Here is a 285,914-nt window from a genome sequence, read left to right on the forward strand (position 1 = left end):
GGGGAGCCCGCACCCCGGCTAAAACAGCCCTTAGGGCTCCTTCCAGGGCATCTCCGGCCTCAGGCGTTGGGGGGCCGTTAGTTTGCCCCAACAGCCTAGGAACCGGCAGCCTTCGGGGATGGTCCAAGAGTCTGGAGCATCCGGCCCGAGAGGCTCAAGCTCTGCAGCTGGCAGCAACTCTGTCTCCAGGCTAGCACCGACTTCGCAAAGGAAGGCCTCTGGGGCCATGGGGGGGGGGGGGGGGGGGAGGCGCAAACCGGACCCGGGGCGGCCTTCCCCCCGCGAGGGATGCCCTGGACCCCAGAACCCACGCTGGACATCCCCGTCTCCCCCAGAGACGTCTTCGTTCTTTAGTCGGCCCCAGCCCTCGAGAAAACTCAGGGGCGGGGGCCGCCGGGAACCGCGGACGCTCCTCAGAGCTGCCGGGGCCGCGCCGCGCACGGTCCACCTCCCCTCTCTGGCGCTCGGATCCGGTCAGGGCCCCGGGGCCCCGGCTCCGCCTGGCCGGACCAGCTCGCGTGCTCTCCCAGCCGCTCCCCGCCGCCTCCCGGAGGGTCCTCGGACCATTTCCTTCCGAACCAGGCCAGACCCTTCGGCCCTAGCCCCTGGGCGGGCTGCCCTGGCGCCCAGGGCCCCCCGGGGCTCCACTCTTAGGCCCCTGGGGCCCATTTCTCCTGCGTGGCCCTGGGTTCTTCCCCCCCCCCCCCCGTCTTTTCCTCTCTTGTCCTCCCCTGCTCCGGCCTCCATGGGTCCGCTTCCCTCGGGCCTGGCAGGGGTAGGGTGGGGGGGTCTTTCGCTCTGGGGAGTCTTCGGGGGGCCGGGGGGCCGGGGCGCCCCCGACGTGCCTCCGGACCCGCTGCGGCCGCGCCGCGCTCCTTCAGCGGCCTCTCTGCGGCTGGCCCCGGGCACCTGGCGGCCAGCCCGCCCCGTCGCACCTCGTGGAGGGGCCCGGCCCGTGACGCGCATGCAAAGTGGGCGCCGGCCTGGCGCCTCGGCCAATGGGGGCCGGCCCCGGCCGGGGCCCGGCCAATCAGGGCGCGCGCCGCGCAGGTGGCCGGCCGGTTATCAGCGCCTCCAGCGGCGCGCGGCGCTCAGCTCCCAGCAGCCGGCCCGGCCCGGAGGCGGAGAGGCAGCGGGGCCGGAGGAGCGCGGGGCCGGGACAGCTAGGACAGCGGGGCCGGGGCCGGGACGGCTAGGAAGGCCGGGGCCGTCGGGACCGCCGGGGCCCGCCGGCAGCAGAGGCCGCCTCCCCCGCTGGCCGCGCCGGGCTCGGGCTCCGCGGCCGCCCGCGCCCTCCCCGGGCCGGCCCTGCGGGCAGTGGGCGCCCGGCGGCCAGGCCCGGGCCGCGCTCCGGCAGGCGTCCGGCCGGCCGCGGGTCCGGCTGCGGCCCGGCGGGCGCTGGGCTGGGCCCGGGCAGGCGGCGGCCCGGCGCTGCGGCCCCGGATGGTGGCCCGAGCTGGCGGCGGGGCCCATGGACGCCACCCCCCGGCAGAGCGCCTTCGTGCTGAGCAGCGCGCCCCTGGCCGCGCTCCATAACATGGCCGAGATGAAGACGTCGCTGTTCCCCTACGCGCTGCAGGGCCCGCCCTCCTTCAAGGCCCCGGGCCTGGGCGGCCTGGGCGGCCAGATGCCCCTGGGCACCCCGCACGGCATCAGCGACATCCTGGGCCGGCCCGTGGGCGCCGGCGGCAACCTGCTGGGCGGCCTGCCCAGGCTGGGCGGGCTGGCCACGTCGGCCGGCATGTACTTCAACCCCGCCGCCGCGGCCGCCGCCGCCGTCTCCAGGTACCCCAAGCCTCTGGCCGAGCTCCCCGGCCGCCCTCCCATCTTCTGGCCCGGAGTCATGCAGGGCTCCCCGTGGAGAGACCCGAGGATCGCCTGCCCCAGTAAGTGGAGCCCGCGGGGCCGGGAGGGCGGGACGCCAAGGATCCGGGGTGGGCATTAGGGTTCGGGGTACGGCTGGGGCCCCTCTCCCGGGCCGAGTGGCTCCGTCCGACCCTCCCCCCCCCCGGCGCTCTTCCGAGGTCCCCAAGCATACCCTCCCGCGCCCCCATTCCCGCAGAAGTTGGGGCTGCTCCCCTTTGGGCCGTAGAAGCCGAGCCGGGGTTGGGGTGGGGTGGGGGGCGACCCCGACTTGGGAGGCGTAGAACCGCCTCTGGCTCGTGGTCGCAGGGAGGACCCCGCTGACCCGGGGCCCTGGGGGGGGGCCTGCACCTGGGGGGGGTGCCAGAGCAGGTTCGGGAGGGGCCGGGGGGCCGGGGGGGGGCGCGGCGGCAGCTCCCCTCGGCCGCCCCGGTCCCGGCGGCTCCACAAGTCTGCCCCCCCCCCCCCCGGCCCGCCCGAGGGCTGGGCTCCTCGAGCTTCCCGGGCGGCTGCAGGGGCGCCCCGCCGGAGGGCCGCGCCAGCAAGCAGCCGGGCCCACGCTGGTCTTGTCGCCCCTCCCGCAGCTCAGGGCGGCCTGGCGCTGGACAAGGACGGCAAGAAGAAGCACTCGCGGCCCACCTTCTCGGGCCAGCAGATCTTTGCCCTGGAGAAGACCTTTGAGCAGACCAAGTACCTGGCCGGCCCGGAGAGGGCCAGGCTCGCCTACTCGCTGGGCATGACCGAGAGCCAGGTGAAGGTGAGCGGGGCCCGGGGCGCCGCCCGGGGCAGGGCAGAGACGAGGAGCCGTCCGGAGGCAGCGGGGGGCCCTGGGCGGGGAGCTGGCCGGCTGGCCCAGGCCGCGGGCTCCCAGGGAAGCCCACCCCCCCAGCCGGACTCCGGCTCAGATGGGTGGATGTGGACCTGCATGGATGGGGAGCGATTTTTCCAAGACTCGGCTTGGCCAAGCACAGGCTCCGGGACAAGCCCGGGGTTCCCCACGCGCACGTCCATCCACAAGGACTTTTTCAGGAAAAAAAAAATCGCTTACTTTCCTCAGCAGTATTTTCAGTGGAGATGAGCAAGTTTGGGGCCAAGAGTCCATCGAGGCAAAGCCGCTGCCTTTCCTTGTGGATGGGGCCACAAGTGGGTGGGTGGGGGAGCCCAGGCCTCCTCCGAGGTGACATAAGGGACAAGGGAGCAGGGGCAGCGCGTGCGGCTGGCCCGGAGCCGAGCCGAGCCGAGCCGAGCCTCCCGGCAAGCCGGCCCAAGCCCCCCAGGGCCACTGGGCAGCTCGGGCCCTTCGGCGGGATCCGTGGAGTGCGAGAGCCGCGGGGGCCCCAGTGGCCCGAGCGCCGCCAAATTCTCATTTCAAAGAAATGTTGCCCCATCCTGGGCCACTGGTGTCCCCTGACCACGGAGCGCTTTCTGGGAGTTTAGCCCCGCTCCCACCTCTCCAGGCTTCCCAATAAGGCCGGTGTGTGTGTGTGGGGGGGGGGGGAACCTATGTCTCCAACCCACCCTCTTCCCTGGCCGCCCTTTCTCTCTGGGCGTGGTGAATAATTGATTAGACTTCATTTTCTCCACTTTTTGCCTTAAAGGTCCATTTCCCGGAGCTCCCCTTCCTGCCCAGAGGGGCTGGGCGGCCGGGAGGCTGCTTCTCTCAGGACATAATTTTCTGATCCTATGTCAAGTAAATCAGTCTTCCTGCGGGTCAGCTCAGTAAGCTCGGACGGATTTTTCTAAGCACCCAGACATTCTTGTTGGCCTTCTATGTATCTCTCTCCTCTCTCTCTGGCTCTGGCTCTCTCAGAGCAGGCTCGCCTGTCCACAGTTAAGTTAGATCGCTCGGGACAGCGAATTTGCGGGATTCCCTGGGCTCTTTCTCCAGTTACAGATAAAGGTTCACCCTGAAAGTGCGCTCTTCTTTGCCTTTGCCTTTCTCCTCTCTCTCTCTCTCTCTCTCTCTCTCTCTCTCTCTCTCTCTCTCTCTCTCTCTCTCTCTCTCTCTCCTGTCCACATTTAAATTCGATTATTTCTAAGAGGAGATTTACTGGACCGGGGTGCATATCTCCAACAACTACATCCTTCGTCTCTGTTCTGTGTCTCTCGTCTCTCTCTCTCGCAAACGTTTGGTCTCTCTCTCGGAGAGCATCCTTCCCCCCATGTGAGTCCGATCATTCATGATCGCAGATGTCCTGGATTGCGGGGCGTTCCTCCAGGAGCACCAACGTTCGCATTTGAAGTGTGCTGTCTCTTCTCTGCGTGTCTCTGCGCGTCTCTCGTCTCTGTCTCTCTCAGACGTTCGGTTTGTTCCTCGGAGAACCTCCGTGCTCGGCCACATCTCGCCCTTTCTCCAAGCCCACGAGTGTCCATGTGGAGGCTACTCCCTCTCTCTTTTGTCTCTTGCTCTGGCTCTCTGAAGACCCTCGTGCTTGCGCCCGTGGGGGTTGTCCAGGAGCGGGCACTTGCAGAACTCTAGTCCATTTCTCCTAGAAGACGAATGGCCCCGTGGCAAGGCCACCCCGGCTCTGCGCCGTGTGTCTCTTCTCTTTGTCTCTCCAACGCTGGATCGGGTTCTCTGAAAACCGACCTCGTGGGTCACTTGTGGACTGTGCAGGAGGATGTGCTGGGCTTGCCCTTTCTTTCTCCCAAAACCAATGGCCCCGGGGGCGAGGCCACCCCGGCTCTTTGCTGTATGTCCCGCCTTTGTCTCTCCACCGCTCGATCCGTTTGTCTCTGGGAGCCGACTTGTGCGTCCACATTTAGATTGTTCCCGAGCGCGGATGTCCTGGCTTGTACTTCATTTCTCCGAGAACGAAACCGCCCCCGTTTAAACCCTACTCTCTCTTTCCCGTGTGGCCCTGGCCTCCGTTTCTCAAACTCGCTCTGTCTCCCCGAGAACCTCCTTGTTGGTCCCCTTGTGGCGTGTTCCTGAGTGGGGATGGACAGGACTAGTCTCTTTCCCCCACATTCAAGTCCGCGCCGATTCTCTCTTGGCCTCTTTGGGCTCCACTCTCAGGTGCTCTGAGGTCGGACTTGTGGGTCCACGCGGAGACTTCGTCGGGGTGCTTAGTCATCGCTCCGGAGCCCTCTCGGTGGCAGTTCTCCCCAGGCGCCCTTTCACCGACGCTGCCCTCCAGCTGCTGGGCTCTTTGTTTCTGAGAAAACCCTTTGAATGGTGCCCATTATTGGCCGCCCTGGGCCTCAGGGAGGGCTCGGAACGAAGTGTTATTGGACTGGCTGCCTGACCTCCGGATTGTCTTTGCTGCAATCTGGGGTCCAATTGTCTGCGGTTGTTTTCCCCAAGATTTTCTTTTCTGTTTGCATTTAAAAGTCTCTCTCTCTCTCTCTCTCTCTCTCTCTCTGTGTGTCTCTGTCTCTCTGTCTGTGTGTGTGTGTCTCTAATCTCTCTCTCTGTCTCTCTCTGTCTCTCTCTCTGTGTCTGTCTCTCTGTCTCTGTCTCTCTCTCTCTCTATCTCTCTCTCTCTGTCTCTCTCTCTCTGTCTCTCTCTGTCTCTCTCTCTCTCAATCTCTCTCTCTCTCTCTCTCTCTCTCTCTCTCTCCTCTGTCTCTGTCTCTGTCTCTCTCTTATTCTGGTGGTCAGGATTGGAGTTGATTTCTCTGAGCCCACATGGTCCGGGCAGTGCCCACCGCGCAAGGTCAATTGTTGGCCTCCTTCAGCCCTAGCGTGCCCCCCCATTCCCTCCTCCTCCTCCTCCTCCTCCTGCCCCGCTCGCCCGAAGGTCCAGCTCCATGAGGGCGTCGGTGGCGTGGAGCCGAGGAGGCCGCCCCCAGCCTGGAGTCTTCCTCTCTCATTTCACTGATTTCGGTAGTGGGGAGGGGCACAAAAGAGATCTCCGCCTTTTCGCAGTGCCAACCACCAAGGTCCCTGAAGGCCGAGCCAGTCCAAGCGGGTTTTCTGGGGTTGAAGTAGGAGATCGGGAGAAAACCCAGCCCCGTTGCTTCCCATCCTGCCATTCCCGGGCTCTTCAAGCCCTTCTTAAATTTCGTTCTTTTTTAAAAGCATTCTGGAGTGCCCTTGGGGTCCAAGAAGTCGGGGGGGGGGAGGGGCCGAGCGGCAGCTTGGCTCCCAAGACACCGTTCGCCTGCCTCCGTTTGCGCCCCGGTCGAGGCAGCTGAGGAGCGGGGCTTGCCGGCCTTGCCCAGAGTTAGCCGATGGGCCGTTGAGGGAAGGGGGGGGAGGAAGGCCGGGAAGAGGGAGCCGGCCCCCTGGGCGAGGAGCAGACGGAGGGCCGGGGGCGAGAGAGCCCCCAGGACGGGGCCCCCTCCGCCCCCGGCCCCCGCCCACCCGTCCCTGTGTCTCGGCCCAGGTGTGGTTCCAGAACCGGCGGACCAAGTGGCGGAAGCGACACGCCGCCGAGATGGCGTCGGCCAAGAAGAAGCACGACTCGGAGACGGAGAAGCTGAAGGAGAGCTCAGACAACGAGGACGACGACGAGTACAACAAGCCCCTGGACCCCAACTCGGACGACGAGAAGATCACGCGCCTACTGAACAAGCACAAATCCACAAACTTGGCCCTGGTCAGCCCGTGCAGCAACGGCTCGGACGCTTTGTGAGCCGGCCGCCGGCGGCGGGGCTGGCCCGGGGGCCGCTTGCTCGGTGGCGTGGCTGCTGTCGCGCGTGGGCCCGCCCTCCAGCCCCAATGGATGTGGGATGTATATATTTTTTACAGAATAAGTTATGAAACCCTCTGCCGCCTCCTTACTGTCTGTTGGACGGTCGGGGCACGGTGCTGGGCGGGGGGGGGGGGGCGGGGGGCGATACTTCCTCTTCTCCTGGGGTGCGGGGGCTCAGAGTCCCAGAGCCAGGAGGCTCCTGCGAGCTCCCCCCGCCCCCGACGGGTGGCCGATCTGGGTCCCCACCAAACACGGCCAGAGTCCAAAACAGCCGGAAAACCGAGGGGATAGAACAGCGACTGGAGCGAAGGAAGGGAACACACGAGAAAGACCGATGGGCAGACGGACAGCCAGGCTGGCGACAGGCCGCCGACCAGACAGACCGACGGAGAAACAGACAGACGGACAGGCAGATGGAACAGACCAACGGGCAGACGGATAGGCAGAACTACTGACAGCCGAGGGGCAGACGGACAGGCAGAACTACTGGCAGAACGACGGGCAGACAGACCAACGGGCAGACGGACAGGCAGAACTACTGACAGACCGACGGACAAACAGACAGACGGACAGGCAGATGGAACAGACCAACGGGCAGACGGGCAGGCAGAATTACTGGCAGACCGACGGACAAACAGACAGACGGACAGGCAGATGGAACAGACCAACGGGCAGACGGGCAGGCAGAATTACTGGAAGACCGACGGCCAGACAGACCAACGGGCAGACGGACAGCCCAGATGGAACAGACCAACGGGCAGACGGGCAGGCAGAATTACTGGAAGACCGACGGCCAGACAGACCAACGGGCAGACGGACAGCCAGGCTGGCAACAGGCCGCCGGACAAACAGACAGACCAACGGGCTGACGGGCAGGCAGAACTACTGACAGACCGACGGACAAACAGACAGACGGACAGGCAGATGGAACAGACCAACGGGCAGACGGGCAGGCAGAATTACTGGCAGACCCACAGGCAGACAGACCGAGGGGCAGACGGACAGGCAGAACTACTGGCAGAACGACGGGCAGACTGGCAACAGACAGATGGACAGACAGACCACGGGCAGACGGACAGGCAGAACTACTGACAGACCCACAGGCAGACAGACCGAGGGGCAGACGGACAGGCAGAACGACGGGCAGACAGACAGGCAGACTGGCAACAGACCGATGGACAGGCAGACCACGGGCAGACGGACAGGCAGAATTACTGACAGACCGACGGACAGGCAGACTGGCAAAGGACCAAAAGGTAGAGGAACTGGCAAACAGACAGACGGGGAGGGTCTGCAAGGGGGGCAGGCGGACAGGTGGCCGGATAGACAGACGGGCGGATAAAGGGACAGGAAGGTAGACAGACGGAAGGGAAGAATCTCCACCCTCGTCCCCACCGCATACAAGAACTCGGAGTCTGGGAGACCCAGAGAGAAGGAGGAAGAGGACCTGGCCGGAGACCCCTCCTCGGAGCCCGGGCAGCAGGCAGCCCTTGCGGGCCCCTTCAGACTCGGCAACTGGCAATGAGTTAGCGCCCCTACGAGAGCCCCGCTCCTTCCCCGCTTGCCACAGCTTCCTGGTCCTCCCCCCCCCCCCCAGTCCCTAAAGGAGTTTCTCTTGAGTGTCCCCTCCTCCCCCATAGTCCAGGCTCTGGGCCCGAGGGTTACCCCCTCACTCGGTCCACGGGAAACACGGGTGGAGGTGGGCCACCTCCCCGTAGTTCTTTCGACCAATCGCGGCCAGTCCTAGCCAGGACCCTCCTTGGCCCAAGCCTGGAGTCCAACCTGAAGGCCCCCCCTCCGGGGGGGGGGCGCTGTTCCACTGATCAGGATCTTTGCCGCCCCCCTCCTTGGGCTTGTGCCTTTGTCTTCCCGCCCGTGGGTCCTTCGCCTCTTCCCCCAGTCCTGGAGTCTCTCACCGTTCCCCTACCCACTCCCCTCCCGCCACCTCCAGGATCCCTAGGCTCACTGCTGGGGGGGGGGGGGGGGGGAGAGGTCCTACCTTCCCGCCCCTTCTCCCCCAACCCCATTCTTCCTCCCATTTACTTGGGTCTGCAAGGGGAGGCCTTAGGCTTTGAGGTCGGGTGAATGACTCTCTTTGATCCCACCGACTTCTCTTCCCCCCACCCCACTCCATGGCCCCCTGTACCACAGCTCCCCTGCCCCACTCCCCAGGCTCTCCTTGGAGCTCTCTCTGGCTCCTCCCTACTCTCCTTCCAGGTTGCATTCCTCCCGGCCACCAGGGCCTCTGATTGGCATCCCTCGGGAGCCCTTGGTTGGGGGGCAGGGCAGCAGCCACAGGGGCTGCCTAGTGTGCACTTTCCAGTCATCAACTTCCAGCCCCTAACCTTCAGCCCCCAGCCTCCAACCCTCAGCTCCCCGCCACATCTGAAGAGCCTTGCTGGGCATTGCCCAGATGGAGGGAGACCATGCCTTCTGCCATCCCCGGACCCAGACTGGCAGCCTGATCTTCTGGAGATACTCAGCTGTCCCGGGCCAAGAGTGGGGGCCGGTGGTTGGGGCCGGAGGGCCCTTTCCCTGCTGAAGAATCAGTGGTGAGCCCTGTCTCCTTGCTGGCTCTGGCTGCCCCTTGCCTGTCTCAAGCTCTGCAATCAGGGGAGGGAAGGGAGCTATCCTGTCCACTGCCCAAAGGCTGCCTATGCCCCAGCAATCCAGGGTTCCATCTCCTGGGGCCCCCAGTCAATCCAAGTCACAGCCCCCCCCCCCCCCCCAGCAGCTTTTAGAACATCCTGATCTTTTCACCCAAGCCTGCCTTTTCCAGACTAGATGCAGAGGAGGGGTCTTGTTAAGGGGAGTGGTCTCCTTAGAAAGGCTCGGACAGAGCATTGCAAAGGAAAGCAGGCCTCAGCTCCCCTCCCCCTACTGTAGGGGAAGGAAAAGGAGAATCCCATTGGATTCCAGGTCTTGGCCTTCCCAGCAGGCTCCAGGGGTTAATTGAACTTCTCTGTGGGACTTCAGGAGAGTCAAATCTGGTGTCGGGGAGGGGTCTGGGTTACCTATCCCAGCAGATCTCCAAGATCCCTTTTGGCTCCTTAGTCCAGGCTTCTTTTTTACCCTGTTTAGCCAGACAAGGGCAGCTAGGTGGTGCAGTGGATAGAACACCAGTCCAGGAATCAGGAGGATCTGAGTTCAAATGTGATCTTAGATACTTGCTATTCCATTTACTAGCTGTGTGACCTTGGGTAAGTCTCTTAACCCAGACTGCCTTGCATTCAGGGCCATCTCCAGTTGTCCTGATCCATATCTGATCACTGGACTCAGGTGGCTCTGGAGGTGAAAGTGAGACTAGTGACTTAGCCTAGTCCCCCCTCACTCAGTTCCAGTTCTCCTACATGTCATGGCTTCACCTTCCTGATGTCATGGTCTTCTTGGAGAAGGAAGGACAAAAGAAGCTAGTCCAGCCCCAGCCCCACTGACTACCAGAGAGCATGGACATTGAAGTTAGGACGTGGGCTGCAACCCAAGAAGTGAGATTTCCGAAGGGCCTTGCAGCCCTTTCCCCCTCTACAACTAACACCTGGTAGCATAGTCGTTGACAGTGGATCAGTTGGCTTAATCCATGAGTTTCACCAAGCCTTTGTTAAGCGTTGGCTGCATTTTAGGGTCTGTAGAACCAATGGAGTTGCTTGAACAAAATGATTGCTTCAAGTGGGGGATGGGCAGTCAGTGCTTTGAGATCACCAGATGACTGGTCCTTCCATTGAGGTTGCAGAGTGTATTACTGATGGATTATAACTTGTTTGTCAGGAGACTTTAAGGCCATCTGTGAACCAAGCAGAAAGCTACAGCAAGGTGGTTCCTCCCCCCACACACACACACACAAGAGCCCCCAGGGTAAGGTCTCCAGCTGGGATGTGTAGCTTCTTCCAAGGCAAAGAAACCTCTGACCCATCATTCCTGGGACCCAGGAGATGTCCCTAGATGGACCACCCCATTCTGTTGGCTAGTTTCCCAGCTATGATTTCCCACCTTGCATTTCTTTGGTTTTCTCCAGTTCAGGGCCCCGCTAGCACCACTGCCCCTATTTTGTGAACCCCCCACCCTGCGGGACCCCTATCCAATTTGCCAAAGGTCAATACACTATCACTAGAGCCTCTCAGCAACTCTGGGGGCAGGTGCCACTCACATCATCTTCATTTTACAAAGAAACTGAGGCATAGAAGGAAGACCTTACTTCCATAGTCACAGAGGTAGAGGCAGGATTAGATGTCAGGTTTCCTGGCTGAGGTTTTGGTTTCTGAAAATGGTTGAAAGGGTTAACCATGTCTGGGTTTTGGCAGGAGGGGAGAAGAGGGGGATGGGGTGAGCTTTATGGCAAAACTGTCTGCCTTGGGAGGGTGGGAGAGTGGCTGACTTATACTTCACCGGCTCCAGGTAAAGATGGAATGGCCGGGGCTTATAGGTCACCCATCCCGGCTCACACATAGGTAAGGACAGCTGGAAAGTAGGTGGGAGATGGGAGATGGGACAGTAGGGAAGCTGACTACACATACCTACAAATTCTCTTGCAGGCTAATATTAGATTATTTTCTATTTTTTTAAAAGGAAAAGTTGAAGGGACAAGATTTTTCCAAATCACTTGTCCTGTTTCCTCATCTGAATGCACCCAGCCCGAGAACACCCCGCTTTTCAGAGCACGGCTGCCCAAGCTAGTTCATGACAAGGGCCCCTCCTACCTGGGCATCCATTCACTGAGCACGACTTTGGGCTGGCCTGTCACTGTGTGTGGGCAGCTCTAGGATGATGGATTGGGCTTCCCTGACCCTGGAGATCCCTGAGTGAGCACTCACCCCTAGAATCCTCTGCCCATGTGCTGGGGCTGGAGCTGGCTCAGGCCCTGGGGAGCCTTGGGTATCCCACCTCTTCCACTCCTGCCCAGAAGCTTATTGGGAGCCAATAGGCTTCATGGGATAGTGCCCACACCCCATCTTGTAGTCTTCTGGCTAGTTATTTTGTGTGTGTGTGCCTGTCAGTGTGTGGAGGTCTGGGCATGGGGGTGGCCCTGCCCTGAATGCATATAAAATGAATCAATTTAGTATTTACTCTTGGGTCCCCCCCCCTCCCCGAGTCCCATCCTGTTCCCTTTGGCATCTCCGGGGCAGCCTGCTCTGCTCTGTAGCCTGGGTCCTAGGTGCCAGTCCTGGGGAAGTGGGAGAAGCCCGACTCTCCTGGTCAGCCCTCTGTCAGACTGGCATCTGCTGAGGAAGCAGAGGTGGGGGCATGGAGGGGGATTCTTGCATTCAAAGGCTGGACTCCTGCCATCACCCAGCTCATGCTGCCCAGTAGGCTGGGCAGACTAGAGTGGTACCTCAGCACCATACTGCCAGGGTGGAGGATCAGGTGGGGCTAAAGAGGCTGATACCCACTCCCTCTGAAGGAGGTGGGGGATACCGACATGTCCCACTCAGGAGAAAAAGGGGCTATTTCTGAAACCAGAAATTACTGATTCACTTTGGAAAATGCCGAAGAGCAAAGAAAATGATAGGGGGCCATTATCCCCCATGTGGGTTTGTTTCTAGTGACCAGGGATTCATGTGGGCCCTCAAAGTTGCTTTCCCTCCAAACCAAAGTGCTGGGGTTAAAGGGGTGCTCGAACCCTTCCCAGTGTGATGGGTAGACCGTGGTGTGGGAGGATCCTGAGCAGGACCTGAATCCGGAGGACTGGGCTTCCTGGAGAGGTTCCTGGGAATGTCCACCCCAATTCACCCAGGGCTGCTGGGTTCCTGCGAAGGGCTCCGCAGAGTCCTTGTGGCTACTTCCCTCTGACCACATTCCCAATCTCGGGTTCCCCTAAGGCATCAGCCCCCAAGGATCCCACCCCACCTCCGTTGGGACGACGCACCTGAGCCTCCTGGGTCAGCAGGAACATAAACCATGTACACGCCATCACCAAGATCAATTTTATTGCTCGAGAACTCGAGTTCTCATTTCTCAAGGCCTTCCGAGTTAGTTCACAAGTGAAAGTCACCATTGAGAGGACGCCCGCCTCGATCCTCTAGAGGCAAGCGTGTACACATCCGGCAGGGCCGGTGAGCAGACACGGACACGCCAGCATCCTAGTGATTGATGCCCCTCCGGCGTCTGCCGAACGCCCTCACCCAGTCCGTGAACTCTGTAGTGTTCTAAATGGAATTGATAAAACCCACGCTTGTGTTTCATCAACAGACTTGCTCATCGCCTTTGAATGTTGTACCGAGCTGGGGTGGGGGACCAAGCGGGCAAGGGGAAGAGGAGAACTCTGGCAACCTAAGGGGAGCTCGGGGGCTGGTGGGCAGGAGCCCAGGCAGGCGGGTTCCTAATACTTGGGACCTACCTACAGTGAAGCAGTTGCTACCTGAAGCGGGGGAGGGTGCTTTTATCCCTTCCATGATGTTGTCATCGAGATTACTTGGCACCAAGGACAAGGACAAGGACAAGGTAAAGACAGAGCAGACAGCCAAACTGCAAGGGTGGGCACGGCTGCCCAGCTAGCTCTCTCATCACGTTCGGCCCTTGGAGAGCCCTGAAAGAGGAGCTGGGGCAATCGCTGTCCATGTGCTGGGGAGGGTCTTGGGGCTCAGGGCGACCTGGTGGCTGGCAAGGACGCAGTTCAACCAACCTTGGGCTCCACTCTCAGGCGTTCATACTGGAAAGTATATTTAGCATAGGTTTTGGTAAGATTTATAAATTATTTTTAAAAAGTATATATATTTATATATATTTATATATATATATATATAAAAATGGAAAGCAGCTGCAGTGTGATTCAAAAAACCATGGACCATGGCAGTAGAGTAAATAACATGAAGTTGGGGAAACACGAGGCCTATCGGGAGAAATCACAAACAAGTCAACGACGAAGACGAGCTACCCTAAGCCGGTGTTGAGAATGCGCCATTGCTAAGTATTGCTATCTATCTACACGGTCCGGTGGACAGACCCCTGCCGCCGGCCCGCCGGCCAAGGTCACCAGGCCCGGCAGAGGCAGAAGTCGCTTCTCAACATTGGCCAACAACTGTTAAGAGTTAAAAACGGTGAAATCTAAAATGCAGACTACTTCTGCCGTCTATTAGCGTTTTGGCAACAGGACTGTGACGATTAAAAAATTCCACATTTCTACTTGACGCCACAGGAACATACACGACAGTGAGGTATGTGAGGCTCTCCTTGAACAGCGTCCTGGTGCGGAAGCAGAGTGTACGGCCAGCAGTCTACAAATGTGGCACTCAGGACTGGTTTTATCAATACAGCTGTTAAATATAATGGGTTTCAGTCTACTGCTTATTCCTCCTTCCTCTTCCTCCTCCATCCTCCTCCTCCTCCTCCTCCTCCATCCTCCTCCTCCTCCTCCTCCTGGCAGGCTACAAGGCAGTCTCCCGAAAGATCTTCTCATTCCGCCGGCATCTTCTCCCTGATATGGAAGGAGCAGGCAGGGGTGAGCCACGGGGCTGGGCATGGGAGGAAAGGCCAGATCGCAAAGGGGAAACTGAGTAAAGGGATATTTACCGACACGTCACTGCACGACACAACACTTGTGCATATGTGCACTGGGTTTACCTGCCCCAGGAGCGATGCGGAAGGCCAGGAACACCGGCTGCAGTGAGGAGGAAGAAAGAGAAGTCGTCAGGGCTGCACCGAGACGAACTGAGCTGCCAGGGTGGGCAGAGCTGCTGGGGTGGGCAGAACCGCTGGGGCAGAGCCAAGTGGGCACAGTCACCAGGGCAGTTGCATTCATCCTGTCTCCATCTCCCAAGGGAGGCTCCTCCTCCCACCCCATCCAATGGGGGGGGCACTCGGGAACCTATCCATCAGCAGGGCAGGGAGGAGGCCGAGGACCTGGCCAGCCACCCAGGGCTCTGCATAGTTAATGTTTAATTGTAGAGGCCACAAGACAGTGGGAAGCTACCAGGCTTCTACTTTGGAACAAAGGTCTTGCTGCTGCATCCGAAGGGAGGAGGCCCCAACTTCAGTGTTTTCAGTTAAGTCACAAACAAGGGGACAGGAAGAGACAAGAGGCTTCTAATGATGTCCTCCCTGCACCCTCAGCTGTGCCAGCAGCAGTCCACAGACTTCTGCTAAAGAAGCTAGTAATGAAAGGAGAACATTGGGGAGGAAGGTGCCCTGGATTTAGTTATTTCATGACTTAATAAAAATGATTTCGGAGGCTTGGCCTTTCCTTCTAAGGGATATTTGACTGGGCAGTGCCTTAGGTGAGGCCTGTGGCTCTAATATGTGATTCTCATGTCCTGGGTCTGGAGGGACTTGGGTCTGGACCAGGGTCTTGTCCCTAACACTGTAAGATGATAGAAAAACTAGACCCAAGAAAACAAAATTCTATGTGAATTTATATTGGGGGGAAAATGGGGAATATAAATCCTCAAGAAAATGCCCATGTGGTTCCCACTTGTGCCCGCCTTTGCTCCTGGAGCCTCTGGCCTTAAACACAACGTGAGGAGTGAGTGGTGAGAGTGCTGGCCGGGGCCCTTCTTGGGGTCAGTACCCAAGCTTCCTGCAGTTTGGAACCTTCTAGGTGGCAATTTGAAATACCTTATGATCTCCCATGCAGACGTTGGGTCCAATGTTGTCATAAGTCACAATCTTCTCGTCATTTTCAGACTAGGAAAAAGACAAAAGGGAGAAGTGGTGGGTCAGTCTGGGGGTACGTCAGTCCCAGAGATGATGGGGGTCACTCGGAGAGAGCAGCAAATTTCCAAGGAATTTTTCCCAAGAAAGGTCCCGGGGGCCAGAGGATGCCATTAGCCACCCCCCCTGCCCTCAGACAGAGTGCCCAGCTCTTTGGTCTGGATTCTGCGGCAGGTAGAATTCCACTCTACTAAATCGCAGGCTTTGTTTTCATCTGGGACAGCCCCTGGACCCAGACCATAGCCTGTCATGTCAGGAGGACCTTCAGAAAGGAATCGGTGTCAGAAGCAAACATGGGAATGACGATTCCCCCAGACTCAGCTCTAACTCCCCCCCTCCATTCTTGTGAACATGGGGAGGCTTTAATAACATTTGAGGGCCCCCTGTTCCAGGTTGGTATGGGATCCATACCCATAGGTCCACCAGCAAAAGATTTAGAGACCTGCCTTATAAAACAGTTAAAGTGATTTTTAAAATCCTTATTTAGAGGTGTGAGTGGTAACAGAAAATGCTGGATCAACTTTTAGGCCTCTCCACTGCTGCTGGACTCTGGACCCGGGGTTCAGAACAACTTTGGGGCTCTGGAGACTCAGTCCAAGTCGCTAGGCCCAGTCCCCTGAAGTGCAAGGGAGCTCAGGTAGACCCAGGGGTCTGGTCTGGGTCTCAGCAGATGCCCCTTCCCCACCTGCCCTCATTCCCACTAGCTGTGAGCTATAGACAGGAGCCAGGCCCCCCCCCCCATCTAGATCTCACAAGGATGACCTGTGGCTGGGGGGAGGGGGTCTGGCAAGGGTCCGAGTCACTGTTGCACAGCCTGGGCTGGGCAGGACCGGCCCACCTGAGTGGGAGTCTAAAGAAAACATTCCATTCAAGTTCGAACTTTCTTCTCCAACATTTTGTTTTCTCCTCTCACGGATGATGAAACCCGGACTCGTGTAAATTGAAGCGCCTCATCTTTTTGTCATTTTCTCTCTTTAATCTGGTTTTGACGGCCTGTGGCAAGACGCCGGCGCCTTCTGCGCGCACAGGACGCGGGAGCTCGCTGCACAAAGCAATTTGTACACGTTAATTACATCTGGAGAGGTGGGCGCGCTCGCCGGCCCGATCGGTCTCTCACGCGACAGCCGGGGACGCTGGGGTGGCCTGCGGCGGGGCCGGCCAGGTCTGGCCCCGAGGCTCCTCGGAAGGGCAGCAGTTACCACGATCAAGTTACAACCCAATGCGACTGGCGGCGGAGGCGACGCAGAAGGTCAGGGTCACTCGCCGGAGCCGCGGAGTGGAACGAGCTCCCCTTCCGCAGGGGACGCATCGGCACCTTCCAATATCTGGGCCCACGGAGCTGCCACCGTCACAAGTGGGGGAACATCCGTCAAAAGCAACTTGATAATTTACAAAGGCAGCCGGCGAGGGTGGATTTCCGACTGCATAATCTTTCGACAGATAAACAAATCACAGCAGCCGCGGCGGCCACTCCAGTGAGCATTCATTACCGCGCGCTCTGAGGCATCGCCGCCGCTCCCGCGCAGTGGGCAACCTTTGGTGTGTTAGGGCTCAGGAAGCAGAACGCAACATGATGGCGAGCTAACCGAGCGTGGCATGATCGATGAGGCCCCGTGTCTGTACAATCTGTAATGCCTCGTGCTCGGGTGCACGGCTGGGGGAGGGGGCCGAGGAGGCACGAGTCAGGTGGGCCGGGGGCTAATTGGAGCGGCGGTAACCGTCCGGCCAGGGGAGACATCTCGGTTGCCCCTTGCAGGGAGCGGCTTTGGGGGGACTGGAACTCACGCCCCAGGCTGGCGGGTTTGCCCCGTGCCCCTTCCCTGGAAGGCTTCTTCTGGCCCCAGGCCAGGGGGAGGAGGAGGCTGCTCCCCAACAGGGAGCTCCCAGCACGCACCCGACTGTTCCCCAGCCCTTTCAATAAGGCTTTGTGAAATTCTCCTGCTCACCAAGGGCCTGGGGGTCAGGCTGTTCTATCCGTGATGAATTAAAGTCTTTAATTATGATTTTTTCAAGGTAGGAGCTGACAAAACCAATCCCGGTATTGATTCTCAGGGAGTGTTTCACAACCAACATTTCCCTCCAGGTTAAAGTGGGGGCCTGCCCAGGCCTGGCAGCTGGAGAACAAGGAACCCTGACCATTTCCTAGAATTCACTGCATTCCATCATCAGGTCATTTTCTAAAAATGATGCTTTATTTGGAAAAAATCCTCAGCACCAAAGAATGATGGATTAAAACTTTTAAAGAAGAGCAGAGAGCCCTGGAGATGGCCCCCTCCTCGGTCTTCTGGTGCCCTCAGAAGGGGAAGAAAGAAGGGAAGAGGAGGACAGAGAGACAGAAACAGAGGGGGGGGAAGACAGATGGAGAGAGAGGGAGAGAGGGAGAGAAGGGAAGAGAGGGAGAGGGAGAAAGAAAAGTGAGAGAGGAACAGAGAGAGACAAAGAGGCAAGAGAGACAGAGAAGGGGGGAGAGGAGGGACAGACACACACACACACACACACACACACACACAGAGAGACAGAGACAGAGAGACAGAGAGAGACAGAGAGACAGAGACACACAGAGAAAGAAAGAGCGAGACAGAGAGACAGACAGACAGAATGTGCCAAGGCTCAAAGAAACAAAGAAACATCACAGCCTCCCCCTGTCCTGGGGTGCTTATGTCCACCACTCCTTGTCTACTTCCCATAGTCTTGGATCTTCAGAAACATCATGTTACAGATGGGGAAATTGAGGCACAAATCAGGGAAGGTCCCATGGGTAGTCAGAGGCAGGGGTAATTACCTAACCCATTCTACAGAGCTGCCCAAGGCCCCTGGCCAGTTGGGGCTCTTGCCCCTAAACTCTGCTACCAGTTTGAAGTGCAGCCTCATGGCATTCCCGGGCTCCTCATTTAAGAGCAGAGAGGAACAGAACCAAATGAAACAGGGATCTGTCTTTTGAGGAGGGGCACCCGACGCCCCTGCCCCCTCTGCAGCTATTCAGGCTGAGTCTGGAGTCTCTTCATCAACTTTCCACTCCCTTTGGACTTGGAGTCAGCTGGGTGTTTTGAGATCCCCTTGTCCCCCAAATGGGTGCTGAACACATGAGTCTTGGGTGTAGAGACTGCAAGCTGGGCCAGGCAGGGCAAGGGGCTCCAAACTCAGGTAAGACCCTAGGGAGAGGGATGTATGAGTGTGTGTTTGTATGTGCATGTCCACATGTGAGGGAGTGTGAGTGTGTGGTCTCAGGGTACACATTGGGAGCCCTGCCTCGAGGGGGAGGGGCCCCGGTACTCACTCTCAGGATAAGCTCCTTGGCTGATTGGGACATGAGGATCCGGTCACACCACGCCGGACATCGGGTGTTCATGTACTGCTTCCCTTGGCTCGAGTCTTCACTGTATGGGTAACTGGAAGGAGACCAAAGAGATGACCCATTCAAGGTTGTCAGCTGCCCATGAGTGGCAGTGCCCTGCCCACTTCACCTAGGATGCAGCCTAGGTGTCGGTCTATGCTTGAGCAACAGTTTGATCTGGCAGGCTTTTCTTAAGGCCTGCTAGATGTGAGGCTCTCTGCCCTGAAGGAGCCAAATGGAAGAAATTGGACTCAAGGAAGCTGGAGGAGGGGGGTGGCCCTGAGCCAGTATTCAGTAATGGGGACATTTTCAAAAGGATCCAAGTAGTAGAGTGACCAGGTCAGAGCTGGGCCAGGTGCATGGGACAGACAAGCCAGTGTGGATTTTTGAACCCAGGACAGCCCAGTGCTGACCCCAAGGAGGAAAAGCGAGGAGGTCACCATGTTCAGCACCTCCTGAAATGCAGAAATACCATTCAGAGGGTCCCAAGACTTGCTCAAGCCCCTGCCCTGGGAGGCAGTGGACCATTAGGAGGCTGAAATCCACTGGAAATGTTTAATGAGGACTATACGGTAGAGATCAGCCCCAGTGAATGGAAGCAAGACATGGGGGAGAGGAGACTTGCTCCCAGACAAGGAGTGGAGTGCAGGTCCTTGGACCCTGTTCCCCTTCTTGGTCATTTATAGGCAGGGGCAGAGGATTCTGAGAGGCCCGTGTAGGGTGAGGGGCCACTGGGGCTGAGCTGAGCAGAGGTCACCCCACCCCCGGCAGCTGCCTTTCCTACAGAATCAGACAGTTTGATCTCCTCTTGGTCCTAGGGAGCAGGGGGAGCGAAAGGGACAGCAGTGGTCTAGGTCACCACTGTCCTTTCCATTTTACACACAAACACACTCTGGGGTTTGTAGCTCGCCTTGAGGTGCTGTCTTTGCTCATTGGAGTGTAAGCTCCTTGAGGGCAGATCTGGCCAGGTGAATGCTTAAGAAATGGTCTGCTCACAAAGCCATCCATCCTCCCATCCATCCCTCCATCCTTTCAACCTTCTGTTCTTCCCTCCATCCACTTTATAGCTCTATTCCTCCATCCATTCATCCTCCCATCCATCCTTCCTTCTATCCATCCTTTCTTTCCTCCCTCCAGGCTGCTATCCTTTCTTTCATTCCTCCATCCTTCCATTTCCATACATCCCTCCAACCATCCTTCCTTCCCTCTCTCTCTGATCTGGCGGCTGCTTTTAATCCCTCCTTAAGTACTCTGTCTTGGAGATTCTGGGACTCTGCCCTTCCTGGTTCTCCCACCTTTTTGGCTGCTCCATCTTTTTTGAGGGTTCATTCTCCATTTCTTGACCCTTAACTGTGGCTGTTCCCACAAGACTCTGGCCCAACCCCTCTTCTCGTCTCTTTCTATACTCCATCTCTTTGTGACCTCATCGGCTCCCCTGGCAGCCCTACCATTGTATTCAGGGAAATGAAGGCTGCCTCAGCAGGGGCTTAGTCGTACCCTTAGGCCAAGGCCCCACAGATGCTGGCTTCCTCCCATCCCCAATAGGAAATTCAGGGAGCAAGGTCTGTCTGTGGTGCTTGACCCCAGGAAGTACTTGGCAAATGCTCATTCAATCACTCAATTCCTTAATTCAGTCATTAGACCCTCCTGGCCTCTTCCGCCAGACCTCTCACTACATCTGGCCTCCAATCTTTTCTCACTGATCCATCCTCCAGAAATCCACCAGCATGATCTTTCCAACATGCAGATTCAATGGGGTCACTCTCCTGCTCAATTGAGTCCAAGGCCTCCCTACTATCTCGGGAGAAAGTGCAATCCCTGTGCTGGACACCCAACCTTCATTGTCAGCTCCCAACCAGTCTCTCAGGTTTCCCATTATACACCTTTGCCCTTTCTCAGGGCCTTCTTGCTGCTCCTCCAACAGGAAATTCCTTTTCCCACTACCCAGTATTTGCCTTGACCAGCCACACTGCCTGGAATATTCTCCTTCCTCAAGGTAATCTCTTAGAACCTCCAGTTGTCGGGCCTATGGCCATACACTGCGCAGAGCTGCCAGTGGCGGCTCCTCACCAAATGGCCTAGGATTGGCCCTGCCTGAATGTAGGTGTAACCTGTATGTGAACAGCTTGTCATCCTACATGAGGTGAGGTCAAGCTGCCCTCCTTCTAGTCCAAAGCAGGGTGGCAGAGCAGCCCACAGAGCACCTTGCTTTTATGTGGCTCATCTCCGAAGGCCCTGGCCTTCAGGTGCACATGGCTGGGCAGCAACTTGAAGGAAGCGGAAAGCCCGGCTTCAGGAAGGAGCCCCTTGGCAGGCTGAGGGCCACGCTGCCACAGGGACAAATAGAGCCTGTCCCGGGTTTCCGGGTCTGCCCCAAGTCTGCCTGACACACCTGGTGGGAGGAGGAAGTGGTGGCCTCTCCGGGGAGCTCCAGGAAAACAAGGAAAGCACCGAATGGGGAGACAACATGGCTGAACAACATAGCCAAAGTGTGGACGGAAGGCAGCTGCGGAGGGAGAGACAAACTTGTCTCAGCCCTGGAAATAGCCTGAGAGCAGCATGGGGTGGGGTGGGGTCAGAAGACTGGAAATCTTCTAGTCCAATCCCACCATGCTCCAGCCTCTAGTCCCATTTTACAGAGGAGGAAATGGAGGTTTTGAGAGAAGGCACAAGCCTAGCCTTGGAGAAGATGGCATCCTGGACCCATCTTAGGACCTCCTGGGAGATGTGGCACTGCCCACAAAGAGGATAGCTCTGCCCAAAAAGGTGAATGGCTTAGGCAGGAAGAGCCCACAAACCCTTTTACAGCTCATCAGGCCCAACCACACTAATTCGCAATACACGCTGTGAGAACTCAATTTGCCGCTCCACTGCCATGAGCAAGTATGGCTTAATTTGGAGTATCCATGAGCCGGGCTCATCCTGGCGGACTCCCAGGTGCGTGCAGCTCCTATCTGCAATAGGAAGGTGAGTAGGACCTCCCTCTCCATGAGGCTGGGGGCCAGGGGTTCCCCTGAGGTGTCATCAATGAGGCCTGGGCTGCGAGGAGCCAGGGCTCTGATGGAGTTTGGACACAGGAGCCAGATGCTGACCCACAAAACACCCATTTGCTTCTGGAAGCCCAAGCTGGAATGATGAGTAGCACTAGAAGCCCTCTAGTCCCCAAGGCCTCCGCTACCTGGTCATGGGACCTGAACAAAGTTCTTCTCAAATGCTCCATAACCTCTGCTTTGGGACCTGCCCACATTTTCGCAAAACTCTAAGAGGCACAGGCCCTCCTTCAGTGGCACCTCAGCTAGTCCACCTGAGGTCAGACGGGCATTCCTAGGGATCCTCTGAGGTGGTTTTTGGGAGGATCACACCCCATTCCAATATCTGGTCTAAAGGCAGTGTCCCTACTTAGGTCCCACAGGAGAACAGGTACCAGAAACCCTTACAAAGCTTTGCCCCACAGTGGGAACCTATCCCCTCCACACCTCTTGGCTATCCCTGCTCTCCCAAGAATGGTCCACTTTCAGTGGAGATCAGTCATGGTTGCTAAGAAGCAAGGGGGCTACTAGGGAGGGGGAGGCTTTCTAACCTTGGCCCAATCTAGGCAAGACTGACGAGCCTTTATAGACTATTCTTCCCCCATCCCAGGATCTTCAGTTCCTGAGGAGCCAGTACCTTTGGGCTAGCCAAGGACTTAGTAGAAGAGCTTGGCCAGATGGTTTGTGTCCAACCCACCCCTGGAAAGGAAGCTCCTATGACTGGCACATGGGCCCCCCAGGTTTTTCTTGGAGACCTCAGGATAGCCCTCCCTGTTGGGAAGTTTCAGCTAACCCTTACCCTCCTTGTCCTCTGCTGCTTCCCAAGACCTCTCCTCCACTCCACTGGCCTTCTAATTCCTTGAAGGTAACTAGCCTGGTCTTCAAAGTTTCTCTTGTCTAAGAAGCTAACCCTGTCTTCCCATCCTGGTCACCTTCCCCCTGGATATCCTTCCTCAGTGGGCAGTGAAGCACACAGTGAATAGGGGAGAGCTCAGTTCCTAAGGGAAGGAGCGACTCCCACCAGCAGAAGCCTGGCCATGGCCAGAAGGACCCACTGATTCCTCAGTCCCAATATGCCCCAGGTTAGAGAACAATCCCTGGATGGTTCCCTACGGAAGAAAAATGGCGAGGACATAAATGGGTCAGGGCAACAGAAGTGATCTCAGCTGGGGTTGCTGGGCCCAGAGCAGGATGGGCTTGGGGGGAGCTTTCCTCAGAGCATCCACCCACAGAAAGAGTTCTCATCACTAAGTAAGCTTGGAGCCTCCCAGCTCTAGTCAAGGATGTGTCACAGAAGGTCTCCTGGACATGAGGCCCTGGGCTGGGGAGAGCAGCTCGAGTATGGCTGTCTTCTGAGATCTTCAAGGGATGGTAAAGAGAAGGGCACCATGGTGCATGAAGCAAGGTGGCCTCATGGATGAGTGGCAGTGGTGCTAGGCTTGAGGACAGGGCAGATCAAGTCCTCAGAACTGAGTGGATCAAGAGAATTGGGGTGCTGCTTGAGACCTCCCAGGGAATGGGATCCATGTGGGCAAAGGTGGAGAGGTAGGAGAGAGCAGGGATAGGTTGAGGAGCTCCTGCCAGAGCAGGGTGCATCAGTCACTACCAGTGGGCTCAGATCCTGGCTCTCCTCCCAGACTTCAGTTTCCCCAAACGTATGAGGATGGGCTCACCGATCACTGGCTCTAGTGATCCCTCTGGCTTTAGAGGCTACGTGGACCCCTCTGCCCTCGGCAGCTCTAGCAACCTCAGGGCTGCCAGATAAGGGGAGCCAAGCAGGGGTGTCGGGGGCAGCCAGAGGGAGGGAGGAGGGCAGGGCTTGCCTGCCAAACCCTGGGAGGCTGGGGGTGGGGGTGGACATGAAATCCTGGCAGCCTCCTTGGATGCCAGCGTGAAAGGTAAACTTGTTCTTTAGTGCCCAGCTCAGGAGGAGGAAACAACAGCCAGTGTGGGTGACCTTGCCTCCTCTCCTGGTGGGAGGGCGGGGGGGGGGGGCTCAGAATGAGGATGGAAGGAAGCTTCTGCAAGAAAGACGCTCTGTGGAAAGAGGAAAGGTCATGGGCCCAGGGGGAGCTGGGCCTGAGATTGTCACTCCACATCTACTCCGGAGGCAGGCAGACAGACTGGCCTGCAGGTGGCCACTCTGGGGCAGGGGTGGGCCCCAGGACAGAGAGATGCCAAAGGCCCGAAAACATGTCCGGCCAGGAAGCTGCCTGCCAACCTAGGGCCTGATAAACAGTGCGAGTCCCTTTAAGAGAATGATTAATATGGGAGATTACAGGCCATGGACTTATCGGAAAGCAAACCCAGGAGGTGGGCGTGAGCGAGGGAAACGTGGTGCCTATCTCACTGGGCGGCAGCTCCTGGGGTAATCGCTTCAGTAATGGGGGCCGGTGATAACTCACAATCGCCCACCTGGAGCTGGCTCACCGGGCCCCAGCTACTTTTCCGGGACTGTTGCCCAGGCCCGGTCCTTCAGGCCGTCTCACCCAACGTCTGCTATTTGCTTGCAGTCAGAATCCCTGCCCGGGCGGCCTGGACAAAGCTTGGTGCTCCAGTTTGGGGCGGGCCATCCTCTTGGGGCCAGGGCTGCCATGGCCTCACCGCGATGACAACACAAAAGTTGGTTGGGCCTCAGCCGGATGGTGAAGGAGATGGGGGTCTCAGCTGGGGGCTTCAGGGGGAGAGCCTTCTGTTCCAGTGGACAGAGGCTCTGGGCAGACTTCGGGGCCACATCTTCCCCACAATTCCCTAGGGATGCCTGGAAAATGTAGGGGCTCCTCCACTGCTCATTCTGAAGAGCGAAATTAAGAGTTGCTGCCCACCCGGGGCGGGGGGGAACTGATTCCAAGTCAACAGTCATGTGGGACAGCATGGTTCCTACTGTGGGCCTTAGCCCTTTTACCAACAGTAGTTACCCCCTGCCCTGGGAAGGCCGAGGCCGACCATGAGCCCTGTTGGAGGACCTCATGACCTCCCCTCTTCCTGGCCTCCCAGCTCCGGCTGGCATTGGCCTCGTGAGGCTCAGGTCCCCATGGGGCCTGCTCCACCCACTTTGGCCATTCTCTCAGCTCTTCCAGCTGGACTCTGCCTGTGGGGAGCCAGTTTCCCCCAGGGCCTCACCTGCTTGTATCTGAGATCAATCTTCCCCTTCCCCCCCTTCTCTGAGGCTCAGAGGGTCCAAGAGGACACACCCCTGGACTCTGCCCTTTCCTCCCAAGGTGTTGCTGAGGGAGGGAGAGGGAGTCTCAGGTCCAGAGGATCAGAGGAATCTGAATTTTGGGCCTGGGAGCTTTTAAAGATTGTAAAGTAAGTTTGGGAAGGGCAGAGTCAGTAGTCAGCAGCTCCAGGGCCTGGGCTGGCAGGGCCAGTCCACCCACCAGGAAAGCCTGGGGGGTCCCACGGTGGGGATGGGGGGAAGCTGGGTTATCTTGAGGCTCTGTTCTGAAGCTCTAAAACTCTGGAGAAGATCCCAGGGACCCAAGAGAGAGGGCTGGGCTGGCAGAGTGATGGGCTCCGGGTGGCCCAGGAGATCAAGGCGGGGGGCCTCCTCTCCCCTCAGCTCTCTGAAGCAGTTGGAGATGGTACATAGATGGTCCAGTCACTTACAAGGGGAGAACCCTCCATGATACCCCTCCTCCCCCAGAAGTCCCCAAGTGCTGGACGTGGCAATGTGTGGGGGGAGAGGCGCAGGGGTCAGGGCACTGGAAACAAGACCTGAGTTCGAATCTGGCCTCGGACACTGCCTGGCTTCAAGTCCCTGGGCAGGTTTCTTTACCACTCTGCCTCAGTTTCCTCAAGTGTAAAATGAGCTACTAGCCCTTCCCAGGGTTGCATGAGGATCTAAGAGATCACATTTATGAAGTACTCTGCTTAGAGGTGGAACAGAGCAGGAACCTCATCGATGCTTATTCCCTTTCCTTCCTCTCCACAAGCATGACCTACATATTGGAGCACAGAGAAAAGCCCAGAGTTGTCTCCAGCCTCAAGGAGCTCTGCAAGTAGAATCAGGATAAGTTGGTGCTCACAGGTCCCAGAGGGAAGACATCCCTCATGCATGGAGGACTAGGAGAGATCTCTTGCAGGAAGCCAAAGAGCACCCAAGTTGACCCACCTCTCCCATCTCTATGCCTTTGCCTTGGCTGTGCCTCCTGCCTGAAGTGCCACTGCTAATTTGCACAGCTTTGTGCTTATTCACTTTCTCTCTTTGTCGGGGAGAAGTTAGTTTCTTGTGTGTCAGCAGCAGGGGCAACTGTAGACGGTCCGTCCACACTTGCCAAGCACAAAGCGTCGGGGGGGCAAATTAAATAGATCCATGGCCACTCGGGAGGTCAGGGAGGATCCCTCCTCTTGGAGAGCTGACATACCTGGCCCTGAGTCTGGGCTCTGGGGTGCCCTTCCTGCCCCCCTTCACACCCCATCCCCTAGAACCCCGGCATCTCTGAGGTAGCGTAGTCAGACAACCCTTCTCATGAGGGTCCCTCCCAAGGCGAGCTGCCCTTCAGAAGCGGCCTCTCACTGGCCTGGCACCAGGCTCTCTTTGCTCCAAGTCTTCCTTGACTTCCATCCTAAGTCTGCCCTCTTGGGTTAAACAGAGCAAGTCTTCTCCCTCCATGACAAGACAGGCTGGTTGGTCCTTGAAGACAGAGGCAGCCTTTCCAACATTTAACCATTAGTGCATCTCCAGCGCATCTGGGCTAAATGAGTCCTCAACTGACCTTCCTGGGTCATCTCACCATGACCTCCACCTTCCTCTGAAACTCACTGGTTCACCCAAAGGCAACTGTCACCCATGCCTATAGCAAAACTCCCCTATAACCGTCGGGGGGGGGCACCCTGACTCAGTTTACCTTCTGGTTTTGGAGTCAGCGCACCTGGGTTGAGTGACCGTGGACAAGTCACTGTGAGAGAGGGACACTAAGGTGCCATTTCCTCATGGGCTTGCCATTTCTCTTGACTTAGAAATGACTTCAACTAAAAGATGGTCTCCAAAGTCCACGATTTACAGGGCTCCTGGGAGCCCTGGCAGAGCTGAGGTCCTCCCTGCCGGCCTGTCTCTGGGGTACAGCCCCACAGGGGTGTGAACATCCATATGTGTGTGTCTGCATCTGTGTATTGTAGGGATAGGTGTGTAATGTGTGCAAGTGTCTGTGTGTTTGTGTGTACATATGAGTATGACTGGGTTTCTGTGGATGTGTGTGTACACAGATGAGTGTGAACATGTGTGTCTGTGTCCATGTCTATGTAGACGAGGTTCCCCTGGCCTCTCCCAGCCTGTCTGGCACACAGCCTTCGGTCATCCCATGGGAGTATGTGAGAGCATGGACATGTGTGTCTGAGAGTCCCCAGACTATGGACTAGAATACAACATCTTAATTTGGTCCTAGAGCAAAAACACCTGCGGTTGCCTCCCCAAGAAAACCTCCCCCCACCCCTGCTCCCTTCAGCAGCTCCCAGCCCAAGAACAGGCTCCATAACTGTTTTGGGGGGCCAGAATAGGGAAGCTTAAGGCCCTTCTCTGTGGTTACAAAGAAAACCCATCACCTGAACTACGATTATCAAAATATTTTTTGAGACATCCACGGTGTCTCGGTTCTCTCCCAGAACAGCCTAGCCTTGCTTGGTGTCCTCCATCCCCAAGAATTTTTCTCTGCTGGGGCTGGGGAAAGACCCACTCCCTCCAGGGGCCTCTGTGGCACAGTGACCCCAAGGACAGAGAAGCCACTTACCTGGGAGGGAATGAGATGTCCAGTTCATACAACTTGTCTTTGAAGACAGACAGCTCTTTGTCGAATTCTAAGAGCTGCAGAAAAAAGGAAGGGATGCCAGTGAGCCATCATGGAGGAGGATGAGCACAAGGAAGGGACGTGCCAGCTTGGCTTGGGGGGGTTCTGGGGCCCCCAGGAAGGGCACTACCTTGGCAATCAAGTTGATCTCAGGCCAAGGATAGGACACCACCCTCCTCATGGGGGGGGGGGGAGGATGCTCTGACCTTCCTCCCAAGTGAGATCCCAAGAAACACCTAGAGCCATGTGGACCCAACACCTCAATCAGGGGTGTCCAGGAGACACCTCTGGAGGCTTGTGCCTGTGTGGGCAGGGCAGTAGACCCAGGGGTGATTTTAAAACCTCCTGGATTGGGTCAAGGTTCAAAATGGAAAAGAGCTCTAAGATCAGCTAGGCTTTGCAGATTTAAGCGCTATTTTAAACAGATGAAAATGGGTGAACTTGAAGCTCACCGTGACCCCAGCCAAAAGAGCTTTCCAAGTGGAGATTTTCTCCTGGTGTATGTGGACAGCAACTGAGTGGGGGACCAGAGGGCAGGACCCCCCCCCCCCGCTGATGCATGCCATCCGCACCCTACCATCCCGATGGCTCCCTCCTGTTTGCCTACGTTCATTAATCATGTCCCATCTCACAGCTGTGCTGATACTGCGAGGAGAATGGCTGCAGTTCCCAATGAGATGAGATTGTGGCCCCCTCTCCCTTCCACTGTCTCATCAATCATTCCTGAAACATGCAATTAGCAGCTACTAGCCCCTGCTAATTATTTGTGGGGAAAACCTCTACCTGAGCCACCTGCACTGAGGCTGAGGCTCCCCAAGGCCTCCCCCCACTTCTGGAGGCCTGGAGGCCCCCACTCCTCCATCTCCCTGACATAGCACTGCCACCCCAATGAAGCAGCTAGAACATTCTGGCACACTTGCTGACTTGGTAGCCCCACCAATGACCAAAGCAGAGGTGGGAGACCATGGATATGGAACGCTGCATATACTAATGATGGTCACGAGCATCCGCATCGGTGGGATTCCCAGCGGCAATGGAAGGGAGAGATTCACAAAGTTGGTTGGTCCTTCCTCCTTTGTTGTCTCCCAAGGGACTCACATGGGGTCTCCAAGACAGCCCCTGAAAACAAGTCAGGCTTTTCCTGGCCAAGGACCAGCACAAATCTCCCATGGAGAGAGCCCCACACCAAGTGACAAGCATCTAGGAGAGGCCCCAAAGAAACACAGTAATCCTGAAGCCCAGGAGTCCCAGCAAGGTCAGCTTCCAGTCTGGGTCACAAAGTGGGGCCCTACCATTCCAGAGGGAGACCTTTTCCTCATCTACCTCTGGGGCATGTAAGGATCATCCCGATGGTTCCTCTAACTGTTGGAATGCTCTGACTTTTTGGCTACTGATTAGAAAGTTGCGCAGGTCCTACTGGGAGGAGCCTGGTCAGGAGGCTGTTGGGGCAGGGGGTTGTTCCGAGGCCATATGGCCCATCCCCACTGTCTGGTTAGTCAACAGCAAGGCCACAAATGTGGACATCCCAGGACATCGAGTTCTGACCCACATGCCAAAGTGGGAGTTTGTTTTCCTTAACTTGGTAAATTTTTTAATGTGTTTAATGTATTTAATTTAAGGTGTTTGATGCATGTCTATTGATCAAGACTTTCATTTCACAGGGGTGAAAAAGTAGATTTTTGTTACAGTAAAAAAAGAAAGAATAAATTACAAGAAGGGGAACCCAGCCATGGCTTAAAGCAGCCCTTGACATCTTTCACCATTTCTAATTGCCAAGTAGCCTTTGCTGCCATTCCTCCCACAGGTCCCAGCTCTGTCCTTGGAGGCCAAGCAGAATGAGTCTAGCCAGAGGAGACAATTTTCTTCCCAACTTCAAGTCTTCTTTGCTTTCAATTGAATCCTCCTGTGGTCTCAATGTTCAGGGACATCAATCCTGAATCTTGATCCATACCCACTTTCCCAGGACATGACCAACCTTGGGGGGGGGTGGTCTCTACTGGATCTGACCTCCTCTTCATGAAAGGAATGACCCCAAACTCAACAAGTTTTTCATTTTTCATAATCTCTCGCACCCAGCTACGGACAATCTGTAGATTCGTCTAACAGAATGACACATTCTATGACATGGGAGGGCTGCTTCATGTGGCTGGGGGAAGGTGGAAATGTTGGCCTTGGGTGGATTGACATGCCTGGCTGCCAGCACTGCTGAGCAGCAGAGCCTGTCTAAGGCCTTGAGATCAGACCAGTGGTTGCTCATCAAATGGAGACTAGAGTGCCTCAGCAGGAAGCCTCTTGGAGACTCAGGCTATTTTCAAAGTTAATTTTTGTTATCCTGAACTTCACAAACACAAGCAAACAAGATTATAAAAAAACAGAAAAAGAAGATAGAATGGGAATTGGAAAACTGCAACGACACATGACTTGTATTTTTGAAAAGCTGATGATAAAGTCAATCTGGTTGTCTCAAAGCTACCTTGTCATTGTTACCCCGCCACCTGACAGATTGGGGCACTTTTAGAATGTTTTAATGACTTCCTTTTCGTTTTTGTCATCATGAACATTGCCACACCCCTGTGGCAGCAGGTTCTAGCACCTATCCTCTGGAGTCACAGTTGTTACTCTATTAATTATAGTTCTTAACTCTTTCCCACTGTTTTTCTTTAAAAATTTGTTCATATTGTATAAAATGTTTTCTTGGTTCTATTCATTTTGGTTTGTATCAGTTCACATAAGTCTTTTCGAGTTTCTCTGAATCCATCCCTTTATTTTTTATAAGATAATGCCAATTTATTAATGGATTCTCTTTTGGAACATGCCACCCAGAAATGCTTGCTTAGTGACTTTTGGGCAAATCATTCCAAACTGTTCTCCAGTTTGGAATTCACTGCTCCTCTGACAGTGTGTAAGTGTGTCAAGATTCCAGCAACTTCTCTAAAAGTTGTCATTTTCCTTTATTTTTGTCATCTATGATCTCTGGATTAGTGGAAAGTGAAAACTTAAGAGTTCTTTTAATTTATATATCATTAATGACTTTTGGAACATTTTTTTGGGGGGGGGGGGTAGGGGTGGTTGTTAATAGCTTGGATTTTTTCCCTTAATGACTGCCTGTTCGTATGCATAAACTCTGACCATTTATTTTTTTATTTATTGGAATCAGTTCATATCTATATATCTAAATATATTATATATATCATATAGATATGATAGAATCTCAGATCATTAGCAAAGTTGCTATTGAAAAAAATTTTCCCCCAATTAGGTGCTTCCCTTCTAATTTTAGTGCACCAATTTTGTGCAAAAAGTTTTCAATTCTATGCAATGAAAACTAACACTTTTACCTCCTGTGAGTCTATCTTTTATTTGATTAAGAGTTCTTCTTTCATCCATAATTATGACAGCTATCTTGCCTTGTTTTTCTTGTTTAAGATATGATCTTTTCTAGTTCGGTCATGTATTCATTTGGACTTATTGTGATGCATGGTGTTCTCTGCTGTTCTAAACCCACTTTCTTCCAGATACTTTCCATTCAACAACTTCTTTATTTTCCAACTGGGATGACAAGAGTTTTGATGTTTAGATATACTTTGTAGTATAAAGTCTAGTTGCGGTAGGAAGCCTGCCTTCCCACTTTTATCATTATTTTCCCCTGATGTTCTTGAACTTTTGTTCCTCCAGATGAATTTTATTACTATTTTTTTCTATTCCTATTTTTTTTTTTAAAAAGTAACTCTTTGGTAGATTCACTGCCATGGCATTACGTGAATTAATTTAGGTGGCATTATTATGTTTATTATATTAGCCTGACCCATATATGCATAATTATTCTCCAATGTTTGGGTTTGTCTTTAATTCTATAAAGTGTTTTAGCTAATAGTAATAGCTAGCAATTATATATAACTTTGAGGTTTGCAGCACTAAATATGATCCCATTTAGTCCTCATAACAACCCTGGCAGGTTTGTGCTTTTATTGTCTCTATTTTACAGATGAGAAAACTGTTAAGGGAACTGTTCTGGGTCACAGAGCAAGGAAGTGACTGAGGCTGGATTTGAACTCAGGTTTTCTTGACTCCAGATCCTATTCTTGATGCCCTGTACCACTCAACTGCTTCTAAGGGTAGCTATGTTCATATAGTCCTATGGGTGACACAATAATTTTATACATTTTGTAGTTATTTTGAAAGAATCTCACCCTATCCTTTCTGCTATGTTTTATTGGAAATACAATGAAAGGCGGGTGATTTCCACGTATTTATTTTATATCCTGCTAACTTGTGAGAGAGATTGTTTCATCCAATACGGAGATGAAGCTCTTAGGTGCTCTATACATTTATCACAATATCCATTTATAACAAATGGCAATTTTGTTGGGTTTATTTCCTCAATTTACAATCTAGTCTTATTGCTAAACTTAGCATTTCTAGAACCATATCAGAGAATACTGGTAGAAATGGTACTTCTGGATCTCAATGGAAAAGTGTTTCTCAATTACAGATCATGCTAGCTTTGGGACCTACATAATATTTACTATGTTAAGGAGCAGTTCATTTATTCCTTTGATTTTAAATGTTTTTAACAAAAAGGAGTATTGTGTATTTTGTTAAACGTTATTTCACATCTAATGTCGCAATGGGATTTTTAGTTTTTTCTTACTGATGTAGTTTAATGTCTTTAGTAAAACTAAAATTGGACTGAACCTAAATTTAAGGAATAAAGCTAATCTGATCATACTGTATAATCTTTGTATTATGATGATCTTTCCTAACATTTTTATCAATATTTTGCATTAATCTTCATTAGAGAGAATGAATCTTATTTTTATTTTTCTGCTTTTTTTCTTCCCCAATTAGAAAAATCAGAAGCATCACAGTGGGAATTTACTAGTATCCTTTTGCTCCATGGTTTTTACAAATAATCTATGAATACTGGAATTGTTCTATGAACTGTTTGATAGAATTCACTTGTAAATAATTCTATCTTTTCGAGATTCTTTCTTTTCTTTTGGAAGCTATTTTATGGATTTGTTCCTTTTTCTGGGATTGAGTTATTTTACTTCTTGATTTCTTGTTCCATTCATTTATTTCTTTATATTTTGGTAGATGTTCATATATTTCATTTAAATTATCCAAATCATAATGCCACATATGAATCCCATATTAAAATATCATAATTATAATGAACTAAATAAAATTAATTGCCGACTTATAATTGGGCACAATGGTTTTAGCAATGTCTTCATTTGATGTGGATTTTTAAAAAAATTTTTTAAATTTTATTTATTTTTTTTACAAGGCAATGGGGTTAAGTGGCTTGCCGAAGGCCACTCAGCTAGGTAATTATTAAGTGTCTGAGGCCAGATTTGAACTCAGGTACTCCTGACTCCAGGGCTGTGCTCTATCCTCTGAGCCACCTAGCCACCCCTGATGTGGATTTTTTTTAAATGGTCCGATGCTGGCAATTTTGTTTTCTTCTCATTTTAAAACCAAAATAACCAACAGTTCAATAGTTTTAGAAATAGCTCCTGCATCTATCTATCATTTCAATCTTTTTTAAAGACATTTTCTAGTATTTTTAAGCTCCATATCCAATTCATAGGTTTATTCTTTCTCACTTTTATTGGTGAAAATGTTAGCAATTTAAAATTTTAACTAAGAATTGCTTTGGTTACATTCTTATGTTACCTTCCTGGTGTTCTTTTGCTTGATGAATTATCTCATCTTACCAGAACTTGTTCTTGGATTCATCAGTTCTCTAGGATTAAGTCTTTTTTTGAAAAGGCACTTTGCTGATAAGAATTTGTATTGCATTGCGACCAGTAAAGGATGTGTTTGATATTTATGCTTTTTTGGACATGTTTGTGACTTTTTATGCCCCAACAGATGGTTGCTTTTTGCAAAAGTGTCATGTTTAGCTGAGAAATGAATGCCTATTTCTTTCTATTCTCATTCAGTATTATCCAAATGCCTATTGTATTAAACTTTTCCAAAACTTTCTATATAATTTCTGTAGAATTCTTGATTCCTTTTTTGTTGTTGTTGTCTATTGTTATATTTTTCTAGATCTAAAAGGGGTAAATGGAGGTTTCAATTATTAAAATTTTGGCGGCTCTTTCTCTCTATAATCATTTTTTTCCTTTTAAGTGCTCAAATATGTAATTCAGTGAATTTAATTATTTCTGTTACTTCAATGTCTTTAAACAGAATGTGATTTTCCTACCTACCTTCTTTGAACATGCTGTTGATTTGCCTTAGATCATGACTGCTTAGACCAGCTTTTTTTTTTTAACTTCATCTAAAGCTTAATAAAATCTGCTCCAAGAACTCATTTTCATTCTGAATTACTGGTGCCAGGAAGTACCTTAGCCCTGAAGATGGAGAGATGAGCAAAAATAAGAGTCCCTGACCATAAGGAACAGGTAGCTTCATGACGAGGCTGGGTGGTCCAGTGGGCAAGAGTTGGTCCTGGAGTCAGGACCTCAGTTCCAAACCTGTCTCAGACTCTTACTAGCTCTGTGACCCTTAATATCTTTGCCTTCATTTCCTCATCTGTAAATGAGGATAATAAGAGCCCCCCCATCACCGAGAATCAGATGACATATTATTTGTGAAGAATTTTGTGAACTTTCAAGCCCTACAGAAAAACTAGCCATCCTCTGAGAGCTCAGTCTAAAGAAGCACGGGGAAAGGCAAGGCACCATCTTAACCAGAAGCACACCATACTGCTTTCATCACCACTGCAGGGAACTGGAAGTACAGCAAATTATGGTGAGTGGATCACAAGAATGGCAGTATCTCAAGGGGCATGAGGTTTGAGCTCCCAGTCTCAGATGACTGGCCCTCCTTGAGGAGCAGGGCCTTTCTCTGTTTCCTTGACAACTCACCAGTGGGGATAACATGGTTGGGTGGAGTTGCGGTAGGAAGTGGGATAAGAGGTGAAATTCCATCAGGGAATTCAGAGTTTCCATCAGAAACCCTAGGGTCACCGTCAGAAACCCTAGGGTCCATCTTCCATTGGACCCATGATGCAGTTAATCCTTCTCAGTAGCATCTGTTGGCTTGGGACTCCAAATGATAGGAAATGAGCTAATGATCATTTTTCATTTTGGACTCTGCTGAGATTATAAAATCACTGTAATTTTAAATGATTCAATCATTTCCACATAAGTCATTATTAACTTTTGCTCATATGCTAGCTATTTAATTGAGTGCCAAATGGACAGAGTAAAATTAATTCTGAGTGGCACAAGCAGAGTTCCTTGTTGTATGGAAAAGTGGCCTGAAGTTCCTCCCCCCCCCATTTTTTTTTACCCCTGCCACACCAACACCTTCCTGGAACACGAGCAGAGGCCTTTAGTCCAGGGTGGCCATGGGAAGGCACAATGATCCTATTGGCTTATCCAAAAAATGTCACTCATGTCAAACACCAATATGTTATCATTCTCCACCATTTCAATAAAAAGGGCCTGGAACAATTCAGAGGGACCACAGCAGCTTCGGTCAGAAATATGAAATTTAAAAATAAAAACAAAAAAAGCCTAGATTGGTGTCCCTAAAAAAAAAAAGACTTTGCAGTAGGACAGAACCATGCCTCTAAAAGCAAGTAGAGAAAAGATGAAGAACTGTGAAGAAAGACTCTAAGGCTTGGGAGGGCAAGCTATTGAGCCACTCTTTGGTCATTCCTATGCCATCAGGCTCTGGGCACTGACCCATGGTCTACAGTCTGGCCACATTTGGATCTGCCTGCTGCAGGGTTGTGGGGAGGGCTTAGTCCTGTTCTCCAACTACCAATCTTCTGGCTCCATCACTTGGACAATCCCTATGACATCTAGAAATGATGAAATCCATGGTGACAGCCATTTTAAGAATTAAAGACAAAATGAAACCTTGGCAGGCTTTTGGTGGCACTATCCTCCTCACACACATCAGGGAAAGACATGACAGCCAAAGAAGGAAAGGGGTGTCATGCTGTTCCCCTGCTGAGCTGTGAGGCCAGAAGGGGAGGTCAGTTGGTTGCAGACGCATCAGGTCCATCTTGTTGTGCATGGCACTTTTGGCAGCCTGGCACTCACAAAAGTCATTGATCATTAATTTCCTCTCATTTGGAGTCCTAACCAGGGAATCCTGGTTGTTTGCTTCATGCTTTCTGAAGTGAGCTTAGAAAGAATCCCTAAATGGTGCAGGGACCCTGTCCTCAATGACACAGTGCCTGACCAAGACAAATGCCTGAGAAAGGAAGCCATTCCTGGGGTGTTGGTAAAAAGCATGAAGTTTGGAAATACTTCTCATTAGCAATGATCAGGAATTGCTGCAGCTTTCATTTGGGTCTTTTCTGCAATTTCTCAAGAGTTGCTAATAGTTTTCACATGGTTTGCCGGCATTCTCCTTGATGACAATGTTAAAAAAAAAAAAAAAAGGCAGGGTGGAGGAGGATGGCCTGGGGACAATGATGAAACAGCCTCGGGATAATAAATATTTGTCAGGGAGCAGCACATCTGCACCAATTCCACCGTTGCTGAAGAGACACCATACAGATAAAAAAAAAAAGGGCCGGAAAAATCAATGCTCTGGAGTCGAGCAGTTGCTAAACACCCAGAAAACATCTTTATCCAGCAGCCGGAGGGCTGTGGAAATTCCCAAGCCTGGCATCGGGGCAGCTAAGGAAAATTTAATCTTCCCAAATACTCATCAGGGTTCTCCATCCTGCGGCCCTGACAGCCCCACTTATAATTAATTATACAATTTCGATGGGAATATCGACTAAACAAAGCTATAAATCATAGAAAAAGTCAATAGGCATGGACACATTCAATCATGTCCCGACCAATGATTACTGCTCTTAAAATACAATAATTATTTTCAGGAGCCAGCTTGAATTAAATTTCTGTCAGCCTGGTACAAGCCCGGTGGTTGATGAAGGATGCGATGGATTTTGGGGGCCGAGTTCGGCCCAGGGACATTTATCCTCACCGAGAGGTAGTTTGTTCTTGGTGACCGTGGCGTGCGTGTTTAACTAGACCATGAAGATGGGATGAGCTCCGGCGGCTCATTATGCCATTTATCTTGGCCCGCTACAGTGGATCAGGGAGATTTCCTGCTTTCTCAAATGCAGACGAGCGGATGGCAGTGGGGCATTTGTGTGGGTACATGCCTGTGAGGCTGAGCTCAAGAGACAGTCACCATCTTGTATCACCCATGAAGGCAGATGGTTGCCTGGAGGTGACCTCCGGGGGCAGGCCCGGCTTTTGGAGTCCCATCTCTGTGCAATTGTCTTGCCATCAACTCCCTTATGAAACTGAATTTAAAGATGTCACATAGTCACAAAACATCCAAGAAAATTGGCATTTGTGAAAGCATGGCCTTTTACCCCGAGTGAAAAATGGTGACTCTGAAGTGGAAAGCTCAGCATCTCTTCCTGAAGACAGGAGTCTAGCATGTTCTCCCAAGATCCGGCCACTGCTTGGCAGTCAGCACCCAAACAAGGACTGGGCCTCCTAGTGTCAGCACCAGTGGCTCAGGAAAGTCTTTGCCTCTGATGGGCAGAGCTGGGATCCCCGGCAGCATCTTCTTCCAAGGTCACCCCATGGAGTGACCATTCTCAAGTTTGATCTTGGCTGGGGATGGCTCAAAACACCCATCCTCAGGGCTCAGTCTTGGAATACTGGAGCATCAGAAAGATTTATTGGGGGGGGGGGGCAGGGGCAAGAGACTCCTAAAAAACATATGTAAATGCAGACACATGTATGTGCTTGTGGACTTAGACGTGTGCCCTGTTGGTAGACTCAGAGAAAGATGCAGATTGATGGACAGATAAATTCTGCCAAAGGGTTTTAGTCAAGACAAGTCAAGCTCTCTGAGTCCCTCTTGAGATATAAGGCACTAATTTCCCAAGACCCTCCCAACCCCTGGAGTCTTGGAGAGAGCCCCTCCTCCAAGACTCACCCAGTGGTCAAGAACGTGGCTTGGCACTCACAGTTTCATTTCTTAGACTTGGCGGAACATGGCGGGTTGCTGGGGAGCAGGAAAACCACAGGCCAGGAAAGGGAATGGATGCTTCCTAGATGCTGCCAGTGTTGCCAGGCCTCAGGAGAGCTGGGCTGGTCCTGAGCATGGAGCTCACAGACCCCAGGAGTCCAGGGGATGCAGATGCAGCTCTACAGTACCCATAGCCAATGATGGGGACTCTGTCCATCTGAGCAGGCAGGCCATCAGGGTCTTGCAGGGTTCTAGGTCCCCAGGGGGTTCCCAGGATATGTGGACCAGCTGGCAGGGGCTTTCCAGACCCTTGGTATGTGCCCATAGGCTCCAAGGCTCTTAGTGAGTGTCCTTGGCATGTCCAGAACCAACATCATGCAAAGGAACAGATCCTGATTCCCTGTCCTCGTTGGGTAGAGAGGCAGGCCTGGCCTGTGTTTCTAATGGGAAGCATGACCTGGTACCACTTAAATGGGCAACACCACATGGCCTCACTGGATTCCAGGGACCCAGGACATGAGCCTGTGGATAGTTCTGGGAGACGGAGGCCAGGGTGGTCTGAGCAGGAGGAAGACTGGGGAACCAGGGTGGGGAAGGAGACTCACCGCTGTTCCATTGTTGTCTCGGAACACTTCTTGATTGAAATAATCAAACAGCTTCTTCTCTAACTGCAGCATGACCTGGGGCAAAAAGCAACATCACGTGGCAAGAGATAGCAGGCTCCCAGCAAAGGCTCAGTGGGCCTAGAGCTGGCTCCCCATCTCCCCTCCCCACTCCAACCAAGGCCTCCAGTCATGCTCAGCTCCAGAGGAGAGGTGGTTGGGCAGAAGGCTAGAGGTGAATTGTTCACCCAAATGAAAGTTAGACCAGCAAGGAGAAGGGGGAAGGCAAGGAGCCCAGGACAGGAGGTCAGATAAATTCTGAGAAAAGACTTTAGCCAAGATAAGTCAACCTTTCAGAGTCCCTTGAGATCCAGGAGACTCTAGGGAGCTTGGTTAGGGGACTGCTTTTCCACAACAGCTTCTTCCATACATGAAAGAGGTCATAGGTGGGGCAGCTAGGCAGCGCAGTGGATAGAGCACTGGCCCTGGAGTCAGGAGGACCTGAGTTCAAATCCAGCCTCAGACACTTTAAAACTACCTAGCTGTGTACCCTGGGCAAGTCACTTAACCCCATTGCCTTGCAAAGAAAACAAAAAAACAAACAACAAAAAACAGGTTGTAGGTGGGGAGTAGGGCACCTGGTCCCCCACAACTATAAGCAGGTCACTGGGGTTGCCTGTGGGGACTGGAAACACCCACCCACTTGCCAAGATCTGGGAACCCCTGGTGCACCTACCTTCCGGTCATTATCAGATTCACGGAATATTAACTTCACCACTTCGTTTGTGTCAGCTGCTCGGATGGTCTGCATCGTGGCTTTTGTACAAAGTGTCTGCAAAGACAGGCAGATGCAGCAAGAAGTTAGGTCACAAAGGTTCCACAAGAAGAGAAATAGGTTCATTTCCTGTCCACCTCCAGTCCCAGAGCATGGAAGAAAAGGCAAAAAGAGCTCCTGGAAAAACTAGGCTGGATTCCCAGAGCCTGATAGCAGACCCTGACTCTCCTTGGTGGTAGCATTGGGGTTTGCATCATATGCTCACAGTCCCAGATTCCCTTTAGTCACCAGCTACCAGCCTCTGCTCTAGTCAAACCTCCAGACTTTGCCAGCTGCCTAACAGATGCTGCATGGGCTCCACTCTACAGCCAGCAGGGTGCTTGGGGGCACGCATCTCACCAGAGGCTCCTGGCCTGTAGGTCAGGCCGTGAGAATCTGGCTAAGATGTCTTTCTACCTCTGCTGCCTCACTGGATTCCAGGGACTCAGGACATGAGCCTGTGGATGGCTCTGGGAGACGGAGGCCAGGGTGGTCTGAGCAGGAGGAAGACTGGGGAAGCAGACGAGAGTTTCGTCCTTCATTAATTCACCTCCCATGGGAATCCAGAACACTTCAGAACAGCTCTCATTTGAAGGTGATTGTTCTCACATCATGCCGAAATTGCCTTTGCATTCTTCCTCTCTCTTCCCTAAACCCTCACTCCCGGTTCTGCCCACTGGGGCTAAGCAGAACCAGCCTGATCCGATCCCTCTTGCACAGGATGACCTTTGAATCTTTGAAGAGGGTTTCCGACTCTCCCACTCTCCCCACTCCCCCCTTCCCCCAAGCCTTTTCTTCTTTGGTCAATGGACCCTCCTCAGACTCGGTTCCAGGATCATTCCCATTCTGTGTCCTCCTTAGGGGCGCTGCAGTTTCAGATGAGCCAGAATATAACTATGGACAATAGCCAAGAGAGGCAGAAGTTGGTTGCAAGGGATGGGTCAGAGATCTGGCTCCAAATCCTAGCTGGCATCCAAAGAGAAGGGACCACGCGAAACTGGTGGATGGTGTGTCATCACATGGGAGTTCCTTTTCCCACCACTCTCCCAAGATGAGCACCTCTTTGTCCTATGTGACCTTCACAAGAAGCCTATGAGGCAGGTACTGTTCTACAGATGGGAAATTAGAGATTAATCAGGTCCATTGACTTACTCAGGGTCACACTGCTATTAAATGTCTAAGGCAAGATTTGAACTCCGGTCTTTCTGAATCCTAGACAATGCTTTATTTACTGTGTTTATGAGCTACCTCAAACCAATCTGACAGGATGAATGTTTTAAGAAGCTCCAAAATCACCCTGGCTTTGCCCATCACACTGCAGATTCAGATTGGTGGCATCTACCCCTGGATGACTACTCTTTCAGTGCAGTCATTCCATCTGACACACACACACACACACACACACACAAGCGCGCGAGACTGTTGAGCCCTTTTTGTTCAGCACTTTGCAAAGATCTACAGCATTCCCCTAATGTACCTGTCTAGTATTCCTGTCAAATAGCACAGCCACCTGTCTTGCTGACATCAGGTGGGCTCCCCTGATCATTGCTTCCATGTAAAAAACAATCGTTTTTATTTTGGCCAGAAACCCTGAGGGTCTTGCCCTGATTTGTTTTTTTGCCTCATTTCTTACCTAGTCTTTATATTATTGTTGTTGTTGTTGTTGTTGTCATTATTATATTTGGTGAGACAATCAGGGCTGGTTAAGTGACTTGCCAAGGGTCACACAGCTGGTAAGTGTCTAGTATCTTGAGGCTGGATTTGGATTCAGATCTTCCTGACTCTAGGGTTACTGCATTATCCACTGTGCTATCTAAGTTGCCTCAGTCAAACTGTGACTAGGGAAAGACCTTAGCTTACAAAGCCCAAGGTGTGCCACTGCATCCAGGGCCATCTCCAGTCATCTTGATCCTTGTCTGGAGAACAGGGTGAGGTGGATGACTTTGAATAGTGCTCTTTCATTCCAGTCCTTTTATTGCTTTCCTGATGACATGGTCCTCTTCCAGAATGAAGGCCCACCACCAACAACCACCTTTTCTGTATGTTTACTGAGCTTCTCTTTCATACTCCATTGTAGAATTTCCCAAGAACAGAGCCAAATCCCATGGGTCTAGACTCCGCTTTCCTCCCTTTTTTGGAGAGATAAGAGTCATTTGCCCATCTCCAGGGTTATGATTCCTCTTTTGATCCTTTAGGACCTGAAGATACTTCATCTGGGTAAGAGGATGTGGACTCTCATGGATGCCCATCAGGGCCCTGAAGACACATGGAACTTGCTGAATATGACTCAGTAGGCCACATTCTCCTGAATGATAAGAAGTGGACATTACCTTTGAAAACCATAACTTGTTAGTGCAATTCTTCTACCTGTTCATAGAGCAACAGTTATTTGTTAAATGTCTACCATGGGCACTGTGGTTGGCATGAGGAAAGAGACACAGTGCCTGGGCATCACCAAGCAGGATGTTCACAGACTAGCTGACTGTGCCCAAAGACAGATGAAGGAAAGAACATGAACACAGGAGGGGAGGGGCCTCGGCACTTCATCTTAGATGCAAGGCTGGGAGGATGTGGCCCCTGCCTCTTGTGACATATCACACACACACAAACACTGGGGAGAAGCGCCCTGGCAGATTAAGGTGAATGGATCCTAAAAGAGGAAGTCCAGCCTAGATACAAGCTTTTTCTTTCTCCCCATGTTACACTCCTACCCCTTCCCCAGGAGAAGCATGAATGCCAAGGGCACGGGGAGGGAGAGGAGGATCCTGGAAAATGAATGTCCCCAAAGAGTGCCCAAGAGCCAACGTCAGGGCTGGAAACAAGGACACGTCCACAGAACTGGGTCCCAGAGGACCTTCATTGGAAAGGACTCTACTGGCTCCCAACTGAGGCTGAGAATTAGTTTTGGCTTCCATTATATCCTCTCAGCACCCATGGAAGCCACTGTCCTCGCATCACCCCTGTCAATCCATCTTCAGCCTTGGTTCAGCTCTCTGACCAAGGAATTCCCTCCCGTCTTGCCATCTGGCTGTGTGGGCAGTCAGCCGCCAACAAGGTCGTCTGCTGGCAGCCATCCCCTAAGTCCCCCCACCCCACCCCTGCCCCCAACTAACCCTATCCCTCCATGGTAGGCATTGAAATTCCAGGCACAGCCCAGTTAATCGGGTCAAGCCCCTGAAGAGCGCCTTTGGACTCATGTGTCACAAATCAGTCTGGTTGCCTTTAAACACACGGCAGATTAGAACACGGACCAAAGCGGAAAACCACCCGCCCGCCGCCACCGCTTAAAGCTGCCTCTAAAGCCCTGACAAGCCGCCGTGGCCTTCACTCCCATCGCCTTCCCGGGGAGGCTCAATGGGGTCCCCCCTCCGAGGCCAGCATCCAAATGCTAATGGGCTTAAGGGGCTTAAGCAGCTTTTGGGAGTGAATGGGCCTCGGAGAGGGGCTCCCCAGACGAGGCTGGCCCGCCCCTGGCCTGACTCAGGGGGAGTTGCCCTCCATGGGGCATCTGCCTAAGAACCCTTTCTGTGCTGGGCCCCACTTGGGGGGGGACAATGGGGGCCCTGTGCACACGCACACCTGTACACAAGCATGGACTCACTCCCAGACCTGCCACACGCATGTGTGTGCACATACAGAGAACAACACACAATCCCATGACACACACATGTCCTCATTGCATGCACACACTTGTGTCCGCACATACATAGAACACATGCTTGCACATACATGTTTTATGCTAGCCAATCTCGTCTCCATAGCTATACTCAAATAGAACAAATTCTTGTACACACACTTCCTCACTGCATACCTACATTCGTGTCCACACACTCACATAGAACACCTACCTGCCCAAACATCCTCAATGCCCACCTATACTCATGTACACACACATCCTCACCACACACCCACACTCATGTCCATATACTCACATAGAATGCACGCTTGCACATGTCCTCATTGCATACCTACATTTGTGTCCACAGTCACATAGAACACATGCATCCTCACTGCACACCTACACTCATATCCACAGACACTCACATAGAACACGTTTGTACACACATGACCTCACTGCACACCCACACTTGTGTCCATCCACACAAGCACACTCAATAGAACATAGGATTGCCCCCAAGACATATGTACTCACTCACATATCCATGTAGATACCACACCTATCCCTTACCCCAGACACATGCTCACAGCCCCCAAATCCAGCCCGAGTTGCCTTCCCAGCTGGGCCCGGCCCCTTCCTCAGAGCCTTTCAGCTCTCCCACAGCCGGAGTCAGCCAAGCAGAAACCTTCCTGGGCTGGGCGCCTCTCCAGCTTAGCCAGGGATTTCCGTTTTTTGTCTTTTAAGGGAAAAAATCAAAATGCTACCACCGCGTCTGGGCTTTCCCAGGTCTTTAGTTTCTTGCCATGAAAAGCAACAAGATCAGCAGTAGAGGAAGGGGAGTTAGTCGGGGGATGGGGCGGTTACAGAGGCCCAGAGGATGTGGTGGTCGTAGCTCTGCTTTTCACTTCAAGTAGGGGGCTTTTCAGCCCCAAATCCACCTTCCAGGGCCCCTGGGAAAGGCAGCCACCAGCCCAGTGGGCAGTGCTCCATGTGGGTCAGAGTTTCTCCTGGGTGGGGGGGAGCACTGGCCTCAGCTCCCTCTGGCTCCACGAGAGCTGGACTCTGACTCCCTGGAAGGTGGTGTGGGTGTTGCTGACCAGAGTGGTCCAGGGCCACAATGCCCCCTGTCCCCCTCTTCCAGGGAAGGGTCAGTGGCATAGTTGCTCCTTGGGTCAGGGACCAGGGAAGAATCTAGGGGAAAAGGCCCCTTCCATGTTACAGGAGGGGTTACAAAACACTTGATAAACATTAGACCCCTCAGGCCTTGGTATCAACCTATGGGGCCAAGTCTAGAGTCACATCACTGTCATTTTATGGATGACAGAACTGGGGTTCAGAGAGGGCAAGGGGATTGACCAGCATCATACAGCTCCTAAAGGTCAGAGGTGGAATTTAAATTTGTAGTCAAGAGAATGGTACCCACTGCACCATACTGCCCCTCCCCAGATCTCTCTCTTATGTTGTCCAGGAAATAGCAATGTCATGGTGGACCCTGTACACAACAGGCAAGGCTCCTCTCCCATTCTGACCCACTGGACCGTCATTCCACACTGTGCCCTATGCCTGATGCTCCATCTTCCCAAGGGGAATCCTGACAGTGAGAGGTGGGGTTGGAGGCCTTGGACCACAAGAAGCGCCTGTCACTGGACCTTCCCTAAGAGCCCCCGGGAGCAGACCTTACCCTCCCATTGTGCAGATGAGGAAGCAGAGGCAAGTCCAACAAAACAAACTCACCACGTGACAAGAGAAAAGACAGGTTCTGAACTGAGGTCCTCGGGCTGAAAGCCCAGAGTTCCTCCAAGGACACCCACCAGCATGACCTCACCAAACCCAAGGGGAGGGTGGTCTGGGGAACAGGGCCAGGAGCCAGGAAGACCCACTCCACCTGCCAGGGCCTTCCACCACTGGCTGCTTGTGTTGGACCAGCCCAGGCACCCCAGATTGACAATGTGGCTCCTAGCCTCCAGGAACTAGGTCAGACCCAGGAAGCTTTTCAGTGTGGCGTGGTATAGCATGGTGGGCAGAGGGGGTGCTGTGGCCCGAGCAAGCCTCGGAGCTGGGCAGAGCCCGCCAGATGCTGCATTGTCTTAGGGAAGAAGCGGTGTTGGGAAGAAGTGGGGGCCAGCGGCCACATGGCGTCCCGTGCAGAATAAGGAAGGTCATTGTTTCCGGGAAGCTCTGTCACTTTGGTGACTGCGGGACAAAGAGGTGGATGTTGACTTTTTAGCCAGCAGATTAAAACCAATCGGGCCAGATGTCCCCAGCCTGTTTAACATACACAACGCTGCTGCTCTGACGGCCCAGGGAGAGCGACTGGGCTCTGGCAGGGTTTGGCGGCCACAGTAATGACCTGGGAGTCAAGGCTGGCCAAGTGACCGGGAGGCGCAAGGATGCCAGGTGGTCAGGAGTCCTGGGACCCTGGGCAGGACCAGAAATAAGGCAGGAACAGCGGATGAAATGGGGGATCCCCCATAATACTCCATGGCCTTCCTGCATCAGGCATGCCCGGTTTTAGACCCAGACTCAGAGGCATTCCCCTCCGCTCACCCCTGACACAAGTGGCCCCCTCCTGGAGCAGCAGAGTCGCTTCCTGGAGTCAAGGGGGGATGGAAGCACCTCCGAAGGTTCCAGGATCTGCAAGCACATGACCCAGACCTTTCAACATCCTCAAGGCAGGCTGGGTTAGAGGGCTCCCATGCTCTCACTGTGCTGCCAGTCCATGGGCTTGCCCCCAGGCACTGACAACAGACAAGTTGGGTTTGTTTCCTGGAGGACACAAGCCTCCATAGTGAGAACCAGGCCTGGAGACTGTCCTTTCTGCAGAAGACCCCTACCATGACACAGAGCTTAGCACCTTAAAAAGAAGCCCACCAAAAGCTGCCTTGGAGGCAGGAGGAGATACAAGCAGTCTCCTGGACACACACAGTGGGCCTGGGTGCTCCAGAACTTGCTTAATGGAATCATCGGGGGAGCAGCAGCCCAGCCCCCATGGGAGGAGCCCATCCCATTAAATTAATTAAGCATCTCTCCATCCACCTGCTCCCTGGCTTCTCCCCCCCCCCCCCCCCCGCCCCCCGCAAGCTCAGCTTGCCAGAGGCAGCAAGCGTCCCTGGCTAGTACCCACTTGTTGCCAGGCCAAGTGGCAAAAGCAAGCAGGTTGGCCTCTGCCTGGCCAGCCAGGAGTGGGCCCACGGTGGGGGGCATCTCTTGAGGGTCTTCTTGGCCAGCGCGGGCCATCACACCAGAGGAGGATGCTCACGGTGACCACTGCAATGCGCCTCCCAGCTTTCCAAGCATCCTTGTGGTCCCTGGGGGAGCTCTGGGGCTGGTGGGTGGGTGGGTGGGCTTCCAAATACACTCCACCAATTTTTCATGCCCATCCCTCTAAATGTGACCCTGCTCTGAGGCTTTTATGCCTCTGACAACTTCACGCAGGAAAACATGCAGCCCCTCTGATAGCGTGAAATCAGGAACAAAGGCCCCAGGAAACAAAGGGCCACAAGGGGCTGGACGCTGCCGGGGCCCAGCCTGCTTCCAACCTCAAACAGATGTTCGCTGCTCGGGCCCGACTCCCGAACAAGCTCAAAGGACAGAGTGGTCAAAGGAAGGGCCTGAAAGCCAGCTCTGAGGACTCTAAAGAAAGGGCGGCAGTGCGCGCCAGGCTGTCAACGATAAATCTCTGCAAAGGAACCGCGCGATCATGAATGCCAATGAGATGCTGCGCATTCCGCCCAGCCCCACAAGCCAGCCACTTCTGGAAGGTCTTTGGCGCTCATTTCCGGTGACCACTTACTTGTTTGCTTCCTTGGCCCAAACCCCTCCTGGAAGCCCCTCCCAGAAGCCCCTCCCAAGAACCCCTAAACCCTAAGAGTGATGAAAAGGTGACCTGGCTGAGAAGGGGGGTGTTTCTGCTCTCAGCCTTCTCACCAGCATTATTTCAGAACCAAAGGAGTCCCAAGGAGGCCTCGCTGGACTTGGAGCTTTTGGGAGGAGCCCCTCCCCCAAGGCTGCACTGTGCTCCAGAATCCAAGGTCCATGCATGCGGGAGGTGTATATGGGGGAGGGCACCCAGAGTCCCCCCTACCCCAAGAAAGCCTTTGCTCAAATTCTGCCTGTTCATGAGTCATATCCCCAATAGAAACAAGCCATGAAATGCCACCCCCCACCTCGCTGGGGTCAACTCCCTCACCATTGATTACCAAGGACAACCACCTTTGGGATGGGGCGTGGAGATGCTTTCTTGGGAGAGACAACAGCAAGAGGCAACTTCGAAGGGCTTTCATTTTAAGCCAAAGGGGTGAGGGAAGCAACAAAGAAACCCCCCAAAACCACAGTGAAATAAGGCAAACAGCTCTATGAGCAGCTTGTTCCTGATCTCCCCATCTAACCCTTGAGGCTGGGGGTGGGAATGGGGCCCCTCATTTTGAAGCTTCACCATATTCCACATGGGCTTTGGGGTCACTCAGGGTTCGGGGCTGGACCTGCATCCGGCCAGTCACCAGACTCATCCTTTCCTCCTCTCTTCCTCTTGCTGGTAGGTTTCAGGGACCCCAAGTCCCCTGCCCCCAGAAAGTTTATGTCATCCAGAAAACCCATAAGGCCCAACAGTTCTGACGAACCTGGGCCAGCCTCCCCAGTCCCACCTCAACCACTGAGTCCCATCCTCAGGGAGCTAACAGTCTGCCCACTGGGATGGACACCTGCTCCTTGGGGGCAAGGAAGCTCCCCGCCTTTTCAGTGTCCCAGGGGACATGGCCCAAGTGGAGACTTGGGATTCAAAATGACCGTTTCATGACACCACCACCAGCTTCCACCTCCATGAAGACCAGAGGTTTGGGGAGCAACCTAAGAAGAACTCTGTGTGTTAGCCGGGACCCCTCCCAGGGGTGTAGTGAGATTAAACACACAGCATAGACTCTGCCTGAACCCAGGTGGACGTTCTTGGCAGAAATCCTCGAGTGGTTTTAGCTGCTTCCTTCTCCAGCTCGTGTTATGGAGGAAGAAACTGAGGCAGAGGGGGAAGTGTCTTGCGCAGGGTCACTCAGCTCGCAGGCATCTGAGGATGGATTTGAACTCAGGGCTTCCTGATTCTGCACTAATGGTTACTCCCTTCTCCCTTCACTCTGAAGAGATTTCCACTCTCTCAGGCCTGAGTCCGGCTAACTCTTGCCTGGAGAGTCTCTGTAGAGGGCTCATTTTTGGCCAGTTGGCCCCTGGGTCTGGAGCCTGGCTCTCCTCCTCTGCACCCCTACAATCTCTTCCTTCCCCACCATCCCTGGCCCGGGGCCTCCCCTACATAGTGACCAACTGAAGGGGCAGAGATGGGGAACGAGGGAGAGCCACGGAACCTGGCAGTTTGGCCAGCAGCCTGGCAGGGCGGTGCCTCCTGATTAGGGGGTCTTTGCACTAGCAGAGGGGACCAAGGCCATGCCAGCTAGGGTCTTTGTGCCCCTGGGCACTGGTTCAGCTGCTTGGTGAGAACAGAGGGCTGGCCGGGCCTCTCTTCCTCCTCTCCAGGCTTGACCATCAATGCCCCTTGCCAGGTGGGGGAAAGGGAGCGCCCAGAGTCAGTATGCAGATACAGAAGAGGGGAGACAAGGCAGACATGAGGGTTCTAAGGAGTGGGGGCCCAGAGCGGAGTCCTGAGGAGGAGGGGAGGGGGACTGCGGGGGGGCATTCCAGGCAGGGGCGATGGCTCCCAGACAAATTCTTACACTGAGTGGGATGAGATGCGTTAAATGTCAGAAGTCATTGGGAGCCCCGGAAAATTCCTGAGCAGGGGTTTCAATATCCCCACCTTGGCAGCAGCCGACTAAAGTGGATGTGAGATGGCAAGACCAATAAGGAGTTCAATGCGGGGGGCGGGGCTCTGGCCTGGAGAGTGGAGCTGAGGGGTTTGAAGGTGGTGTATGGCACCTTGGGAAGGTGGCAGGTTGGATTTGGGAACCGGCGGGATATGGGTGCATGGGGGGAGGAGGAGGATGTTGAGGGTGCAAATGAGATGACTCCTCAGAAAATGCTGCTAAATTGACCAAAGGTGGTGGACCACCGACCGCGTCCTTCAAGGGCCAAGCCTGTCCCCGGCTGCCTGCCCCGTGATGGATGTCCTCACCACAATGGCACAAGGGCGCCTGCCCCCACTGAGGAATCATGGATCATCATGAGCATCACTGCATGGGATGGCTATCAATAAAAGCAATCTGGGGATTGCTGGATGAACAAAGAGACATTTCCATAAAAGGTTCATCCATTCCATCCATGCCATTGAGGCAGAGCCTTCACTGTGGCTCTTGTCCCTCCCCAGGCTCCCCAGGAAGCTAGGAGGGTCACCAGCGATGATCCCCCCCCCAGGCTCCTGAGCCCTTCCTGCAGTCCTAGCGAGGACAGGCCCAAAGGCATCACTGATCACAGACCCCACTTTCCCCTGAAAGCCCCTGCAGGAGCGTCGGATGGCCCCCTGACAGGGGAGAGCAAGCCCAGACCGCAGGGGCTCCTTGGGGCTGACATCACTGCAGCCTTTCTCCCAACCCACAAAGGGCCTCTTGTGTCCCCAAGTTGCTGGGACGGACGCAGAGATGCAGTTAATGAAAAGACCCTATTATGAGATGTTGATGTCAGGGTCCCTAACAAATTGTTAACTGTGGCTCCAGAAAACAACATGTGACCAAGAGCCCCATCTCCTCCCGCGGACGCTGGGCAGCGTGAGGAGGCTTTGGGGAGGACAGAGGGGTCTCGTTCAGTCCCATTCTGCCCATCCACCCCGGGGCTCATCCAGCTCCTGCTCCCCTCAGCCCCAGAGCACGGCTTAGCAAGGGGATGCTGCTGGGGGCCCAGGAGGGGGGTGGGGGGCAGCCTGCCTCACCTGTGCCAACCAGCTGGTAGCATCACCTGGCTTTTAGCCTCAGGTGCAAACCTTAGCAGATCTTAGCACTTCCCATCAACCTTGTCCATGTCCTCTGTCCTTCCTGGGGGCCTTGGAGGGACACCTGGAGGCCCCCTAGGCCTCCACCTCTGTCCTCAGGGAGGGGAAATCATGGAGAGTGATCTGATGCCATGCCCTCCGGGGTTTGCCTGGATCGATGTCCTCGCTGTCCTAGGGCTGCTCCTAGGCCACCTCACAGAGTCCGATAGATGAGGGCAAGGGTGCAACATCCTCTAGACTTCTGTTCGAGGCAACCCCCTCCATTTGTCAAGCACTCCAGTCGCAAGTCAGGTAAACAGTCTCAGAGTGATTCAACCCGTCCTGGCTGAAGGATCAGTTCTCTTCCCTTGGAATCATGTGGCCTCGTGTGTGTGTCCCAGTCAAGTGGATATTCATCAGAAATTCTGGGCCTTGAAGGCCAACTCCTGAGAAAATCAGACTCAACCACAATTCCATGTCTGCTCATCAGGACAGTCCGAGAGACCCTCTGAGTGACTGCACAATCCTCTGGGCTAGCAGGAGCCTGTGGAGGTCCTCCCTCCCAGCATCCTGGGGGGGCTCAGGCTCTGAGTCAGACCCCACCTGAATCCTTTCTTTGCAAGGAAGAGCCTGCAGAGGAAAGGCCTCTAGGATGGGGTCCATACTGGGCCTGATCTCAGGGCGGGGACTGGTGGAGAGGACAGGGGGCCACACGGGGGCCCTCACCTGCGATGGTGGACCCCCGCTGGCCCCCACTTTGACCAGGACTGTTGGTCTGGGCCCATGGTGCCAGATAGAAGACAGCCTCCTGGGGGTGGGGGTGGGGTGGAGAAGCTTGTCTGGGGTCTGGACCCAGCTGCTCCTGGGTAATTTCATGAGCACTGTCTCCATCAAGGCATCCAACCTTCAGGCCGGGCATGGTTTTCTGCCCCATGAATGGAGCTGAACATACCCCAATTCACTTCTGTTGCTCCCCACTGCTTCCTTACAGCAAACTTCTCAGCTGGCATTCAAGGCCTCCACAAATGGGCATAACCCCATCCTTGGCTGTGTTCCAAAACCCAACTCAACCAGCTCACTTGCTTCATGCCCACTTGCCCCCACCCTGGTTCTCCCAAGGTCTGATATAATCCTCCTGCCCATTTATGACTGGTCAAGCCTGACCATGCCCTCACAACTCTCAGGTAGAATCTTGCCCTGATGGGTGAACTCCACTTACCCCCAGGTCTCATTGAGCGGTGTAGATGGGAGGGAGGGAGGCAGGGCGGGGAGAGAGACCTATGTACACTTGGCGGAGGGAAGATGAGGAGAGAGAGAGGGGAGGGGAGGGGGAGATGTTGCCCTTTCCCCACAGGAGACCAGGGTTCTAACTGTCTGACCATAGCCCCTCCCAGGCCTGCCCAGTAAGCCCACGCAGGGGCATCTCAGAGCAGAGACCCCAGCCACCCATCTAGGCTCCAGCTAGTGTAGAAATGTGGAGAAAACCAGCAAAGGGCTCTTGGGTCCATGGGCGTCCATCTCACTGTCAGCTAGGTGATGAATGGCAGGTGTGGCCACGGCCCGTCCGGGCGCGGGCCACACGGGGACGGGAGCCGCTGGTACGGCTGTCCCTCTTTGTCCCTGTGGTCCAGCTGAGCCTCCCAGCTGCCCAGGGAACAATCGTAGCCGCACGCGGCTCTGAGCCCATGGGCTGCAGCATGAATTGGTGGAATGATGGCTGGTCTATTAGGGAGCCCCAGATGATTACATTTCAGTGGGGTATGTTTTAATTCCAGCCCTCCAAGGATCATCTTTTTGGTTCAATTTGCATCTGAAATCAGGGAAGCTGCCAAGCCCTGAGATTCATTGCATGGCCCAGGGCCCAGGGCCATCTTGGCCGGGGGCACAGATTGGGGGCTGGGGCACCACTGAGGTCTCCGAGACCCTCTGGGGTGGCCGGAAGCCGGCAGCCAGAGGATGAGCCAGTCATCAGGCAGCAGCTCCCAGACCAAACAATCGCCTCCTTTAATTTACTAGTGCGACGAAGACACGGCTCATTGGCCCCTCGTTGTTTTGAAGATGGATTTAATTAACCTCCAATGAATCTTGCCAGAAAGCCTGGCAGCCCCAGCCCTGACGCGGGGATATCAGCGGAGCAGCCAAGGGGCTGGGTAAGGGGATGGGCAGAGCCCGTTGGGGCTGCTGATACACTGACTGTTCCTCCAGGGACCTGGCCCAGCTTGGGGGGCTTGGAAATGAAAAAACAGTTGGATTTTCAAAGGCATAATCATCTCTCAGCTCCCATTTCCTCTCACCAGCATCCCTTGGGAAGCCATCTGTGAACTTGGGGAGCACCCAATGCCCTGACAATATAGAGAAGGCTCCCTCAGTGGGGCACAGTCCCCCTCAGGGTGGGCTCTGTGCCTTCTCCTGGGCCCCCATTGGTGACCTCATCAGCTCCCTTGGCTTTGTTCATCATCTCCATGTAGATGACCCCAGATCAGATCTCTTGCCCTGGCCTGGGAGGCAAGGGAGGCTTGGGGGCTCTGAATACTTGCCCCAGTAGAGCTGCCCCCACCAAGGCTCTTGAACCCAGAATGACTTGGCAACTGCTCTCCCTGAGTGGGTTCTATGATCCAGGAAGTTGGGGGCATGCTCTGTCACCAATGGCTAACCGGTGTGGCCTGAGAAAAGGGGAACCCGAGAGCTCGGGACCCTGGCCCAGAGGAGACTGAGAAGTCCCTCTCCCCATCCCTGCCAACTCCACCCCTTCTTTTGGGTCAGGAGACCCCCTTCAAACAGTGTAATGACCACAGTGATGTTCTCCAAGGTCCAGAGTTTGAGATCATCTCTCAGCTGAGGGATGGGGTGCCGGCAGCCCCTACACGTGGCATGGGCAGAGAGAAGACCCCTGGACAGAATTTGTTGGAGAAGGCCCTTGTTAGTTCTCCCAGGACTGAGCCGAATGAGGTCCTGTTCCAGTCCATGCCCCTGGGTGCTGCAAATGGAGAACATACCCAAGCAAAGGGGATTTGCAAAGGTCACACCAAGGGGTACTCGAACCCAGGCCCTTGGACTCCAAAGGTCAGCCTCTTGGCATGCCTCTGTGAAGTGTCCTTGACCAACTTGTCCAGAATTCCCCCAGAGAAGCCGAGAGTTCTCCCACACTCTCCTTTGGGAGCAAACGGGGTGCCTAGCCCTGGCCCATCCTTGGCTGCAGAGGGAGGTGGGGCTTGGCCAGGCCCCTCTCTCCTGGGGCCTCCTGGGCCTCCACAAACCCCCAGTTTCCATGGGAGAAGAGAAGGATGTGGGGCAGCTCAATCAGAGGGGGCCCTGGCTACCTGGGTGGTCTGGGGCCTACTTCCTCCTGGGTAAATGAAGGGGCAGACAAGGGGCCCTAGGGAGGCCTCCCAGCTCTAGGTAGTCCATGAAGGAGTGAGATCAAGGGTCTGGCAAGGCCTTTACCTCCACCTGGTTACTTGGGGGCCCTGGAGGAGCTGCGGCATACCTTCATTTGTGCTTCTGGTTGATCTTCATCCCACATGTGGAAGGAGGGCCTGGGGAGCGGCTGGGTAATTGTCTGAGGGAGGGAGGAGGGGAGGCAGGGAGGCCGGCTTCCTGCTGAAGAGAGCCACCCCCACCGGGTTCTTCCTGGCATGGCACGGAGCTTTGGCCTGGAGTCAGAAAGACCCCAGTTCAAATTCAGTCTTAGATGCCGACTGGCGGCATGACTTTCTGCCTCACTTTCAGGATTAGTAAAAGCAGTGAAAGCCATAGACCTCATTGAGCCCCAGAGGTATAGGTTGTCGCAGTATACCTGGGCCAGGTCAGCAGAACCGAGGACATGGGACCCATGGGGTTGCTCCTGGCCTTCCCCCAAGTTGAGACCCATCTTATAAACACAGAATTTTGTTGTTTGAACATCAGTCTATCAAAGTGTCAGGAAATGGAAGCCTGGTCTTGCTGGAGTCCCTCCCGCAGTGCCCAGAAGCTTCCTCCACCATAGTCAGAAGAGGGCTGAACAAGGGCAGCCAAGAGAAGGGGCCGGCACAGTCCTGGGGACCCACACAGGCTCCCGTCAGCTTCCAAGGGCCAGGAGCCCCATGGAAATCATGGCAGCCTGAGAGAAGGGGAGCATCCAAGCCCTGGCACCCCACGGAGCCACCAACGAGGAGCTGCCAATGAGAGGCCGCCCCCTCCCCCAGCTCAACCTTGATTCACTATGAGAGGTAGGGGAAGGTCTCAGAGCTCCAGAGCCCTGTGGGTCCATTCTTCTCCATCTCCATGATCATGCCAAGCTATGCCACTGGAGAGGAGGAGGGGAAGCAAGCTGCATGCTGGGTGACCCTGGACAATACCCTTGACTCTGCCCACCTTGGTTTCTTTAACTGTAGAGCAGGCCTGGCCCACAGGGCCATACGGCCACGGAGCTGGTCCAAAAGGCAGCATACTGGCTTCCTTCAAGGACAAATTGTGCGCAAATAATATCTGATTAAATGGCCAGCTCTGCCCGGCAGCTGACACAGTGCAGGGCAGACAGCCCCAGATAACAAACGACCCCCAATCAAGGCGCACATCGCCGACACATTTATATGTTTCTTGAGCAAACAATACAATTATGGACGATTGATTTTTCTCCCTGTCTTGGGAAAGCGCCAGCTCCACTCTCAGTGGGTAGTGGCGTGCAGACATCAAACGGGGCAGCAGCCTTGACCGGCTTCCAGTCTGTGTCTTCAGAGGATGCCATGCCACAGCGAGTTCTCCCAAGTGAAATCATCCTAGGAGCTGTAACTTGGAGGGGTCCAAGATGGCGAGCAGTTCACCCTTCTGAGGGGCTCATCTGTGCGGGGAACCTTGACTCTCCAGCTGGAGTCCTGGCAAAAGGCAGAGCCTTTGGGGAGGCAGGCCAGGAAGAGGAGCCAGAGGCCGAAGTCCCCTGGAGTCATCTGAGCCAACCCTCCTCAGGCTACCCAGCCTGCGCCCTCCTAAGGGTTTGGACCTCCATCTGTACCCTTCCATTCATACCCCAAGGAAGATTCTGGGAGGTGATCTGTCCAGAAGCGCCGGCTCTTTCAAAGGGGAAACTTCTGCTGCTAGGCGTCATCGAATCCTCTAAAGGTTAAGGCAGGTGTGTCAATGGCAGCTGGAGGAGCCTGCCGTGGCTTCCAGAAAGGCCCTGCTCCCCCCACCATCTTGTCCCATCCCGGGTACCTTGGGCCCCTCAGGGGGTCTGCCTCTCCGGAGCCCAGTGCTCCTTTGATTGATACTGCCTGGATTTTCCCACATCACAAGAGAATTTCCTCATGAAACAATCAATACAAGTTTAAATTAAGGCTCCTATAAAAATGTTTTCTATATGGAATGCTAATGATTTCTCTTCTATTAATTGACCTGCATGCAGGAAGGGACTCTATAAATGTGTGATGCTGATGATGGCTTTTATTGTCAATTAAGGCTGGAGCTCTGCCACCTGACTCCCCAATGTCACCGGGTGCAGATGCAGCACCACTCTGGGAAGTGGGCCAGCCACTTGCTTCCTTTTGGGAAACACACCTGATTCTCTTACCTCCAGGGGGCCAGATGCCACTTGCTCCCTTCTCTGGGCAAGTGGAGAATGAAAAGGGGGGAAAATCAGACAAATTGAATGGAACTTCGTCCCAGTTTCCTCCACCTTAGGGGCTGGCTGGACTGAAAGTTCATGAGGGAAGACTCAGGGTGAAAGGCAGAGCTGGTGCAAAGGCCAGCCCAGGGTGGGGCTGGGGCTGGATGAGCCTCTGTCACTCCCTGGATGGGGCAGAGCCCATGGTCTTCGAGTCCTGGGCCCATGATCCTGGGCCAGGAAGACAGGCCACAACCACATAGGCCTTGGAGGACTTTGGGAATCTTCCAGTAAAGCACCCTCGAGGAGGATCAATAAAAGCCTAATTAGTGACCCTATGTTTACATGGGGGACAGGATGCCCCCAGGGGGGAGGAGCCCCCCCCCCACTGGGCCTGGTCTGGGACTCTTCCACAAGCTGTGATCTGTCCATCCTTCCTGTTCCACTTGGAGAAGCCCCCAAGGAAATTCTTCCCCTAAACCTAGGATTCTCCATTCCTTAATTTTCTCTGAGAGGCAGGTTTCAGCCAGAGTGGGGGAGGAGGGGGGCTGGCACTTTTGCCCCTGTTCTCCATCTTCCTCCCCTCCTGAGGTTTTTGAGCATCGGCTCTGGAAGAGACACGATCAGTGGAAGAGCCCCAGGGTCAAGGGGCCTGGGGGCAATGTCCAGAATGGAAGCTCCCTGAGGGCTGGGCTAGCCTCCATTCTTGGGTCATGGTCCAGACCCCAAGGACGACTCTCAGGAGCCCATCCAGTGGGTCTCCTAAAACTAATCTAGCTTCTGCGCTCCAATTACATGTTTCCAAGATGCCGTATTTAATAGGGAAGCCCGCCATAACTCTTCCTCTGAGTTAATCAATAAAGGGACACCCAGATAGCCACGGCCGTAATTCTCCATTTGTCCCAGCCCTGCGTGGAGAGTTTATGATGTCACCAGGAAGCCTGGGAGGATTTACAGGCTCATCATTCTTGTTGGTTCCCCATTATTCTTTATATTATCTTTCATGGGGGTCAAGCTCACCAATCGCAGCATATGCCACTTTCACCACGCAAACATAAAATGGCACTGCATTGTGGGGTCTTCCTAGAGTGGACATGTTTGGGAAGACATACACCCAACCCAAGCTCCTCCAAGAATGAGCACTGCATCTTAGCAGAACCGACAGACTAGGGCGGTCAAGGGTGGGACTTCTGGGTCATAACTAGAAGAGGACACCTCCATCTTGGTGACCTCGGTGGTGGCTCTGATCTGTGAATAGGCTGGCCAGTCTCAGGGAGGACATCCTGGCTGGCAGCCAGTACCCAGAGTGGTCAGCCCTGGCCCTGAGCCCTGGGGGGAATGACTCAGGTTCTCATCCTGCACATGGATTGACGACCACTCTAGCCACAGAGGTGGAGGCCAATGGGGGAGGGGGGCGACCAGAGATGAAGGGAACAAGGCTGAGGGGGGAGAAGAGAAGGGGGGTTTACACTTGGAACTCCCCATGGGGCCTGACCATTGTTCTTTCCTTGGACCTCTGACTTCATAGATGTGGGGAGCACCTGAAACTCAGGCTGGGGAGACCCCCCTACCCACACCCCAATCCAGTCAGGAAGGGCCGGGGCTGTCTCTGGGGCAGGCTTGCCAACTGGTCCATCTGGCCGTCTCCCACCGACCAATTTTATACAGCAGCGTGGCTTGATCTCTGCCCCAACCTCGCTTTACAGGACTCCCTTTCGGAGGCCTCGGCACTGGACCCAGGAAGGATGGAGACCCCAAGCTTAGCAGGGAAGTTGGCAGAGCCAGAGGGTGGAAGCCTCCTCTTCCTGCCAGGGGGTCATGGAGCCTTGGAAGTTTGTCTGTCTGTCTCCCCCTTCCACATATACCCATATACATCTGAGGAAGCTAGGGTTGGCACCAATAATTAATTGGACAACCCATGAAGGGTTATCAGGGATGTTGCAGTGGAATGTGCACCTGGAGGGACCCTCAGGAAAGCTGCCTCAACCAAGTCTGGTGAGGTAGCAGCTCCCCACGCAGCCCAGCCAATCCCCCAGACGCCCAGAACAAGCCTACCTCCACCACAGCTCGGGAGTCCAGTCGGAAGTTGAAATCTCCAAAGACAAAGTAGGAGACCTTCTCGAACCGCTGGTCGATGATTCTGAAAGAATGAAAAACGACTCATCAGACCCCTAGTACTGGCCGGTCTCACCCCTGCCTAGAGTGGCCCACGCCTGGTTAAGCCAGGCTGGTCCAGAGGTCTGCCCTCCCAGAGGAGGTGGCTCAATGGGGCCAGTGAGAAGAGCCAACTAGACCCCAGGCACCAGGAGCCCTCACTCCCCTGAAGACATGGGCCCGGGGTCAACCTCTGCCGCAGGAGGGTGTGGGAAATGGGACAGGGAACTCACTGGAGGGGGAGGGATGGTCTCCCTCTCCCCCACCTTCAGGACCCCTGGGGCCACTCTTTACTGTTCACCCCAGACCTGCCAAGACTGTGGTGATGGAGCAGAGCCTCCCTCAGCCTCAAAGGCAGGCAGACCCCCCCCCCAGCCCCAGGTCATCCTGGGAGCTGCCACAGTTGAGGTTGGGGGTCCATGGCCAGGCCAGCAGCTGGCAATGCTCAATGCAGAATGCACCAGTGCCGAAGAGGGAGGTCTTGGAGCCCGGACCACCCCAGGGTCTCAGGAGGGAAGAAGCAGAGATGTCGTGATGTGGCCGCTCCACCCAGAGGGATCAGCCAGACAGAAAGGGTAGACAGATGGAGAATTCGATGCCCTCAATGGCCCTGCCCTCTCTGGGGTGGTGGTGGGGAGACCAGAAAGGAGGAGGGCCTCAAAGGCTGCAATTGGCAGAAGGAGCAGGGAGGCATCCTCTGGGATATATGGGGAGCACTCGCCAACCCTCCCTAGAGGGCTAGCCCCTCAGAACCTTGATGGATCCCCTGTCAGTCCCTGAACCCCAGAGTCCACATTAATAGATGAAAACAGGATAGCAGAGGTTCCTCAGGGCTGCTGCTGAGGCCTGACCCCCCACAAAAGCTCCCCTCCCTCCCAGTCCTCTCTTAGGAGGCAGGTTGCAGGATCCATCTGGGCCACTGCCTTTACTCTCTGTGGCCCTGGAGTGGGTGCATGTCCCTTCACAAGGCTCTGCAGCATCCAGGCCACACACCTGCTTGGGTTGGGGTCCCAGGGACCCTCCACACCCACATTCCACATCCTGGGGCCCACAGCCTGTGCCTGCCTTCAGAAATCCACACAAAAGGCAGCATGTCCCCTGGTCTGCCCCTGGTCAGGGACCACCATGATGTGGCCCGGGAGGCTCCAAAGACCCTTCCCAAAGACCATGAGGAGCAAGGCCCTGCCTTCCCTTTCTCTTCTGAGGCATAGGCTTGGAGGGGCTGGCCATTGGAGGGGTCAGCCCCCACATGATGGGGGAACCCCTGGGGGCCAGGCCCCATATGATGGGGAGCCCCTGAGGGGCACAGCCCCCACCCAGGCACATCCTAATGGGCAGCATGAGAAGCCTGCTTAGAGATGACTTAGCACCTTCTGGTGTGTGTTTGCCTGGGGGCTAAAGCCTTTCTCCCATCCATCCCTTTCACCCCCAACTTGTCCCTATACTATCTCCTACAATAAACAAAGGGGGAAAGTGGTTCTGCAAAATTCACAGTTATGCCCACCAAGTCTGACCGTGTGGATGATGCTCCCCACCCACAGCCCCCGCCCAGGTGTGCTGCTGGCCTCACAGGGCCAAACTCCCTCTGCCTGCGTCAGTGATCACCAGGACCGAACAGGTCAGCTTGGGGGGGGGGGGGGGCTTCCTCTGCTTCACTGGACCATCACCACATCCCTCAGGTCACTAGCTTTCCTGGAGCCCCTTTGTTATTTCTGTGGTTCTCCTGGGGCTCTGTCTGAACTAAACAGGCTGAAGACATACATGGCCTGGGAATGGGAAAGGCAAGGACCCAGACAAGACACTGTGTAGAGGAGAACCAGGGGTCAGACGGACCCCCAACACAGCCCCACTGTGCAGATGCCTCTCACATGCCCTGGGGCCCACATAGGCTCAGGAACCTGCCTGGGAGAGTGTGGCCAACCACGGAAGAAGGGGGGGACGTCAGGCAGCCAGTGGCCCTGGCCTGGCTCAACCCACTCCCATGGGCACTTTGTAGCAGAGGATCGGCACATCATGCCACTAATAGCCATGCCTAATGCAATCGCCCAGCGGGTTTTGTCCCAAGCCGAGGCCCAGGCGGAGGGTCAGAAGGCAACCTTCTGTTTACATGGCAATTTCCTCGAGCGCTTCTCGGGCTTTGGGTGTGAGAGTTGACTTTGCTGTTTGTCAGGGGAGCCGACATCATCGAGGGGACGGGAGCAATTATCTCCAGGAAGCTGGCGTTGAATGGGGAGCGGTGGGAGGTCCGGGCGGTGCTGCCCCAGCCCCAGCGGGACGCCGCTTCGGCCGCGCAGCCCAGGTCACTCAGGCAGGGCCGGCCAGGCCCCAACATTCCCACACAAAGACAAAGTTCCGAGCTCAGTCTATAAACATGCTTCCCCGGCCAATTCATCCCTGCTTGACGCTCCTCAAAAGACCTTTTCTCTCCTTTAAAAACAAAACAAAACCCGACCCGACCCCAGCCCTGTCGGGAGGCCTAAGGCGGAGCAGAGGAGAGGCGGGAGGCGGCCTGGCCTGGGCCTCTGCAGCCTGCGTTCCCCAGCCCGACTGGGCCCATGTGGTGGGGGCTCAGAGGATGGTCGGTGGCCAGACTCCCCATGCGGGAAGGGAGAGGGCAGAGCCTGGTGGTCCTGCAGTTATGCTGTCTGGTAGGTGGGCTTTGGTGGGCCCCTGACAGAACTGGTCCTGAGGGAAGGAGAAAGTTCTAGTGTGTGCTGTGGTCACTCAAATGTTCAGAGAGTGGAGACAATGAGACATGCACCCCCCACCCCCCGGGCCAGGCCACTGAGAAACCCCTGCCATCTCCAAACAGGGGACAGTGCCAGCGACAGGAAGGTTACTGAGAGGTTACCACGGGGATGGTGGGCTCTGCCAAGTGGCTGAGGGGGAGAAATCGGGGGTCACGCTGTGGGCCCCATCGACGTGCACCCATATTGCCACACAAGCCGCAAGGGGCAGAGAAGGGATGGGAGGGAGGACGGCCCCTGCTGGGGAGGGGCAATCCTGGGGAGATTTGGCTGGGGCTCCCTGACCACAGGGGCCCCACCGGGTCTGGAAGAACCAAGGTGGAGCCAAGTGGCTTTGGGATTCTGCCCCCCCCATGTTGGTCTTGCTCTGCAGCCAGGCCTCTGGTTGGGGTCCTGGCCATCCGAGTCCACAAAGACCAATCAGTCCCAAGGCAAACTTGCACAGTGACAGGCTAAGTGTGCCGCAATGACCTCATGGAAGTGTTTTCCTTGGCGTGTCTCTGGCGCTGTAATCCTGTCATTAAAAGGTTCAACTTCATCATCTTTCTGTCCCGGCTCTCTCTGAGAGAATAGCCAGAGGCAATTAATAACCCCCACAATCTTCAAAGGTCGCACAACAAGATGAAAACAGTTGTCAGAAAGCCCCGGCAATCATCAGGGCTCTGATGCCTCGCCAGAACTGCCACCCTCAGCTGGGAGGGCCATTTTTAATTCCAATATGGGGCCATTTGGGGGAAAAATGCTGTGTTTTTGAAAATTAATTCCCTTGTCAAGAGCTATTAAGGCTAAAAGAAGGACCACATCAATATTATATACCTAATATACAAGAAGAGCTATAAAAATCAATTTTTTAGGCCTTGGAAATCTTGCCTTGCTCTGGCTTGACGGGTCTGCGACACTGACGGCCGCCTAATGTAATGGGAGTGGGGCTAGTGATGGAAGGACCTGTCACTGCTGGCATCAGAGGAGGCTACAGGTTAAGGACTTGTAACAGTGGCAGGTGCTGCAGCCCCCACCCCTCAACTGAGCCTTCAGGAGAGGTCTCCCCCTCATCTCTCTCTAAGACTGAGCTCTCAGGAGGGGAGGTCTCCCCCTCATCCCCCCCCAATTGAACCTTCAGAAGGGAAGGTGTGTCCAAATAACCTTCAACCCATCCTAAGGAAGCAGCTTGTCTTCCTGGGAGATACACCACAGCAAGGCTGGAAGCACCCACACATTGGAACCAGGTGGTGGCTGACCAGCAGGCCCTTCCCCTGCCTCAGTCCAGTCTGGATTATGAAACATCTATGGGCTATGTGGCACTGTGGAGAGAGCACTGGCCCTGGAGACAGAGGACCTGAGTTCAAATCCAGCCTTAGAGTCTTAACTCTTCCTAGTTGTGTGACCTTGGACAAATCACTTCACCCGACTGCCTCACATCCAAGACTATCTCCAGTTGTCTTGATCCATCCACTGGACCCAGATTGCTCCAGAGGAGGCAGCAAGACTGGCACCTTAGGCCAGCTCCCCTCATTCCAATCCAGTTCATCTGCCATCAAAGTATCACCTCCCTGATGGCAGGGTCTTCTTCAAGAAGCAAGGGCAGGACCTGTGCACAGTTCACACGTGACCATGGGGTACTTCTGGGCCCCCTCATCCCTAGAGTAAGGTGATGCTGGTTCAAATAGACAATGTTCAAAGGAGCTGTGTAAGGTCATTCTATGTGGTGCCACTACAGGGGTTCTTTGGAATGGAATGGAAGACAGGTTCCCTAGTTTGGTAAGAGGTTCCCTTGTATATAAAATTAGACTTTCTTTCCTCGGGATCAAGTGAGGAACCTGCCCCCCCCAAACCAACCACCAAAGGGCTCCTCACTTGGAGCTACAGAACGACTCTCAACAGTTGGTCACCATTAGTGCATCAATGGGAGCTGATCCAACAGTCAAGAGGCAAAGTCAGGGTGTCCTGAGGGCTTCCCAACCATAGATTGGGTGCACCTGGGAAGAGGCGAGTGATGCAGAGATGCAACGACCCCAAGGATAGAGAGTGGCAACATCTAATGTGGTTCCCACCCCTTTCTGGCTCCCTGGGCATTGCCCTGGCACTGTTTTCATGCCCAATGGAACAAACTAAACAAGGCACGCTTTTGGATGTGGGACTCATCACTGTGCTAATCCTAGGCCTGTTGGGAAAGACAACTCAAGATCCAGGGGAGCCCTGGTTCAGAAGCATCTCTGAGTCCAGGTCGAGGTCCCACGCTGGGCGGGATGCCAATTCGATGACTGCCTGTCTCCTTCCTTGGTTTGTGAGGGGGTAGGTTGGGAGGAACCTCCCCCCTGGTGTCCTTTCTAATTTTCCCCTAATTCATTTTTCTCTTTTCATAAAGTCTCTTGCTCTCCTTTCCTTACACATGGAGAGACAGGCCCAAGGAAAATGGGGCTGCTTTGGGGAATGCTCCATTTCATTTCTTATTCCCGGGGACAACAGAATGACTCCAAAGAGAGAGGTCTCTGGGAACACCCAGAGGGGGTCACCCCCGGGGTCTGCAGAGATCTGAGAAGCTCATTGGAATCATACGCCAGTCTCGCGAGTGTGGGAGGGAAATCAGGCTATGTTCCTGCTCCCAAGCTTCACTGAGTTGTGCGTGGCCTCCAGGGCAGCTACCACACCGATGGTCAGTCTTTCCACTTGTAAAGCCAAGACTCCAGTGGAAGGAGGTTGGTGTGGGGTCCTTTGTTTGCAGATGAGGATGAGATGCAACAGAGGAGAGATCCATTCTCTGCTGTTTGAACCCAGGGGTTCCATCAACCAGCGCCACCACATCCGGATGTGGAACCATCAGGGATGGCACATGGAGACAGTGCTCTTTCCAGGGAGGGACCCATGGAGAGTGAGGTTGGCATGCACGACCAGGGCTAGCTCAGTACTTGGGAGAGTCTGAAAGAAAGGGCGAGAGAGAAGAGTAGACTGACTGACCACCAAACTTCAGGTGTCCAGAGGCGCCATGCTGACCTCACTGCTGTAGACCTGGGAACCCAGGATGCTCTATCAACATCATGTCAGCCAACGGAATTGCTTCCATTTCAATTGTCTTAGGAAGATCTGCAGATGATCCGACAGGAGAAGATGCCAGACCCCGGGGACCTTTCTTGGCGAAACTGCCTGGCATTCCAACATGATTTCAAGAGAGCATGACTGCCATAGGCCAGACACATTGTTAGAAGGTCCAAAAGACTATCCTATGGAGAACTCCCCCCAGACCAAGCGTTCACAAGGGGGGGCCACACCGGGACATCCTGAAGGCCTCATTGAAGAACTTTAGAACAATTGTCTAACATGGGAGACCCTGGCCCAGGACCACCCAGAGAGGGGGCTGTCCTCCAGGAGGAAGGCAGAATGGAGGAAGCACCCCAGGGGTTCTGTGGACTATGGGTGCCCAACCAGGGCAGAGCATCCCGGGTTCATGCTGGTCCAATCAGTCAGTTGGACACTTGGTCATTTGTCACAAATACAGTGATGTTATTTCGGTCCGTTTTGAGAATGGAGGACAAACGCCGTGTACATATGTGGATAGATAAGCCAGGGACATAGATAAAACATGGATGATCTATCTGTATCAGATGTGAGGAAGAGGAGTCTAAATGAGGAGTGGCCAGAAGGAAGGGCTCTAGGGCGGGAGAGTGCTGGATTGTAGGAGGGAACCAGAGAAGGCTCCCACCCCCCCCCACACACTCACACAAACATACTCATACACATGCACACACACTCACAACACACCTACATACACTCAGCCCCACATGCACTCACACACGCACACACTCACCTGCACACACATACCCACTCATACACAATGCGCACACTCACACACACACACACACACAACCTCACCACCCCCACCCCTTGCATTCCGAGGGAAGTGGCCAGGGTGCGGCAGTGACTCAGGGGGCTTCTGAAATGACCCACATCCTTCGAGGGGAGTTTTCCTTTGCCTAGAGACCAAGGGGCTTTTCTTTGGCTCATTCATCCGCCCGTTCTGGGAAAAGGCTCAAGAGAAACATTGAGATTGGAGGGGTCTTTGAGGCGAGGTGACAGTTGACTGATGACCGTCCCCAGAGCGACAAAGGGGAGCTGTGTGGAGGCCGTGCATCACTCGCCGCTCCCTGGGAAACTAATTGCTCCCAATTGTGCACGGGCACATTATTTTTCTGCTAATCATCTCTTTTGAATGCCCCAAATGGGCATGAAACAGCTCCTTTGAGCGGCCACAAAAGTGAAATGCTCCAATGTTGATCAAATTAACTCCGGCGATCTGACAATGGACTATATTTGTGAGAAAATGATGATGGGCACAAAGGGTGCTTCATGCTGGGATAGCACAGTTGGGCTGGAAAAGGGTTTCTGCAGAACGAGGCCTGGCCCCACGGCCAAAGGGGGCCAGAAGAACGCCATCATCAGTGGGGAAAGAGCCCAATTGTACAGCCCCAAGGGTGTGGGGGGAGGAGGTCAGATGTAGAGGGGCCCCCACCTCCCTGGAGCCAAGGCAGCCGCAGGGAAACGCTGGAGGTTCGGACTTCTGGGGGTCCTCTCTGGGAAGGCAGCACGCCGTCCCGCCCAGGGCGGCTCTCCTCAATCATCAGAGCCTATGTGTGTGTGCGAGTGTATGTGGGAGTACAGGTGAGTGTGAGTTTATAAATGTGGGTGAGGGTGAGCATGTATGGGGGTGGGGGTGGAGTGTGAAGATAAGTGTGTGAGGGCTAGTGTGTGTGGGGAGAGATGGGGGACCATGAGCGTGAGTGTATGTCGGGAGGGGTCTCCCTCATGTATCTGAAAACGCTCCCTGCGCTCAGCAGGCAGCTGGGTCAGCCCGGCCGTGTCCACCTGAGGATGGCGCAGGAGCTCCTGCCCCTCCTCCCGCTCTTTCCTTCCAAGGAGGGCTCTAGAAGGTAGACCCCACCGCAGAGGGCCAGTGTGGGCAGAAAGGCGCAGGTGGATCCATGAGGTGGGGAAGCTCCCTGCTCTGGAGGGGAGCCCAGGCCTCGGGTCAGGGGGAGGCCCCCAAGAATTGGAGCCGCCGCCGGTATCGGCTCCTCGAGCTGGCCTCCCATCCCTGCCTCTGCCTCCCGCAGAAGCGCGGGGCACAATGGCCCGCGGATTCCCAAAGCCACTGAATGGAGACACTGTTGGTGGCGGCGCTCCGTCAAAGGCAGCTCCTCCGCATTGTCCTCCCCCATCAGCAGAGCAGAAAGGATCCTGCTGGTGGCAGCTGCGAGGGGCTGCCCATTATTCACTGCGCCTCCGACTCCCCCTTTGTGCTCACCAGCCCGCGCTGCGCTCTGGAGGTCCCCAGCTCCGGCTGGCTGAGCTCTCAAAGGGTCAATTCACGGGAATGCAAAGCCCGGGCACTGCTCGCGCCCCCGAAAGCCTAGTGGTGGGGGTTACATCGCAATGATGCGTGGCCCCACAGTGGGCAGGCCCGGCCCCTGCACCGCACTCCCTGGGACATCGTGGGGGGTCTCTGGCCCGGCCCGTTCAGGAACCTCCCTCCTCAGGTCAAAGGAAGAAGCTCAGGGGCTGGGGGCGGGGTGCGGTGCGGCTACTGGGGCCTTGCACCATCCCCAGCTGAGGGCTTTGGCAGGGGAAGGGGCTGCTTGTGAGCCTGGGTTTGGCTGGATGACACCAGGGATCCTTTTGGGTGTGGCCTGGGCCAGAATGACTGGGAGGAGCGCCACCCAGACTTTTTTGACCAGAGGATGTCTCTGGACTGAGGTCAAGTAAAAATGGCCCCCAAGAGATGGAAATAGTCCCTAAGAGCCTCCAAAGGAGGGAGGGCATCAGTGGGCAGGGGCAACATGGGCAGGAATCGGATCCCGAAGAAGGGCAGATGGGCAGTGTCCAGGTGGAGGCACAGAGAATAGACAATTTAAACCTACAGTTCCATGTGCCAGCCACCACAACAGACACTGGGACTGAAAGCCCCCTGGCCCCTGCCCTCAAGAAGCTTCATTCTCCAGGGACCTCAGTTGGTGCATAAATCGCCACCTACCAAACTAATACAACCATTATTGAGGCGACTATTCCTGGCAGCGGGGTGGGGCATGGGAGGAGCAGAGACTTTGGGGGGAGGGGGCAGTCGAAGCAAGGTCACAAGGACAGTCAGCAGGCCCTGCGCCGGAACCCCAGGAGGTTGCTGAGCAGAGGGCCTGAGAGATGGGGGTCTGTGCCAGGAGAGGAAGAGGAGGATTGGAGGGGGATAGGTACAATCATATCCCTAATCTGCCTGCACACCCCACTCCAGACTCTCTGGGAGAAGTTTTCCAGAGCCCCCTCCCCACCTGCTACAACCTCCTGGGCATGGGGTGGGGGAGAAAGGGAGAAAGGCAGGGCTTACTAGGTACAGGGAAGAGGGTGGCGGGGCTTCCTAGGCCACAGGGCACCAGGGAGGGGGTGGCAGAGAGGTACCCCATCATCACCACCATACAAGGGAGGCATCCCCCCAACTCCCCAACAAGGAATGCCCCCTGCCCCCCCCGGCCCCTTCTCTGAATCTAAGTTGCTTAAGGGGGCTGCCTTTTCATCTTTCCTTTCTGGCCTTAGCACGGAACCCAGCTGGGTAAGGCAGGAGGGTCAGTGAGACGGGGGCTGGGAGGTTACAGGGTGGCTCCCAGGGGGTGGGACCCCGGAGCTGGGAGCCGGCTCAGGGAAGATGCAGGAGGCTGGCTGACTTGGACAGGGTGGGCCAGCGGTCTGCCCAGGGCACTGGATCTGGAGAGGGGTAGCCCCCCTGCCCAGGGGGGGATTCCCAAACTCTCCAGTCACTCTGGGTGGGGGTAGGGGTCACACACCATCTCCCTCCCCTCACTGTAAGAGAGGCAGGGACACTAAAGGGGAAGGGGTTTCCTGGTGACTGGCTATTGAAACCATCCCCTCCTAGGCTCTTGGCTGCTCCCTGGGGGTCAGGAAGGACAGTGCAGGGGGGAAGGGAGAACTCAGCCCCAGGGCAAGTTCTAGCCCAAGAAACTGAAGGAGGGGGCTGCAGGTCTCCTGGCCAAGGGAAGGGGGTTACAGTGGTGGGGCTCCGAGATCCAGGGAAGGGGCAGTAGGGTCTCCTCAGTGTGGGGGTAGGGGGTGGAAGGCTTCCCAGGCCACAGGGCACCAGGGAGGGGTATCCATCATCACCACTGTTCAAAGGAGGAGCCTGAGGTCTAAAGAGACCCTTTGTCTCTGCCCACAGTGCTCCCTCCCTCCTCCCAGTCATCACCCCCACAGGTCAGGGGAGACCAAGGGACCGGTAGGAACACCCCAGAGAGCCTCTGGGGCCTGGGGGATTTCTGTGCCTTTTCAGGGTTGCACAGTCCCCGCTAGGTATGTCAACCAGAGGCACCCACGCCAGCCAGCCTGGAGCAGGGCCTGGTGGCCAGCCTGCGGCCCGGGAAGTGACCTGAGTGAGCGCAGGAAGTTAGTTGGGGAAGTCCCATGCGGGGCCGGGAGGGTCCCCCGCTGGCAACACTCACCGGTCAAGCACGTAACCCAGGGCCTTGTGCCGAATTCCGGAGTAAACCGAGGGGCTTGTTTCCCAGGCAATTAGATTGGAAGCATCATGGAAAAGGTGGATGTTCACCAGGTCGAAGGCACTGCAACCCAAGGGAGAGAAGGGGCAAGTGAGTGCACCCCACGCCCTGGGGAACAGCCACCCCCAAGTCCCCTCAGAGTCCCCCACATCAGATCCCTGGGGCCACCCAAGTCTGCTGCCCTGAGACGGGGGAGGGGGCTCAGAGACCCTCCAGTCAAGCCCCAGGGTACCCCACGGCCGGCCTTTGCACCAACGAGAGGAGAGCTGCTTGAGGTGGGCGGCTCATCACCATTTTACAGATGAAAAACCAGGACCAAGGGTGGGGCGCCCCAGAGTGGGCTCTGGTGGCCACAGGGTGGAGCAGGAGGCCAGCCCTCCTGTCTGCCAGGCGCACACCCCGCGGAGGTGCGAGACCCTGGGAGGACGCTAGACCACGTGGCTGCTCTGCCGTGGCCTGCATTCCAAGAGCAGGAGCTCAAGGCTCAGCGGGTTCGGGTTAGCTCCATGGGCTTAAGACGTGGGTCCGTGGGTTGGGGGTGGCTTGGTCAGGGCTGTTCCAACCCCCCCCCAGTCCTGGGGCTTCCAGGATGGGCAGCCCCTCTCTAAGGAATGACTTCAGGCAACATTTCCCTCACCCCCTTCTGTCCTGGCAGAGAGGCCCTGGTGGCAGCGCACTGGCCCCCAGTGCTCCACTGGTCCTGAAAATGGGCCCCCCCACCGCCACGTACCAGTCCGAGATGCACCACCTCGTCCGAAGGAAGCCTTTCCTGGACCATTTGCACTGAAAAACAAACACAGGGGATGAGAGGTCTGTCAGTTCATAGAAAGGCAGAAAAGTCAGATGCTCGGGAGACGACAAGGACCCAAACCCAGGGAGGGAGGGAGGGAGGGGGGACACCTGTTAGGAAGGCATGAAGATTTGGAAGTTGGGTCTGGATTCAAATTCTGGCTTCCTGACTTCCAGACAGCCTAGGGCAACAGTGACCAGAGGGGCTGGATAATCTGCAAGGTCCCCTCTGGACAGTTAGGCATCATCTTGTCCGGCGGTTAGGGGAAGGGCAGCAGCCACAATGGCTCACACCCACCCCTGCTCCCCACCCCTGCCTCCAGGAGTTCTGCCACCCCCAGGGACAGGCGCTGTGCCCCAGGGAAAGGAAGACCATGGAGGCCACTGTCCCTAGCCCCTCTGGACTGCCTTGTACATAGTAGGTGTTTCATAAATGCTTGCTCCTTAGGAAGACTGTCACTGGATGCTCAAAAGCAGAGGAGAGGTGGGGTTGCACCAACTCTTTAGAAGCCAGCACCAAAGCCAGGAAGCCTCTTGTGTCTCTTCTTCCCTGGGCCCACCCTGGCCACAGGGTCCAGAACCTCCCGGTGCTTCTAGTGAGGAAGCCGGATCGTGGGGTGTTTGGTGGGCTGTGGGGCATCGGTGGGCCATGGGGCAACGGCAGGCCACGGGGCCGAGCCCTTTGGAGCAGAGACTCAGAGAGACCAACGCAAAAGGATGCCACCGCCGGTGTGGCCTGGCTAGCCTGGGGCAGTGGGAGGCTGAGATCACCACAAGCCTCACTGATGACATCGTCCCCTGCCCTGGACCTCAGTCTGCCAGTGATGGGGACCCTTGGCAGGAGGTCGGGTCAACGTTCTCCACCTTGCCCTGAACTTTGCGAGCCACTGGGGAAGCTGCTCCTCATCTTTCCTGGGTTCCAGGAGCCCCCGACCAGCCTCACACATCATCAATGGTTCAGGCCTAATCTGGAAATGACGCACAGATCTAAGACCTTTTTGTCCCTGGGGAAAGCAGCTGTTCCTGACCTGGGATGTGCACGGCATCCCTGGAGAGTGCGCAGCTCAATAAATATTCTGATGCGTTACTCTGCAGAGGGCGGGCCAGGGGGTCAACTACGTAAGGCTCTGATTGATCACGGCCAGCCCAGAGCCCCGCTTTATCATAGTGAATTAAATGGCGAGCTGGCCGGGGCCAAAGGAGGGCTCATCCTGGATGGATACTACCAGATCTAGCCTGCTGGGTGTCCTGTGGGGCCCAGAACAGGACTCCAATTTGGACAGGAAGAGGTGAGGCTAGGGACCTTTGTAAACAAAGTCAAGGCCTGTCTGGGACAGAATGAACTCTCCCCAGAGACACCCCCTCCTCCTCCCTTTCCCAGACCCAACCTCGCTCCTTCCCCATCCAAATCTGAGGCGGGGGGGGGGGGGTCAGGATAAGGGCGATTGTCCCCAGTTCCTCCCTGGGATGGCTCTACCGGAAACACAGTAAGGTGACCCAGATGAGAAACCCTTGGTCATGAGCCCCCTCCCTGAAAGATCCCTGCAGATGGACCAGTGAATTCAGGGAGTCTGCCATCTGTGTCCAGAGAGCCCGCCATGGAAACTCGACCTTCAGAGGAGGCGGCTTTGGCCCTGCAAGGGACTTCGGATGGTCCCCCAGGTAGAGTGTGTCCAAGAAGAGAAGAGAACCCCAGATTTCTGCCTCCAAGTCCAGCCCTGAGCTTCTCTGGTGCACTACCCCTCACCACAACACCCAGTCAGATGTTGATTCTTGGCAGGACATGGGAAAAATGCACCAAAAAAAAATCTCACCCGTTGACATGTTTCCAGATCTGGTTACTCCCCCAATGGGGCCTTTGTCTGAGAGGGGTTCTGGCTCACTCTGAGGGCAGCACAGGGACAAACGAGCTATGAGCTTGGGGGCAGCAGTCAGGGGGTTTGAGTCTGTAGAGCCTACTCCCACCAGGCCCCTCTCCCAAGAAGACCCCCACACATTAGCATGGCATGCGAGAGTCCAGCCCCCCTGCTGGGGGCTCCTTCTATTCTCCTTCAGCGTCCCAACAAGCCAGGCTATGATGACTCCCAGAACACCAAGGTTGGTCAGCATCAAAGGCCGGCTCTGAGGGATGGGCCTGCGAGGGTCGGACCCTGCTCACTCCTACCTGTGGACAACCACAAAGTGGCCAGACTCTTGGCCTGGCCCTCCATCCTCCTCAGGCTTTGGGATGGCCCAGAGAAGTCATCGAGCAGTCAATCGCAGAGTGGGCTCCCCCCAGGGAGGATACCTCTCTCCTGGTTGGCCTGGACCCTGTGGCCAGAGTGGGCCCAGGGAACACAAGTGGACAAAAGGGGCTTCCTGGTTTTGAGGTCCACTTCTAAAGAGTCGGGGCAACCCCTGGGGTGGTCGGCCCCTGCTCGACCCTGGTGAAGGCCAGGGGCAGGTTGGCAGAGCTGATAACCAGACTCAGGCTGCTTGGAAGGACCCTCACAGAGATAACCCCCACCTACGGACCCCCTCTGCCTGCACATACCCAAGGAGGGGGAAGACAAAGGGGTGAAGGTTCTCCCACAAAGGAGCAACTTTCTTCCAAACAACCACAAAGCAGCTGGTCTCTCGGAGTAGTTTTGGCCCAGCCCTCCATCCTCCTCAGGCTTTAGGATGGACCAGAGAAGTCGAGTGGCCATCACAGAGTGGGCTCCCCTCCAGCTTCTGGGCCTCCAAAATGCTCAGCATCAAGGAAGAGAGCCTACCTGGAGTGATCATCCAAGCACAAAGGAGGTTGCAGTGGACATCCCAGTAGGGATCATTGACTGTGCCACTTCCGGAGGGTGGATAGAGGGGCACTGTCCACAGCCCTGGGCCTTGACCACCTCCTGAGAGCACTGGTCAGCCCCAGAAATGAGAGGGCCAGCAGGCCTGTCCATCTGCCCGGGGTGCCCCCAGGTGAACAAGCTGGGTGCAGATTGCTCCAGGTGAGGGCACTGCCCAAGGCTCTGCTTGGGGGCCTGCTTAATAGGATTCCTGAGACTGCAGCTTCATCTACTAAAAGAGCCCATAAATCACCCTTGCGGAAGGAGAGGCTGTGCGGAGGTTATCGCCAGCGGCCTCCCCTGTGAAAGGGTTGCATTAAAGCATTAGTGGAATTAATTCATCTTTCATAAGAGCCGGGAGCGGGAGCCGTGATCTATGATAACAACCAATTTCTCACTACGGGCACGAGGAAAAAAATGACTCTGCCCTGATCGACGACGTGGATCTGCTTTTTCAAGCCGGCCTCCCATTATCTGGAGTGCCGCTCCCAAAGGCGTCGTTGGGCTCCGGGCCGCCAGGAGTGGCCGTAAATCAGCCGCAGGACTCTGGTTCGTTTTAGACGCAGTGGCGGTAATTATGAGGAGTGGCGCTGAGCTTCCATCACGGTAATTACTTTTAGATCATCCTTAAGCGACGGTAATAAAAGAACAAGAAATCTGTCGGAGCCCAATTCTCGCCCCCCAAAAACGGGACGACTGTGCAGAAGGCTTGGCAGGAGACCATGAGAAGCAGACCTTTGGAGTCACGGCAGCACAGACCTTGATTTCACACCATTCGCCTGGCCCAGACCACAGGCATCAGGGGCAGGCATAGGAGCCATGCTGGCAGGATGTGGCCGTGGAGGGCCAACGGCTGAGGCCTTGGGTGTGTTCTCTGACCCCAAGGGTGACCGAGGCTCAGGATGTCCAAAGCTCTGCCACGGGACCAGCGCTGGGTGAGATTTGGGAGGCAAAGAATGGGTGGATGCTGAGGAGGGAGATCCTGAAGGTTCCAGAGAGAAGGAGGCCTTGGGAGGGAGGGGGTCACCCCAGAAGGTGCTTGAAGCATGTCTTGGGAGAGGGGGAGGAGGGAAAGTTAGGGTAGATGTTCCTAAAGAACCTCTTTCTTTTCTGGGTGAATATGGAAGGAAGGTGTGTCTGCTAGCTTAGATCACAGGTTGCTCCCGGAGCAAGGGAACCTGCACTGCTGCCACTGAGGAATCTGCCCAGGCTTAATGAAATGTTCTTATCAACCTGATGAGTGTCAGGGAGGCTGTTTCCCCGAGGGGGCAAGACTTGAGCACCAAGAATCTTAGAGTATGAGCCAGGCCCAAGACTCTGGACCCATTTGCACAAAACTTTAATGTTGATTTGACAGGAAAACTCCCCAAAGGAGCTGAACAACAGGCTCTGCAAGGCCTCCCAGACTCACAATCTAGCTACCATAGCGATAGCATCTGAAGGAAGGAGGGCTTGCCCTGGGCTTCTGGTCTGCACCATCCAGGAGCAGGACACAGCAGTGTCTGTGGAAAGAGGCCCCAATCAGAGGCTCTTCAAGCTCCATCACCTGCCCCTTTTTTACAAAGAGAAATGAAAAGTAATGACTATTGACTGCAGCCTGAGCAATGGTCAAGGTGGCAGAAGAGGATTTCTGGAAGGCTGAATGGTCCTCCAGAGAGGAGAGCAGCTCAGATGGACTGGCCCCAGCTCAGAGAGAGAAAGTCAGGAGCTTCATCATCTCACCAGAGGTTTCCTGCAGTGGGCAGAAGCTCAAGGGATGCAAGGGCCTCTGCCATTGCCTGAGGGCAGGAGGTAGGACAAGACAAGTAAGGAGCCACATCCTTCTTGCTGATAACTTGTGGTTCAGGCAGTAGTGGAGAAAGGACCAGGGAAAGCACCCTGGTGGTTCTGGAGATGGCGGGGAGAGCATTATGGCAAAATCCAACTTGTCCTGGGAAGGCAGCAGCTGGAAGCCTCAGTGAGAGAAGAGTCCCATCCTCATTGGGTCACAGGAATCCTTCCACCCAGAGGGGTCTCCAATCACTCAAGATCCCCTCCACTCTCAGAGATCTCCAGGGAGGCAGTGCATCCAAATGATGTGGCCTTGTATTCAGACCGCCTGTGTGTTTGCTCTCCAGAAGCTTCCCCCAGATGGTTATGGTAGACCCAAAGATGGTGGCTCAGCTGTCCCTAGGGGTAAACGCATTGTTTGAGGAGTGCCATCCAAATCCTTTGACTTTCTCTCTTTATCCTTGGGTCAACTTTGTTCCTTGACCAGGCGTGACTCCTTGGCTTTTCCCAAATACTATTTTCTCACATAGCTGTCCTTGGTGACCAGGTGCTTGGGCTGGGTTGCTGGTGGTTTCTCAGCTCCTCAGGCTTCTCCATCAGGTTTTCATCAGCTCCACTTGCCTGGCAAAGAGTGACAATCTATACCAGTCAGTCTTTCCATCCCCATGATCCTGCATTTTAAATTGATGCTCAGTTCTCCCATCTTAAGACTCTTTTCATCTCAAGTTGACTCAGAACTTTGTCCTAACTCTGAAGTGACCACCATCTGGCTAGTTAGCTGTTTCTGGGTTCTTGGGGTTCTTTGGGGGTTTGGCCTTTGCCAGAATCTCTACTTGAAGAAAGGTAGGGGGTGAGGAACTTGGAGTCACTCAGCACCAAGCTGGCTCCCTGGGGTCAGTCACTCTTCATCTCTGGGCTTTCATTTTCAGATCCATGTTGTGAGGGAATGAGATCAGATGGATAAAAAATGAGCTTAGAGAAGGGACCCAAGGAAGGGGAATGGATTGTCCCTGGTCTTAAGAGCCAGCTCCTGACTCACAGTTCTGATAAACTCCAATTTCCACTGCATGTTATGCCATTGAAAGGGAGCTGTGAGGACAATTCCTCTGGAGATTGGGGGTGGGGGGGTGGAGAGCACCATCCTAACTGACCACCAACTAAACCACCAATCCTAATGACACTAGCTGATGTTTTGCGAGGACTCTAAGGTTTGCCTACATTATCTCATTCAATCAATCAATTTGAGGATGCCTATGTGATGAACATGATCAACAGATGCACTGTGGGGCCATTTTCTAGGGTCATAGATTTAGTCTGGAAGAACCTCCAAAGCCCTAATCAACCCTTTCACTTATAAGATAAACTGAGGCAATGAGCTTGTCTAAGGTTACACAGACAGGAAGCACCAGGCCTCTGGATACAACTGAACAGCAAACAAAATCTCAGACACAAGAGTCTATGCTTCTGCCCTTGGTATACACTGGAAAGGTGAAGGCCATCTGGGAAGCCAGGTGAAGATCCAGGGATTCCATTTTCTCCCCCTGGATTCTGTATCCAGCCTGCCACCTGGGGCTTTATTCAAGACCCTCAAGGTCACATCTACCTGTCTTCTTGTCATCTGTCCATCACTGGGAAGCATCCAGGAGACACTGTAGTCTCTGCTGGAAGGGCACCCAGGCAGGTCAAGTCAGTGTCCCTCCTGACATTAGCCTCTGGCTCCAAGAAGAACCTCTCCTCTTCTGTCCAGAGAGGATGTGCTTGGCTATCTCATCCAGATCTCTCCATCCAGGCTCAACTCCTTTACCATCACCAATGGCTTCTTGGACTTGGTGAACTGGGTGTCACAAAGGCACCTCAGCCCTCTCCAACCCCACCCTGGTCCAGAACCAAATGCAGACTGTCTGGAGTACCACCCTACTCTTGGGCATCCAGGCTTCCAATGCCAACATTATCCGGAGTGCTCTCTCTCACCCCTCATATCCAATCCCTTGCCAGTCCTATGACATTCATAGCATCTCTCCCATCTCCTTTCTCCTCTAAGAAATTCTCAGTGTCACAAAAGCTATCCCTCAAGCAGGCCCTTATCACCTCAAGCCTGGACTACTGCAGGAGCAATGGTGGGGGGGGGGTGTCTCCCTGTCATAAATTCCCCCTCCAATCCATTCTCTTCTCAGCCACTAAAATAATTTTCCTAAAATATTCCCCTCCTCAATAATCTCCTTCAGGATACAACCTAAGGTCCTGTCTCCAGTGTACGGAGTCCTTCTTTACCTTTGCCATCTTCATTCATTTCCTCCTAGCCCCGTCCTTTGGGATCCAGCCCACCCTCTCTGCTCTCCACACCTTTTTGCTGTCTGTACTCTGGGTCTAGAATTCTCTCTTTGCTCCTTCTGCCTCCTGGCTTCTTGAGATCAAGGCTCAGCTCAAGTCCATCTTCTGTGGGAGGCAGCCTTCCCCCCTGCCCCTGACGCCACCTACAGCTCCTTGGTGCTGGAGGACTTGATTGTGAGCTCCTTGAGCACAGAAGTTGTTCTTAACTTGGGCCTGGCAAACGTGACCAGAATGGGAGGGGCAGCTGGGTGAAGCAGTGGACAGAGCACAGGCCTGGGCATCAGGGTGACCTGAGTTCAAGTTCTATCTCAGATACTTAGCTGTGTGACCTTGGGCAAGTCACTTAACCCCAGTGCCTAGCAAAAACATAAAAAAAAAAAACCAAATACAATTGGGAGGGTTTTCCCTTGGATACATCAGAGTTTATTTTAGGGTGTCCTAAATCCAAGGGCAGTTTAGCCAGGCCTGAAGGTGGGGAGGTGGTCACTCCTGGTTACTAGGCAGAGCAGCTCTCAGGAAGAGTCCCATGTGCTGGGGAGGGGTCTGACCACTGACTTCACTGGCCTTTACCCACCTCTGGGAAATAGTCCTGGGGAAACTTTTCCTTCTCCAGCATCGGCGTGCTCTCCAATGTATCTGAGTAGATCTCTTTGCCAGTCACTTTTTTATATTTCTTTGCTAAGAAAAGGAGAAAGAAAGCTAGTGAGTGAGAGGCTGATGATGATGACTAACATGTATAGAGCACCCACACTAGGGCAGGCACCGCCACAATCTTAGCTCACTGAGACTCACAAAAACCCACAGAGGTAAGGGCTGTCATTGTCCCCACTTGTGGGATGAAAAAAATGGAGACAAACAGGGTTAAATGGCTTGTTCAAGGTCTACAACCACTAGGCCTGAACTCCAGGTTCCAAGAGCTCAGAACTATAGCCCCAAAGAATCAACTATTTATAGCCAATAAAACACAACATGCATGCACACGTACACATGCACACATAAACACACACACACACACACACACACACACACACATACACACGGGCACACCTACAACCCTTCACTTACAAATACTTGTCCCCCACCTGCTTTGCTTCCTCACAGCTGCTGTTCCCTTCAGGAATCATTCCAATCAAGTAGAGAAAATGAGGTGAAAAACTTGAATTCATTTTTTTAAAAACCAAAGAGAAGGATCTTGTGGGACTCTCAAGAGCACAGGCCTGAATGAACTAAGGGAAGATTTAGGAGGAAGAAGGGTCAAGTTTTGCCCTTGGGTTCAAAAATTCATCATCACAAGAGCAAAGTAAAAAGGGGGTGAGTCTAAGTCCAAGTCCAGATTTGATCCATGCTCCAATTCGGCTTCCACTGGACCGTGTCCCAGGAGAGGGAAAGAGCTTTTCCTCCTCCCTCCTCTTCTCGGCATCCCCCTGCACTGATGGTCCCCCGGTCCTTAGGACCCAGGACAGCAAGGCTTTAACATCCTATCTCCTATAAGCCAAAGGGGCCTGTGGTGGGCAAACAGACCCACAAAAACTGTGCGCAGATGGGATCCTTCATGAGTGTAGGCAGGGACTTTGGGGGAACAAATCGTATTCTTTGATATCTTTTAATTTTATGCCATCTCCTTCATACCTTACTGTTAAAAGAGACAGAGACAGAGACAGAGAGACAGAGAGACAGAGAGAGAGAGAGAGAGAGAGAGAGAGAGAGAGAGAGAGAGAGAGAGAGAGAGAGAGAAAGAGAAAGGAGATGGAGCAAGTGCACATAACCAGCACTGGAAGATGGTTTTGGGGGCGCTGGTGTGGCTTCTTCTTCCTTGCTTGTCCCCAACACTTCTTCAGTTTTCTTGACCAGGTAGATCCAGCCAGGAGCTTGCACCTGTCTCACAGATTAAGCCCAGCCTGCCTCAGTACCCACAGTCTAGGGAAATGAAAATAGCTCATGAAATCAGATCTGATTTCTCTTGGATAACTGTGGTAATTCTAAAGCTAATCCACTGTGATGAATGCTGACCAGGTCTCTTCCCCTGCGGGTGGAGAACCCGGGGATACATGCATTTATTAGACCAAAACCAACCCCCAAGCCCCCAACAAGCGGCAGGGGAGCCCCAGACACTTTCACATTCTAGTCTGAGAGGAAAGACTTTAGAGTCGATTAGTCCATTGAGAGGCTGGTTAGGATATACATGACTGTCACCTTTTGTCACCCTTAGCCCATGCTGGTGCTTGTCTGGCACTAATGAAGTGCCACAGTGCCTCCCTGCCATGGAAGGAAATTGAAACCAGTCCTGTTTCCTATTGATTGGGCCCTGGGTTGGATAACAAATATACCTGTGCCATTCATGCCTCCAATCATTTGGCAGGATGGTGTAGTCCTCTTCAATACTGAGGGACTAGTGGTATGCCAACAGAGACTATGAGCAGTCCTTCTGTGGGCACCACATTCTGCACCCAGCACCCCTTTCTTTGGTTATTTTATTGTGCTTTGCATTTCCAAGGTCGTCATCATTGAGTCTGCTAAATCCACTGTGCATTGGTTCACTCCCAAGTTTTCCCAGATCCAGCTGGAACCTCCATCTCCTGGATCCTCCAAGCTCTGGGTGAGCACAAGGTGAGGTCCTGAAGGTTCCATTGACAGGGGTTATTTGTAGGCATTGTCGGCATGTTTGGAGCACATGTCTCGGGATGGCTAAGGGCTGGACATGCAGTCACCATCTTGCATAATTCCAAATCACTCTCCTGATCAACCTTCAGGATGGCTTTGGAGCTTGTATTCCTGTCTCTCTCTCTGGAAGCTCCACCATTTTGTCTCCTTGTGAGGAACATGGGAGTGTTTGGGTCCACAAGAACGTGAAGGGGGAATTGTTAGTTTATATTTCAAAGACTGGGCTCTGCCTATGGGCAGGAGTTAAAGTCTAAAGACTCCATCTGATTAAAAACTTAGATTGCCCTTTCTAAGGGCACACCTTCTACTTTGCACATGCTCAAGGGGACAGCTGTTCTTTAGTATAATGAGCAGAGCAGGGGAAATGTGTGGGAACCAATGGATCATTAGATGGTGACCCCAGCCCATGAATGGCATGAGGGGGCAGGAGCAAGGCCTTGTGAAATGCAAGGCCTTGCAGTTTGGGATTTCCTCACCCCTCTCTCCCACCTTGACAGTGGTGCACCATTAAGATTTAATAAAAACCACCTTAGTGACTCTGGACTAAGTCATTTATAAGACCCTTCCTGGTCAGTTTGAGGGTGAGAGGCACAGCTTCTGAGTTCTTTAATCTGCATGTCTTCCTTTGGTATAAATGGTTTTCAATTCTTCTTGGGGCATGGCTCTTGTGCAGGACTGCAGGGTCTCCTGTCCTCATTAGGAATATTCGATGCCAGGAGCCTCCATCTTCTTACAAAAGCTTTCCAATTTGAAGTCAATGAAATGCTTTGTTTTCACTCCTATGACTGAGAAAACTCTTCCTCCCAGAGTCAACTGATCATGCTTCCCCTTTTCCTCTTCCTCCTCCCCTTCCTCCTTTTAAATGGCTTAACCTTTAAGGAAGGAGAGAGGCTGGGGACTGCAGGGACTGCACAGCCCTGCAAGCCACGACATCACCTTGATCATGATGTCATTGATCCTCTTCCAGAATGAAGACAGATGACCTTCCTTTCTTCCTTCTTTCTCCCTCCCTCCTTTCCCACAGGGTCTCATGCCCTTACTTGAAGGGGCTCTGACCAAGCTCACCAGACACCTGGGGACTCACTGATTAGATAGCTTTTACAAGGACCCTGCTCTGGATCGGCCAACAGTAGGTCCCAGTCCAAGCGCACTTGGTTATTGTTTGAGTACAGAGTGAGTATATTTGTTTGTTTGTTTTGGCCAGAAACCCTGGAGGCATCTTCCCTTGCCAGATGGATTTTTCTTTTGACTAGGTAAAAGAGGTCCCTCTTTGCCTCATTTCTCACCTAGCCTTAATCATTGAATGGACATTGTCTCAGTCCAATGCGACTGGGACTTTCCCACTGCATCAGGGTCATCGCCAATCTTCCATCCCATCTGACCACTGGACTCAGAGACTCTGCATCTCCTTCCTGAGGTCACTGGTCCTCTCCCAGGATGAAGGACTAACAGCAGTGGGTCATCACAGCACTGGATGGCACTGGTCTGAGTCTCACCAGAAGAAGCTGCCTGCTGGCTTTGCCAAGAGCTCTAGCCAAATGGGGGGTCCTGCTCTAGAGGCTTTCTATGGGGGGGAGGGGTGTATCAAACCCTGGGATCTCAAGTTTTATTGTCTTGAATGCTTCTTCCTTTCCAGAGTCTAGCACTTGCATGAGACAACTCAAAGCCCTGCCCTGCTGACCCAGCAGACATCTTCCACATGTCCTGCAAATGTCCAAACTGGTGGCAAGGAGCCAGTCAGATGCTAGAGGGTGGTGGGGGCTAAGAGATGAGGAAATGGGTCCAGGGGCTTCACGCTGCTCTCCACCCTAGTCTGTCTTTGGAAGACTGACTGACCTTGCTGCCCTCAAGGGCTTCTTTCTTCATCCCTATCTCTTCAATTTCCTCATTTTCTTCATTTGTTTTATTTTGAAAAAATTAAACCACCCATGTATTTTTCTTATTTTCAATTAACAAGCTCTTCTGTCTCACACTGAGAAAAATTGGCGGGGGGGGGAGAAAAAACTGTTTGCAACCAATCCACATGGTTGAGCAACATCAATTCCTGCCTGGACTGGGGTCTAGAACATCCGTCTCATCCAACATGTGGGTTGTGTTGACCCTCTACACACATCCACAAATATACACCCACATACGCACACACAGATACACACACACACACACACACCCCAAGATATGAGTCCACCAGGGTGTCTGGCATGCAGCAGAGGCTTAATAGATGCATGCTGATTGATTGAGGTTGAGTTCTCCCTTATTTACCCCAATATTCTGCAGGATATTTTGTCTGCTTATGGGCCTGCCAGCTGGGGCAGGGGGCACAGAGGGGAGGAGGCAGAGTCAGAGGTAGTCCACCCCCCCCAGACATACCCAGATGCCCCTCTGGGGAGAGAGTCCCAGTGCCAAGGACTCAGTCTGCAACTTGGAGGAAGCGAGACATAGCCACAGTCACATTCACACTCACACACATAGTCACACTCACACTCAGAGCCACAGTTGTCCACTCAGGTGCACCCAGATTCTCTCCTTTGGTCTGTCTCTCCCTCCAGCTTCCACTTTGGCCTGGAGACTCCGTGTTGTATACACATCACACACATCACCCACATAGATACACACATTTGGGCACACATAGATGTGAACACTGTCTTCATTTTTGTAATTCTGTCTGGGGGCTGTCTTGTGTGAGTGTGATTCACTGTGACTCTATGTGTGCAAGTGTGACTGGTGTCCTCAGTTTATCTGAATTTCAGCTATCTTATCATTACAATCATGCATCTTATGACTTATTTTCCTGGGTGGTTATTTCTGTCCCTTCCCCTTGCCCCCAGCCCTACACCCTTTCTCTATATCCTAGATATGTAAGTATGATGACCTGCACACAGTAGGCACCTACTCATTGCTGGTCAACTGTCTGACTCTGCCGTTCCCCTCCTCCCAATGTTCCCAGAGCCTTCCTCTGGTGGGCCGGGTGGACTGGGGTGTTGCCATCAGGGCTTCTGCTCCCTTGTGGGGCATCCACTGCACACCAACCAGTCCTAGGAGGACAGATGTCAGGCTTACCTTTAAAGTCAAACTGGTAGATGTTCTTCAAGGATTCATGCAGGAAATAGAAGCTTCCCAGCGCCTGGGGAGGGAAACCAACAGAAATGCATGAGGATTCCATCAATACAACAATCAGGGACAGTTTGGGGCTGTCTTCGATGGAGAATAACATCTGTATACAGAGAAAGAACCGTGGAGGTTAAACAAAGACCAAGGAATAATACCTTTAATTAAAAAAACAAAGCAACAACACTATCTTATTCTGTCATTTTGCTATTCCTTAGACTTTCTGTTTCTTCCTTAAGGATCTGATTTCTCTCTGCTCACATTCAACTGAGATCAATGTATAAATAGCATGGAAACAATGGAAAGACTGGCAGACTAGGGGCAGCTAGGTGGCGCAGTGAATAGAGCACCAGCCTTGGAGTCAGGAGTACCTGGGTTCAAATCCGGCCTCAGACACTTAATAATTACCTAGCTGTGTGGCCTTGGGCAAGTCACTTAACCCCATTTGCCTTGCAAAAATCTAAAAAAAAATAAACTGGCAGACTCTTCTGTGGGGGGGGGAGGGGAAGCAAGATTAGGGGAAAAACTGTAAAACTCAAAGTAAACAAATTAATAATTTAAAAAATGCACCAGGAGACTGGCAGTGAGACCACCACCCAGAACCAACATTCGCTGGGCCCCAACACAGCAAAGGCCTCTCCTGAGGTATGGTAGGTCACAAGCAGCAGGGAGGTGAGGGCCTCTAGGGGTGGGCCAGGCATCTGTCCTCCCTCCAAGCTTTGAACAAGGGGACCCGGCCATGGCCACAGTGATCTCTTAGAGGAGGTAGCCATGGCCCAGCCACACTCTTTCGATTCTGTCAGCTGGATGCCAGGGTCCCTTCCCTAGCTACTATGGCAAGACCCCTCCAGGGACAGGGCATCAAACTATCCCTAAAGTAGAGGTTGACTGTTGTGGGAGGGATGGACACGAAGGTCTGAAGAAGGCTGTCCTGGCAGGGAAGGGAGGCATGAAGAGGCCTGAATGGGGGGAAGCGCCTCATTGGCAGGGGCCATGGTCCCACACAGGGCCATAAGAAGGGATGGCAGGCACATTCCTCTGACCTCTATGGCCACTGATAGACAGATAGGGAGAAATGAAGCTGCACACCCTGGCCTCCCCAGAACAGTTCCTGCACTATCAGTCCCAGGTGCCTTGGCGATCCAGGGGTGGGGGCAGGCTTCCTGTGAACCAGGCTTGGCAGGGTGATGGTAGAGCCCCTACCTGTCCCCCACCATCCCCTGGCCAGACCTCTCCACCACAGCTGCTAAGAATTCAGGGTCCTGCAGGTCCATACTGCCTGGCCCCAGGGAGCCAGACTGAGGCCCTCTGGGGCTCCAGCCCTCCCTCTGGTCCAGCATAGTGGGCCTCAAGGCTCTGTCAGGTCTAGTGCAATGGGCATTTCACTTCTTCCCTAGTAGTCCCTGTGGACTGATTGAAGCCATGGGGCCCTTTCATCTCTAGAGCACAGCATCAGTCCCTGGCCTGGGGGGGACACCTACAGAAGGACAGGGCTGACCCAACCAACCACGCTCATCCCCCGGCTCTGGGGGTTCCTTTACAATTCTAGGCAAGGTGGGGACCTAGGAACAGTGATGTAGAGCCCCTGGGGCCCCCAAACAGGCTCACGGAGCCCATCTTCTCTTTCTATCATAGGAACTGCAGAGATGTCCTCCCCGCCTTACTCCCACCCCAGTGGGCCATGTTCTGCCTCAATGGCTCCTGCATTATTTATGAAATACCAGGGAGAGAGTGAACAGTTGCTGATTTGTCAAAAACAAAAACATGAGCTCCTGCCTATCTCCTTGGTATATTAGTTCACCCAGCAGAAAATGCTGCCAGGGAGTTAATTGATGAGGACTGTTCCTTGTGACCCAAGTGCCCTGCTCCCAAGGGTGGAAAAGTGGGTATCTACACTGATGGTGCCCAGAGCTGCACTACAACAATCTCTTTTGGGTGGGTAGCAGAGATGACAAGCAATCTAAGATGGTAGAATGCTGGTCTGATGGTGATTCAAAGTGGAGGGGGCAGTCCTACCCTGCAACCCCCTGAGGCTGACCCAGCCTCATGCTCGGCCCCCCCCAGAAGACAAACACCTGGTCAGTCTCCACCTGAACTAGGAGCCAGAGGAGATCCCATCCCTCTTGGGGCAGTCAGGCTAATGTCCCATCTGTGATGGATCCAGTGAATGGCTAACACAGGGCCCCCAGACCGACCCCCACGAACATCCTGCTTTGTCCATCCCTTCTCAACAAAGTCCACCTGCCCTGCTGGAACAGGAAAGTGAAGCCAGAGCAAAGCCAAGGTAGGGCTCTACGGCACCTTCTCCAGGAAGACTGAAAAAAGGCTTAGGCTCGGAGTGGTCTAGCATGGATGGGCTCAAGCCCCAGAAATGTCTAGAGCAGAAGGGAGGAGGAGGCTGTCTTCCATCAGAGCTTGGAAATTTTAAAACTATTCTATTTTTCTTTCTAATTGGGTGGATGAGTTTTCAGCATTTTCTTAGTGAGAGTTCATCCTTCAGAGCGGTAGTTTGGCTCTCCTAGTTTACAGACAAGGTAATGCTGATTTTCTAAAACAGCTGTGTTCCTAAAACTCTAGGCAAAAACAGGGTCTCTCAATCAAACCACATTGAAAATGTCCAAAGAGCTCCTAGTGTTTAAAGCATTCTATGGAGAGTCTTTTCATAAATTAAAAAAACAACAGCATGAATGGAAAACCTTAGGTGGACTAAAAACAGACTTTTAAAAATAATAACAGTAGGAGGCTAATATTCTCACTCAAAGCTGGATAAATATCCCAGAAAGGTAAACGAGAAGAAAAATTTAGAGCCAAAAGAACTTGGAAAAATTATATTTTTCAAACCTCTGATGCCTTCTGAAAGGCAGAATACACTTCACGTTTATTTTCTTTTTTAAAAACTTCCCATATTAGGATCCAAGAGTATCTTTAGAAACAATGATCGCAGGTAAGGGCACCAAAGAATCCTAAACAAAAAAAGGTAGAAATAATAAGCATCCTTTTCCTTAAACACTCCAGTGGATCTGTCCTCTAAACAATTTGGGAGTTCCCTCCAACAGTGCAGATTGTAAACCCCGCCTGCTCACCTCTCCAGTATCTCTTGCCCAGATTTCAGGCTGGGGGGCAATCCACCATGCCAGTTCTTTTAGTGGAGGACACTGGGCATCCATCCATCTTCCCATGACTACTTGGTGGCCTACTTTGCTCCTGATATTCTCTAGAGTTTTTGGTCAGCCATATGCTAGGTGTGGATGCTCACACCCATCAGTCCCCTGTGGGATGCTCTATGGCCACTGATGGACAGATAGAGAGAAATGAAGCTGCACACCCTGGCCTTCCCCAGAACAGTTCCTGCACTATCAGTCCCAGGTGCCTTGGTGATCCAGGGGCGGGGGCAGGCTTCCTGTGAACCAGGTTTGGCAGGGTGATGGTAGAGCCCCTACCTGTCCCCTGCCATCCCCTGGCCAGACCTCTCCACCACAGCTGCTAAGAATTCAGGGTCCTGCAGGTCCATACTGCCTGGCCCCAGGGAGCCAGACTGAGGCCCTCTGGGGCTCCAGCCCTCCCTTTGGTTTCAGTATAGTGGGCCTCAAGGCTCTGTCAGGTCCAGTGCAATGGGCATTTCACTTCTTCCCTAGTAGTCCCTGTGGACTGATTGAAGCCATGGGGCCCTTTCATCTCTAGAGCACAGCATCAGTCCCTGGCCTGGGGGGGACGCCTACAGAAGGACAGGGCTGACCCAACCAACCACGCTCATCCCCCGGCTCTGGGGGTTCCTTTACAATTCTAGGCAAGGGGAGGACCTAGGGACAGAGATGCAGAGCCCCTTGGGCCCTCAAACAGGCTCACAGAGCCCATCTTCTCTTTCCACCATAGGAACTGCAGAGATGTCCTCCCCCCATTACTCCCACCCCAGTGGGCCATGTTCGGCTGTGTGAGCAAACTATTAATATTGCAAAGATGGGCCTTGACTTTCAAGGAAAATTAAGGGTTACAAAAAGAACTGTGCCATTTCCAAGAAGTCACCTCAATTCTGAGCTCAGCTTGGTGTTCCTGATAAACAGAACAGACATTCAACGACATCTGTTCAGAGGCACCTTAAACCTGGACCATAGAGAGGATTCATTCACTTGGTCTTTCCTGTGTTGATGGACAATCAAACCAGTTTTCTTCCAATATGGTCTGCATTGTTGTGGGGCTTTCTGTAGGTGTGAGTGACCCTTACCACCCCCAAGGACTCTCTTTAACCCAGACTGCCCCTCCTGCTTTAGCTGTGCATGACTGATGGCCAGAGGGCCAGTGAACAGAGTGACATTTTTCATGGAATCCTGAATGATACCTGAGTAAGTGAGGCTTTACCCTAAAAGTCTACTGGACTTGTAGGAGACTGAGTCCTAAAAGTCTAGAAAGGCAGCATTTGATTCCAAATCTACAAATAATGAAGACTAAAACTCTCCTCAGCTTTCAAATAAGTGTGAGATGGCAAAACATGTGGTCATTGATTAGTAGTGCTCATCAAATCCTGATTGAGTATGTAGGTTGACCATAGATGACTTCCTAAAGATGTAAATAGGGGAGAAAAGGTATAGAGGTCAGCAGTTCTCCCTGCTGCCTTTGGGAAGTCCAGGATTTTCCCCCTCCCATAATCACATGGCCTCTAGATCTCCCCTACAGCCATTTGACTCAATCTGGTCACTTTCCCCAGTTTCGTCTTCTTCGTTGTCTCGGGTCTTGGGTTGAGTGCTCTGCTTTGTGAGATGATATGATTTATATCCAATACCCTTTGGGGTAGGGATCCTTACCCCTTTGGTTCTCTTTGGTGTTTGCGTTAAACGAGGACAACACTACGTCAGGGTCAAGGTTCAGAGCATCTGACCGCAGCTCATCAGACCAGGACAAGCTCAGACGGCTCTGTTGCTGGTCACATACAAGTAGTCCATGTGAATCCTGATGGCTCTGAATGTGTGTATCTCACTCACAGAGCACAGCTCCTTCTCTGGCATGGACATGCCATGCTGGATGGTCCTGGGGCTGTGTGAACTTGGCCTAAGATGCCACTTCTGTAGGCAACTCTTGAGGAGAGGTCTTAGCACCATCTGACTTGGGGTCTCTGAGTTGTTTGCAGGCCCTGGGAGGTGGAGGATTCAACCAGCCATGAGGCCAGCCTGTGGCAGAGGCACAGCATCACCCAGCCCGCCAACTTGGCAGCTGGCTCACTATTCTCAATAGGCACTAAAATAATAACTCATAAAGCCAAAATACATAAAAGGTGAAGAACCCAATGAAAATCAGGAACAATATTATAAAGAGTGAGTGGTCCCCGCATAGGAAGAGCAAGGACTTAGATTAGAGAGAAAGGCTCATGCTGAGGCAGCGCACCCAGAGACCCCAGAGAAAAACATCAATCTCCCAAAGTGTCTGTCAGCAAAGTGGAGGGAAAAAGAAGAGAAATAAATGGAATATGCGATGAAAAAGACAGAAAGCTCGCATCAAGGGAAGTATTGAAGAAAAAAGATGGAGGAGGAATGGAAGACCTTGAAAATAGACAGGAGCGGTCAAACTCAGACAGAGGCATCTGACAAGGAGAGAGAGAAATCAAATGATCGGGAGGAAAAGAAAATGGGGTCAACTCACATCAGAGGAAGAATAAAGAGAATCATCACAAGTCCCGGCTCACAATCATCGGCCACCAAACCAAGAGCTGAGGGGAAGCCCTGGGGACTGGCCAGGATGGAGCAAAATCACAAACAAAACAACAACAAATTAGCAAAATGAGAAATGGAGATGAAGCAGCCCAAGCTCACAAAGAAAGACACTGAAAAATGCCACAACTCTAACTGTGCTGGGGGCAGGATTCCTGCCTGGGATCCAGTCCGTGAAGATGTCAGGGCCATGCCACAAAAACCATCCTCAAAATGAGACAAACAGGAGCCCAACCCTCTAAGACAGAGAGGGATGGTTCGTGCGCCACGCACACTGGAGAGATTCCTCCTGGAGGAAGCTCTCGCATCACATGGGGCAGTGTGGGTTTGCTGGCATGACCTCACTGAGCCCAATAAGGCTAATATAATAGTATGGAGATTGCAATAAATAAATTGAAAATAAATGGTCAATGAGGGCACAGAAACGGTAATTCATGTAGTCATAAAATCCATAATTAGCACTAATGAATATTTTCAGTCAAAGTTCAACCCAACTTTTTCAATGTTTAACCAACTCTATCAATACAGTTCAAGGCATCCATTTATCATGGCACATGACAACGGCTGAATATGAATTAGCCGCACCCGCCGCTGACAGGAAGCCCCTATCTCTGCCTATGTCAACAGTGTGTTTGCCACGGCTGCCATTATTGATTACCTGCCTGCTGAGCTAAAAACAATTAAAACCATTTTTACATATTTATAAACCTGACTGTCATGGGCGCTTATTAATTTTCCATGAGTAAAACACAGTCTATTAGCTGCCATATTTCAAGCAGAAAAAGAAAGAAGTCATGGGGACCCTTGCAGTTCTGAATTCATCCCCAAAGCCAGGATATTCTCGGGTGATGAAACCCTGACTACAGGGAGCACCCGGTGTTAAGCCTCTGGCACAAACTGACCCTGGGCAAGGCCTTGGGAGTCACAGTCACACCTAGATGGACCTCCGGAGCAGTTCGGGGGGCTCAGGGTGACTTGAGTGGCCAGGGCCAGGCAGAGCCCAGAGGGCCAGAGGGACAGGCTGAGGGACCCACCTTGGACCCATCTTAGCCCCAGCCAGGCCAAGGAGATCACTCATGGAATCGGAGGTGGGAAACACAGATTAACTCATTAAAAAATCCTCCATCAGGTTGTGTTTGCAAACAATGAGGGCGTTGGTAATTTATCATTTCCTGAATTAGACTTATCACACAAAGTACATACCATTAGCATCCGCATTGCCTTGTCTTTCTGAGATACAGAAGCAAGGGAAGGAAGCAAGGAGTCATGGTTAACTCTTAATAACCCAGCCCCTCAGCTGTGGCCTGAGCCCTTTTGGACACACCCAGACTGATGGGCCAGGGGTGGACAAGGTGCCTGACCTTGCACTGGAGCCCTGCCGGCGAAGGACACCAAGAGTGTAGCAGGGACACCCCAGGGTAAAGGCCTGAGTATCTGGGGCTATGGCCTCAGGCGCCAACTCACCGAGGGACCCTCCCGGGGGGGAATCAGAGGAGCAGAATCGGCCCTTCCAAATGCCCGCACCCCTGTGCTCTGGTCTCACCCACAGACACATAGCTGGTATTGGGCCTTTCCAAGCCCCCCTCCTCTGATCATTGGCCCCTGGGTTCAGGGGCAGTCTCCATTCTGCCACTATCCTGACAATTTACCACAAAGGAAACCGAGGCCTAGAGGGTCAGGAATGCCCCTGTGCCACTCAGGCATCTGAATCTTGCCCACCTTGCACACATCCTTACAAACTCTACTGGCTAAGGGTCACCACAGAAGATAAGCTAGGAGGGATGCAGAGCCCCCCCCCCCAAACAAGGGACTGTAGAGGCCAGGGCAGCAGAAAGGCCCCACCAACGGCGGCCTGGTGTGGCCCCAGGGCACAAGCGAGCCTGGGCTTTCCCTGACCTCTGAGGGCACTTGGATGGATGGATGGATGACTGGCAAGGTTGGATCCTGACTGAGGCAGTACCTGGAGTTGCTGCTGGATGCCTTGCAAATCTCCCAAGAAGACTTTGAAGATTGCTCCCTGCCCTGAATCTGGGATTGAATGAGACTGCTCTCATTTGGGTCTTCAATTCAGGAAGAATTGACAAAAGAATGACAAAGGAATTTTTTTGGTGTTCAGCACATTTGCATGAGAAATAATACATGATGGTTAGTTTCTCTTCCCTAAGGAAGTAAAGTGAGAAAAAGTTGTGGGGCGGGGGCCATGTAGGCTGGGGAGTGGGTTAACAGACAAGACTTTTTCCCAGAAGAGATGGGAACCTATGAGGGGGATAGAGGGACTAGGGTCCTTGATCAAGGTCCCCAACCCTTGGTCCGCAGACTGCCAAGGAGGGAGGACTTAGCTCAAGGCCATATTCCACCATCCATATGTACTGGAACAAAAATGCCCATCAGTGTTGAAGGGTAAGCACTTATAACAAGACTGGTTCTCATTTGTGTGTCTTCCAGGCAAGGAGAGAGGGGTCAGGTTTGGTGTGAATGTGAGGGGCCAGCAGAGCTGCTAGGAGAGGGGTGATGGTGCCTCCACCGAGAATACTGCCTGTTGGAACCCTGGGGAACACTTTGGGATTGGTCTGAGCTGGGCAAAGAGCAGGGGTTTCTTTCTTGCCACCATAAGGTATTTTTTGACTTTGCAAGCACCAGCAATATGAGAATCTATAGGTTTTATTTTTCAGCTAAGAAGCATTTAAGGTTTTCCTACTTCCCCAGTTCCCCATTGAAAAAAACGAAAAACAAATCCCCAAACCTTATACCTGATCAGCAGAGTCGACCAGAGCAAGTGGATATGTGGGCCATATCCCAAGAGGCGTGTTTCAGGGGGCCACTGGGGGCTCTGGCTCCTTCTCTCCGGTCCACCTGGGTTCCCGATGTAATCATCTGAAGGAGGACAGGAGGCCCCCCAGGTGGTCTCATTTAGCATCCTCTGGGGCAGAGACCACGTCAAAGGTTGTAACAAGCACATCGTGGCGGCCAGGGGGGCCACATCTGCATCTCTGAATCATTGTCGCTGTCTCCCATTGAAAGGTGACCCATTACCAAATTCCCTCTTTCAGATCCAAGGGCTAACCATGACATGAGTGGCCTGGTCATCCCCTTGTCTGACCCATCCCCATCAAGTCCCTTTCAAGGCTGGCGGTCCTGGGGAGACCCCTCCTTTAGTCTGCTCTCCAACATCCGATGTTACAAGTTAATTAAATTGCTTGTCCATTGTACTCATCCACTTACAAAGTTAATGACATTCTGTTCCTGAATTAAAGAGAATTTTATAAAGCCCGGCCCATGACGCCTGGCAAGCTGTACACGGAGGGGCTGAACTCTGTCAAAGCTCATGGTGGCGGCTGCCCTAATTAGGGAACAAAATGAATGTGACTGTGGCTGCCAGAGAGTGGGCCACGTCCTTCCTCCCAAAAAGGTGGCTAAACGCTTTCTCCCATCCCAACTTAAGATCTCCTGCTCGACTATCGCAAATTCTGGGGGATTATTCGTCCCACTAAAATCACTCTAAAGCAGAGAGAGAGAAGGTGGAAGTGGGAGATAACTGGTCACCAGAGCGCCAGAGTCCTGGCACCCAGATATGGTGATGCACAGCAGACAGTGGGTCCCCACCAAGGAGCCCTGGGATGCTCAGTGGGTCCCAGGGCCTAAAAAGAGAATGGAGCTCAATGGCCTGTTCTCAAGGGGCTTACACTCCATCAGGAAAGAGATGGGAGGGCTGGGTATGGGGCTGTGATGTGGGATGCCAGGCAGCGGGGCCCAGCAGAAAAGGTCAGAGTTCCCCCATTGACCAGCAATGTCTTCCAGTAAAGACCAAGAATGAATGGATGAATGAACGGATGAATGCAAACAAGGTAGTTTCAGAGGAGAAGCACTGGAGGGAAGGGACAGAGCTCTGGCATCCAGGGGTGCACGAGAATGGCTATCCTGGCCATTCAGACACTTGGGGGGGGGGGGGTTGACTGGGCTGTTTATGAAGCATTTTCTAGCCAAGTGCGGGGGATCCAGAAAGGCTTGCTCTCAAGGAACTGCTGCTTTACTTGGGTGAGGGGGTATTCTAGGGTGGGCCAGGCCAGTGGCAAGGCTGCTCAAGGGGCTCTTCAGGCACTGGATGCTCAGGGGCTGCATCCCCCTCAGAAGGCGAGCTGAAACAAAAGCCAGCATCTTCCCTATGCAGCCAACTGGAACAGGGGGTCTCTGGGAAGTCTGAAGGGCCAGGCTCCAAGGCTGGCTTCACTTCCCTGAAGTAGGGGCTGGGCTAGGAGGCTGTCTCTGGACTGTTTTTCCTGGAATTTTCCCAAATGCCAGGTTTTGAGAGCTGGGTGACTGTTCTCAGTGGTCACCTAATGCAACCCATTAATGAATGGGTTGCCCCATTATAACAATAATTTAATCTACACTGGTCAAAGTGGGCAAAAGGCAAAAGAGCAGGCCTTTGGAGAACAAAAGAACCAATCAGGACAAAAGCCTTGGAATTTCTCTTAAAAAACATTTGGGTTTTCCCTTGTGGACATATGCTTTTAAAAAATTAAATGCCTTCACATCCTGCAAAAGATTTCATCATACGGACATTTTAAATGAAGTTTTAATAATTGATATAGCCCAGAAAATTGGGAGAGAAAATATTTATCTTAATCTCCATCTCCTTTTTAATTACAAATTTTCCTTGATTTCGTTTAGGCTGGCTGTTTATAAAAAAGAAATCTAAATGGCTCTAACAGAAAATCAATACTTTTAGGCCAATTAAATCATGTGGAGAATCTGCAACATGATTCCACTCCCTCAGACTTTTCTCTTTTGTCTTTTGGAAATCATTAGCTTTCAATCACCATTTCATTACCCTAAATGTTTGGAGAAGAGAACACTGTGCATTATGGATAGGAGATCATTAAGGAAAGATGCATCGAACACCAGAGCTCTCCAGCTCCTGGCTGCCCGGCTGCCGTGGTGGTGGTAGGGAGGTCCCAAGTCCGCTAATTGATTTTCAAATAGCAATTACCTTGGGTGCCAGCTAGCTCCATCCTTGTGGGGAAGCATATGCATTCTGGACAAGGAAAGGGGAGTAGGGGACACATCTTTTCAGGGCTAGCACAAACAGGGGCCTCGAGAAAGTCAGAGACTGGCCTACAGGGATGTGACAATTGTTGGGTTTAAATGGAAGGAGGTTGTACAGATACCAAGCTCCTGGCTGATGTCTTGGCCAAAGAGAAGTTAGGGTCAACACAGGACCTGAGCACCCTAAGACTAGCTCTAGGACACTGGCGGTGACAAATGAGTTATGGAAGGCTTAACGGACAAAGGGAGACACAAAGGGCCCAGGATCAGATTGTCCATGTTGGGGATGTGTGGCAGTTGGATCATGGGAAGCTAGGAGGGAGCTCTGGGTCCCACTAGAAAGAAGGGCCTGGGGCGTAATGAGGGCACTCAAGCCCAGGTGTGACCATGTCTTCTCTCCTGGAAGCTCTAGCAGTTATGATGATGATGATGATGATATAAGAGTATTTAAAGCACTTTACAAATATTGTCTCATCTGAGCCTCACAACCTTCACTATCTGTGCCACAAACAAGGAAACTGGGGCAAACAGAGGCTGTGACTTGTCCAGGGTCACCCAGCTACTTGTTGTCTGAGGGAGGTCAAATTTGAACTCAGGTCTTCCTGACTCCAGGTGCCGTGTCCTGGGAGCATGGCACTCCCAGCAGTTCCCTTGTGGCCCACAGTGCCTCCTCCACCCCCTAATTCATTCCCAATTGAAGGCCACAGAAGAGGGAGCTCTAATTAGGATGGAGACATGTGAGTGTGAGAATAAATGCATTCAATGAACCAGCATTTATTGATCGTCTACCGTGTGTCAGACATCGCGCTTGTCCACGGGCAGTTTGCATTCAAGGGGAGCGAGGACACATGATGCTTGTGGGCCAATGACTAGTGACTGGGGGCAGGGGACTGGGGAATAGAGACTCATCTTAGAGGCGGAGGGAAGGTGGGGGAGCCTGCTACAGATGGAAAGGGCAAAGGAGGCCAGGGGGTAAGCCAGGGTTGCATGGGTGTGGATGGATCCCAGTGCTGGCGCCATCATCTCACTCAGAAGGGCCTTCCCTGGGCAGTTTCAGACTTTAATCCGTCCTGTCAGCTTCAGCTGAATGGACGGGCTGCTCTGACCTGCCATTTTCTTGACTTTCCTTTCAAACTAGCTAATGGGCGCTGACGGCTGCAAGGGGTCCGTGCATCAGTTGGCCGGCTGTCCAGAGCTCAGACGTGGGAAAAGGCCCCCACAGCACATGACTGAATGCAATCTCCGTCTGGAGATTTAAGAGCCATTCACACAGGCCAAGGGCTGAGAGGGACCTCCAGTGACAGGGAGGTCACTACCTGTTTATCAGGTACCACCGCACCTTTGGAGCATGGGGAGAGGAAGGGGGAACTCAATGGGGGCAGGGAGGCCTGATCTCAACCTTAGCTTTCCACTCAACAGCTGCAGGTTCCAGTCCCTCATCCACACAGCAGCCCTTCAAGACTAAGGAACCAGACTAAGGATCCCAGCTCCCCGGGGACCCGGCCTGGCATGCGGCCACCGAGACAGCAGGACACCACCCCCGTGAACCCACATGTGCTATATGGAGGAGATGGAAAGCAACTTTGGCCAAAAAGATCTGAGGGTGCAAGTGGACCCTAAGCTCTCTAAGTCACAGACAAGTGAGAGACAGTGACCAAAATCAAGGGAACCTCTATTAAGAGAGGCAGCAGCGAGTGGTGATCTCTCATTCACAAGGACACTTAATGGGAGCAGGGCCAAATAGGGGTAACCAGGGCAAAAGGCGGGCCTGACACAGATCACAGAGTGGTCACACACAGGAGCCAATCACCCTGGAGTCCGGCATTCAGCAACAGAGGAGGGATGCCGAGGAGGTGGAGGAGGGTGGCCCAGACTCAAAAGGGCCATGAGAGAATCAGCGGAAGGAATGGGAGTGATCCCATCCAAAAGGCAACAAGTAGACACTTGTTGGATGCTGGGCCCATGAAATGTTCTGGCTGGAGAAGATGAGGATGGATGGCCAGGAGGATCCCCAGGGGGGAGGAGTAGGGGAGGCTAGTCTGCCAGGCAGAAAGCACCCATGGCCTCCCCGAGACCTCCTGAGACCCCCCCCCCAAGGGCTCTCCCCCTTTGAGATTAGAAGGGAATCAAACCACTTTCACTTCTTCTATCCTGGCTGGCTTCCACTCCATCCAGCAAGGGGTCAGTGAGAGTGCCCATGGTGAATGAGGACCCTGGGGCCTCAAACCCTTGCCGGTAGGACTCCCCCCATAGCTGCCACTGAATCAGGGCACCGAATTGCCAACACTTGCTTTCCCACCGGCTCCATCCTTAGCCTGACCTCCCCAGAGTCCCTGAGCTGGGGCCCCGCCTCCCCTCTCCTGCCCAAGGTCTCCCATTTGATTGTGGGCTCTCTGATGTTGGGACCCAGTTTCCTTTTCCTTCTTCATATCTCCAGAACTTGGAATACAGTAGGCACTCGATATATGCTTATTCCCTCCCTCCCACAGAGTAGGTGCCACATAAGTGTTTATTGCACTAAACGTTCAGCAGGACTTAACTCTTGCAACAATTTGGAGGTCCCCAGGTACCAGAACAGAACCCTTAAGTTCAAGGGTCAAGGACCTTGCTCAATTCCCCCTCTCCACTCCTGCAGGTGCTATGGTAGTTCTGGTCTCCCCCACAATATTATCTCCCCAGATCTTCCTGCCTGGTGAGCCTGGGCCCTGAGACAGGCACCCTGGGCTACCACTGTCAACCTGTGTTTGAACCTGGCTGTGGGGGCTTTGTATTCTTTGACTGGGCAGCTGGAGACTCCGAGCCACAGCCCTTCCTTTCCTTTGGCTCGCAGGCTTTGCTGTCTCTGTAGACCCATTGCTGCCCGAAGGGATGCTGGGGCTTGTCCAGCAGGGCCCCCCTGCAACCAGAGCTCCCCACAAGCCTGCAGGCCTGTGTCTAAGGCCAGCCTGCCCATCAGTGCTGCCCTGAAAGATGGCATTACCCTCAGGGGAGGACCCCGCATAAAGACAGACGGCATGTCCACAACAGCAGCAGCCCAACTGTCCCCAAATGTGCCCACACCGCCCCACCTAGTGACCCCCCCTGCCAGCCCAGGGAGAGGAGGGGCAGGCCCTGCCCCCCAAGGCTGCCCAGATGGCTGGCCTTCATCCTAGGCCTTCTATAGATGCACAAGGCGACTCCTCATGGACCCAGATGGTACATCAGCAAAAGGTAATTAAATTTAACAGACTTCCCCAAATTGGTTGAGACTGCCCAAGTGCAGCAATACACACTGCCACATTGGGAAAAGCGGGTGCTCCGTCAACTCTGAAAGACCTGGGGAGAGGACAGATCTCCCCAAAGAGGGATTGAGGTGGACGGACGTCACATCTCCAGATCGATGTAAGGCCACTTCCTCAGCTGGGGTCTCAAGAGTCAATGTCCTGCCCCGCCTGGCCTGCCCCCCATCCCTGGGCAGCCCCAGTCTGCTTGCTGGACCCAATTTTCACTCTGGATTTGAGCAGAACCTATGAGCCAAAGAGAGAAGCCACTGAGAATTCTCCCTCTTCTTTTGGGGAAAACCCAGCTGGAGTCTATGAGAGGAGCCCCTCAATACTGACTCTCCTAAAAACATCGGGTGGACTTTGGGGAGCTCCCATTCCTGGTTGACCTCCCTAAGAAAGCTCAGCCAATGGTAAGGAGCTAAAAGGTGAGTACCCTCCGGGTACCACAAGACCAAAAACAATGGGGAGGAGTCAGGCCTAGGGCAGAGACACCTAGTAGTGCAACCCTTCACCTTCTGGATACCCTCCCCATGGCCAATCTGCCATCCACCCATCTAGAGGGTCGCTCAACTAATGGTCATACACACACACACACACACACACACACACACACACACACAGGATGTGTGCCAGGTCACTTGCCACCCACTGATGACCATGGAGAGATACAGGTAAAGGCACAGGAAGGCTCTAGGGTTTATTTTACAGGGAAGGAAACTGAGAAAAGCAGGGTAAAGTGACTTGCCCAGGGTCACACAGCAAGGAAGGGTCTGAGGTGATATCTGAACTTAGGCCTGGAACCTTACCCACGGCCCCAGCTGGTGGCCCTTGTTTCTATCTGAGAAGCTGCTTGTTAGTGATAGCCTTTGGCTCAGATGATGCCACCCCACTGGACAGGAGCCCACATAGCCAGTCCTATCAGACATGTCACTGGACAGAGATCTCAGCCCTGGCCTAAGGGAACAAAGTGAGGAGCCCAGACCTGCCACTGAGACCTCCCACACGGCCCTAGGATGTGCCCCAAGTCAGCTTCAAGGCAATGGACAATGGTGTGGCGGGTGGCCATTTGTGTCCAAGGCTGAAGCAGGAAGCAAGGGGTGCTAGAAAGAGAGGGTCCCCATGGAGCAGACGATCGAGCCAGAGGATGAGGCCCTGGGGAGGCTGAGTGAAGATCTCCCCAAATGGAGGGGAAGAAGACACACAGACTTCTGGAGCCCACTGGTCCCAGAGAGCAGCCTCTTCCCCATTTTACAGATGATGACCAAGTTGTCTCCCCCTCCTCTTCAGCAGCTGAGGCTCCATTGGGGTACAGACAGTCAGCTCCCTGACTCCAGGCAGGGCCTCCCTCCACATCCCTCTGCCCAGATCCGCGTGGACAGCCTCAACAAAAAGTAGAAGCGAGGCGGGGGAGCATCCTTCTATTTGGAAAATTAAATAACCTTGGGTGAGTCTCCCCTCCCACCAGAAACAATCACTGATACTTAGGAAAAGTTACACCTGGAAATGTTTCCCTCAGACAGACTTATGGTAAATGTACTTAGCGCAAAGGTCACAGCTCGCCGATTTGCTCGATAAATAAATGTTGGGGAGGTGGAGGAATCACGGGAGAATTGGGGCATGTCAGCGAATGAATAACCTGCGAATGCTTCCCCAACCCCATTATTTCCCTTCCTCCCGGAGCCCCGAGATTCATGTCCCTGCATGGAGCCAGTTCATTACCAGGAGGTCTCATCTCTCTTCTGGCGCAGGCCGAATGGCCCCTGAGGCCCCACGAGGCCCCACCGATGTTTAATTCCCCATCATCCGCTCTGCTGAACAGCTTAATCTCTGACTGTGTGATCAATACTATATCAGTGTAAATTAAAACGACAATTTTAAAGTAATTAAGCCTGTTAATGCTCGATTCAAATGTCATTATTTGTACAAGGGATTGAGGAGAAATTACACGGTGTCCGGGGTGACGGGGAGGCGGCCCAGCTTCTCCATCCTGAGGCCGCCAGCCGCCGGAGGCCGGCCAAAGCAGATTAACTCCTGGCTCCCCTCGCCAGCCTCCCGATCCAATTTCCAAAGAGGATAACACAATTTGAGAAATTTAATTCCAGCTCCAAACTCAATTATTGTGATAATGGATGAAAACGGGGAGGAGACTCCAAACAGGCCCGCATAAAAAAATACACTTAACTTGGGTGGAGAGCCCCCAGTAATGGCATGATTGGATTTGCCGGCTGGCCCGCCCGCTCGCTCTCTTTTGAAAACCCTTTCAATAATTGTGATTGTTGGAGGAGCAGCCAGCATTGATTAAATGGCCCTGGCCGGCTGCAACTCCCAGCTCTGGGTCACCAGAAAACCGTGGCCACAGCCGGCCTAGCTCTCCAAGAGGCCAAGAGGCAGCGGTCCATTATTGCATCTCCTACGCAGCTGCCCCCCTCTGGTCGGGCAGCTGGGCTCCTCTGCATTCCCACCATGGCTGACTGCAAAGCAGGGATGGCTCATGCCCACCCTCTTCAGAGCCAGTATGGCTCTCGGGCATCTTCCCAGAACTAAGGGCGGAGCTCCTTTTTACCCAGCTCTCCTAATCAAAAAGGGGGCAAAAAGACCTAGGACCAAAGATCCTGCTGCCAAAGGCTAAGTTGGGCACCAGGAGCGGGCATAACCAGATCATCGTTATCAAAAGGTGGAGGAGTGGCAGGAAACAGGGAAAGAGATCTATTCACCCAGGGTCAAAGTGCTCCAGTGCTCCCTCCAGGGCCCAAGGGGCAGCCCAGAGGCCATCTGTTGACAGTGCCCAACTCTGCCCAATGGGGAGGGAGGGGACCCCCAGAGGCCCACCTTCCCAAGTCAGGGCTATCTAGCACCCATACTTAAACAGATGTAGAGACATTACTATATCCCCAGTACAACTTTCCCATGTGACATGTCTAATGAAAGTATGGGGGTGGGGGACTTCTAGAAAGGGATAGTGCAGCACCTGGGAAGGACCACAGGGAGAGGCCAGGTCAGTGGAGGGGCTCCATCCCAGACCCAGTGCAGTCCAAGTCAGCACCCAAAGGAACTGCTCAGTAGTGTCGGTGAGGGGAAGCTTAGGGAAACACCCGTCCGCTTCCCTGAGCCTGGAAACTCTGAGCTGTCCATGAAGAACACAACAAAGGCTGCCCCACTGGGAAGGCTTGCTTGGAGGACAAAGAACTGGCCCTCAGTGTGGACTTTGGTCTTTGAGAGAGAGGACAGGGACAAGTTGGGGAGGAGAATGAGCCCAGAGGCAGCCAGAGGCTACCCCGGCACCTCGGAAGGGCAGGTCAGGCAAGGCCAAGGGAGGACATACTTGGGAGGTTCCTACCCAGTAAGAAAGGCTCTGACAGTGAGGCATAGGTTGGGCCAGTCTGGCCAGTCCTGTATGGGCAGTAGGGGGCAGTGCCTCCCCAGGAGGGAAGACATTCAGTAACGGGATATCACCAAGACTCCCTCCCATGGGCAGAAGGACCGTGCTCCTAAGAAGGAATCTTAGATAGAGCCCAGTGCAGTGTCCATTTGTGGCTCCTCGGAGGGTCAATGAGGGGCAGACAAAGAAGTAGAGGACATTGCTGAGCCTTGTGAATCATTTTTCATGAATTAACTTTAGCATTCGTCACAGCCGAGTCGGCACCCAGGACTCAGCTCTTGGCAGCTTCAGCGTCCTCTGCTTGGCTCTTGGCATGGTCAGCACAGCAGCGTTGCTTAGTTCTCAGTGGCACCAGTTTGGAGTAGAGGGCAGGGACTGGGCTTCTGCTGTTCTCTGTACCCGATGTTCAGGCTAGGCCAGTAAGAGACTCTTGAGAACTGCCAGTCACTTCCTTGCTGGCATACCCACAGTCCAAGCTTGTGAGATTTTCATCAGAATAACCCTAGGAGAGGTGATGATAATGATGTTTGTGCCTTTGTCCTGGAAGAAAACCATGCCATCAGGGAGGGCATGCCATGACAAGCACAAGAATTGGATTTGAGGTGGGGGGGTAGGGGCTGTGCTAGTCCCCAGCCTCACTTTCTCCTCCAGAGCATCTGGGTCCAATGATATGAATAAGGATGACAAGAGGTCCTGGATGCCAGACAGTCAGGGTAAACCTATCCAAGATCACACCGCTAAGTGTCAAAGTGTCTGAGACTGAACTCGGGTCCTCCTGACACCAGGGCTGGTGCTTCATCAACTGTGCATCTAGCAGCCCCTAGGAGCAGATGCTCTTTGTATTCCCATTTTACTTGAGGAAACTGAGATGGGCTCCTTAACTCACTCATGGTTACCCAGATAGCAAGTATTTGTGGCAGATTTCAAACTCAGATCTTCCCGACTCTGCTAGTCACTTCAATGCATGTTCCAGAAGGAGCAAACAGAGAATGGTCTGGGAATGAATGCAAAGAAGACATCATGGTGTCACCAAGCTGATCCTGCCTAAAGAGAGGGATTTGAGATGGGGCCCTGGTACCAAGGCAGTGCCGGGCAGAGAATTGGCTCTGCAGCCTCCAAAGGAGAGGGGACTCCTGGGTCGCAAGAGGGCATCTTCTCCCCGACAGCTTCCAGACCCTGAGGAAATCACAGGTCCAGCTTCAGCTCTGAGGCATCTTTCAAGGGGGTACTCGCTTCACCAAACAGAATGCATACCTGCTAGGACTCGGGGATTTGGGGATCACCTTTGGGAATGTCACTTGAACAGGATACTCCAAGCTCTGGTGGGCTTGTCCTCAGACACCCAGCCCATCCCAGCCCAAGGAAGGTCACCGGCCTCACAAAAGTGGAGCTTTGGTCCCCAAATGCCTGCTCCTCCCAGATAGCATCCAAAAGTCATTTATTCTCTGTCAATAACTTTGAACTGTATGGGAGAGAATGGCACCTTTGTAAATGGTGACCTTGTCTTCTTTATGTCCAAGTGTGGCCCTGCGATTTACCAACCAGTAACAAAATTAAATCCTGTGTCCACACGAGGATGAGCAGGTGACTCATGAAACATCCAATTATAGGTCCCAGGAGTGGGGTCCTCAGTGCACCCCAAAAACCAAGGGCAGAAAGATGGTACATGAAGAACCGAGCAGAAAGACACCCCAGGACAACAGTGCCACCAGACTCTCAATCTCCCTAGAATCCCCTCTGGCTTCTCAGGCCCAAGGAGTGTCCCCAGGGATGATGGGACTCCTGGGGCATGTACCCAAAGCTTGGAGATCTGAATGGCATTCCTGGCTGCTCTGCTCCAGGTCTGCAGCCAGCTTGAAGAGAAAGCTAATTGTTTCTCCTTCCCAATGTTGACCACAGGTATCGGCTTAACTAAGCTTATTAATTAGTCCAGAGATTGGCCCTGGAGTGGATGTGGCCATAGCCAAAGCTGCCCTGCATTGAGGAGACCCATTCAAGCTTGGCTGATGAAAACTGAGACATTGCATGGTCGATTCTGTTCAGGCCACAGGGGGCCATGTTGAGGCTGGGGTTCGAGCCCTCCTCTCCATTGGGGGACCTCTGTTCCCTGGTCTATGTGGAGGCCTGCTTGAGAGGTCCGCTTGGTAATCTGGGTCTTTAGCAGCGTGTCCTTTCCCCCTAGGAAGGAGAGAAGCTGCTGAATGTGGGGCACACTGGTTGTGGCTGCCGGTGGGGCCGCCGGTAGAGACCCCAAAGAGTGGGAAGGGTGGCCTTGATGGGGCAGGTGACCAGGAGGTCTTCGGGCAAAGGCCCAAGTGTGGAACAAGGAGGTGAAGCTGGGAAGCTGCCCTGAGCCCTCTTGCCTTTGCCGCTCCAGCGATTTCCTGTCAGAGGCCGCTAACAAGCCAGCGACTTTTAAAGGCTTTACAATTTTTCAGTTAGTTCCCCACCACATTTCTCGCAGAATATTTGTTTCCCTCGCACTTCGTTATGACACGCGCTCAATCACGCTTGTCTCCACGGCTGATGGATGGGCCGCCCAAGCGCCGCGGGGCCAGACCTTTGCCAATGAGTCTGTTACAGATTCCTCACTGTTGAAGATCATCCATGACAAGTGACTGAAAATAAAGCCCCGCCCGAGGCTCTCGGCAAACCTCCCCTAGGATCCCCGAGGCTCTGCGGCCCTGCCCGGCACCAGGCAGCTTCATCCAGGGACCCGGACAAGGCCTCAGCTCCCCTTGCTCCCCATCCACACCCTGAGCTCTTAATGACTGCTGTCATTCTGGAAGGTTCCATCTCCAATACTGCCCCCTTGGCCAGTGAAGACCATGGTCCTGGGCCCAGTCCACTCTCAAGTGGGTCCCTGATGGCTTCCTCTTTGATCTGACTACCAACATGCTCAACAGATGATGTCAGTCCCACGTCTTGATTTTACAAATGAGACACTGAGGTTCACTGAGCACCAGGGAGCCCCAAGTTCACAGAGGGCCAGGCATCAGAGCCCCAGGAAGCAGAGATGAAGCCAGGGAAGCCACAACATTGGACTCACAGCCAACGAAAGGTCAGGACTGAAGGGGACCCGGTGTGGGGGGACAACACTGAATACAGGTCCTTTCGGAGAGGTGGAGGTCACTGCAGTCTAATGAGCCTGGTGAATGAGCAGAGGATGGACTGGAGGGGTGGAGGGGGAGCAAGGCAGACGCCCCTCCCCCACCAGCAGCTACTGCCTTGGTCCAGGCAGGAGGCAAGGAGAGTCCGCAACAGGTCAGGGCAGGCACTGAATATAGAAAGAATGCCTATTCCAGTTCTCCTTGCCCTCAGCAATGATGAGGGACTAAGAATATCACAGAGGGCTCTTTCCAGGGCCCACCTCAATGTAAGACAATAACACTATGGAGCAGAGACCACTGTGTGTTGTGCTCGTTAGACTGACTGGGCTCAGCAAGGTTCTGGTCCATCCCCACCCCCAGTTACCACCATACAGCAGAGTCGAGCAGGGGCCTATCGGCCTTCTCAGCTTCCCTCTAGCTTCTGGCTCCCTTCTGGTCCCACCAACCCTTTGCCAGAAGCCTTCTTTCCTCAGTCCTCTTGGCATGCACCCACTTCCCCTCTTTCATCTGGGCTTAAAATCCTGTCAGTATGCTGTCTCCATTGGGCAGGGGCTCCTGGAGGGCAGGGGTCTTGTGTGTTCTCCTTTGGCTGATCTTGGTTTTCTGTTTGTGTGGGCTTGTCCCTTCTCTGCATCCCTGCACTCAGTCTGGGCCCACAGAACAAATGTTCATGGGCTATGCCAATCTTTCTCCTGCAGGGACACTCTGAGGACATGGAGGGAACTTCAGCTAAGTCAAAGGCTGCCTCATGCCTGGCCAGTACTTGGGGTATCAATGGTGTGAAGGCAAAAAATGCTTGGGCCCTTTCCCGCTTCCTGCCATATTGAGAAAGCACCAGGAATGAAAGGTGGGGACCTATGGGCAGTGAGTGAGAAGGATGCCAGAGTCAGAAGAGAAAGTACATTCACTGGGCTGCCTGCAAAGAGAAACCAGGATCTGCCAAATTTACTATAAAAAGTATGGGAAGGGGCAGCTAGGTGGCACAGTGAGTAGAGCACCAGCCCTGGATTCAGGAGTACCTGAGTTCAAATCCAGCCTCAGACACTTAATAATTACCTAGCTGTGTGGCCTTGGGCAAGACACTTAACCCCATTGCCTTGTAAAACAAACAAATTAATTAATTAAAATTTGAAAAAAAGTATGGGGAGAAAGTCATTAAAAAAAAACTCAAATTGAGCATTTTAAGCCATCAAGTCATTTGAAAAAAATGCTCTAAATCACAATTGATTAGAGAAATGCAAATTAAAACTCCAAGGTACTACCTCACATCAATCAGGTTTGCTGACATTACAAAAGGGAGGGAGAGAATGGGGGAGGGAGGGGGAACTGGGATACTAACACATTGGTGGCAGAGATGTGAACTGAGCTAACCATCCTGAGAGCAATTTGGAGCTACACCCAAAGAGTAACACTGCCAGGTGTGTAACCCTTTTTTTAGGAAGGCTTTTTGCAAGGCAATGGGGCTAAGTGACTTGCCCAAGATCACATAGCTAGGTAAATATTAAGTGTCTGAGGTCATATTTGAACTCAGGTCCTCCTGACTCCAAGGCTGGTGCTCTATTCACTGTGCCACCTAGCTGCCCCTCTGTATTCCCTTTTAAGGTGAAAAGTACCTACATATACAAATACATTTATAGCAGCTCTCTTTGTGGTGGCAAAGAATTGGAAAATGAGAGTGCCCCTCAATTGGGGAATAGCTGAACAAGTTGTGGTCTATAACTGATATAAGAAATTATAAGCAAGCAGATTTCAGAACAAACCCAGAAAGACATCCATGAACTGAGGCAGAGTGAAATGCAGAGGACCCAGGAACAGCACATTGTAACAGTGATCACATGGAAATGACTTGGCTTGTCTCAGCAATACTGATGAACAATACTAGCCATCTCCGGAGAGAAAACTGAATTTTGAGTGGAGACTGAAGCATGCTTTGTTTTGACTTCATTTTTCTTGGATTTTTTTGGTAAGATAGGTAATATGGAAATATATGTTACATGATTCCATATATATAACTGATATATTGCTTGTCTTCTCATCAGGTGGAAGAGCTATGAGAAGGAAGAGAATGTAGAATTCCACTTTTTTTTTTTGCAAGGCAATGGGGTTAAGTGGATTTCCCAAGGCCACACAGCTGGGTAATTATTAAGTGTCTGAGACCAGATTTGAATTCAGGAACTCCTGACCCCAGGGCTGGTGCTCTATCCACTGCGCCATCTAGCTGCCCCGAATTCCAATTTTTTTTAAAAAAGACAATGCTATTGGTGGGGCTGTGAACTTGTCCAACCTTTCTGAAGAGAAATTTGTAACTATGCCCAAAGGGCAACAAAAACATGCATACCCTTTGATCCAGCAATACCACTACTGGGTCTATACCCTGAAGAGAATGATGAAAAAGGGTAAAAACATCACTTGTACAAAAAGATGCATAGCAGCCCTGTTTGTGGTGGCAAAGAATTGGAAATCAAGTAAATGTCCTTCAACTGGGGAATGGCTTAGCAAACTGTGGTATATGTATGTCATGGGATACTATTGTTCTATTAGAAACAAAGAGGGACAGGATTTCAGGGAAGCCTGGAGGGATTTGCATGAACTGATGCTGAGTGAGATGAGCAGAACCAGAAAGACATTGTACAACCTAACAGCAACATGGGGGTGATGACCAACCTTGATGGACTTGCTCATTCCATCAGTGCAACAATCAGGGACAGTTTTGGGCTATCTGCAACGGAGAATATCATCTGTATCCAGAGAAAGAATTGTGGAGTTTGGACTAAGACCGAGGACTATTACCTTTAATTTAGAAAAAGAAATGCTCTCCTATTGTCTGATCTTGCTATCTCTTATACTTACTTTATGTTTCTTCCTTAAGGATATGATTTCTCTCTCATCACTTTCAATTTGGATCAATGTATACCATGGAAACAATGGAAAGACTGGCAAATTGCCTTCTGTGGGGGGTGGGGGGAGGGAAGTAAGATTTGGGGGGGGAAAATTGTAAAACTCAAATAAAATCTTTAAAAAGGCAATGCTATATATAAATAACAAATTTTTTAAAATTTAAAAATAAAGAATATATAAAAGTATTTGGGAGTCTACATAAAAGTATTTGGTAGTATCTTAAAATCTTTTCATCTTTGAGGAAAATAATTTGTGTGTTTTGGTTTGTTTTTTAATTGGACCTCATTCAGATTCTCTTGCTTCAGGACATTGTGCACGGATTTCCTCGAAGAACAATGCTGTTTGTATCTCATGACTGGCACAGAATATGTGGGCTGGGAGGGACTCAAGGAATTAGCTCATTAGCTCATCTCCCCCCTCCCACATTCCTTGTGCAGTCTAGGAAAGATAGGGCTTGAAAAGGATTAAAAAAAAAAACAAAGACTGCAACTGTGGTAGGGGGATGGAGGAGGTGTGACGTCTACATTAAAAGTTTGAGTCCATATTTTCTTCTCCATTTTAGTAAGATGGTTCAGTGCTGTAGGAACATAATGAGGATCACAAGGATATATTTAGAACTTTGACGTTTGCAAAGCAACCTATAGATATCATCTCACTTGAATCACAGAACAACCTTGGAAGAGAGGTACTAACATTATTATTATTCCCATTTTGCTAATGAGAAAATGAGGCAAATACAAGCAGTGACTTATCCAGAGTCCATAGCCAATAAGTCTCTGACGCTAAATTTGAATTCAGGACTTCCTAACGCCAAGTCCAGCAACTATCTATTGCCCCCCCACCCCCAGATGCCACTAGAGCATGTTCAGGATCCCCATTCAGGACCCTTCTTAGAACTTGTCCCTGGGGTCCTACCTGCTTTTAACCTGCTGAACTGGTGCTGAGTCCTTTCTCACATTGGGAGACATCTTCTAGGGGTCAGGGTGCATCACTAGACTGCAGATCACCCAGAAAAAAAATGGACTAACAAAATCAACTTCAACCTTCTCAATTCTGTTCAATAATTTTACTAAGCACTTGCAAATCAGATGGAGAATGGCTAAATGCAGATTCAGGAAATAAAATCACAGCTAATCAAGAGGGGGCTGTGCGCAGCTCTACAAAAGGATGAGAACTGGCCTCCTGAAATCAGAATGACCTGCACTCAGGCATCACATCTCAGGAAGACACAGAGGTTGCTCTGGGCTTAAATGAAAACTGCAGCATTCATCAGATGCTTTGTCCTATTAAAGACTGCAATTCACCTTCAGATGGCTAGTCATGTCTTTGGGTTCCTGTGTTCCAATGACATATTTTGTGGCCATAAATGGTTCTGCGAGAGCTTAAAATGCCATACGAGGGTTAAGGCTGCCACTGAGGAATCCAAATGCAGACAGGAGGAAAGGAAAGGTAGAAAATTATTAAACACCCACTGAAATGCCAAAATGGCTGAAGTGTAATCCAACATAGTCCTAAGAGAGGAGATTGCCCTTTCCCTCTGCCCTGACTGAGGTGGGAGAACCATAGTCCTGATGGGCTAGGTCAGCCTGGGATCCATTATCTCCTGCCAGATTCCCCAAATCCAAGGGAAATCTTCAGCACTACAGCAGGAAGCTGCTTTATAAATGCTCCCATCTTTCACAAGTGACTGCTAGGTATCAGTGTAGTATTGACAAGGGCTGCCACCTCCCTATTTTTTCAAGGAATAGCTCTCTAGCTCTCTGAAAAGATGAGGGAGGGTGAGAAAAAGGAAGAGAGGAGAGGAAGATGCCAGAGTTGGAAGAGAACAGCACCTGTCCCTCGGATAAGCACTTATAGTCTTGGCAGTCACCCACCAACCTGAGAGGGTTAACTAGGGGAGAGATCAGCACCTGCCAGCCAGATAGCTACTTGCACCCTGGGAAGTCACCCTCCAAACTGAGGTGGCACTACTTGTATTTTTTTGAGGCTATTTGTAGGTCAGCCTGTTTACAAATCAAAGGGTCTATTCCGACCACGTCCATTTTAATGGACTCCTTGGCACAAGTGGGAGGCCAGTTGGATTGGGCTGTTCAACAGAGACAGGGAGAAGAAAATTTTTACAGTGGGATTTTACCCACACTTGGCTTTGGTGAAAAATGAAATTTCATCTCCTAAGTATCTGCAGAGAGAAATCTATAACCACCCAGCGACAAGGGTGTGGTGGGGCAGAATCGTAGGGGCTTAGGGGAACTCCCCCTCTGAGCCTCCCAGCTCTTCTGAGAAATCAAGCAAGATGACCTCCATCCAAGGTTATGCCAGCACATACCGTGCATGGTTTCCATGCCCAATGCTTCACGATACAGTCGGCAGAGTGGGCGGCAGAACGCTGGATTGCTCTATGTAGTATCTAAGAAATTAGGAGAGATCTTAAATCCAGTGCTGCAGTGGGTCAGTCACTTAGGAGTTCCGTGAGCTCTTTGTAAATTTTCTGAGCCTCTCTTCCCTCAATTACAAAATGAGGATAAATCTACCTATAAATCTCTACCTCACAGGATTACTACAGGTCTATGGCAGTTGGGATATTCAGACATACCAAGGACAGGTTATTCTCTATCCCAGTGCTCAGCAGTTACTGAAAGCCGTTCGGTTGCATGGAATTGTTTTTGTTAGGCTCAAAAGAGATCATGGGGATAGAATGTTTTCCAAATGATAAGTTCTATCTAAATGATAGCTGTCATTAAGGGGGAAAGAGAGGTTAGGCTTCCCTGACCCCTTTCCCCCCCCCCCAAATAGGCATCCCAGTCTTCCCCTTCTTCCCTTGGGAGGCAGCCAGCGAGAGTCCAGATTCGAGATACCATGGTCCACAAGTTGTCGAGATCACCCCAGTTCCCATTCCCAATAACGTTTTTGAAAATGGTTTCTTCATCATCCCTGCTGCCTGCTTACAAGAGAAAAGCTTTTATTCAAAGCCAAGCTTCATGGCCCATTGGTCATCCACTCTAGCCAAGCATCCTGGATGGTGAATTCCTCACCCCATCCCTACTGCTCCCCTGCATCTTTGGGGTGCTTCATCACTGCGGGAGGCACTGGAGGGAATTGTTAAAAGCGGATGGGATCTGTCGTGGTCCTAGAGCCTGCAGGCTGGGGGGTGGGGGGGAAGGGGAGAAGGGGGAGGAATCAGAGGGAGGGAAAGATGCTTTGTTTTGTTCCTCTCATTGCTCTGAGATCCGGCTGGGGCCCCACTCCATTCATTCTTATGCTTTAGCAGTTCAGCAGCAATTGATCAGCAGGGAGGGGAGAATACCTGGTGTCTACTTAAGATGCATGGGGCAGTGACCAAATTAACCTGGTGTGATTGTTTCCCCACATGCTTGATGGACCTGTGTCAGCTCATCTGTTAGAGAGAAATAAAACAGTCGGGCCGAAATGCACAAAAAATGATGATGGAAGCCCGAAATAAAGCGAGGCAAATGCAAGCTTATTGAGTCCAAAATCGATCGATCAATGAGCGAGTGGATTAGGAGCACCTCATGAGCCCCCAGAAATAATTTGCCCAAACACTGGGATTTAACAGTGGAGGACCAAATTCCAACACTTTTAGGAAGTAAATAATGAAAAATCAATTCAAAGGAAAAACAGATCAAGAACTGGGGATTCTGACACGCCGACACATTTATCGCTGAATACCATTTCTCGGCTGACCCGAAAACTTCGGAAGGTGTTTATTTACTTTCAACACCTTCCAGAGATCAATATTTTTAATTTGGCTCCGAGTTATTATTTTTCACATCACAGCATCGGGGAGCAGACTAAAGTGGCCCATATTTTAGTGCTAAAAAGATCGATATGACAGTTTCACCTTCGCCGCAGCCCCTGCAGCTGCCTGGCCGCACATCAGGGCGTCCCACGGGGGGCGCAGGGCCCGGCCAGGGGGGGGGGCAGGTCATTACCCAGCCAGGGAGTCAGACAGCCCATGATTTAGCTGGTCAGGAAGGGCCCCATGCCCTTAGAAAACCAATCTTGCTTCTCTCACTTTATCAGGCCTGTCTCTTACCCACAAGTAGAGGAAGAATGGGGGTGGGGGGGGAGAAAAGGAACAGAGCTGGCCAAGGGAGGGGAGTTGGTTCCAAAGGCAGATTAGTCCTCTCATCATAAAAGCATCTATTTTTCCTTCCCATGCCTTGAATCAAAGAACACCAGTCAATTCCATTAATTTTCCATAACTCCCCCCCTCCAAATCTTACTCAGAGTAGAGACATGGGAAGGGGAGGGGAAGAAAAGGAAGCCAGGAAAAAGAAGAGAAGGGTCGCTGGGAAGAGAATGCATCACTCTGGAGTCCTAGAAGCTCTATTGATCTTGGCTGGGGTAGTGGAGGCCGACAGAATTGAGTTATGAAGCCGTCAGATTGGCCAAGATGGGGCGACCTGGCTCAATGCCAAGAGAATGAGTGGGGAGTCTCAGATGTGGGGACACTCACTCCTCCCTATACTTTCTCGTTTTGTCCCTGGGGGTGGGAGGCAGGGGCCAGGAGAAGGAAAGAGCCCAAGCAGTACCTGCTGCTTTTTGACAAGTGTCACCCCAGCTCCCCATGTAGACACATGCACACACACACACACACACACACACACACACACCACACAATATCTATCTGTTAGAGTAAACAAGAAAGCTAATCCTGACTCAACTCCTTGGCAGGCCTCTAGCTGCCTGTCCAAGCCTGGATAGCTCTCCCTCCTCAACTCCCTGGCCTCCCACAAGAAGCCCTCTCCACCCTCCTTACTCCTAGTGCCTTCTCTCATGAATTGTCACCTCGAGTTTGCTTGTTGTCTCCTCAGTTAGATTGTAAGCTCTGTGAGGGCAGGGCCTGGTGCACAGTAGCTACTTAATGTTTATTGATGAATGACTGAATTCCTTTTTGAAATCATGAAAAAATTGAATACCTGTTAAGATTTCTTTTACCCAATGCACAATAGAATACAAAAATCCTTCACCAGAAAACCTGGTGCACTCTGCAAGTTTGGACAGGGTTAGGGTTAGTTTTGCTTGGCCACAGCCTCTGTACTTCCCCATTGGAGATGCCTTCTGGCTTCTCAGCCCCTTCCCTCACTGCAAAGCCTAGAACTGCTGGATGATCAGGACACAGGACAGAGAAAGTGTGGGGGCCCTCCAGTGGGAACCTCCTGGCCCTCTGCTCTCTGACCATGCTTCCCCATCTTCTGCTTGGGGAGCTGGTTATTTTCTATCCAGGTGTCTAGGGAATGTCCCCTGATCTGATTCAACCCAATGGAATGACTGACAAGATTTCAAATTCAGCTTCATGTTCTGTGACTCTGAAGAACATGCATCTGGGCCTTTATGATAGTGAATGATCAAAGTGTCCAACAGTTGAGATCCTAGGGCAGACAGATCCCTCTGTGGCACTTCCCTAGAGACCTTTCAAGCTGACCTCAAACCATCAACTGCTTCTTTTTGAGTCTCGTCATCTCACCAACTAGTTCCTGTCAAATGTCTTTCCTCATCAAACACTTCCCCAAAGGACACAGCCCTAATGCAACCTTGCAAGAGGAGCAAGACAGGGCTGTCCCGCTGGAGCTGGTCCTTGGGATCCTCACTCCCTTGTTCACAAGTTCACCCACCATTCCCTTTCTGGAATGTTCTTCAGGGAGGAGAGTTAGTTCATTGGCTTACAGCTTGCAGCCTCCATTCTCCTCTTCCTTTGATTAAAACATGTTATCCAAGGGCATGTCTCCATTGTCCATGATGGTTCAAAAAGCACCAGTGAGGGCTCAACAGCTGGGTGGCTTCTTCCATTGAGGACAGCGAATGCCTGGATCAGAGGATATGTGTTCCCCAAGGACAGCTCAGAGCTTTCCTACCATCTCATCACTAAACTTGGGAATCAATTCCTCTGTCTCTGTCTCTCTCTCTCTCTCTCTCTCTCTCTCTCTCTCTCTCTCTCTCTCTCTCTCTTGCTGTCTCATGCTCTATCTCCCTGTGCCTGTCTCTGCAGACACAGTCATCTGGACTCTGCCTTTCCAGTTCAAAGGATGTTCTTCTTGGCAGAAGCACAATATTTTAAGAACTGAAGAGCCCTGTCTTCACTAAGATGCTCATCAATATTGTTGCATTGGGGGCAGCTAGGTGGCACATTGGAGAGAGCACCAGCCCTGGAGTCAGGAGTACCTGAGTTCAAATCCGGCCTCAGACACTTATAATTATCTAGCCAAGTGACCTTGGGCAAACCACTTAATCCCATTGCCTTGCAAAAACTAAAAAAAAAAAATATTGTTGCATTAACTCCGTATAGGGATTCACTCCCTTCTTTGATCCTTTCTTTCCCCAAGGTAGTTTAAACATGGCTTGTGTTGTCCAGGCCTTTCCTCAAGCCTCAGGGCTCATTCTGATCTTTGGCATCCCTGACACCATGGGAGTGGGGGAATCAGCAATCATGGAGAAGGGCCCTTGTCTCCACTGTCATCTGGAGCCTCTTAAGGGCCCCTTGCTTCCATTTTGTGAAATCGAGGCTGTTTCTGAAGATACTGGTACGTCTCACTGCCGCCATCTGTCTTTTCCCAAAATTCATTCATGGGATTCTCTTGGGGGGGACTCCTGCACTGAAGCCACAGGGTCTGAGGGAGCCTCTCTTGGAACCTTCTTAGGATGTTCTCACATCATTTCAAACTAGGCCTGTTCTCGCTCCTCTAACACAAACTCCATGAGGGAGTGACCGCTTACCCCAAAGAGCCACTGTCACTTCCACAAGAGTACCCAATCTATCATGTCCCATGCTGATTAGAACTTGTGCTGCTTCTTACAGGATGAAACCATTGTGAGGTAGTTAGCAGTGAACTGTTTGGCCTATGTGTGTAAGTATGGAGGTTTTGATGAATGTGTGTGTATGTGTGTGTGTGAGTGTGTGACAAGTTTGTGATGCTTCCTACAGTCCTCACCTTTACTTCTTTCCACTGAGGAAGTTTTTAGGACTCTCTGATGATCACCCTCCAACATTCTAGTCACCATGCTGGGCGTCATCTGCCCCAGATCTTCCTCACACAAGCCAGAAGACACATTGGTGCCTCTTAACCCTATCCTGGCACTCTGGAATGAAGCACCCCCATTCTGCTCCCAGCTTCATCTCACTACATCTCACTGACACTCAAAGAGCTAAGTCTAGCCTATGTGCTTGTCTCCCTGGTACCTGACCCACAGAGGTCACTTAACACAAGACTGTTGGCATGACTTGGTGCAAGGCCATTAGACATTCATATCTCTTCTGGAGCAAACCAATCAAGTTCCCTAAATCTCATTTGGATTTGCTTTGGTCCTGTCAAAGTTCCACATAGGAGATGTTCATCAGAACCATGGGCATAGTGTATGCTTGAAAGGAGATGGGATTGGTCTTCTGTGAGAATGTTGAATGCCTATGTCTTCCCCAGCCAGACAGGTATTTACCCCTGGTCTACCTCTCACCCCACACCAAGGCAGCCCCTAATAACCAGTCCCTTATGGTTATCCTCAAGACATACACAAGATTCCAAAGGGTCCTTGCTCATTCCTTTTTTTAATTTTTTAAAATTTTTTTTAGGTTTTTGCAAGGCCAATGGGGTTAAGTGGCTTGCCCAAGACCACACTGCTAGGTAATTATTAAGTGTCGGATTTGAACTCAGGTACTCCTGACTCCAGGGCCGGTGCTCTATCCACTGCGCCACCTAGCTGCCCCCCTCATTCCTTTCTTAGTGGCTATAGGCATCCTTTCTGGAGTGGGCAGGAGAGTAGGAGGCATCATAACTTCTCTTCTAGTATTACTTCCAGTAGTTAGCCCAAGACCTTCAGGAAAGTCTTGATGAAATAGCCAAAAGTCTTCTACAGATTCAAGATCAGCTGGATTCTCTAGCCATTGTAACCTTACAAAACAGACGGGGCCTGGACCTACTGACTGCTGAGAAGGGAGGCCTCTGCTTGTTCCTGGATGAAGAATGCTATTTCTATGTGAATCAGTACAGTCTCAGGTCTTAGGGAAAAATCAGCTGAAACCTGGTCCAGTTGGTTTTAGTCTTCCCACATATATCTTGACTTCCCATAATAACCCCACCAATCATGATCTTTTTGGCACTCTTCTTAGGTCCTCTATTTGTTCCAGATGCTTACATCTTTCATCCAAAAAACAGTGAGCATTGCACTTTCTCAAATGGCCAAATCTATAATGCTATTTCAGGTCCAAGGATTTCATTTACCCTTGCTGTACCTGATAATATCATTGCTCCCATTCAACTAGAAGAAGCTCCAGAAGAAACAACCTATGGCTTCAATACCCTTAGTAAAATTAAAACAAAAAGGTTGGAAAGGTAGATTCAGGCCTGGGTTTCACTGTTATCCAGGTGAGACCTGTTGAGCATCCTTTCCTGAGAAAATTAATGCTAACTTCTAAAGAAACTACAACCAACTCCCAATCTCACCTTGGTGACCCCCAAACAAAACACATCCTCCATGGAGTCTCCAAATGGCTTTCAGTCCTTATAAAAACCATACCATTCTGCCTCCTATGACCAAAACCCTATAAAAAGGCTTGCTCTCCCTACTACCATTGCTGGAGTCTGTCCTGACTCAGCCCACCATTTATTTCTCCCTTCAATAAACAGCTTTATATTCCATTTGCCTTCATTGTTTCCTCCTTAAACCACAGGCTTTCTCATCTCATCTTTTGACCTTTCAGGAAGTCCAGATTCAACCTTTGGAAATTCAGTGGGGGCATAAAAACATCAAAACAAAAAACCACACATTTATTCAGAGTGGCAACAACAGGAGTAAGAAAACCAAGGTTCAAATTGTGACTTTGACACAAACCTTTGATTTGGAAGCAAGTTGATTTAATTCTCTGGTTTTGGGTTTCTCCCTTGTAAAATGGGTTTTCTACTGCCATTCCATAGCTCCCAGGATTGTTGCAGGGGAAAGTGGGAAGGGTCAGAAAAGAAGTCACAGCCCAAGGTGTGGGGCAGAGCCAGAAGCTCTGGGGAAGAAGCCAAGCCCTAAGGGTTGAGCTTTCCAGGTCATGACTGTAGGGCCATCCCTTCCCTACAGATCTCAAAGAAAATCAACCAACTCACAGGCACCACTTGGAAGGTGCAAATCCATACTCAGAGACCAAGCTGGGGGGGGGGGGGGTTGTTTTGTTTTGGTTTTTTTATTTTTGGAGATTCACGATGTCTCCCTCACTGATTCTTGGTGCGCTGTCCAGGGTCCTGACTGAGAAATGTCCGTGATTAAACCCACCCTAAATTTGGGTGGCTAAGACCTAAGTTCAAATCCAGCCTCAGACACTTGACACCTCCTAACTGGTGGGTGTAGGTGTGTAAATGGGGGTGTAAGCATGATTGTGAGTATGGGGTGTGTAGGTGTGACCTTGGGCAAGTCACCTAAGACTGCTCCACATCCAGGGCCCTCTCCAGTCTTCCTGATTCATATCTGGTCAAATGAGGCACAGCCCTCCCCGCCAAAACCAATTCATATACTTGCTATGGCATCACCTCCTTGATGTCATGGAATTCTTTGAAAATAAAAAACAAACATCGTACCCTTTGACTCCCTAACAAAGCAGGTGAACACCACCCCTCTCTGCGTGCCCTACCAAAAACATGCCCTTTCTGAACCAGGTCTGCTCCTGGTCACATCTCACCATGCCAGACAGCCACTGAAGCTTGTCTTCTAACATGCAGCAGGAACAGGCCTAGGTGAGGCCATGACTTGGTACTGCCAGAGCACTTGTCAGAGTCACTACTGCCCAGCCATAAGACAGAGGAGGAGACAGAGATAGGAGTTTGGCAGGGCAACCCCCACGGAACCATGGGACCTTCAAAGCTGGATGTTCTCTCTCTTCATCCCAGTTACCCCCCAAACACTCCCCTGACAACTAGCTGAGAATCTGGGTCCTGGCCCAGAAGGACTATAGGGTGAGCAGAGGGAGGAAAGACAGATGAGGGGAAGGGCTTCTCTGCATTCCAGGCTCCAGAGGTCCTGGCCCGTCTGCCTCCCAAGGTCTGGGCTGGGCCCTCCCACTCAGAACTAAGAGATGCCTGAACTTGGACAAGGTCTCAGGAGTGGGGCTCCAGGATTCCAATGAAACCTGCAGGCCTGGCATCAGTTGGGGAGAGGACAGCAAAGGAGTGCACACCCACACACGCATGCCACCCACATGTGTGCACACCCCACACACATCACTTATACACATCACACACATACACCACACATACACCATCTACCTTCACATGTGCATATATACTACACACACCACCTGTGCACACATTACACACAACAAACAACACATGCACATGTACATACATACCAAATCCACCCACACCATACCCAAGTACACACACTACACACACACACACATACACAAACACACACACACACACACACACACACACACACACACACACACACACACACAGCTTCTGGTCCTCCTTTCTGGCTGCCCAGGACAGACAAATGCTTGGGAAAGGGCTCTGACTGGCATTTCCAGCTTGTGTTTTACTGCCGCAGTAAAACAAGACAACTGTGGAAATTATACGAAAATAAATTTGTAATTTCTTCCTCATTTAGCCATTTTCGAAGGCGGTGTATAGGAAAGTCGTTAATGTTATGTCCTCTATTGACGTCCTGGGCCTTTCAAGGGATAAGTAATGCTTTTTCCATACTCCTCTATGTGGCCAGTTAAATTAGACACATTATTTCTGTGCTGTTGGAGATAGTGATCAATAGACTGCCTCAAAAACGAAGGAGCACCAGCAGCTGGGTGCCAAGGGGCCTGGGCAGGGCAGGGTGGGCCACTGGAGGCCATACCTGGATCGTTCTCACTCTGCCAGGGGAAGATTCACCAAGAGCCTTGGATCAAGCAGGCAGGTGGGTCCCTATGGACTTAGGTGCCATGGGTAGAGTGTGTAGACTGGCAGCCTCTGGGAATGTTTAATTTCTGCTACTGAGATCAAACTGCTGTCATTACTAGAATTCTGAGGTCCAAGAGTCATATAGACAAATCCTAGGGAAAAGCAAATTTTGGGACCCTCCTCCAAAGGAGGAAGACCCCAGGCTCCCATGACCTAGGTGTCTGCAGGGATTGAAACACCTTTAATCAAAGGCCACTGGGGGAAGGGCAGAAATTAAAGGGAGGACTCTCCAGGGCTCTCCCACCATCAGGCAAGGAAAGCACCCCAAGGCCAGTCTGTCCAGGGCCACAAAAAAATGAAGCAGGCAGGCATTCTGCATGGGACTCCAAGATCAGAGGAGCTGCATCTTCAATTGGAACTTCTGGGCCTGTCTGACTCCCTAGCAGTGATGGGACAGGACCCCAAACCAACAAAGCAAGGTCTAGATTTCTGGACCCATCTGGCAGATGGCACAGATTAAAACCATCCCTTGGAGAGGAAGAAAACGGTGAATGGCTCCTGCACCTCGGCTTAGGGGCCAGACCCTCGTCTCTGCCTCCAGGCCTTTGTGGATATACATGCCCTCTTGAATTGTTCTTTCTACTCAGAGCTGACAAGGAGGGAGTTGAGGCCGGGCTACCCACAGCCTAGGGCTGTAGCCAATTTTACGGCCATCATAAAGCATCCTTAAAAGGGGTTGATGTGACCTATCGATTTGTAAGCGTTTCAGTTTCTGGTCACTGTTAAACTGGAGAGAAATAAAGCCACAGGGAGTATTTGACTTAATGACCAACATGCTCTCCCGAGACAGCAAGTATGGGAGCAAGAACTTGGGGAGATGAGAAGGCCCATCTTAGTCTTGCCTCTAACTCCATGTGTCCAAAACAGAACTGATGATATTGGCCCCCAAGGCTGACCTTCTTCCTACCTTCCCCATCCCTCAGGCTCCCCACCTAAAAGTCACCATCTCTCATCCACCCCAATCCAATATGGCGCCAAGGCCAGACCCCCCCCCCCCAACCTGGTCCAGGTCTTCATCACCTCACACCTTGACTACTGCAATAATGGTGGGTGGTCTGCCTGCCTCAGATCTCTGCCCTCTCCAATCCAATCTCCATTTAGCCAGTATTGTGATTGTCCTAAAGTCCAGGTCTGACTGTGTCATCCCCTACACAATATGCTCCAGTGACTCCCTTTGGCCTGGGGTATCAAGTACAAAATGGTCTATTAAAGATCCTTTATAATCCAGTCCCCTTCTCCCTTTCCAGTCTTCTTACACCTCATCCCTGGCCTCCTGACTTTCCCATGAACATGACTCTATATGTTCTTCTTCTTCTGTTCTGTCCACTGAGCTCCCCAGCTTCCTTCAAGTCCTGACTAAAATCCCCCCCTTCTTCAGGAATCTTACCTCTCTTCATTATCTCCTAGTGATCCTGTCTATATGTTTTCTTTGTCTCTGTTTGCATGTTATTCCCTCCCCACCCCCATTAGACTATAAGCTCCTTGAGGTCAGGGATTGTCTTATGCCTCTTTTCTGTATCTCCAGGACTTAGCACAGAGAAGGTGCTTAATAAAGGTTGATTTAATCAGGGCTTGGTGGTTTGCCTTGCCTCTGCCAATTTCTGACCCCTCTGAGTCTCAGTTGACTCCCTTGTAATGGGAGTTGTTGGAACATTATGAATTTCGGTATCCAATCCAAGGCAATTAAATGTCCATTAGTATGTATTTTCATTTACCCCTACTCCCTAATTTGAGGCCTTTGCCCTGTTAGGGCAATCTATGAACTCAGGGGAGGAGTGAAAAAGAGAAATGAACCCCCAGAAGCTGGAAGGATGAGAGTACAGTCACAACTGGGAGAATCAGAAAAGGCTTCGAGAGATGGTTCAATGATCCCCAAAGCAGAACTACAAGCACAAAAGGCATTGGGGTCCAGGGTGGTCAGACCACAAGGTCTCTCCTTCTAGTTTATACACATTTGGTTGAGCTGAGCAGTCCCTGGCAAAGCTGCCAATGAGTCCCTGCCAAGGACTTAACCAGGGACAGTATGAAAGGAAACATGACTTCTGGGAATCTTTAACAACAAGCCTCAAATAAGAAACAATGAAAAAAATATAAGGAGATAAGAGAGAAGCAATTCAAAGACACCAAAGAAAATGAAATAATATCAAAGGACCAAATGAGCACTTAGCAGAGGCCTGGCCCACTGAAACATCCTTAGTTCCCTTAGCATTTTTCCTTTGAGCAGCAAAGGATCTAAACACTTGATGGCAAAGTTAGCTAACTGCAACACAGGGAGAAGGCAATGGCAATGCTTTTATAATAGCCAAGAAACAAACTTTCCCCTTCAGGTCTAGAAAAGAAGATAAATGAGAAAGAAGTACCAGATTACAATTTGGGAATAGACAAATAGATATTTGACAATTACTGAATGGAAAGAGAAAAATAGACATATTTCTCAGCTCCTTTACAAAAACCAAATTGTGCCAGGGCATAAAACCTCATAATTATTAATAATTATAATTAATAAAGAGTCTCAAAAGAAATGATTCAAACTTAACTGGGGACTAAACCTTCAGTACTGGCATGTCTAAGGACAAATTAGTTTCATGATAGAAAATGACAATACTTTGCAAAATATTAAACATTAAACCTTTTGGAATCAAAGCATTTCTTAGGGGAAAATTTTCTCTCTAAACATATTCATTTACAAAATAGAGAAAGAACAGACTAATAAACTGGATATGCAACCAAAGAGATTAGAAAAGCAAAAAAAAAAAAAAAAGGGTGGCTAGGTTGGCACAGTGGATAAAGCACCGGCCCTGGAGTCAGGAGTACCTAGGTCCAAATCTGGTCTCAGACACTTAATAATGACCTAGCTGTGTGGCCTTGGGCAAGCCACTTAACCCCATTTGCCTTGCAAAAACCTAAAAAAATTTTTTAAACCTAAGCACAAAATAGGAATTCTGAGAATCAAAGAACAGATCAACAAAATTTAAAACAACAACAAAAAATTATTGAAATGATAAATAAATCTAGAAGGGTTTCTTTTGGGGAAAACTAATAGACAGGCTAATTGGATCTTGTCTTCCATACTACTTCCCCTCAAAAGAGGAAAATCAAATTGCTAATAATCATAAATGAAAAAGGATAATGCATGGCAAATGAAGAAGCAAAGAAGGAAAATTATTAGAATAATTTTGCCCAATTATATGACAGAAAATAGTAACTTAAAAAGATGATGCTCACAGGAAGCTCCTGAGGAGAGAAGGATGACAGCCAGTGAGGGCTGGTAGAAGCAAGTGTGACCGAATGGCAGATTGGGAGATAGTACAACTGTCACCCATCTCCCCTTGCTGCATTGGAGCTGGGAGGCCTCTCTTTGAGCCACCATTCTGCAACTGCTAAAGAAGGTGAGATGAGGTCCAAGATTCTTAGCCTTTTTGAGGTCATCCAGGGCCCCATTTTCAGAATCACATTTTTAAATGCATAAAAATCAAAAAGATAAAATTCCGTAGGAAGCCAATTAAACTGAAAGTCTGGAGGATCCTGAAAGTCCCGTCTGTTCTAACCCAACAATCCTCATTCTTAAACGAGAATGATAATTATATTACATTATAGATAGAATGTATTACTCACACTTATGTAACACTAATGTTACACTGTAAACATTTATACATACATAGTTGTTGCAGAATGATGATGATGATGATTTCTATCTTTGGAGTAGAAATGACAGGAGTCGGGGCGGGGGGAGACCCTTTCATTGGAAAGGAAAGGAGAACTAGAGGCACATCCTCTGCCTGACCTATACCTAGACTCAAAGGCTCTGGCGCAATGCTGGCAGAAAGTCAGGGGCTTAAAATTAGCCTGGGAAAGATGGGAGGACTCACATTGGATGGAAACTAAAGGAGGCAACTTGGACAAAGTAGAAAAGTCCGTGCAGTCTAAAGAATCTGGTGGATTCACAGAAAATTCATCTAGGAATTTTCTTTTTTTTTTTTTAATTTTATATTATCAACTAAAAAAAGTCATCAACAAAATGGGAATTAGAGAAATGATGAATTTATTACATTTCTTGTTTTTTTAAAAATATTAAATTTATCAGGCTAAATAACTAACCCTAGCCCGAACTCTAACCTAAACTTAATTACTCTAAATTAAATGTATTAAATTTCAGAGAGGAGAATCATAATCCAGAACATTTTTTAAATAAAAGATTGGGTTGCATCAAGAACAGGTCCAAGTCACATGCAGAAATGTGAAAGGACATGAGAGACACTTGGCTAGCTAAGCATCCTCTCCTTGCATGGCTAATGTTAACAGGCACGTGGTTGGAGAGAGCCTGATGCACACTGGGTAAGACTCATTTTTAAACCAAGCATGAAGGAAAAGTTGAGATGACACTGGGAGTCAAGTGATTCTGTCCACAGCTCTCATTATTGACAAGGTCACAAGCAAAACCCCAGAGATTCCCACGATCCCTCACACTTACCTCTCAAAGGTAACAAAACTGACCTTGGAAAACACATGGGAATTGGCTTCTAATCAAATTACAAAAGCACCCCAGAGGGCACACTTCGTCATCTTACCCTGAGGTGAGGGTCAGCTTTGCTTGACCCTCTTTCCAAACTTCCCTCAGGGCAATGAGAGGGTGCAGTTGAAAAGGGAGGAAGGAGGGGCTGGGCTCCACATCGCCCTGCTCTAGGATGGGAGTGGGATGCTCTTAAAGATGACTAGCAATCCCAGGCAGGATCCGAGCAGCCCATGTTCCAAAGAGCCACCCCTGGAGATGTTAGTTCAGCCTAGAGCCTGGGAAGCAAGGTAGGTAGAGAGTACTTCCCTGGGATACAACTAAGTATGAAAAAAAGGAAGACCCTTGGGAACGCAGCATGTAATTAAAGAACAAAAAAAAAAGCTTCTGAAACCCAATGAACCACAAGTCAGCCCCAAGGGAGGACAGTTCTCACAGTCCCACAAGCGCAATGCCCAGGAAGTCCTTTCTTGCTCAGAAGAGTCTGGCAAATGGTGAACCGTCATAAGCGCTTGTGGATAGGCCAGCCCAGTCCCCAGCTGCCAATGCCCTTCCCTCTCCCACAGTAGGTGTCTTTCTTTGGTTACTGCTGAGAAGCCCACTTTGACACATCTGCCTTGGCTCCCTAACAGCCAGGGATGCCTCCATGTGTGTCTCTGAATGCCCAAAACCTAGCCATGAGGATTAATCAATGCCTTTTATACATAGATGGCTGGAAGTATCTCCAGGCTGGCTACATTTTCCCACAGATTAAGTTGGCCACTGGTAAGTGGTAGCACCAGTGAGTCAACTATAGGAAAGAAGGAGAAGACACAAATTGGGGGAGCCCCAGCAGCATTGGGTCTTTTCAGCATTCCCTCTGGTTTCACCTAGGACAAACTCCCGCAGGCAATGGGGACTTCTTCATTTTCTGAATCCAGGAAGGAGATGCTAAGCGACTGGGAGGACATGGCTGAAGGGCTGGTCAGGTGTCGCCTCCAGCCTCCAGATGAACTGCTTCAAGCAGCAGTCTATCAGTTGGCAAGCTTCTAGAAGGCTGGCTGACCTGCCTGCGCCTCAAGTTTCATTATGAACCATGGGCAGAAAGGAACTCACTGCTTAAGAACTAGATTGACTGCATGGGATCTTTGGTGGTTAGAGAGACACTGTGGGGATCATTCAGTAACTTGACATCCTTATTTCCATGTGGCCTCAATGATGACCTTTACAGGTCATTCTGAGTCCAAGTCCCTTGTCTAAAAGAGGAAACTCAAATAATTTAGAATATCATTTTCAAAATTGAACTAAACCAGGCCCTTTGGCTACTTGTATGCCCAGAAGATTTCTCCATTCTGTTTGCTCAATCATCACAGGGAGTCTCAGGGCTTTGGGGAGAGAGGAAAGGATGCCCTGGGCCTTGTGTCCAAGGCTCAGAAGCCAAGCATCCCAGCTCCCTGGTCACCATCTGGTGCACAAGTCTCACTGTAACAGAACCAAGGCCTCCTGGAGCCCAGCTCCCCACAAGTCCCAAGGACAGAAAACACCTGGGTTCAGCCACTGTGGGCCTACTGGGAACTTGCAAGGCCAGGAGAGCGGGTCAGAGCTCTGGGAGCCAGGCAGACAGAGGGGCCACATCCCAGGTTCTGAATCCTTGCAAACATCCATCCCACAGAGGCACCAGAATCATCAACCACTGAAACCCCAAAAGTCAGCAGCTAGCCTGAAGTGGCTTTTTGCTGCTGGGAACAGATTTTAAATCAACATTCCATGGAGAAACACCCACTCTGAGGCCTTCTCCTCAATCACCCAACTGTGGGGTGCTGGGATGAGACCACTGTTCCCCTCCCTGTTCCTTCCCCAACTTTGAGAGTCACAAGTTCCTCAGATTGACTTACAAGCTTGAGGGGACAGTCAGGCCACAGGCCCCTCTGCAGGCTCACCTCCACAGGCTCACCTCCACAGGGCCAGGAGAAAGGAGGAGGTCCCAAACCGAAGACCTATCTCATGGACAGCACCCTTGTTCAGGCCTTCCCTGCCTTCTCCAGATGATCACAGGAAGATCCTAACTGGTCTCCATCAGTCCATAGGGATGAGTAATTATTACTCCTCTTATTGTTAGAATGGAAATGACTATAAGCCTGGTGAGAAGACCCCCAGGTGCCACACTGAATGGGGATCTCAGGGCTTGGAGCTTACCTGGGTCGTGGGCCTGCTCTCTCCTGGGGCTGGTGGACACCCCTTCAATCTCAAGTCAGGATCCTCTAAGTTCCCTGGTTATGACGGTCCCTTAGGGGGTTATTAGTCCAGGCATGGGATTCTGGGAGGCCCTGGCTCCAAGTCCAGATGCTTCTTTCTCTTTGGTCAAATTGCAAATAAAGAGCAGCACTTATCCTGCCTTACAGGCCTGCATTACACCTGGGCTGTGGTGGCTCTCATTTTACAGAGGAAGAAACTAAGAAAGAAGAGGCAAAGAGCCTTGCCCAAGGCCCCAGGGTTAGCCAGAGCCTGAGGCAGGAACGAACTCAGATCTTTCCCTCGCCCCATCGTCCCATCGAGCAGCCAAGAGGGAAGGGAAGGGGAGAGAATACACATCTCTATGTGTTTGTCGCTGTGTGCTGGGTATGTATGTGTGGGCAGGTCTATGTGTGGGTGTGTGTATCTAGTGTGTGTATGTCCACATGCATGCATGGCTGTGTGAGCGTGTGTGTGTATGTCTGAGTACATGTGAGTCTGTTTGTGTGTGTATGTGAGCGTCTGTGTGTTTATGTGTGCTAGAATGTGTGTCTGTGTCTAAGTGTGTATCTGTGTTTATGTGTGTGAGGTGTGTGTCTGTGTGTTAAGTGTGTATGTGTGTGTCTCTGTGTTGATGTGTGTGAGAATATATGTGTCTGTGTGCGTTTGAGTGTGTTTCTGGGTATGCATGTTTGTCCATGTGAGTGTGTCTGTGTGTGAGAATGTGTGTGTGTGTGTGTGTGTGTGTGTGTGTGTGTGTGTGTGTGTGTATATGTGTGGGGGGGTGAGGGTGCGGGAGAATGTGTCTGTGTGAGTGTGTTTGTGTATGAGTCTGAGTGTGTATGAATGCTGGAATGTGTGTCTGCATGTGTGTATGTGTGTGTATGAGCATGTCTCTGTTTATATGTGCAAGAAATGTGGATGTGTCTGTACGTGTGTTTGAGTGTGTTTCTGGGTGTGCATGTGTGTCTGTGTGAGTGTATCTATGTGTAGGAATATGTATATATGTGAGTGCAGAGTGTGTGGGTGTGAATGTGCATGAGAATGTGTGAGTGTGTATGTGTCTATGAGCATGTCTCTGTGTTTATGTGTGCAAGAATGTGTATATGTGTGAGTGTGTATGAGTATGTGGGTCTGAGTGTGTGGATGTGAGTGTGTATGAATCCCAGAATGTGAGTGTGTCTGCATGTGTGTATGAATGTGAGTGGGCGAGTGTGTATCCGGGTGGGAGCGTGTCTGCCCACCCTATGCTGATCTGTGCTCTTGGGACTTTGAAGATTTGACCGCCCTGACTGCCCGGGAATTATCACCCTCGTTTCCTAGCTGAGGAAACAGGCACACAAAGGCTAAATGACTGGCCCAGGGTCACAGAGCAATGAAGTGTCAGAGGCTACATTTGATTCAGGCCTCCGAGGAGAGCTGAAGGAAGTAGAAATGAGAGGATTAAGTCCTGCAGGGACAAGTGGGGCCTCAGCTCCCTAGATAATGCCATCACAACCCTCACGGCCATCAGGACAGCATCCAGGAAGCACCCTTAGCCAATCTACAAGGGACTGAAAGGAAAAATGCCCCGACTAGGGGGCTGCGATTGGGGGGGGGGGGGTCTCCTTCCCAGTCAGAAGGTGGGAGGCTGTATCCAGGTGGGGAGGGAATGGGGAGTCAGGCTAGCTTGTAGCAACACATTGACCCTGGAGGGGCTTCTAGTGCCTGTGCTTCCGGTTGTGGGCCGCGCCTCATCCCTCCAAGTCCAGGTCTCTTACCATGGCGATCAGTGCCCCCCTGCAGAGCCCAAAATGGGCTCCAGAACCAGGTCCATCTGATTTAATTCCCTCTCGGTCCCTCTGAGGTCTCACTGGGACGCCCAAGCTCCTCGGACGCCCAGCCCTCGAACAGCTCCAAAGGCCTTGCTCATCCGCTACTAGGACCATCTGCAGGAGCCAGGAGGCCTTTCCTCCACACTCCTCGGGCTCCATCTCCTGGTGAAAACGCACTTCGCAGATGGGAGATGAATCTCGGAGGAAACCGAGAAGACATCATCTCTCTTTCTCCTGATGTTTTTTCCCTTCTTCCTTTCGTTTCCAATTTGCTCAAGGCCAGGCTGCCAGGACTCATAAAGACAGAAGGATGTACTCATCCATGAATAACCAGGACAGTATTGATGGACACGGTGAAGCCAATTCAATTTCCTTTTTCAATTAATGGCCAATTACCTGATGCAGACTCAACTAAAAATATTGCTCAGATACTATTAATCCATCAAGAATTCACTTTGCCTTTCTCCCCATAGGAGAGACGTCATCTTCTCCTAAACCCAGCCCTTGGCTATGGCCGGGGAGGGGGGACAGCAGAGTCCTCAGCCCCTCTCTCCCAGGCTAGGTTCCCACCACTAGGTTGATCCCAATGGATGTATTTTTATAAGACAGAGGGACAAGGGCCAAAGGACAAATCATCCTCAGCCCAGGGACAATTCCTCTCTCACGCCCTCCCCAACAGGGTTCACAAGGCAAAGGACCCATGGAATTATCAGTCTGCCGGTCATCAGGGCTCAGGAGGGGACAGAATCCAACCCAGGAGGTCTATGAGGGAAACTGAGGAAGAGTGGCATCCATTAAGTGTGGGGCAAAAGGAAAACATGAGAAGATTATTCCCAGAAGTTCCAGGGCAAAGCTCAAGGGGATGCCTCCAGGGGGTGAGCTTCCTGCCTCCAGTGGTGCCAAGCAGAGCTAGCTGCCCGCCTGTCAGGATATGCTCCTGGTCCCACATTCTGAGGGAACACCCTCAGGGCTATCAAGACAGCATCTAGGAAGCACCCTGAGGAAGCATTACAGAGACCCAGGAGGGGAGATGCAGGTTCTCCTGGGTAGAATCAGAATGGGGGGACTAGAGAGTGGCCAAAGGGAGGAGTTGCAGGGTTGCCCCAGACATCAGCCCAAGGGGACACCCAGGAAGGAGAAGAAATCACTTGTTCAGCAGATGCATCATGTGTGGCTCCATCTTGGACAGGAACTACAGTCAACCTCTGGGTTCCTGTCCAAGACCACCAAAGGGCGGGAGCAAGGACTTCATGTAGTGGGCAGAGTCTGGGCTGTGCCCAGATCCTCAGATTGGGCTTTGATAGGAGCTCAGGACTTTAGCAGGGAGAGGGGGGGAGGAAAACCATTCCCAGCAGCCTCTTCAGAGGCAAGAAGGTGAGACAGAACAAAGCATCCTGGGACCAGTCCAACAGGCTTGTTTGAGAGAGATGGAAGCAGCAGGAAGGAGTTGGACTATGTCCAACATGGCAGGAGGAGGGGGACTACCCTAGTGGCAATGGGAGAGAAGAGTAGACAATCCTTCTGAAAAGAAAGCATGGCTCAGTCCACCCAGGAGACATGAATCTCAATTTCCCCAGTCAGCTCCCAGCCCCTCGGGCTTCCACAGGGGGATACGCATCTCCCATAGGAAGGCCAACAGAGGAGCCAAGCTATCAGTCCTGGAATCCTGAACTAAGGCTCCCAACCAGCCCAGGTCAATCTCCTCAAGAGTCCTTGGGTCATCCCAGTCCTTACTGCAGCTGGAACCTGGGGAACTGTCAGGGTCTTCTCCAGAGGACCAGAGCAAGTCACATTGTGGGCCCAAGTTGGGCAAGATGGTTCATAGTAAGAGAGAGTTGAGGGAGCCCAGAGGCAGCATCCACCCCCTACCCTCTTCCTGCCCTGCCATGACTGGCAAGTTCCGTCCCTTGGCAGCCAATTCACCCCTGCATCATCTGTCCATCCATCATCCCCAAGACATGCCTGTGAAATTGCATTTAATTTCTCCTAACATTTAACCTCTTTCTCTACAAGATCAGATTTGAAGGTATACCCGCTTCTGCAGTTGGTCTTCCCATGGACGACGCAAAGATGTGAGGCTGTCGTCACTGGGGGGTTTCCTCTACCAGTTCATCTCACCTCCCACAGGATTCACAGAAACAAAGTCCAATTCCTCATTTGACAGCTAAGGATACTGAAGTATAACATGTCAAGCCTTATCTCATGTCTGAGGTAAGATGCACACCTTCTCTAAACTGTCAGCCGCTATCTTGCCGGCGTTGCCCTTAGTAATGAAACCAAAGCAAAATTGGGCCACACAATGCAGCCCGAGAGCTCAGGGGTGGGGTAGAGGTGGCAGTTCCCCACCATCTGCCAAGCAGAGTGAGGGGGAACAAAAAGGGGGCTGGGTCTCTTGATGCAGGTTACTGGAAAGGACTGGCACTGAATCTCACACTGTAGGTTCTGGGGGGGGCCTCAGGAAGCAAGTTAATGGGGGGGGGGGGGGGTGGCACCGAGTCTCACAGCATAGGTTAGTGGGATACAGGTGATGAGGCTGAGCCTCACAATGAAGGGTTTCACAATGACAGGTCTCAAGCCTCTGGCCTACCCCCTTCTACCACTCCCAGGTCGGATCAGTGAGCAGCCAGAGTCATTCCCCAAGATGACAGCCCGGCCTCCCTGGAAAAGGTGAGCCAGGCTGACTTACCGTGAAATGCTCCTGAGACTTGTAGTTCTCATCTAGGTAGACACGTGCCCGGTTATATTCCTTCATTGCATCGCTGGAGAGGAGTTCTCTAGAAAACAAGAGGGACCATATGAACATCGGGGAAGGGTATCTCCAGGTGGGCAGCCAGGAATGTGAAGCCCCTGGATCTCCCTCTGAGACCCACCCAGAGCTAGGAAGAGCATAAGAAGGTCCAGTATGACCCTATTAGCTTAGGGAGGGGGTCTGAGGCCCAAAGCAAATGAGAGGTTCCACAGTTTGTCCATGTCTGAGCTAAACATGATGGACTGTGGAGAAGGCGGCTGATGGTGAGGTCACATGCCATCTCAGCCAACAGAATCAACACTCCTTTGCTCCTTAAGCCCCAGTGGTTAGTCCTCTGCCTGGCACACAGCAGGCACTTCATAAATGCTCAGTGGCAGCCAGACTGGCTTGTAAAAGCAAGGGATGGACAATGTGGCCTCTAAGGGACCCTAAGGATCACAATACACCCCAATCTGATGGAGGGAAAAAATAAAAAAAGGAGAAAGGAAACACCTGAATCCATTAGGACCTCACACCAAAAAAACTACTCAGAAAAATACTTTTATTCAAATATGAAGAGACAAAGAAGCTACTAGAAGGAAGTCACTTGTAATCTCTCTGACCTTATGGCAAAATGACTACACACATGTAATGTCTATGGGAACACATGTAGGTATCTTCCTCCCCTTCTGAATACTGTGATTGGCTAGACACAACCCCACCCCCAACCCAGGACAAACTAGGACCACAGTCACTGGAGGTGGGGGGGTGCAACTCTGGCACTAGTGCCAGAAGGTCCTTTCTCTAGATAGTAAATCACTGTACATTTATTAAGCGCCTACTGTTTGCCAGGGATTCTGTTAAGGGTTGAGGATACTTAGAAAGGCAGAGTCCATAGACCTTTCCCTACTCTTGTGTGCAGAACTTGCTACCCATCTCCCACCCTCATTGGGCCTGGCTCTGAGACATGGTCTCTTCCATCTCCTGACTCCAATATCTTCCTCTCTCCAACAGACTCCCAAGCCTCTGACATCTCACAGGACGGGTGTTCAACCATTTCCACTGTGTCCGACTCTTCATGACCCCATTTGGGGTTTTCTTTTCTTTTCTTTCTTTTTCTCTTTTTGGATTTTGCGAGGCAGTGGGGTTAAGTGACTTCCCCAAGGTCACACAGGTAATTATTAACTGTCTGGGGCCAGATTTGTACTTAGGTCCTCCTGACTCCAGGGGCAGTGCTCTATCCACTGCACCCCTAGCTGCCCCTTCATTTGGGGTTTTCTTGGCAGAGATTGGTCATCTCCTTCTCAGTTCATTTGACAGATGAGGAACCAGGCAGATAGGGTGAAATGACTTGCCCATGGTCACACAACTGCTAAATGTCTGAGCCTGGATTTGAACTCAGGCAGATGAGTCTCCCTGATTCCAAGCGAGCACACGCTATACTATAGCACTGCCTGGTTGATTGGCTCTTGTCCTTTGTTATCAAAGAAGAACAAAACGACATCAGTATTTTAGAGATGAATTACTAGGGGTCCAACTGTGGCTGATCAGACCAATCCATGCTTGAAATGCTCTACCACAGGTTGGGCACACATTTGTCCATGGATTTTAAACACATATCTCATGCTTCCTTTGAGCTGCTTCCGTTCTTCTGCCTTGCTCATAGAACACAGTACCCTCTCTGATGAGGGCATGGTATGCTGGGCATTCTGGGCTAGTGTCTCCCAAGCTGCACAATCAATTCCAAAGTTCTTAAAAGAGACCTTCAGGATATCCCTGTATCGCTTCCTCTGACTCCACTGTGAGTACTTCCCCGTCTGAGTCCTCCAAAAATAGTTGTTTTGTTTTTTGCCAAGTACCACCTAGCTGCCCCCTGAACCTCAAATTTCCCACAACCATCTTAACTATCAAACCCAATGATGGTCTTTTCTCATTCTTCATTCTCCTTTTCTTTGGCAGCCTTTAATAATACTGGGGGCTCAGTGTTTCCTCCTAGATATAATTTCTCTAGGTTTTAGTACATCAATTCTCTCTCTCTCCTGGTTCTCCTCCTACCTTTCTGACTGTTCCTTCTCCTTTACTAGATCTTAATCTGGATCATGCTGGCCAACTCGCCACCCCTCCATCATCTCTGGTGGATTCTGCCGCCCCTCTGTCGTCTCTGGTGGATTCCGCCGCCCCTCTGTCATCTCTGGTGGATTCCATCACTCCTCTGTCATCTCTGGTGGATTCCATCACCCCTCCATTGTCTCTGGCGGATTCCGCCCCTCCATCGTCTCTGGCGGATTCCGCCCCTCCGTCGTCTCTGGTGGAACTGTCACCCCTACTTGGCATGCTCTCCTTCTCCATCTCAGCTTTCTGGCTTCCCTGGGCACATCCCACCTTTAGCAGGAAACCCTTCCCCATTCCCTGCATTTACACTCCATGTAAAATCTTAAATGTACCTAATTCACTTGAGGGTTCTCTTCTCCATTTGAATGTATAAACCGTGAGGGCAGGAGCTGTGATTTTACTTTTCTCTGTCTCATTGTCACAGAACTTACTACCCTCTCTTTGACAGATAACTTGGCTAGCCTCAGAGAGCCCTGCAGGACCAAGTTGAATAAGTTTCTTTCCCCTTCCATGAGACAGACTTTGTTGGGTCATTTTCCTTCTACTTTTCCTCCAGGCTGGCCCCCGCTCCCTCTCCATTCACTGCCTGCAGTTCTCTCTCCAGGGTATCACTGTTCATTTGCTTTCCCATTTGCATTCTGAACTCTGAATGGTGTCCTCAGAGGGGGTCAAGGAGACAAACCAAATCCATCTCCTGGCAAGGCAGTCATCGAAAGCCTGAGAGACAGCTTGCAAGTCACAGACTAGGCAAGATTTCCCTAGTTCTCTAAAGGGAAATAGGTTCAGGGTCTTTCTGCATCCTCATCATCACCCTTCTGTAGATACCTTGTGGTATGGCAAAGTTTGAATATGCTATTCTGAATGTATGGGCCAATCACCCCTCCCCCATTCTGAAGCAAACCCTCTCCTGAGGTAGCCCAATCCTGCCCCTTCTCCCAGAAGCCAATTCAAAAGTCTGACCTACTTACATTTTCAGACAGGATTTTGTCTATCTACACCTTTATCTAGGATTCAGGCTGAGGGTTTTTGGATCCCTCATAGAGAGGTGATAGGATTGTTGGTTTACTCTGGGGGAGGGGGAGAGGTCATCCAGACTTCTGATTCCATTGGTGTATGGATCCCACTAGATCAGGATCATTCTCACTGATCACTGCTTCCTTCTCTAGGTATTCATCAACTATCCTTTTAATATAACTTTTCCAGGGTCTCATGGGGAGTGGAGTGACAAATCTTATCTACCTGAAAAAAAAAAACTGGACTGGCATTCTAGCCCAAGTCCAGGTGTCTCTTCTCTCTTCCTAATCCACCTACCCCACCAAAAATACATGAGGTAGATGATCTGGTCAAGACTTTTTTAAGAAACAGAGCCCCATCAACAGCCAATACCAATGTGAGAATTTATTCCTGCTGCTTCTGGGAGGGGCTACCTCAGAGACCAGAAATTAAGATGTGGGAGATCTCAGAAATAAGATTTCTGTTACCCTCAAGATGAAAACCAGGCCCTACCTAAAAGGTCTCTTAACTGCTGGAAGGATCCCTGCTGGCCCTGATATGGTCCCTGCAGCCAAGGTTCCATCTCAGTCCTGACAACACTTCTCCACCTGCTGCCCTGGGGAGCCCATATTGCCATTCCTGGCTTTCGAGACCCTGGGCAGAGCAGGCTAGACTGGAGCTCCTGGACGGAAGCAGGCATGACTGGTTCTCAGGAGGTATGGGGTCACAGACAGTGTACCCACTTCTGTTTCTGGGTTTTTGATGGATTTGTCAAGGCAGGCACTACTCACACTATGCCTCCAGAGGCTAGTTCAGAAATGATGCAGCCCATTGGGTCCACCCCAAGAAGTCTGTAAGCCTGCCAAGAAAGTCAGTGGGGTTTTTTGTAGTTAGCTGACTATTGGTGGATTCATGTCTGTGAATACCGAGTCAATTGAGAATCTGAGTTCAAGACAGGAAGTCAGTTTGCTCTCAGTGCCTGGGGTCAGTCAGTTAACATTCTTAAGCACCTACTATGTACTGAAACTAAGTTCCCTTCAGGAGTTGAGCTACAGCATTCCAAGGGAAGCTGAAGAGAGTTGGGGCTAGACTAGGTCAGAGGAGGTCGGCCTGTGGCAAGTGAGGAGATGGGCCTGGGCCCCTCCTAGGGTAGCATCTCAGGGAAACTCTCAACAAGCACTTCTCAGGACCAGGAAAAGTCCATCTGGAAAAGGGCCCCACCCCAAGAGTGGGCTGAGGTGATAGAAGTTTGGGGAGCCACAGCTGGCACTGGAACCAGCTGAGTATCCAAGACCGGGCTTGGGTATATGGGGATGAACCAACAGAGCTTCTCACCTGCAAATGGGGCAGAGTGGAGGTGAGGACATTCCTGTGCTTTCTCGAAGAAGCCACACATCCCAGAAGAGTCCACAAGGCTGGGAAGGATAATGGGGGGAGGTCTCCTCCATGCCCAGGGGCCCCAAAAGATGGAATGTGGGCACTGGATAACCCACAAAAACGGAGTGTCTGCCCACATGTCACCATTTTCTCACAGTCATGCTGATTTTGCAGTAAGAAGATGGGAACCTAAGTCCCCCCCCAAGGCTAAGGGGGTACACCTACCAAGTCCAGCACTGGGGCCTTCTGGACCGCAACTTCCCAGGATCGTGGAGAAAGAAGAGTTATAATCCTGGCTCTTTGCACAGAATGAAGGGAAGGTCGAGGTTCACCACAGGCTCACTGGGTCCCATGGCTGGCTGCTGCCCTGCCCACCAATGCCAGGGGTTGGTAGGCTTTATCAGACACTAGTGAGGCTCAAGCGGCAGGTGGCACTGTTTCACTATCATCAGGACTAGGAACTTGCCTGGGAGGAGTCTTAACAGCAGAGAGCTGCTCAGTCAGGTCTGAGAGGGGCAGTGCTTCAATTCCCCAGAAAGGCTGCATTACTCAGTAAATACTGGCCAAGACTCAATCCACTCTCGGACTTTCGGCAGAGGCTTTCAGTCACCATAAAAGGCACAAGGAACCAAAAGTGGCCCCATCCCCAATTCCCTCTGGGCCTCAGTTTACTCATTTGTCTGATGAGCCAGAGGAACATCGGCCTCCTGCCTCAGATGTTAGGGGGAGTGAACCAAGGCAGTCCATCGATGAGCTATCTTCTACCTCTTCTCAAATCCTGACCTAACCTGAGAACAGCCTCAAAAGTGTCACTAAGGCTCCAGAATAGTCAATGGCCTCTCCTTGTTTTTGAACACCTGGAGCTGACAGGGAGTGGTCCACTGAGAAAAATGGGGCTTTGGGGGAGGGAGAAGCTGGGCTCTCAGTCCCAGCTGGGTGTCTTTTCTCTGGCCGTTTCCTCATCTGGAAAAGCTTCTTTCCCTGCCTCAGTCTCAATATCCTATGATTGGGGTGAGATGAAATCATAAGGTCAATTCCTTAAGTTCCCATATAGCTCCATTAGGATTACAGGAACAAAGTCATCTCATCCAGCACCCTCCTCTTCTGTAAAAAAGAAACTCAGGCCCAGGAGGTTAAGTGATTTATGCAAGGTCACACAGGTGACAACAGTCAGAGGCAGGATTTCAGCTTTGCTATTGTGTGTCTCCCCTAGCTATTAGGCAACACTGTAAAATCTGCTCATCCTTTCCAATTCCATCCTCAAGAATTGGTATGCTTACAAACAAAACTAATAATGCAGCCAAAATTAGAAGGGAAACAGGAAACTGGGGGAAAACATTTACAGCAAGTTTTCTCTGATAAGGTCTCATTTCTCAAATATATAGGAAATGGAGCCAAATTTATAAAAAGAAGAGTCATTTCCCAGTTGATAAATGGTAAAAGTATATGAACAGGCAATTTTCAGAAGAAGAAATCAAAGTTATCTACAGCCACATGAAAAAATGATCTAAATCACTATTGATCAGAGAAATGCAAATTAACTGAGATTCTGCTTCACACCATCAGACTGCTACTTGACAAATGTTGAAGAGGATGAAGAAAAATTGGGACAGTGATGCATTGCTGGTAGAGCTGTGAACAGACCCAATCCATTGTGGAGAACAATTTGGGACTATGCCCAATGGGTTATGAAACTGTGCATACCCTTTGAACCAGCAATACCATTACTACATTTGTACCCCAAAGATCATAAAAAGGGGGAAAGGACCCACATACACAAAATATTTATAGCAGCTCCTTCTGAGGTGACAAAGAATTGGAAATTAAAGGGATGCCTATCAATTGGGGAATGACTGAACAAACTGTGGTAAATGGTTGTTAGGAGACATAGTCGTGCCATAAGAAATGATGAGCAGGCAGATTTCAGAAAAACCTGGGAAGACTTACATGAACTGATGCAAAGTGAAGTGAGCAGAACCAGGAGAACACCATGAAAGACTAATGATCCAAAACAATCTCAAACTACCTGTCTCCAGAGAAAGAACTGATAATGATTGAATACAGACTGAAGCAGGCTCATTTCACTTTGCTTCTTTTTCTTTAACTCGAGTCTTCTTGTACAAAATGACTAACATGAAAACATTTTATATAACTGCACATGTATAACCTATAGCAGATTGCTTACTGTGTCAGGGAGGTGGGGAGGAAGGATAGAATTTTGTGACTCCTAGGCCACTCCCCCAACCCAGGATTTCTGCACACCCAACCCATTCGAGGTCTCAGCCCATAGGTACTTACTTGACAAATTTGTCGACATGGGACATGGAGGCCTCGTAGTTCTTCCCACCAAACTCCTGGCAGTGGAGAGCCATGAAGTGCGGCTTGTGCACATGCACGATCTGGAAAAGCAAGAAGATCATCAAACCCTGATCTGGAAAGGAAGGATGCTGGCCCTCCCTGACACCTGGAAGAGGTGGGACCCAGGGCAAGTGATGGGGCCATCCCCACCCAAAACAAGCTTCCACTCAGTCCAGCAGACAATTATCAGGCTCCAACTGTGAGCCAGCCCCATGTTAGGCACCAGAGATGTCTTGGGGACAGGTCTGCCTGGTCCCCACCTGCTACAGCAATAGGCTTCATGGAGAGCTCAGCACTCCTAGATGGGCAGGACATTTAAGATGAGTCCAAACTACTCACTTTCTCCATGGGGAAAGAAAGCCTTGGGAAATGTGATACATAGGCAGCAAAGAGCAAGTGCCTGAGGGGATGCAGGGAAGGAGGAGCAGGCAGAAGATGGTGCTGAGGTGTGGGAGCCAGGGTAGTGATGGCACAGGGTGAGGGAAGAGGGGCTGAGTCCAAGCATAGGGCTTCTGAGGCAGGAATGTAGTTGGAGAAGCTGACCCTCTGAGGAAGTGAGTCCCAGGGACTGCCCAGAAGCTTGGGAGCTTTTCACACCCCTTTCTTTGCCATTAAGAGTAAAGAGCAATGCTTATGACTCATTTCTGATCCTTCAGGAAGAGCTGTCTACTGGGAGATCCAAGCAGAATACTGAGGGGAAGGGGATGCAGAATAATGCCCAAAAGAGTCAGATGCTTTGAAGTCAGAGGCTTGTATCGAGCTGCCAACCTCACAGACTCCCACTCTGCTCTAATTGCCCTCGGCCACCTCCATCACCACCACCACTATGGTCACTGAAATCCTTTCTAGAACAAACAAGTTTTCTTTCTAGGCTATGGCTTCCTGATGAAGGAGGAATGGGAGATAGGAGTAGGGGGAAAGAGGGAGAGGGAGAAGAAGAGTGGGGGAAGATGGATGAGTAGGGAAAGGAGGAAGGAGAAGGGAGATGAGAGGAGGGAAAGGGAGGGAAGAGGAAGAGGAGAAGGGAAGGAAAAAGACAAAGAGCAGGGGTAGGATGAGGGTAAGGAAAGGAGGAGGCCTGTGCCCGTGAGCAGAGCAGAGCAGAGCTTGGCTATGATCAATAATTACAGACCAATAAGAGAACAGAGTGAACTAGAGCAGGAGACTCCGGAGACAAGGACATTGGAGGGGGTTGGGGGAGGGGGAAGCTGGTCTCCTACCCCAGATATCTCAGTTGGTGCTCAAGGAAGGTCTTTAATCCTTTTTCACACAGATTTAGCTGGAATTGGGTCTAACAAGCTCCTAGGGGAAAAGTGAGTGTTTACCAGCTTGTCATAATGTTAAAGTTCCAACTTGGATCCCAGATTTTTCCATCACATGAGAGGGGCCTAAAAATAGACCCTCTATAAAGAGATTTGGGCTGAGGGTTGACCACAGGTCGGTGGTTACCCCAGGCAAGGAGGCCACAAACTCCAACCCCGCCCTGTGGTCGCCCTCAATTGAAGGACTGGCTCGGAAGAGTCCCTGAGGTGCTCACTCCATCCAAACAGATAATCTTCCTCCAAGCAAAGCAAGGCCAAACCTGGTCACTTCAGCAAAGAGAACCAAGAGGCTTGACTTCTAACATGTGACGGTTTACAAAGTACACCCCCCCACACACACACACACAAGGAAGGTAGTGCCAAAGGTATCATCCATCTTACAGAGAAGGAAGTCAAGGGTCAGACCCAGAAGGGATCCAGACAGGTATCACTTGGCCAGTTTTAGCTCAAGGCTGGAGCCCAGGGACTATCACACCAGAGCCAGTGACTCCTTAGAGATCACCATAGGAACCACTTGGTTCTAATGAAAAGAATTCACAGAGTTCAACCTCAATGATCCATAGAGAGGGAGCTTGGGGCATACAAGGTTTCCTCAGGAATATCACTAAGTGTCCTAAATGGTAACCACTACGGCTTGGAGATTTGGAGATCTTCACCATTTCCTCAATCCAGGGGTCCCAACATATCCCAAATCAGATGATCCCATGGCAATTCTGCCATTGATAACCAAGGATTGTTCCAGAAGCCTGAAGCCCAAATCAGTCACCAAGGGTCAAGAAATATAGTTATGGCCCGTATGTCTGGGGGCCTGCGCATGGTGCCACCAGCCTCCAGCCAATGTTGACCAGCACCCCTTACACACAGTCATGGCCCACAGCACCCCTCACTGGCCCATCTACCCACACAGTAAGGACAAGGCAGCAGCTCTCAGAATCCAGGCTCTGCCCTCTGCCAAAATCATCTACCCAGAGCACGCAGCTAACCACGCCACCTCCTTGCTCCAAAGTCTATGGCCTCGAAGTCAAAGACAAACTCCTCAGTCTGGCATCAAAGCTCCTGGCAGGCCAGCTGGATTCCCCTTGTTTACCAACCTATCTGTGCCCAGTCTGTCTGCCCTCTCCCTTCTCTACCTCACAGAATCCCCACAGTCCAGACACCACTTCCTACATGATGCCTTCTCCTGCTTCCTGGCATCCTCAGCTGATCCTCCTCCCCAATTGCTCTGGTGGAACGTGAGGGCAGGGACTCTGGTTCCTTGGGCTTGCTGACCCCCTAGTCAGGCCTGAATCATGCTCCTCAAATGGAATAGAGATTTTCCATATCTAAGAATAAAGCCATAGAAACCCCCCCGACACCTGGCATCATACTTCTGGCTTCAACACTGCCCAGAGAGAAGAAGAACATGGGAGAGGGAAAAAGACCCCCAAATTCTCAACGTGTGATCCAGATTGGACCGGCCCCCATGCTGGTCTCTGCACCTGCAAGGGAGGTATGGGTGCTACAGAGTGAGGTCAGCTTCTTCATGCCCCAGATAGGGCAGATGCTGGGGAAGCCAAGTTTCAAAGGGCTTCCAAGCCAATGCTTTCTGCCCACAGGTGGCACGATGCAGCAGGCAGACAGGGCAAGGCCCCCTCCTCTCACTTTCTAAGGCCCTCATGGCCGGCCTTTCTTAACCACACTCGGGATGGACTCTTTCTGCTCAGACTGCTTACAACTCATTTCTGATTCTCCAGGAAAGAGCTGTCTACTGGGGGATCCAATTACAATACTGAGGGGAAGGGGATGTGGAATAATGCCCAAGAGGGCCGAATGCTTTGAAGCTAGAGGCTTAAATCAAGCTGCCAACCTCACAGGCTCCTACTCTGCCCTAATTACCCTTGACCACCACCACCACAACTGCGGCCACTGCTAACTGCCACCACCACTACCACTGCAACCACCAACCATCCCTAAAATACAAATTTAAAGACAAACCCCACTGAAGAAGTATCAGCTCAGATGAAGGCCCCACTTACCAAGTCATCCGTCCCTATCTTTCCCCTGCCCAACAAGGTCCATCCCACTGTGATGGTGAGGCCATGGACGCACTCCAGAGAAGGGCGTTGAGCTGTAAGTCTCTACTAAGGCAGAGGAGGACAGGGTCCTAGTGAGAAGTCACCCTCTCCACACCCCAATTTTATAGTTTCCTGACTCTGAGGGTCCTGAAAAGGGGAACTCCACCCAAGATTGCCCTGTACTCTGAAGAATGTCTGGGTCTCTATTCCCAGTCGCCCAAATCTTATTATGATGTCATTCATACCTCTTCTCACATCCATGCTAGCATGTACACACACATACACACACACACACACACACACACACACACACACACACCCATACACCCCTACCCCCTCCCTGGGAAAAGACTGTTTTAAACAAGGGACTTTAGAGACTGCCCCAGTGCCCCAGAAAGCAACGTGGAAAAACTTGGATGAACAGGGAGTCCCCCCTACCCCGAGACCTCAGAGGACTGAGGATGAAGGGAGCTTTCAGACTCACTGAGGTGACCCCCCTGGGTCATGCCACCATTGGACCCTACCACCTGGCTCCCTCAGAACCCCCCCCAACACCTGGCTCCCTCTGCTCCCCTCCATCCCCTCAGAGGTTGGAAGTTGGAAGCCTCTATTCTCCTGCTTCATCATCATCACCTTAGAGTAACCATTTCTGGGTGCTCTCTACTCTGCTATGTACCAGGCTTGATATCAGAAAGACCTGGGTTGGAATCCTGCCACCAACACTAAAGAACTTCCTAATTAAAAACAGCACCCACTGGGCAGTAAAAGGGCTTTTCCTAGGATCTCATTACAATCCTGGACACAAGTGTTCTTTCTGACAGGCCAAGACAGGGGTTGAATGACTTGCCCAGGGTCACACAACTAGCATTAGCTGAGGTCACATTTGAACTCAGACCTTTCTAACTCCAGGTTTACTAGACCACTTGGCAGTGTTCCCTTAGGTAAGTCCTTTCACACCCTAACAGCCCTGCCCTCCTAGGGCTAAAGGAGATAATGCAGGTAAAGGGTTAGAATTGTGTGCATGTCCCTCCTGGCCAATAGGCCCAACACTGCACTGGATTCTGCAGCCCACCCCTCAAATCACCGCCAAGCCCAGCAGTTGCCATGGTCACCAGAATGGCCAACCCTGACCCAGCACTCAAGGTTTTCCTATCTGACCCAGTCTGAGGTGTGTGTAAATAGGACTTCCACTTTACAGATGAGGAACCTGAGATGCACAATATGAGGGTGGGGGAGGGGGGTAGGAAGAACATGGAAGACTGTCCTGACCCTCCAGGGGAGGCTGGAGCTTTCTCTAGTGAGATGAGGCCCGGACCAAAGACAGAAAAGCTCCCGAGGGAGCGCGGGCCCAGCTCTACTACTGAGGCCCAGATGGCGAGGCCGCCCACCCAGCCTCCACTGAGTGCAGACACAGGGGCCACATCCCCAGAGGGAGGATGAAGGCTGAAACAGGGAGGGAGGAAATTGGAGCAGGCGTCCTCAAAACTAAGTAGACACAGTCAACCCTCCAAGGCCCTGGAGAAACAAACACCATCCAGGCTGAGGAGAGGGCGGCCGGGCCATTCTCAAGACATTCGTCCCAAGGGAACAAGGGAAAGAATCCCCCCATCGCAAAGGTAAGGCTGGGTCAGAGGCTCATCCTGGGGAGGTAAGTCTGTGCAGGTGGGGCACCAGGTAGGCTGAGTGGGAGCCTGACAAGAGAGAAATCTGGGGAATGGGCAGTGGTGTCCAGGAATGCCGGACATGGCACTGGTGCTGCCCTCTTCCATTCTGGCTGGCCCCCTCCCCAGAGAAGGGCCAGGAGAAACCCCACTGCTGTTGGCAACTAGTGCACTTGGGGCCTCAGAGAAAACCGAAGCAAAGCACGGTTCTGAGCTGTTCCCCGATAATGAGGGGGGGAGATTCCTGGGTCAGGTGATCTCCCCAAACAGCCTTGGATCCCCGGTACTCCCCATGAACTACCTGAGGCACCTGCTCCAATGATATGTTCCAAGTCTGAAAAAACAAGGAGGATTCTGTGAAATTTAAGGTAACTGTCTGCTCCTGCCTGGGCTAAATAATTATCATTCCATCCAGGGGAAAACCTGACCTATTTAACAAGGCAGCGGCTTCTACTGGGTAAGGAGTTAATGGGTGAGAGCTGCTATACCCCTGCCCCCTCCCAGGGAAAAAGGGCAGCAAGTCCAAGCCTCCTGATGCTGCCCCCTGGCTTGGGTGTCCATGACTGCAGCTGCCAGGGGCAAGCCAGCCCCTCCAGGACAGAACCACATGAGGATCTCCATCGTGGGCCTCCATGGGCCGGCCCCAGGCTGGGGTGAGTGCCAGCTCAGAGACAGCCAGGCTCCTCCCTCCCTGTGCCCAGGTCCCCAACTCCAGAGAGAGAAGAGATCACAGGCTCAGGGGCACCCTGCTCTATGCTGAGGGGAAGAGGCTGCCCATTCCTGCAGCCCAGCTACCTGAGAGGAATGGCTGAAGGGCTCAGCACTTCCATCCTATCTGCCAAAGGAGGGCTTTGCCCAGCCCTGAAGCAGGGGGCCCCAGTGGAAGCCCATTCACCATGAGTCCCAAGATCGCCCTAGGGTCGCTGGCCTCGGGGCCCACCCAGCCCTCTGGGGAGCCCACCCTGAACACACCCTGCCATGGGAAGGCCTCTCTTATTGCCAAGGTTCTTCCGGGATCCTTCCAAGCCAGGGAAGCAGATGCCCGCCTCACTTGGCAGGGTGCCCACAGGATTCACAGGAGGGCCAACTCTGGGGAAGAGTGACCCCAGAGGTATCCCTCCCCTCCCCTTGGCCCAAGGGGCCCAGCAGTAACCCTTGCCTCTGGGAAGATGGGACCAAACAGGAAAAACCAGAGTCACAAATCCTGTGCCTCCGGCCTGACCATCTGAACATCAAGCCCAAAGTGAGACGCGCTCCCCGGATCCACAAATGCAACTACTTTGAGGGGAATGGTGCTCCCAGACAGGAGAAAAGGGAAGGCTTCTCAGAAGAGGCAGCCCCTCACCATGAGACAGAAATGTGGGGTGAAGGGGCCCATTGGCCAGGAGAGAGGGCAACAGGTGGAAGGGAGCAGCCAGGAGCGGAGGCACAGGATCAGAGCAGGGGCTCGTCACCAGAAGATCATAAATCTTTTTAAAAACTATCATCACATTTTTATGGAAATATTCCTTGGTAATCCTATGTATCGCATTGCTTGCATTCAAAAAGTTTCTGGAAGAGTCCAAAGGCTTCATCTTGGGTTAGAGATAAGGAGGGTGAAGGGGGGGGATCCTCATCTCAGACATGTAATGAAGGGGGAGGAGGAGGACTCCTCCAGTAGGCTGAGACACAAGTAATGGAGGTGGGGGACAGGTCACGGCTAAGTGAGCAGAGGGAGGGAGGGAGGGAGGAAGGGATGAGAGAAACGTTCCTGAGGCAGAATGGCCCAGACCCTGGTGCTAATTGGCTAAGTTCAGAAGATGTGACCCCGAATTAGAACCCTGCATTTTCATCAAGAGGGAGCCGAGAGGCTCCAGGATTCGGCAGAACCAACTTGATCCCTTCTTTTGCAGCACTTAGAAGTCTTTCAGACCCCAATACTGATCTTCTCATGCCCCCCCCAGCTATGGAAGGAGGCACATTTTCATAGCCTTTTGGGGTGAGAAATCATAGCAGCGGGCATCATAGGGAGAGGCCGGGGGGGGGGAAGGAGAACATGGTAGGTGGGCAGGTCCAGGGCAGATGCTTCTATTTTCAGTTTATATTGGGTGGGGTAAGAAAGGGGAGGGTGGTAAAGCCACTGAGGAGCTCCTCCAGCCCCCCCAGGACACTGTGGTGGGGAAGCCTCGCCTAACCCAACCACCCTTGCACCAATGTCAAAGCTGCCCCACAGCTGGAAGCCAGGTCCCCCTGATTCCAGGGGTCCCCGAGTCCCTGCTGCCTCATTCTGACCCTGGGGCCCAGCCATCTGTAGAGAATTGGCCCTGCTTTTTGGGGAGTCTCCTCCACTTGGAGAAGGTCCCTCCCCGCCCCGATGTGCACGACCAGTGCTGAGAAGACAGGAAGAGATTAATAAGTGCATGTGCCCCCCTACGACGGGGGGGAGAGGAGGGAGCCCAGCGGCCCAGAAGTGGAGTGGGGACCTCAAAGGAAACCAAGAAGTGTAGAGGAGGGAAAGAAATCTGGAGAAAGAAGTGATGTACTGGTCATGGGCTGCATGGACCACTCAGGCTGGCACCTCGGCCTCTCTGCTGGCCTCTACCTCCCATCCCCAGCTGCCTCACTGGCATCTCCACCTGGGGGGGAACCTCAACTCCTCCAAAACAGAAGTCCTCCTTCAGCTCCCTCTGCTGCCTTCCCTATGACTGCTGGGGCAAGGCCCTCCCCTCTTCATGCCAGAGGGGCTCTGCCTGCCCAAAGCCCCCCATCCATTCAGCCTCTCAAGGATTTCCATGGCTCCCCAGGGCCTCCAAGGTCAAGTACCAAAAGCTCCAGCGACACCCCCTCCATCTCACTCAGCTCCAGGGAGTCTCTCAGACCCTCTCCCTGCTCACCTCAGCTCCCCCGGAAGGGCCTCTTTGCACCATTTCTCACTTGTCTTAATCCTGAATGGGCATCTGAAACTCAGAAAAAATCCAAGTCCCTCGCTGCCCCCTCCAGGCATCCAGATCCACATCTGGCGCTGGACCCAGGTGGCTGCAGAGGAGAAAGCAGGGCCCCCCCAGTCAAATTCAACTCACATGCCCATCATGGCATCACCCCCAGGGGTCAGATTAGCATAGTGAATGGAGTCCACAGAAAACCTCTGAATCTTCCTCTTTTATTCCCAGAACCAGGCCTATCTGGCTTAGGGGAACCAATCCAGAAATGTTTCCAGAAGGACTGAAGTTGGCCTGGGGTCTTATCCTGGAGGGAATTAGGAACTGGTCAGGGGGAAAGAGCCAGCCAGCCTGGAGGCCTCCCCCTCCTCCCCTGAAAATCCCATCACAGCTGGGGGGTTCGAGCCGGATGGAAGCACCTCCTGCCCAGACCATCCTGGACCATCAGGACTTCTGCAAGACTCCGGGGCGCTCACTCCATGAGATCTGCCTGGCAACAGCCCCCCCACGCACATGTGTACACACACATACACACATACACATACACACACACACACAGGCCCAAGCCCCTGAGCCTCATTATCCTAAGACCGAGAATGAGCTAGCCTTGTCCAATGTGGGGAGCCCCGGGCAATAGGAAAACTCTTCTGGGTAGAAGGAGACATGTGGTGCATTGCACATCGACTGGCTCAGTCTGCTCTGGGGGAAATGTGGGGAGACAGCTAGGACACAGAGCAGCAGAGTGGGGGGGGAAGGGCCTGGAAGCAGAGAGCCCCAGGAGCCACCCCAAGCCCTCCCTGTGGGGCTCCCCCTGAGATACACAGGGGGACAAGTGCCCAAGGGCAGTGAACGGGCTGGGTTCTGGCGCTCCCCCCAACCCTGATCATATCTCAGGGCCCCCCACTGGGAGATGGTCCCCATTCATCCACCCGGAGAAGGGGAGGGGAGAGCCCCACCTTTTTTTTGGAGGCGGGGCCCAAAGATGGGCTGTTCCCCACGGGGTGTTCTGGGTCCCTTGGCTCTATTCAGCCCTGGGCCCCCAAAGAGGAGGCAGTGCCTGTCCACAAGAAGCTTCCATTCTAGAGCAAGAGCAATGGCCTGAGAGGCTGAGGCTCAACACTGGATGTGGAAAGGTCTGGTTGAAGAGCTATCGGAAGAGAGAAAATGAAAACCCCAAGGGTTTTCCATCAGCATGTGAGGCCCAGCTCTGGGAGACCACCAAGGAAGCAGAGCCCGGGTGCAGCCCCCACAGGGGAGCCCCCCTACTTGATCCGAAAGGGGCCAGCTGAGAGACGGGGGCCCCAAGTGAGCCTCCCTCACCCACAAGTTGAACATCCCAGCAGGTGAAAGGGGCACGAGACCCCCATGTGCACACACACAAAGACACACATGGAGACATCCAGGCACACACACACACACACACACACACACACACACACACACACACACACAAACAGTGTGCAATCTTCCTTTAAAGATAAAAGCTGGAGTGATGGAGAATCCCATCATGACGTATTTGGGGAAACTTCTGCTTTCTGACCCTTCTTGTCTTTCTGCAGTGGGGGATGGCCACGTGAGGTGCCAGACCTCCCTCCTGCAGCCGAGGACCCCCGGCCTGAGCCTCGCCTCTGGTGCCAACACGCTTGCCAGACCCTACCGTCTCCCCTCCAGATCTGCCATCGGCCATGCCATCAGCGGCGGAGAGGTCCCTGAATCAATCCTCCCATGGAGCTGTCCTGGCAGAAAAACAAGAGCAAAACTCAAGAAATAGAGAAGCCGACAGCTTGAGGAGAAAGAAGGAGACGAGGAGACCTGAGTTCAAATCCAGCCTCAGATCCAGGGCAAATTGGTGAAACTCTGGGGGCCTTGGTCCCCAGCCCCCACCTCCAGTGAGGTCATGTCCTTCCCCATCTGAGCCTGGGGAGGAATAAGCATGAGCTAGCAGGCAGAGGGTCCCTTGGGGGCTGGTCCCAGAACCCTTCAGCGCCCTGTGCCCATGCCCCCAAGAGGCAGAGACCTCCCTTGGCTGTTCCCCTGCACAGACACCCACAAATGGGCCCCTGGGCCCCTCGCATACAAAGGAGTGCATGGCTGTCACGGCCCCTCTGCCACCACTCGCCCTCAGCCTCTGGTCCAGTGACTTCTGGCCTAGTGACCACGGCCTGCTCCCCCTCTAGGGACTGAGAACAAGGGAGCAGTGGCAGTTTGGGGACTTCCAGAGTCTAGCCCAGGTCTGGAATGGGATCGCTGAGGTTCAGAGGGGGCAGTTCAGGTCAAAGCTGGAGTGGAAAGCTTGACTGGCGTTGATTTAGGGCAAAGCCTCCGATGAGGGAAATTGCCCCAAAGTGGAAGGCGCTGCCTTGGCCTCTGTAGCTGGCGTACCAACGGGAAGGAGGATTCATTCTATCAGGGCCATCCTGGTCCCATTCAGCAGAGACCTCTGGGAGAGACACCCCCCCCCCCGCTTCAGTGTAGACCTAAACTAGGCCAGGGCATGACTTCCACTCTAATGTAAATGCAAAATGCCCAGGTAGGGACACTGGGGATGTCTGGGCCCCAGCTCACACCACCTCAGCAGTAACTGCCACCACTGAGGGCCCAGGTTGGGGGCGCCCCTGCCATCTTGGTGTTCCATGGAACCACAGAAACAGCACCGGACCTAACTATACAAGAAATTGGGGAAGCCTTCATTGAACCATCCAGCAAGGAGAATCTATGTCAAGAGAGAAGGTTGGGACCAGAACCCAGATCTCCCAGCTCCCAGGCTAGCACCCTCTCCACGAGTGGGGCTCAGTAGTGTGGGCCCATGGGCAGGCTCCTGTGGGACCTGATGAGGGACCCACCAGAATTCTGGAAGTGAACTCACCCACTGGGGGTGCAACGGTGAGTGCAGAACCCTCAAGAATACCAGCTGGGGGAGTGCTGCCTAAGACCTGAGAGACTTCAGAGAAGTACCCACCTCTGTGGGTCTCAGTTTCCTCCTCTGTAAAATGAGGAGGTCATTCTAGATGACCTCCAAGATCCCCCTGAGCTCGCTATTGATGCCTCACCACATTGTGTGCTCACACAGTGACGTGTGGAGCCTTCCCATCCCCTTCTCCTTCCCTCCCTGACTCCCAAACCTGCATCCACCTCCCCAACCTCTGCCTGGGGGAGTCCCCTGCTTCAGTACCCCTCCCACTCTTGCTCCCACCCAGCATGCCACGGTGGTCCAGGCTGGGAGGTCTCAGCCATAGCCCTTGGGGAAGGAGAGAGAGAAAACACTCAGCCAGCAGACAGATCCCAGAGTCTCTCTCTGAACATCCGCCCGCAGGGACGTCCCTGCCCCCTGGGGAGCTGGAAAGCCTGGCAAGGCCTTCCTCACATGGAGAGTGGTAAGGAAGCATCCTGCCATGCCGCCAACCAAACAAGGCAACAAAGGCCACCTCCCTCAAGAAATGCTAAAAATACAGCCCCTCAGCCAGTGTTGCTGAAGGGAGCCAGGCCCAGCCCTTCCCTAGGCCTCCTGGAGCGGCATTTTTTGCTCTGCTTAAGAATAACTTTTCTAAAGAGAGACTGAAATAGCCACCCATACGTGAAATGTCTGGGGCCCCAGCAAACACTGCAGAGGCAGACACACACAATACAGAATAATTCAAACTTCAGAAATGAAACCGTGACCCCGGCCAAGGCAAACAAAAGTGCTCAGGCCTGCCCCACCCTCCACCCCCCATGCCCTGAAGGTCAACCGACTGTCAGGGCCAGGGCAGGAAAAAGCCCAGGGAATCCCACAGTTGGCATCCATGGAAAATCCCAGCCTGCCCCAGTCTGCTGCCCTGGGAACGTCAGAACGTCAGCGGACATTCATCTCCCAGAATGCCAAGGCAGGGTCCTCCATCCCCAGCGCCCCAGATTCCAAGGCTAGACAACTACAATCTAGGCTTCCTATATATGCCCAGGTCAGAGCCCCTGCTGCCAAAACTACCAGAAACCTTTGTGGTGCTGACAAAACTTCGGTTAAGCCAGTCAGCAGCCATCTAGGACAAGCCAGACTCAGCCCCACAACCTGCTTCTTCAGGGGCCTGGTCTCTGTTGGAAACTCCACAAGGTGGGGACCATCCCCTCTCAAGCATAAATCAGTCCTTTTGCAACTAGCCCCCAGAGAAGGTACCAAGGTAGGCAACTGGGTCTGGCCCCCTCCAACGTAAGTTCAAGTCCCTTCGTGTTAGGGATCTGGAGGCCATGCTGCCCAGCTCTGCTCCTCACAACCCATGGGGCATTGACAGAATGGCATGACCTTTAAAAAAAGAGGGAGGCCTGGGATAAGATGCCTAACAGCATCTGGATCTAGGAGTCTTCTGCCCTTGGTGGGTTATCTGGCCCCTTGCCCTAGGACAGTCCTTCCAGAATTTAGATTCTAACATCACAACAACCCCACCATACACCCCTAGTCATCCCCAGGGACTGCATAAACAGATCATTGCCTCCTTCTGCTCACCTTGGCCTCCCCTCTAATGCCCATGGTTCATATTTCAGCTGATCTCTGCAAAACTGAATGCTTCGAGTCTCTCAGATCAAACTGGGAGCTCCTCATGGCCATAGCCTCCTTCCTTGTCCCCAGCTCCTAGTCATGCCTGGCACATGGTAGGGCTTTAGCAGATGCTTCTTGAGTAAACTGACTGGTCAGTAACTAACCAGGTGAAGAACAAAAATTCAGCAGGAGGTGGAAGGAAGAGAGAAGGAAATAAGGATTTACTTGGCGCCTATTATGTGTCATGCCCTGGGTTAGATATTTTACAAATATCATCTCATTTGTTCCTTAGAACAAGGATGTGGATGTTATTAACCCCATTTTAAAATTGAGGAAACTGAGACGGATGGAGGCAAAATGACTTGACTAGGTTCACACATCTAGAAGGTGTCTCAGGTCTTCCCGACTCCATGGCATCCCCTAGCTTCCTTGGTAGGAAGGGAAAGTGAGAGGAAAGGTTCACGGCCTAGGAGTCATCCTGGATCCCTCCTTCACTCCAGCCCCCACATCCAGTCTGTCCATTTCACCACTGTGATATCTCTCCCTGGTGGACGCCAGCTCTGTGCTATCCCTGGTGGACACTACCTCCACAGCATCTGCCACCAGGCCTGATTCTCTTCTCTGACCTGGCCCCCCCTTGGGCAGGCCCTCCTCACCTCAGCCTCATGCCACCACTGCAGGACTGATCACGTCGCTGCCCTGCTCTACAAGCTCCAGTGGCTCACTCTCTTCACTGGCATCAAATACAAAAGACTGATCTTCAAAGCCCTTCCAGTCCCCCCGCATCTTATTTACATGACCCCTTCCTCTTTAGTCACCACTCCCAGGACTGGAGTTCTCCCTACTCACTTCCGCCCTTTCAGACTTCTTTCAAGGCTCAGTTAAACTTCTTCCTTCTACCACAAGCCTGTCCTGATGCCCCCCAAATCCCAGGGCCTCTCCTCTTCTGATCGCTCCCATTTCTCCTGTCTAGAGCTTAGCTATACAAAGATTCTTCTCCTCCCCTTGCACAGGTGCCTCCCAAAGCCCCTTTTCAGTCCTGCCCCCTTGCCTGAGGTCACACCTGGCCATCCATCTTCTGAGGTCACCTTGCTGCCGGCACGGGCACCATTCATTCCCCCTGCCCTCCTCAGCCAGTCTTCCCTCTGTCCATTGTTCCCATACTGTCAGTTATCAAAAGATCCTGACGTTCTCTTCACAATCTATCTCAACATCAGGGTCCTCAATGATGGCACTTCCCCCACAAGGATGACATGAGGATCACACAAGGCAATGTTTGTAAGAACCATGCAGTGTTCTGAACTTGCAGCCATTATCGAGACAGAAACCACTGGAGCTGACAAGCCCTTGGCAGTGTAGGGAGACAGGAGGGAGAGGGGGCCGCAGCTTAAGCAGAGCCTAGGACCCCTGCACAGAGACCAGGAGCTAAGCCCAGGGAGCCGGGGTGGGGGGGGGTGTCCTTTTAGCGATTTACTCCACTGGAATTGGGAAGAATCATCACTCGGCCTTTCTTGCTGCCTGTGAACCCCCTTTCAAATAGGATTGTGAGGACACTGGTTTAAAGCTGAAAGGAACCCCCCAGGGGTAAAACAATTCAACCTCCTCTTTTTGCAGAAGAGGACCCTGAGGCTTGGGAGGCTGAGTGACTGGAGTCAGGATTTTACACTCCCGGCTTCCCCTCACCAGCTGTCGCCCATCCCTTCCCTGTGCGTGTTGTCCTCCCCAAAATGGTGGCGGCTCCTTGAGACCAGGGGAGGCCTTGGCATTGCTCAGTGTTCACATTCACTCTCTGTCCCTCTATCGGTCTCTCTGGCTCTCTCCCCCCGTCTCTCCCTGCTCCCCTAAGCTCAACCCTGTCCGTGAGCCCTGCAGGTGCCCAGTCCTTTCAGGGTTCAGATAGCCTCTCACTGTCCTGGCCACTCCCTCTGAATGTACTCCAGTTCACTGGCCTTTTCTCAAACTTCTGACTACTGAAAGGTCCCAAACCACTGGTCTGGGCTGATGCCCCATTCATCTCAACTCACCACCAGGACACTCATTCCTCTGGGCCAGGCACTCAGCCCAGTCCCGCAGCAGCTGTTCCAAACTCTGCCCTCTCTGTCTCCAGGCTCTGGCACCTCCATCTCTCCACAGATAATACCCCAGGCCTCTCTTCACTAAAGAAGTGGGGGCTTTGTCTCATCTCATACCTGAGAAGCTGGCAAGGTGACACCAAATGAGAGGGTCCCTTGGGGGGGTGTCCACCAAGGCCACTCATGATGGCTATTTGGGGGAACATTGGGGGTTTTACAAAAAAGGGGCTGAACTGCCCAATAGTTGCCCTAGATTCACCAATTCCAAAATGAGCATTTGTTCCAATTAGCTCAAAATCAGAATTAAGGGGTGAATCTAAATGAAAATCCTTAAAATGGGATTCTCTATCACAGCCAAGTAAAAGAAATGGTGCTGCCCCATCCTTGGACAATGACCAGACCAATCATCCACAGGAAGTCCTTCAGCAGCCACTGCACTTCAGGTCCACTGGAGTGGACAGGGGGGACGACAACAAGAACACCATATGGAGGGGTGCAAGTCTGACTAGTGGGGGGGCAGAAGAGAGACACGGCGAGAAGAGGGAGCATCCCATGAGGACCACAGAGAAAGTCTGCACTGTGTTCCTGCCAGGTGTCAGGTCAAGGAGGGTGAAAACAGGGTCCGGCCTGAGATGCAGGACCATAAAGGTTCCACAGAGCAGTGGAGATGGATGTCAGGGTAATAGGGAGCCACTGGGGGGGGGGGGCTAGGTGGCTCAGTGGATAGAGCACCGGCCCTGGAGTCAGGAGGACCTGAGTTCAAATCTGACCTCAGACACTTAATAATCACCGAGCTGTGAGGCCTTGGGCAAGCCACTTAACCCCACTGCCTTGTAAAAAAAAAAAAAACCAAAATAGAGAGCCATGGAGTTATGGGGGGGCATTTAGTGATTGAATGGGGTTGACCAGAGTAGGAGGAGACAAGCAGAAGGCTGCCCTAGGCAGTTGGGGGTGGGAGAGGGGGAGTGGGGGCAGGGAGGGGATGGACAGCATCAGAGCGGAAAGGCACGGGGCAGGGGGCAGCAGGGGGCAGACAGCAAAGGTTAACCCATGACTGCTGCACAGGGATTTGGTGGTGGGTGGAACATGCAACCGTAAGGAGTTGAGGAAGAGAGGGTTTGATACTACAATCCAGCAAGCACTTATTAGATGCCTGCTGTATACAAGGTAGTTAGTGCACAGGAGAGGTAGGGACAGTTTGATGGCTCTTCTCCACTCCCTGGCCTTACTTGGCAACCCCCTTCAGACTGGCCAGAGCCAGAGCACTGGCAGCCGCAGCTTCAGGTCAGGAAGTCAATTTTACTGTTATTTTCGCAAAAATAAGGCCGGGTCTTATATTCATTTTTGCTCCAAAAGACACGTTTGGGCTTATTTTCAAGGAGATGTCTGGTGCTAGGCAGATTGTGGCAGGAATCCTCATCTCAACTCCTTTTCTCTCTGCAAGGAGCCTCAACTGAGGGCCAGGAGGCCAGCTTCTTTGGGGAGGCGAGAACAATAGCGAACGCTAACCAAGCCCGGCCAGGGTCCCTCCTGCACAGGCCAGGGATGACACTGATGGAGTATCACCCTCATCCCAACTCCTTCAACAGCCTGCGAAGCCAATTCAAACCAATTCAAGTCAATTCAAAATGGTAGCGAGGACTGATGGAGTCCTTTCTGAACATCCACACCATGTGATTCGGCAGCATCTTACATGAAGAGCCTCGGCCCAGGCTGCTGAGTCGGGTGGGCCGGGGCTGACCCCTGTCCCTATTTAAAAGGGCCCCAGACATCCGAGCAGAGACCAAAGCCGGCATCGCAGACACATGACAGCAGACTTGGTCAAACCCCACCATGCACCTCACACAAATTAAGAAAGAACAAAAGGAGAGGCTTCTCCTCGTGGAAGGGTCACCCCCAGACATGGCCTGGGAGCTGCTGGGCTCTCCATGGAGCCACTGCCTTTCTCCAGTGACTTCCCAGAGCGTGCTGGGCCCTGTGCCTGAGCCTGACTCCCCCCCCAACCCCCTGCCCCGGGGAAGCCACAAGGCGCAAGCTGGAGGAGGAACTTGGAGATGTCCGCTTACCTGGTAGAATTCGCGAAGCCAATTCTTCTGTAAATTCTCTGGCTGGAAATCAAAAACAAAGAAGCAGTCAGACCCAAGCGGCCTTACAGAACACAGGATGAACCCGGGTCCTGGGGTTAGGGTTAGGGTTAGGGTTAGGGAGGGGACCCCAGGGAGGGAAGGGACAGCAGCCCCACCCACCTCCCGCAGACCCCTGGAGAGGAAGGCCGGAGGGCATGTCCTGTCTGCTCCCCCGACCCCCTAGACACACCGGTCTTTCCTTGCTCTCACACACAGCCAGGAGCTGAGGCTACACCTCCATTTTTGTCCCCCCAACTTGAGATGACCCCCAGGGCTTGGGGTATGAAGGGGAAACTGAGGCTGGATGTGGAAGAACTGCCCCAGAGCGGCCTGGTCCATGCCAGCCAGGAGCAGTGTTACGTCCTGGGTGCTGGGGGAGACACAGAGCCTGGCAAACTTCCCGGGTCGACCTTCCTGCTGCTCCTCAATGGTAATACACAAGCTGTGGCCCCAGCCCGGACTGCTCTCTGCTCCCCTCAGCTCAGGAGCCCTTTCCTGACGACCTCTGAAGACCTCCGGCCTCCCTTCCCTCCAGTCACACCCGGAACTCTGAAAGAAGCTAAAATCCCCGAGGGCAGAGACAGCTTCCTCCCTGTCTTGGCAACCCTGGTGCCCACCTGCCCACCAAGGCCCTGGCGATTCCATAATCAGAACAGCTTAAAGCAGCCAGAAGGGGGCACAAGGACGAGGCTGAGAGGTAGGATGTCCTCTGGCACAGAAAATGTGGCTAGGAAGTGCCCGGGCTGGCTTAGCAGGCCGGCCCTCTGGGGCCCCCAGCAGCCACAGAGAGATCTGAGTCTGGCCCTGTGCCCTCTGGTGCCCCCTGGAGGTCCCCGGCACTGTACCCACCACCGCAGCACCCCCCAGGGACTCACACAGATCTGAGCCCAGCCCTCTGCTCTCTGCCACCTCCCAGCGGCCACAGAGATCTGAGCCCGGCCCTGTGCCCTCTGGCGGCCCATACAGATCTGAGACCGACCCTAGGTCCTCTGGTGCCCCCTAGCTGCCCCCACAGCTCCTCCTGTCGAGGAGACATGTAGGCAGAACACGAGGCGATGATAGAGGAAGGGTCTGTTCTCCTCTGCCAGGTCTAGGGAGACGGGGGACCTCGGCAGAAATCCATTAAGCAACCCCAGGGAGAAGCAAGAGAGGTACCAGCAAGACCTAGGAGGAGGGACAAGAGGGCCAGCTTCACCCACCTCTAGCCATCCACCCACCACTGGTCACTGCTCAGCAGTGAGGGATTCAGAGACCTGGGCCCTGGCTGCATCTCCAGGCAGAAGCGTGTCTAATCCAGGACACATGGACCCTGGAGAGCTTGGCACCAGTAGGAACCATTTAGAACCAGTTCAACTGGTCTGAGTTGGTGGGAACCAGTGAATGCTGCGTTGGGGCAAGCTGAAACCAGTTTAAAATCAAGGTGACAGTGCTCCCATCTACCCAGTTGGGTGTGCGTCTGCAATCACTCTAGCCCTCAGCTACCAGAGCTAAGGACAGTCCGGGGGATAGAAAAGGAAGGAGGGGAGGACAGGAGGGGAGGATCACTGCTGTTCTGCTATATCTACTGTTCCTCAGTTTCTCTCAATGTTCACCTTGAAGAGTTCCCACCCACCCAGTTTAACAGTCATGGCAGGCAGCCCCAGAGCCCTGGGAAGGATGAGCTTGCCTTGTCAAGGTCCCACCACCCAAAATGCCCTGCCTACCGCACCCTGCCAAGTGGCAGGAAGAGCCAAACCAGTGCCGGCATGTTCTCTCCACTCTTACATCAAAAGAAAGGGAAACCTTCAATCTCCCAATCAGGAGAAGTTTGGGATGAACGGGCTGCCGTGGACAATGGGAGCAAGGGGAGCTGGTTAGGCCCATCCCTGCTGTCCTCCAGAAGTCTGGACTGGGGTGCAGGCAACCCTTCTCCTCCCTCTGGGGTTGGCAGAGCTTCCAGCTCTCAGCACAGAATACAGGAAACTTCAGGAGTTAAACGTTAATCAAAGGCTAAAAATAGTAATTACAGCTGCCAACTCAAAACTCAGGTTTATGCCAGGGAGGTGAGTGGAAAAAGGGTGTCATTCAGCCCTGAAGCCCCGACTTTCTGGACAGAGGCAGACAGTGTCAACTTGGGGAGAGGGGGGAAGAGGGGCGGCAGAAGGAGGAAGTGGAGGAGACAGGAGGGAAGGGGGAATGGGAGTGGGGAGGAGGGCTAAGGGAGGCCACCAAGAGAATCCCCCGAAGAAAGGTCTGCACGCCAGCAGAACAAGCTAGTTAGTGCAAAGCAGTCACCCAGCATCACAGGGAACATCCAGGAATTCTTGAAGCCCCAGAGGCAAAGGACCCACGGGCCTGGGCTAATGACTGTGGTTTTTATTTATATCACTTCATTTCCAAATATATCCTATGTCCTGCCCTTCCACTTAGGGTCATGCTTTGTACATGGCTCTCAAAAGGAAGGCAAGGGGCCAACCACCCAGGCACTACTGCCCCTCAGTGCCCACTTCTGCCACAAGAGAGAGAGGGGCAGGGTGAGGTCCCTTGTTTGGAGAGGGGCTTAAAGATATGTTCTTAAGTCCTGGGACAGCTAGGTAGTGCAGGATAGAGCACCGGCCCTGGACTCAGGAGGACCTGGGTTCAAATCTAATCTCACTTAATAATTACCTAGCTGTGTGATCTTGGGCAAGTCACTTAACCCATCACCTTGCAAAGAAAAGAAAAGAAAAGAAAAGAAAAGAAAAGAAAAGAAAAGAAAAGAAAAGAAAAGAAAAGAAAAGAAAAGAAAAAAAAAATAAGGTCCTAAAATTTCTGGTGTCAAGATGGTGGGGTGAGGAAGGAACCCCCTGAAATCCTTCCAAATCCCCTCCCAACAACTAGAAAATTGCCTCAGAATTGATCTAGGGGAAAAGGAAGCAGCTTACCAGCCCCATATGAAAAATCTGTCTCAGTGGGGTGGGAGGGAGGCCAGGTACAAGGGCAACAGAAGCCCCCTACCCCTGACAGACTCACAGCAGGGGGCCTGCAGCAAGGCTCTAAATCAGGAGTAATCTACCAGCCAGAGCCCATCCTCCTACAAATCCCCCCATCCCATGCCAGTGAGAAGTCAGAGTAGCAGAGCCGAGTCCCAGCCGGGTGACCCCTCCCACCCCAGCACAAGCCACCAGTGAGGTCTTCAACCCATTGGAGATCAGCAGTGGAGCCCTGAGGCCAATGGGGGCCACCCCCGGGGCTTACCAGGTTTACCCTATTTCCACAGCAACCCACAAGCAGAGCACACACCCCTCCACACACACACACAGATCAGCAACAAGATCCCTCCTCTAAAGCCAGCCACCAGATAGATTCTATTACCATAGCAACCCAACAGCAAGGCCCCCACCCTTGGAACAGGCCAACTGCTAAGCCACACACCCAGGGGAGGTCAGGGAGGCCCCACCTCCCTGTTCAAGGCAGAAGAGAAGCCTGCTCTCCTGAAAAAGCATATGGCTAAGTCCTGAAGTCCAGTGAAAACTGGAGCTCCAGCACAAAGTGAACACACACACACACACACACACACACACACTCACAGAAAAACGATTGACTATAGGAAGTTACAATGATGATAGGGAGAAAGAAGGTCAAAACTGAAAAGAAGACAATAGTGTCAAAATGTGAAGTCTAAAAGAAAAATGTATTTTGGTGCCAGGTCCAAAAGGAATTCCTCAAAATCCTTAAAAAGGATTTTGAAAAGCAAATTAGAGAAGAAAAATTGGGAAAAGCAAAGAGTAATATAAGAGAATCATGAAAAAAGAGTCAGCAGCAAGGGAAAACAGGAACAAAAATTTGCTGCAGAAAATAACTCCCAAAAATAGAATTAGTTAAAGTATAAAAGTTCAAGGGAAAAAAATAATTCCTTAAAAATTAGATAACAAGTAGAATAGCATCAAGATACAATAAAACAAAACCAAAATAGTAAAAAAAAAAAATAGAAGAAAATGTGAAATTTCTCATTGGAAAAAGAACTGATCCAGAAAAATAGATCCAGGAAAGATAATGTAAGAGTTACGTAACTCCCTGAAAACCAGGATTAAAAAAAAAAAAAACCCTGAACATCATTCCAAAAATTACCAAAGAAAATTGTCCTGATCTAATAAAACCAGAGAGGGCAAAATAGAAATTGAAAGAATCCACTGATCACACCTGAAAGAGATCCCAAAGTGAAAACTCCAAGGAACATCACTGTCAAATTTCAGAGCTCACAGATCAAGAAAGCATTGTAAGCAGACAAAAAGCAATAAATCAAATATCATAGAGCTATAGTCGGGCTTCATATTAAAGAATCAGAGTGCTTGGAATATGATAGACAAAAGAAGATAAGAAAACAAGAAGACAAAAGAATTAGGACTACAACCAAGAATCATCTACCCAGAAAAATTAAATATAATCTTTCAGGGGTGGAAATAAAATTTAATGAAATAGAGGACTTTCAATTATTTCTAATCAAAAATACTAGAACTGAATAGAAAAATTGACTTCTTAAATACAAGAATCAAGGGAAAAAGAAAGGTTTAAAAAAGAAGAAAGAAAATATAAGAAATTGAATAAGGTTAAACTGTTTATAATTCTATGTGGCAAGAAAATGTTTACAACTTTTTAGGAGTATATGCAGACAAAGGGTATGGTTATAAGGTGGCTTTGATGAGATGATACCCCCCCCCAAAAAAAACAATACAAAGAGGTGAAAAAGAAAATTGTACTGGAAGGAGGGCATAAATTGAATGGGGGGGGGGTTAAATTATTCCACATAAAAGAGGTATGGAGCAGTTAGATGGTGCATTGGGGAAGTCAGGACCTGAGTTTGAATGTGACCTGAGATACTTCTTAGCTGTGTGACCTTGAGCAAGTCATTTAACCCTAACTGCCTCCCATCCAGGTTCATCTTCAATCATTCTGATTCACAGTTGGTTACTGGATGAAGAAGAAAGTGAGGCTGGTGACTTAGCACAAGCAGTCCTCACTTAAATCAAATTCATATGCATGTTATGGCACACCTTCCTGATGTCATAGTCTTTTTTGAAAATGAAGGACAAACAGCATCAATGGAAGGGAAGATATGTGGATGGGGGGGGGAAGCCTAGACCTCTCATCAAAATTGGCTCAAAGAGGGAGTTACCTTAAAAGTACGTAAAAAGGAATGGGGCTAACAGAAAGTGAAGGGAGGGAGGGCTTGATGAAAGGGAGGGTATATTGGGGAAGGGAAAAGTTGGGATCTAAGAAAAAGGAATAAACAAGTGAAAAATACCAGAGGGAAATTATCAGTTATCATAACTATCTGTGTGAATGAGATGAACTCATAAAATAGAAGCAGAGAGATAAACACAGGGTTAAAGGCAAGGGACTGGGAGCAGCTGAAACAAAGAAACATGATCTCAGACAAAGGAAGGGCAAAATAGATCTAATTAAAAGAGCTAAAGAAGGAAACCATATCTTGCTGAAAGCTACCACATTCAAAGAAGATACTGATACTAAACATGTATGCACTTAATTGTATAGTATCTAATTTTGGAAGAAGCTGAATGAGTTAGAGGTGGAAACAGATAATAAAACTATACCAGTGGGGGACCTCAATTTCCCCTCTCAGAACTAGATAAATATAACCAAAAATAAACAAGAAGCTAAGGAGGTAAATAAAATTCTGGAAAAATCAGAAATGACAGCTCTCAGGAAAAAAACTGATGGAAACAGAAAGAAATAAACCTTTTTCTCAGCAGTACATAGTGTATACACAAAAATTAAGTATTAGAACATAAAAACCTCAGAACAAAATGCAGTAGAAATAATACATCCTTTTCAGATCATAATGCAATAAAAATTATATTCAATAACTGAAAGCAATTAAAATTAAAAATTAAATAATCCAATCCCATATAGTAAGTGGATCAAAGAACAAATCATAGAAACAAATCAATAATTTTAATGGAGTAAATGACCACAATTTTATTTTCCTATGTTCTAACTCTTTTTTCATGACATGACTAATACAGAAATATGTTAAACACGATGGTACATGTACAGCCTATATCAGATTGCTTATTATCATGGGGAGGGGGAAGGGAGAGTGGTAGAAACATGTGAAATTCAAAAAACCTGCAAAAGGATGAATGCTAAAAACTATCTTTGCATATAATTGGAAAAAAATAAAAGTCTTGTTAAAAAAATTAAGAAAATTACAATAATGAGACAATGTATCAAAATTTATGAGCTGCAGTCAAAGTAGTACTTAGGGGAAAATTTATATCTTTAATTGTTCACATCAATAAAATAGAGAAAAAGTAGAAAAAATAACTAGAAAAAGAACAAATTAAAAATTCTCATTTAAACATCATATTGGAGATCCTAAAAATCAAAGGAGAGGGGCGGCTAGGTGGCGTAGTGGATAAAGCACCAGCCTTGGAGTCAGGAGTACCTGGGTTCAAATCTGGTCTCAGACACTTAATAATGACCTAGCTGTGTGGCCTTGGGCAAGCCACTTAACCCCATTTGCCTTGCAAAAACCTAAAAAAAAAAAATCAAAGGAGAGATCAATAAATGTGAAAGACAAGAACTAATAAATGAACAAAATAAAACTAAGCCAGTGTTATGGTGGGGAGGAAACCAATAAAATAGATAAACCATTAGTTAATTGATCAAATTACTAATATCAAAAATAAAAGGGGTGAACTCACCACTAATGAAGAAGAAATTAAGACAACTGTCAGGAGTTATTTTGCCCAATTATATGCCAATAAATTTGACAATCTAAATGAAATAAATAATCATCTCCAGAAACAGAAATTACCCAGATTAGGAGAATTAGAAATGGAAAATTTAACTCAATCTTAAAAATAAAAGAAACTGGACAATGAACTTCTAAGAAAAAATCCCCAGGATAGATAAATTAATAAGCAAATTCTAACAACCATTTAAAAAAACAATTAATTCCAATATTTTATAAACTATTTGGAGGAACAGGCAAAACATGACCAAATTCCTACCAAATTCCACAACTATGGTAACCAAGAAGAACCAAAACAGAAAAAGGAAATTATAGACTAATATCCATAATGAAAACTGCTACAAAATTTTTAAATAAAATACTAGCAAAGAAATTATAGCACTATATCACAAAGATAACACACTAGAACCAGATGAGATTTATACTTGGAATGCAGGGATGGTTCAATATTAGGAAAAACATTGGAATAATTGATTATATCAATAACAAAACCAACAGAATTCATATGTTGTCCCAATGGATGCAGAAAATGTCTGATAAAATCCAATATTCATTCCTACTAAAAACACTAGAGAGCATAGGAATATATGGAGCTTATCTTAAAATGCTAAGTAATATCTATCTAAAATCATCAAAAAGCATTATCTGTAGTGAGGATAAGCTAGAAGTCTTCCTGATACAATCAAAAGTAAAGCAAGGATGTCCATTATATCCTCTTTTATTTAATATTGTACTAGAAATATTAACTGAAGTAATAAGAAAAATAAATTGAAGAAATTAGAATAATCAATGAGGAAGCAGATAATATTAGAGTATACTTAGAGAATCCTAAAGATTCAAGTAAAAAAGTACTTGGAGCTATTAACTTTAATAAAGTTATAGAAGATGAAATAAAACTGCATTAATCATCAGCATTTCCATTTATTACCAAATTACTAATAAAGTCCAGTAGCAAGAGACAGAAAGAGAAATTCCATTTAAAATAACTATATATAATATAAAATATTTGGGAGTCTTTGTCAAGACAAATCCAGAAACTATATGAACATAATTACAAAATATTTCCACCCAAAGTCAGACCTACACAATTGGAAAAATAATAATTGCTCATGAGTAGGCCAAATCAAAATAATAAAAATGACAATTCTACCTAAATTCATATATTCATTCAGTGTCATACTAATCAAACAATCAAAAATTATTTTATAGGGTTGGAAAAAACTAATAACAAAAATTCATCTGAAAGAAAGAACAAAAGTTTGAGGCTATTTAAGGGAGTTGATAAAAAATGTGAAAGAAGGTAGTCTAGTCATACCAGATCTCAAACTATATCATAAAGTGGAAATTATCTAACAATGTAGTGCTCACTAAGAAACAGAGTGGTGAATCAGTGGAACAGATTAAGTACAAATTACATTATGTGTATGATAAACCAAAAAAATCTAAGCTTTTGGAACTAAAGTTCATTATTTGGCAAAAATTGCTAGGAAAACTGGAAAATGTCATGGCAGAAACCAGGTAGAGACCAACATCTCACACTGTATACCAAAATAAGGTCAAAAAGGGAATGATGATATATAAGTAAATTAAGAGAGCATAGAAAAGTTTGGCATATTTATGAATAAGGGAAGAATTGAGAGCCAAAGATATATAAAAAACATCATAAAGTACAAAATAAATAATTTTGATTATATAAAATTTATAAGTTTTTTGCACAAACAAAAATAATGCAACTGGGGTGGCTAGGTGGTGCACTGGATAGAGCACTGGCCCTGGAGTCAGGAGTACCTGAGTTCAAATCCAGCCTCAGACATTTAATAATTACCTAGCTCTGTGGCCTTGGCAAGTCATTTAACCCCACTGCCTTGCAAAAACTAAAACAAAACAAAAAAAAATGCAAAATGGTAAAGCAGAAAACTGGAAAAAAATTTTACAACACAAATCTCTGTGGAAGGCCTTATTTCTGAAATATATAGGGAATTGTGTCAAATTTATAAAAATACAAGTCATTCCCCAGTTGATAAATGTTCAAAGGATTTGAATAGGCAATTTTCAGACAAAGAAATCAAAGTTATCTATAGTCATATGAAAAATGCTTTAAATCACTATTGATAAAAGAAATGCACATTAGAACAACTCTGATGTCTCAATGCACACCAATCGGAGTGAGGCTAATATGACCCCCCCAAAAAAGGGAATTGTATGTTAGAAGGGATGTGGGAAAACTGGGAAGCTAATATACAGATTTGAACTAATCCAACCATTCTGGAAAGCAATTTGGAATTAAGCCTAAAGGGTTATAAAACTGCATACTTTTGATCCAGCAATACCACTGCTAAATCTGTATCTCAAACACATTTTTCTAAAAAGAGGAAAAGGACCTATGGGAAATGAGGGGATGCCTATGAATTGAGGAATGGCTGCATTTTTTGTGATGGAATACTATTGTGCTATAAGGAATGACAATCAAGATGACTTCAGAAAAACCTGGAAAGACTTATAATAACTGATGCAAATTGAAATGAACAGAACCAAGAGAACACTATATGCAGTATCAGCAGTATTGCTGGATGAAGAACTGTGAATGACTTAGATATTTCCCACAATACAATGATCCAAGACATTTCCAAAGGACTCATAAGGAAGCACTGTCTCCAGAGAAAGAACTGATATAGATTGAATACAGACTAAAGCAGGACATTTTTCTTTTTCTTTCATTTTTTTCTTTTTTTTTTTTGAGTCTTCTTGTACAAAATGACTGATTCTTGTCCTTCATTATTGAAGAAGATCAAAATGATATCACTACATGTGAGACAAATGACAGTGTGCCCTACTGTGGCTGATCAGATCAACACAGACTCAGAATGCTCTGCTACAGGTTGGGCACAAAGAGTTCATGTGAATAGATGGGGTGAGTACTCTAAACTTATGGATGTCACATTTCCTTTGAGCTGCTTCAATTGTGCCTCCCTCATAGAGAGCATGAGGGCACACCATGCTAGGCAGTACTGTGCTAGTGTCTCCCATGCTGTGCAATCAGTTCTAAAGTTCTCCAATAAGACCTTCATAGGGGTGGCCAGGTGGCGTAGTGGATAAAGCACTGGCCTTGGAGTCAGGAGTAGCTGGGTTCAAATCCTGTCTCAGACACTTAATAATTATCTAGTTGTGTGGCCTTGGGCAAGCCACTTAACCCCATTTGCCTTGCAAAACAAACAAATAAATAAATAAATAAGACCTTCATGGCATCTCATTATCATCTCTTCAGACCCCTTGGGAAAGTGCTTGCCCTGGAGGAGTTCTCCATAAAAGTTTTTTTTGCAAGCATACATCCAGCATTCTAAAAAATGACTACCATGAAAATGTTTTACATAATTCCAACATGAATAACCTGTTTCTGATTACTTACTATCTTGGGGCAGGGGGGGAAGAGGACAGGGTAGAATGTGGAAATCAAAACTTCAAAAAACTTTTTTAAAAAATGAGGAAAAAAGAAAAAGAAAAGAGGTCTTAGGTGGAGCTACATTTCTTCTGCCATTGTGGTCAGTGTGGTGTTCCTGTCCAACCTCACATTAAAAGTCTTTATTGAAACAACAGACAATATATTTTCACTTGCCATTTTAGTGAGAGTTCTGCAGTAGTTCTGCTTCATGTACTAAAGCATTTAGTAAACCCACGGCGGCGGGGGGGGGGGGGGGGGGGGGGGCATATAAAATCGACCTGTGGACTGCATGGGACTAACTGTATTTTTGGACAGCCCTGGGAACTTCTATGGAGCTTGTGCACTAAAACACACACACACACACACACACATACACACACACACAGAGACAGGCTTTATCCATTGATTCTCTCAATTCTCTCAGGAGCTCCCAGGTTTATCTCCTCCCCAGACTCCAGAGCAGATGTACTCCAAGTAGGAAAGAAGAGAACACTTCCCAATTTCTTCTAGAGCAAACCCTAAGACTTGCTAGTATCCACAGTTGACTGTGACCATCAGAAATGCTAGGGGTAGTGCCAGGCATAGGAGGTAAACCTAGATACACCTGAACTCTCTCAGAGTCAACACCAAGGGAGCTTTGAGGGGCTGCCAAAAGCCCTGTCCCAGAGGCACTACTAACCCCATCACACAGAAGGGGGAAAGTGAGGCAGAGACAGGTTCTGTCCAGGGGCCAGAACTTAAGTTCTGCCACCTCTTTCTAAGAAATAAAGCATTTGAGGCTAGAAGTGGGGTTACTTCCCTTGTTTTCCCACAGGGTATTCTGACCTTCTTCCATCTTTCTCCTTGGTGACCTTTTGAAAGCATTTGACTAGGATGAGCATCCTTCTCTTTCCTTCCTTTGCTTCTCCTTTTCTGCTCACCTCTCTGATGGCTCTTTCTTAGTTTCCTTTGCTCAGTCATTACCCATACTCAGTAACTCAGTCTCATCACCTGCTGTGGTGGCATGTTACAATGGACATGGTTCTGAATGAGGAGCTAGATATTCTATACATTCAGTCCTGGACTCCTTGTCTTGTTCACTGCTGTCCAAGACTCTCTCCAAAGGGCACCCCAGATCAAAGTAGGTTCTCCTGTCTATCCCAAAGGCCAGTCTCTGTGAGATGGCTCTTCTGTTATTCCTTTGGGAATCTCCAGCTTCGTGTTAATCATTCCTCTCCCCTAGCACCAGCCTCTCCTCCCAAGTTCTGCTGAAAGCATTTCTATCATTTCCCAGGCATCCTGTTGACCACTGTTGGAGTGTTCAAGTCTCAAAGTAGTATTTGAGCATTTCTTCCTCAAACTACTCCAATCAAACCATCTTAGCCTCTACTTCCTTCTTTCAGCCATCCTCCACACAGTTTTCTGACTCAATACTCTGAATGTATTATTTCAGTCAGTGTCTTCCTTGAATGTCAGCCTACCATCCCTGAGGATTACCTGCTGGACATTCCAAAGGTGATGACTTGGATCTGTCCCAAACCAAACCTGCTATTAACACTCCTAGACCAAGCTGTCTTTTGAATGTCCATAGCCTCATCAGTCTTTCCAGCTCAGGGCTTCAGTCCCTCAGCTCCCATACTCCAAGGATCCAATCAGTTACATGTTCAACCTTTTCTCTCTCCTCCCATATCATTGTATGTCTTCCCTGGCTCACTGCCTCCTAAGAGGTCTCCTTGTTTCCAGCCTCGCCCTCCTCTCTGACCACTGTTCTAGCATTTACAGTTTCCAAAATGATTTTCCTTTACTGCTTCACCAAGTCACTCCTGTGCTCAATAAATTCCAGGAACTCACTGACTCCAAGATAAAATTAGTCACGTCCATTTATCTCTGAAATCCCCTCATCTTTTAGTCCCAGTCTATCAGTCAAGGACTATGAGTATCAATCAATATCTTCACAGGTATCACTTCATCTCCTACTTCTTCCTTTGTACTAATCAGTCATCCTCCCCCCTCTGCTTCAAAGAAGCTCTCTCTCCCTTCAAGATAGTTCAGGCAACACCTTCTCTACAAAGCCCCCAACTCCCTCCCAGATTGCAAACCCTGGCTTCAAATTCTACTTCTGGGCAAGGGACAGTGACCCAGACCTCTCTTTAAGGTTCAAGAGAGTTTCTGTCTTCAAACTCTCAACCACCCAGAGGCGGCCAAATCACCGGGTGTCACACCAAGGGCAATGGAGGTTCTTGGACAGCAGGAACTATTCCATTGTTTTCTAAGCAACCCCAGTGCCCAGGACAAGGTCTGACTGTAGTAGGTGCTAAGAATACATTTGTTCTATTGCTGTTGGCTTCCAGATCCCCTGGGATAAATTAAGAATGCCTCAGCTACAGCTAGAAGCCTCCCATCAAGTGGATTCTACCATTCCAACTGCCCCATTCACATCCCCACTGATCTTCACGGCTCCAGAGTTCAGTTGTAGATAATACTAATACCCCCAAGTGCATTGGGCCATGTGGTCCCTAGATATAGAATGGTGTCCTCGACATCATAGGCCCCTCACTATCTTTCCATCAGATTCATTTCAGAGCAGACCTTCCTCCAAAAATCCAATTGCAAAGAAGGTTCTGTTTTCATGGTCTAGGCAGGAAGCATTCCTTAATGGCCCCTTCACTGACCTGGCAGGTACCACAGTGGTGTTCGCCACTCCCTCCCCAGGAGAACAGAAACACCTTGGATGTAGGGACTGTTTCCCCATCACCTAGTTAGGAGCTTAATCAATGTTTGCTAGATGAAACTGGCACCAGTCAATCTCCTCAATCTTTGCTCACTCATATCCATGTAAACATCCTCAAAGAAATGAAGTTGGGCCACAGATGGGGGTCCTGTCCCCCAGCACCAGAGTGGAGTTGTTTCTGTCCAGGGACTGATTTGACATTTACTTCTCTGTGTGTGTGTGTGTGTGTGTGTGTGTGTGTGTGTGTGTGTGTGTGTGTGTTTGTGAGAGAGAGAGTATGTGTGTGTGTAATGATGGGTGTGTGATAATATAACCATAACTTAATTCTAAGAAATCCAGACGGAAATAAGCTGAACCTTGAACAGAAACACTGACTGAATTGTCCAACCTTTCGAAGCTCTATGGAGTGTTTCTCTGGTTTCTGACAAATGGGCTTCCTGCCACACACGGAGGAGGGGTATCTATAGGAAACAATTTCTGCCCGTTGTTCTCTTTGCTGTTATTTTTAAATAGAAGGAATGTAGTGAAGGAAAGGGGCCAGGGCTGTTTGGACACTCACAGACAAGGACTGAGAAGGGGAAGCACCTATAGGCCCTGTGCTAAGCACTTTATAACTAATGATGATGATGATGAAGATTAAGATATCAGGGAGGAGATGCCATGACAATCAAATGAACTGGATTAGGGTTGGGGGGGAGGTGCTACGCTAAGTTTCTTGCTTCACTTTCTCCTCAGGAGCCATCTGGGTCCAGTGACCATATATAGCTATAGATCAGGATGTCTGGAGATGGCCCTACCAGACAATTGGAATTAAGTGACTTGTACAAGATCACACAACTATTAAGTGACAAGTATCTGAGGCTACATTCAAATTCAGGTCTAGTCACTGATCCCCTAGCTGCCCAAGGTGCAGCTCCCTCCTGGAAGCCCACCACTCTATCCTCCCATTTGCTTCCAGATAGGACAAAGATGAAGCTTTCCCCCATCTCAGTGGGAGGATGGAGTGGGGGTGGGGGGCACAGATAGCTGCTGCTGCTGCTGCTGTTTTGGCCTCTCCTCCCACCAGAGAGTCTCAGGCAAAGCTCTCTCCCCAAGCAAGGTCTGGAACAATTTGTTCGAAAAAGTCTGTGTTCATCTCCCCACAGCCCCTGTCCAAAGAACTTGAGTCTATTCCTCTCATGGCATCTCCTGTCAATAGAACTCGGTTCCAGCCCACAGCCAGGAGACCTTTCCAGGGTTTCAGAGAGCCAGTCTCCTCCTGCGTCTCCTGGCCAAAGCCCCCAAGCCTCTGGCTGAAGATACAGGCAAGGCCCCCAAGCCCCGGGGAGAGGATACACTGTTTCTACTGGGACACAGCCCAAGTCCCAGGATGAGGATACAGTGTTTCCAATGGTTCCCCAAGCTCTGGGAGAAGGTCAAATGAAGCCTTTGATTCAGGAGACTAGGCCCGGCCTGTAGGAGGGTCAGGCTGCGGAGGGCTCCCTTCTCCTAGCCCTAAGACGAATGGAAACCCTCCCCAGCCCCCGGGGCCGGGGGAACAAAGGGACAACACCCTTGGGTCTCCCTCAGCTCTGACTGAAATATATGAAAGCCTGATTCTGAGAAGGGTCCCAGAGCTTCCTCGGCCTTGGCCGCAGATGCGCTGACTGCAGGGTCCATCCGTTACGTCGGCCAGCTATTCATTCTGCAGACAGAGCATTTCTTATCCCTTATCCTGACCAGAGGATAATGTCCAGTAGGTTGGGGCTCCTTCAGATAGAAGGTCAGGGACTATGGGGCCACATGGACTGGAGGCGGGCCAGCCTCCATTAGCTGGAAAATGGGGAGAACCTCCCCTGAGATCCAGGGAGCTCTCATGAATGTTACAGCCAAGAAGGAACTCCAAGTTTATTGTGAGAGTCCTGGTCATGCCCATAAGCTCAGTCACTAGGCAGCAATTGTACGAAATAGCAAGGCCAAGGGGTGGCTAGGTAGTGCGGTGGATAGAGCACTGGCCCTGGAGTCAGGAGGACCTGAGTTCAAATCTGACCTCAGACACTTAATAATTACCTAGCTGTGTGACCTTGGGCAAGTCATTTAACCCCCTTGCCTTGCAAAAAAAAAAGAAAAAAGAAAAAAAAGAAATAGCAAAGCCAACCTTGGAGGGCCATTAGCTGTTGCATTGCTGCTGTTCCCAGGAGCTGTGTCCCAAAGAGGAAAGAGGTCCTGGCAGTCAATCCCCAATCCTCCCCATCTTCCCCAAGGAGCCAGAGGCCATTTCTTCTGGCTCGCAACAACTGGAAATCCTGAAATGGTCCTTCCTCAGGCAAAGTTTCCACTAAAAATCTATTTCTGTCCCTCGAATTGGAATAACCAACCCTGAGGGCAGAAAGGTCTTCAAAGGGGAAGAAACACACACACACACACACATACAGAGCACCATTTCCTTCTCTGGTTATACTTACACACACACACACACACACAATGCTCGCACATACAGAGCTCTTTTCCTGTTTCCACACACATACATGCAGCTTTTCTTATGTTTTTGTACACCTACACACACACACACACACACACACACACACACACACACACAGGAATCTCAAATGCCTTTCCAAATCAAAACCAACATTTGACAACTTGAAAACAATTTTAAAAGTGACTAAATAAGAAGCAAAGACGAAGAGCCCAACTCGGTCTACTTTAAGCAGATGGGGAGAGAGGGCTCAAACTCTTAGCAAGTCCTAATTAGTTTCCCCTAAGGTATACAATATTGAAGTAGAAATCCAAGCTCTTCTCCAGCTCCCTGTCTCCCTCTTCCAGATCCAGAGGCATGTGGAGAACTCCTGGCCTTTGGGCTCTCCTACCCAAGTCCTATCCTTAGTTCCAGACAGTTTGAACTCAGGAGTAAAAGGGTTCCTGTTCTCAGGGGCACCCAGCCTAATTTGTAAGCCCTGACCAGGTCCTGGCATCTGGCTGCCATTCCACAGGTCAGCACCTGCCCTGAGCACCTCCACCATGACCACCATGACCACCACAGCCATCGCCAGGATTTCCAAGGAAAGCAGAAAGCATTATCAGAGAGCTCCTGCCTGTGAGCCTGTCTCCACCTCACTTGGACTCCTCAGCTGCTTCCAGAAAGCTCTCTGATCTGCCCACAAACTAATAAATGAAGTTGTGAATCTGCAATGGTGGCCTCTTAATTCAGAGTCCAAGTGCAGCTTGCACCATGCTTCGGGGAGCATCTTCACAGGACCAGGGAGGGGGAGAAAGAAAGAATGGATGTAGGCAGAGGGCCAGTTCCCTCCCTATGCATATACTGGGGTGGATCAGGAAGGAGAAAAAACCCCAGGAAGCCTAGGTCATAGGTCTGTAGATCACGGGAAGACTCATCTCCAGTAATAAAGAATGTCACAGTGCCTCTGGACTAACCCAGGAAGTTGTCTAAAGTCACAGAGGGATCCCACAGAAGACCCAGGCTTTCCACTCAGGTTCTAGGATTCCACGTGCCAGGGCCCCTGGTCCCTGGGAATATCACCAGCATGCACTGCAGCTTGGTTACCTTGGAAAAGTCACCTCAGTTAAGTAATTTATGACCTAAGCCAATCCTTGGGCTGAACCAATCCCACAGAAAAACTCTTCCACAGCCTTGCAGAACTTGGGTTGTGAAGGGCAGCTTGGAACTGGATCAGGGAGTCCTGGTGCTTTGTTTTGTAGGGTACCCAAGGCTGCTGGCAGCACTGGCACCCACCAGGAGCCACGGACAAGATGGAGCTGAAGGATGGCAGCTTCTGAATCACAGCCTCCTGAGGCACATCTCATGAGCCATTCTCAGGAGGTCTAGGTAGCAAAGCCAGAGGGGCCTTGGGGCTTCAAAAGACTCAGTGGTATTAACCTCCATGGAAGAAGCAGCCAAGGGAATCCCATTGTGTGTGAGTCTGATTCAATCCTAGGACAAATGGAGGCTCACTGAGGTCCCATGAACACATGGACATGAACAGGACCTGGCCATCCAAGGCTCCTAAAGGTAAACCCAGGAAGCGGGCCAGGTTGGACTGGGAGACAAGAGATCCACTCTCCAGAAAAGCACTGAAGAACAATAGAAAATACATTTCTATTTTAAAAGCAGACAACCTAATTGAATTTCAAACTGGACATTTATCTCTGCACCTACTTTTGGGGAGGAGGGAGGAGGAGCAGTGTCAGAGAATTATCTGGTGTTTTGCCAATCTTCAGATGATCCAGGATTGTCAGAGGATTATGCTGACCATTAAATCAGGAAGGGGGAGGGGGGAGCAGAAAGGATCATTAACATTTCTTTGGAGGGAGGGATTTTTTGCAAGGTGATAAGATCAAGTGACAAAGTCACACAGCTAGGTTAAGTGTCTGAGCCCAGATTTAAACTGATCCTCCTGACACCAGGGCTAGTCCTCTATCCCCACTGTGTGACCTAGGAGACACAGACTGACTGGGCAGAGTTGGAATAAGGCAACCAGGAAGCTAAGAGGGAGATTTTTATTTAAACTGAAGCCAGTGGCTCTCTACTGGACTCTCCTGTCCCCTGAAGATGCCAAAGCAAATGATTCTTTAGCACCATCTCATCTCCCTTGGATGGTCCATGGATATATCCGTTTCATGAGTTCTTGGACTTGGGCTCTGAGGAGGCCCAGTTCTGAGACTGTGGATGGGGGCTCCAAGGATTGGGGCAAGGGTTAGACACGTCCTCTCTACCATCTGGCTTCCAATGGTCTCCTACCATCGAGGAATCACAGAGCAGGGAAGGGGCCACAATCCTCAAGTCTAATCGTCTCACCCAGCTTCCCAAGCAGACCAAGACCACTATAACAAGCAGCAACCCAATCTTGCCCTGAAGGCTTCCCATGAAGGTGTTGCCATCACCTCCCATTCATCATGAGAAAGGTTTCCTGACCCCCAATTTCCAACATCCCCTCCTAGTCTTGCCTGAGTAAATGGCCTCTTCCCAATGGAAGACCCTTGGAATCTTGGTAGCTCCCTGCCCTTCTTTGGTCAAACAGACCTTCAACCCAGACCCCTACGAACGCGATTCGAGCTCCTTCCATATTTGAGATACTCTCCTCTGGATAGTTGAAGTTGAAAATGCCCTTCTTATTCAGTGTTTTACCTATTCTAAGGTCTAGTTGAATACGGGAAGGAGGTGGGGGGAAAAACAGAACCCAGTCCCCTAGCCCCCAAATGTTCTCTCTACTCTAGTGACTCCAGAAACAAAAGAGAAGGCCTCACGTAGGTTGCCTTGGTGGCTCAAAAGAGAGAAAAGGAGGGAGGCTCCAAGGATCTCTCAGCACCATAAGTGGCTGATGGGAGATTTGGGGAGATCAAGAGGGAGCAGGTGGGGAGTAGGGGGGCAAAGGCCAGAAAATGAGGCTTGTCTTTCCCCCTTGCAACTTATCCCCCCTCCCACCAGATTCCCCCATGCCAAATTCACCTATCCCCCACAGTTTCCCAGACTAAGTCACTAAGCATTTATTAAGATTTGAGAGAAAGGAGGAAGTGCAAATGGGACAAAGAAATCAAGCCCAAACACAATCACAACACACACATAGCCATCGAGACCACTCTGCAGTCTGGTCTCAAAGCCTATCTGAAATGACCCCAGAGTGACCAGAAGAGGGGGCATGATGGGACCAAAGGCCTGGGCAGAGCAAGACCCAGAGGGATAGGTTCCCTGCGGTGCCTCTTCTCACTCTACATGGGCAGCCCATTGGCACAGAGGAGCTAGAAAATAGCCCCCCCAGCACAAAATCCTGAGTTTTGGCCTCAACTGAACACCAGAGATGAATGAGAGGGTCCTAGGTCCAGGGAGTGAAGCAGCCCAGGGACTGAGCAAACCCAGAAACCAGTGGGAAAACCAGGACACCGATAGGCACCAGAGACCAGAAAGTTTTCTCTGTGGAGGTTCTGTGAGATACATTTACCCACCTCTACCTCTGCCAACCAGCCTAGAGAATGAGTGCCTTTTAAAGGTTGTATTAGAATAGTGTATGTGTGTGTGTGTGTGTGTGTGTGTGTGTGTGTGTGTTGGGGGGCACATTAGGGAGGAGTCAGTATTACACTATGTCTATAAAGTCTGGGGAGCATGATCATCTTTATGAGGTGAGCTGGGCCTAACCATCAACAAGGAACACTGCCACTTTCTCCAATTATTTAATTCTTCCTGTGTTCCATGAAAATCAGTTTCTTCTCCTTGTTTTATGGTTTTTGTGTTTCTAAGTAGGCCAGGGCTCAAGTATCTGACTCATTTCTTTGTTAATCAAAGACTGATGGTTTGTGCACTTTTCTCTTTGAATTCTAAGACAGGCTCACTTAGCTCAGTAAATTTTCGTGGGTGTTCTAGGCAAACAGTGACATTTTTCTCTCCAATCTTGAGTTAATGCCTTCCCAGTTCTCTCCTAACCAGGTTAGAGTAATCCCCTCACTGCTAATGATGCTAATGATGATGATGTTTGTCCTGAATTCTCCAAGAAGGTCATAACAGGGAGGTGATGCCATAAACAAGCACCTGAATTGAATCTGAAGGGGGGGGGGGGGGTTGTGCCAAGTCACCTGACTCACTTTCTCCCCCAAAGCCATCTGGGTCCAGGGGCCAGATATGAATCAGGACAACTAGAATGGCCCTGGATGCAAAGCCATCCTAGTCAAGTGACTTGCCCAAGATGGCCCTAGTGTCAAGTATCTGAGACTGGATTTGAACTCCTGTCCTCCTGACTCCAAGGTCAGAGCTCTGTCCACTGCACCACCTAGCTGCTCCCTCACTGACAATGGAGCTTCATTCTCACCTCTGCTGGAAAGCATACAAGAAACATGTCTCCTGTTGAGTCTGGGGCAGCACATTGAAGGTGGCTGGTGCAGTGAGGAGACCAGAAGGGCAGGGGCACCTGGGAGCCATAAGGGAGCCAACAGTGAAACAACTGGGGAAGGTGGGAATCCAGGGATCCTCACCTGTGTCCTGGGACCCTGATGATGGAGAGCTCCCAAGGAGTCTGGGCAGTGGGTCAGGGTGAGTGGGGATAGAGGCCAACACTTTCTCTTCCCAATGATGCTCTCTTCTTTCTTCAACCCCCTTCCAACCTGTCCCTGAGGAACTTCCCCTCTCTTCCCTTCTGCAGGTCTCTGGTTCTCCCTCCATCCCTGCTCTCCATGTGAGAAAGGAGGGAATAGGAAGCTCCTGAAAACTCCACATAGGACAAGACTGAGAATACTAAGAGAGGGACCCCATCAGCCTCTTGGGGTCATGATGCACGCCCTGGGCATGCTTCCTGGGGGAAAGGGAGGCAGCACCAGGAGAGTGGGGAGAAGAGAAGCAACTGAAACCAGGACACCCTCCTCTCCCACAGGCCCAACAAGCAGAGGCAGATCATCCATCTCTACTTCGCTGGTCTGGAAACCCAGACGGTTGGAGTCCTCCCATCACCAGGGAAGAGAGGGGCCCACAATAGTGAGGGTTTAGGTAAAACCTTAAGGTTTGCCAAGTACTTCACACACTTCTCATTTTATCTCTACAACAACCCAAGAAGTAGGGGCTCTTAGAAGCCCCATTTTACAGATGAGAAAACTAAGGCAGAAAATGGTAAGGTGACTTGTCCAGGGTCACACAGCTAGTGTCTGAAGCTGGATTTGAACTCAGGATTGGAATTAGGGTTAGAAATGGTAAATTGTCCATGTGGCTGAGGCTACTTGATCCCTTCTCCTAGGTTTCCTCCCTGTCTAGTTCCAGGTCCTGCAAAGGGAAGTCCAGCCAGCACAGGCCAGTTCTAGGTCAGCAAAGGCCCTATAAAAGGTCTCTCAATGGAGAGAAGGAATCAGAAAGAAGGAACAGGGCCTGGTGGGTAGAAGACAATAGCAGAGGGAAGTAGTGGGGTCAGTCCCTGAGGCCCAGGGGAACAAGAGGACCAGTCCTGTTTCTCAGGGGCCAAATTAAGCTGGGCCAAAGGGACATGTAGTCCCAAGACACACAAATGGGCAAAGCCCGAGGCTCCTGGACCAGAGATGGCTAATCAGTTCCAAGTCAAGTCACCCCAGCCTTGCCCAAAGTGGTTGTCCAGGTACCAATTAAGAGAATAATTAATAACAATCAGCATGAACATAAGAGTCAAAAGGTTTGCAAAGACTTCCCAAATCAATGAAAACTGTGAACCCATCAGTTCCAGGTAAAAGATCCACCTGGCTTCCCAGTCCCTGGTCCACCTCAGGGCTCAGCATCTAGGGGACTTCACCCAGGTAGGAAGAAACAAAGAAAGAGCATAAAGTGAGCCCCTCAGCAATCCCCAAACTCCTGACAAACAGTCACACTGCACCAGCAGCCACCCTGAAGCAGGTGAATAGCCCAGTCATGGCCAGGGCTCTGGAGTCAGTGAGGACTCAGGGCTTCCTCTGACCTTCCATGCCAGTGCTATGGTTTGAGGCCACTCCTACAACCAGGTAGAAGCTTACCAGGCCGGAAGATGAACACAAGTTTCCACAGGAAATCCTGTCCCGGGCTCCCCTCTTATCCCAACCAAGGACATTTCCTTCAGAAAGGCAAGTGGGCAGGGCTAGGCTAAAAATAGGGCTCTCAAGGAAGAAATAATGGCTCGTTCACTGAAATGACAACGCTGAGAAAGAGCCTCTGAAGAAGGATGCCTGTAGGTGGCAGCTGAGCCTTGGACCATGGGACAAAGGGCCCTGGGAGCCTAGATGTCTGGGCATGGTCCCCAGCCAGGACTTTCCCCAGCTGGGAAAGCAAAGCCACCAACCTGAAACGGGGAGAAATGCAGGGAAGGCCAATGAAGAAATTCCCCTAAATTAGGTTAAAAGTCCCCATCTGGGTAAGGACTCTAGAGATCAGACTAGTACCATCCTCCAAGAGAGGAGGAAAGCCAGGGCACTGGCACAAGGCAGCACCTTCTCCTTGGCTAGAAAACAACAATAACCAACTTTGAGAGGCAGAGAGGGAGGTAGGTAAAGGAGGGAGGGAGGCCCGGACGTCAGGAGGCAGAGAGGTAGGCAGGGAAGGGTAGAAGGAGGTAAGGAAACATGAACACGCCAAAGACAAACCTTACAGACAATGTTCCCACCCATGCACATGCTCACACACATAGACCCATATACATACATACACTTTCATGCTCTCACACACAAACACATGAATTCTGAATAAACTTGGATCCCCCCTTTTTTGGAGGGCCAGAGAGGAGGGAGAGCTGCCTGGACCAAGTCCTGACCAGTAACCCAGGATAAGAAGTGGGCCCTTCCCGGGCATGCCCAGGCCCAGGCCCAGTGTACACCACTGGATCCCCAGGTGGGGGGAGAGAGAGAGAGAGAGAGAGAGAGAGAGAGAGAGCAGATCCCAGGAAAAGTCACTTCCAAGAACATCGCCCTGCCCCAGGCTCCATTCCAGATCAGGGTGGGGCTGGCACAGGGATTTCCCTGGGCGCAGGGCCCATTGCCCACGTCAAGCAGGAGGTGAGCCCCAAAGGGTTTCAATTTGGAGCTTCTCAGGAGCCTGAGTCCAAACTCCCCTAAGTTCCAGCAGCAATCCCAAGCTGCCCCCTTGCTGGGTCCCTGCAGTTGCTCTGCCCCTGGCAGCAGATGACCCAGGCAAGAAGAAAGGTTGCCCTTTCAGTGACTTGCTCCCCTGTAGTGCAAGGAATCCTAGGATTTGAAGGGTAACAGCTCCATGAGGAGCCTAAGGGGCACTGGCACAAGGCAGTTTGTCTGTTTGTTCTTATTGACTCCCTCCTTGCCTACAGTAGAGGGGCATCCTGCTGAGTGGGCCCTGGAACACCCAAGAAGCCGGGGAAACATCACAATTTGGATTGAAAACAAGGCAACCAAGGGAGACTGAAATGTGAAAGGAGCCCAATTCAATTCGGTAAAAAAAATAAAAAAGGGTCTGCTCTGAGCCTCATTTGGTCTGTCAAGAATCAGACCATGAATCTGGGACAAATGCAGTGCCATCTGCCCTGATCTCAGGCTGCCCCAGTTTCCTAGCCTGTAGGAAATAAACTGGGTGGCTCAGTGGATAGAGAAGCAGACCTGGAGCAAGGAAAACCTGAGTTCAAATCCAGCCTCAGACATTCATGAGCTAAAAACTCTATCTGCCTCAGTTTTCTTTTCTGAACAATAAGGGCTCCCATGCCCAGAAGAACATGTAAGGACAAAAACCAAGAGTGCTACCACTATAAAACCAGGTGCCACCCCGTCACAGAACCAAAGGGTAGGCAATGTTCTGTATACAGCAGGTACTTGACTAAACTGAAATAGAGCACTCATAATTACTGATTGTATGTGGGGGTTGAGGGAGAGTGAGGAGACAGGATAACACTGAAGCTACTGCTTGGAAGGGAGAGCCTGGGGGGCCATGAGCATCGGCATCACCTGAAAAGCCCACATCCCTGGAAGCACCAGCATGATACTTGGAGAAAATCCCATTCACCCATTTCCCTGATTGGAGCTCCTGGGGATGACTGCCCCAGCTCCAACATCCTGGGCCAATAAAAAGGCCTTTCTAAAGGCATTTAAAATTGTTTTTCCCTGCACCATCTCTCTTTGGAACCAAAATTAATCAGAGCATTCATAGCTTAAAAAATCCATTTTCCCCACCCGATTCCCGCTTCTGATGATTCTGAAATGACAGCCCACGAAGCATGTTAAACCTCTACCCCAAAGCCCAAACTAGGTCCACCAGGCTTCTCCACTCCCTCTATTCTCCTGATGCTGCTTTAGAGGAGGTGGGTATTCTCCAGGTTCTGGGCCAAAGGGTGCACCCTGCTTCAGGGCTGCAGGGATGATGGCCTCATCTCAAGGGAGCATCCCCCAAATAGCCCAGCAGCCCCTCTCCTGAGCCTCAAATTCAGCCAGGGAAAAGCCTGTATATTTAAAGCCCAGGCTATTCTGAGATATCCTGTTTTGAAGTGAGTTAAAGACATTTCCCCCAGCAGCCCTCCTGAGGAAGCTCTCACTCACAGGCCCAACATGGTGACCCGGCCCAGCCCAACCTGGAATTATTCTGTTCCTGTTCAGAAGGAAAGGGGGAAAGTGAAGGCCTCAAGGTCATCTCCCAGCCTCCAGGAGATGCTTCAGTCCAGGTGGGAAGCAGAGAGAGACAGGTTCAAAGCAAGCCCCTGAGGAGGGAAGAGGGCCCAGACATCTGACCTCTCAGACACTCGGACCCCTCCCCCAATCTAGGAGGGGGAGTGGGATGCAAATCTCTCAAAACTGGGTCTTGCCTCCCACTGACTTCCAGGTGTTCCAGGCAGGAGGTGTGACAGAATATGGCCAGCCCAGAGGGGATTCTGGGGGAGGAAGCCACCACCAACTGCTCTGCCCACAGGAGAGAAGGCTCTGGACATCCTGGTCTCTTTCTGCTAAGGGCACTGCCATCCTCCTGGTTAGTCAGACTCACCAGTCCAGGCTTGTCCCTACCTCCTCACCCTACCCCCTTTCTGCGCAGCTCCCTACTCTTTACCCCAAGCCCAGGGCCAACAAACAGCCCAGGGCCCCCAGACCCTCTGGGATCCAATCCAGACTAATTTGACTTATCTCAGCCTCTGTTTCAGGTTTAATAGCATAACTCCCTCCCTTCACTCTCAGGTATTCTCCTAATGCAATAGCCTGCAGGGGGTGGGTCTGCCTGCCTTAATCTACCCTCCTCCAATTAACCACCAAAGTGATTTTCCTAAGTAAATGTCTAATCATATCACCGTCCCCCATCTCACTAAGCTCCAGATTCAATTCCAAATACCGTATTTGAGTTTCAGAATCCTTCATCACCCACCCACCCCCTGCAATTTTTCCAGTCTACAGACACCTCACTTCCCCAAAAGATTTCTTCCCTCCAGTGCCTCCGGCCTCCTGACTGTTCCACAAACAAGCCTCTCCATCCCTGGGCTGGTTTGGACATCTCCTCTGGCTTCTCCCCACCTCCATCCCAGGGCCATTCTCCTTCCCTTAATTTCCTTAATTTTGTACAGATTTGCAGGTTATCTCCATTCCATGGGAGCTCCTTGAGGGCAGGGCCTGTCTTTTGCCTCCTTTTGTATCCCCTTGCTTAGTGTTTCCTGATTGATGAGATCAATTTTTCTGCTCCCTCAACATACATTCTATAAACCCCAAGTTCCTGCTATGAGGAGGGCCTAGACCCTGGGAGGAACAGGGCAAAAACCAGGGACAGGCAAACCACTCTGAGCACTGCCCCCCACCCCTGGAGAATCTGTGCTGAATGTCAATCCTGAGGAGCCACATCTGGGGCTGGGACCGGCAGGTCCTCAGACAGAAGCTGGAGGAGCCACATGCTCCTGGTGTGACCTCAAAGGTGGGCCCAGACCAGGCTGTCTTCCTTGGCTGCCACCCACTAACTCTGAGGAGGCTTCAAGCATCCTCAGACCCCTAGTTCTTTTTCACACCAACTGCTGCCTAACCCCAATCTCCCCCAGCTTAGACTCAGGACCCCTAGATTGTCCATTTTGTCTGATTCTGCTGGGTGGGATTCCTGATTCTTCTCTGGTATTGGCTCCCAACCCCTGTGGGTATACCCTGAATTTTGGAGGAGTATGTTATCCAGGCCTTTCTCCACCCATCTGACCAAACAGCCTCCAACCTGCCCGTCTACATGCCCTCCCCCACCCCGGGCAGAAAGCAGGTGAGGCGCATCTGCCTCTTGTTTCAGCCCCCTGTGCTGCTGGAGCTGATCAGTGCCTCCTCCTCCTCTAGCTTTTCAGGGCCCCCCTCTCTTTAATAACCATTAAGCAGCTCTAGAATTTTTGGTAGAAATCACTCTCACGCTTAGATTGTGGCCATCCAATCTGCTTTTTACCAAAGTACCCGTCGTGTGTCTGCAAAGCCCACAAAGGCCGACAGGAAGGCACCACCTGTGGCCCACACCAGAGCAAGGCCAAGTGGGATGGGGCCGAGGGCAGAGGTCTTCCCAAGCAGCCTAGTCCACTGCTAGAGGGTGAAAATCAAGGAGTAGGAAAGGGTCCATTACACACACAGCCCCCCCACCCCCACACCCACCCCCAGCATACCTTTGTGCCTGGGTTCTGTGAGGAGAGAATGCTAGCCCGAAAACTCGAAACAAAGACCTGCCCCTAGCTGACCAATCAAGGGAAAATGGATCCTGGAATCAGGAGCTGGAAGGGGTGACGACCAGAGTGGGAGTGTTGCCCAAGCCCACCCTGTGTGGACTCCCAGTCCATGTTGGTCAAAATGAATTCCTCACAAAGATGTTGGGAAGAGACAACAGAGAATTGCCCTGATCTCACAGAGGTGCGAGGAGGACCCCAGTGAGATTCCAGAGCCAGCAGATAGAGCTAGGTCCCCTTAGTCTCTATTTCAGGAAGGCAGTTCCTTTTAAGAGAAAAATGAGAAACCACTGACCCCACCACCACCACCACCACCACCCCGGGAGGTCAGAGGCTACACTCGAGTAGATGACCTGTCAGGCCAGTCTGGCTGAAGGATCAAGTCTAGGATCCTGGCTCAGACATCATAGACTTGGAGCTGAAGGTGGCCCTACTGGGTCCTAGCTGAGTGACCATGAGCAGGTAAATGTGACCATGAGGAGGGGCTGGCCTTGAGAACCCCTGCCAGATCTCAGTCCCTGGGGACCTAGGTCTAAGCTGTGTGGGATGGCCTCCCAAGTCCTCCAAACCCCAAGTTCTGAGGATGTGGGTCCAAAGTCAGGGCCCACTGTGTTCCTGCTACATCACTAATTTTAAAGTCAACATGGATAATACTTGTCCATTCCATGTAAAGCACACAGACAGATCATTAGATTGCTGAACGAGTGGCTTTTCATTTAGGGGTGGAGGATGTCCCTCACTGAATCCCATCTCTGAGGAGAATCTGAACACAGCCCAAGGTCCCTACTTGCCTCGCTAAAGAAGCAATGGCCTCAGAGCCTCTAGTTGGGGGGAGAGCCACTGGCTCAGGAGGGGACAAGTTCTGCCCACTGTCCATGCTCTCTGAGGCTGAACTGAGAGGGGCCTCCTGGACAGAAAGACTCCACTTGGGGAGAAGAGAGGGGGCTAAGAAGCTGAATGCCATCAAACCTGGCTCTGAGCAGAGTCCCCAGGTCCTTCTCCTGCTGCCACTTCCACCATCCCAACCCCAATAGAAGCCAGCTTGGCAGTTAGTCTCCAATCTCGACGGTGTTATACAAAATGGGGGAGGGCAGCATAGACACAGCCCACACTGCTCCTCGCACACTCTAGGGCCAAGTTCAGCTTGTGGAACACAAGCTTCCCTCTACTTAAAGGTCGAACTGGGCCGAGGGGAACCGGCTACCGTGGGAGTGTGGGGTTCCTGCCACTTCATTCACCAGACCCGGCAGGGTGGAGATGGCAGCTCTGGCTGCTGGGTCAATATTTGATGCCTAAAAATATTGGGAATGTTTATTTACCTAGGCAAGGGGAATGAATGGCCTCTGTGTGTGCATACACTCTAGTCCAGCTAGGAGTGAGAGAGCTGGGCAATCCTAGGGCCAGCCAGGGCCCATTACTGAGGGCATGGCATCGCTGCCACAGCTGACCCAAGAAGTCCTCTTGAGGTCCAACATGGAGTCTATGCGTCCAGAGGTTGAGGAGCTGCCAGGTGCCACAGCAATCCTCAAGGAGAGGGCATTTCTCCCCAGGAGAAGTTAGGACAGCCTTGGCAGCTGTTCCCAAAGCCTCTGGGAGAGGCGGCCCACCCATTCCCACTCCCAACAGTGTCAAGGAATATCTGGCAAGCTGGCTTGTTTGGGATCCAGGCTGGGGTGGGGGGGCAGGGAATCCACTAATTTGGACCCAGGTTGGTTCAAGAACCACCAGCTAATACAAAGACAGTCCAAACCTTAGAAAGAAAAACACTCACAGTAAATGGTCAGTCACCCGGGATGTAGGAAACAACCCCCAGGGTGTAAGTCACTCCAGCTTTCCCAAAGACTGACCCTGCCCAGAAAGCCCTGGGCCCTTCCCCCAGTAGCAGGACTGGGCTTCCAGAGCTGCCCAGCTCAGAGGCCAGGAACTAAAGAGAGGATGGCACATCAACTTCCAGCTTCTGAGCAGAGAATAAGACAAATGGGGAGGCAGGGGGGAGAAGCAACAGGGAGCGTCAGGACACTAGTACCAGAGTCCAGTCTTGGGGCCAGAGGTGTACTGCCAAGTGACCACAGAGCCCCGCCAAGGGTCAAGATTCTCCTTGAACACAGTCCCCCAATCCAAACCTGCTGCTCTCCTGCTCACTTCAAATCGCCACTGCTGTTCTGCTATACTGGGTCATTCCAATGATGCACCTGGAAGCTCCCAGAGTTCAACATCTGGATTCCCTACAGATTCCAATGAGCAGCTCACATAAGGATGTCTAGATGCTTTTGAGAAGCCAGTCTTGTTCACAATATAGAGGAGGAAACAGAGGTTCAAGAAGGACCCCATCCATGGCACACCACTATAGGGCACCCTGGCAGCCCTTCCCAGAACAGCTAAGGCTGGAGCTAAGAGATCTGGAGCAAGTATCGCAGGTCCCTGACTGGTAGACTGGACACTCCGGGTTTGTACAAGATCACCGTTCAAAGCAGAGGCTCATGGGAGCAGAAAGTCTAAAGGTCTGAGTCAGATCTCAGTCCATTCTGGCCCCCAGAAGTCACTCACCTGCTCTGCGGACCCGACTCATCTCTTATACCCTTCTTACCTCTGAATAGCAGCAAACTGGCCAAGAGCACAAAGACAAAGGGAAACCATCCTCACGGACCTTGCCTTGCTCCAAACGGGGAAGGAAAGAAATATAGTGTGTAAACCCTAAGTAGGCAAGACATCTGGGCTAGGAGCACCCATGAACCCAGGGAAAAGCCACAGGGATACACAGGAGGGTCTCCAAAGAAAAGCCAGAGACACTGCTGTCATCATAGCCAGCACTGCCAGTGTCGCCATCACATTAGTCATCGCCATCACTGCCAGCACCACCATTATCAACACCATCTTTTCAGCATCACTGTCATTGTTATCATCACTCACATCACTGCCATCGCCAGCATCATCACTAAAGTCACCATTGTCATCACTGTCAGCATTGTTGATGTCACAATTGTAATCACCAGCATCACCAGTGCCATCGCCAGTGTCACCATCAGCATCACCGTCAGCATCGCTGTCATCACCATCATTAACATCAATGACCATGGTCATTGGACAGCAAAAACCCAGAAACTTCCAGGAGTCTGGAAAGCCAAGCCAGGTCTGGGTGGGAGTCTCCACAAAGTTGAGCCAAACAAGGCGCAGAGAGACTTTTGGCGCCCAGTGAGTCAGTCAGCCAAACTGGTCTGGTCAGTGCTGGTCGGCCAAAGGTTAAGAAAGAGGGTTCTGAGCCAAGGCCAAATGCAGGGAGCTCAGGTCAGAGCAGGGCCACCCTGGAAGAGGTCAGACCATCTCCCCAAGGGGAGCCAGTCACTTCTCTAACACCTCGGGAAAAGGACGCCCTGCAAAGGGATGATCCCTCCCCTAGTGACCCACATTCACACCTCATGACTGCCAAGCAGAGAGCTCCCTGATCAGGACCTTTGAGAGCAGATGGCTCCAGAGCCAGTTGTCTGGACTCGATCCCCTCAGTGCTCCTCAGCCCGCCCCAGAGGCTACGAGGTTGGCTTGAAGCTGACTGCCCAGCTGCCTCTGAGGAAACGAGACCACCCATCCCATCAGGATAATTCAGGAAAGCCTGGCCTCCCTGGGATGGAAAGCCAACTGGGGCAGGAACCCACTTAGCTGTTTTCAGCACGGGGACCCCCCAACGGGCCTGTGCTACATCTGGTCCAAGGATAGGAGAAGTCCAGGCGACCATATCCACAAAGCATTTTTCTGCAACTACTGGAAAATTCCCATGGAACCCTGATTGTCAGGAAGCCCTGCCCAGCCACCTAAAGCAGACCTTCGGAAGCTTCCCTCTCAAGCTGAGCAGAGCAGACCCAAAGCTGGCCCACTAAGGACAGCCCTGGGGGGGGGGGGGTAGAGACTGAGAGACTGCAAGGGACTGCTCTCAGGTCCCCGGGGACAGCTCTCCTCCAGGCCACATGAGCTCAGTCCCTGGAACTGATCTTCATATGACATTACTTGAGTCCCCCCAGTATGGTCACCCTCCTCAGGATACTCCCCAGCTTATCAAGACCCTTGGCTCACATAAACTCCTAGAAGCCATCTGATTGTGGCCTAACTGGGGCGGTGGGGGGGCGGGGGGCGGATAGCCAAGGCCCCTCCCCAGCCCTCATTATAGCCCAAGATGAGATAAGCTCTTCACAGTGCTGACTCAAAGTGGGATTGTGGTCCACTAAGACTCCCAGGGTTTTAGAAACAAACTACTGATAAATCTTCCCTCTGGGGTTTGTTTAAAAAAAAAAAAAATTTCTGAACCAGAGTCTGGGGTTTTAATTCATTCCTATGACCCCACACTGGAGTCACTTCAGCCCAGTACTCTAGTCTGCCAGGATACACACACACCACACACTCATACAACACACACCACATATACACCACACACATACACCACACACTGCATACACACACCACACATATCACACAGACACCACACACATATAACACATACCACATACACGCACCACACATACCACACACAGAGACACACCACACATACCACACACACTTGTTCTCTTTCTTCCCCACTCCCTATTTGGAAAAGTTAATAAATAATACAGAGGAGAGATGCAAAAAGAATGAGAAGATTTGTGTGAATTGATGCAGACAAAGAAGGCAGAGTCAGAAGAACCAGTTCTCCCAGGAGGGAGGGGAGCTTGGACACTCATGACTGGTGTGTGAGTAAATCCCTAAATATATATTTAACACCTTCTGGACCACTGAGAGTGGGGTTGCTGAAGTTGTGGGACCCCGGAGAATGAGGCCTCAGTGTCCTCTCTGGACAAGTAGAAGTCTCCTCAGTTCTGCCTTGGCAGGGCTTCTAATGCCTGTGTCTTCGATACTATGAGGAGAGGGGACCCCACAGGGGCAAGGAGGGGTATCTTCTTTCCAACCCCACTCCAAGGCAGCAGGCAGAAAGTGACTTCAAGGAGCCACCAGAGGGCCCCGGATGGAGGCAGAAGCTGCAGATGGGCAAGGAGAGACCCAAGCTCCATCACCCTCTGTGTGGGCACTGTTTCCAAAAGCCCCAGTGTGCTTCCTTGTCCAACAGAACTATAGAAGGAAACGGGGTTGGGAAGAAAACGACGTGCGCTGCCGATGGGGAGACTAGATGAATGGAGGAGAGGAAGGCGGGATGAACTGGCACCCACAGTCTCCCAGGGACCCAAGCGAGAAGGCCGGCCACCCCAACAACACGACCGCCCCCAGGCAGAGCTGGCTCTGAGAAACTAGGGCCTAGAAAACCTCTTCTCCATCCAATATGTGGCGGGAAGGAAGTATGGGCAGGAAGCCTTCACCACACTTGTTACAAGAGGGTTTAATGGTGATGGGGGTGCCATCCTGGGAAAGCCAGTGGCACCATGTGCTGCCCCCCCAACGCTATAATAGCCCCCTCCCACCTTGACCTGCTTCACAACCAACAAGCAGAGGTCCTCGGGGAGCTCCCGCAAGAGGTTTAAAATAGTGAGCACAATGAGAGGTTGAGGAAATCACTCCCAATTGCCGCCTTCTCTCATGGCTTTGAAAGGTGCTGGGCCAGCTCCCAAATCATGAGACCGCATGTCTGTCTCCGCATTTATCAGCAGCCAGTTCAGGTTGCTGCTGGGAGGCAGTTGCTAATGAAAACAAACAGGTAAAATAAACTAGCCTGGGCCAGCAGTCCTCGGACACTATTTGTTCAGGACCTTAAACCGTCGCCATGGAGAAGAGCTGGCAGCACTGGACCCCAAGGGAGCCAAGCCCACCACGGGACCTGGGACCTGGCCCCAGTGCACAGCTGAAGAAAGGGAGGCTCAGAGATGGGTGGGGTTCCAGCCAGGCTCCAGCCCAGGCTGCCCCCCAGAGCCTACTTCAAGAGGGCAGCCGGCACATTGGGGTCAAAAACACAAAGCTGTAGCACTGCCTCGAGTCCACACATGTCCAGGACCCCTCTCCACAGAGGTGCGCCCGATGAGGGAGACCAAGACGGCCTCCCCAACCCCAGCACCCCCCATCCTGGCTCAATGGCCAGGGTCAAGGCCCTCTTGTGGGCAGGGTCGTACAACAGGTATCATGCTGCCTGTCTAAAAACAAGAGGCATTTCCAGAGCACTTCTGGCTGGCAAACACAACTCCGGTGGTTCAGGCTAGTGTCCCCATTTTACAGATGAGGAAACTGAAGTCCAGTGGTTTGTGACACCCCAGGGACTTTTTCTTTATGTATCCCTGGCACATAGTAGGTGCTTACCAAACGTATATTGATTGAAAGGATCTGAGGTGGAATTCAAACTCAGATCTTCCCAAATCCCCCTGGTGACCCTGCCATTCATTCCATTCCTCTCCTTTGTTTCTTGGGGACTTTGGGTCCATCTGAGGGGTCATCGGAGCTGCTTTCAACAAGGGGATGTATGGTCCTATCTCCTCCCTTGAAATCTCCTTCTGTGCCTGGTCCCATATAGGGAAGATGAAAAGTCACTGAGATGGCACCGTCTGGAGTTGGGCACCAGGCCCTGAGAGGCCAAGGTGAATTTGGAGGGGGGGGGTAGATTCACCAACCACAGACAGGTGTGTCAGGAATGGGGAGTCCATGAACGGCAAAGGGCTCACACCCAACGGAAGGATGGAAGTAAACCAGCTGCTGCTGTCAGTGGAGACCTGGTGAGGAAAAGCCTGGCAAGGGCTGATCGTGCATTGCAAGGCTGATGCGGGCAGCTGCCTCCTCCCACAAGCACACTCATTCACAAGTGTGCAAACACACCTTTATGCAGGTACACACACCCCATCCTGACCTTTAGCAGCAGCCAGTCCTTCTGCCACACATGCCCCTTGGGGTTTGGTACCAACCATGGGTCCACTTGCCAAGCAGCTCCTCCTCCTGGGGAAGCCAGGCAGAAAAGGAAAAGCCAGAGGGGATCAGGCTCACAACTGGAGCCAACACTGGCACGCCATGGGGCAGTGAACAAGCAGAGTCCTGGCTTATACCCACAACCCCCACAAGTGCACCCACAGGGCTTGGGATCAAATTGGACATCCAGGGGGGAAGGGGCTGATGCCACTGCCCTGACCCTCACTGAGGGGTTCAGCTTTGGGAGAGGCCCATAGTGCCCGAGCTGGTCCCTCACCAGAGGCACCCAGCCAACAGCACAAATAGCCCAGCACTTCCCAGGTCGAAGGAATGGGACGCTGGCCATATTTGGCCAGCTTTGGTCTCAACAACCGTTGGGATCTTGAACTCTGGTGGTAACACAGGTCAGTCTCCCTTACAGATTCAGGCCCTTTGGGAGTTGCCTCGCTAACAGAGGTGCCATCCCCGTGAAGCCTCTCACCCCAGGAAGAATCTCCTTAAAGGCAAAATCACCAGAACGGAGGTTGGAGGATGAGCATTCAGGGAAGCCCAGCTCTGCCAAGAAAGCAGTTTTTTGACCCGGTCACCACATGAATTTAAAAGAGGTAAATGAAGGAGCTGGCCACCACCCAGAGCTCGTCCTTGGGCTCTCTGTGGTTCCAGTGGCCATAGCCCCTCAGACACCCCTTTCCACCAAGCTATCCACACCCATTTTGAAAGGTCAGAGGAGTTTTGTCTCTGTTCAGTGCCAAAGAACAAGCTGCCTGAAGTTCAGGGGACTATAATAGGCAGGCAGAAGTGCTGGATTCGAGTACTAACTGCAAGCCTAGCTTCTCCTGTGAGCCCATGTCCTTCCCCACTTTGTGCTAAGTGTTTTCTCCATGGTCCCTTCCCATGCTGACTCAATTCACCAAGCATCCCCATGTCCAAAGCTGAGCTGGGTCTAGGTAAAAGCAAGCAGGAAGGGTATCACATATGGCCAGAGGAGTGAAAGGGCATGGAAGAGGAAGGTTGGCTTGGAAGGGAGTTGAAAATTTAGAGGATGAAAGGGAAGGAGGAGGAGGCTCTAGTTCTGGGCACCACATAGGCAAAGGCAGAAGAGGAATGGCCAGTTCATGAAGGTGAGAAGGAAGAAAGAAGCCTCCAAAAAAAAACAAAAAGGGATGAGGAAGCTAGGTGGTGCAGTGGATAGAGCACTGGCACTGGAGTCAGGAGTTCCTGAGTTCGAATCCAGTCTCAGACACTTAATAATTATCTAGCTGTGTGGCCTTGGGCAAGTCACTTAACCTCAATGCCTTAAATAAACAAAAACAAAAAGAGGAGGCTAACTTCCCAGGTCAGGGTTCTGCACCTGAATCCTCTCAGTAAGAGGGAGCCTGTGAAGGTCCAGGAGCTGAGGGGTGTCTTTGTTTGGTAGCAGACTGGAAAGAAGAGAGACTGGAGATGGAGGCAGGGTAAGAAGAGAAGGCTCTCATACCACCAGGACCAGAGATGGCAAGTGCCGTAATTAGCAGAGATGGCATGGAATGGTCAGCCCCCTCCTACCAGTCCATTTCAGAGGTAGCTCACAATGGTCCAACATTCAGTCTCCCCTCTCTATGGTCCAAAAGTTGGGGGCCTCCCTCCAAGCCTTCAGGAAACAAAGGCAGGCCCAGGATAAGGAAAATCACTGGGGTACTCCTCCATGTCATCCCTCCTCCCAGCTCCACAAATGCCAATTAGAGGTGCTAGAACCACCCAAGCACTCAGTACGCCCCACCAGGGGCTCAGCTTGAGCTCTGCTGACCACCGCGTCGGAAGCTTCAGGGAAGTCATTAAAGTGCTGTGCTTGCCAGTCCAGGGCAACCCTTGCATCCGCCGGGCAGTCTGAGAGCCCGTAAGTGGGGGGGCTTAGAGAAGCCAGCCTTGCCTTCTGGCCTCCTCGCCTGGCTGGAGTCACTCTGCAAATACTCCCGTTACCTCATTTTCTGGCAGCTGCAGCCTTGGGGATGGGAGTTAAGGGAGGGGTGCAGAAGCCTGGCAATTCCAACCCTTGGGTAACTGGCCACCAATATCTCTGCCTCAGCTTTCCTTATTCCTGCAGAGAAAAGGGGAGTCTTCATGTCCTGAAAATGCTGCGGTAGGAAAAGACTCTCAGGTTGACTTCCAAAGCAAAGCCAACAGAGACCCCAGAGAAAGCCCAGCTGGCTGCCTCCTGCTCTGCCTTGATAGGAACCAAGGCGAGCTGGGGCTGCCCCCCCCCCCTAGCAGACTAGGGGAAAGCAAGGTGGGCATTTGCACAGGCCAGCACACACAGAGGGAGAAGTCCAAGGATGGCCAAGACTGAAGTTTTGAAAAAATGTCCAGGCCTTTCTTCAAGGCCTGGAAGCCCTCAATTCCAATAGCCTCTGTTCAGTGATGAGGCAGGTCTGGACACAAATTCCACCTCTGTCATACACAAGGACACCACGATGACCCTAGGCAAGTCACTTCACTTCTTGGAGCCTTAGTTTCCCTGCTATCCAATGTGGGGGGAGGCAGATCAGACAGCTTCTATCAAAAGGGAGGACTAGATGGTACAGTGGATGTAGCACCAGGCCTGGAGTCAGGAAGTCTCATTTTCCCAAGTTCAAATCCAGCCTCAGATACTTCCTAGCTATGTAATCCTAGGCAAGTCACATCACCTTGGTTACCTCAGTTTCCCCATCTGTAAAATAACAGGGTTGGCCAAGATGAGCAGTAACAGCCCAAACACCACTGATATTCTTCAAGGCCTCAGACTGGTCCAGGAAGATCAAGGTTGGGAAGAACCATGTGGAAGGAGTCAAGGGACCTCAGGTCTCCTCTTGAATCTATCTTGGTAGCTCTATGACTCTGGGTGGACAAGCACTTCCAGGCAGAACGGTCCCCTGGGAGAACTGGAAACTGCCCCAACCTTTCTGGAGAGCAAGCTGGAACTCTGCCCCCTCTCCTAGGCCTCCCTTTGACCCAGCCTGTCCCCCCCAAAGAGAGCAGATTGGGAAGAAAAGGACCCTTTGTAGACAGTGCCCATCCCCAGGGAATGGCAAAGCCAATATGGGATCAGAAAGAAATGGAGTATTGCCGTGCCAGAAGGAAGAATGAGAAGTTCAGGGCACAGAGAGACCTGGGGAAAGCTGTGGGAACTGACACCTAGGGCAAGGAGTCTAGACTGGAGGAAGCAAATCGCCACAACTCAGGAGAACAAATGGGAAAGTGGCTGTTCAGCCCTTGTCCACTAGTGGACAGACTTCAAATGTACCAGAAATAGCTTAGAGTTATCGGTCTCTGACTATGCCCACGTGACTTTGTTTTCCTAATGTGGAAAATGGGACTAGGGAAGGACAAATTAGTATTTGTTTGTTCTTATTTTTAGTTTTTGCAGGGCAATGGGGTTAAGCGGCTTGCCCAAGGCCACACAGCTAGGTAATTATTAAGTGTCCGAGGCTGGATTTGAACTCAGGTACTCCTGACTCCAAGGCCAGTGTTCAATCCACTGCGCCACCTAGCCGCCCCCACAAATTAGTATTAATTGGAAAAAAAAAAATCCCAAGGCAGGATTTGAATCCAAGCCCCAGACCAAGATGACCCACATTTTAGGGCCCCCCCACACACAGTCTGTCAGGTAAGCAGCCCAAGGCTGGGGACCAAAGGACATCCACCAGGCCTCAGTCCCTCCCTTCCCTTTCCCAGAGACTGACTGAGGCAAAGGGAGATTGCGTTCAGCTTTGCCTCCATATTGCCCAGCCTGCCAGACCTCTCTCTCTGCTGATTCCTCCTCCCTTTCAAAGGACACCTCCTCCAGGCAGCCTGCCCAAGAATACGTCTAAGCAAGAAGGGTGGCAGCTCCCATGCCCGGGGGGGGCTTGCCATGCATTATGCCCTGCCAACAGGCAGGCGATATAGGCAGAGGAATGGTATCCTTGAACCCCAGGAAGACACAGGGGCACTGGGCAGGTCATTAACATCAACTCAGAAGACTCAGTTTCCCCAGAAGCTGCTCATGCCATTTTTGTCACACTCTGGACAGAGAAGACTGGACATCAAAGAAATGACATTTCTGGAGCTGAGACTGAGGTCAGGGCAACTGAGCTATTTTCCTTACTCACAATTCCCTGAAGGTCTCATTGAATAAAACAGTCTTCCTTTCTCACTAAAGGTGGTCTCCTGCCCCAACCCCCACCCCGGTGTGTCTGTCTGTCTGTCTGTCTCTCTCTCTCTCTCTCTCACACACACACACACACACACACACACACCAAAGACGTGGTCCTAGGAGCCAACACTCAGGAAGGGGCTCACTGAGGACAGGGCATCAGGGCCTGAACCCATCAGGACATGGCTGGGGTGACAGCTCATCCCGAGTCCCAGACTGTTTTGCGGTCGGCGCCTGGGAATATGAACAGAATATGAACCTCCTGAGCCTCGTTACCATTGTGACTGTTTCTAATGAACAGATTCCAGGCTGATTAGGACTTTTCTGTTCTTAAACCCAAGGAACCTTCCCTCCCCACGGCCCACTTCTCCCCTCCCCCCCCGTCCAGGGCCCTCTCCAGAGGGATGGACAACGGACGGCGCCCTGGCTGCAGGGCCCCGCCCCACAGAGCCTGTCAAATGTGGGAGCTCTGTTTTTAACAGTCAGACCAAGCAGACACATGGAACATGATGATTCCAAGTCAGATCTAGAGGGGCACCAGGAGCCTCCATCCCTGGCAAGGCTCCAGTTCACCCAAGAATTCACAATTTATTTTACAACTTTTCTCTCCCAATAAGCCAGTCTGTGCTTGAGAAGCAACAAAGAACAGTCCTGGGGGCAGCTGGCCTCAGATCCAGGCTGGGCAGAGCCTGCACTGGCTTAGAGCCGCTGGGAGACCCTGGATAAGCTGCTCCCCCATTCAGGGGGAGGTGGCACAGGGAGGGTGATACAGTTCAATAGAGAGAAGACAAGCCAAGTTGTAAAGAGACAAATGCAAGGTTGATCTGAGAGGCCACAGGGAGCCACCAGCAGCTGTGGAGCAAGGGAGTGACCAAGTGAGACCTGAGCCTTGGGATGTTGACTTTGACAGCATTTGGATGAGAGTGGAGAAGAGGAAGGCCAGAGACTCTGGAAAATAGAGGAGGGTCGGGGTCTGGGGCCTGCAGGGGAAGGGATAGACTGCATAGGGATAGGGCGATTCGCAAATGACCAAGGATTGCCAACTGAGCAGTTGAGGATGGGGGAGTTGAAGGAAGGTTGAGGATGATGGTGAGACTACAGACCTGAAGAATGGTAGGGTGGAGGAAATACAGCACTTTGTTCAAGGAGTGGAGAGGGAGAAGATTGGAGAGGTAACTTTAGTAAGCTGGAGGTCAAGATGCCCCTAAGTCATCCAACTGGAGATGTCCTTGCAGACTGTAAAGTGTTCTGCCATTTCTTTCTCCAGCTTATTTTATGAGGAAACTGAGGCACGCAAAATGAAGTGACTTGCCCAGGGTCACACAGCTAGGAAGTATCTGAGGCCAGATCTGAACTCGGAAGGGGATGTCTTCCTGACTCCAGGCCTGGCCCCCTAGCAGCCTACTTCAGGGAAACACTCGACTTTCTGATCCCACTACAAAGGTGCTTCCTTTCTGCCATTTATGGATCTTCCTCCAAACAATGGGCAGTGACATCTTCCTTACACCCAAGAGGGTTTCCTCCAAAATAGTCCTGGGGTGGGGCATCTAGAGACTGAGGACCAGTTACTAGAGCTGACCTTGCCATGGGTCAAAAAACTGAGGGCCCACTCCTCAGGGACCAGGCCCAATGACCCTCCTGAGATCTGGACAAGGTGGCAGGGGGAGGGAGGCAGTGGCCTGGAAGACCCCTTGTCTGCAAGGAAAGAAGTACAAGTAGCCACAATAATTTCTGAAAGAATAAAGAAATCCAAATTTGGAAAACCAGGTGAACAGGAACATCTAACTTGAGCAAAAAGGGACTTCATGGAGCTGCAGGTAGCCTGGAGATGAGGAAGTTGAGACCCAGCGAGGGAAAGAAGCTTGAGCCACATCACTCAATAATAAGAAAGTCAGAATTCAAACCCAGGTCCAGAAGGTCAAACTTAGCTCTCTTTTCCTGGCCCTACATGCATTCTCCTGGATGATTCTCCAGGAAGTCCTCCACATTATTCATCACATTCACATAATTTTACACACATTCCTTGGGACCTCTGTTTCATCCCGTCATGAAAAAACCAGCAGGCTTCTCCTGTAAATAAACAGACCAGGCCCTGCCCCAGCCAGTGAGGTCTGTTTGGTGAGTAAACAATGTCTGAGGAAAGAGCTCCGTCTCCAGTTCCCAGTCTAACTTTCCTGAGCACCTGAGCACTCATCTTTCTGAGGCCTGTCCAGTCATGACGGAGCTTTCCCAAGACCTGCGCTGTCAGCTGCTCAGCTGCCCGCCTTCCACCATTAGACAGTAAGCACCTACCACCTGCCAGGCCCTCTGCTAAGCCCTGAGAATACACAGAAAGACAGACAAAAACCAGGCCTGGAGCTCCAAGAACATTGATACACAAACAACTCTGTCCAAAGAAGCTCTGAGAGCACCTGGACATGATGAACAATAGGATGAGCCATAGAAAGTGTCATGGGGACAGGGAGATGGTACCATGTGTGGAGAGCGCAAGGCCTAAGTCCAGCTAAATCTAGCCTGACACTTGACATTTCCTGGCTGTGTGACCCTAGGCAAGTCACTTAACCCCAGTGCCTTGCAAAAACAAAAAGAAAAAGGAGGGGGGGAGACTATAAAGACAGAGGTAAAGTTATGAATTTAAAAACTGTCGGATTTTATATTTGATCCTGAAAGCATTACGGAGCCCTTTAGATGAATGACTACAGAAGATCTGAATCTTAAGCAAATCAATTTAACAGCTGAGGATGCATTGGAGTGGGGAGAATATTGAGATCAGGTGGGAGAAGGTGAGGGTCTCCACCAGGATGGGACAGTGTCAGAGGAAAGGGGAGAAGCTGAACCAGAGGGTCCAGAGGTGAGATGGACAAGAGGGGTGAAGCAGACAAGAGAGTGGAGACGGATGAGAGGGGCGAGATGGACGAGAAGGGGAGATGGACGAGAGAGGCGAGACAGACAAGCGAAGCTAAAGAGATGAAATCAACTGGCCACGGCACTATGTTGGATCTTTGAGTGAAAGTGAGCCATCCAGGAGGACCTCCAGGTTTCCAGTTTGGGTGCCCAGGAGGATAAAGGGATCCTCAACAGTAAAAAGGGAAGTTAGAAAAGAGGGATGACTTGGAGAAAAGATAATAAATTCAGTTTGGGACATGTTGGATCTGAGATATCTCTAGCATATTCCATTCAAGAGGTCTAAAAGGCAACTGGTGATAAGAGACTGGATTCTCATATTATTGAATCCATGGGAGTTAATGAAATCACCAGGTAAAATAGTCTAGAGAGAAGTCCCAAGACAGAACCTTGGGAGGGGAAGGGCACTGTAGAATGACCTAGAGGAAGATTCAGCAAAGAAGCCTGAAAAGAAGTAATCAGAGAGGGAAGAAGAGAACCATACCCAAACCCTAAAGAAAAGAATATCCTACAACCTGGGAGACCTGTTTTGAACAATGGAATTCACATCCAGAGTGGGGGAAAAACCCAAAGAATTCAAATGTACACTAGGTTCACTTTTCAAAAACTTTTCATATTTTTCCTTCCTAACTCCTGGTTTTCTTTCTTTTACCTTAGTCCAAATTCCTCTTATACATAATGACTAATATGTAAATATGTTGAACACATATGTACATGTACAACTTTTACCAAACTGTTCATTTCCAAGGGGAGGGGAGAAGGAAGGAAGGATGGTAGAAAAATGTGCAATTTATACATTTGCAAATGAATGCTGAAAAACTACCGTAGCATGTAGTAGGAAATTAGGAATCTAGGAAAATAGGAAATAGGAAAATAGAAAAATAAAATAGAATATCAATTTAAAGGACAAAAAGAGAGAGGTGTCCTAGAGGAGACTGATAAGTAGCAGTGTCAAAGGCTGCAAGAGAGGTCAAAGATGAGGACTGAGAAAAAGGCATTGGATTAAGCAATGAATAAATGACTGGTAACTTTGGAGAGAGAAGTTTCCATTGAATGAGATGAAGTCAAAAGTCAGACAATAAATCAAATTTAAAAAAGCATCCATTAAATGGTGCATGCTGATCAAATATGGACTTAGAAAATCACACATTAACATTATCCATGTTCCACTGTATTTTTATTCACTTTTAGGCAAATGGGGTTAAGTGGCTTGCCCACGGCCACACAGCTAGGTAATTAAGTGTCTGAGACCAGATTTGAACCCAGGAACTCCTGACTCTAAGGCTGGTGCTTTATCCACTACGCCACCTAGCCACCCCCCAAATGACATTTCAATCTTGTTCCTGACCTTAGGCGTGTGGCACCCCAAGTGTAGAATGGAAGGCTCCATGATTGCCACCTTTGCCATGGAGATGAAAGGAGAATGAAAGGAAAGGAGGCCTTCTCATCGTCATTCACAAAGGGAGAAGAGATATAGGATGATAACAGACACGAATGGATGAATCAAGTGAGGATTTCTTTTTGAGGAAGAAACAAACATTAAATGCTTACCAGGTACCAGAAATTGTGCCAAGTCCTTACTTGCTTCTCACAACAACCCTGAGCAACTAGGTGCTAATATCTCCATTTTAGAGTTGAGGAAACAGAAGCAGAGATTAAGTAACTTGCCCAGGGTCACACAGCTAGTGGAAAGCTTGAAGCTGGATTTGAACTCAGCTCTTCCTGACTCCAGGCCCAGTGCTCTATCTACTGTACCAGTTGCCACTTTTGAGAACAGGGAGTCATAGACATGTTTCTTGCAGTCAAGAAGCAGGCAATAAAAATAAAATTTTAAAAAAGAAAAGTATTTATGGGGGCAGTTAGGTGGTGCAGTGGATAAAGTGCTAGTCCTGGAGTCAGGAGGACCTGAGTTCAAATGCAGACTCAGACACTTAACATTTACCTAGCTGTGTGACCTTGGGCAAGTCACTTAACCCCACTGCCTTGCAAAATAAAATAAAATAAAATAATGAAGTAAGGAGCTGGTGATAAAGGGGGGCTAGGGGTAGCAATCTACTCAAGAGGACAGGATGGAATGGAATCATTTTGTGCATGGAGAGGAGTTTGTCTTGCTATGGGAGATAGTGGTGGAAAGCATCCAAGTGATAGGAGCTGAGGAAGAGGGAGCTGGCTTTTTCACAAGTGGCAAACTTAGATGAGTCAAGAACAGAAATGTGGGCACCTAGTTTTCCCATCACCAGCAATGAAGCCTCTTCCCAATACCTTCTCATTCACAGATCTCCTTTCCTGAGTACAGAGTCAGAGACAAAGCTTCCTGTCAATGTAAGGACAGTTTAAGTCCAAATGGTTTGCCACGAAAGGAGCTTTGCTGGACCAGGTGCTGACCTTGGGGACAGGTTTAAAGACTGTCTAGGATACTTGCTGGGGGGTTGGGGGAGAGAAGGGGATGCTTTGTAAACTTAAAGTACAACGCAGAGGTAGAGGTTTACTATATGGCCACTCCAGTTTGTGAGATGAGAGAAAGGAAGGGAGGCAGAGGAGAGAGAGAGGAAGAGGAGGAGGAAGAAGTAGGGGGGAAGGGAGAGGGAGAGAGAGAATTACAGCTTTAGAGTGGGGTTGCTACATCCTCCAGTTCAAGAGTGATTCCAGGAACTCTATTTGCCACTAAAGAAACACGTCCTATGAGACAGGACTGGTAGCTCCACTCTTTAACTCAAGACAGAGATCACTGCTACTCTTTCTTGCATCTCTCGGCATTTTCCCAGGATACCCACCAGGCTACTTTGCACATAAGCCAATTTCAAATATTTGCTGAATAATCAACAAAACATGTTTTAGGGAAATGAACACGGGGTTGACTTCTAGTTTTGGCCAAGAGCCGATTCGATTCAGTCCAAACCGGTATGTCCACACGGTGGCTTCTATTCGTTAGTTCCCCTGTCCTTGTGGAGGTACCAGTCCTGCAGGGTACCCACCAAAGGATAAGTGACCAAAAGGAAAACAGTCACACAATGGGCAGGAGGATATGGCTATATACAAGTCATGAGGAACTTGCCAGAAATTAGCAGATCAAAGATAGCCCCAAAGCAAGGCTAAGTGAACCTTCTGTTTCCCAGATTCTCTATTCCCTCCCCTACAGTGGGGAGGCCCTTCTTCCTCTCCTGAACTGCCCCACCGAAAAAACAAGGCCATGCTTCACTGTCTCTTCTCACACACTCAGGCACCTTCCTCCACCATCTCCTGCATTCTTGCCTCTCATGAAGGGGTAGCCTTCTGCTTGCCAGAACAAACCCCTCACCATGCACCCAAGATCCAGCTCATCCTTCTTGTCTTTTCTATAATCCTCTTCTCTCTGCCTGCCCCCCCCCCCCATCCAATCTTCCATCCACTTCCCTGGTGCCCACAAACCTGCCCATGTCTTCCCCATCCTCCCCTGGACGCCCCTTTCTGCACCCTCTATCCCGCCTCCTTTTTTCCAAGGACACTAAGTGTCCCCACTTCCTCTCCTTTCATTCTCTTCCAAACTCTCTGGAGTCTAACTTCCATCCTCATGACTCAGCTGAAACTGCCCAAAGGGTTCATGAACTCTTCATCGCCAAACAGAATGGTTCATTCCCAGTTTTTCAGCTCCCTTTTCCTCTTACTTCTCCCACTTTATCATACCTCAACTCCCTCCCCTCCCCCAGTGGAGACCCCAAGTCTGGGCCCTCCCCTCTTCTCCCTCAGTGACCTCATCAGGTTCCAAGGCTTCCCAAGGACAGAGCATGTCTCAGTCTCTCTCCTGACTTCCATTCCTATCACCCAATGGTTACTGAAAAGTCTGATCTCAATATCCTGTAGATCTCCAATTGCACATGTCCCAAACAATGTATTATCTTCCTGCACCCCAAAGCTCTCATCCCTTCCCCAATGTCCTAGCATTAGAAGGCGTCACTGTCTTCCCATTTGCCCAGGTTCACAACCTAGGCTTCCTCCTCCCCTCTTACCCATTCCCCACACACAATGGGCCAGCACCTGTTTCTTTCTCCATGATGGTTTTCTCTTCTCTGTTCCCTTTACTCTCCCCACACAGTCTTCACCCTACTTAGGCCCATCTCTCCCATAACTTGGACAAGCAGTTCTGCAAAGTCAAAACTTTTTATAATAATGCTGAAACATTTTCATTTCAAATGTATAAAATATGAACTATAACCCATCTGAACAAAAGCTGGGGTGGGGAGAAATCCTCAGTAATTTTTAGGAACATAAAGACCAAAAGCTGCAAGAATAACTGACCCCATAGGGCAGTTATGAAACTCGAAGGCTATTGGATGGAAAGGGATGTGAAGCACCATAGAAACCCAAGGAATTATTTTAGAGACAAGGAAACGGAAAGTCTTAAGATGGAGGATGATTGCCCCCCCCCCAGGCCTTACTCTTGGAATTGGAGTGGAGTCTTTCCATTGTAGTTGGACAAGGGAATCACTCAGGCCACCCCAAAAGTCCTCCTTTGCCACCTCTCCCACCCCCTAAATAGACACACGTACAATCAATGAACTCCAGTGGCTCCCTGTCACCTCTTCTGACATTTAAGGGCCATCAGTCCTATCCCCCTGCATTAGCCTGTTCCAAACATGCCACCGTTCACTCATGCGTGAATCTCCATGTCATGCCTCCGCACCCTTGCACTGGCTGTGCCCTCAGCCTGGAAGGCATCCCCTCCTTCCTCAGTCCCCTCGTCTCCTAGGACCTCCTCCTCCCAAACAGCCTTGAATTGATTTTGTATATATGGTGTCCATTGTTGTGTCCTGTGATAGAATGTAGCCTCTGACTACCAGGGGTTATTTGATTCATCTTTGAACCCCCAGACCCAGTGGAGTGGGAGACATCAAGGAAATGTTTGTGGATGTCATGACAGAAAGGGAGGTGGGTGGGTCACAGACTTCCAGTGAAAGATGGTGCACAGAGGTGCCAGGCTGCAATGGAACCTGTCACTCTAAAGGAAGGACGGCTACCAGCTCCAGGGTATACCCTCCATTCTTCTGGCACATCACTAGGAGAAAGGAAGAAGATGACCCATGTCCATGGCACAAGAGCCCACCCCAATGAGACTACAGGTCACCCAAATGGGACCCCACAGTGCAGAAAAGTTGTGAGGTGTGGAAGAAAAGTCACTATGGCCTGTCGTGGAATCAGAGAGGCTTCACAGCAGGTGCTGTGGGCTGGGAACCCTTCAAGGATGGGCAGGGCTAAGCTCTGGCAGAACACAAAGGGTCATGCATTATCAGAGGGGGGCGCATGGAGAGGAAGCAGCCAGCGGGGCTGGCCTGGGCCCTTCCTCACCATGAAGGTTCTGGGAGTGGAAGGAGGGGCAAGTTCTGGACACTGAGGGTATCTCTAAGGTGAGGCAGCAGTGGAGAAAGAGGTCCCAAGGAATGTCAGGGATGACCTGTGGCACTTCAGGGCTTCTGTCCAGGGCAGAGGCCAGCTCCATGGAGCTGAGATACATGTGGGGGGAGCAGAGCCACAGCCTATTCCTACCTCATCTGCAGGTCAAGATTCAGACCCGAGAAGCACCAGAGCAGGGTGCAGGGGTCAGGCCAGGGTGCAGAAAGCCTCAAGGTAGCTTGGGAAGTTTCAAGTTTCACCATTGCTCTAGACTTCAAGACCATAACCCCACCTGGAGCTGAATCTAACACAATGTAAACTACCATTTAGTCTGCCTCAACAGAAGCACACAGGCCACATACAGACCCCGAGCCCCAAATGTCCATCTCTTCTTCCATGAGATGAGTCTAGAAAAGTTAGGTCCATTCTGTTTTAGAAAGGAAAGTAGGGAGGGAGGGGCCTGCAATCTCTGGAGACAGACAAAAACAGGGATCATCAGAGCCAAGAGACGACAGAAGGTTCAGGCCAGGTGGTCTCCAAGTCCTGAGGGGCCCATCTGGGGCAAGAACTGTCAGGGCTCCCCTGTCAAGCCTCAAAGCCCAGAATGAGGAATGAGGAGAGGAATGAAAGGACCCTCTTGAGTCCAAGCTCAAGGCCTGCCCAAAGGGCTTCTGGGGAAAAGAATGTTCTCTTTGACCTCTAACTGAAAGGGACCTCCAAATTAGGAAACCCCACAATTAAGAGAAGGGTCCATCCTGGGAGGTCTCCACGTTTTATTCTCCAGATGGGGCGTATCTTTAAGGGGGCATGGGCTAGATGAGCTAGTGAATGTGGCCCCTACTCATGCTGAGGTTTAGTGATCAGGCTTTACAAATAGTCTACATTTTGTAGAGGGAATCAGTTTTGAAAAACCCACTGGACTACTGTCCTCTTGGCAATGAGAAGCCACAGTGGATGAGAAACCCTTGAGGCTAGGAGGGCCTTCGGAGCTCCCCTAGTTGCCTCCTCCCCCAAGCCCAGAAGGTGCCCCCACAATTCCACAAGGAGATTTCCACCTGAAGAGGGGGGAGCCAACAGCTCCTGAGTCCACCAGCCCATTCTGGGACAGTCGCTGGCTTAGAAAGCTTCTCTGGGATTTGTCCGATGCTCACTCCTGCTGCTTCTGACTCAATCCAGAGCCGGACAGACCTTCTCAGATCCCCTTCCATGCAGCTCTTTGGGCCCTGGAGACTAGAGACTACTAGAGACTACCACTCCAGGACAGACTCCACACCCTTCTTTCCCAGCTCCTTCACAAGAATGTAAGGGAATGGTTCTCAGGTCAGACAATTGGGTTCCACCTTTTCCAAGAGGCCCGGCAGCCTGAGCTTCCCCAACAGGGAAGAGATCAGACTCCTCTTTTGAACTGACGGTGTAATAACTTAGCAGACAAATGACAAAAGCCCCCACCCAGAGCCCCCAACTCTGCCTGCATCTCCCAGGAGAGACCCAGGAGCAGCCCCCTCCTCCAAGGCTGGGGCAGATATAAATCCAGAGGGCCCTCAAGCTGAAACCTGAAAAGCTTAGGAGGAGAAGGGGGGGTCCAACGAACCAGTTCAATTTAATCGGAAAAAACTGGTGTCTCCATGCTGGAAGTCACAAAGAGAAGGTAGTCCTGCAGCCCCAGTGTCCCCCTCCTCCTGCAATCCTGACTGGCAATCAGATACAGTCCTGTGGGCATTTCCTGGTGTGGCCAGGCACTCCTGGCAACAGACGGCTAGCACAACAAGAATAGCACACGTTTAGAGGGTGCTCCTCCTCTCCCCAGTCTACAGATGAGGAAACTGAGGGAGATGGCAATGATGTGGCCGAGGCCACACCCCTGAGGTAAATCTATTCCACTGTGCTCTCCTCCAGAGGCAGCTAGGAGGTGATACCCTGGAACTGGAGTCAAGAAGATGTGAGTTCAAATGAAGCCTCAGTTACCAGGGACCTCACCAGTTACACTGCCTGTCTCAATTCCATCAGCTGTAAAATAGGGATAATTAGAGTTCTTCACCTCCAGCGTTTCCCTGAGGATCCAATGAGATAACAGAAATTGAGTATTAAATGGCTCACAAACCTTAAATTTTAAAGCCCTTTCTAAATGTGTGCTGTTACCATTGAAGAGGGCCAGTCATTGGGTGGTCCAATGGACAGAGCTCTGGGCCTACAGTCAGGAAGACCCTAGTTCAGATCCAGCCTGGGTACCACTGGGCAAGTCACTTCACCCTTTCTAACTATAAAATGATCAGGTGAAGGAAATGGTAAACCACTCCAGTGTTTCTGCCAAGAAAACCCCAAACGGGGCTGCAACTGAAACAACCAAACAACAATCATAACAGAAAGACTGTAGCATCGAATGTCTCATGGGAAAAGGAAAGCCTCTGTTCAGGCAAACGGTACCAAACTTCCTTCGAACAGAAGAAATCTGCCTTCTCGCCCCAACCCACCAGCCAACAAGAAGAGGGAGACATGGGACTGCAGCAGTCCAGGTTGATGGCCTAAGACAACTGGGCATTTGCAGGGGCCCAACCGAGGACACAGACCACCTGGATGCCTGGTCAGACCGGTTCTCTGGGGCTGAGACCCAGGTCTACCTAAACCCAATGTGGCCACCAGCTGCCCACCCTGGGGTGGGAGCCTAGCACCTGCCCTGAGGAGCTCTACCAGCAGAGCCTCAGGGGAGCTACTTGCCTGCCCCCCAGCTGGGGTCCCAGATACACTGGTCCTGCTGTGTTGGGGAGGATTATGTCAAAAACAGGAAGTTGTAACAGACTCAAAAAACCGTAAGCGGGTGATAGAGAAAAAAAACTAGAAGCCTCTCTAGCTACCCCCACAGCAACACCCCAACCATCCTCCCACACCCTTTGAACAGGCAAAGATCATCCATAACTGAATCAATCTGAAGGTCCCACCCATGCTGGTCTCATTCACAGGATGGGCAAGGCCTCAAGGGAAGGAAGGAGGCCTGGGGCCTGGGATGCGGCCCTCACCCCATCACTGGGGATGCCAAAGTGGGGGAGGGGAGCAGCAGAGCCAGTCCCCAGGACGGCTCCCTCTGCCCAGGCTGTCGTGGCTCAAAGACCTGGGCTCCAGCTGGAGGTTGTTCATTGGGCACCTGCAGAACCCAGCCATTCACAGGGTCTTCAGCGATCAAAGGTGCTTCAGGGCTTCTGTCCAGGGCAGAGGGCAGCTGCCCGCAAGGGGACAGGAAGGGTCTCCCTTCAAGAACCACCTCCCTCAATCCAGCCGGGAGGAATGACCCAAAGGCTCCCTGGAACCTATCGCCCCCACCTGCGAGGCTTCAGGTGACCTCTCAGAGCCTCCTCCTCCTCGCCCATAAAACATGACAACTCCAGTGCTTTCCTCCCAAAGTTGGGAGGATGGAAGAAGGCCACCAGCTTCCTCTGCCTGGCTAGCATTGTAACTGCCAGGAGGCAATGCTGAGGAGGGCACCAGGCTCCTTTGCAGCTCTGGGGTTCAGCAACCAGAAAGGCCCAGGCCTCCAATTCACACCTGCCACAACAAGCAAAAGATGGCAAGAAGGGAGAGGGTTCTGGGCCTAGAGTCAGGGAGACCCAAGTTCAAATCCAGCCTCAGATCCTTACTAGCTGGGTGACCCTGGGCAAGTCACTTCAACCCTGTTCCCCAAATGTAAAATGGGAACAATAAGGGCCCTGATCACACAAGGTTGTTGGGAGATCAAGGGGTTATTGTGCATAGGCATTTTTTAAAAAACTTATTTATTTAAGGCAACAGAGTTAAGTGACTTGCCCAAGGTCACACAGGCAATTATTACATGTCTGAGGTGGGATTTGAACTCAGGTCCTCCTGACTCCAGGGCCAGTGCTCTATTCACTGCGCCACCTAGCTGTCCCAGGATATTGTCTGTAAAGCCAGCAAACCAGGGGGTGGAGCTCTCTCCTTTCCTTCTTTGTTCTTTCTTTCCTTCCCTCCATCCTTCTTTCCTTCCTTCCCTCCCACCCTCTTCTTCCTTCCCTCTCCCTTTCTTTTCTTCTTTCCCTCACTCCTTCCTTCATTCCTTTCCTCTTTTCTTCCCTTTTTCTTCCTTCTCTCCCTCCCTCTTTCTTCCTTCCCTTCCTCCCTTTCTTTCTTTGCTCCTTTTTCTCCCTCTAAATTTCCTTCCTTCTTTCCTTTTCTCCTCCCTTCTTCCATCTCTTTCTCACAACATGAGTAGGCCATAGTGGGACTGACTGGGGAAAGCTATAGGTCTCCTGGAAATGGAGCCTGGCAAGTGCCTGGCCTCAAGAAGCCCGGTTTGGCCGAACAAGTGTCTTCCCATGAGAAGACCACACTCTTGGAGGATGCTCTGCAGCATTCTCTCAATGGCCTCCCACTCACCAGGACTGCAAGGAAGGGAGAAGAAGCCGCCCAAGAGACTTGGACAGGAACAGATGTTCCTTCAAGGAGAGAGAGAGAGAAGAGAGCCGTGTGGGACGGGCAGAGCAGTAGGCCCCCTTACCCACCAGGCCTGCCCAATGTGAGGGGACAAGAGATAGGGAAGCTCATCCAGGCCAGGACTCCCCCCTCCCCCCTTCCCTCCTGGGGCCACGCAGCAGCTGTACTCTCAGAGGTCAAACGCTCCTGGCCCAGGAGGACCACATGAAGCCAAGATTCCCACAGTGATTTCAAGTATGGCAAAGTACATACAGAGAGCCACGTTTAACCTATTTTCCCACACTCTGACCATCCTAAAAAAGTGCCCTCTGGGCTGGACAGTGGCCAGGGAACTGTCCTGGGCTGGGACAAGTGGGCAGCTCGTCAGCCAGAGCCTCAAAGGCAACAACTCCAGTAACACACAAAGCTCCTGTTCCAGACTACCCTGGAGAACCAAACCTTGCCCAACAAGAGGCCACTCACTACCTGGCTCCCATGATGGTCAAACCCCAACAGAGTCACAAAATGCTTGGGATGCTCTGGTCCTTGATTAAAACTAGGGGAGGGGAGGGAATTCTACTCTGGCCAGAAGTATCAGTGACAAGGGAAGCCTTGCTCATCCCACCTCCCCAGTCCCCCAATACAGAATATCCCCTTCCTTAGAAGCAGGAGGTCTCACATGGTATTCTGGACACTGGAGCCAAATCAATCCCCTCCTGGTGTTCCAGCCTGAGCTCCCACCCAGTCTCAGCCAGATCTAGAAGGAAGCACCCAGGGGTCAGCTGCTGAAGCCTGCAAGGAGCTAGGGGGTGGCACTGCTCATTCTGGAGGAGCAGGCACTGAATTCTAGCAAGGACTTCTGCTCCACCAACCCCTCCACTGCATCCCCAGTGGGGCAAGAGGGACAGGGAGGCAGACCAGCAGACCACAGGGCTAATGGGAGCTCTGGGGACTCCAAAAAGAGCAGAGTGGAGCTTTGAACAAGGAGAGAGAAATGGAGCATCCTCAGATACAGCCTCACTGTGACCACAAAGACAAACCCAGAAACCCACAAATATCATCACCCACCCACAGGTGCTCCCAGTTCCAGTTGATTCTCCTTCTTCATGGCAGCACCCCCCCAAATACACACGCGCACACACACACACACACACACACACACACACACACACACACACACTAACACCAACACACACATGCCTAGCTACTTCCCTCCACTACAACCAAACAACCTGCCAATAAAGTCACAAAAGAATTCTGATGAGCTCCGGCCAAGAGAACACAGAGGGAGAAAAGTCATCACCCACTCACTGGAGTATGATGATCTGCCCAGGTGGGCCACCCCCCCCCCCAGGAGAAGGGAGGTCCAGGGGACAATGATCACCCAATGGGCAGGAGCAGGAAATGAGCCAGGCCCCATGTGAGAGCCTGGGCTTATCCATCCTATTCATCCAGAACAGCCCCTCTCTCCTAAGTCTCTGGCCAGACAGAGCAGCTGGGCTACATGGGCCAAGAGTGGAAGACCATGACAGCCCAGAGCTGACCTGGGGATGAGAACACCAGGTCAAGGCTTTCTACTTGGCCTGGACAGGGAAGGAGGTGAGCTGGGACCAGGAGGGAAAAAAGCACCACCCGACCTGGTGCAAAGAAAACACCATTACAAACAGGAATAGGGCAAGGCCAGCCCAAAGGTCCCTCTCCCCCTAAGTCTTCAAGCCCAAGTTCTCCTCCCCACCTTCTACCTTTGACAAATCAGAGGGGTTATTCTACTGGAGGAAAGTCCTCATCTTCAAGAAGATTCACACCCAAAGCATTACAGTACATCTGCACAAATAATCCCTGGAGTGTCACAAAGTCAGAATCTGGAAGAGATCCCTTAAGAGCTGGGGGCCCTGAGGCCCAAGGAGGGGACTGATTGGCTCAGGGTCACTTGGCCAGGAAGTAAAAGAAACAGTTTGAAGACAGGTCCACCCCGCCAGGACTCTGCCCATTTTTCTGAGTATGCCTCAAAAATGGGGGACAGAGGACAGGCAGGGCTCAGCCCAGCCTCCCTCAATAGCTACAAAGGACAGAAATTCTATGAAAAGCTGGTGCTGCTTTTGCTTCTGCTGCTGCTGTTGTTCCTATCGTTGTTTCCGTTGTTGTGTTATTGTTACAATTATTGTTTCCACTGCTGTTGTGTTATTGCTGTTGCTTGTGTTGTTTCTATTGTTCCTACTGTTGCTTCCATTCCTGTTCCTGATGTTTCTGTTGCTATTTCTCCCGTTGTTGTGTTGTTTCCGTTGTTGTGTTATTGTTACGATTATTGTTTCCATTGCTGTTGTGCTGCTGTTGTTGCTGCTGAGTTACTTCAAGCAGGAAGCGCCAACTGTCCAACTCTTCAAAAATGATCCTGTTTGAGGTTTTCTTGGCAAAAACACCAGAGTGGCTGCTCATTGTACATCAGAGGAAACCGAGGAAACCAGTGACTTGCTCAGGGTCTGGGCCAAGCCTGGCGCTCTATCCACTGTGGCACCCCCAGCTGCCAAAAGCTGTCTCAGAAGCAGAAAGAAAAGATCTGAGGCTCCAGCCACAAGAGGGAAAGCCGAGGTCCTGTACTTTCTCTCCTCCTCTCCAGGGCCTTGTAGCTGAGTGGGTCAGTCCAGGGTGGGCACAAGGTGAACTGAAGAGGCAGAGGGATGAAGGGGCTCGTTTCTCCCCTCCTGCCCAGCCCACCCCATAAGAGATTCCACTCCTACACAGATCCCCAGGGACAGAAGACTTGGATTTGAATCATGGGTACATCACGCCATGATCTCATGACAAGGCCCAAGCAGAGTCAGAGGACACTGAGAAGCAGCCCCCTGCCTACCAGCCTTCCTTCAGGGCATCGCAGCATCCCATCACTGTCAGCGGCGGGGGGAGTCTGGGGCCCTGGGAGGAGCAGGAGAAGGCAGTGGGAAGGAAGTGGCCAGGCTGATGCCAGGAACCCAGAGAAGGCACTAAGGTGGAAAAGCCAGTCCAGGGATGGGCAGGGTTCTGGACCCCCACCAGGAAGGCCCAGGTGGATAAGTCACTCGACTTCCCACAGTCAGTTCTGAGCAGCTCTTCCACCCCACAGAGGGCAGAGGATCCCCACAGAAGGAAAACACAAGTTGGCAGCTCAGACAGCAGAAGTCCATGCCCCAGAAGGATGAACGGGAGGACCGGGGCCCATTCAGCCATCTCCATATATGTGGAGGGTCATCCTAGTTCTGAGCGACTCCAAGAGCGGAACAAGTGGTCAAAGGAGGCTGGGGGCTGCTGAGAGACAGGGAGAACCGACCTTCCCTATCTGGCTACGACAGATGGGTAGGGCGATGCCTGAGGAGCCTGAAGGATGCTCCCAGCTCTTCACCATGGTGGGAAGCTCCTTCCCAGGGATGCAGTGGGGTCTTGCTGCTGCTGAGGCCCACCAGCCTCTCTACAACACAACCAAGTCCCTCCAGCACAGTCCCTGGGACATAGCACCACAACACCCACATTCCTAGCCTCAAGACTGCCACGGTCTGATATTGCCCAAACACAGACATCTAAGACCAGTCCAAAATCAAATGTTCAAATGACAAAAAGGATTGGCCCCCAAGAGCTCCAGGGCCTTGGAAGGAGGAAAACTATATGAGGCGATTTCAAGGAGCAAAGGGGGGAAGGGCTAAGAGAGGCAGCCCTCCCAAAGCTGAACCTTGAAGAGGCTTCCCCAAAGGGAGACTGGCCCAGGAGAAAGTTCCCTTTCCTCCTTTGCCCCTGCACTTAGTTCCAGGGTTTGCCAAAAGGCCACACACCAGTGGGGGCTCAGAGAGTCTCAGAGCCAGCCCACTATCACCAGGCCAGGGAGATCCCAGGCCTCTCCCACAATATCCAGGAAGTTCCCTGGGCCACCCTCATCTGAGCACCAGCAAGGGCAGCTCTTTGGCTCTGGAGACCAACAAGGGCACTCCTGGCAAAGGGCACTGAAGTACTTGCTCCTTCTCTAACCACTGCCATTACCAACAGTGAGGTCGTATTCCCTGAGGATGCTCTGAGTAACAAGTCACAAAGCTGTCCCTGGATCTTCCAGGTTGCTGAGGACCAGACCACTGAAGGGAAACAGATGAGCCCGGGCCCAGATGGGACCAAAGGGGCAGTCCTTGTGTCTGGTCAATTATCCTGTCCTGTTCTCCAGGCTCTGTTGGGTCACTAGCACCCTGTGGTCTCCCATCACACCCTCCTCCCACATGAGCAGGGGCCTGGGCACAGCCCCTCCCCCAGGAATATTTCTAACTAATTTCAAGTCAAAACAGAAACCCTGACAAGTCTCCCACATTCTCTGTGCCATCCTATCCATGATGGCCAACATCTTCTCAGGTCTCTATCATGTCTGGAGTCTCATGGTGGTGCTATGGGTTCTGGGTGTCAGTGGATAATGGCAAAAGCAGACTTGGCTCTCCCAGTCAAATCTGATCCTCAAAAGTTGGGATGACTGAGGTGGGTATTCCTGCTCCCTGAGCTGGCATTAGAGATCTGAGGTGTCCTAATGTCCAGTGATCTCTAGGCAACAAGGCTCAGACCTCCTATGATCTAGAGCCAACTCCCAAAAGCCCTCCTCACAAAAGCTTGCAAAACCTCTGGGGTTCAGATGCCTCCCCCCAAGGTCCACTAGCTGTGTGGCCTAGCCTTACAACCCTGACAAGACCCCCTATATGGGCATACCAAAGTCTCTCTGCACAGGGGTCCAAAGGGAAGGCTCCCACACATATCCTGCCTTCACCTCCTTGAAGTCAAGGCTCCTGGAAGCCCTGATTGGGGTCCCATTCCTTAATGAATGATCTTGGAAGCAGGAGAAAGGGGTCCCAAGGTCTAGCTTCTGGATCCCCAAGTCTCCTGGGTTAGGTGCCCCTGGCCCAACTTCACAACAATGGTGTGATCCATCTGTGCTCCAGGAAAACTCCATGGAAGAAGGAGAACCCATCTCATGGACCTTGGATACCCCAAGACTGAGATAAAGGCAGTGCTGAGGCACAGAAAGGTGGGGGGGGACCCAGCACCTGCAGCCCCCCAAGGATACTGCCAGTCACCCCTCCCTCAGCCCAGCTGCCCCCCCCAGCCTCCTAGGAACTAAATGTCTGCCTGTCTCCCAGCAAGATCAGTAAAGTCTTGACAGCAGTCCTAAGGGCTGAAATCCACCCTTCCTGAAGAGCAATGATGATGTCATTGACTTCCTCCAGATATAGACCCCCTAGAAAATTCAAGGTGGGGTAACCACAAAAAGCCGCCTGGCCAGTCCACATAAACACACAAACCTCCACCCCCTAAAGAGCCCTGGATGGGCCTGAAGCACCAGGCCAGAACCCACAAACATGCTTGCCTGGGAGCTTGCCCTCTTCCCGGGCAAATGCACAGCCCCTGTGCATCTGCCAGGAGGAGCCCCACCGGTGTTCAGGTACCAGCTTTCACCAGTGTCTCTCCCACACATTCACCTTCCTCCCCTCCCAGGACTCCTGCCTCTAGGCCTCCAACCCCCCAGGTTCTCTATCACCCCAGGGCCCCATCATTCCATCATCTCTACTGCCCCACCCCAGTTCAGGCTTAAGCTCACCACCTCTCTTCTAGCCCATCCTATCTGTCTCCAACCTCCCCCCCCACCTGGATGCCCTACGTCTCCTGTGCCTCTAGGACAAGGCCCACAACATCAGAGCACTACCCAAGCTCAGCCTCCCTTCTCCCAGGTACCACTGCTCTTGATGGCCTGCAGCCCACATCCTCATTTCACCCCTGTCTCTCCAGGGGCCAACTCTCCATCTAAGATCTAGGTAAGTGGTTCACTGAATTACATCCTGCCTTCCCAGTTTCCCCACAGGGCCTGGCCCACCGTAGACCTTTAATAAGTGCTGTTAAATTGATTGATGGGGGGGGGGGGTGATGGGTGAGACCCTGGCTGTTGTCAGCCTTCCTCCCAGGGGAGGCCTCTGCCAGCTTTCCCAGGCAGCCAGGGGGTCTTTCAAAGAACTTAGTAGGAAGTTGGGACAAGTCCACATTGTTGCCATGGCACCCCTCAGAGCACCACCCTGGCTCACCCCAGGTCACCCCAGTCAGATGCAGAGGGTCAGGAGACACCTGGGAGCTAGGGAAGAGCATTCTCAGATGCTGTCGGGTCTCAGCCTTGAGGTTACCATGGAACTCCTAACCCCAGCACAAGGATGGGGGGCTCTCCAGGCCCTGTCCACGGAAACTCCTCCTGATACTTCAGATGGAGAAGTGGCTGGTCAGAGGCTCAATGGGCAGAGGGTTGGCTCTGGTAGCCTACCCACATTTCTATCTGAGGGCACTCTCCCATTAACCCATGAGAGACAGAAGGAGTGGGGCCCCAGCAGCTGGAGGAGCTGCCTGGCTTTGGGGTTCTGCTCTGCCAGTTTCTTGGGAAACCAAGGGGACTGGTTTGGAGGTCCCTTCCAGCTCTTCAGAAGAGACTGGGGGGGGGGGTGTGGAAGAGGGGAGAGGGACAAGGGAGGCAGACAGGCCAGGCCAGGCCAGCCTCTCCATTGGGGGGGGGGGGGGACCCAGGAGCTCATCTCATCGGACCCTCCAGGAGAAAACGGAGGGGACAAAGGCAACTCCCAAATCAAATCACTTTCCTCCCTCCCTCCCTCCCTCCAGCAACGGCCACAAGTATCATATCGGAGGGGCTGGATCTCTAACCAGTCATTCCAAAGAGTGGACCGCCACGACCTCCTCCAGGACTGCCCTCGGCCGCGCCAAGGATCCCCCCCGCTTCTTTCGGTGCACATCCGCCCTGCTCCTCACATAGCAGAGGCCCCCACCTTGGCCACAGTCAGGCAGCCCCAGGAGCCAAAGGCCCTGAACCCCATCTCAGATACAAACACACTGCCAAACAGCGCATCTGCCTACGGAAGGGGAACCCGGGGGTGAGGAGAGGCGGGGAAGGAACACAGGGCGAATGCCAGTGTGGCCTGGCAGCCAAGAAAGGGTGTGATTGCAAGGGGGCAGAAAGGAGGTCCCCAGGGAGAGAGAAAAGCGAGCCCCCTCCCTCCTTCTCGGGGAAGATCAGGATCACCTGACTAACCCCTGCCCTGGCAGGCCTGGCAGCCTCAGCCCAGCCCCCACGGTCTCCCCTCTTTCAGGTTAGCCTCAGGAGGCCAAGGGGGAGGGGGAGGCGCCCTGTGCCCCCCAACCCCAGCATGAGCCCCCCCCCCGCTGGCATTTCAAAGTAAAAGGTCAGGTCGCTGTGCCAGAGGAAAGAAGCCGGCCCGCAGCCCCTCAGGATGGGGGGAGGCCTTAGTCCCCCCCAAAGGGCATCCAGTTTCCGTCGTGGGGAGATGGGGCAGGGTCTCCAGGCAACGCTGTAGCCTTGCCTCAGTTTCCCCTTTCTGGCTGCCTGGGCAGGCTGGGGCCCATCCCACCAAGAGCAGAGAGGGGACCCCCGCAGGCTTCGGCTTCGGGGGGCCCCAGAGGGTCTCCCCAGAAAGCCGAAGCCGGCCCTTTGCTGGGGGGCTGCCAGAGGGCTGCCTCAGCCTCGGCCGGTGCCCCCCGAGGAGGGAGGGGAGGGGCGGCCTCTCATCGGGTCGGGGTGCCCCGGCGGGGGCCGAGCTCCGTCTGGGCTGTCGGGGTTCTCGCAAGGGGAAGTTGGGGTGAGGCCCGCCCCGCCCCGCCCGCGCCGGCGCTGGCCCAGCCGAAGGTCCTCGGGTGGGCCCCGGACCCCCAGGGCGGGCGGCCCGAGCCGGGGGGCCCGAGGCGGGAGGGCGGGGCCGGCGCGCAGGGGACCCCCGGCCCGCGCCCCCCGCCCCACTCACGTCGTCGAAGAGCGAGCCCACGTTGGCCGTGACCAGCAGGATCCCGCAGCCGCCGGCTCCCGCCGCCTTGGCGGCCATGGTGCCCGGGGCGGGGGGCGCGGGGCTCAGGCGGGGGGCGCCGGGGGGCAGCGCGGGGGCCCGCGGCCCGGGCGCATCGCGGGGCGGCCGCCGGGCCGGGCTCCCTCCTGGGCCGGGGCTCAGCGCGCCCGCTCCATGGGCGCCGCCGGCCGAGCTGGCTGCGCCGCGGCCCCGAGTCCGGCTGTGCCAGCGCCTGCGGCCGGGGGCGGGGCGGGGCGGGGCCGGGGGCGGGGCCGGGGCGGGGCCGGCGTGCCTGCGTGCGCGCGCCGTGCCGCCGCGCCCCGCCCCCGGCCCGCCCCTCGACCCTCGACCCCGGGCCGCCGGGGGGGGGCGGGCGCCTGGGCTCCGCTCGGAGGCTGCGCGCCCCGTGACGTCACGGCCGCCCCGCGCCCGCCGCGGCGGCCCTTAAAGGGGCCGCGCCACCGTGGCCGGGCCGGGCGGGGGAGGGGCGGGGTGGAGGAAGCCCTTCCCCGGGGCCCCCGGGGGGGAGGGGCGCCCCGCCCTGCGCGGGGGCGTGCTCTTGGGGTTCAAAGTCAGCCTCACGCACCCTGGTTGGGGGCCGTGCATGGGTGCAGAAGAGACCCCCAGGCCTGGGGGGGGGGGCCGGAGACGAGCGCCCCCACGCGCCGCCCCCTCGGCCTCCCGCCCTGACCCAGGCCGGGCCCGAGAGGGGGAGAGGCCGCGGGGCCCGGCCCGGCCCGGGGGGAGGGAGCGCGCCTCGCGCTGGGCCCCGCCACGCGGCCGGGCCTCGTCCTGGGGGGGCCCTGGAGGCCGGGCCGGGGCCGGGCCGGGCTGGGGAGGGGGCCGGGGCCGGGCCGGGGAGGGGGCCGGGGCCAAGGCCCTTGTGCCCTGCGGGAGCCGGGCCGGGGCCAAGGCCCTTGTGGCCTGCGGGCCCTTGTGCCGGGGAGGGGGCCGGGCCGGGGAGGGGGCCGGGGCTGGGCCGGGAGGGGCCCGGGCCAAGGCCCTTGTGCCCTGCCGGGCCGGGCCGGGTCTCCCCTGCCTCAGCAGACACCCGCACTGTGGCCCCCCCCGGGGGACCCCTCCCCACGGACCCCACTGAGCCCTGAGCAGCCTTGATCCAGCGAAGCCGGAGGACTGCGGGCGGGCACGCGACACCCTGCGACCCGGTCCCACAAAGTCCAGTCGGCTCAGCCCGCAGTCCTGAGTCGCCCCGCAAGCCCGGACCCGGCACCTGGGTGGCAGGGGCTGGGCGGGGGCTGACGGAGGGCCACACGGCCCCAGTCAGGACTGAAATTCAATAAATTGAGGATTTGGGGGGAGAATCAAAATGGATCACTTTGCATGACCCACAAAGGATGTTGTGAATGGCCCTTGGCAGACAGAATGTTCCCCACCCCTGGACTGGGGACATGGCATGACTGAACGGCCCACTCTCTGGAAAGACGGCCTTCACACCCCTGCACCCACACAGCCTCTACCAAGCGCACAGAAGATAACGGAGGAGGGGAGAAGCAGCCGGGAGATGGAGGACAGCAGACTGTCCTGGCTTTGTAGTCAGAGAGGTTGGGTTCAAAGCCTGCCTTTCCTGCTAGCTTTCTCTGTGCCAGGCAAATCACTTGATCACTGTAGCATAACTAACATCTATACAGCATCATACAATATTGTCTCACTTGTCTGCACATCCCTGGAAGGTATAGGCTATTATCATCTCCGTTCTACAGAGGTAAACAGAAGTTAAGTGACTTGTCCAGGGTCACAAAGCCAGTAGGTATCTGAGGTGGAATTTGAACTGTTCTTCCTGACTCCCAAGTCCAACACTCTGTTAGCCCTTAGCTGCTTTCCTGGGTCTTGGGTTTTTTAGCAATAAAATGAAGATGGACTGAGAACTCTAACCTGGGATCCTCAAAGTCCAAGCATATTCCAAGAATATGACTAAAGGCATTCAAATTCCCGGAAGTCAGGGAAGGAAGAACTAAGATACTGGATGGCAGGGTCAGGATCCCAGTCACTGGAGATCAGATTGAACGACATGCCATGGAGTGGGAAGGCAGAGAGAACAGCTTACTGACACATTGGAGTGGCATGGCAGACTTGGATTCCTGCCTCTGACTACTGGAGCTCAGCGATCCTTAACTTCTGAGCCTCAGGCGACTTCAAAACACTTCGGGTAGCAGATGGATGGGGTGAGAGCTACACAATCAAAATGGTTCCCACGCTTCTGAAATCACAGGTCTGTACTCTGCTGTGGATAAGTGTAAGATCTCATAATTGGCCTCAAAAAATTAATCTCATAAATACAAGATATGGGAGGCTTGGTTAGACAGCCATTGGACTAGATGAGTTCTAACATTCTTCCAATTCTCAGAGACAGAGAGGCAGAGGAGGGGAGATAGACAGAAAGGCAGGAGATAGAGACAGAGAAGCAGGTGGAAGAAAGGGGGAGAGACAGAAAGAAACAACTGGGGGGGTGACACAAAGAGAAAAAAAACAGGTTTGGAGAGAGAGAAGGGTGAAGACAGAGAGGAGGAGGAGATAGAAGAGAGGGGAAAGAGAAGGTCCAAGAGGATAGCACCTTGGAGGACTCACCAGGTTTAGGAAGAGAGAAGAATGTTGAAACATTGGAGCTTGGCAAGAGGATAAAGAGAGGTCAGCACCAAAGAATCCAAGGTCAGTGTGTCCAAGAGGAAGGGACCTTTTAAAAAAAAACATAAAGCAAAACAACCCAAATATGACAGCTGCCACTGGGTATTGTGCTCTGCACTCAAGGCTCTTCACCTCAAAGGAGCTGTTAAAGCCTCTCTTGTTGCTATTTTGTTTAGGGGGTGGGGGGAGAGATTGCAATCTTCTAGTCAATCAAGGTCAAAGTTGGAGAAAAATCAGTTTGGGTTTTTTTCCCCCCCAGAAAATCAGTTTTTGAAAGGATATTCCAGCTTAGGAACAATTCATCACCTACCTATATAAATATATCAAGTCTGATACCTGGGGTTCTGCTTTCAACTCCCAAGAGCATCAGTTTTCCACATGGAACCAGATTCTTCTGGTTCATCCTCATCAGACCTGTGATATATTGATTCTTTTTTCTTCTTCCAACAGTTCATCTGGAGGATGTTGGCCACTTCTCTTTACTTTCTTTTAGATAGCATAAATGAGAATTGCTTCCCTTTCAGACTAAGGAAAAGGGCAGCTTTGCACAGTGAGGAGGCTCCCATGAGAGCTTCTGAGCTAAAAGAGACAAAAGGTCCCATTAGTCAAAAAAATTGATTGGGTGTGTCTACCTAGGCCAGACTTTGTGCTAGATGTTGAAGATACAAAAAGAGGCAAAAGACAGTCCTTGCCCTTGAGGAGCTCCCAGTCTAAGGGCAGAGACTATGCAAAAATAAATAAACAAACAAACAAAAAAGCCCCTGCAAGTATAAATGGCAAGGAGTTAACAGAGAAAAGAGGGGCTGGGGAGGCTTCCTGTAGGAGAGAGCGTTGGAGGCCCTCTTCCTAGCTGCTGCTGCTGCTGCTGCTGTTGGCATTTCGTTGGTTTTTCCCCTTCTGTATAGTTTCATCAGCATCTTTGGCTTGGTTTTGATAGTCTGGAGAATTTCAAGGATCAGGAAATTCCCCATGCAAGTCTTTGGAATTCATATTCTTTTTAAAGTTGGCCCTTTCTGGAACAGGTGTGTACCTCAGAGGGAGAGACCTCTGAGGAAGAGGCCTGAACATTCTGGGCAGCAGGATGTTGGAAAGAGACTGGGCATTCTCTATTCAGTAGCACACATTCCTATTTTCACCAAAGGAGATATAATTTCCTAAATCTTGGGAACAGGTTGATTAGCCCATATTCATCACTGCTGCTGCTGGAAAATCTGCTTCCTTGAGAGATTGGCTAAAAGGGTTTCACCTGACCTTGGAGAGGAGTCCTAAGAACCAGAGGAGTCAGGGCATGGCAAAGGGGCAAATTCAGGTGCTGTGGTGGCCAGACTTACAATCCAGGTTCCCCTAAGCAGAGGCAAGGTGCCTGTGTAACTGGGGCACGCTCTTGGTGGGCATGGCTGTGTTTGATTCCCACATTTATCAGCCTCCTTTTCAGTCCCAGGGAAGAAGTGGGGGTCTGTGGCATAACCATGTCTCTGGGTCAGGGAGTGCTTTTCAAACTAAGAACAAAGAGGGAGCGTGGAACTCGGCCAGATCCAACTGGATACTTTATCTCTTGCTCTGACACTGCTATGGCAGCCAGAGCCAACCTACCTCTGAGCCAGGCAATTTATTTAGATGGTCTCAAGGCTCCCTTGGGGAGAATTTGGCCCATTGAGTTGGTTAAACAGCAGTCTCTAAAAAGAAACACAACAGTCCATTAGCCCAAGAATAATCAGATGACTGTCAAACTTAAGATGGTAATGAGCTGTCATTATCTAATTCAATCCAGCAAATGTTGAACTCCTACTATGTGCAAATGTTTTTGTTATGAGGAAAGTATACATGGACAAAACCAAAATGGTCCCCTGGAGGGCTACACTTCCAAATACTCCAATAACTCTGTAATCTGCCAATCTTGCTCCTCCACATTCACCCCAGGGGTCCACTCAATGGGCTGGATGTTCCTTCATTCTCTCCCTTTATCAAGAGAGTGGAGTGGAACAGTGGAGTCCTCACTCCATCTACCTATCAACTCTTACCACAGACCAGTTCTTATACTCTTTTTGGTCCCAAAAAGTTCTTTGAGAAAATTCTTAGTTCTTATTTGTAAGAGTTCTTCAGTCACATTATGTAAATACAAGATAATTTGAGGAGGGGGGGAGAAGGTTAACAACTAAGAACATTAATTTAGGAAAAAACAGATATCTTATTGTCTGATCTTGTTATCTCATACTTTTTGTTTCTTAAGGATGTGATTTCTCTCTCATCACACTCGGTTTGGATCAATGTACAACATGGAAACAAAATAAAGACTGACAGATTGCTTTCCATGGTGGGGGGGGGAGTAAGATTGGGAGAAAAATTGTAAAACTCAAAATTCAAAATCTTTAAAAAAAAACAACTAGGGAGAACAGCATTTATAGTTTCTAACCACTATGGGCTTTAGACGCATAAAGTTTAATTCCTCAAATAACCCTACAAACAAGTTCACAAGTCAGCCTTAAGCCTCTACAGAGCCCTTTCTAGCTATAAGATGCTTTGGGATCATTTAGCAATCAATCCCTAACTTTCCTACAGATGAGTCACCATCAGATCACTGAGGTTCAAGAATTTGCCCAAGATACTTTGCTTCAAACACTGAGTAGCCCTGGCTCCTTACCCATTGCCACCTGTCATTCTGAATATGGACCAAGTCTCCTCCAAATGGAGCTTCTGGTGTCTAGAAGTTATGCAACTGTACAGCTATCTTATTATTATTATGCATATTCCCCTATAATATTCTGTTTATTGAATCTATGTTGAATAAAAACCATTCCCATACAGTATCCAAGAATGTTTGTATGGCATCATGCCAAGGTCACAAGAACAGGGCTCAATGAAACATATCAAGTACAGGAAGGGAGAAGACTACTCCAGGAGAAAGGAAATCCAATCAGTTTTTGATAGAGTAGCTTCATAAATTTAGACATTCTTGACAGTGTGTCTGCATTGCCCCTTAAAGGGAAGTGCAGTTAAGGCAGTTAACTCTTTGAGAATCATATAAAGGCATGGAGGAACATTTTTTAACTTCATAAAAGAAATCTAACAAACCAAGAGCAAGCATCATATTCACTAGAGATTCACCAGAAACTCTCCCATAAATGCAGGAATAAAACAGCGATTCCCATTCTCCTAACTACTATTTGATATATTTTACCAAGAGAAATAAGTCAAGAAAATGATAATAAATATAGACAAAAAGGAGATAAAGACTCCCTATTTGCTGAAGATATAAATGTTAGATTTTCTAGGAAATCAACAAATACTGAATAATAAATAGCTTGAGCAAAGCTGCAAGTTACAAAATAAATCCACGATAACCAATAGCATTTCTTTATAGTAAAATCAGAGGGAATAATAAAAAGAAATGCCATTCAGAACTTCTGTAAAATGCATAAAATACTTAGGATCAATTTACCAAAGCTCAAATAAATAGCTATAAAGATTTAATTAAAAAGTATTCTTTAAAGAAATAGTTATATAGGAGTGGCTAGGTGGCACCGTGGATAGAGCACTGGCCCTGGAGTCAGGAGTACCTGAGTTCAAATCTGACCTCAGATACTTAATAATTACCTAGCCTTGTGGCCTTGGGCAAGCCACTTAACCCCATTGCCTTGCAAAAACTAAAAAAAAAAAAAAAAATAGTTCTATAGCTAGAGGAATATTCAATATTCATAGTGAGGGTTGTGCTAATGGAATAAAAAAATGCAATGCTCCCAAGGTTATTTATAGTTTTAATGTGATATTAATCACAATAATAAAGGAATATATTATGAAAGTTGATCAAATAGCAAGAAAATGCTTTTGGAGAAACAAAAGCTCTAGAATATCCATAGAAATAATGAAAAGAGGTGGAGATGAAGAAAGAATAGATTTAAACTATGTTATAAATGAATAGCCAGTCATCAAAAAAGAGACAAAAGATGTGAATCAATCAGCCCCCAAAGTCCCTGTGTTATATAAGGCTTTTAGGAAAAGGATCAGGATGGGCAGGGAGGGGAAGGATAGTGTTGGGTTGGACTACATAGTTGCTCAGGTCCCTTCTAACTTAAGATCTCCGTAAGAAGCAAAGTCAAAAATGTGACCTTAGAAAATATCAGAAATAGAAAGTCATTTCCTCCATCAAACCTAACCTGATCACCCTCACCAGAAGTAAGCCAGCCCTTCCCTGAACTCCTGCCAGCCATCATGAATCGGATGCTCATGTGCTCTTCATCCATTGTAACAGAGCTGGAGGATGCTTTAGGGCTCAACTAGGCAGCTATGGGTGGAAATCCTGCCTCCAGGATCACAAACCTTGGCACCTGATCAAGTCTCTTAGCTCCTTTGTGCCTTAGTTTCCTTCTCTGTAAAAGAGGAATAATAAAAGCACCTACCTCACAGGTGTGAGATGAGGATCAAAAGAGATGACTTCTATAAAGGATTTTTCAAACCATAAAGCTATGATCAACCAGTCCAACCCACCATTTTGCAGAGTAGGAAGCTGATCAGGGTCATCCAGGACAGGTCTTCTGAAGTTAAGGGAAAGGAAAGGACCATGGTTCTAACTTCTCTTTGTCTGAGGTGCCTAGCCTTGGAACTGATGCCAAATGAAAAAATGAGGCAGGCTTCCAACTTGGAGAATATCTCTCCTAAAAACCATGTTGAAAATAACCCATGCTAGGGGCGGCAAGGTGGCACAGTGGATAAAGCACCGGCCCTGGAGTCAGGAGTACCTGGATTTAAATCTGGTCTCAGTCACTTAATAATTGCCTAGCTGTGTGGCCTTGGGCAAGCCACTTAACCCCATTTGCCTTGCAAAAAACCTAAAAATAAAAAAAAAATAAACCATGCTCATAGGAGTTCAAGTTTACTAAACAAAAATGGCACTGTCTGGGATAGGCAAATCACAATCTTTTTGTGTCCTGCCTTCTAAGGTGCTGCAAAAGAAGGGTCACCACGGTGAACACATTTTAAATGAAGTCTTTAAAGTCAAATAAACTTAGAAAGGAATTTGATGAATCTCTTTGGGGAAGTTTGAGGCAAACTTGCAAACTATAAAATCCAAATAGTGTCTAGTAAGTGTAGGATCTAGCCTTCAACCAGTGTCTATTAAGTTAAGGGTCTGGCCCTAGAATCAGGTGTGGCCCAGTGAGGAACCCTACAAGTCTCCCATGACCCTCTCTCATTCCTTACCAGCCACGGTCTGAACCAAGTGGTCTTCAAATTCTCCAGACACACCATGTACAAAAAGGAGTTCTGGGCCCAGAATCTACACTCCTACTTTCTGGATTATTGTGAAATCATTTATGGACCAACACCTTTCTTTGCCTTTACCATCTTCTTAAAATGTGTCTGAGCAGTAACAGCCCCTTTTTAAAATATGTTTTATTTATTACAAAGGACTCATGATAGAAAATTCTATTCCTATCCAGATAAAAAATTGATGGACTCTGAATACAGACTGAAGCAGACTTTTTTTGCTTACTTTATTGTGTGTGTGTTTGTGTGTGTGTGTGTGTGTGTGTGTGTGTGTGTGTATGTGTTTCCTTTTTGGCCTGGTTCTTCATTCACAACTATATCTAATATGGAAATATGTTTTATATGATAGAACATGTCTATCCTATTCAAATTGTCTACCATTTTAGGACAAGAGGTGGGAAAGGAAGGAGACAAGGAGGGAGGAAGAAAAATTTGAGACTCAAAAATCTTATAAAAATGAATGCTAAAATTTATCTTTACATATAATTGGGAAAAATAAAATACTATTAAGTTTACAATTAACTGTAAAATACTATTATGTATATATATATATATATTTTATTTGTTTCAACAAGAAAAGATATTCATCAATCCTTCAACCCCACTTGAGAACAAAAGTAAAACAAAACCCTGTTATGAACATGTCTAGTCAATCAAAATAAGCTATGTCTAGGGAAAAAAAATTATTTCATTCTACCTTCAGAATTTTCCATCTCTCCATCATATGTTTTATCCTTAGTCCTCTGGAATTAGTGTTGGTCATTATATTGATAAAGAGTTCATAATTCTTTCAAAGTTATTTGTCTTTATAGAATTGTCACTGCCTCCCATTTCAACAATACTACAGAAAGGGCAACTACAATGGGCTGCTTGTGAGAATGCCAGAAGCAGGTTTGCCAAAAAGGACTATCCTCAGGAGAACTTTCACAGGGTAAGCACTCCCAAGGAGGTCAGAAGAAGTGATAGCGGAACACTCTGAAGGTCTCAGTGAAGAACCTTAGAATTGATTGTACAGCTTGGGAGACACTGGCACAACACTCCCCAGGATGGTGTGCCCTTATCAAAGAGGGGGCCTGTGCTGTATAAGAAGGGCAGAGTGGAGGCAACTCAAAGGAAACATACATTTAGAGTACCCACCTCAGGTGTTCCCATGGACTATTTGTGCCCCACCTGCGGTAGAGCATTCTGGGCTTGTAATCAGCCACAGTCGGACACACAGTTAACTTGTCTTCAACATAGTGATGTCACTTTGGTCTTCAATATTGAAAGACAATTGTTCTCCTGGCTCTGTTCACTTCCCTCTACATCAGTTCATACAAGTCTTACCAATCTTCTCTGAACCCCTCTCCTTCATAATTTCTTAGAACACAAGAGTATTCTATTGCATTTATATACACTAATTTGTCTATCCGTTCTCCAATGTACATGAACCCCCGCAGATTTCCATTCTCTGCTCCCTCAAGCTCCCTGTTCCTTTTGAGTGGTGGCTGCTAAGTCATTTATGATCTTGACTGTGGCTCCTCACTGCTTGAATTCTTTGTTCCCAGCTATACTTGAAGCATTTTTTTCTTTGACCTGGAATATCTGGATTTTTGACCATGATGTTCCTGGGAGGTTTCAATAGGAGCTTTTTTTTTCTCAAGATGCCTGGTAGATTTTTTTTTTTTCTATTTCTGATTCTTTGCCCTCTGATACTAAGGAATTTGGTTAGTTTTCTTTTCTCTTTTTTTTTTTTAAAGATTTCTTGGGGGTGGCTAAGTGGCACAGTGAATAGGGCACTGGTCCTGGAGTCAGGAGTACCTGAGTTCAAATCTGGCCTCAGACACTTAATAATTACCTAGCTTTGTGACCTTGGGCAAGCGACTTAACCCCGTTTGCCTTGCAAAAAAAAAAAAATTCTTGGAATAGGATTTCTAGGCTCTTCTTTTGCTCATGGTGTTCAAATAGTCAAATGATTCCTAATTATTTTCTCTTTAATCTGTTATCCAGTTGTTTTCACTAGGAGATATCACATTAATTTATACTTCAGTCCTTTCACTTTGCTTTAGCATTTCTTATTGCCTTATGGAGTCATTCACTTCTATTTGGCGCATTCTGATTTTCATGGAGTTTATTGCTTGGGTCAGTTTTGTGCCTCTAATACCAAGCTATTAATCCTCTTTCTCATTCAGATTTTTCCATGGTTCTCATTTCTTTTCCAATTGTACTTATTAAAATGATTTTGAACTTTTTTAAAATTCTTATTTTCCCTCTTCTAGGAATTAGAGTGTAGTTTTTGCCCATGCTGTACTTTTCTCTGAGGCTTTGCTTGTAGATGTTTTGGAGTCATTCTTTTCTTCTAGATTTGTATCTTGAGCTTCTCTGCCACCATAATAATTTCTTATGGAAGGCTTCTTTTGTTTGGCTGTTTGCCCATTCTTCCAGACTATTTCTTGACTTTGGGCTTGTTGTTATGGCTAGGTATTTTTACCCTTTAGTGTGTATGGGGGTGGCGGGGGAAGGAGTCCTCTTTGTCCCTGTTGTTGTTTCTTAAGGTATTTAATTGTGTTGTTTCAGCCTTTAGAAACAGTCTGGGTACCTGAACCTGGGTACATGTTCCCCATAAGATGTGATCCAGGGAAAAGTCTGCTGGCTGCTACCCTGGTCTGAGTTCTGCAAGTTCCTGATCTGGCTTTGGGGCCGAGCCACAATAGATGCTGTTGGATTTGGTCCCTTTCAGCCAGCTGTTAAAGCTCTGTTGATTCAGAGGAACAGCACTGCAGACTCCCCTTGGTCTGAGATTCCTGCCCTGATTACTCTGCAGGCTGAACGACAGACACGTTGGACCTGAGCCCTCGATGGGTAATGACTCTGAATTCTCAGTTCTGACTTGCGTTCCCCCCAGGCCAGTTCCTGGGCTGAGAGCCATCTCTTCCAGAGAAAAAGAAGGGATGGGGTCCAAATATGGAATCAGGAAAGCCGGGTCAGGTCAGAAACCAGGGATCGCCTGGAGCAAAGGATCATTCAAGAGCATAAGATGGAAGTTGGAAACTGAAGGACAACAGCAGAGATTGCAAGATGGAACAGAGGCACAATCTCCCTAAAGAGTTTCCCTTGTATTGTATGGGCATCTATAGCAAGTCACAGCTATGGACTGGTATGTTGTGGTTCCAAACTGGGGGACCTTACTCTTTCCTCAGTTAGCTGAACCAGTAAGTTCACTGGGTCAGACACTGACACTGTTGAACTGGAAACTGGGTGTTTCTTAGCCAGTAGAATTATTCCATCAATCAATAAGCATTGATTCAATGTTGGTGACATGCCACCAATGTGCCAAGCATTGGGAATATGAAAAGGCAAAAAACAGTGCATGCTCTCAAGGATCTCACTGTCTCTTGGGGGGAGACAACATGCAAAGCATGATGTAGATATAAAATCTATAATGCACTTGGGAGGTAGTCTGGGAGGGGAGGCACGGGCCGTGGAGGTAGGTATCCAGAAGTTGGTATTGAAGGGGAGTTTTGAAGTAGCCCAGGAGGCAGAGTGAAGGAGAGAGCACACTCTAAACTCAGGAGACAGCCATTGACAAGACACAGGATGGAGAAATGGTTTTGTTATGGTGTATTATGTGGAAGGAACAGCAAGGCCAGAATCACCAGATGCAGAATCCATGGAGGAGAATGAAATTAAAACCAGAAAGGGAGGAAAGGGCCAGTTTAAGAATGACTTTAAAAAGCAGAACAAGGATCATGATAAGTGTATATAATAGGGAGCCACTGAAGTTTAGTGATCAATGTGGTCAGACCCACACTTTAGGAAGATCATTTTAGTAGCTGTATTGGATTGGAATGGAGTGGAGAAAAACTTGAGGCAGGCAAAAACCTTCCCCCTTCCCCAGCAAGTTATTGCAATAATCCACATAGAAAGTGGTGAGGGTCTGCACCAGTGGGGTAGTTGTGTTGGAAGAGGGAAGGGTATATATTTGGGAAACATTACAAAGATCAAATCTACAGTTTGAATAATGAGGTAAGGGGTGAGAGGAAGTGAAGAACTGATAGGACAAAGGTAGAAAAGATAGGATTTGGCAATAGATTGCATATGTGAGACAAGTAGGAAAGAGGAGCCAGGAATGACCCTTCTCAACTAGAATGTCTTCTTTTGAAATTCTAGCTCCCTTTGAGTCTGGAATGGGAAGTTTAGGGCATTCATATTACTTTATAAAATCACAGAATCTCAAAGCTGGAAACACCCCCCCCCCCCACCAATGATCATCTTTAGTAATATCTTCCCTCTTACAGAAATTTCCATTAATATATCACATTAATGGAAATTTCTATTTCTGGAAAATTCTATATTAAAAATTATATATTATACACATATATAAACATAAAACATGCCAGCATGGCAATAGCTGTGTCCAGATGAGATTCATTATATAGAAACCAGAAGTATACTCATAGAAGCATATATAATAAATATAATGATACAAGAAATTTTGTAGAATACATCTTATATGAACATTGTTATTGGCCTGTTGAAACATTTTTTATGTCACATAAAACTTGGTTTTAATAAATACTGTAGAAGCTATTGCTCTGGTCTCTTTTGCCAATATTCTATTTTTATATTGGGGGGTCATTTTTCGTTCTATTAGTCTTCTGTTGTTTTTAACTGCTTTATCCTTCCCTGGTTTGGGGCTCCAGGATTATGTTTATTTCTTTTTTTTTTTTTAGTTTTTTACAAGGCAAATGTGGTTAAGTGGCTTTCCCAAGGCTACACAGCTAGGTAGTTATTAAGTGTCTGAGACCGGATTTGAACCCAGGTACTCCTGACTCCAGGGCCAGTGCTTTATCCACCGCGCCACCTAGCCGCCCCAGATCATGTTTATTTCACAGAAAAACTGGAGCTGAGTATTAACAACAGTGAGCATTCAGATGGGCTTTCAAGGGTTACAAAGTCCTTCATGTATGCTAACCCATTTGATTTTTGATTACAATCCTGGAATTGCAATTATAATGCCTATTTCACTGATGAGGAAATGAAATCATATAAATGTTAACTGACTTGTCCAGGATCACCCAATGAGGAAGACTCTGAGTTAGGATGCAAACTCAAGTCTTCTGACCTCAAGTACTAGGTCCACCTGCCTGTCTCTGTCTTCTTTTCCAAACACCCTGAATGTTGTATTCCATTCTGCATACTACCCTTTTGGAAGGATTCTGATGAACATGAGAACATCTCAAGGTCTCAAGGAGTCTAATAAAGATTAAAGGGCCCAGAGGTCATAGCAAAAGAAGATTGGTTGAACGATAAGGCCATTTTTATTTTAGCAAAGAGACGATGAGAAGGCACATATTCACAGTTTTAAAGTATTTGACCAGGAGTCACCAGGAAAAGAGGTTGAAATTCTGTGGCTTAGGCTGAAAGTATCGAATGAAAAATAATAGGTGAAAAGGCAAAGAGTTGAGTTTGAGGTTTCATGTCAGGAAAACAGTCTAGTAAACTTAATGATGCAAAGATGAAAAAGAATGCTTCTGGAAGCAATGCCCTTCCCTGATGGTCTGGCAGCAAGGTCAGGCAGTCAGTAAATGGTGATTACGTGCCTCCTGTATGACATGTTCCTGTGTGCTGAAGATACAAAGAAAGACAAAGAGGGGACAACATTCCAATATGCACACAATTTTACATGTATGTGTGTATGGATTTCATAAGTGTGATCTTTGTTTTTATGCATATTCACACAAGATATATATACGAATGTCTATGTGGATGTGTAATATGTTCTGCGCCGATATCACACAATCTCTTTCTATTGTCTATCACATAACTAGTTAGGACTTGAGTCCAAACTATTAGGGAAGAGACCTCACCCACGCAAACCTGGGATGGGGGTGGGTGGCGAGGAGACATAGTCAGTCTTACTCTGGGAAAGTGAGTCCAGAGCATTTGCAAAAGGGAACACCTTGTTAGGAAAACTAAGTCCTTCCTATATCTCATTTCTAGGAAGCGGGGCCAGGACAACATGAGCAGGCCCACTTTGAGGCAGGAGCCGAGGCTGATCTGTCTGAGCTGGATCAGATCAGCAGCCTTATTCAAAGTGTTATTTTTCTTGGTCTGGACTAAACTGCTTCACGTACAATGGGCTCTGCCTGGTGGAGGGGAGCTCCAGCTGGCTGGGACTGCCAATGATGTCTCCTCAGCCTCCCTGGTCCCTCTCTTACCATTTGCTCCTCCAGAACAGGGCTGGCACTGGTATCTGTTTTTTCAGAGGTTAGTTTGCCCCGTCTCTAAAGTCCTCCTGATGCCCACTGGTTTTCTCAGAATGCGGGTGCCCTAGACACTAGGAAGAGTTTCCTTCCAGTCAGGACTGAAAGAAGGTAAACGAGGTGAGATAGCTCACCCGCACTCCTTTGGGACACCATTCCAAAGGATGCTGCTGATACTACTAGTGATGGTCGTCAGGGAGGTGATGCCATAGCCAGTAAGTGAATTGGATTTGAGTGAGAGGGGGGCTGGGCTTCATCACTAGCCTCACTTTCTCCAGAACCATCTAGATCCAATGGCCAAATAGGAATCAGGATGACTGGAGATGGCTCTGAACATGAAGCAATCAGGGTTAAGTGCCTGGCCCAAGATCACATAGCTAGTCAAGTGTCTGAGGCCAAATCTGAACTCGGATCCTCCTGACTCCAAGACCAGCACTCTACCCACTATGCCATTAAATATAGACCCAAGACCTGCACATTCTGCATCTCCCTGGAGAGCTGGGGGTCACAGTTATGACTTCTTAGAATGTTATCATCCCCTGCCTCCTCCTTGGGATTGTTCCAGTCTCCCCCTCCCCAACTCATCCTTGATCCATAGTCTTCACCTCAATCCTCAGAGCCCATCGACTACCAAGAGCAAAGACCCTTCCCTTCTGTTCTTGGAAGAAAGCATATCAGTGTGTTGCCTCTTCAGCTCCTGGGCTCGAATGGTGACTGGGGACCAATCATAGCACCTCACTCCTCTGTTCTGGGCCCGTCCTTGGTTTGGAATGACTTAGAAGCCCATGTCTGAGACACTCTGCTCTGTGGGGATGGACAAGACAGGTTTCATCACTCACAGGACTGGGCCAGTTTCCATCCTTTGCTGCTCGGCCGGGAGGCCCTTGGAGGTCAGGAGAAGGCCAGGAGGTGGGGGGACCAGTGGAGAGGGTAGAAGAGTCAGGCCTAGGCAGAGGCACCCCTCCAGGGCTCCCCCACAGGAGGATCCACTCCCAAGGTCGTTCTTCCTGCTGTTCCCAATCCAATTGTTTGATATCATAAACACGTTTCCCGTTATAAATAAACCAAACACAGAAGATAAGTGGGGGGAGGGGCAGAGAAATGGATTCTTGTGAAATACAAAACAGAGGGGTTAGGGAGGGGGGGATTTGGCTGGAAGCTAAGGAAGGACTGAAGCTAATTAAGCTTGACATGAAAGAGTCACAAAGCCAAAAATAAAATCTTTATGAGCTTAGAACTGAAGACAAGAAGCCTTTTTCTACAGCCACCTTGTCCCCTCGCTGCAGAATGTGTGCTGAGATGGGAGGCTGGTGGCAGAGAGATCTCCCCCTGGCCCCCTGGCCCCCTGGGTGCCTGGGTCCTACCAGGGGAGGCCCCTGCCTGCTCTGATCTCAGGATATTCAGAGGGGGGACTGGACAGGAAGAGGTGCCCCAAGTGAAATGGGCTCCTACAGATGGGCTAGCTGAGGTCCAGCAGAGGATTGCAGAACAAAGTCTCTCCTGGTCACCTTGTCTCACCTACCACTCTCCTGATGGGGACACTGAGGCCCAGCAATGCCAAGACCACCGGACCTCATGGACCTCCCCAGCCCAGGGCCTCGCTTCTCACACTGTATCAGATCTGACCCAGTCCTGGGGCTGGGAGGTAGGACTGGGGGCCCCTCCTGTTGGACAGTCTGCTTTTCTTGCTCTGTCCTTTGGGGGAGGCCCATCCTAAGGGTGGATGGACAGCATCTCCTCCCTGCTCTGCTCTCAGGGTACAGTCCCTCAGGGCACCTGCATAGCTCCACTGGATAAGAAGCCTGCCCTCCTCACCCCTGGCCTGCCTGGGAAAGGAGAGAAGCCACCTGGGAGCTGACAGGAGACTCAGCTTTGGCCTGGGAGAGTAACTCTGACCCTCAGTTTCTTCCTCTGTCCAGTGGGGTCAGCTATGCCTGCAGTGAGGCCATCAGGAGCCCCCAAGGGGAATCTGTGTAAGAAGCCCTTATTTTCAGGGAGGGCCTCTCACTTGCAGAGTGTACATGAGTCAGACCCCCCTCTTCCCTGCCCTGTAAGAAGTCCTCTTGGGGAAGGGGAGCAATGGGAGTAAAACAGGAGTCCCAGGGGGTCTGAACTGAAGAGAGCAGCAGAAGCCATCTAGATCCCCTCCCCTCCCTATACTGCAAGCCTCAGAGCTCATTAGATAGGAAACTGAGACCTGGGGGTGAGAAGGGACTTGCCCACCCCATAGCCAGTATATAGGAGCTGAGGCTAGACCCAGGTGTACTGTAGCCCCCGTCACACCTTGGTGTGGAAGGGGCTGGGCTGGGGCACCAAGCTGGGAGAATGGAGCCCAAGCTGTGGTGTGAAGTTCCAGTCATCTCCACTGCCCACTCGGTTGGTAGATTCTGTTGGGGACAATCAGCTTCAGAATACAGAAAGCTGGTTCTAGCGGCTAGTTACATTCCTGGGTAGAACACAGATGTTTGGGAAAGAAAGCCAAGCTGCCCTGAGCAGGCTGGCAGCTGTGAGGGTACAAACACTCCTGAAGGATTCGATGAATAGCTTTGCCCACTGGTCCAAGTTGGACTCCACTCAGCAACCTGAACCAGGTTCCCCCCATCTCTCCACCACCACCACCACCCCCAACTTAGAATGGAGCTGGAATTCTCATCCAAACAGTGCCAGTCAACTGGGAAGGGCAGTGTGCTCCTCTCTAACATATATCTGCCTCCTGGGCAGTCAAGCCTTGGCACCAGGACAGCTGGCATCCTAGGCAGCCACCAAGACTGACTTTAGATATTCTCAGTAGCAAACACACATACACACACCCCAAAAGTCAAAATAGTGGCTTCTCCCAAGGAGCTCTGGACCTGATGGGGTGTGGGAATGGGACAATAGGCAAACAACAGCATCCATAGGAGGGGAGACAAGAACCTAGAGCTCATCCAAGAAGGAAGATGCCAAGACAGAGGAAGACTACAGGCTTCTTGTAGAATACTGGACTTTAGTGATAGAGTCAAGAGAGATGAGGCAGCTTTTCAGGGGGATGGCCAGAGAAAATGCCCAAGGTTGGGGGATGTAATATCTTGTTCCAGGAACCCCAGTGAGATCAGAATTACGGGATAGCAGAACACAGGGAGAGGAATGAAGTATTGAGAAGACTGCAAAATTTGGAATGAACAGATGTTGGAGGGATTTCTATGACAAGCAGGAGTTTCTGAAAGGAAATAGGGAGCTACTGAAAGTCCTTGAACACTCAGTTAGGATTAGGGTTAAATTGAAACCTTAGGAAGATTGAAGCCAGAAGCAGGATCTCATTGTCTAATACCTTCTTTGGGGAGGGCATGCCCATTTGGGCTCACAGAAATGCTCCCACAGACTCCTTGGCAGCATCTGGTTTCCTGGTTGCTGCCATCATTTGCTCTGGATTCCGTCTGGCAGCCTTGGGTAACGGTGGCCTCATTCTCTGTCACAAGTGGTGATAACAATCCCCTCAGAAAATATTATTAAGTTTTCTGGTTCTAGAGACCTCTGGCTTTGTGATAACACAGAAGTCCCTTTGGCTTTGGAGTAGGTGTGTCCAACCTGCAACCCATGGCATCAATGTTCTTCAAAGCAGTTGTGGGTGCAAAGGTTTGCTTCCCCCGGAGCCACCCAAACAGATGGCCAAAGGAGGAGTCAATGGGGAATCTCATAGCATTGAAAAAAGACCCAGAGGAAAACAAGAGCTGCTGGAGTTTGCTGCCCAGGGGAGGAAGGGAATCTCTGAGGTTGACCTCTGGAGGTTGCTTTGGGGGCATCAGCTTTAACATTTGTCTTGGTCATTGGGATGTGGCTTTGTTGGTTTTTAAGAAGTTGCTTTGTCACAAAAGATGTTTTAATTGAACAAATTCTTCTGGCATACAGGGGCATGATTTGTTTAGTGTCAATGACTTAGACCTTCAAAAACCAATATCACCCAATCAAAAAATATTTAAGTGCCCACAGTGTGCCAGACACTGGCTGGGTACTAAAGAAGGAACTCCTATAAACCCACACTCTAATTAAGGAGACAAAGACAGAAATACAAACATTCAGAATAAATAGAAGGAGAATTAATTAGAAATGATTATGATGAAGTATCATAGGAGGAATTGGGGGGATGGGGGGCAACCTTTCCTCTCTCCCATTTAACTTGATCCTTCCCTCCTTCCTTCAATCAATCAATATGCTTCTTAAACCTTCTTAAAATTTTACCAGTCCTTACCATTCCCTCAAGCTATCTACTCATTCCCTCCTTTTCAAACTCCTAGAACAATCTGTCCTCACTCATCTCCACTTCTCCTCAAACTCTGAAGCCCTGGGACTCTGAATTCCATCCTCATTACTCAACTGAAACTCATTTTGCCCCTAGCTGTAGTCATTTGGAACTTCTCTGGCTGACTTCTCTTCCTTGTATAGCTGTACTTTATATTATGGGGGGGGGGGGGGCCTCCAGCAATGCTTACAGTATCTGCCAGATAAAAGATGTGTAATAAATATTGGTTGATTGATTGATAGATACTGCTCTCCTCTAAGGTGACAATGAGCTTTGCCAATCCTTTTTCCTCTTGAACACTTTGCACCCTCTTCTTTTGGGTTCATCGTCCACATTAAGACTCCTGATTCTGGTTCTTCCCCCAAGGTTCCGTCCTTGATCTTCTAGGTCCTTACTCTGCTCACTCTCTTTTGGTGACATCTTCAGCTCCATGGGTTTGACCATCATCTCCATGCTGATGATGCTCAGATTGTTCTGTCCATCCTAGGCTCTCTCTAAGCTTCAGGCCCACATCACCAATTGTCATTGGGATGTTTTAGAAACATCCCCAAAATGGGACCTATTATTACTCTACCCCTCCCCTCTACTAGACATGCTTCTTTTCATCAGTGGCATCACCATTCTTCTTCCAAGTTGCTAACTTTGGCGATATCCTGAGCTCCTCACTCTTCCTCAGTCCACAAATTCAAAAAGTGACAAACCTTGCTGCTCCAATCACTTCAACCTTAGATTTATTAAACATTTGCTAGATCTGTCTTGATTGTTACACAACCTACTGGTGATTCTGCCTGCCTTAAGTCTCTCTCCACTTCAATCATGTCCATTTGGTCACTAAAGTGATTTTTTCTAAAATGCAGGTTGGACCCAATCTAAACCAACAAATATTTTTAAATACCTACTATGGACTAAGGGTGGAGAGCTAGGTGGTGCAGTAGCTAGAGCATTGGCACTGGAGTCAGGAAGACTTGAGTTCAAATCTGGCCTCAGATACTTACTAGCTGTGTGACCTTGGGCAAGTCACTTCACCCTGCTTCCTCAGTTTCTTCATCTGTAAAAAGAACTAGAGAAGGAAATGGTCAGCCTCTCTAGTATCTCTGCCAAGAAAGAACCACATGGGTCACAATGGGGTCACAACTGAACAAGAACTGTTATCTATCTGCCTATTATCTCTCTTTGTGGTCTCCCCATGAGAAAGGCAGTTCCTTGTGAATAGGGATGACTTCTTTCTTTGTATTTGCCTCCCTGTGTCTAGATGACATTTAATAACTACCCAACACTTCAGCTCAGTCTGTTCCAGCCTGCAGAGTCTTCAGAACAGCGGCCCAGGTTCCAACCTCTGGAAAGTCCAGAACCCCCCCCCCCCCCCCCCGCCGGGGGCTCTGGGCATCTTGGTCAACACACCAAGATTCACTCTGAGGGCATTTCCTACTTCAACCTTGGGCCAGGTTTATTTTCACACTGTGTCAAAAAGCTGAGGAAAAGATTTCCAGATTCAGCGTGTTTGGCAATTTCAAAGGAATGCTTTTGGAGGAGTCAGCTCTGACCTGAAGGGGAAGTCGAGGGGCCTATGGAAACTCGCATCTGCGTGGCTACCAGTCACAGGAACCTGGAGAGGAAGGGCGTCAGAGGGGCATTTCACAGAAATACTCTGTGCGGTTATCACCACAGACGGCCCTTCCTTCACGAGCTGCTTTGTTTTTCACAGTGACAAAGATAAGGACCAGGAAACAAAGGAAGAGGAGAGAGGCCTGTGACAAGCCTCATCGCCTTTGAGCCATCCCTCAAAACTCCCCCATTGTCCTTTACTGGGTGTGGGTCTAAGCAGAGGCTCTCCAGGAAAATTCATAACATCTCTCTCTTGCAAGATCCCCTTGGATCTGTGGTCCCATGGAGTGGAGCATTCCCTTGCACAATGCAGATTATGGACTTGTCCCCCTCCTGCCTTCCCTCTTATCTTCCTTCCTCTTTCCCTCCTTCTTCCTTCCTCCTTTCCCATCCTAAAAACATAAAAGACAAACCAGTTCATAAACTATCTTGTCCTTATCAAAAACATAGAAAATCTTACCCTTGGACTGGTCCTAGGCATCTGTGCCTTGAAAGGTGCTCTCCAGTAGAACACTCCAGAAATCTGGGAAGGCCAGGCCTCCCACTAACTAGTATTTTTTATGAACGACTTAGATGAGAGTATGCTTATCAGATTGGCAGATGGTTCAGGGTTGGAAAGCCCTGGATAACAGGACAGATTACAGTCAGGATCCAAAAACATCCTGATTTACTAAATCACACGAGTTGAAGTCTAGCAAGTGAAATTGCAAGGTCAAAATGCATTTATTTCATATGAAAGCAAAACAGGTAGGCATAACAATTGAGCAGCATGTTTGGAAAGACTCAGAGTTTGGATGGACTGGAAACTCGCCCCACATGAATGATGCCCCACACTTGCTGCCGGGTCATTGCAAACTCCACTTAGAGATGCCCAGGTAGTAGAAGGGAGGCTCCTGCCAGTCTCTGCTCTCCTCCAAACTCAGGACTGGACCCCACAAGTTAGGTAGGATGTTGGTAACTGGCAGCATATTCAGAGGAGAGTGACCAGGATGGGGAAGAACTTTGCATTCATGCTGTGTGTTAGGATCTATAGAAGAAACTGGAAGTCTTTAGCTTGAATATTTGAAGACTCAAGGACAAATGATAGCTGTCTTCAAGTATTTTGAAACCTGTAATGGGGAAGAGAGAGTAGATTTACTCCAAAGGGAACCCCCAGGAGCATTGGGTGGGGGTTACCAAGAGATAAATTTGGATTTTCTCTTGGTTAAAGCTTCAGAACTGTCCCAGTGGGGAGGGGTAACCTTGGTAGGGAGAGGGTTCTCCTTTCCTGAAGGTCCTCCTAGAGGCTGCATGACCTCTTATTGACTCAGTGATCATGAGGATTCCTTTCAAGGACAGATTAGACAAGATGGCACCCAAAGTTCTTTCCAACTTTCTGACTTTAGATTCTCCCCCAGAAGACCTCACCTTCCCAAGGCTTATAACCAAGGTTCTCCCATGTTTTCTGCAATGTCCCTTTGAGTTCTCCCCTCTTCATTGCTTCCCAAAGAAATCCTGAGAGCAGACCTTTCTTCTGATTGAAATGCCCACCTGATTGTTCAATGCCTCCATTGGACCACATACTGCTCTTAATTCTAGATCCAGTTCAGGTCTGATCTCCTGCAAAAGACCTCTCAAAGCTATTGCAGAGAAACTGGAGTGGTTGACCATCTTCAGCTCTCTTAATAGATGAGGAAACCAAGGCAGCAGCATGAAGTGATTGCCTGTGGTCACAGAGCTAGTAAGGTACTGAGGGCAGGTTTGAACTCAGGTCTTCCTGACTCCAGGGCCAATGCTCTATCTACTGCTTCACCCAGCCAACCATACACAGTTAGCTCAGCCCAACCTGACCCTCTCCTACCTGGTATTCGGTCTCTGGCTGTGTTCCGAAAATCAGCATGGCTTGTCTCAGAGTGCCCACTTCAGTTCGGGATTGCCAGAGAACTTTGGCCTTCAGTGACGCTCATCTTGTGCTAGCTGAGATGCTGTGAGTAGGTTTGGGCCCTATTTGCTTGCCTGTGTGAGTAGCTCTCAAACCACCTATAGATTTGACTGTGAAAACAGTGGAAGTCCTCTCTGGTCTGGACCTCCAGAGCCCCCTCCTTGGTTGATGATCAATAAGAGATCAGAGGGGCCTCAGGGGTCATCTGGTCAAATTAGATGAGGAAGCTGGGATCCCAAGGGGAAATGACTCAGCCAAGATCACCTGGGTGGTGAGCAGAAAGCTGGGAGGAGAGCCCATGTTCTCCTCTGGCATCAGGAGTCCCCTGCCCCATTCCTAAAGCTCTCTCCTCTTGCAAGTGCACAATAACCTGCAAGGCTGTCTCCCATGGCCAGCCTGTTCTTGGGGAAGGGCTGGAGAAGCTACCAACCTTCCACAGTGGCCCAGGAACAGAGGACCCTGGCCCTTGAGTTTACTTCCATTTCAGGATATGATTTCCACACTCTGTCCCTCTTCAGGGGCACGGTATCAGTCCTAAGATCTACCAATGATGCCAAACCTCGGACTTCCTTGGGCTCTCCAGTAAAACAGAGGGATTGGAGGTAGGTAGTCTGAAGGATGCTGGGAACAGAGGCACCAGATTCAGACCATGCAGGCCAGACTGAACCAGTGAAAACAGAAGTGATAAATAGTGAACAAAATAAACTACATTAGACCCTCTATAATGGGACATCTTCCAGCTATGCCAATGCGTGAAAATATTCTGATTTATGAGTTGGTGGACCGTGTTTGATTGGACCATTGCCATGGGGTCAGCAAATGTTGTATTGACAAAGACCATGAGTTTTAAGATTCTGAGACTGTGACTGATTGCCGGGGAGGGCTGAGAAAGAAAGGTGAGGGCCCCGATCCATCTGGGCCAAATATCCACTCAACCCTGGGCTTGGGGGATACATGCAACATTAGCCTTCAGGCTTGCAGGGCAGGGCTGCCTGACCCCCTCCTGGACTCCACATGGGGAATTTTCAGGACCACAGCACTACAAGACTTGCCCTGAATGGATCCCCCCCGTGGGAGCCCTTGATGCCACCCAGGGATGCTTCCCGCTCCCAAAGCCTCAAGGGATCTGGGGTCTGGCATCCCATGAGGGCAGGATCAAGCTAGGCAGCAAAGGGAACAAGGATTTCCAAAGTGCTTCCTGGGCTAGGCCCTCTGCCAAGAGAACCCCAGATCCTATCTCCCTGAATAAGAGGGAGCCTAAAGGTCTGTACTCTCCTGTATCCCCACAGTGGGGAACTGGGAGGGGCAGCTGCTTCCCAGAGTCAGAAGAGGCCAGAGATGGGGAGGCAAAGCTGACTTCTGGAAGCTTCCATACAATGTGGTGGGCTATTTTTAAAACCCCCTTTAACCCTAAGCCTCTGGACGACTAATCAGAGTTCACACACACACACACACACACACACACACACACACACACACGCACACGCCAATGAGGAGGGGGCCTCGTTCTCTCAAAGAGCAGTGGGAGGGAGGCATGCCCTTCCTGCACCAGCTCTGCTGGCCTCCTACTGGTCTGGGGGCACAGGCCCATCTACGTTGGCTCCTGTTCCCTGAAGGCCAGCACATCCACCACCCCGGAGAAATTCACCCTGTTCTCCCCAGAGGAGACAAGAGCTGGCTGGTCTGATGGAAGCTGAGCAATGGAAAAAGTGAGGTAGGCATTCCAGCGTCTGAAAAGTATTTGCACTCTGACCCTGAGCCTGCAGCGTCCAAATCCACTCAGAGTTAGGCAAAAATAGAAAGAATGAGGCATTGCTGGGGGATGGGGACCCTGTTAGGGGCTGCTCAGAGCCAGAGAGGAAGCCCTGGCTCCCCAAAAGGCCAGACAGAGGACAGAGGCCTGCTCCCCTCCCCTCCCCTCCTAGGGAACTGGCCAAAGACCATGGCCACATGGCCTCCTCGGTGGCTGGCATCACTGGCAGCCAGCCTGGAGAGAAGTCATCCAGGACAAGGCTATCTGTCTGTCTGATTGTGAGAGCAAGAAAGGCCGGGGCCCAGCAGGTTGGGTGCTTCCGGTGTGGGGGGTTGGGGTGCCATGGATGTTCCATCTGCAGCTGTGCCCTCCTGGACATGTCAGCCCCCTGACCCCATGACCACCAGTTGTGCTTCAATTTGATGTACTCAGCTAAAGGGCAGGGCCACACGAGGGTCCCAGAATCAGTCAGCCTTGTCAATGAATATAACAGGTTCTGGGAAAAGGTTCTGGGGTGTTGAGTGTACCACAAGTTCAGTCTGGAAGAAATTGGAATCTATTATGTGATATGGAAGGAGAAAGGGGGGAGGAGGCAAAGGGGGGAGGGGAGAGAGAGAGAGAAGAAGAAGAAGAAGAAGAAGAAGAAGAAGAAGAAGAAGAAGAAGAAGCAAAGAAAGAGGAGTGATGGATGGAGGGAGGAAAGAAGGGAGGAAGGAAGGAAGGAAGGAAGGAAGGAAGGAAGGAAGGAAGGAAGGAAGGAAGGAAGGAAGGAAGGAAGGAAGGAAGGAAGGAAGGAAGGAAGGAAGGAAGGAAGGAAGGAAGGAAGGAAGGAAGGAAGGGTTAGTCTGCCTTCAGAGCACCCTGGATGAAGGAGGCCCTGGTTAGGCCTCAGCTCTGGGGTCCATGGCTTAACCAGGACTTTTCTAAGCCAGGAGTAAGTATCCAGAGAAGTGCAGCCAGGATGGGAAAAGGGTTTGGGCTCATGATATCTGAGAGTGGCTAGAAGTAACCAGGGAGGGGAAGGCTCCAGGGGACATGTGTTGGGTTAGGGTTAGGGTTAGGGTTCAGTATTTGAGGGGCCTCCTGCTCTGTGAAGGAATTACTCTTGACTTGCTTGACCTCAAGGGCACAAAAGAGGAAAATTTCTGCTCCACATCAGGAAATCCTTCACCCTCACACCCTCCTGAGGGAAAGAACCCATCGAAGGGCCCCTTTCTGGAGCTCTCCAGCCAAGAAGACTGCTGGGGCTGCCAGAGGGAGCATCACTATCCAACCAAAGGGTGGAACGAAGAGGCCACCAAGAGCCCCACCAAAGTTCTGAGAGGTTCTAGAATTCAGTCCATTAAATTCAGTCCTGACTGCACCTGAGGCCTGCACTCAAGATTCAGTGTACAGAGATGATCTGAGACATGGCACATACCTTGAAGAAGACCATTTTCTCCTGGGACAGACTTGGTCCAGAGGAAGGGGGAGGGGGGCTGTCCTGGGCAAGGTAGCATGAGGACAGAGGGTCTCTGCAGGAAGGACCAGAAGGGAGGTGGGAGAATGGGAGCCACATGGCTAGTGCCAGCACCAACTCTGGCTGTCTCTGATGTCTTTCGTTGACTTGTCCTTGTGCTTGTCCTCAGCCACCAGGGGCATTCCTGGCTGCTTGGAGCAGAGGTAAAGCAGGCAGGGGTCACCCCGCCCTGGTCAGCTCTTTGGGAGCAGACACTTCCCGGCAGCATTTGGGCAGTCACCCCATATCTCTTCCTAAACATCATCCAGGCCTACTGAATGACCCACTTCCTCCCCTCACTTGGCTCCTTGGCCAATGTTTCCATCCTCATTCCCTGGACACTGAGTTCCTCTTGTCTCTGACTTGGTCTTGCTTTGTATTCCCAACAAAACTTAGCCTAGAGCCTGCTAAATGATAGGAACGGCTTAATGACCGGCTGGCTGATGCTCCAGAGACAATAAGAGACAAAGGACCAGAGTTTAAGAGAGGAGACCTGAGCAAAGTGCTGGCATGGAGACCCTGAGCAAGTCATTGAAGCTGGGACCCCAAGATCTCAGTGGACCACCTGCTTCACACGGACATGAGAAACAAACAGATAAAAGATGTTTTTATCTGTTTTCCTGGAATCCTGGCAGCCTGAAAGCCTGGCAGCTCTTCCCTGTAACTCCAAAAAGTTATAGCACAAGCATCAGACACACCCTGCTAAACCATCTTGGCAGATGGACTAAACCAGGTGGAGAGTAACCTAAGGCCTCAGGCCCATTGGTGGGTGGGAGGTGGCTCTCCCAAGCGTGGGAAGACACCCCCCTCTATCCCCCAGAATGGCAGAAAAGAAACCTCATAACCACCCTGAGAAGAGGAAATTGAGACATTGGCCTTCTCTACATTTTACAAGCAAGAACCCTGAGGATTCAAGAGGTGAAGTGAATGACTGAGGCCAAGCTGAATCCAGGTCTCTGCTTCTTAGACCAGCCCCCTTTACCATGTAACACACCACCAAGGGAAAAAAGGCCAAGAAGATGAACTCCCCATATGTAACTTGAGAAGCACTTGAATGAGCCCAGTGATGTCTACCTAGAGCCAGAAGGATCTCCAAGGCCAATGGACAGATGGGGAAACTGAGCATCATCAGTCCCAGCTTGATTCAGACTGAGGGCGGCACTCCCAAGGATCACGCTGGCCCCAGGCTCCCTGAGGAGTGGACTTAGTAAGAGCCTGAGAGAGAGCTTCTCTTCTGGCTTCCAACTTCAAGAGAGAAAATTCACATTCCAAGTTTTCTTCAGGATCCTGAAGGGAAAAAGACTCTGGGAAGGAGCCAATGGATAGAACAGCTGGCACCTGGACCCAGTCTTTATTTCAGATTCCTGCTCTAGAGACTCTTGGGTGAAATCTGGGACCCTCTCTCCTCCACTGAACTGAGTGATCTGGTTCCCAAGGGTGCCTCTCATTTACCTTGTGCATTATCTAGTACATGGTCTCCTGGTTATTCTCTGAGTTCTCTCTTGCCATTAACTTGGATATATAAGTTTATTTGCTATTGTAGTGAAAAGAGGGCTGGACTTAGAGTCAGGAAGCCTCATTGTCATGAGCTCCAATCTGGCCTCAGACACTTCCTAGCTGTATGACCTTGAGCAAGTCACCTAACCCCATGTGTCTTAGTTTCCTTAACTGCAAAATGAACTGGAGAAGGAAATGGCAAGGCCCTCAAGATCTCTACCAAGAAAATCCCAAATGGGGTCATGAAGAGTCAGATATGACTGAAATGGCTGAATAAAAACAATTCTTTGTGGGACTGGCATCTAGAGGGAAGAGAGTCAAGCCTTAGACCTCAAGCTTGGGATCCCCCTTTCCCATCACAGAATTGGGATCAGGTGCTTGGCTTAAACCACAACTAATACAATTGAAGGAAGCAGGAAAACAATAGCCAACAGTCCCTCTTTCTTAAGAGAACCAGTGGTGGTCTCTGGCCCCACTTCCTGTTTGTCTTTCGCTTGGGAATCAAAGACTCCTTGGAGAAAAGTGAAAGGGAGGAGAGGCTCAGTCACTTCTAGATGAACTCTTGTGGGTGCCACCCCAGTCCCCATCCCCAATCCCTGCCCTCCAGGAGTTTCCTAATCTAAAACAGAGGGAAAAAAGGACCAGGAAAGACATCTGATGGGAACCCTGGAGGTGCAGGGGAGAAGGAGGCACTCCTCAAAGGGAAGTCTTGGGGAAGGACCCCAGCTGCTGCAGGACTCTGTGAAGGCCGAGAGGAGTCCAGCCGTGAAGGGTTTTACTGCCAACATAGGATTTCATGTTCTCCATCTTGGTAAGAAGAGAGTTTATTGAGGAGGGGGGTGTCTAGAATAGTTTCCAACTCCAAGATCCCCTCTTCCCCACCCTGAGGTTTGTCCTGCTCCACTCCCTTGACCTCAATTGCCTTCCATTTTCTTTCAGCTTGTAGAGCAGAGACAGTTGGTGCAATAGGGAATGAGCCTGAGTTCAAGACCTGCCTCTGACTCTGTGGGACCCTAGGCAGGTCACTAAAACTCTTCAGTGTCCTAGGCAAAGAAACTATGGGCTTCTCTCCTATTGACCAAGGTGGGGTCTTCATCCACATCCCTCATTTACAGTCTCTAGAGGTAAACTGGCTTTGCTAAGAGTCCCAAGCTTCAGGGTGGCTCCTCTGTGACTTCCTCCTTTGCCTTGGAGCCTTTCTGGCCAGCACCCCCATTTTCTGTGTCTCTCTTAGCAGCTTCCCATGCCCTGAGCCGCCTCTGACCCCTTCATCCTGGGAAGCTGCCCACGCCCAAGGCCCTGCCAGATGACGGGCTGAGACCTGGCGCAGATGGTATCTCCCACTGTGGGCTGGAGCAGCCCTAGACAAGCACCCTCAGCTCTGGGAACTTCAGTTTCTTCTGTAACATGCTGATGTTCTGTGGGGAAGTCACCACACAGGCATTGCTGATATGAGCTGTTATAGTGATCCCCAGGCAGTCCCCTCAGTTCAGCCCCAAAGATCAGGGGAAGAGACCTAGGATGGGTCACTGCTGCCCAGAGGTGGGGCTGCTTCCCACTTCTCCAGTTCCTCTGGCCCAGAGCATCCCTGTGTGTGACTCAGTGATTGAAGATCCTTGGAGGCAGCACTATCCCATAGACATCCAGACTCTCCTCGGTGATCTGGGGCTCTGCAGACACTCTTCCTCTAACTTGTCTGTCCCCAGACATTATGCTCCTGAGGTTGGCTTGCTGCCCAAGGGAGGGGCCTTGTCTAGGTCCTTTGCCCCTTCCTGGTGTTGTGTGGCACCAGTCCCAGCCTCCTCCACTCTCTTTCTGGACTTAGACCGCTCCTGATGGAAACACAAAGAAAAAGGAAGAACAGTCCCCGCCCCCCAGGACCTGATAGTCCGGCCACCACCCTGTCTCATCACCTCGCCTGCTTGGTGTGGGCCAACATTGCAGAAGTGGTCCTGGAAATGCATATGGATGAGTAGGTGTCCTGGGAAAACCAAACATCAGCCATCCCTCTGCTGACCGAGCAGCATCCTAAGCCTAGATCTCCATTCTGAAGAGTCCCCTCCCCACTATCAGATCTGGGTGGGCTGAGGAGGAGGAGGCTCTGGTCTCTGTGCCAGTGACCCTAGGAGACTCTGAGGTGAGCCTGGGTGGTCTTGTGTCCTTTGCTTCCAGCGTGGCAATGGGAGGCGAGGTCTTCCCAGAGCAGCCCAGACCTAGAGGTGCTGAGGGAGGTGAAGGAGGATTTGCTTGCAGCTAAGGGAGTGAGCATCCAGAGGTCTCCTCCTTCTGCCTTCCTGGGGGTCACCAAGAGCTCCCACTCTCTGGGCAGGGTCAAGAAAGGGCAGGGAAGTCATCCTTGCTCAAGGGAAAGGTTTAGGCCAGTATCTAACATGACTATTTGAATGATACAAACTCTTGCCTACCCACTTCCCCTCCATGGACTCTACCACTTCCTACAGGGAAGCAGGTAACCCTGGCAGGGAGTAGCACCCCTCACCCCAGTCTGCAGAGGTAAATCATGAACTGGGCATGGAAGGTGTTTGTGCAAACCTTCCATGAGATCATTGGCTGCTTTCTAAAGGAGTTTTCTTGCCAAACCAAAGGAGCTGGGCTGCTAATCCATCTGGTATGTGCCCATCGTGGGTCTGGAGACCCAGGAGAGAAACAATCCTGAGAGGAGCTTGGTGAATCCTCGGGCAGCTCCCTTGGACCCCTCTGAGCCTCCTCCCAGCCAGCAGTCTTGGGTGTGATGGCCCTGAGTCTGTCCAGGGATCCTACCATGTCCCTCTGGCTGTGGACAGCTCCCTGGCCCAGTGAGCCAGTCCACAGGGGCAGCTGCTGAGCTCATGGTGGAGGATGGGCAATGATCCCATCTTGGCCTCCTGGTCCTGCCTATCAGCCCCCTGGGACCAGCGAGAATGACTTGCAATGTAGAAGACTGAGAGACCCTGGAAGATCGGAGACCAGCCTCTCTGTAGTCCCTGGATTAGCAACAGGAGGTGGGCAGACTGGGAGGCAGGGCCAGGATCCCCAGAGGAGCTAGTCCGTACCTTGGAGGTCAGAGACTTGAACAGGGGATATCCACTGACAGGCAGTGGCATAGGTGAAAAGAGATTTTGGAGTCTGAGGACCTGGGTTCAAATTCCTGCTTTGCCTCTATTCCTACTTTCCTTTGTGGCCTGGGGGTGGCCTGTGTGGCCCTTCTGCCGGTCTGGAAATTGCAGCCAAAGTCAGCACCTGGACAGCACCCTCACGGTTCTAACCCTGCCAAGGTGAAGAGATTATCTGCATTTTTGTGTTTTTTAGAGAGCTGGAGACCCTGGCCCAGCTAGTGCCATGGTCTATCTGGGCTTGAGGACAGTTCCCTCTCTGCTACCCCCAGGCTTCTCTGATTTAGGGAGGCACATAGTCTTGAGAGTTCAGCATCCTCATCATGAGGATGAGAGACAGAAATTTTCTTCAAATTTATGGTGCTTCTAGTTTCCAATTTCTTTCCTTTTTTTTTCTTGCAAGGCAATGGGGTTAAGTGGCTTGCCCAAGGCCACACAGCTAGGTAATTATTAAGTGTCTGAGGTCAGATTTGAACTCAGGTACTCTTGACTCCAGAGCTGGCGCTCTATCCACTGTGCCACCTAGCCGCCCCAGTTTCCAATTTCAAGAGAAAGATGGGAGATTGCTGGTTGCTGAAGGAAAGAACTCTGAGAAGCTGAAGAAATGGATGCCAGCTAGCAGTCTCCATGATGTCTCCATCCCCATACTGTTACAGAAGAGACTTTGGGGAGTTAAGCTTTCCCTGGGTGAGACCTGGGACTCTCGGTTTAGCTTAGTTTCTTTGCTCCCAATTCTATATTGTCCGCTATGTCTTCCCCTAAGTATGCCCTCTCTGATTTTTACTCTGAAGCTGCATAAATTAGGTTTCTTTGCTTAAAAAGGAAAGAAAAAGTCATCTAGGATGTCACAAGTTGGTCCAGGTTTGAAATGAGCAGAACTGGTGTTGGTGCTTCCTCATAGGGAGGGCCCTCCCAACAGAGGAAGAGGCTCTGGGGTGGGGAGACTGTGTGCATGAGGAGGCCACAAATGAGGTGGTCTGGTTTGAAGGGAAGGTGGGTGGTGCTTTGTGGTAAAGTTTTACACCTGTCATCTGGAAGACCCTGACCAGCTTAGTGCCTCAGAGAAGGCACTCTTCCTCCATCTTCATTTTGTCATCTGTAAAATGGGGATAATAAGAGCTGTTGTCAGGATTCCTGGAGATGTATGAAATCTTTTGTAGAGCTCAAAACACTGGGTTTGTGTATGTTAACTTTCTTATTTTATTGATGATAAATTTGTGTTCACCCCTTTGGACATGACCTTCCATAGCTGTGGAGATCATTCTGGAAGAACTACCAAATTTCTGAGGAGGATGGCTGTGATTTTAGTGCCATCCAGTCCTGCCCATGAGTTAACCTGAGAAATGCAAACATCAATTACTTCTTTTAAAATAAAATTTAAACTATCTATTATAGGAAGACAGAAATAGAAACTGTTCAGAATAATTGGGGCTGGGCTATTCTAGTTAACAGAAAGTCCCCCCATCTATGTCCTTCCTGGGAATTTGGAGTTCAGAGTTTTGTTGCGCTACAGAATCAGACTTCATTTCCCCTTCCTGCCTCCAAAGACACTCGGGTATCTCCTTGTGTCAAATTCAATTCAAGTAGTACAGACCATCTCCACTGGGAACTGGGGCAGGAGATATCAGAAACTTTCATCCAGAATACTGACATTCCTCTAAAGACACCATCTATCTTCTTTCTTGTTGTGAAAACGAGGAAGAATTTGCCACCTGGGCCCTTGTCTGGGTGACCAAGAGTAAGTCTGGGGATTCAAACACTCTGACCTGTGACCTCGCCTATTTTTATGTTCACTCCAATCATTGGACAATGTCCTCAGATGGGAATTTTAAAAAAGACCTCACCATGAGGTGACCCAGTTCTTGTACTGGCCCTCTGCCAAGCCGGAGAGCAGGAGCTGAGCTCCCAGACCAGTCATGGGGTGGGGGCAAGGGCCGGGCAGGGGCTGCTATAGTATGGTCCAGTCCAGCTCTTTCCCACAATCTCACCAAGCTCACAAGCCAGGGGAATTAGCCTAAAGTGCTGCTAAAATTCACCCATGGGATGGCAGCTTCTTTCAGGTTCAGGTTGGGATTTTTTCCTGCCTGGCATCCTTACCAAGGGTCTTTGTGGCCTAAAGAGGAGAGCAAACAGAAGAACTTGCAAAGGAGGAATGCAGTGTTCTCCCTCTTTTAGCATAGTGTTAGAGGGGAGCTTGGGTTCTCCCCTGGGCTGAGGAGATTCAGGAGCAGGGGGCTCTAAAGAATCCCCTTCTAGCCCTTGCCTCCTCTGAAAAGAGAAGCATGAGCTTGGTGAACTTGGTGAGCTTGGTGGGCTTTCCAGTTCTAGACTCTAAGAACCTGTGATTCAAACCATGAAAAATACATGAGGAGGGGCTCTGGACCCCTGGCACCAATGACCACACAGTCCCCACAGTTGGCTTTGTTACCATTTGTCTCTCTTGCCATCCTTCCCTCCCTCCTTCCTTCCTTCCTCCCTCATTCCAACCCTTCCTCTCTCTTCTTTCCTTCTTGACATGGTTAACGTGGGAATAAGCTGTGCAATAATGACACTAATTGTAATGGATTTGGTTTTTCTTGTCTTCTCATTGGATGGGGAAAGGGAAGTGGGGAGGAGGGAGAGAAATTGAAACTGATAATAAAAGAAAATTGACTTTAAATTAAAAAAAATAAAAGGAAAAAATAAAATTAATGGAATTAAATTTGACTTCCTGAAGCCCCAAGTGACCCTCCCAGCCCTTCCTGCACTCCCCCCCACCACTTGATCTTTTCTCCGTTCATGCCAGAAGCACATCGGTCCCCTGCTAGAAGGACCCCCTGGATTCTGATCTGGATCCTCCTCACCAGCACAGAGTAGATGCTTCCTAAGTAAGAACTTGGTGGCTGATGGATCTATGTACCTATAAGCCTGTCACTGCACACGTTCTAAGATGCATAAGAATGTCTCAGTCTCATAACTACAAGGAACCTTTCAGAAGCAAAGCCCTTTGCATGCATCACCCCTGATAGGACCTGAGTTGTTGCTCCTGGACTTCTTTCAGTCCCAAGGGGGAAGTTCACTGGGGAAGTAGCAGTGATAGTCATTGTCATTCTTCAAGAAGCATCCCCCATGAAGGGGACCTGGTCCAGTCACTGTACTGGGCAGCAGTGGAGACTAGAGGCAGCTACTTCGGACTGGGCATGAAGCTTCCTGTTCCCTTGTAAGTGCTGTTTCTCACACTGTCCTGACCATCCAAGAGTAAGAGAGAGAGTGGGCTGTAGTTTGAGGAGATATGAGAGGTCACATCTGGTCATTATCTTTAATGTAATCCACTCATTTCCAAACCCTTTCAAACCCCTATTTCTAGAAACTCTAGCAGATGAATCCCCTTCATAAGAACCCAATTCCTGTCAAGATCATGGATGGGAGACTCATCCATCTGAACAGGGCATGCCCACAGCTCTTTTTGAGTAGCCTAGAGGACGCCTCCTTGGCTGAGATCCATTTCCTTTTTGTATTTAGTCTCGTCCCCATCTCTTTTTGTGCAGACTTGAGGAGACGAACACAGAAACTGACCCTCCCACAGCACTTTCCCTGTTACTAATGATTCTCATTATTCTAGTAGCTTTACCCAGGATTCGACAGTTTCCTCTTCCTCGCTTTTTCACCATCTGCCCAGATGTTTACTTTGCTGCATTTTCGAAAGGCAGCATCTGGCTGTTGTTTTCCACAGAACGTTACTCTGGATATCTGTTGATTTTCCTGTGTATTTCTCATCATGATCCTCCCTCTTAAATTCTCTGACAAACCCCCAATCCCAACAAATTTCCATATTTATTCAGCTAATCCAAGGGGCACGTGGTCTCTTCCTCTCAGATGAGACCTGACCTCAGCATCATCCGTACCAGGGCAGAGAGGTTCCAGCCCAAAGCAGCCCCTGCAGATGCTGCATCTCCTTCAGCAGAAGCGGCTGGGGACACTGGTGGTCAGTGCTGGCTCAACCCTCATGCTCGTGGTCAGAGTCGCAGAAATGCTTCTTGAGAATGGAAGTTCTCTGAGGGCAAAGTCTGTCTCAGAACCCAGCCCAGTCCTTGGTACACATTGCTTCACAAATGTGTTTGTCTGATTCATTGCTGGAACTGAGGGGAGCTATTGGACTTCCCTAAATGGTCACTAAGTTGTGAGAGTCTGTTGGAGCCGATACTTGTGTACCCAAAGTCCCAGGATTAAGCTTCCTTTGAAGAACTAGTCTCCAAGGGTAGCCTGGCTCCTTTCTTACTGATCTTGTGGTCCCCTTGGTCCAGCTGGCTCCTTAGTGGCCATGAATGGGTGTTATAAGGGCCTGGCCAAGGCAGGGTAGGTGACTTGAGCCAATCTCTGCCCTATCTTGGATGAACCACTTGAAAAACTGGGCTGCCTCCACTAGAATGGACTCTTCTCAAGGGCAAGGATTGCTTCCCACTTTGTCTCTATAGCCCCAGCAGCTTTCACAAGGCCATTGAAAGGCAGGCCTTGGATCCACAGGCCAGGTGGGTCCACACCTCCTATTCTGTGGCCAGGTGGAGCTTTCAACAGATAAAGGTCGTTTGGGAGTGAGGAGGATGTGTGTTGAAGGGGTGGGGAGGGCTCTCCCTGGAATCTAGGACATTCTGAGCAACCAGTTCTGCCCATGGCCTCTTTGGCAGGGAAGTTTCCACAGACTGCTTTTATTCTTTTGCAAAGGAAGCTTTTGAAACTCTCTCCAGGGATGCTTTTTAATATCTCTTCCAAATTGAAAAGTGAATTACCTACTTATAAGTGGAGCACCAAGGCCTCCCTGGAGCTCCAGGCATACAGGGAAGGCTGTTTGTCTCAGCCCACCTGGCCCCTTCCAGGAGGTGGCTGAGAGGCAGATGCCAGCCAGGCTCAAATTCCACGTGAGGAGGAGGAAGGAAGTGGGCAGAGAAGAAAGAAGAGAGGAAGGGGGAAGGGGGGAAGAGGAGCTGGTCTCCAGTCGAGGGCCGATGCATACTGCTTCAACATTTAAGGATTTGCCTTGATGCCTCCTATATTTATATCACAGAAGCAGTAGCATGGTGTTAGAGAATGGGCCTCAAGGCCGGAAAAACCTCAGGTCTTGCCTACGACAAACTCCGGCTGTGTTATCCTTGGCAAGTGAGTTAACCTCTTCTGAGAGGGAATCGGCTGACCTGTTTCAGGAGATATAGGTTCCTCACCTGGGAGAGTCCTATACTAATGAAATTGTAGGACCCATCTTGTCCCCATCTGTATCACCTACATTTCTCAATATAGCTCTTCCCCCTCCCCCTCCCCAAGAACTATCATTTTTACAAAGAAAAAAACTAACGGTAAAACTAGTTCATCAAAAGTAAGCACTGCCTCGGACAAATTTACCGTGGGTGCAGCCCGCCTCCTCTCTCTTCTTTGGGCTTGAGGTGAGCCCTGCATTCCAACTCAGTTGTAGCTGTTGTCCTTTACTGCACCTTCCAGGATGGATCATGGCCTGTGCTAGCTTCCTGGCTCTCCGAGGCGACCTTCCTGGTTCGGAGTTTTTCACTTTGCATCCACTCACAAAAGACTTCCCACACTCCCATCAAAGTCACTATTTATCATAGCACCACAATATATTCCTATACCTCAAATGATTTAGCCGTTCCCCAGTCAAGGGGCAGCTAACTTCATTTCTCAGGTCTTTGTGAACTAACTACCAAAAATGTGGCTATGACTGTTTCAGAGCCCCTGGGAGTCTCCCCCCCCCCCCGACTTCCTTAGGGATCATGCATAGTCATGGGATTTCTGGATCAAGAAGTATAGACAGTTGAGTCACGGTCTTGGTGCATTTCCAGTTTGCTTCAGGACAATTAGACTAGCTCACAACTCTACGGCTAGCAAATTCAGGTCCCTGATTTTCTATAACTCCCAAGGTTAACCTTTTTATCCTGACTTGCCTGAAGGACAAGGGGGCACGCTTCTCAGATTAGCAGTCCACAGAGCTAGGAGGTCTGACTTTCACCCAGTGGCCAAAAGGGGTGGCATCCAAAAGCATCTTCGAAAGCCAAAGAGCATCAGACAAAATTAAATACAGATTAACTAGGGATAAATGTAAAAACTAACCTTTAAGTTAGAAAGGGTTCAATTTTGCAAGTACAGGATAAAATGTGGAAGAGGGCACTAGACGAGGTCTGACTTCAGAAAGCTCTGGGGGTCTGAATGGACCACCAGCTCAGCAGGAGTCGGCAGTATAATGTGGAATCCCTCAGAGACAGTGCCAGTCTAAGCCTATATTCTGAGGCATAATGTCCAGAAGGAGGGAGGTGACGGTCCCTCTGCTTTCTGCCATGGTCATAGCACATCTGGACGACTGTGACCTGTTTTGGACATTCAGGAAGCTGGCAAAAACCTAGTGGGGAAGGGCCTCAGTGATGTCACATGAAGATCGGTGGAAGGAACCAGGGACATGGAGCCCAGAAAAGATACAGGGGGCACACAAGAACCTCTTCAGGTGTCTGACTCTTCTCTAACTGAGCTTGGAAGGGAGCTTCCCAAAAAGCAGAGGTGAGGAAGGGGGACACCAGGAGGGAACCGGTGTCTTCATTCTCCTTCCTACCTGGTATACCTGCCAGTTTGATACTAGTGCCATCGGGGCCTTTGTTCGTATCACTGATCAGAGTGGTAAGCAGCAGAGGACTCAGCCCAGATTTGGGGGCACAACCTGGGAGACCTCCCTCCAAGTCGACAGTGAACATCACCTGGGGCAGCCAAGGTTGCAGACTTGAGTTCAAAAATAGTTTCTGACATTGCCTAGTTGTGTAACCCCAGACAAGACAACTAACCACCACCTGCCTCAGTTTCTTCAACTGTAAAATGAGGAGACGCTGCTTTCCATGGTTGTTGCGAGCACCAAAGAAGATGCTATTTTAAAGCCCTTCTTAGCACAGGGCCTTGCTCATAAATCCTTATTCCCTCCCCTTCCCTTCTCTTCCCTGCCCATTTAACTGGGTCCAAGTCCACTCATTGCCTCTGGCTGCCAGCTCTGCTATCCCAGAGAAAAGAGAAACAAGGTCGCCCCAGCTCTCCCTCTTTTGGATGAAGCCATGCAGCCTCTTGGTGCTCCTTGCCTTCCCAGATGTTCAGCAACTAGCTCTTCAAACATCTATTCTAGGACCTTCCCAGGAAGTCAGGTCAGGCTCCCTGGCAGAGACCAGCTGACCACCTGTCCAGGATCTGGCTGCTGAGCTTCTCCTGGCCCCTCCTCCTCCGCCCTCTCCTTCTCCCCCTTTCTCTTCTTCTGTCCCCTTCTCCCCTTTTTCTTCCCCCTTCCCTCCCTGTTCCCATTTCCACCCTTCCCTTCCTCTCCTCCTCTTCCCCTCTCCCCCCCTTTTCCTCCTCCCCCTCCTCCTCATCTCCCTCCCCTCCTCTCCCTGCTTCGGCAGGCGGGCTGGTCTCATGAACCAGCTGCATTCCTAAGGTTTGTTTGGAAGCCTGTTTCTTGGAACTCAGAACACATTTTCCCATAGAAATGATATTGGTTGGGTTCCCAGACCAGCCCCAAAGCCCCCTGAGCCCATCTGAGAGCTGGCAGTGCCACTCTGTGATTGGGACCCCAAGGTTGATTCCTTGGAGAATCAGAGGACCCCAGGGTGAGAGTGGGGGGGTAGTGGATGACAACATGGGAACCTAGGGGGTTGTATGGGGGGGCAGCCCTTGGTGTCCAATTCTTTCAGGGGGAGTCAGGCACACACTCAAACAGATTCCTCTTGGGCACCCTCTGACCTCCTCTCCAGGCTCCCGGGGGAGCCCCCTTGGCAGACTCCCAGGCAACAGAGCCCAACCCAGTCTCAGGGGGTTGAGGTTCTGCCCAAGTCCTCTCAGATGGTACCAGCCGACTGGTGGTGACCAGGCAAGAGGGGGGAGAATGGGCATACCCAATCCCCCCTCCACCCTCTGAGAAGACCAGGCTGTAGGGTCTGAGCAAAGGTATCATCTCCCCCAGGCTCAGAGGCACCCCTCAGCGCAGATCTCCTTTCCACCTTCTTCCAAATGTTAGTTCTGAGGACTCAGAGTCCAGGTTATTGAACCATGCTCCTATCGGCATCCCAGTGGGGTTCCCCAGAAGATCTTGAGGCTTGGCAGTATCATAAATCAGAGGTGACCTTGGACCCAAGGAGCAATAATTGCTTCCTGACTGCCAGGGAGCAGGCCCCTGCCCCTCTCCTTCTGGGAACAGCCTGGCCTGGCCACTCATTGCTGCTGGGACTCTGGAACCCAATGACCTGAATATAATGAGGGAGCACACCCTGGACACATGAGGCAGGACCTTTCTGTTCAGACCACAGCCCAAGTTCCAGCCCACCCACAGTCAAGGACACCCCACTAACATATCTGGTTGTTCCTCTTCTCAGGTGGTAACTGAGTAGCTGTGGGCAGTTTGGGGCAAATCTCCCAGACACCCTTAGGGATCCAGCCTCAGAAACCTGCCCCTCCCCACCAATAAGTTGTCCACCCAGCAGCTTGGAGGGGCTGGGGGTGGAGGAGGCAAGGGGAAGCTGTATCTTTGCTCCCCTCCTGCTGAGCAATCTACCCTTTCCTTTCTCTGGTCTATCCTGCCCTGTCTCTAGAATGAGGAGGCTAAGCTCCAGGGTCACTGAGGTCCCTTCTAGTTCTCAGGCCATTCCAAAGCTTTTTTCCTCTACTGTCCTGGGTCCTAGGGTTCCTCCCAGCTTTGGTCTTCAGTGATTTTCTGGTATTCTTAACACCTGACCTGACCTTGCTCAAATATTGGCCTGATCAGAAATGGAATGCTTTGGTGTGTGGGCCCGAGACCCACTGGACGAGAGCCCAGTCTGTCAGCCTCAGATGGGAAAGTCAAGGAAAGGCCAGGTTCCTGAGGTCAAAGAGAAGACACATCCTTTGGGTATCATGGGGCCAGGTCCACAGGAGCAGAGGATAGTGAGGACCACACTAAAGTATTAGTCCTCAAAACGTGAAATCAAGTGGGAAAATGTCAACGGAGCCTTGCTGCCTAATGTAAACATGAACTAAAACCCCATCTTTGGTCTCCAAGACTCCTGAGTTCAAACATTTTGAGGCCTTGAATCCATGGGACTGTGGTTCTGACTGTAAATGGACACCCAGAGCTAGCTAAAGGGCTCGGGGCTTCCACTTGGGGAGGAGATGGTTTGCCCTTCACCCAATGGCACCAGAATCCATCCTTTCATTGGACCCTTGATTTCCCCCTCTTCCCATCCAACCCAATCCAGTTCAATTTTATGCTGGTCAACAAAGGCATATTAAGCACCTCCTATGTCCCAGACTTTGGGCTAAGGGTTAGAGGGATAAAGACAATCACACGTCGCAAGAATTGGGCCCGCCAAGGATGGCAGGCTCAGGGAGACTCAGAACATCTTCAGAGCCCATCATACTGGGCAGAGTTCTCATAGCCACTTAATCCTCTGAGGCTGTAAAGCCAGTGGTGACCTCTGGGGATGCCCCTGGGCAGCTACCAGAGTGGCTTTCAGAACTGAGTTGGGGTCCTTGGCTGCTCTCACCACTCTTTTGATGGGCTTTCCATTGAGGATGCTAGCCTGGCTAGCTCTGCTAGGGCTACTTCTGCTGCTCCCTTGCTGGTCTAAGGCTCCCTGCAGCCTCATGGGAAGAGTTCCCCTCCCATCTTCTGGTTTGAGAGGACCAGGGACTATCTTGAGCTATTTTGTGATGCATCCCCCTCCTGCAACCAATCAGCTCATCAGAGAAGTCCTGAGGCATTTTAAAATGGATCTTTCAAATGTCTTTCTTCTGTTATTGAAGATACCTCTGTGTCTCTCTTTACCTAATTGGACAGACACATCTAATTAATGGTCTAAAGCACTGTTTGATATATCCTGAGTGGAGTAGAGGTTTTCAAACATCAGGGGTCTCTGATAAGCAAAACTGAAAAAGCCATGGAGTAACAGGGCCCCTCCTCAGGTGGTCTTGGAAAGCGATTTATTTCCATATTAATCGTGATGTGAGAGGAGAATCATAACAAAAAGAAAAAAAAATCATGAGTGGAAAAAAACCATAAAACAAAAGTAAATTTTAAAAATTGAAAGTGGTGAGTTTTGGTCTACATTCAGACGCAGAGTTCTTTCTCTGGATGTGGAGGATAATTTCCATCACAAGTCCTTCACGATCGTCTTTGATAGGGTTGACATCACACCTCAACCTTGAGAGTCTGCAGAGCAGATGAGGAAATCCTCAGGTGAAGGTAACCTCTTAAAAGACTTTTTGGCTCCCCTAGGAATTGGGGCAGTACTGATGCCTAAGCTAGCTAGGCTACTTTCCTTGCTGGTCTTGGTTCTCCCAGAGACACAAGGAGATAAGAGAGGAGTCTCCAGGCCTCAGAGCCCAGGAAGGTGAGGGAGCAGCTGCCCTGAGAGAGGAGGTCTTGAGCAGACCCCTGAGCTTGGACAGCTCAGGACTCTTCCCTCTGCCCTTTGTCCCTCACATTATTTTTATTTTTAAATCAAACTATATTAAAATTAATTGGATCTTGAGAACTTCAAGAAATTCTACTCTGCCCCTCCCTTCTGCTCTGGAACTCAGTAAGACAGAGTCTCTGCCATCCTCTTGCCAAGAATCTTCCCCCACCCAAAAGCCCTGCCCATCCCTGAAGATAGTTCTCATATCCCCTATCCCCCCACCCCCACCCCAACCACTCCTAGGGCCTCCCAGCAATGGGCCCTTCACCAGGGAGAGTGATCTTTTCTGACCACTCTCCATTTGGGGGATGTTGCCCCTAGCCCAAGTTAACCTCAGTGATCCAGATCTTTCTGAAGAGAATGAGTAACGCCTGTATTCTCTGCTGGGCTGCAGGGGACCAATGTTGCTGAAAATCAGTCAGTAGAGACCTAAGGTACCATCAGTCCCAGGGAAGGACTTACCCAAGGTCACACAGCTGGTGAGTGGCTGCTGTGATGCCACAGCTGACAGCATCTGACAAGGCTGGCTTGAGAGGTCCTGTCTTAGGGATGACTGGCTCTGACTCTGCACTATTTTCCCCTAGTGGATGCCAGTGTGATCAAGGGGTGGGGGTGAGTTAGACTGGGGCTTGGTGCTTCAGAGGACCTGGAGAGGATGCACTGTCCCAGAACACTACCACGGGGGAGGCTAGAAGCCAAAAGATCCTAGAGCTCCAATTCTGGATCCCAGAACTTCACAGTGTTGTGATGCATTGTCTTGGAACATGACCTTGTGGTTCTAGACAGCCCCAAGCATCATGTGGAGCTGGGGAGCTGAACTGCCCTCCGGCTCCATCCAACAAAATCCAATGTCTTTGTTGTCTTTTGAAAGCCAAGCATGGCAAACTGGGAGCAGCAGTGGGCAGGAGCTTAAAAATTTGGTCTTTGTTGTTATAGGTTTATTTTTTCTTAAAGTTTTCCAGAGAGGAGAAACTCATGGTGAGGTGGATACATAAACCTGCAAGAGCAGTCTTCAGCGGGAAGAGTTAAACTTGCTCTCACTGGTGGCTCTCTGCCCCAAAGGAGAAGGACACGAAAGACTGGAAGGGTCATTGGTGGTGGGAGGTGGTCCTGAAGCAGCCACTGAAAAGTGGGTCATTGTCTGCCCCTTCCTGCCCAGGACTGTCACCGATCCTAAATCATGAGAAAGGGAGACTTTCTCCCTACCTTCGTCTAACATGGCCCTGCACTTAGAACTAAAACTTAAAGAAAAGAAGACGAATGTTAAAAATTGGGGGGGGGGAATAAAATAATATTAAAAAAGAAGAGGTCTTGTCAGACTGAAATTGGAATGCACCTTGCGACAACATCAGATTTGGGGAAGGAAAGAAAGCCTGGACCAGAGTCTCCTTGTGGAATGAAGGATGGATGGAGGGTTGACAACAGCGCAGTGAGGCGACGATGGGCCCATGAGAAGTCACAAGTGGTTCAATTCCATTTACTTCTTCCAGCATTTCCTGAGCCAGTCCTTCCTTTCAAGGAGCCAATGATTTCCTGGAAGGGGGGACCTGGGTGCATCCTCAGATCACCTGAGATGGAAGCATCACCCAAGCTGAGGGAGACCAGGGACCTACTTTGGCAAGGGGACATCTGCTCTCTTCCCACTGCAATGGGTGTCTCTGGAACTGACTTTGTCCTTGAATCTCCCTGACGGGTGGACAGTTGCTCCATCACAGAAGTGACTTCCAGAGCTGACCCTAGGAAATCACTGAATGCCCCTTTTACCTCAGTTTTCCCCTCTGTCTCCCAAGGTTGCAGTGAGGATCCAATGAGACATTAATTGTAGTGTTTGGGACAGCAATTACTCTAGAAATGATGCTATTGTTACTATTAGGTCAATCCACCCCCAGAACCAACACTGAGGAATCAGGGAGTTGGGGAGGGCATGCCTTCCTTTCTCCCCTTTTAGACCCTGTGGCTCTGGGCACAGACAATGGAGACCAAGTGGCCGAATGTGACCTCTGAGGACCCCCTGGGAGGACTGTGCTCTGTGGGACCTGAGTCACATGCGGAACCTAATCTCCTTCACTTGCCCAGAGAATAAGAGTGGCGGGGGGTGAGGTTCCCCAGCTGGGGGGGGGAGTTAGAGGTTCCTTTTTGCTCTTATACTGAAGTAAATGTTCCTTTGTAAAAGCTAATCTGGCCGCTGAGTGGTTACATGGATCTGGGGGCATAGGGAACCCTAAAACTGAGGGAGCATCATTAATGGAGACTGGAATCAGGGGCAAAGAGGAGAGTTACCCCCCAAAACCTAAAGGGAGGGGCACTATGGTCTGCAGGTGATGGAGTGGGGCTTTTCAAGGAGCAGAGAAAGAGAGAGAGGAGAGAGAGAGAGAGAGAGAGAGTGAGTCTGGAGAGGGAGCTGGTGAGGAAGACTGAAGGAAAACTGTTAGGAAAGAGTGAAGGGCAAGCAGAGAAGGATGAGCAGATTCCTGGTTTTGTGGGGAGTGTGGAAAGGGGAGTGAGGGGGCTCCCAACTAGGGCCTCTCCCTGCTCCCCCAGGGCAGGGGCTGTGGGGGCAGGACAGAAAGAAGCTGGCTGCGAAGAGCTGGAGAAGATGGAAGGAGTGCGAGAAGGGGTGCAGGGGCTTTGAGACTGCAGGAGGGCAGAGGAGGAGAGAGGGGCTCCTCCGCTGCAGATGGCAGTCTGAGTCATGGAGCAGAGATGAGTGGGAGCTGGGGATGCGCCTGCACCAGGGGGAAGGGGGTGAGCAGGGCCCTGGGATGGCCCAGCCTGGCACTCCTGCAGGCCTGGGTGCCGGTGGGGCTGGGCTGCTCACGTGCCCCTCGGAATGGCCATGATGCTCTCTGCTCCCAGGGTAGAGTCGAAGCCGGAGGAGAACATTTCTCCCACAGCTTCCCAGATTCCCCAGAGGGTCTATGGGCACAATGCAATAATAATGGAAGTGAGGCGCCTATATAGAAAGGAGGCCTTTCTTTGTGGGGTCCTCAGGAAGATCCCTTTGGGTTCAGCTCTTAGCTGGCCTCCAACACAAGGGGCCACACATTCAGGACTCCTGTCCTCCGTGGGGCCACCATATTTCTGCATCATATTTGCCCCATCTCTCTGTGCATCCATCCAGAAAAGTTGTCTCCTACTGGTCCCCTTCTGGGCCCTGCTGGGACAGGAGCCCGAGGGGCCCCTGCCCCCTCCCTGGGCAGCCTGGAGGGGAGGGAGAGGTGGGGTGCTCTGTCCATGGTGCCACCCAGGACCCCCGGGGCTCCTTTCTGAAGTCTCCCCCCACCTGGGGATCAGCCCCACCCTCCTTCTCACTAGATTGTTTGGGACTGATAGTCTGCCCGAGGAGGGCGCAGCTTTGGGAAGTGGGGTGGAGGTTGGGGGGCAGTCAGATCATGGGGCTGCGGTGGGTTGGGGGATCAGCAACTGGGGGGAGGACCTTGTGCGAGAGATGGTGGAGGGGGGCCTGGGGGGAAACTGAGGACTTGGAACCAGCCTGGGCAAAGGCAGGAGGGGTTGGTTGGCCATGGGGTGGAGATGTTGGTCATGAGACCTGGAGCCTCATGGGTGCATGTGTTTCACGTGTGTGTGTGTGTGTGTGTGTGTGTGTGTCTGCATCCCTGTGGGGTGGGGGACTCCTGGAAAGTAAGTAAGAAAGTAAGAAAAGTAAGTAAATAAGAAAGAAGTAAGAAAAGGGAGGTTGAAGCCAGATGGAGTAGTGATGAGGGCCCTGAGCCTGGAGGCATGAAGTCCTGAATTCAAATCCTAACTGGGTGGTTGTGCCCCAGACAAGCCTCCGCCCCCCCCCCCCCAGCCCTGGAAAGCAGAACTATTCATATCCCTATTATACAGATGAGAAAGCAGAGGCCAGCAGAAATGAAGCGACTTGGCCAAGGTCCCACAGCTAACCCGCGTCTGAGGTAGGATTTGAGTTGGGTCCAGCTCCTTCCCCACTTCACTGGGTGACCTCTCGGAGCCTTCCCAGTTCTAAGCTTTGCTCCTCTGACCCGATGAGAGCCTACAGCAATCAAGAGTCCCTGAAGCTTCTTGAGAAGGGGAGGTCAGAGGCTTGGGCCAGACACAGTGGACACTTGCCTAGGGGAGAGGGGAGCAGCGTCCAGAGGTTGCTCGGGAAAGAGGGATGTCCAACGTGAAGGGGGGGGGGAGGGGAGGAGTCCTGCTTTGGATGGGGCTGTCCACTAGCCTCTAATTAGTGGACCTTGAAGCCTCTCAGTCTCTGTCACTCTCTGACTATCAGCTGAACTCTCCCACTCCCTTTTGCACCCTCTATATTCCAACCAGACTGGCCTGGTTGAAGTCCCTTGTGTTCCCAGCACCCCGTCTTTGCCTAGGCTGTGTCCGATGCCTGGGCTGCCTGCCATCTTCTCCTTCAACTCTTGGCATCCTTCTGCTCTTCCTGGACTCCTCATCAGCAGCATCTTCTAGTGATGCCCTGGGGTCTGTATAAGCTCCACTGGTCATTAGTTCTCTTCAAAGTGACCTTGTGATTGCTGGGGGGCCTGTGAAGCCTGGATTCCTTGAGACTTACAGGAGAAGGCTCTTGGTCCAACTTTGAAGGATCACGGACACTGGTCTCTCCTTCAGGATGAGCTCTGACATCTCCTTGTGTGTATGTGTGTGGGGGGATCAATGGGTCGGATTGACCTCCTCCTGACTGGGGTACATTGGAGCCAAACCTCTGACCTGGGACTTTAAAGGGAGCAGACAGATGAGGCTGGAAGACTGGAGGATTGGGGAGCCACAGAAGAAAGCCCCTGCTAAGACAGGACCAGGCGAGGTGGGGGGAACTCCCCAGGGAGTGGCTGGGCTCCTCGGTAGCAGAACTGGGCAGGACTTCCTGGGGTAGGGACAGTGTAGGTGGAGATGTTGGACCAGGACTGCTGGACCCTGAAGCCCCTCCTGGAGAGAGGAGGCCACATGGCCACCCTCCCCACCCCACCAGTCTGTTGGAGGCTGGTGGGAAGGAGGTTGGTGCTCTTGCAAGTGTCTTTCCTGTCTGGCAGGAAGGGAGTGCCATCCACCAGAAGGGTGGCCCGGGTCCCTGGGGAGCTCATAGGACCCTAGGCAAACCTTGGGTTTGGGCCTTACTTGTGGGGTACCAGGACCTTGCCCTGAAGAGGAGTTCCTGTTAAGATCAGGCCCATTTTAGAGATGAGGAAACTGAGAGAGCTTCAGTGATGGACCCCACATCTGAGACAGGATTAGAATTCAGGACTTCCTGAATTCCAAACTCTCTCCACTCTAACACCCAGCTGCACCTTCTCTGTAGCTATCGATCGAATTCTGAGGTTCCTGGGACAAACCCTGGAGGAGTCATAAACCAAAGGAAGACCCACTTGTGGGATGCCCAGAAAGGAATCCTAGCCAAAGGATTCAAGAACTGGGTGGAGGGTTCTGGAGCTACAGGTCCCCTGTGCTGCAGGACTATGGGAATCAATCGACACAATCACCTAAATAGTGACAAATTAAGGAAATCAGGAATAGAGATCTTCCTCAAGCCAGTCTCCAGAGGAAATCAAATGAGCCACAAGTCAATCACCATTAAATGGGAAAACAAAACAGCAAAACAAAACCATGAACCCAAAACACGTTCCAAATACATCGACAGTTTGTTCACATGTTTAAAAGCAATTAAAACCTGTGCTTCCAAAATTAATCTCCATATTTGAGAATAAGAGCCCTTGATTTTACTCTTTTTATGAGACCAACCAACTTCCAATGCTGAAACCTGGGGAGAGAAGCAGACAGAGAACTATGACTCAATTCCATTAATGGATAGTGGTGCAAAAATGCAAAAGAATTGTGAAAGTCGACAAGAACGGGTGATGAGCCAGGTCCATGGGGAGACCCTGCAGGTCTTCTGGAAGCTCAGACTTGGCCAGACTAGCTCATCTTCAAGATCCCTTCCACTCTAAAGCCGTTGGCTGCTCACTAACTCTCTGTGTGACTTTCGGCAAATGACCTGCCTTCTCTCATGTCGATTTTCCATGATCCATTTGGGGTTTTCTTGGCAAAGATAATGGACTGGTTTGCCATTTCCTTCTCCAGTTCATTTTATAGATGAGGAATCTGAGACAGATAGGGTGAAGTGACATGTGCAGGACCACATAGTTGGTCAGTGTCTGAGGCTGGATTTGAACTTGGGTCTTTCTGACTCCAGGCCAGAGGCTCTCTCCACTGTGCCACCTAGCTGCCTCTATGCTAAAATGGGGCACTCTCTAAATGATGCCCAGTGTCTTCCAGTTCCAGGAATTCTAGTTTCTGGATGGAGCGCTCCCATTTTCCAGCAGTCAAGTGAGGTGAAGCCCATTTCAAGACAGTCGATTTTCTATGAGTTCAGCAGCAGCCCAGAGAGTGACTTTGTGCCACTGCCATGAAATCCCTTCATCTATTCTAGGAGGAATGAAAGAAGCCGGCCTGTCCGGGCCAACAGCCACCCATCGTAATGAAAGGAAAGCGGTGATGAGTCTGCTGGGGGCTCATATGTGCTGGGCCTGGGGGAGCTGGGGGAATGCGGTGTTTGTGTGTGTGGTGTGTATGTGAAAGGACGTGCACATGTGTGTGGTCTGTGTTCTGTAAGTGAGTCTGTGCGGTGTTTGTGTATGTGTCCGTGTGTATGGGTGTGGGTGTTGTATGTGCTGTGTGTGACAGAGATCAGATTCCCAGGGACATTTTCACTGGGATTTTCCAAGCCAAGGGGAGCAGCAAGGGGGGGGGGGGGATTCTGCTACTCAGGAGCAGGGTATGGCTTTGTCCCACCAGGGAGTCTGTGATGTTGTGGAGAGCGGGCACAAGCCCTGAGTGAGAGGCCCCCTACCCCGGGGGACTTCAGGACTTTGGGGTGGGGGGAGGGTGGGCATTCTACCCCTTGGCTTTCAGCTTCCTCATCTGCAGCAGGGAGGGGCTGGGACACATGATGGGGCAATAGGGCACATTCTTAGATTGCAGAGAAGCTGCGCCACAAGAGGAACAGGGATTGAGATGGGTAGAGACAGAGCGCTGGTGGCACAGTGGGCAGAGCACTGGCCCTGGAGTTGGGAGTACCAGAGTCCAAATGTGACCTCAGAGACTTGACTCTTACTAGCTGTGCGACCTTGGCCAAGTCACTTACTTTTTTTGTCATATTGACCAAAGTGATTGGTATGAGGTGGTATCTCAGAGTTGTTTTAATTTGTATTTCTCTAATCAATAATGATTTCAAGCATTTTTAATATGCCTATAGAGAGTTTTAATATTTTCATGGGACTGCCTTTCATCCAGGGCCAGCTCTGGTCCTCCTGATTCATGTCTGGCCCCTGGCCCCTAATAACTCTGGAGGAGAAAATGAGGCTGGGTGCTTAGCACAGCCCCCCTCCCCAGTCCAATCCAATTCACCTGCATGTCATGGCATCACCTCCTTGATGTCATGGTCTTCTTTGAGGACAAAGGATAAATATTACACCACTGGAGATTGACAGGGTTTCATCCTTGTCCTGTGGCATCACGTTTTCTTATTCTCACCCAGAAAATGCCAAGAGGTATGAAAATCCTCCTGAGGAGCTGGGGCAGGGTACAATTTTCAGGAGATAGCTCTGAGGAAGCAACTAATGGAATCCTCCTCTTGCTTTCTCTCCCTTCTTTTTCTTCTCTCTCTCTCTCGTCTGATTCTCTGTGGCTGCTCTTACCCCCCCCAACCTGGGGCAAATGGGGTTAAGTGGCTTGCGCAAGGCCACACAGCTAAGTCATTATTAAGTGTCTGAGGCCGAATTTGAACCCAGGTCCTCTTGACTCCAGGGCCAGTGCTTTATCCGCCGCCCCCTGGGTAGACTTCTTGATTTGATCTGATTCCTAGTGAGTCTCCTAGCTTTGCATTTTAATTTTCTTGTGGACAGCTCAAGTTGTTTCTTATTCTTCACTTTTTGTTATTTTTTGAAAAAATAAAACACTTCTTTTCCAACTACTTGCAAAGACATTTTTCAACATTCATCTTTTTGTAAGCTCTTGAGTCTGCACCTGTCTCCCTCCCTCCCTTCCTCCCCTTTAGAGTGAGCAATCTGACATAGGCCACACATGCATAATCATAGTAAACAGCTTTCTGACTGTGAAAGAAGAATCAGAATAAAAGGGGGAAAAGCATGAGGAAAAGAAAAAATAACACAAGTTTTAAACAAGTTAAAATAGTCTGCTTTGACCTGCATTCAGACGCCGTAGCTCCTTCTCTGGATGCAGATGGCATTTTCCTTCTCAGGTCCTAGAGTTGTCTGATCCTCAGACTGCTGAGAAGAGCTGAGTCCATCCCAACGGATCACCTCACATTGTTGCTGTGGGTATGTGGGCAGTGGAGGGTAAGAACAGCCACAGAGAATCAGACGAGAGAGAGAGAGAGAGAGAGAGAGAGAGAGAGAGAGAGAGAGAGAGAGAGAGAGAGAGAGAGAGAAGAAAAGGAGGGAAGAGAAGGGAGGGAAAGCAAGAAGAGGATTCCATTAGTTGCCTCCTCAGAGCTATCTCCTGAAAATTGCCCCCCCCCCCCACTCTTCAGTACAGTGTTTTTTAATGTACAGTATTTTTCTGGCTCTCCTCACTTCACTCAGCATCAGTTCATGCAAGTCTTTTGAGGCTTTTCTTCAATCTGGTCACTCAGGATTTATATAAATACATACCTACATATTGAATTTAAGTCACTTGCCCAAGGTCACACAAGCAATTATTAAGTGTCTGAAATCAAATTTGAACTCAGGTCCTCCTGACTCCAGGGCAGTGCTCTATCCACTGTGCCACGGAGCTGCCCCCTCAGGATTCCTCACAGAACTCTCGTATTCTATCACGTTCATGGACCACAATTTGTTCAGTCATTCCCCAACTGATGGGCATCCTCCCCAGTCTCCAATTCTCTGCCACAACAAAAAGAGCTGCTATAAATCTGTTTGTACATGTGGGGCTTTTATCTTGTCAGCGATTTCTTTGGGACACAGCCCCAGCAGTGGTACTGCTGGAGCAAAGGCTCCGCACATCAGTTCACAACCCCAACAATGCATTAATGTCCTGGTTCTCCCATATCGCCTCCAGCTGATCACTTTTCTATTCTGTCATATTGACCAAAGTGATTGGTATGAGGTGGTTTCTCAGAGTTGTCTTAATTTGTATTTCTCTCATCAATAATGATTTAGAGCATTTTTTCATATGACTACAGAGAGTTTTAATATCTTCATCTGAGAACTGCCTATTCTTAGTCAGTGACCATTTATCAACTGGGGAATGAATTAAATTCTTAGAAGTTTGGCTCCGTTATCTATAGAGTTTAGAAATGAGTCCTTTATCAGAAACACAAGCTCTGAGAATAGCTTCCCAGCTTTCTGCATTCTGCATATATTACACACACACACACACACACACGCACACACATGCACACGCACACATTCTCTATCTCCTCTTTGCACATCAGCTCCTCCCCTCTCCACAGATCTGACAACTCCTCATGCCCCAATTGGCCTATGGGGTCAGCCTTTATTTCTAAAAACCTCTACCCTTTTGCCTTCTCTTGCTAAAGGGTACGAGATGCCAGTCTTGGCCTAGTTTCTGCCAGAGTATTTTTCAGGTACCTCTACTTTTTAAATGAGACTCACCTACCCTTTGAATCTCCTTGTCCCAACACCTCTCCCACATTCAAGTCTCCAGTTCTGGATCAAGGTTCTGGCTTGGCCTCAGGATTCTGGAGATATGCTTGAAGCGCCAGCGGCTCAAGCCCCAAATGGGGCTCAGCTTCCAGCTGAGAATCATTTAGTCATCCAGCCCTAAATAGCTTTTAGAAAGGGGTATTTACTAAGGTGAGAAAGTAAGGACAGCTGGTAAAAAATCTTGAAGCCACCCCCTCCACCTACCCAGTGCACCCTCCACCGCATATACATGCAGAGTCCAAGGGAAAGTGAGCTCGAGCTCACAAAACACATGTGGCAACAGGGAGCTCCCAACTCTCCCTTTCCCACCTTGAAGAATAATCAAGAATTTCTCTACAACCATGGTATAAGGTTTCCTTTTTGGTTGGTTGGTTGGTTTGGTTTTTTGGCATGGTTCCCTGTGAAACTTGGAATCCAGTTTGTCTTGGGTTTCCCATGTAGACTTTGTCATCAGCCGTCCCAGAGATGCTGGGATGGGAAGGTGGGCATGTTCTGGACACTTTGCTGCCCGGACAAATGGGAGGAGACCGGAGAAGAGGAAACAGGCAAAGACCAAAGCTGAGGCATTTCCTCTGCTCCCCACAAGTGACGCCTCCTCAGGGTGTATCAGAATGTTCCAGACCTTCTATGGGCTCAGTCCTAAGCAAGTTTGATAATGAGTAGATGGTCCCCAAAGAAGATGCCTTTGCCACATGACTTTCCACACCTGGCCATGGTGCTAGGGCATCTTTATGTGGAGTGGGGTGATGCTATGGAGTGACTTCATCAACTCTTCTCCGACTTAGAGAAACAAGTAGTCCCAATTCCAGTTATCTCCCACCCAATCTACCCTTGGGTGGGCTGGACACAAAGTCTGCCACCTAAAAGGTACATGGGGGTGACAGCAGAGAAAGACATGGAAATGCCTTTGGGACTGGGGGATGCTCTGCTGTGATCTTGGAGAGATCAAGAGATTTGAAGAGATTTGAAATGGGTTAATGAGGACAGACCTCTGACAGATCTACAACTGAGGCCCCCATGGAGAAGGTTATTGCATCATATTGCCCCCTCAAGACTGGATGTGGGTCCTGGTCATGACTCTGGAGCAGGCATCAAGTGGAGGTGGTTGGTTGGCTGTTGTCCTTTGTTCTCAGAGGACCCAAATGACGTCCCTCTGATGGGGTCAAGGTTCGGTGCGTTCAGCTGTGGCTGATCAGGCCAGTGTGGGATTGGAATGTCCCATTCCACATAGAGCACGGCTGATCCACCTAATTGGGAGGGGGACTCTCTGAATTTGTGCCTCTCCCATGTAATCAAATAGAGAGAGAATAGGTCTCCCAGCTTGCAAAGAACATTTCTCAGCGTCCCTTGTTGGCAGCTCTCGGTCTTGTTGCCCACAGTCAGTGAGCATGGGCTCCAGGATGGGCACATCCGCGGCCTTCCCTTCATCTGCCCTCCCCCTGGGCCTTCTGCAGAACACCCACTGGGCACTGCCTCTGGCTCGTGGGCATGGTGGTGCCAGGCACACTCCGGGGAAGGGAGCTTTCAAAGAAGATGGTTCTGACCGGAGCCTCCCCCGGCTCCCTGGTGCAGTTCAAAGCTTGAAGTGTCTCCTTTGGTCTCTCGCTCGCTCTGGGTGACTCATTCCATTTCCCGGCTAACGGAACATCCTGCGGCCTTGACCCCTTGTGGGGACTCGGCACAGTCTCTCCTCTCCTCCTCCGCCCCTGCCCTCCCGGGAGAGCAGGGCATCTCAGGACTTGGGGCCTGGGGCTGGGGGAGGCCTCTCCCTCCTGAGCTCAGCCTCCCCCACCTCGTGGAGCTCAAAGAATGCTAAGCCAAGGATCTGAGGGGCTTTGCCATCTCCGAGGGGACCTGGAGGAGGCCTTGGTGGGCCTCTTCAGTCTCTAACTCTCCTTTTGCCTTCTGTGCTCATGAATGTGGGTCACTCTTATCATGGTGCCTCTGGCCCTGGTGACCTTCAGGGACCTGGAGCCAGAGCCACTCCCTCCAGCCCAGCCCTCTGGGTGACCCGGTCGGCTTCTTATCCACTCCCCACCCCCAAGCACTTTGCAGGTCAAATGCAAGGGCAGAATCCTGGCCCAGGGAAGGGGGCTACCTGGAAGCTCTGGGGCCTCCCCAGCCCCTCCCCACCCCCAGCCCCGGGCTCAAGCCATCTAAAGAAGGGGGGAGATCCACATACTAGGCCCTGACTTTGACTTGAGGCAGCCACGGGAGAGGGCTGGGCCTGGAGACAAGCGACTAGGGAAGGGGGGTGGGGAGGAGGGGACCCTGACCCAATCCCACGGAGCCCTTGAACTCATCCCTAACTGCCTCCCGTGACATGTTAGGGGGCTCTTCAGGGGAGCCACGAGGGCAGCCTCACCACCGGTGATGGGGCTGCCATGAGGTGGGGGGGTGAGGGCAGACGAAAGAATGGTGAGAACCCCACAGAGCAGGGAGCCCAGAGATCTCCTAGGAAGCTCTCCAGAGGGGAAGGAGAGGCTGTTGTTATCCTCAGCATTTTACAGCTGGGGAAACCAAGGCAGGCAAAGGTTAAGTGACTTGACCAGGGTCACCCAGGTGGTCACTACCTTGGGTCATATTTGAACTCAGGTCCTCCTGACTCCAGACCAGCCTCCCCCACTGTTCCCCGGCTACCTCTGACTGCTTTGGGGATGGAATTCTGGCTCCTTTTAGAGACAGAAAGGCAGATGGAGCAGGAGACAGGGGATGGGGGGCTGGGACCACAGGCCCCCAGACCTGGATGCAAAGTCTGCCGAGGAAGCATCAGAGTTCACCCCGCAAGGATCTCCCCCAGACCAGTCATGCTTTGGGGGGGCTCAGCTCCCTGTGGGGGTCTCCTCTCAGCGTGGCAGAGAAGGCCAGAATGGGGCTGACTGGGGGGGGGGGGGTCCTACCAACCACAGGCACTAATTAAGCACCTCTTCCCCTGCAGGTCCCAGGCCAGCAGAGAGGTGACTCAGGGGTGCCCTCCTCAGGGCTGCACAGGACAAGCTCTTGGGGGGACCGCTTCCCCTGGGGGGCTGCTTCCCCTGGGGGGTGACTTCCTGTCCCTGGAGGACTCCACCGATGGCCAGGTGACCAGACTGGGATGGCCACAGAGACCCCTTTTAACTCTCATTCTGAGCTTGGGGGCGGGGGGTTCTTCAGACCTAGCTCTCCTCCTCCTAAGCCTCCACAAAGGGATTCTGAGGGGCATGAGGTGACCACAAATCTTTCTGTTTGTGGGGTGACTGCACCCCAGATGCTCTGTTAGAGTCTTGGGTTAAACTTGGCATCTACCCAACTCACCATTTGAGGGGGCTTTCTGAGCTTAGGTCTGAATGTGGGAGCAGCACTGGGCAAGGGAGAAGGTTGGCCAGGCCCTGGGCTCAGCCTCGGGCCCCTGGGGGCCATGGACAGGACTCCAGGGGTGGGCTTGGACCGCGAGACGAGACAGCTGGCACCAGACTGCCAGGAACAGCACGAAGCTGGCCGGGGGCTCTGCCGCCGCCTCCTGCAGTCACTGCCGCTGCCCCTTCTACCCTCCCTGGGCTGGTAGCACCTCACGCCCTTGGGGGTGCCTCCCTCTCTCTGGTGACCTTCTCTGCAGACCTCATCAGGCTGCAGCATGCCACAAGCCAGGACATTTCAATCACAGCCCGACATTACCCAATGTGTTCACCCACTGAGGCCGGGGCAGAGCGGCCCCCTACTGCCCTGCTGCCATCCCACAGCCTAAGGGCATGCGCCCTTTATAAATGCCTCCTGCTCAGGGGTCTGACTCAGGGAAGGGCCAGCTACCTGTTGGGCAGAGCTCAGAGGGTCAGGACTTTGAACAAGGCGCTTGGTCTTTCTGAGCCTCAGTTTCTCCACCTGTCCAGAATGGTCAGAGCAGATGAGCTTCACCTTTGTGTCCTGGATGTGGGGACCCCATTCTAAGGAAGAGGGAGGTGCTGGGTGCCCCAGCCTCCCCAGCCTCCATCCCTCTGCCTTCGTCTTTCTTGGCTAGAACAGGGGACCAGGTAGAGGGACCGCTGTATTCCCAGCCTACCAGGTTGATGCCCTGGTCCCAGTGCTACCATTGTCCAGTTGTGGCATCCAGGGAAAAGCCCTCCCTGCTCAGCCTCAGTTTCCCCAGACAGCCAAGGAGATCTAGGCAGGAATCCATGTCTTCCTTTCTGCCTTCTCAGTTACCTCCGCTCCCCATTGTGCCCAGGCTCCCCAGAACCCCCTTGCTTTTCCAGATCACAGGGTGCCGACGTTGGGGAGCTCGCCACGCCGGACCTCTAGCTTTCTATTAAGAAAAGGATGGGAGACAATGGCCCTGTCAGCCTCAGTGTCCTCTCCCTGCGGCGGGGGGCCGGCCTCGTGTGGACTGAGGAGCCAAAGAGAAGCCCCCGGGCTCCCAGAGGAGCCTCTTTCTGGGTTGAGACAGCTACCAGAAGAGCACTGGGGCCTGGGGACCGCAGGGCCTGCGGCAGCTCCCCAATTAGGTCAAGGTCACCCCCAGACACTGCCAAAGTCAAAATGGCTCCCCTTCCTCTGGCCCCTTCCTGGCTGGCCTTGGGACGCCTGATGGCTGGCGGCTGCGAATCAGAGGGCCGGTCAGCAGGTAAGGCCAAGGGGCCAAGAGCAACCTTCCTGCCTCTGACGTGTGCCCTAAGCTCCACACAGCCTGCCGGCTCTTGCTGCCCTGTCCCATGGTGCCCGGCCCGCTGCCCTGGGTGTCTGTGGGCACAGGACTGGATCCCAGGCTCCGGCTTCGAGTGGTTGGTGTCGCCCCTCCCAGAAGACTGGCTCCCCCCTCACCCCTGCCAGAGGCTGCCATCATTCAGGATTTCTCATCATTTCCACATGGTTCCATCTCAGGGATGGGAGCCACAGACTGCTGCCCCCAAGGCCAGGTCCAGAAATTCGATTTTCAGTCCAGGTGACAAAACCAAAGCCATTGCCTGGGGGAGGGAGAAAGCACCCCCCCCCCAAGCCTTGGGCCTTTTCACCTGCACTCTGGTCTGTCCTCCAGAATGGTAAAAAGGAAAAGGGGGAAATGCTCAGATCTGTCCTCGAAGCCTCCCCTGCCCTGATGGTCCACCCTGAGCAGGGGTCTGGGCACAGCCCCCAAGATGAGCAGGGTGCTCACAGTAAACGTCCTTGGTCCTCTTACCCTGCTTTGCCTCAAATGGTTTCCTGGGGGGAGGTCCACCCCACCAGATAAAGTAAACTTCCAGTCACTCCACATTTTCGAGGAAGTTCCCCTCACTTTGAAAGGGGGGGGGGATATCTGCACCCATCTCTCCTAGTCCTGCCCTGCCTGCAAGGGCCCTTCGGGGCCCACCCCTCACTGTCTCCTCTGGGCCTGCTGCACCCCACACCCAACCCAGGAGAGTGGAAGCCCCCGAGTCTGTTCTGGCTTGGTCTGCTTGTCTGGCCTGTGAGCCAGGGCGCAAGGGGGCTGAAGTCGGGAAGACCTGCAGCCAATACTTGAGACAGGGTGACTCTGAGCAGGTCATTTCCCTTCCCAGGGCCCCATGATGTCCAAGGAGGCTGGCAGTTCTGTAACGGTCAGGAGCTGCGGCCCAGGAGTGGAGAGGGGGTCGCTGGGGGGCATCACAGTGTCCAGAACACTGGGTCTGGAGTCAGGAAGCCCCAAGTTCAAATCTGACCAGCTCTGTGACCCTGGACAGGTCCCCTCTGTCTGCCTCTGCTTCCTCCACTGTAAAACGGGGGATGGTACATCCCTCACAGGATGGTTGTGAGGAGCAAAGGGGACCCTTTGCTAGCTAAGACTACTGTGGTCCTGAGGTGGTCATTACTTACTCTGCTCCCCCAACATTTCAGGAGTCATTGCTGCTGAGGGACCTCTGTCCCCCCGGAACATGGACAAGGGTGATGGGCAGGCAGAACAACTCCATGCCTTCAGCCATGGCCAAAGCAGGGGAGATCACAAGGACAGGCTTGGAGTAGGGAGGGCAGTGAGGCCCTTTCTCTGACCTTTGACTCAGCTGAATAAGGGTCCAGGACACAGCAGACCCTCCTGGAGCAGAACTTTGGTTTTCTCTGGCCCAGTGCTCCGAGCATCTGGTTGGCTGAGCCACATCCCTTGTCCATCAGCCTCTGGGATGGACACTGCAGATGGAAACTCGAGGGAGATGAGAGAAGGGCTCCGAGCCCCTGGCCTGGGCCTTGGAGGCCACCATTCTACTAGGGCTGGTAAATGTCTGTGAAAGGGGGAAGACCACCGTCTCCTAGGAACTGAAATGAGTATCAGCCCAGAGATCAAGAGAGACACTCAGGGTGGGAGGGGGCTGACTCAGGGGAGTCAGAAAAAGGGGAGCAACTGGTGTCACCAGGGAAATTTCTGATAGGAAGGGAAGATGGTGGCAAGGGCCAAAGGTGAGAGATGTGCAACCCCCATGCTTCATCAGTGCCCCCCCTTCAGGAGAAGGTGGATACCCATGGGTGGCTTGCAGTCCACACTGGTGAAGAATGCCAATGGCTCCATGGGAGGCTGCTGTCCTGTTCCATTACAGAGCAGGGTGAACCCCACAGTAGCTGTCCTTTAGGAATCCTGAGACATTTCATTTCATGCCCTGGGTCTGGGGGATGAAGGCATCCTTGGGGCACACACCAAAGGAGGCCACACTGGCTTCACCATGCCGCGGCTTGAGTAGAGTGCCCTCTTGTGGGCAAAATGGTAATGGGCACCGTTGCTTCTGGAAGCCTTGGGAGGCCCCAAGCCCAGGGAGACGAGGCTGCTTTCCTTATGCAGTGCCCTCGCCCTCGCCTTCGCCCTGGCCACCCCCAGACCTCCAGGGTGCACCCAGCCGGCCCAGGCTTCTTAGGCTGCCGTTCAAGGTCTGACGTAGCGTAGCTCCTTGAGAGCCCAACTCTGAATCTCTGCAAGTCAGGGGAGGGGATGGTTCCCAACAAACTGGGTCATTAAGTCTCATCCATCTATCTGTTCATCCATCCTTCCATCTGTCCATCCATCCATCTATCCAGCCAGCTAGCCATCTATTCATCTAACCTTTCATCCTTCCATCTTCCATCTATCCATATATCTATCCATCATGTCCTTTCCCACTCCTGGGCATTGGTCTACGATATCCTCTATGATTGGTGTGTCCTTCCTCCTCTTCTCTGCGCATGATGAACCTTCTCTTCCCAAGTCAACCTTCTCCACAAAACCAGGGAAGCAGTCAGGAGGAAGGGAAGGGGGATGGGCCATCTACAGCCACTCCATCCCTGAGGGATCCAGCCAGTCCTTTGGTCTTCAGGGTCCCGGCAGAGCTGCCTCTCTCTAAAGTCTTTGGAGGCACTCCAATGAGCTTTTGGGTCCTCTGTCTTTTGCTTTTATGAAGGCATGACTGCCTGCCACCCTGAGCTGATTCTGCTTGCCAGGAGGCAGACAAAGAGGGAGAGTCCTGGCCTTCAGGTCAACTGAGACATGACTTGGCTCCTAACACTCCTACGAGCAGTGACCCTGGAAAGCCACATCCCTCTCATCTGCCAAGTCCCCATGGGGCCCTGAGCTGGGTCCTCTCCCCTCCATCCCCCTCTCGAGCTGCCCATTCTAGCAGTCACTGGGCCTGATGCTCCTTCTTTCCTTCCCTCTGATTCCTGGTCTTCTGGTTTCCTTCCCAATTCAGTTCAAATCGCCCTTCTCCAAGAGGTCTGTCCCTTCTCAGGACCATTATTCTTCTCTGTATGTGCCCTGTATAGGAATGGGACCTTCCTGAGGACAGGGACCTTGGGCCTGCCTTTGTTTGTATCCCTAGTGTGAACCTAGAGTCTGGGATACAATAAGAGCTCGATCGGTGGTTGCTGACTTGATGCTGGCAGTGTAGGAGACCCAGTGGATGGACCTTGAAAGGTGGGAGTCTGAATTTCCCTCAGACCCACCCCGGGTGGTGACCCTGAGCAAGGCCTCCCTCTCACTCTAATTTATCCTCTAAAGTGAGGATGACAATACTCCTTACCTCAGAGTTGTGGGGAGGGCCAAAGGCGTTCTCACTAGGGCGAACCCACCCGTTATTCCTCTCAGCCAGGCTGAAACATGGCCGGAAGCCCTGTCTGAGAGATGCAAAGCAGACAGGGAGGGTGGTTGGCTGACTGAGGCTAATTGGCCCCAGACCAAGGCCCAACTGGACCTTAAGGCCATTTGGCCAGGGTGCTGATGATGGATGGAATGGTAGCCTCCATTAACATGGTGGAAATGTTCAGAATCTTGCACCCACCCAGGTGGGATTGCCCTGATGTCCAAGCTTGCAGGGCAGAGTTGGCCTCACATATGGGTCAGGAGGGTGTGGACCCTGTCTGGGCCACCATCCAGGCCTGAGATCAGCATCTGCTGCTGGTTCAATCTTATTTGTGAAGAGTAGGAAAGGCCCGGGCCATTATGATGGGAAAGTGAAGAAGGGTAGGAGAGACAGACAGACAGACAGACAGACAGACAGACAGACAAGACATACAGAGAGACACAGAGAGACAGAGAGACAGACACAGAGAGACAGAGAGAGAGAGAAGATCTCCCATTTTCTATCAGTTAGGCACTGAGCTGCTCAGCAGGGGTCATCCTTGAAGGGGCTGCCTGGGGAAGGGAAGGGCAGGTGAGAGGAAAAAAATGGATGTAGGGGTTAGAAGGAGGAGCCTTCCAAGGATACCTTACCTGAAAGCCCCACAATGTGGATGGAAGGCTAATGGTGAGGTCTAGAAGGGAAATCAAGGCCAGGAATCTTGGGTCTCATCCCCAGCACATACAGTGGAGCTGCACTTGTTTGGGTTCAAATCCTGCTCCATCAGTTATGCTCCATCACCATGACTGAGCAAGTCATGATGTTTCAGGACCAAGAGGAAGATGCTCAACATGTTGGCGGCACCACTAGAGTTGGTCTGTGGCAGACCATGGCCCATGGTGAGATGGTGTCTTGAGGTCACCATCTGCCCACAGAAATAAGATCCTGAATTCCCTGAAGTGAGAAGAAGGTCAGGATGCCCCTTAGGGTACCTTCTGCCTAACCACTCTAGAGTAAAGCTATCTGATGCTCCTTTGGCTCTTATAGACCATCCATCCAACATGGCAGCTAAAGTGGCATTGCTAAGCTAGGGTCCTGGGGGCTGCTGACCCCTTGGTCAATGTTCCCCTCTTACCTTCCTTGTCTCCTCAGTTGGGAACTTTGGGCTCCCCTTTGTTTCAATGACACCCCTATGTCAGTTTCTGGAGGGACAATCTTATGTATGACTCTGAGGGGCCTGGGCGGGGGGGGTGGGGTGTGGAGCTAAGATGCTCCCAAGGTACAATCACCAACCAGGTATTTTATTAACCACTGTCCAAGAAAGGGTCCCAAGGAAGGACCCTTCAAACAGTAAAGGGCCCTGGAATGATTTTGGTCAGTTAGGGTTAACTCTTCCAGCCTACTCATTAGAAGGCTGGAATCAGGGCCCATACTGAGTCCATCCTGTTGTGCAGCTGGTCCTCCAGTTTGTCCGGATGTGCCACCCACTCTTCTGGTACCCAGGAAGAGGGCAGAGAAGTGACCTAGGCCCAGAGAAAAGATGACATGAGTACAAGGGAGCACCATCACAGATCTGATGTAGCTGAGGAGGTTGGACCCCTGGACCCAGTCCCCACCCACCCTCTAGAGCTCAGAGAATTGACTTCTAGCTCAGGTGGGGGAGGGCCATTGAGCACATCCATAAATCCATCCCAACCCCCAATTAAATATGTTATTATGGGCTGCCTGAGGTCCGCAAGGGACAGATATTTGGTTTGGCTTTAACATGGGGCCAGGCCCCTCCACCAAGCACCCCAAGACCAGGGCACCATTTATGGGAGTAGCCTCATTAGGCAATTAAAAATTTGAATGGATTAAAAGTAGCTTCAATATCTTCCAGAGGGTCTTCATTCCTCCCATCCTGAATCTCCTCTTCTGGTTGGTGATCTTTCAAAAGCAGAATCGTGCCAGATGCTTCCAGAGGCATTGAAAGACCTGGGCTCCTGGCATCCTGAGTGACAATGAACCATCTTGGGGGATGGGCTGGTGGGGAGGGGGATAGAACAAGATGTTGTCATCCTCCCACACTTGTTCTTAATATACTTATTCTGGGCTGGGGGTGGGAGCTTGAGGGCAAATGCCATAAACTGACTTCTAAAGGGATCTCACTCTGACTCATTTCAAACACTTAAGGTGAGAATCACTAGTTAATAACAGTTAAGTCTTCCAGGTCAGATTTTGGTTCTCCAAAGACTTGGGGAGATCCCACCCCTCCATCCCCAGCCTCCAGACACAGACACAGATTCCCCAGAGGAAGTGGGCAGCAAAGCCCAGAATTTCTTAATTTATTCCTCAGTTGCTAGAGTGAATGTGTGGGAAGATGGCAGGGGGGAGCCAAAGGGTTATGTATATAGAACATGGATGGGGGTATCTAGATGGAATAGTGGTGGATACAGCACCAGCCCTGGAGTCAGGAGGACCTGAGATCCAATCCAGCCTCAGGCACTTAATCACCTAGCTGTGTGACTTTGGGCAAGCCACTTAACCCCATTGCCTTAAATTAAAAAAAATGGAAGATGAAGAAGTGCCCCTTGGGAGCCTTTCCACCTTAGGGCACTTGCCCCCTTATCCAAGAAACTGTGCTCACCCTTCCTTTTATTTTAGAAGAGAGGCTCTTGATGCAATAAATCACATTATGGTCCCAGAGAATTTGAAGAGATGCTGGGCTGACCCTAAGAAATGGGCTTATCGTGTAAGATTCCTGACCCGATGATGGGCAGTGACTGGTCTTCCTGATACCTTGTACAGACCACTCAGATGTCGTGGGCTTCCCTGGACCTCTGACACTGGCCCAGGGCAGATGGTGGAGTTGGGGGCTTCACTCTCTGGGAGACTCAAGTCACAAATCCTTATCCCTCTTTGTGTGCCAGGGTAAACTTGGGTGATGGCCTGGATAAGATGGGTAGGCTGCTTGGTTTTTATCCATTCTTGAAGAGGACCACAATTACATCTGGAAGTTGGGACAATGGTGCAGTGTGTGTGAATATGGCTGATCTAACCAATCGCAGCTTGCAATGTTCTACCCCAGGTGGAGCACAGACCGGCCGTGAGCACCTTTGGGCTAGATTCCCTCTCACATTCCCTTTGAGCTGCCTGCATTCTGCCTTACTCACAGAGCTCGGCACCTACCTTGCTGGGGGATTCGGTGCCAGGTCCCCCATGCTGCACATCTTAAATGGAAGCCATTCAGGTTCCTGGCATGACTCTGGTAGACTGTTCAGGTTTCCCGGCATACACCAATGAGATGCTCACCAAGACTTTCCTGAGCCGAGTCTCTACCCTGGGCGTGATAGAGCCAGGGACCAGGTGGTGCTTTTGAAATTACTTTCTTTGCAAGGAACAGATTTGCAAATCATGGCATTCCTCCTTCCTTGGACTTCCTCCCTGTTGTGGGGAGTCAGCTATCACAAGCGTGAAAGGAAGAGGGAAGGTGGATCACAGAGACTGTCCCAGGACAATGCAACAGTCACTCTGGTCCTGTGGGGATGGCAGAGTTGGTTGTGAAGCCTTGGGAGCGCATCATTATCGTCCCAGTACCATTCATGCCAAGCCGCTTGACTCAGCGCTGGCAAGCATACTTCAAGGTACTGTCATAATTAGCGGATGCCTTTAGCCACTTTGTTTTCTCTGTTTTCCCAGGCCCAGAGTCTGCTGGTATAAAGAATCTCTAGAACTCAAATTATTATTGTTATCCATTACCCGTGTCATATTAATCGATACAAAAGCTGTAACTCGACAGAGGTCAGCGTAACAGCTCTGTAAACCTTCGGTTTGTTGGGCAGTTCTGATACCTTTTCTCTTTCACACTTTCCAGAGGAACTGCTATCTGCATTTTGGAAGGAATGGCCACATCTGGGAGTCACAGCCCCTCCTCTGTGGAGTCTGGGACTTTAAATCTTTTCTTGGCAGCTTTTTGGCGGCTATTCTTGGGGGGCTTTGGGAGCAATTGCTCCTCCCAAGCCTCTTGTCTCCTGTTGAACCTTGCTCACCTTGCGTGCTTGGGAGCATCTGTTAGCTGACACTGTTCCAACCCTCAGCCTCTGAGGACTGCCTGGCCCCATCCAGATCGTCCCATCTCTGTGAAACTGTGGATATCTCCCTGTGTGCCTTTGTGTATTCTTGTTCATGTGTCCCCCTGGGCCTGTCTACCTTTCATGTGTGTGAACCTCTGCATACTTGTGTGTTTGTGTGAATTTTGTGTACATGAGGGTCCTTGTGTATGACCAAATGTCTGTGTCCTTGTCTCTGTGTGTCTTCCGTGTTTGTGTTTCTCCATGGGGCTGTGTCCTTGTGGTTATCTCCACAGATACACATCTACATGCAGTGGAGGTGGCAGAGGGAGACCTGGGTATACAGTGAGAGCCCCACCTCCCAGCCTGGCTTCCATCACCACCCAGGGGCCTGTGGTTAAGTCTCCTCCACTTTCCTCACTCAGTCCCTTCATTATTGTACTAAGACCTCCAGCCCCCCTCTTCCACCTTTAAAGCTATTGAGATCAGTGATTGATGGGACCCCTGTTTTCTTCTAATCAGTTTGACATAATTCCATTGGTGGTGGTGAATATAAGTTCTTGTAGTAGCCTCCAGAGTTGGGAGCTGCAGGTTTGATGTTCATTGAAGCTCCTAGAGATCCTCCATTCTGGGTTTTTCTTGACAGCAATCAAGCTTCACCTGGAAGAAGTGACTCAACACATGGGAGCTTTCTATCCCTTGTCCTCCATCTATTGCCCAACATGGGGAGATGTCTAGGAGCATTTGGTATGTGAGTGACACTAGTCGCCAGCCATGGCCTGCTTTCTAGACCATTGGCCTATGGAGATGTTTTTTTAAAAGTATAAATATTTTATTTGTTTTCTAATTATATACACTAATGGCTTCTGCCACTCAACTTTTTGCTAGGTTTTGAATTTTGCAATTTTCCCCTCCTTCCCTTCCTTCCCCCTCCCCCCCAGCAGAAGGCAATCAATCCGATAGTCTATACATTTGTTCCCATGATATACATAGACCAAAACTGAATGTGTTGAGAGGAAAAGCATATCTGGAAGGAAGGAAGAAAATGTTAGAGATAGCAAAATTATGTAATATGGAAGACAATTTTTTTTTAGGTTTTTGCGAGGCAAATGGGGTTAAGTGGCTTGCCCAAGGCCACACAGCTAGGTAATTAGTGTCTGAGGCCAGATTTGAACCCAGGTACTCCTGACTCCAAGGCTGGTGCTTTATCCACTACACCACCTAGCCGCCCCAAGACAATTTTTTTTTAAAAAATTGAAGATAATAAGCATTGGTCATTGTTTAAACTCCACAGTTCTTTCTCTGGATACGGATGGTATTCTCCATCACAGATCCCGAAAATCGTCCCTGATGGTTGCACTGATCAAGGCTGATCATCACTGCACCTTGTTGGCAAGGGGCACAATGTTCTTCTGCATGTAGGTGTTTTGGCATCAGCACTGGCCCAGCCCATGGGTCTGCTCATGGCCAGCTTGTCGACCAATGAGATTCTGTATTTTGTGTAGACTCTCCTAGAAGTTTCAGGTCAAGGTTTATTCACCAATAAGACTGTTTTGACTCTTCCACCTGTGCTGTGTGGATATTAAGTTCTCTAAAACTACAGCCTTTGTAGGCCTTGAGACAATGTTCTGTACTTTTGTGCTTTTGTGTATTTGTGTGTGTTTGTGTGTGTTGTGAAATCAGATGGAGACTCACCTGATTTTGAGACTGGGGAGTAGATCTTTTATCCCCCAACCCTTATAATGGAAGGAGTCCCCACTCCAAATTCTTCTGCCTAATGATGCTGGGTTAAGTCTTTAAAATCTTTCATTTGTTCCCCAGGTTTCCGCTGCCTGGAAAACTGAAATCTAAGGAAGCATCACCTATCGTATCTTTCAAAGGGTTTCTGGTGCTTTAAATTTATTTTTTACTTCGAAATAATATTTTGTTTCCTCAATTACATGCAAAAACAATTTTTAACATTCATGAATTTTTTTTGTTTTGAGATTCCAAGTCTACCGTTCTCCCCTACCCTCCATCCTCTGTGAAATAGTAAGAAATCTGACAAAGATTAAACACGTGCAATCATGTAGAATACATTTCTATGTTACTCATTTTGTTGAAAGAAAGAAAGAGAGAGAGAGAGAGAGAGAGAGAGAGAGAGAGAGAGAGAGAGAGAGAGAGAGAGAGAGAGAGGAAGGAAGGAAGGAAGGAAGGAAGGAAGGAAGGAAGGAAGGAAGGAAGGAAGGAAGGATAGATGGAAAAAAATAGTATGTTTTAGTCTGTATACAGACTACATCAGATCTTTCTAATATACTTCATTATTAGTCCTTTGGGATTATCTCGTATCATTGTATCACTGAGAATCACTAAGTCATTTACTATTCTTCATCACACAATGCTGCTATTATTATGCATAATATTCTGGTTCTTCTCACTTCACTCTGCATCAGTTCATATAAATCCTTTCAGATTTTTCAGAGAGCGCCCTGCTCCTCATTTCTTCCTGAACAATATTCCATCACAATCATAGAATGCCACTTGTTCAGTCTTTCCCTAATTGATGGGTATCTCCTTGATTTCCAGTTCTTTGCCACCAGTGAAAGAGCTGCTATCAATATTTTTGCCCAAATGAGTTTTCCCTTTTACATGAACTCTTTGGGATGCATACTTAGCAGGGGTCTTGCTGGATCAAAGAGTCTATACAGGGGTGGCTAGGTGGCACAGTGGATAGAGCACTGGCCCTGGAGTTAGGAGGACCTGAGTTCAAATCCAGCCTCAGACACTTAATAATGACCTAGCTCTGTGGCCTTGGGCAAGCCACTTAACCCCATTGCCTTGCAAAAACCTAAAAAAAAAAAAAAAAGTCTATACAGTTTTAGAACCCTTTAGGCATCATTTCTTTTGTGCCTTTTAAATTGACTGATACCCCAGTCTCCACGCTGCCAGTTTGGGGCCCCAGATTTGAACCACATTGCAGCATGGTGTCTCCTTTTGGAAGGGCCCTGGCTAGAAGGGTCTCTTCTTTAATACTCTTGTTCCTCCCTCTCCTGCCACTTTAACATGGATCTAAAATGCAGTGGATACCTGGCACAAGATCTATGGGAGCCTGTAAGAATAGCTATAATTTAATTATAAATATTTATTTATTTTAGTAATTTACTATACTAAATAAAATAAATTTATTAAATTTAAATAAAATCCAAATAGATAATAAAAATAAACAAATAAAATAATAATAATAAATAATAAAATAAAGGGTGTCCTTCCATGTCCTCTGTTCCCCTCACCCCTACCAGTTGTCCCTGGCATTTTCATTCAATCCTTCAATTAGCATTCATGAACCGCTTCCGATGGAACTGGCACTGTACTAAGCTCTGAAGCAATCCCAGAATGAGGATGGGATTAGTTGTGAGCTCTTCTTGCTGGCTGCCAAAGAGAGGAGATGAAGGCCCCAGCTTTGTTTCATCAGGCTGAGCTGAGTTAAACCCCTATCAACTCAGAGATGATGGCTGCTTTAACTCTCTTTCATTTCCTCTAAGATCCACTTCAGTAACTGAAATGTCCAGATCTCTCTGCATCATCCTCATCAGGGAGTGCAGAGGAGCTTGTTTTGGCCTACTTTCTTTGTCCAGTCTACCCTTTGACAGCTCAGCCTTATCCCCGATGTCCACAGGGTGACCATTTCAAGCACACAGGGCGGCTGTGTCAGCTTCCACCCTTGGGCACAGCTGGCACCCTAGACTTTCTGCTACTTTTTGTGGCTTTGGAGGCAGAGGAGGAGCAGCTGTGACCTCGTTTGTTTCTCCATCCCCCATCTGTGAGCTGAAGTGACTGCAGCTTCTTGCCCAAAGATCTCACTAACAAGACTGGGGCCCTATTGGTAGCTCTTTATTTCCACTACCAATCTGTCCATATGGAAACAGCTGTCGCTTCTGAAGAAAAAGAGCAAGGAAAGGAACCTCACATGGGTCCTTCTCTCTATGGAATATAAATGCAGAGAGAAATCCAGGAGTATTGTTCCCAGGGCTCCAGTGGCCTCTACTGATGGGACATCACCCTCTCTCACATGGGGCATGTTACTTTAGCTTCCAGTTCTCCCACCAATGCATTTATTTTTCCTAGTCTGACAGATAAAATTGGGCCAAAATCGAGGCCTTTAATGAAGGAGTGTAATGAGAAAAGTCAGAGTAGAGCATTCACTTCCTAAACCTGGGCCACTCTCTCCCAGACTAGTCCATCATTCCTTGGAGGACTGGGCAGGCCCTGGCAGCCTCTCATTTCAGAGGCTGAGGGACCCTGGGCCTAGCAGGCTCCCCAGGATCCTGGTCATCGGCCAGTGCCGACTGCAAAGCCAGGGATAACACCTGGAGGTTCCTGGCACACCTTCTTGTGTGCTGATGAATCATCCTGTCTCCTTCCCTCTGCATCCCCAAGATGCTGCAGAATACCTTCTCAGAACCAGTTTTTAATGAGGTGTCCCTAAGAGAGATTCATCTGGTGAGAAAGAGACTACATTTCCAAGGGAGTCTTGGGACCCAAGGGATGAAACTAGATGAGGGGAAGAGGGTGCTCACTTTTCCTAAAGCAGAGCCTAGAGGAAAAGGGCCTAGGATACCAGGGTCCTGTTCAGGGACAGGGGCAGGGGCAGAAGGCAGCCTCCTTCCTGCTCAGAGAGAGGGAGAAAGAGACTAATGGTTCTCGTCCTTCACTATCGAAGAAGACCCAAATGATATCGCTATGTTAAGATGAGTTACAGTGCATCCAACTGGCTGACCAGACCAATAGGCGCTCAGATGCTCTCCCACAGGTCAGGCACCATAGTCCATGGGAACCCCTGGGGTGGGGACTCTAAACTCAAGGATGCCACATTTCCTTTGAACTGCTTCTGTTTCTGCCTTGCTTATAGAGGGCAGCCCTCCCCATGATGTGGGCATGCCATGCTGGACATCCTGGGCCAGGGTCTCCCAGGCTGCCCAATCAATTCTAAAGCTCTTAAGAGAGAGGAGAGACAGAAACAGAGAAAGAAGCAGGGAGGGAGAGGGGAAGGGAGAGAGAGAGAAAGGAGAGGCGGATAGGGAGGGGAAGAGGAAGGAACAAAGGGAGGGAGAGAGACAGAGAGAAGGAAGGGCAGAGATTCAAACAGAGAGGGAAAGGGAGGAGAAACAGCGAGAGAAAGAGGGGGGGCAGAGACACAGAGAGAGAGATGGAGAGACAGAGAGATATAAACAGAAAGAGACAGAGACCAAGCCTCAGAAAGGAGAGAGAGAAAAAAGAATCGCAGAAGACCAGTAAAGGACCAGTCAGAAGTAGACTGTGGAGATATTCTTGGATGGGTGGGGGGGTGACATTCAGCCCCTCCTCCACTCTGGGCCACCAGTGTGGCATAGCTGCTCCTCTTACCCTAAAGGGTGGTCACACGCTCAACCACTAAACCATTGCAGGCATCACATCAAGGGACCTATCAGCCCATCACAATCAGCCCATCTTTGGGAAGGCTGCCATGGAGAGGCCTCTTTGGCTTTAACCAGGACATATAGGAACTGAGGCAGAATCTTTGCCCTTACTTGGTTCTCCTGTGTCAACTTCTGGGGCTGAAACATCTACACGTGTCTGACTGTGGCTGATCAGGAATTTCTGGCTTACGCTATACTATCTAAAAATATAAAGCTCTTCCTCTAAGTTGGAGGAAATGGCCTCTGTTTCTCTACTAACTCATGCCACCTACCTATCCCCACCCCAGCTTTTGTAAGAAGAGGGTCTGACAAAGCCTGGGGTCTCTCTAGTCCAGAGCCCCCTTCATCCCAGAGTCTTCAGGGAAGATGGAGTCTGTCAATGGTGTTCCATGGCAGACTGGGAGAAGAAGGCCATTGGGCTAGGAGTCAGGAGGCCAGAAGTCTAACACCCTCTGTTCTAATTGTCCTCTGTGACCCAAGACATCATAAGACTATAAGGTCAAGCCCACTTAACAACTGACCATAGGCATATGACTGACCCTCTGTGTGCCTTTGTCGCCTCATTTGTCGGTTCCAAAGTGCTGCCTCCAGGCCTCTTTGACTTTGGGTCTCATTATCCTTGCTCAGGGACCTGCTTTGCCCCTTAACAACCCCTCACCCCCAGTGGTGTCCAAGAAGATGCCAGCTGAGGCACAGAGTCTCTTCTCTCATAACATTCCCTTCATAAACAAGGGTAGGTTGGCAAGTAGGGTTTTAGCAAGACTAGTGAATTCTTCCCTAGCTGTGACCCCCACCGAGTGGCACCTTGAGCTATGGCTACCTAGATTCAATGACCCTATTTTAAAATCCAACATTGGGACCGTTGTCTGGAAAATGATGCCTGCCACCTGTGGCAGGTTGGTCCAGCCTATACTTTCTTGTCAGATGGAGCTGAGATTTGATGCAACCAATACTGAAAACAATTGGGAATTATATGAAAATATTGACTAAAGCATCTATTATAGTTCTTGGTATATGCTGCTAAGCGACCAGAAGGCAGAAAAGGTGCCACGAACTCATTTTATAATAGTTATTTGTTGATTTCTTTTATTTTTATATCAGCTACATTCCCTCCTTCATCCCTCCCCTTCCTTCCTCTGAGAAGACTGTTCCTTTGAATAAAGAATTTTCAAAGAGAGAGAACAAAAATCCAGCAAATCAGCTAACACATTGAAAACATTGACATTGTATGCGATATTCCACATCTGTAGACCTCCACCTCTGCAAAGGAGAGATGGGAGGAACCTCCCTATCTCTGTTCTTTGGGGCAATCTTGTTCTTTATAATTTCCGGATATTCAGTTTGGGTTGTTTGCTATGGTCATTGCACATACTGTTTTTCAGGTTCTGCAGACTTCACACTGTACTGGTTCACATAAGTCTTCCCAGGCTTCTCTGTGTCCACTATGTTTGTCATTTCTTGCATCACAATAGATTCTTTAGTCATGCCCAACTTTGTTTCCAGAACTATTTTGTCGCATAAGAGAATGAAGTTATCAATAACTTAGTTTCTAAATAGAGGTGTGCTAGTGCCGGCTCACGCCAACTCAAAATTGTGTTAAATTTTCAGTGTGAACATTTATACCCCAGAAATTGGCAAACACCACCAATCGGACCTTGATTTACTATTTTGCACCTTGATTGGTCGTCGTCCTTAATTCTTGAAGAACAGAATGATGCCACTATATTGGTAACAAGGTACAGTGTGTCTGACTGTGACTGATCAGCCCAATAGGAACTTGGAGGCTCTACCACAGGTTGGGCATAAATAGTCTGGAGGAATATTTCATTGTCTTAGGTAGATTCTGAACACCACCCGGAAGGATAAAATACCAGGGTCTCCCATGTTGGCTGGCCCTGTCGGTCTCAGTTGTCTGCCTCTGCCTTGCTCTGTTTGTCCTCTGTCTGCCTGCCTGTCCATTTATCCTTTGTTTCTTTGCCCTCTCCCCTGCCCCCACCTCCCTTCTGAAACCAGTTCCATCACCGATGTTTTCAGTACAGAAACCCAGAGGTCCTCTCAGTTGGATGCCATCATTGTCCGCTTTTGTCCCCTAGCAACACCCGCTGCCCTCTTAGTCAATCCTTGGGCACCAGGGAGGGCATGTCCCTCTTCCTCCTGCCTCTGGGTGTGGTTTCTATGACCTGGTCGGGGCAGACATTCTGTCTCTGGCTCCAACCCACCAGGGATGTCCCTAGGCCAAGCCCAGGCTCCACTCTAGGGTGCCAGTAGCTGGGAGTCCTTGCTCCCCATGACGTTGCCCCCCATGATGGTGCTCCCCATGACAGTACTCTTGTTCTTGGGCTTGCCAAGCTCCCCCAGTCCCTGAGTGTTCCCAGTTTGTGAATGAAGGAGGAAGCGTTCCTCACCTGCTTTCTCCAGGTGTGATAAGCAATTAGTACCGGAGGGAGTGGACCAATGAGACAGTGCTGGGCCTTGAGAACCTCATCCACCTGGGGGAGTCAGCACAGGATGGGTAAACCAGCCAGGAAGTTCCAAAGCTTGGGGGTGAGGAAGAGTCTGGGAAGATGGCAAAGTCTAGAGGTTCTGAGGTTCCATCAGTAGGTTAGATAGCAGTACCCCCAGGCCTGGCTGGGCCTAGAGAGGGGCAGGTGGGCATGCCTAGAAGACCCTGAGGAGGCTGTGGCAGAGCCCACCTGAAGACCTAGAAATCCCTCATTTCACTGGAAGGCATTGGAATCATGATTCTCATTTCAAGCATGGACATGGCTGGTCAAGCCACCCAGATGGGCTCTGGATGCCCTATGATGGGGAGAAGCTAAAGGGCGAGGGCCTCCCAAAGGCAGCAGCAACTCCCACCTCCCAGATGGGTTCTGGGATGGCCAAGGTTCATGGAGGGAGGGAGAGGAGAAGGCAAAGGTCGAAGGTGACCCCAATGGTGATGGCCCCTCAGGACTCCTCTGGCCCTCCTCCACCGAAATGCCCTCTTTGCCAGAATTCCTATTTATAATCCTGCTCCTACTCACCATCTCTTGCCGCTCTGCACATCCTTCCTTATTTCTAAAGGTCAAAAACTTGTCCTTTCATTCTGAAAACCTAAGACTAGATTCAGTGGAAATGGGCTGGGCCTCAGTGATCAAGGTGGGGATGGGAGAGGACAGGAGACAAATCTCAGCCTTGGATTGGTCCCCTTCTCTCTCTGCCCCATCTCCACAAGGAGACTCACCAATTACTCTGATCTGACATGAGGAGGGCATTCTGGCCAGAGCTGCCCCCTGGCTCCTTAGGGTTTATGGAGCTTGGCTCAATTCGGGACAGCAGAATTGGGCAGGAAGGTCCAGCTGGGCCCTGCTCTGGCTCCAGTCACTGCCAGTCTCCACGGAGGAAGACCAGAATCCCTTGCCCTATCTCCCAACTCGCTTAGCCCCAGGCCTGTCCCTCAGGCAGAACTGAAGGTTCTCTGGGCAGTGTTTATTCCCCAGCAACACCTCCTGACCCCGGAGAGTGCTGGCCAGGGGCCTGGCCCATCTTCCCCTACTCCAGAGCCAAAGCTTTGGAAGCTCCACAAAAGAGGGGCTGCTCTGGCAGCTTTTGTTCTCATAAAAAATGTATGCGTGTGGGAAAGCCGGAGGATGACTCAGTCATTCCTGCCTCTCCAATCCCTTTTTTGGTAACAGTGAGGCTGGAGTCATTCTCCTCCAAGCCTTTGGGAGCCCCCCCCACCCCACTGGCTCTGCCTCAGGGCCGGAGCTCTTGGGGTGCATTTGGTCAGATCTGGGACCTTTGCCCATCTTTCTTCTCTTCGACATCATTTTTATCCCCTTAATGAGCCAATGCAGGCTCATGATCCTAGAGTTTAAGGGTTGGGGCACCTGAAAGGTTTAAAAAAAAAGTCTGAAATGAGCATTTGCGGGGTTTTCCATCTTTTATCTGCTGGTTCTCCTCTGGGAGGTTCTTCAGTCTCCAGAGGCTGACTGGGTGGGTCTACATGTGACTTCCCACCCTGTGTTTCCTTAAGACTTTGCGATCACAAGGTCATCTTCTAAACTTGGGCCGTTGCCTTGGTCTCCTGTGCTCCTTGGGGAGCTGGTCAGTGTTGGCCGATCATTTCAGGTCTCCTTGTCAGGGAGATTGATTTATCCCAGCCTCAGTCTGACCTATTGAAAGAACTCTGGATGGTGACAAATGAGAAGCCGATAACGCCTCTCCCCAGGTCATTTGGAGGTGCTGGAAGCCCACACCTTGGCACTCACCCATCCGTTCTCTCTCACTGCGGCTCCTTGGGCTCTCAGCTCTAATGATTCCTGTTGTCTGACTTTACACAGACCTGTGATTCAGGAATGACTCCTCCAGGGGCACCGGTCACCCTGAGATTGGGGGAGTTGGACTGAGACAAGGACAGGCTGATGGCAGGAAAATGTTCTGGGGATGTGAGTCATCCCACTGAGGAATGGGCTGTCTTGGAAGGAAGGGGGCAAGCTCTCTGTCCATTCTGCAGGGCATTCCTTCTCAAGTCTTTGTGGGCCTGGCCATGACTGTGCCAGGGAAGGGAGGAAAGGCTGTCCTCCTCTGAGAGCTTTTTCCCTTTGTTCCTCAGGGGTCCTGGGTCACCCAACTTTGCTCTTCTGCCTGAAGCTGGGGACTCTGCTCCTCTCCCCAGAGTGAGGGTCTCACTACCTGTCCCTAGATGCAGTGGCAGAAATGAAGGTCTACATGTGCTTCTGCAGTGAATCCCCAAAGCTAAGGATCTCTGCCCAGGACCTAGCCCTGACTTGGTGACCCAGTTCTGCCAGTTTATGATCTGTCAACACCCAGAAGAAATGACTTGTTAAAGCTCCTCAGTGGGGATCCTATCAGATTGCAGGGAGCAGCAGGGAACAGCCTACATGTCCTTCCAGATGGCTTTACAAGTCTTGTCCAAGTTACAAGGGGTGAGCTGTTCCCCAGAGATGGGCATCCTTACTTACATCAGTGACAAAAGGGCAAGCCCCTCTGGACGGTGTCCTTCCAGCATACAGAGTCAGAGTGGGGCACTGGGAACCCTAGAACAAGAAGATGCTGCTCAGGCTTTGGGTCCTTCTCCTAAATTCACTGACATTTCTACATTTGACAAGAAGGCAGAGTCATGGACTGTGGACACAGCAAGGGCAGGCAGAAAGTGTCCGTGAAAAGGGCACGCTGACCTTGGAGGTCCCACCCCAGCACAGTCGCTTTCTATGTGACCTTGGTCAGGCCCTTGGTCTCCTAGGGTTTGGACTTCCTAATCTTAGAACCATGAACTGGGGAAACAAACACCTGGGGCAGCAGGGTTTCTGTCAACGTTTTGTAAGTGGAGGGTCCAGAGATGCTGGGTGTGGCCCCAGATCCTCCAAAGCGGGGCAGCAGGAGGGGTTTCAGTGCCTGGGGCCTAGGTGCCCTGCTCAGGATTGGGGTCCTTCTGTCCATCTGCACCTGGGCTAATTTTGTAGAATGAGGAAAGTGAGAACTGTCTGCCTAAGAAACAGATTCAAATTTCTAAGACCAAGACCATCCCTCAATAGCTAAAGGGAAAGGCTAGAAGAGGTGCTTCTAAGGAAATCCAAAGCACCCCCCAGGCAAATGAAAAATGCTCCAAATCACCGAGAATTAGAGAAATGAACTAAAGCAATCTGAGATAAAACATTAATTAGGGCCACCTACAAGCCAGGAGAGCAAGAGGAGCCCTACTCTCAAGTCTCTTATACTCTAATAGAGGAAGACAAAACATAAAGAAAGGGAAGCTGAGGAAGGTAGAAAGGAGGAAGAAAAAGGAAAGGAGAAGGGAGGAAAAGGAAGGGAAGAAGCAAAAGAGGAAGGAAGGGAAGAGAGAAGGAGGAAAAGGAAGGGTAAGAAGGAAGGGAGGAGGGAAGGGGGGGAGGAACAAGACAATTAGAGTGAAGGTGGAGCAGACCAAAGAGGGAATTTAAAGTGGAAAAATTGTCCCACACCTCCCAGACTGAGAAGGTAGCAAAAACCAAGATGCTAAATATTGAGGGACCCACAGGAAAGTGGGTGGAGGGAAGCATAGCTGTTGGAACTGGGAATTGGTCCAACCATTCTGGAAGGCAATTTGGAGCTGTGACTAAAGTCACTAGCCTTGGAAGGTCCTTTGGCCCATACCCCAGACAGGTCCAAGAGAGGGGAAGGACCTAGAGGCACAAAAGTATTTCCTGAAGTTCTTTTTTATGACAGTTCCAACCTGGAACCTAGGAGGCCGCCCACCTCCCGAAACGAATGGATCTGAGCAGAGCGGACGGAATAGCTGTCTGTGCAGACCCTGCGAGGGCAGAGGAAGAGGCAGAAGCAGGTGGAGGTGATTTGCAAGATGCCATCCACAGAACCAACCCCCTTTGGAAAGCCTAGGGGACTGCTGAATGAAGGGAGCAGCCCAGACTCTGCAGCAATGGGGAAACTCCAGGGACGGACTATCGAGTTGAGGCCAGGGTGGGAAACTGGGGGAAGGCCTCTTTGGGGGGTAGTCGTGATCTTTTCCATTTTTGACTTTTATTGCTCAATTAGAGAGGATAAAGGAGAGGATGTGAAAAATAAAAAGATAAAACTTGGGGGGAAATGAAAGGAAATGTTTTAAACTCTCCTTGTAAATCTCCCTTGTAAACTGGAAAGTGCATTTTTAAAAATGAAGGGTCTCGAGAGGAACCAGGAGAATGTGTCCACAGGAGAGCCACGTTTTATAAAACACTAGGAATACCTTTGCTTTTCTCAGCAGAGCAATGGTCCAAGACAAAGCCAAAGGGCTGCTGGTGAAGCGCAGCGGCCTCCCCTCCACAGAGAGCCCATCCCCCAAGACTGAGGGGCTCTTCCCGCCTTTTGTGTCTTCTTTATAGAATGACAACTCTGGGAAGGTTTGACATGATTGCTCCTCTGTACCTACCCTAGATGGTTTACCATCTCAGGGAGTCAGAATTTGGATCTTAAAACTTGAAACGAAATGTTAGAAATTGTTTTAATGTAATGGGGGGAAGTATTGTTTTAAAATATAACTAGGAAATATTTAACAAAATAAATACAAATGCAATAAACCATCAAAAACTGCAGGGGGTGGCCTAAAGGGTCTCTGGGGTCTCTCCTAAAGTTAGATTTAAGATGTTAGAATCTGTTCTCCATCTACAAGCGCCTATGGACAACTCCAGAGAGGCTGACCCTGAACAGAAGAGGTCGGTGACATCTGAATCCCCCAGTGGGGCATTTTTCAGATAAGGAGGCCTGGAAGCCTTTGGCTCCCAGGATCCGGAGGAGAAGGGGAAAGGAATCACCTAGCCCACCCCCTCCTGATCCCCGGCTATGGCTCTTCGATGTGAAAAGCTAATGGACTGGGTGGGAGTGTATCCCCCAGCGCTGGAGAAGAATGTGAAGAGTAGGGGAGGCAGCTGCTGCTGATTGGAAAGCTTCTGCCTATTCCCTCGGGATCAAAGTCCAACATGAAGCCCCCAGTGATAAGGAATGCCTACCCCATGGACTGCATCCTTAGCAGGTGACCTCCTGGGACCTCAGTGTTGGCCCCACTTTGTCTGTCCTCGTGGACCCTGGTGGGTGCCTACCGCCCATTGAAAGACAGAACTAGAAGGTCCCCCTTCTTGTCCCTGGTATTCCCAACTTCCTCTTCTCTTGCCCAGAAAAGGAGCAGAGACCAAACAGAACCAAAATCCCTGTGTCATAGTGAATGGTCCGGTCTGAGGAACCCTGAATGGGAATGAAAGGTAGCTAAGTGAATCTAGGCCAAGGTGGAGATGGAGGGGAAGGGGAGCTGAACTGACTTCATTCCTTCCCAAAGGTATCCTGTGCCCGGGCAGTGGGGCAAAACACAATGGGGAAGGTGATCTCTTCAGTCCATGAAGCCCTTGTGGTGGTGCTGGCGTTCTAGCTGGGGGCTCATAAGTCTTATGAGATGAGAAAGCATGGGAAGGCCTCATGTGGGAGGCACTTTGGAGGAAACCTCCCTTAGGTCTGGGGGGGCAGGGCGAGGGGTCAACAGGTGGACAAAGGCTCAGAGATGGGAATCAAAGGGCAAAAGGGGAGCTGCTCTGGAGGAGAGTCACATGGAACCCTGGAGAGGAAATTGGAAAATTGACGGAAAAGGTTTGAAAAGTGAGGCTAGAGAGACTGCCTGACACTAAGGAAGACACTGAAGGTCTTTGAGTTGGAGAGTGGCCCAGTCAGAACTATGCCTCTGGAAGGTTTGGGGCCAGCTGTGTGCGGGCAGAGAGGGAGAAGGGAGCCTGGAAGCGTGGAGGCGATGGCGGTTGTCCAAAGCGGAGGTGATGGAGACCTGAGGTAGCATCCCTTCTGGGAGGTGAGAAGAGGAGTGAACTGGGACGGAGGAGTTAGTCCATGACTGAAGTCACAGGGTTGGAAGCTGCAAGGGACCTCTTGGCCTCTCGTCCAAGCCAGCATTGAAGTTGTCTCTGGAACAGACCCCACAAAGGGTGTCTGACTCTGCTTGAAGCCCACCAAGGAATGCAAGCCCAGACTTCTCCCCTTGGAGACAGCTTCAACATGGGGAAGATTCTCCTGCCTAAATTACCTCTTTGCAACTTCTCTCCCATTGCTCCTAATTCTCCCTGTGAAGCTTGGGCCAAGGCTCTCCTGTTCCCCCTCTGCCAATCTCTTCTCCAAGCAAAACCAGCCAGGTCCTTTAGCTGCTCTTCAGATGGCCCTTCCCCATGCCGATCTCCCTTCTCCAGTCACTGTCCAGTTTGTCAATGACCTTCTTAAGAAGGGGACCATAACTGAACCCAGGACTCCAGATGGGGAATGACCAGGGCAATGGGCCACCTGTCACTTTCTCATTCTTAGAACTCATGTCTCTACATGTAGCCCATCATTAGCATTTTATTTTATTTTGGGTTTTTTTGTGGTTTTTACAAGGCAATGGGGTTAAGTGACAGCTAGGCAATTATTAATTGTCTGAGGCCAGATTTGAACTCAGGTTCTCCTGACTCCAGGGCCAGTGCTCTGTCCACTGAGCCACTTAGATGTCCCCATGGTTAACATTTTAAAGATTCAGTTATAAAAACAATGTAGTATTTTAAATGGGGATAGAAATCTGTCTTATCCTCAAGGAAAAGAGGAGACAAAAGGGGACGGGGAAAAGAGGACAGGGGTAGGGGGGTGGCTAGGTGTTCGAAGAGAGAGAAGATCATGGGAGAGGATAGTCAGGTACAGTGTACTTCTGAGGAGGGGCAGGGTGCAAGGAGAGAGAGAGTGGAATAAATAGAGGTGGGGAGGAATAGGGTGGAGGGAAATGTAGCCAGCAATAGCAAGTGAGGGGGAAAAAATATTGAAGCCCCTTCTCTGATGGACTTCTGATAAAGAATGCCACCCATCCCAGAGACTGAGCTGTTGGTGTCTGAACCCCGACCCAAGCAGACTTTTTTCTCACTGTATTTTTCTTGAGGTTTCTGTTAGCTTTTACAACATGACTACTGTAGGAATGATTTTCATGGTTACACATTTTTAACCTCCACCAAATAAGTGACTTTCTCAATGCGGGAGGGAGGTGGGAGGAAGGCAGAGAATTTGGAACTCAAGGTTTTTAAATGTCAAAACTTGCTTTTGCATGGAGCTGGAGGAAAAATTTCAAAATTTCAAAAAATTTCAAAAGATAAATAAATTTAATTTAAGCACACACACACACACACACACACACACACACACACACACACACACAGACATTTTGGTGTTACCTGAGACTTCACAGTCACTCTGCAGAGAATAATAGGAGCCTGAAGAAGCCCTGGGAGCTTGTTCAGCTAAAAAGACAAAGAAGAAACAAAGGTGAACATAATTTGCCATAAAACTGAGAGAAGCTGAATCCCAAAGACTGAACCCTTGATGTCCTTCAAGGCTCAGGCCATAAATCACCACCTACTGGGAGCCTTCCCTGATTTCCCAGAGGTTAGTGCTCTCTCTCTCCTGCTCCTGGGAAGGGAAGGGGGTTGCAATACCAAGGCTATTTCCCTTGGAGGGAAGGGGCAGGGGAATGGGGAGTCTCCAACCTGAAAAAGCTGGATAATTCTTAGGGTCTCTGAGATGATGGGGGACCTCACAGAATGTTGGGGAGCTGCTCATTCAGCATCCCCAGTGGAGCTCCCTTTTGGGGGAGGGGAGTCTCAGACTTCCAGAACTACCTGACATCAGATGTCTATACAGTCCTGGAACAAACAGGTGTGGCTACCCATACAGAGGGGAGGTTGGTACAGATCTGACTACATTTCTGAGGGAGATGAAACTGCTACTACAAGGGGTGGGCAGGGCCTCAGGGTTACCCACAAGGATGGAAGGAGAATTGCACTGACCTGGTGACAGCAAGTCCTCCAGAGGTTGGCACTGAGGGTGGGATGGAATAAAACGAGAACTCCCTTATTCCTGTTGACCACAGCTCAGGGCAGTTTCAGTCTGGGACAGGTTGACACTGAACTAAGACTTTTGGGACATGTTGTCTTTATATCCATATACCTTGCCTAATATGCCTGCACTGTGTAGGCACCTAAATATACCCTCTATATACCCAGACACAGCCTATGTACAAATACATACACCCTGCATACACACACACTCACACATCTCCATATAGCCATAGCTATATCTAGATAGAAAGATGAATAGATGACAGCAAGATAGATAGAATGATGAGAGACAGATGGTAGATAGATAGACAGGCAGGCAGACAGACCTGCAATTTATTGCCTGGCATCCCAGTAGAGGAACTGGGGACTCTTTTATGATTATCTGCACAGACTCAAACCCATAAAATCTTCCAGTGACATTCTGAGATATCAGCCCCAGAGGAAGCTGGGGGATGAGGACCACAGGAGTCCAAACTGAACCCAGTATTTTGAGGTGTCAGGCCATGGACGGCTGCCTATCTTCATGAATAAATAAACACATGGTAACTGAGGAAGGTAGAGGGATGGATAATGTAAGGAATGATGGGGCCAGTTCCCAAATGAAGTCTGGGGTTCTCTTATCAGAGACATCTTTCAGTAATAAATGGGACTAACAACTAAGCCTTACAGAAGGAAGAGAAGTCCAAGAGTTAATGCCCAGGATGTTCTGGGAGGCTGAAGACAGTAGTCTTGTAACTGAGTCAGTTCATGGGGACCTGAGGCCCACAGATCTAACCCTTGAACATACCTGGGGACTGACACCTGTCAGTTCTCTGAG

At 51.0% G+C, this 285,914-nt stretch overlaps 2 protein-coding genes and 3 long non-coding RNA genes across 10 annotated transcripts; 3 read left to right on the plus strand and 2 right to left on the minus strand.

The window, feature by feature from the left end:
• The first annotated feature begins 1,396 nt into the window (after nucleotides 1–1,396).
• Nucleotides 1,397–6,570, plus strand: NKX6-2 (NK6 homeobox 2). Its single transcript, XM_074232121.1, has 3 exons — nucleotides 1,397–1,886; nucleotides 2,448–2,620; nucleotides 6,195–6,570. Exons 1-3 carry the CDS (start codon nucleotides 1,472–1,474, stop codon nucleotides 6,441–6,443), a joined length of 837 nt encoding a protein of 278 aa, XP_074088222.1. The 5' UTR covers nucleotides 1,397–1,471; the 3' UTR covers nucleotides 6,444–6,570.
• Nucleotides 6,571–13,557: 6,987 nt separating this feature from the next.
• INPP5A (inositol polyphosphate-5-phosphatase A) lies at nucleotides 13,558–207,384 on the minus strand. Of its 6 annotated transcripts, none has more exons than XM_074232118.1 (19): nucleotides 153,013–153,435; nucleotides 149,737–149,778; nucleotides 142,746–142,824; nucleotides 141,044–141,106; nucleotides 138,472–138,504; nucleotides 133,074–133,174; nucleotides 126,252–126,339; nucleotides 80,645–80,708; nucleotides 75,501–75,604; nucleotides 67,954–68,006; nucleotides 67,167–67,286; nucleotides 56,831–56,915; nucleotides 38,600–38,695; nucleotides 37,867–37,941; nucleotides 27,236–27,309; nucleotides 18,421–18,532; nucleotides 15,048–15,116; nucleotides 14,007–14,094; nucleotides 13,558–13,911 (listed from the first exon to the last, which is right to left on the minus strand). In XM_074232118.1, exons 4-18 carry the CDS (start codon nucleotides 141,074–141,076, stop codon nucleotides 14,014–14,016), a joined length of 1,188 nt encoding a protein of 395 aa, XP_074088219.1. In that variant the 5' UTR covers nucleotides 141,077–141,106; nucleotides 142,746–142,824; nucleotides 149,737–149,778; nucleotides 153,013–153,435; the 3' UTR covers nucleotides 13,558–13,911; nucleotides 14,007–14,013. The 6 variants fall into 6 exon arrangements, with proteins under 6 accessions (XP_074088219.1, XP_074088218.1, XP_074088217.1 ...); XM_074232117.1 differs by having other exon boundaries at nucleotides 141,044–142,235; XM_074232116.1 differs by having other exon boundaries at nucleotides 141,044–141,185; nucleotides 142,045–142,824.
• Nucleotides 204,103–206,351, plus strand: LOC141520539 (uncharacterized). Its single transcript, XR_012477650.1, has 3 exons — nucleotides 204,103–204,487; nucleotides 205,188–205,271; nucleotides 206,116–206,351. It is a non-coding gene; the product is annotated as an uncharacterized LOC141520539 (long non-coding RNA).
• A 1,138-nt stretch (nucleotides 207,385–208,522) lies between the features above and the next one.
• On the plus strand, nucleotides 208,523–219,873 carry LOC141520543 (uncharacterized). Its single transcript, XR_012477651.1, has 3 exons — nucleotides 208,523–209,538; nucleotides 216,026–216,144; nucleotides 217,770–219,873. It is a non-coding gene; the product is annotated as an uncharacterized LOC141520543 (long non-coding RNA).
• On the minus strand, nucleotides 210,263–222,454 carry LOC141520544 (uncharacterized). The gene is made up of 3 exons (XR_012477652.1): nucleotides 222,298–222,454; nucleotides 211,545–211,627; nucleotides 210,263–210,530 (listed from the first exon to the last, which is right to left on the minus strand). It is a non-coding gene; the product is annotated as an uncharacterized LOC141520544 (long non-coding RNA).
• Between the last annotated feature and the right edge of the window lie 63,460 nt (nucleotides 222,455–285,914).

Source organism: Macrotis lagotis, chromosome 4 (assembly GCF_037893015.1).
Source record: "Macrotis lagotis isolate mMagLag1 chromosome 4, bilby.v1.9.chrom.fasta, whole genome shotgun sequence".
Classification (NCBI taxonomy): Eukaryota; Metazoa; Chordata; class Mammalia; order Peramelemorphia; family Peramelidae; genus Macrotis; species Macrotis lagotis.

Coding starts and splice junctions, on each gene's coding strand:
- NKX6-2 (XM_074232121.1), top strand. CDS start 1,472: ATGGACGCCACCCCCCGGCAGAGCGCCTTCGTGCTGAGCAGCGCGCCC. Junction 1,887..2,447: donor CCCGAGGATCGCCTGCCCCA/GTAAGTGGAGCC, acceptor CCCCTCCCGCAG/CTCAGGGCGGCCTGGCGCTG. Junction 2,621..6,194: donor TGACCGAGAGCCAGGTGAAG/GTGAGCGGGGCC, acceptor GTCTCGGCCCAG/GTGTGGTTCCAGAACCGGCG.
- INPP5A (XM_074232115.1), bottom strand. CDS start 207,347: ATGGCCGCCAAGGCGGCGGGAGCCGGCGGCTGCGGGATCCTGCTGGTC. Junction 126,340..133,073: donor CATGTCGACAAATTTGTCAA/GTAAGTACCTAT, acceptor CTTGTTTTCTAG/AGAACTCCTCTCCAGCGATG. Junction 80,709..126,251: donor AGTCTCAGGAGCATTTCACG/GTAAGTCAGCCT, acceptor TTCCCTCCCCAG/GCGCTGGGAAGCTTCTATTT.